The sequence below is a fragment of the Cheilinus undulatus genome, linkage group 24, assembly GCF_018320785.1.
Source record: "Cheilinus undulatus linkage group 24, ASM1832078v1, whole genome shotgun sequence".
In the NCBI taxonomy this organism is placed as follows: Eukaryota; Metazoa; Chordata; class Actinopteri; order Labriformes; family Labridae; genus Cheilinus; species Cheilinus undulatus.
This window is the reverse complement of record NC_054888.1, coordinates 14,328,755-14,617,112: the sequence shown is the minus strand read 5'-3', so window position 1 is coordinate 14,617,112 and position 288,358 is coordinate 14,328,755. Positions and strand designations below refer to the sequence as shown.

Here is a 288,358-nt window from a genome sequence, read left to right as displayed (position 1 = left end):
TGTTTGTAATAATTGGTTGCATTTGTAATTTAATCCAGTATGTCTGTAATTTGCAGTTCTGGTGCAAATTATGGTCCAGACCTCTGATAACAGTAATCCTGATGTGAATCAAGCAGTGGGCTAACATGTTAGCCTATCATGGCAATGATACTCACTTGAATGCACTGTATTTCTTAAATACACGTTAGCTTACTGCTACCTGCTAGCAAAAATAGCAAGTACAATAGCCCGCTACATCATTTTAAGTTATATTTATTCTTGTCCACTATTTTATTATTTTAGCCTTTCAGTGGTCTCCAGAGAAACTTGTTTCTCTTCTTAAGCAGCTAAATGCTATGCTGTGGTCACTAGCTAGCTGACACTGGCTGTATTGTGAATTAAAACTGCTTGCTAGCACTTACTAGTAAAATTAGCTAAGCTTGCTCACAAAATGACCTTTAAATTTCTGTCTATGCTTGTGAATCAACCGTTTACATTTTTTTAGCCTTAATATGACCTCCATCAACTCCTGTGAAACATATCTTTATCTGTAGTGGCTAAATGCTACGCTGTTTTCACTAGCTAGCTGCTGGATGGTTCTGTCCTGCATGGCAGCTCACATATGGTGCATTTTCTGAGCTATTTCTCTGAAAACAGTTACTTGCAATGGCAGGAAATGTAAGTGAAGACTTTTGATAGTAATCCTGATGTAAATCAAGCTGTGAGTTAACATGTTAGCTTTTAATATAAACTCATGGCCTCTAAATAGCTGTTTCAGTGAGAACACGAGCTATAAAGTATTGTTGTTCATAGCAGCTTGCTAGCTAACAACTACCTACAAGTAAAATTAGCTAAGCTGTTTCATTAACAGTCCATTTACTTTCCATTTAAGCTTGTGAATCAACTATTTAGTTTTTAAGCCCTGATATAGCAGCTACCCACCAACTCCTTAGAAACTCCTGCTTCTCTTTAGAGGCTAAATGCTATGCTGTGTTCACTAGCTAGCTGCTACATGGTTCTGTGCTGCCTGAAAGTTAGCATTTGTTATGTTTTAGAGCTGTTTGTTTGAAATCAGCTATTTGCAATGGTAGAAGATGCATACATCTACCAAAAATAAATAATAGCTAAATGATAAAGTGTGGGTGTGAAAACCAAAAACTGGCCAAGGAAGCTAACAAAAGAACTGAGGAGCTGGCAACGATTACTGAAGAAATGTTATTGAAGCTTTAAGTACATTGTTTACTTCCACTTTACAGTGGGAGGTTTATAACTGATTGTATGACTTGCAAATGTTTTTTAACTGTTAGACTTTGATTCATTTACTTCTGGTGACACTAAAAATGCATTTATTTGGTTTAAAACTAAGAGATCCTACTTCACTGCATTGAGATGGTATCAAGGGATCAATTTCATTTGTATGTAGGTGCTGTTGTTGGACCATTCCTTCTGTACCTGTTTTTATCCATGATTGTATAATGTCTTACAGCAGTTTAACTTAAAGAAAAATAGCTTTATGCTATTAAATGAAGGCTAAAGAAGAGGTGAAAGGCTGCTTTTTGTGTGACATATTACATTGAGATATTTTTGGAATTGCATTGATGTCAAATATTGAAAAATGTACATATTCCTTAAAGTTGGCTACCTTTTTGGCTTATACGGTGGTTAATTTACCAGTATGGTGGCAAACCAAGAAGGTAATGGTTGGCGATGTGTCAATGTCTTATACATAGTCCAAATTAGTGATGTTTCTGGGCAGATACTGTAATATCTGATTAAATTCAACCCATAGCATTTACTTGGCTAAAGTCTTAAGCCAAGAAAACTCCCAGAAAAAAGCCACTGGATCGCAGGAGTAGTGGGTGTAATGCTTTGGTCATATGCAAGAATGAGCCAAACCAGTCTGCAAAGAACTTTATCCCTGTTTTCTGGATTGAAATGGTGCTAAACCGCAATGTTCCAACAAGATGCTATCGGTACTATCAGTTGACGGTTGTTTACATGGTGTTAAATAGCATTATGGTTATGGCGGTAGCCATTACCTGGAGCTATAGTGGCTACTAGTGGTGGGCAGCTCTGTTACTGTTTAGGTAGAGCATTTGATTGGTTGAAAGCCTGCACTGATGTAAAATATTAACTATCAAAGTAATAAATAAGAGGCATTTGATGTCAAGTAACAGTCAACTGACACTGTTGCAAGGCTTAAATGTTACACACTATGTATTTTTATGGCCTAAATCCCCTTTGAGTACTGTTACTTAACTTCAAACCCTCCCTGTCTTTGTCCCCCCATCAGATGGTGACTCTACTAATGACATGCTACCAGTCCCAGAGTCCATGCTCCCCCAAACCAAGGTACCGTTATACAGCAGAGACCACATCAGCAGTCGGAAGGCACAGGCCATGAAGCAGGCGCAGGACCGCAGGAAGCAGCTGGCGAGGCTTGGACAAACCAGCACCCTGGACTTCACTCCGCTGAGCATCGACAAACTGGAGCCTGAGTTTGTAAGTGTAGTAGGGATTGCAGAGATGCAGCTCAGCCCTGAGGGAAGTTATTTGCTTCACTGATCAAGATTTAGAGCCATTCCAGAGCCATAATTTGTTGGATATTGGCAAGAAAACAATGTTTGCTTTGCTGTAAATCATAAAAATCTCAGATACAGCATCCTACTGCTTGAGGCTTAATAAAGAAACCAGTTCTGACAAATCTGCCAAGATGCCTCTCGGGCAACTTTCACACGTGACAACATGGTGTGAACAGAGTTAATTGCCAAATTACCCCATAATTCTTGACTCCATGTCATGTTGAACCATAATTTTTACTCTGGGGCAGAAGCACAAATTGAGATCATGCAGAAACTCACATATTTGGTTTGTGTGTGCAGGGACCCTGCAGGAGACGACTGGATAATCTCATCCAAAGCATGAAGGACACTTCTAGGGTTTTGGCTCTCTCACTTTACATCCCCAACTGTGACAAGAAGGGTTTCTTCAAGCGCAAACAGGTATAAATACATCTGTTTTTCATTTATTCATATTAAAAATGAGACAAGGGATGTTTTGTTTCTACAATACCTTGGATTTGAGTTACACTTGAAGCAAAACTTTGACTAGAAATGTTTTTAAAAAATTGGCTTTTCTTGCCTCCTCAACTCTTTCCTTGCAGTGTAAGCCGTCTCGTGGTCGTCGGAGGGGGATCTGCTGGTGCGTCGACCGCTTCGGCGTGAAAATCCCTGGCATCAACTACGCCGGAGGAGACCTGCAGTGCAAAGAGCACGACAGCAGCAGCAACAGCAACGAATGATAGAAGAAAAATGCACCTCGAGCCCTGTTCTTCTGTAAACCTGCCAATCAAGCTAGCACGCTAAATGACTGCCAAATCAGGAAAATGTGGCACAAATAGTTATATATATGGTCAGGTGTGATGGACTGCGTTGTTTTTGTTGTGTTGTAAAAGGGGAGTTGAACCGAAGTCCTTGCTTGGGTTAAAGTGTGCTCATGTAGGTCTCAATTTTTGCTCCCAACTGACTCTGTTTGAGGTTAGCTAACATCACACCTCTTTATATCCATAAATAGAATAGAGCATTATATATATTTGTATGATATTGATGATATATTGTGTACTTCTGAGTCTGTTTAATTTTACTAAGAAATTGTAGGACAAGACATATTTTAAATGTGGCTACAAATCATTATTTTTTCTCATTTGAGTCAGTTTTGTCAAAATTAGCCATGTAGTGCTAACTGTTAGTCGTGTTAATCATATCTTGATGTAAGATGAGTTCTCATATTGTCATCACATGGAGGGAAATGGCCTAAAAGTGGGCTGGAGTCATTGAAAATGCTAAAGCTGGGGCAGCAGGATAGCTATATCTGGCTAGCATAGCTGCTTGTTGCTAATTAGAGGCTTTCAGCTTCAGAAAGCAAAAGAGAATAATTTCTAACTTATAGACATAACTGTAATAATATCTTTGCAGAAATTAAGATGAAGAGATTGACACCACTTTGATGTCAGTTCATTAAACATCCAGCCAGGAATTGTGATTGTTAGCCTAGCATTGCGCACATAGAGGAAAGCTAGCAGTTCAAATGTGTAAAAAAAAAAAAAAAAAAAGCACCTCTGTAGCTTAAGTAATCTAATGTTAAGTGACTTCTGGGTATATTCATACCAAAGTTAAATGTAATAGAATGAGCAAGAGCCTTTTACTAAAGTTGAAGCAGCTGAAGCATTGCTATTCCGTTAGCATAGCCAGTTTTAACTTATTTGAGGCTAGCTAAAATAGGCTACCTACTAAAATGAATATTTTAGGAAACAAATCTAATTGCTTCTTTGGAGTGGAAAAAAAATTATAACACTTTAATGTCAGTCCATTAAAAATCAAGCTAACATCTGCAGTTTGTTAGCCTAGCATTGCCCAAAACAGACAATAGCTAACTGCTGAAATTCTTTAAATAATCCACCAAAAAGCACCTTGGTAGTTCACTGTTGGTTCAATTTTTGTGGTTCAATTCATACCAAAGTTAAGTACAAAAGAATGAGAAAGAGCCTTTTGCTCAAGCTTTATGGGCAGTACAGCTAACACTGTTTGGTTAGCATAGCCGATTTTCACTTATTGGAGGCCTTAAGTCTTGCTACTAAAACAAATGGTAACACTATTTAGAAAAAAAAAATGCTTTTTTGAGAGGAAAAGATTGATACCACTTTAATGCTAGTCAGTTAAAAAATCAGCTATTATTGTTTGGTTAGCATAGCCAGATTTAGCTAGTTGGAAGCTTGAGGCTAACAATAAAAAACATATGGGTAAACATTTTTTTAATTAAAAAAATCAGTGCTTTTTTGAGATAGAGATTGATTTCACTTTAATGCTGTCCATTAAAAACCAAGCTAAGAACTGTAGCTTAGCGCTAATAGATGATAGCATCTCTTGGCTTGGAGGATGACTTCCTGTTGTTTGCCAGCCAAAGAAATTGAAAAATCTGTCCTGTGGTAAGATGAGTTTTTATTTACTATAAGAAAATATGACTGTTAAATGAGCAGAAGCCTTTGGCTAAATCTGTAGCTACAGGATAGCTATTACTGTTTGATTAGCATAGCTGGTTTTGCTGATTGAAGGCTATAGGCTAGCTAATAACAGGCTACACAATAAAAAGAACAAACATTTAAGTAGGTAAACATAATTGCTTGCTTAATTCTTACCACCTTAATGCAACTCCATGAAAAATTAAGCTAACAAGTGGAGCTTGTTAGCCAAGTATAGCATAAATAGAAAACAGCTATTCAAATGTTAAAAAAGTCCTCCATAAAGTACCTCAAAAGCGAACTTAATATTATGTTCTTAATTTTTTGGTTCAATTTACACCAAAACTTAACAGTTTGCCATAAAAAGGGAACTATTTCTTGGCTAAAAACATTGACTTGGCTAACATAGCCAGTTTTTGCTAGTTGGAGGCTTCTTGTCTGGCTAAAAACAGACTACATGCTTGAAAGAATAAACATTTTAGTAAATAAACACCATTGCTCTCTTAAGATGGAAAGATTCATTCCACTTTTATGCAAGTCCATAAAAAATCTTTGTAAGCACTGCAGCCTGTTAGCCTAGCATAGAGATGGCTAGCTCAGTTCCGTTCAAATGTTAAATATGCATCAACAAGGACCTGAACAGCGAATTTAATGTCATGTCTGTTAATATTAATTTAATTAATGCCAAAAGTAAAGCATTGACGGAGAAACTGACACTTAAAAGGGAAGTATCTCTTGGCTAGGACCTGTAACTTCCTGTTGTTACTGTTAGCCTAGCAAAAGATCAAAACCTATGACATAGACTCAAAAATGATGTAAAATTCAACCTTAAATTTGTGGATATCAAACCAGAATATTTTATGCTTTCTGTGATAAAAGGAGATTTTTTTCCATCCTACTTTAAGTAAATACCGCCACTTGGCAGTGCACTTAGCCGTAACTGTAGCTCATCATCAGAAGAGTCTTGTATGCTTCTACTTGTTAAACTTGGTTTTATTTTAGGCATTTAGCACAAAACCTGGTTCATTAACAAACTGCATTGTACATTAAAAGCTTAGATATTTAAAACTGCTCTTGAAAGGCCTTTTCAAGTCCGAAAAACTGCGTCCACTGTTTGTAAATGTATGTACAGAGTGTGTGTGCATGCTCCTGAGTGTCTGTATGTGAAATACTGTACTGTACTGTACGTGCCATGCCCTTATATTGTTCTCAAAAATCTCTGGTTTCAATTCTCACAAGCTATCCAAGCTACTGTCTGACACAGGGTGCTGTGCATTTCCCTCCACACACAAATCATATGCAAACGCCTCACGTTGGTCGTGGTTCCACGTGCAGGGTCTCCACAGGCAAATCCGTCGGCCGATGGGGACTTGGTTAATCGGGTTTCTTATCCTGCGTAGAGCCAGGTCGCTGAGTTTGTATGGAAATTCAAGTGCCTTCTGGCAAACGCCACTTTGAATTTGATTTGCATGTGGGCCCAATGTGTTGTTGAAAGAGGGACACTCCAGCACAAAAGTTTTCTGACAAGGTTCTCCCAGTCAGTCGCCAGCGTTTGTAGATTTAATCTCCCAGTTATGATCTCAGACATTCCTGACGCATTGACAGAGACTTATAAACACTTACTGTTAATAGTAGCACAACACAGGGACACTTTTAACTTCTCAAAATCTCAGCTAAGACAGAAACATTAATGTGAACATTATGGTGAAATATTTATCAGGCGTGTAATTGATGTACTCGTTTTTGTAATGACAAATCACTATTTAAATAAACTTCATGTACTCACAAAAATGCCTTTTATCCTCCTGTCTTTTGTCCAAACCCTCCTCAGATGATTTATGCTGACTCAGTAGTTGTGTTCTTTGATGGATGCTAACTCTATGACCTTGAGACTGTTAAAGATACTTGTGGTTTTCCATGTGGGTTGTTTCTACCAGCAGTCAAAGACCAAACTGCTTGGTAGTGCATTTCTCATTGGGGCGTTGCTAAATGTCATTTTCCTCAGATAAGAAGGGCCAGCAGTGCAATATTTTATGCAAAATCCATTAAATCTGGCTCATGCATTTATGCTTAAATTGGTACAGCCATTCAGTGTCCCCAGAGGATGTTTTCTATCAACTCTGGCTAAGTCCTGACTCTACCTCTTACGCCCCTTTGATGCTCACATTTTTAACTGAACTGTCTTTACTATATTACCTTGAGTGCTATTCAATTTTGTCAAATCAGTGTCTCCAGAGGATAAACTCACTTTTTAAAATGTGTACCTTTCCCTAGCGCCACCATGAGGCTTTATTCTTAGTAGAACTATCTCTATAAATATTGGCTTTTTGAATGACATGTTTTTAAGTCAGACTCTCCAGAGGATATATCGCACTAACTTTGATGGAGTCAGAGGGCGTTTTTACACTTTTTGTTTGATTGCTCTGACCCAAATCACAGCTGAAATTGTTACATTCTTTTACATAATCACTATAAAGCTGTGAATTTACATTTACAACTGGACCAAATGGGTGTTGTACAATAAAAAAGGCCATCTAATTGGTCAGAATTTCATGAGGTTCATAAATACATAGTAAAATCATAGATCAGGTGTGTCCAAACTATGGCCCGGGGACCATTTTTGATTGGCCCACCAAAAATTCTATATATAAATGAAATATGGCCCTAAACAGAGCATGAAGCTTGTGTTGGACTATATTCTTCTTAGTATCAGCACAAGGCAGTGCTACCATGCTGGTACTGTAAACAAACATTTTGACAAGTTTTAATGCTGGTGTTTTCAGGGCTAAATTGAGGAAATAGTAAACTCATTGGCAACCAAAATGATAAAGATATCTTGATTTATAATGTCCTAATGGATTACAGTAGCAACTAGCACCAATGATGGTGGTAGCCAGAGCCGACCAAGGCCCCAAAATCTGATTGGCTTCCCCAAAATCCTTGAAATGATTGGCTATTTGTCTTGTCAGCCATCAACTAACCATTTAAGCATACCCAATCTTTAATATCAAGGTGAGGTATATGAAAGTGGCCGCACCATCCTTATGTATTTCTGTATGTAGCCCCCAATGGAAAAAGTTTGGACACCCCTGGTATAGATGTATACAACTCTGGTTTTTCAACCTGAGGCTGAACCTTTTCAAGACCCTTTCAAAGTAAAATTAGAGCTATTTTTGCATAGCATTGGTGTTAATATTATTTTATGTATGGCTCAGTGGCCTTGATTCCCATTGTCCTCAGTTTAAATAGGTTTTTGAAAGTCTTGCAGGTTTTCTTATAACTGTTTGCATCTGCCATCTATTCCTTGTAGTTTCCATCTTAAAGCTTCACAAATTCCTTTATTTCAATCCCACCATGAATGCAGTGTATTGAGATATTAACAGGCAAATCCAGAACAGAGAACAATGTATAAGTGATATATAAGACCATGAAGATTGGGGTTTTCAGCTGGACCCTAAGTGGACATTTATAGGGTCAGGGTACCAAGTATAATTTTGAAGGGTATTTGATCGTGTGGAAATCAAGAAAATGGCCAGCTTCACTTGTTTAGGGTTTCTGGGTATAAACCAAAAAAACAACAACAGCCAACACTTTCCCTTTTTAGGTTTTTGAATTAAAACCTTGAAAAACAGTTGAATTTTCTTTAATGTCTTTTCCTTTTGTTGTTTTCCAAAAAGGCAGCACAGAAGCGAAAAGGGCCGATCACATGACCCAGAAGTAAATGTAAACTTTTCAAAATAAAAGCCTGAGTAAGACAGTAGTGATTGCTAGATAGATAGATGACTCATCTAGGAGGTCAAAAAAGAACCCAGAACCACATCCATAGAACTGCAGGCCTCACTGGCCTCAGTTAAGGTCAGAGTTCATGACTCAACCATGAGAAAGACACTGGGCAAAAATGGCATCCACGGGAGAGTTCCAAGGCTAAAACCACTGCTGTCAAAAGGAACACAAAGCCTCTTCTCACAAAAAACATCCTGATGATCCCCAAGACTTTTGATGAAATATTCTGTGGACTGACGAGACAAAAGTTGAACTTTTTGGAAGGTGTGCGGCCTGTTACATCTGGCGTAAAAATAAGCATTTGATAAAAAGAACATCATGCCAACAGCCAAACATGGTGGTGGCAGTGTGATGGTCTGGGGCTGCCTTGGTGCTTCAGGACCAGGACCACTTGCTGTGATTGATGGAACCATGAATTCTGCTGTCTACCAGAAAATCCTGAAGGCAATCATCCGGCCATCAGTTCATGCCCTCGAGCTCAAGTGCTTTTGGGTTATGCAGCAGGACAACGACCTAAAATATACCAGCAAGTCCACCTCTGGACCATCTAGGGTCCAAAAGTGAGTTGAAAATTTTTGAAAATTTGGTCACAGTTTCTCTTAATGAGGTTGCAGTGCATCCCAGTTGGGAACCAGTGGTGTAGATAAAATATTCTGACGTCAGTCCTCTACCTGATAAAATCCTGACATTTTTTGGTTCTAAATTCTAAAAATATATTTTCTTAAGACTTCTTAAAGATCCACAACAATCCTGAAGCCAATAAAGTATATCCTCTGGTGTTTCATCCTTTGGGAACCATGAACTAACCATGATTGGTAATCTACTGCTATAATATTTAGATATGTCAATCAACAACAAATTTTGGAGGTGGAGGAAATGTTTTGGTTTTGACAACCTGTCTGGAAGATCAAGCAGTCGATCAAGCCTTGATTCGGAACACGCAAGTGGACCAAGACTGCTTTAAGAAAAGCTCCTGGTCCACTTTTTAAGACTCTGGTGTGGTCCATTTGTGATAACGACATGGACGGACCTCAGTCTATCCTAACTGTTTACCATTAGACCATCTTTTATAGGTATTTTCTCCCTTCTTTTTATGTTTTTAATGCTTGGAGTGTCTGGTTTCTCCCTTTGACTGCATTCAGCAGCCTGTTAACTGTTAATTGAAAGCAGGTGTTCCAATCACTTCCATAGCCACAGGTGTATAAAATCAAGCACCTAGGCATGCAGACTGTTTCTATAAAACATTTGTGAAAGAATGGGTCGCTCTCAGGAGCTCAGTGAATTCCAGCATGGTCAGCTGTATTATAACAAAGTGGAAGTGATTGGGAATGACGGCAACTCAGCCACGAAGTGGTAGGCCACGTACAATGATGGAGCGGGGTCAGCGGATGCTGAGGTGCACAGTGTGCAGAGGTCCCCAACTTTCTGTAGAGTCAATCGCTACGGACCTCCAAACTTCATGTGGCCTTCTATGCAAGAAGAGTGCATAGGGAGCTTCATAGAATGGGTTTCCATGGCCGAGCAGCTGCATCCAAGCCGTACATCACCAAGTGCAATGCAAAGTGTCAGATGTAGTGGTGTAAAGCATGCCGCCACTGGACTCTAGAGCAGTGGAGACACGTTCTCTGAGTGACTTCTCGATCTAACAATCTGGTGGACAAGTCTGGGTTCGGTGGTTGCCAGGAGAACAGTACTTGTCTGACTGCATTGTGCCGAGTGTAAAGTTTGGTGGAGGGGGGATTATGGTGTGGGGTTGTTTTTCAGGAGCAGGGCTTGGCCCCTTAGTTCCAGTGAAAAGAACTCTGAATGCTTCAGCATCCCCAGAGATTTGGAACTTGACTGGCCTGCACAGATTCCTGACCTCGATAGAACACCTTTGGGATGAATTAGAGCGGAGACTGAGAGCCAGGCCTTCTCGTCCAACATCAGTGTGTGACCTCACAAATGCACTTCTGGAAGAATGGACAAAGATTCCCATAAACACACTCCTAAACCTTGTGGAAAGCCTTCCCAGAACAGTTGAAGCTGTTATAGCTGCAAAGGTTGTACCGACGTCATATTAAACCCCATGGATAAAGAATAGGATGTCACTTAAGTTTATATGCGAGTCAAGGCAGATGAGCAAATACTTTTGGCAATATAGTGTATGTTTTAATGGATTCAATACTTCTCCTTGCATTTCTCCAGTGCAAGCACTTTCTCAAATAACTTCTCATGCACCCAATTCAAAGTGAGTCAAAGTAAACCACAGGCAGTCTTGGGTTGAATTTATCACCATTTTAATAGCATAATCTGTTAATGTTGCGTAACAGTAGTCTGCAAGCTATGACACAAAAAAATCTCCTAAAAACACCAAATATGTTGAAGGCTTTTCCTCTTTTCAACACATACAGTACAAAACACTGATAAGAGCAAAGTCACATTAGTAAAGCCAAGTCACCGACTCTCCAGCTGACATCTACCGAATATCTACGAGTCTTATCTTTACTCCTCCTAAAATAATCTGCTGTTACGTCCTACGCAGCAAGCTGGATTCTACCGTGTAATCCTTTTTGGTGGCTAAGTTTTCACATGTCGCTGAACTAGAGACGCATACACACAGAAAGATAAGATATAGCTTACTCAGATGTTCTTTGTTCCCAAGTACTTTACAGTTTTTTTTTTTCTTTTTTTTTGCTTTTAACACCGCTCTATATCTGGGCTGTGTCAGGGAGTTCCAGCTCCAGCTCTCTGAGGTACTGGCTGCAGTTAGGGTCGCCCCTCACAGTGGGGGCTGATGGGATGGGTCGGCCAGTGTGGGGGTTGACGCACCAGCACTCGCCCCGCTGACCATGGAGAGACATCTTGCACTGGAAAACATAAACAGATTATTTCTGCATTTTTAAATACCGATTTTTAAAACTTCAGTATGCCTTGATGTGCATAGATGCATCATTTGTGCAGAAATTTAAAGCTTAAATGTGTATTTATACTGCAAATGTTTCCCTTTCCATCAAATATCTGGATGATTATCTAAAAAAGAAGAGTCGCTTCTAAGATGGGCAATGCTTATACATGCAAGGATGTGTGATCTGCATAAAAACATGCCACAAAACTTTGTATTTTTAGTTTTATCATATTTCCATCATTTAATGCCCTTTGCACATAAAAAGACAATAAAATGGAGTATCATCATTGTTAAACCCTCAGGCATCACTTTAATTTACGACCCTTTAAAGCCATTAAGGACAAAAATGTCCACTTCCAATAAACTGCTATAAAAACTTAACAATGACATATTTTACTATTTTTCTCAATAATGAAACCATTAAAATTACAGCATGCATGATTATATCATGCAGTGGCTATGAGATCAAAAAATGTGGTTTGATTGGGAGTCAATGGGACGTTTTTGTCCAAAAGTGACTCAAAAGGGTCGTAAATTTTAAATCGGATGCTACACAAAAACTAATAATGCATCAAAGTCAATATTTTGGCTAATGTTTGACATACCCAGGACTGATTTACAAAAACACCCCCACCCCACAAGCATTAGTTTTCTGGAAAATAATTAATGTTTTGTGTTTTGTTTTTTTGTTTTTTTAGAAAAAATATTACCATCCTGTTATCAAACTGGCATATAAAGGGTTAAAATCCTGAAAATTATTCAATATTTGATTGGTTTGATCTCAGCTGAAGTTAATCACAAGATTTGACCCTAAAAAGCATAAAAAACATGAATGTGTACTGTTTTTGTTGCCATTTTTGGAAGTGGACGTTTTTGTCCTTAATGGCTTAAAAGGGTTGTAAATTTTAAAACGGTTGCTATACAAAAACTACAAACACATCAAAGTCAATATTTTGGCTAATCATAGACATATCCATGCTGGATTTAGGAAAAAAGCCCCAGCCATCCAACATTTGGTTTGAGGAAGATATCACTTTTTTTTTTTTTTTTTTTGCTTTTTTCATAAAAAAACATTGACTTTAAGTAATCAAACTGGCATTTAAAGGGTTAAAATCCTTAAAATGATTGAATGTTTTGTAGTTTTGAGCACAGCTGAAGTTGTTTAAGAGATTTATGCGAAAAAAAAAAAGCTGAAAAAGTTATTAATCTGTTAAGTTTTATAGCAGTTTTTTGGACATTTTTGTCCTTAATAGCTTTAAAGGGTGGTGAATTTGTTTCACAGTGTTCCCCTGACCTATTAAAATTTGAATTCTAAAATTTGCCAAGAATGATACTTTGTTGCAAAACAGTTTGACCATATGGACTAACAGCCAAAATGGTGAGTAGATAAAGATGAAAAATTGGCCCAAATGGGCAAAAATGTCCCTAGTGATGCCTGAGGGTTAAGTTTATTCCATACACATTTAAAAGTAATAATCTGATGACCTCTCAACAGTCACAGAGTCATTTAAATGAATTATCTGTTAAAAATAAGTATGATTTTTTGTTTTGAAATGATCAAATTGTGCTCTTATTTTCTGTTTTATGGAAGTATTTCTTAGTATTGACTGAAATTAATGCTATAGAAATGTTTTTTGATCATTATCAAGGAAGTTTCTGGAAGTCAAGTCATATAAATGAATGGGAAATTGATCCCTAAGTTTATTTTTGCTACAGATAAGCAACAACATTTAGTGTAATTTAATGTTCTGATGCTGTCTATACTTTTTCCCTGGCATATTCCATGAGGAAAGCTCCTTCTGCTTGCTCTTGAATCACCTGTTTGAGGTTATACTGCCCCCTCTTGTCACAGTTGGGGATGTGCAGGGCGTACAGATCTTCCAGAGGGCCTCTGTTGTCTCTGAAGGGCATCTTGGATATCCTCTCCAGGATCTGGTCCAGCTCCTGCTGACACTGAGTCTTTAAAAAGAACAAAACAAAACTCATGAAACTCACAGGCCCGTAAAACAGGATTTGGGTGTGATTGCAGCGTCAAGTTTCTGGTTAAATATCGACGCCTGTGGCAGAAAATGTCCAGGTAAACCTATTAGAACTTATGCACAGGAAAATCCACGCACATAGCGGGAACACCTGACTTTGAAGCATGTGTTTGCAAGGCAATCAACACATTTCTCACTTGCTATAAAATCACATAAAAGGAAACACACACATTATAAAGCTGAGGGGATTTCTGTAATGAACAAATGATTCATGTTTTCACACCAGTAATGAACAACAACTCCTGCCAGTGACCTAAGCTTTACCTCTCCAATCAAAGGCAGCCAAGAGTCTTGTTGAGACAGTTATACATTTCTGGTAGAGCAATATGTTTTTTAAATGTTTTTATGGCTAATGGAAAGTACCCTGATGCCTGACAGAAATGCCCTGGAAGACAAAACTCAGGGATCAGGTGCATTTAAGGTTATGTGGTTTTTAAATTAGAAGGCAAAGGACGATAAAATAAATGAACCAAAAGAGGAAAATTAAGATGTTTTTGTGTCAGATCTCACTCAAATGTTTCCTGTTTGTCCCTTTCAGGCTTTGACATTAGAATAAAAGGACTATTTCACTATTTTAAGTGCTTTATAATAATGCTCTAATCTAAACAGAACCACATGGAGGCAGCGCTGCGCTGCTTTACTAAAGATGATAAAGGATTACAAGCATGCATCTTCAGTCATTTGGTACTTTCTGACTGCCATCCTGTGATCAGCCTAGATCCCCAATTCCAAAAAAGTTGGGACATTATTTAAAGTGTGACTAGAAAGCAGAGTACAGGGATATATTCAGTTGAATACAGCGCACTGACAAAATATTTCATGTTTAAGCTGACTGACTTAATGTTTCTTTTTTTTTCAATAAACACACATTCTGACCTTGATGCCAGCTGCATATGTCAAAAAGTTGGGACAGCAGCACGTTAACAAATCTGAGGACTGAAGACACCAACTCAGTCGCCGTGAAGCCATGGTGTCGTAACTCATGCAGAATATGGCTTGGCATCATCTTGCTGAAATAATCAGCGACGTCCCTGAGAAAGATGTTGCCTGGGTGTCCTGCTTTTACCTCTATTAATGATGCCTTCACAGATGTGGACAAATACACCCACACTCCATCACTGCTGGCTTCTGAACTTTGCCTTCATAGCAAACTTGATGGTTCTTTTCCTCTTTAGATGAGAGGACTTAACAGTTATTATTTCCACAAATAATTTGACATGTGGACTTGTCAGACCAACAGCCCTCTTTTCCAGTTTAGATCAGTCCATCTCAGATGAGCTCAGGACCAGAGGAGTAGATGACGCCTCTGGATGCTGCTGATATAGGGCTTTAACTCTGCATGGTAGTCTTAACTTACATTTGTAGATGCAGTGATGGTTTTACTATCAGTGGTTTCCAGAAGTAATAGAGAGAATAGAGATGCATTATAATTATTCATATTGATAATGAAAATAATTGATTTTTTTTTTTTTTCAATAATAAAATATTAACCGATCAAATCCACTGATAACGAACAAGTTTGTTTTCTTCCTTGCGAGACTACACATTCTGGAACAGTAGGTGGCGCCATAGAGCGTGACCGGAATTCTACCTTTTTTTTTTAAATACCTGTTTTTTTCTGTTTGGTTTGATTTGGATTTGTTTTTTGTTTTTGTTTGTTTGTTTTTTACAGCTGAATGTGTGGTTGGTATGGGAGCCCATTTCCATCAAATAAAGAAGAGAAAATGTGAATACAAGTCAATTTTTAAAAATCCTGAATCATAATAAAATAATTATGAGATAAAAAGTCAAAATGATGATATTAAAATTTGAAATTATGAAATAAAAAGAAATTATGAGATAAAACATTATTATGGCTTCTTATCTCATAATTTCAACTTTTAATCTAATAATTATGAAGTTTTATCTCATAATTTCGACTTTTAATTTATAATTATGACTTCTTATTTCATAATTTTGACTTTTAATCTCATAATTAAGATTTTTATGTAATAGTTATGACTTGTCTCATAATTTTGACTTTTAATCTCATAATTCTGACGTTTTATCTCTAATTTTGACTTTTATCTCATAATTATGACTTTTTTCTCATAATCTTGACTTTTAATCTCATAATTATGTTTTTTTCTCGTATAGTTTTGATTTTTTTATCTTATAATTATGATTTTTCTATCTCATAATTTCAGCTTTTTTTCTCATAGTTTTGACTTTTTATCTCATAATTCTCACTTTTTTTTAATCGCCTAACTTCACATTTTTCTTTTTTAAGTGCTGGAAATGGGCTTCCATATGTTGGACATATGTTGGCTGAAATTTTATTGAGTATTATTATTAGCTGATTGAGATGTCAGATTTGACAATTTGTCAAGAGATTTTAATTTATTTCATGGCAAAATTCAAAAAAGCAAACTCTTGAAAACCAATGTATGTCAGTTGTTCATGTTGTATTTTGGTGCACAAATGTTCTAATTAAAGTTAAATAGAAGGAGTAAAAGTTGTAAAGTCAGAACTTTTCTTTATTTTTTGATGTAAACATGAGTGATGTTAGTTGGAAGTGGTTATAAATATATCTTGGCTCACTCTATATTAACCTTTCATACCCTCACATGTGCATAAATACATACAAAAAACATTTTAAAAATCATTATGGGTTTCTATCAGCCATCAGGAGTAGGAAATTATCTGTATCAGTTCAAAAAAGGACTTATCGTGCATCACCAAATTGCAGGGTAAGGGCGTCAAAATTAAGTGTTTTATTCTCATTGAGCACTTCAAATGTAACAAGTCCAATAACTCGTCCAATACTGCAACAAGAGAGTTGCTGTGTTACATCTCACCTGTTTTGGCCGTGCCGGTTTTGTCTCCTCCACCTTGTTGGTCTTCATCTTGGTCTTCATCTCCTGCCTGTGCTGGCGTACGGCGCTCTCTTTGGGCCCCAGCCAGGTGGTCTCTTTGGTGGGTTTACGTATTGCTGGGATCTCGCTCACACCCTGCTCAGGCAGCGGTTCCACAGCCTCACCTGAGGATGAAAAGACAGGACATCAACAAAATCAAACACATGGTTCCCTTAGATTTAATGCAACTGCAAGGTAAACAATCACCAGAGAGTGAATATAGGGGTTGGTTGGATTTTGACCTTAGCCTTTGACCTCCACAATTTAAACAGTTCATGCTTGAGTCAGATTGGACATTTGTGCAAACTTTGAAGAAAAATTCTCAAAGCATTCCCGAGATGTCGTGTTCATAACAAAGTATGAACATGAGGCCAAGTGAGCGCCAATATCTCATGAGTTCATCCTCGAGTCAGAGCTGACATACTAGCAGTAATTTTAAAAAATCCTTCAAAGTGTTTTTGAGATATCACATTGACAATCAAGGGATGAACATGAGGCCCAGTGGCATTGACTATTGGCCATTTAAAGTAATGTTTTACCCTTATGTCATAGTGTACATGTGTACAAAGTTTGAAGAAAATCCCTGAAAACATTTGAGATATTTATTGCCTTTACAAGCAACCTCAACCTTTATCTTTTACAAGTCTAATCCAAAAATCTAATCAGTTAATCCTGGAGTGCAATTGGAGGTTTGTTTCAAGTTTGAGGAAAATCCCTTGAGGAGTTCTTTAGGTATTGCATCAGCCCAGACTGGCGTACGTAACTAAACAAAACCCTACTGCCCCTTGCTTGTATAGGGGCAACAAATGTAGGTTTACAGCTGAAAATGTCAAAAAAGTGCCACTAACTACACTTTTTTGCAAACCTGAAACTAAATTGAGTGAGAGATGACCTTAATGTCTTGATCAAGGACACTTTGAAAGCTATTTTGGCCTTTGAAATAATTTAAATGGTGACTTGCAGGAGGTATTCTTCATTTGCTGTCATATCTGTAATAGAGTGGCCTTTTAAAGGGCTGGAAACAGAGGTGGCTTTACTTCTTGAAGCAAAAAATAACTTTCTTCTTCTTGAGATGTACTGTGTCGTCTACATACAGCTAGCACTCTTTACCCTTGCTCTTTTATTGAACCCAATTTTGTGCGAATAGAACAATTCAAACCACTTTTTCCATTCTCTTTACACGTCATACGCACTTATGTAGCCAGGTAGCTTCTTAGCTAGCTAGGAATAAATCAAGCTAGCTTGGTCATCTAACAAATTTCTCAGCTAGAGCAAACTTATGGCTTTCTTCTCATTCTTACCTCAAATGACTTTTTATTTGATTCTTCTTCTATTGTGTGCCACTGTCTGCTGTTTGTTACAGCCAAATTAGAACTAAAGATAACGTTGTCAGGTGAGGGCTAAGCTCTGAAGTGTCCAAACCTCTGTTAAAGTGCTCTGAAATGCATCGGCACAATCAATGAGTCACTACAAACCCTTTTTCACAGAGGGAACCAACCACATGCAGCTCCATTAACAAGCTGGCTGGCTGAGAAAAAGTTGGCCAGTGTTGAACTTTAGTCACACTCAGGTTTCCATGGTTGCTTTTTTTCCCTGAGTAGTGTGATTTTAATTTCATGAGCAGATGTTTAGAGTGGTTATAAATGACGTTTGCACTTTTCTAGAACTTCTATTTGGAAGACTGGATGATGAATCAGCATATATTTAAGATCCTGATAGGTCACTGCAGCGTTCTCATTAAAGAAATGGTGTCCTTCAAAGCCAAAAAGAGTGGGAACTGAAAAGTTCAAGGGAAAGTGGGTTCAAATTTTTGGTCTGTGAAACTTTTACCTAAATACCGGCTTATGCCACAGTCTAAGAAGGCATTAAAGAGGTGTTACAGTGTTAAAGTCAATACTTAAACAGCTAATAAAAAACTATTTCTTGGTGTAAACCTACTACATAATTTAATATCTACACATAACAGAATAAACCCAAATAACAAAGTCATTTTAGGGTAAAAATGAATATTAAAAAGGACTGGTCTAATCCGCTGCCTTCCTCAGAGTTGAAAATTAGAAATTTACACTAAAATATGATTCAAATTCAGCAATAACTAAAGATAATATGGTACTTGCTCACTATTTAGGTGGTGGCTATATAAAATAAGTTTGGTTTTAGGCAATAGAAATTGGACAATTCTTCCTTTCAAATCACAACAAAGGGCCAGGTTAATTAGCTATAGCTGACTAGCCAAATTGAAGATGCTTAACTGTGATATTTGGTAAAAAGGAACAGGAAATTTCTCAACATAAAATCACAACAAAATGGCCGACTATCTAGCTACGTACTGAAAATTACTTTATAAATCGAAAAAGTAGCACACCAGCTAGCTAACTAGCTCAATTAATGATGTTTTAATGTGAAAATTGGGGTTAAAGAAATTAAAATGTACAATTTCTCACAGTAAAATCACACTAAATCAGCAGGCTTGCTAACCAGCTAGCTAACCAACCAACAAATAGATGATAAATTGTGATATTCTGTATTGAGGAAATCATTTTTTAATTATCAATATAACATTACAACCAAATGGCACACTACCTAGCTAATCCCCAAGCAGAAGACACTGACATGTGATACTGGGTAATGTGGAGCTGAAAATGTACATTTTTCCCTAAACTCGCAAGGAACTGGCACAGTACCTAGCTACCAAGCTAACTAGATAAGCAGAGGATGCTAAATGACACACTAGCTAGCTAGCCAATAAATTAAATTTATTTTAATGTAATTATGTGTTAAAGAAATGAAAATGTACAGTTTCTCGCCCTAAAATCACAACAAAATGGCCCGCTAACAAGCTATGTACTGAAGATTAATTTATAGATCGATAAAGTAGCACATCAGCTAGCTAACTAGCTCAATTAATCATGTTTTAATGTAAAAATTGGTGTTAAAGAAATGAAAATGTACAATTTTCTAGAGTAAAAATCACACTAAATCAGTAGGCTGGCTAACCAGCCAGCTAACCGACCAACAATTAGACGCTAAGTTGTGATATTCTGTAAGGAAATCATTTTTTTATTTATCAAAATAATATTACAACCAAATGGCACACTACAATTTATTTCCCTAAACTCACAAGAAACTGGCACACTACCTAGCTACCAAGCTAACTAGCCAAGCAGAGGATGTTAAATGGCACACTAGTTAGCTAGCCCAAAAAAAAGTTTATTTTAATGTTATTATGTGTTTTTAAAAAATGGAAATGTACAGTTTCTTACCCTAAAATCACAACAGACTGGTATGCTACCTAGCTAACTTGCTGCCTATGCTGTCACAATGTAGCATTTCAGCTAGCTTATCACGTTAAAAGCTACTCAACTTTCCAGAGCCCAACAAATCTATACTATAAGGTTAAATTCATTACAAAACAGCCCAAAAGTTAGCATTTCTCAGTCTGACACCTCTTCATGGCTGTTATTTAAAACTAATAACTATCTAGCATGTAGCATTTAGCTCCTTTTTTGACAGAACAAGGCAGAACACTCAATAAAAACACCATTTAACAGCTCAGATGTTTTTTTAGAGGCAACTTGGGCCTTTAATTGCATAAACGCTAAAAAAAATAAATGCTCCATGACTACTGAAACAACAGGGTAAATTAAAATGCCATTGCTGTGCGACGATAAAAAAAAAGCCTTTTGTTCATCAAGTTGGAAACTATATTACTGTTCTTATCCAAAAGTAAGTGAGTTGCACTGTTTCTGCCATCAGTCAAATACCGTTTAAGATTTCCTGTAGCCATCCAGCAATCCCTGCAGACGGTTTTCATTCACTCTGCTGTCTCCTCTCATCTCCTCTCTCCTTGGAGTCTTGTTAAACATCAACCTAAAAAAAAAAAACCCTTTCTCTTCAAACAGATGGAGCAAACAATGTGAGAGGCCATCAGGTCCAACCCAACATGTTGTTTCTGACAACAGAGCATGCTTAGGGAGTGGAAAAGGAGCGTCACTGCAATCCAGCTGATTTTATAGATGAAATGTCTTTTAAGGAGAAACTACTTTAATTCTTAGCTTATGGGAATGAATATGCTGACAGGAAAGCTTGTATTTCTCCTATTCAGAACTTCACTTGACACCCGAAGAAAAGAAGGGAAATAAGCACAGACAGTAGAGAAGGTCAAATAGCCGGCCAGAAAGCGGATAGTTCACGGTTATGCAAGGGCCAAGCTGTAACTTGCAGACTTGTGGAAAGACGTCTGAGGGACAGAGAAAGAAAGCAAGTGTGGATACTCTGCAAGAGGTAAATTTGACATCCGGTTGTAGAATATGATTACAAAAGGCCTAACAGAGAACGGGAGAAAGGAAATTCCAAACGAAGCAAAAACAAGGTGCTGGCGCCTTTCGCCATCAGATAGATGTGGTGTTGTTGGACGCTAGTTCCCCCTATGACGCTCCACTGTGCTCTCTCTGGTTTTTCTTTGAAGACTTCGCAAAAAAAAGGGGCAAAAGTCAACTGAAATCAGGTGTGTGTTCAAACTCAGGAGTATCGACAGCTGGGGTGCCTTTTGTTTTGCTGTCTTACATAATCTCCACAGTATCCAAAGTGCAGAACTATCACTCCTTCTTTTCTGGTGAAACATGAGACTTTCACTGTCTAGGGTTCACATAGAGCGTATATTTTATAAGCAGCGATCTCTGTATCAAATATACAGGTACACACAAACACAGAGGGTCAGGACCCCACTTTCGGGGGGCACTAGGCCTCTGCAGTCCAAGCCGTTCCACAGCGGTGGGCTCGGGATCAGCAGTATCAACAGAGCAACAAGCCTACTGTCCAGTCTACTGCTTGAGTTAATCCTCGCACAATAGCCCACAGAGGCTTGCTTTCTATATCTGATCCATGTCGAATTCCCAGATGGCACGTAGGCCAGAAGTGTCATGTCTGATTGTTCAGATTTAGGGTCAACTGAGCAAATGGTAAAGCTTGGCCGAGCTGCGGAGGATGGAGAAGGTTGGGAAAGGATGGAACAACAAGATTTACCGCTGTCAGATTTGGTAAATACAAGCAGATCTTTGTTTTAGCTCTGGTTGTGTTGTCTTTCTTAGGGCTTACCATGCAGTTTGAGGGGATTTTGACTCCTAAGCTTAACTTAAAAAATTGGTGGTCATCGGCAAAAACTGCAAAAAAAAAAAATAAATAAATAAATCACATTTGCACCTTGCCAAAACAGAAAATCGAGTGTTTTTTCCATCCAAATGTATCAGAGACTTTAAATGTTTTTTTCTAAATTCAATGAAAGAAATAACCTTGCAAAGCAGGATACGCCCGTTTCCTTGTTTTTCACCGGCGAATCCATCTTGCAAAGCTCCCATCTGAACCGTTTGGGCCCGGTTAGAAAGTGACAGGACCAATCAGCGACAAGGGGCAGTACTTTCAGGTGCAGCAGAGTCGTGACGTTAACAAGCAGCAGCAAGAGCTGGTGCAGTTATGGAGGAAGAGATTAGCGTGGATGCTGCTTAAGCACCAGTTTTATCAGAGCTTGATGACATTTCTTCGTTAAAAGAAGAACAAAGAACAGCAGTGAGTTGTTTTCTTTTCAAAAACGACAAAAGTCGAGTACTTACATGTCTGTAGTGGCCATGTTTCGCGTTATTCCTCAGTAGCTGCGCACGCGCAGCTTGATAGCAGCTACGTCACGTGTTTTGTTGCTCTGATTGGCCCGTAGAGATGTGACAGACAGAATCTTCACCCAATCATACTCCGAGTTTTTTTCAAGGCCTCTGCCTTTTCTCAAACATTTCATATTGAAGCTTTCCCAGATGGATGTGTTTCACACATCCATCTGGTGTGTCATGTTATGAAAGAAAGGCATGCTTCCTTTTAGCAGGCTTGCCTATTCAGAATGGGCCTTCCCCAACTGTGACTTATTGATGATAAAAATGCATGTGTGTTGGATGTGTAGCATTGGTGCTAGCGCCCTGGCTAACAGTCACCTTTTTTGGATCGAAAAAGTGTGTTGCAGTATTACTGAGTTCTTATGTTTGAGTTCTTTGTTTGTGCTACTTATTAACTGCTTTTCAGCACTTTTTCCGCCTATTTTTGCTACTTCCTCTTGCCTTTTCTAGCCCATTTCAGCTGTCTTCGCATTTTGACACTTTTAACCCATTTTTGCTGTTTTTTTGCCTCTCGTTTGCCTCTTAATACCTAATTTTACCACTTGTTTTTGGCATTTAGAGTCCATTTTTGCTGCTTTTTTGCCCACTTTAGTTGCTTTTCACTCATTTTTGCCATAACTTTTTGACTGTTTTTACCCAATTTTTTTTTTTTTTTTTTTTTTTTTGCCATTTTTATCACCAATCTGTCCAGGAGGAGTTCTAGTAATGGCCTTTGGTGCTTGGATTGGTGCTTCCATTGCAAAAAAGGCAGTCTCTATTTAACAATGTACCGGGTTTTCCACTTCCTCCAAGTGTAGAAACTTTTTGGCAATATTTTATGGTTTTTATTGAATTTGCATTATTTCCCATCAGGTTTTATTGCACAAATTTAAACTGTGCATAAAAACTGGTGGATGGAACCCCCACTAAGGGCTTTCATTTACCCTGTGATTCCTAAAGTGGCCACTAGGGTTGCCTGCAGCAATGACGAAGGGGCTCAGTAAGGCTAAATAAAAAAATAGCACTTTTTCTAGACAGTGTGGCTGCAGACCATCAAAGACACCATATTTTTCAGAATGGAACTGCAGTAATTTGTTTGAACATCATATTTCCAGTTTTAGTTTCAGTTTTAATTCAAGTTTTTTCATAAACATAGTTTGACAGTTAAATTAATGAAATAACAACTTCACAAATATTACAGAAACATTTCATTAATAAAGAAAAAGAAAAAGGTCAAAGGTCTAATCCAGATTAAATTCTGTATAGACCTGTTTTTGAAGTGTGTACAAAAATGGTGGCGCGTTTTGGCTTTCTTAGCTTTAAGTAAGGCTAATCCAACATACAACAAGGTCGCCACGTTAGCTTTAGCAATGTGAGCATTAGCGAATGTAGCTAAAGCTAACTTAGCTACATAGATGGTGTAGCTACAAAGCAGTTTTCTTAGCCCAGCTTTAGCTATGTAGCTACGTAGCTTATGCAGCTAATGTAGCTACATAAGCTACGTTAGCTATACGTTAGCTATAGTTAGTTATTGAATTTACCTTCGGGGATAAATAAATAAAGTTCTTGTATTAGCTGCATCAGAATGTTTTCATAAAACAAGCATTTTTCCTGTAAGCAGACTGTGTACCAGGCTTTATGAAATGTTATGTAATCAGGTTTTGCCAGTCCCTTTTAACTTCTGGTATCCTAACCATTACCAAACTAAAGTTTAATTCCATTTTATTTCAAAAGTTTTAGCGTGCATTTCTGTTCTGAAATAGATGGCATCTCAGATTAACAGTCTGTGAGAGTGGTCGTCAGCGATGTACGGTAAGCACAGCAAGTCTGTGCAAACAGTCACTCCACAGCGGTCATCTTGGCTAAAATGGCAAGAAAATATAATGACCCATATCTTGGCTTTGCCTATGACGAAGCGAATATAAGAAAGAGTGACATATAGTTATTGGGTCTCCAATATGCCCACTCCAGAATGGTCCCTGACAGATTTCAACGTTAAAGTTTCCTCATTTCAATTTGTTGTAGATGTGTGAAATTTTGGGATCAGATGTGTCTGGCAGAGATCTACAAAAGACCCAGTGGAATCATGGCTATATCTCATTATGAATAGATCACTCATAATTTGGTCATTTTTAACCAGTTCCAAGGGTCATATTTGGATGAACTAGTCATTGGGCGTTCATCCAATTGACTTCTGTTTTGGTGTACAGCTAGAAGAGACCTTAATGATAAAAATGTATTCTAAACTTTTACATTGGTCAAAGGGTATGGCTGTGGCAAGCCCTCAAATTTTCGGAATAAGTCACTATGGAAGTGACTCTGTATAGGTCTGGACCGTATTCACCCAAATTGAACCTTCTCCAAATGCCAGAGTGTGGAAATCTATGACAAAGTCATATATCCCTCTCATTATGGAGCTCTGAGGTGTGAAGTAGGTCATGTGCAGCTTAAGAAGTGGATGAAAAGCACTACCAAGAGTAGCTGCTGTTGATCATCCATTATGAGGTGGGACTGTTATCCTAGAAACACAAACTCAGCAAAGTGCAGATATGTTTACCTTCCAGGCTTTCTGGCCCGCAACCGTCATCTAAAAGCCGGCATTGGACAGGCTCTGGCATGCCGCACCACATCCGAAGCCAGAGATATTGCTCATTACCAGCACCGCAGGATGAACTTTGGGGTGATTGTACAGGGCCTAAACTAGGACATGAACTTGGGCAAGCTGGGACACAACAGACTTGTAGAGTGTCACATGAAGCTACATCTGACAGTCATTCTTAATCTGTGTGGAAGAGAGAAAACCTCATGGTTTTAAGCTTCTGTTTTATTATGAGGGTAGACTGGAGGTCACTGGGTGAAAATCTTATGCCTCTATAATGTCAACATCTGGGTTTCCAAGGGGATGGCTGGGCAGGTTTTTAAAAGGTCAAGGGACGATGTCAACCTACAGTACAGCTTTTTTAAGATTGGATGTTTTTTTACCGAAGACACTGAAGGCAACAACAAAACATTAGAAAGCAAAATTCAAAATTTCAGGTGAATTATGAAAACATTTATGGTGAAACCAGTCATTATCAATAAATTTTAGTGATATTCATGGTCCCTAGAGGATGCATCCAAGTGGCTTTGGCAATCTCTGAAAGTTTCTCTTTAGTTCCACAATAACTTTGCCTATTATATTTGACCTACTGTAACATATAACAAAAAGTATTGGATGGATTGTGGCAAAATTTGGTAGTGCCATTCATGTTTCCAAGAGGATAGACCCAAAAGGTTTTGACAAGCCTTTGAAACCCATAGATGAAATGTTTCACCTACATTTTCAAGGAAAATGACAAAAGAAGTAGAAAAAGTATAGTGCCCAACTTTCCCTGTTGGGAATCAACATTTAGGCTGTGCAAGGTTAATCCAAAATGGATTTTCGGCCATAAACAGTAGAGTTATTCATATTTCCTAGAGGATGGACCCTATAACCATTGCCAAGTCCCTAAATAACCTGTGGACAACTATTTAGCCCAAGGAATACGGTTGACAGGTTTTGGGAATATCCAAAAATGACTGAATGGATTTTTACAGAATTTGGTGGAGCCATTCATATTTCCCAGGAGATAGACCCTGTTAACTTTGATGAGTCTCTGAGGAACCTGTGGAGAACTGTCTTAACTTCTTCACCTCCATTTTATATGAAGAAAAGAGAAAATTTAAGAAAGTAGCCCCATACCATTGGATGCACCTTTATTTTAAGGCAAACTACATGGGAAATTTGGTGGTAAAAGTATTGGTTTTCAGAAGTGATGTTGTTCTGAAACTTGACAGAGTCCTTCATACTCCCCAGAGGATGAACCTTGTAACATTTTGATCACTTTCTGAGGAATGTTATGAATATTGTGACAACAGAAAGTGACAAAAATGCTTCCAATCATGTCGAGTAGAGGCCTAAAGCTTGGTTTTAATAAGTGATAACCAAAAGTAGAAACCATAAATACTGGATGAACCATATAAAGTTTGATAAATATCCAGAGAACTGTTTCTACCGTTCCACCTTTGTTTTAGCCAAACTACATGGGAACTTTAGTAGTAAGTACCATTTATACATTGCTGAACAAAGGTTTTGCAATGAAACAAGCAAATATATTTGCTTTAAATGGCAGAGCCATTCTTATTACCCAGAGGACAGTCCTTGAAAACCACTCACCACTATCCAAACTCCATAACTGCCCATTTTTTGAAAGTTGACAAGGAAAATCAAGTATTAACACCCAAACTGTGTGCTTTATGAAGCTAGAACTTGGGGTTTGTGACGTGAAATCCAAAAACTATTGACACAAAATTTGGTAGAGCCATTCTTACTGCCCAGAGGATGCGCACTATAAACTTTAAGTCTCTGAGAAACCCGTGGAGAACTGTTCACAACCAATTACTACTCCTTCCTCTCTGGTCATAAGCTGATAGCAAGGCAAATGGAATAATAAGCCTCCAATTATGAACTTAGAAGCTTTGACAAAGTCATAATGATGAGCACAAGCCATAAATGATAGCACTCTATAAGCTACTTGGCTAAGGAAATCAGTTATGGTTGGGGATTGATAGGTCATTTTTGGAAAAATGTACTTAAATATCATGCTTCTTTTGCATTTGGTTTCACTCTAGATGGTAATGATGAAGACCCGCTACACATCTTCGATCCCCCCAAACCCACATCTGCCAACATCCCGGCCCCCTTCAATATGAGTAGTATCCAGACAGAGTTTGTGTTATCTTAAATCACCCTTGACCAAAAAAAAAAAAAAAAAGCAGAGCGGGAAGTCACTCCAGATCTCGAAAGGCACGAGGAGATTCTTGGCACGGATACATGTGAAGTAGACGCCTGGGGGCGAGATGGTGTGAATGCCCCTGTTTTTGGAGACGCCTGTGGGGGGGATTATCTGGGAGCTATTTCAGTCTCCGTCTGGATGCCCCCGCAGGTACACAGGAATGCCCCCCTTGTTAGCTAACCGTGTTATGTCAGCGTCCAGATGGCACAGGAGTTTTCCACTTTCCTTTAACAGTCCAATTTTTCCTCTCCAAATTAACTTTTATAATGGGACTGATATTAAAACCCTACCTTTTGATTGTCAACACTTTAAAATCTACATATGTTTGGGAAAAATTGACACGGAAACAAATAAAGTAACCAATTTACAGTGTCTTATAATAGAATTTGGCACCATTGGACTAGCTACAGGCTCTATGTTAATCTACTCAAGGTTATATGGTGAAATCCCAGTCGAAACTACTTCATATCCATCCGATCAGATTCAAAGAGCCTTTATTTGAGTCCAGGTCTCTGTAGGAACAAAATTTAGAGTGATACCATGCATAAACAGAGCTTATATGGGGAAATTTGGGGATTTTAGTCCGAATATTCAGCTAAAAATGAAAGAAACATGAAATATTTTTCCAGAAATTGAGTGGAATTTATATTAAGATAACTTACAAATTTCTATAAGAAATCCTGGTCCTATTGAATGAATATTAAGGATTTTTAGTATGTTTTCATAGCATTAAAGAGCAAACAATCCTCTTTGGCACATCAAGAGCAAATTACCATGCAACTTAATATATGTTGTAGTACCCAGTACATTATTAAAAATCCACAAAAGTGTACTTTTGAGATACTTCTGGTATCAAATGTAGTCTAACTTTTCTGTTTGGTCTTTTTCTGAACACATTTGGGTGTATTTTTGTCAATTTAAATCAAAGTTTCCCACAGAAACACATGCTGACAATGCAGCAAACAAACACACCGATTATAAAGAGAGTGGGTGGTTCTGGGTAGAAATTTGAGCTCCCAGGATTTGGTTTTTTGGTGTTCTTCAACTGAACCAAAGCACAATTTCATATTTTCATGTTTCCAATTCAGATGTTTAGCTGTAACTGGGGGAAACCACATGTCTGTGTGGTCGCACAAGCACCACAGAAACATCAGAGGCTTGTTGGTGAATTAGGAGTGTCATACAGACACTTCTTCATCCTGCAGCTTTGGAAAACACCCATATATTATTACCAGCAATGCACACTGTAAGTCACTTCATAGCAAATTAATTGAGAAAACAGAACTTGCCAACATATCTGACTTTAAGTATGTGAAAGGTGAATTTTACAAAGGGCAATTTTTGCTGTTTGAATGTTCTTTCTTCACCCTGGGTGAGTGCGTTTTGGAGATTTATGAAGCAATATCTAATTACTAATATGCTGTAATTAGGTGCTTAGATAATTTAAAACAGGGAACAAAAATGGCCTGTGGTCTGGACCGCAGAACAAAATAAGCAATCTCGGTGCCAGTACACTTAATCCAATCAGAGTTTCATTAAAAGCAAACAAAAAGCTCAATTAGTTCATTGTTCCACTTTTAAAGTCATTACCACAGGCTTTACTTAAGACAGGGGGATAGTTAGAGGGTCAAAAGAAGACGGGTCTGACCTTTGACATCTTTGGTGGTTTGTTTTAAGTGCTGATCCAGGAGTTTTAGGGATTGCACTCCAGCTGTCAATGCAAAATGTGATAGATATTGCTTTATCAAATCTACAAATGCAAAAGCCTGAAAACTCTGTCATTCATGTATTTAAACAGCAGTTATTTTTCTCTTACTTTACACAGGGTTAGAGGTTGAAACACTGTAGATTTCTGTGTCCATTGTTAAGGAACTACACAAACATTGAACAGTAAAGGGATACTAACCTCTCAAGTTAAAACAACACATTTTATTGCCTATACGGCTAATGTTAGCCATGCTACAGCAGCCTAATTTTAAGCTAAGATGAGACTAAATGCTTCACTGTTTGACAGTATTTGATAAAATTCCTATTTAAGTATTGTTAACTGACTAAAAGCCTTTCAAAATTGCCAAAAGTATCATTCCCTAACTAAAACAGGCTATTAATGATTAGCTAAAGGTGTTACTTTGCTGAATTTTGCCACTTATTTGCATTGAGTCATTCACTTGCTTACACATATCAGAAGTCTGAATGGTAATGCTCAAGTTAGCTCCAAGCTAAATGTCATGTTAGCAAGTCAGAAGTAATATTATTTACATTGAGTATTTAGCTAAAGGTATTGATTTCTTGAAGTTGCTGTCAGCCATGATTTTGTATCAAGCCACTCTAGCTAACAGCTATAAGCTGGGAGGGACCATCATGCTAATGGTTCGCTAGCATACAACCAAATTCTACAATTCTGAGCTAAAGAAATGTTAAAAGTAATACTATTTAGATAAAGAAGGCTACTGTTAATTACATAAAGGTATTAATTACTTATAGCTGATGTAAGCAATGATCTTGTATAGCCACTCTCTAGCTAACAGTTATAGGCTAGGAGGGAACTCCATGCTAATGTTATAGTTTGTCAGTATTTAACAAAAATAATACAATTCAAGGCAAAAGTCCACGTTAAATGTGATATCTTGATAGAGTAGGCCAGGGGTAATCAATTAAAATTCAAAGAGGTCCAGTCAGAGAAAATATATTAAACCAAAGGTCCGGAAAATCATAATGTTTAACTTGAGTTAGTGTGATATGTGTATCTGGGTGCGATTTCAGGGACTTGTTGCACTGATAAAATATGAACATTTTCTTTGTCTACAGCTCACCCATTTCTCTGTCTGTGAATCTCTCCTTTAGGGCCCTATGAAATCCATTAAATTTTTTGCCAAATTCCGTTTTAATATTTTGGAATTCCTTTTTTAACCTTTCCACTAATTTTACCATAAAAAGAGTTCCCTGTTTATTTAAATGAGTAAAATGTTCACTAATTAAATAGAAAGAACCTTTAATTTATTTAAAAAGGGCCACAGTTGGCCCATGAGCCACAGTTTGGATAACCCTGATATAAAATAACTATAACCAGTGTAACAGTCAGATATGATCACGTGTATAATCACATCCTGGCTGATGTTTGTAATGTAAATGAAGAAATCCTTCTGTTTTCTCAGACAGTGATAACAACTTAATAAGAAGGTAACATTAAAGTTAAATGGTTAAAAGTCAACCTGTTACCTGAACTTCTCTTTACTCTCTCAATATGTAACAGTGCATGCAGTTTGATGCTACATTGTGTTTTACTACTGACCGTAACTTTTCTCTCCTCATCTCTCTAATGCAGAAACATACTGCGTCGTTAAAGTGGGGGTATTGTTCCTTTTTTTCAAAGCTTTACACCATCTCTCTGATACACACGTAGTAGCTTCACATGGTTTACAGCTCAAAAAACTCTGGCGTCCTGAAAAATCCTTATTTTAACCTCCGTCTGAAACGCTTCGTTTTCGCTGCTGTCTCTTTAACACCCCCCAACGCCCCCCTCCACAAACCTGCTTTCCTCCGATTGGCTGAATTTTCCGGAGACTGGCCAGCGGGAGGACTCAGTGTTTTGTGCCCACTCCATCCAATGTGGCCAATTTGCTATGCTAGTATTTGTAAACTTTGAATGAACCGGTCCGACTGAGTAAAATATGGCGAATTTTGATATACGTCCGTACGTGCTAGACTCGGAGTCTGACGCTGATAGTTTGGAGAGAGAGGGGGAAGAAAACCAGCAGCAGCAGTGAAGGATAGAGCGGGATGTATCTGTTTGGTAAGTGTTACTGTGTTACTAAATGGCTAAAAGGCCTTGTGGGGGTGGTCTGTTCCGCTTTGCTGGCAGCACAGACGAACCAGTCAGGAGATCTTATTGCGATGACCTCCCTGTTCGCTCCATCGAAATCTCGTCTCAGGAAGATCTCGGAGAGATTCCCTACAAACCGTTTTTATCAGTTTACACTCTAATTCAAGGATTTCTGCCACATACGTTTATCTTACGGTTTGAAAATTTGCATACATGAAGTATGGACCCCCAACATTGTGACTTTATATTTATGTTTTAAAAATCGGAAAAATATAATACCCCCTCTTTAAGCAACCAAAGGGAACTACAGTATCTACGGGAGGGATTATTAAGCCAATTGATACTTGAATGGAACATCATTTAGACTGCGGGACTTCGAGTCCGTCCAACTCAAGTTTGGAGCCCTTGAGGGGTGAGTAGGTGAGAGGTGTGTCTGTGCCTCGCACAGTCTCTCCGTGACTCTCAGATGTGGTGAGGTAAAATAACTCATAGCACAGATGAGTTTTCTTGAAGGTTCAACATTATGTTGTCCCGTACTGCCCCGCGTTGAGCTGATGTTTGCCGGTGTTCCGTGCAGCTGCTTTGACATGCTGTTATTGTTTAGGAGGGGGCGGGTCGCGGGGTGAGTGTTTGTTACGTTAGGCACAAGTTGTGCCATGCTTTAGTGTCCCCCTGGAGCATATTCCTCAGATACACATTCCTCTTAAATAAAAACACACCATTTCAGTCGAATTCATTAAAATTTTCGGGATTTCCACGTTAAATAGTAGATACTGTTTTTATCCGCCAATTCCGCAATTCTATGAACCCGGAAATCATAGGGCCCTCGACTCCTTGTCTAAGCTCACTCGTGTTTTCGTCTACTCTCTTTGTCTTTCTAATGATTGTGGGTCCGGGGCCAGGTCCGTATCAGATGGCGTCTGGGTCTGGACCCAGACCGGGGTCTGCCATTTGGTGACCCCTGGAGTAGGCTATTATTAATTAGCTAAAGCTATTAACTAGCTGAATTTGTTGTTAGCATTTTTTTCAAACCACTGTCTAGATTTGCTAAATACAAATGTCACAGTTTGCTGGTGTTTAACTAAATGATAACATTCCTAGCTAAAGGTCACGTAAGCTACTTAAAAGTAGCAATAGCTGAGCAAAAGTCTTTATCTAGCATAAAGTCGCCTATCTTACAATTCTAATTAGCTTAAAATGTAGCCACTTGCCTAAATATAATCAAGCCACTTATCTAGGTTAATAAAACAAACGGATATTGTACTGTTAGCAAGCTAGCATGCTAGCAAAAATGAGCATCTGCTTGCTAGCTAGCATGTTATCTGAAGCTGCAGCTCATTTCAACCAAGAAAAAGTCATTTAAGGCAAAATAAGTTCATTTTCTTTAAGTGAATAATATCAACATAAAATAAAAGTTACAAGAATCTAGGGTGAAAATAGCCATCACATTTTGACTTAGATTGCTTAATGTCTGTCAGGCATCTGATTTTAAAAGGGAAGAGAAGAAGAAAACCATCATTACTTGCTGTTAGGGCAAATGGCAGTCTGTGATGTGAGACAATACTTACCCACTGTGAGTAGGTACTCTGTACTGCATATTCATGTACTGTAATATTGTATGTTAACATAAGTAAGTATGCAATTTCAGACACACAGTTAAAGTAATGTAACCTGCAATCTAAAGATATCTACTCTTAGCTACTGTTAAGGTTAACAAGCTAACTGAAATCTTAGCTAGCTAATAGTATTGTTAGCAAAACTAAAAGTTAAATTAACCTAGCAATTTACTAGTTCTACCCTTAGCTATTGTTATTAATAGGCTAACTGTAATCTTAGCTGTCTAGCAGTATTGTTAGTAAACTAAAAGAAAAGTTAACCTTCAAATTAACTAGTTCTACTCTTAGCTATTGTTATGGTTAATGAGCTAACTGTTATCTTAGCTAGCTATCAGTATTGCTAGCAAACTAAAAGTAAAGTTTACCAACAAATTAACTAGTTCTACCCTAGCTATTGTTTTGGGTTGCGAGCTAAGTGTAATCTTAGCTAGCTAATAGTCTTGTTAGCAAACTAAAAGTAAAGTTAAACTACAAATTAACTAGTTATACCCATTGCTATTGGTATTGTTAATGAGCTAACTGTAATCTTAGCTAGTTAACGTTACTGCTAGCAAACAAAAAGAAAAGTTAAACTACAAGTGAACTAGTTCTAACCTTACTTAGCTATTGTTTTGGGTTGCAATATTATGAGCTAGCTAATAGTATTGTTAACAAACTAAAGTTAACCTACATATTTATTGGTTCTTCCCTTAGCTTTTGTTATGCTTAATGATCCAACTGTTATCTTAGCTAGCTATCAGTATTGCTAGCAAACAAAAAGTAAAGTTAACCTACAAGTTAATTAGTTCTACCCTTAGCTATTGTTTTGAGTTACAAGTTAAGTATAATCTCAGCAAGCTAATAGTATTGTTAACAAACTTACTGTAAAGTTAACCGACAAATTCACTCTTAGTTCCCTTAGCTTCTTTTATGGTTAGTAAGCCAACCGTAATCTTAGCTCTCATATAGTATTGTTAACAAACTAAAAGTATGTTATTTGAAGTTCTTAACAAGCTAAGGGTAAAGCTAGCTAGCAGCTAAATGTACTTTTTTCTTATATTTATTTAACTTTAAGTTGAATTTTTACATTTGAAAACTGAAATAGTAGAACCATGACAGAGATTTCAACAAAACATTACCTTAAAGCAAAATGGTTGCGGAGTGAATGTTGTCATACTGTAGGATATATTAATTGATAAATAAGATGAAAACAAGCTTTTTTAAATTCCTTGGGTTTCCAGGTTAGCTTTTTGTTTCATGCTAGCTCCATACTGACCTGCAGTCAAACAGAATAACATCACACAGTTTTAAATGTGTAATTTTTATCTGTGGCTAAACTCAATATGCTAAAAGAAACAGGATGACAGGATGTTGAAGCTTTGAAACATCCAAATAAAGCAGCTGAAGTATTTCATCCTTTGATTCTTTGCCCAGCTCTTAGCTTAGCTTGTTTTCCTTTCAACTAAATACAATCACTTCGTATCATAATCAGCCTTTTTTCTTTCTTTTTAAGCCTACAGATTAAGTCTCTGGAGTAAATGAGATGCAAATGGAAAGTAGCCAGGAGTCTAGAAGTTAAAAGCTGATTTCTATCAAGGATTTCATTACTTCCTCTTTTTTGCGGCGTATCTGAGAAGAATTAATGAGAGGAAATAAAACGGCTGTAGTTTAAAGCGAGGCCAAACACTGACAGCGACCACCTGTAACACCAGATGTACATTTATGAAGTTGTATTAAAGGAATTGAATTTAATTAATTGGAGCAGAAGTGGGAAAAGGGGCATTTTTTTCTGTTTTGAGGGTCTTTTAAGCCTTGCTTCTGCTCTGAAAGAATTATTTTCCTCCATGTTTTGACCTTGAGAAACACTCCGCTTTGGCCACTCAGTCTTTGTCAGAAATCGCTCTTCCATTTGAAGCAGCAAGGCTTTTATCCAAAACAGCATTTAGAGCCAATTTCTAAGCTTTTACTGCATTTTTGGACACTTTGTACCTCATCTTAGGGCTCTCAGCCTGCAAGAGAAAGCACACAGCAAGGTCTTGAACCTGAGGGGAGAGAAAAATCATTGACTTCTAACAAATTGCCTTCTTGCAAGCAAGTCTTTACATGATGCGCCCGTGTATTTTGTCATGTTTTGCTGTTGCGTAACTCTGCAACTCAGGCCTGTTTAAGAGGTCACAGCTTGAAGGTGGAAATGAATGGTTATGATGCCTGATTATTAAGGCTTTTTTGAGCTTCTTTCCTCTGGACTCCTTGCAGAGAACCCCGGTAGTTTCTCTACATCTCGGTGCCAAAATAAACACCTTTTGGTCCGGAGGTAAACTTGGACAAAGCCTGGGTTTTGTTAACAGGGATAAAGTCACACAGCAAGCACTGCTGGACACCTTAAAATCAACTGCTGACTTTTCTTCTACTCCATGGCCTTTCCTTGTTAACATGGAGCTTTACCTACTTGCATGTATGGCTCATTTTCAATGCAGAACACCTAATTGTCAACAGCAGGTTACAGCTACATGTACTCAAAGTTTAAAGTCCACTTTTCCAATCTATGTCAGCATTCCTCTCGCTGTATTTTTCTCCGTTTTGCTCCCTCCACTCCCCTGCAGAAATGTCAACATCAATACTACGATGTTTTCTGTGTCCCATCCCTCTGATAGCACAAGTTCTGGGAATGTTTTTTGCAGGCCGCAGACTTCTCAAGGCAGATATGAGGGGAAAAGGCTGCAGGGCCAGCTGTTTGGTGCATAGTTGAAGTAGGCAGAGTGATTATTTTACTCTTTTGTTTCTCTCTGCTCATGCAAATAAGCATGATTCATTTTGAACAGGTCCATGCAACACAGGTTTTAATGACGTGCAATGAGCAGAAAATAGGTGGGGGAATATTAGGAATATAAAATACTTGACTGTGGGTGTGAAAAGTGCTGTGAGTGCAATTTTATGCATTATTTCAAGATTTTAGGTGGCTGCAGAGGCTTGAAAATGTTGCTAAAAGTTCGCACTGTAAATAACTATGTAGAAATGCAGAACACTCACTAGAACTTCCCCGTCAGGCAACAGTCCCTGTTTAACACAGCTTTAGCTTTCATGACTCTGCATTATTACTAAACTTTCCCCTAGGGCCGGACAATAAATCACATTTCGAAGATATGCTGACATATTTGCAAAGGGTGGGAAAATGTTGTTGATATCAATCAAGTTTGCCATTGATGGGTGAAATATAAATTTACCTGATTAGAAAACAGGCACCAGGCATAATGCCTCGTAACAACGCCGTCTAAAATGCACAAAATGTTGGAAACATTTCTGTAACACTGTTTAAATTGCACAACTTCATTGGCAACATTTGGAAAAGTGGTTGGAAATGGCAGGGACTAAGGGTCTGACACCACTGCAGCAAAAACAACACACAGTTTTTGATTTATAAATATAAACGTTTCCAGGCAAACTCCAGCACACTGCAAAATTGCATAAATGCGTTGGCAACATTTGGAAAAGATAGTTGAACTCGGGGGAAGCAATGGAAACCCTCCCCATGTGCAATTTGGATAAGGTTTTTCTAATTCGTCTAAGGTTACTCACTGGTTCCACCTTTTTTCCAAATGTTGTCAACGTCTTTGTGCAATTTAGAAGTTTGCCTGCAATATTTGCTCATTAAAAAAAAAAGCCCAATATGGACTTAGCCTTGTTGCTGTGTTGTCAATTAGAGGCAACAGGTAAGGAGCAAGGATGTCGCTCCTTGCCAGTTCCACTCACTTTTCCAAATGTTGACAACTTATCTCTGCAATGTAGGAATTTCTCTCTCTCTTTGGTGTGTATAAGAATTTGGCTGCAGTTTTTGGCTGTTCAGGACTTTCATTTTGTTGCTATAGTGGAAGACTCTGGCTTCTTGCCAGTTCCATCAGCTTTTCAAATGTTGCCAACTTATTTGTGCAATTTAAGGAGTACCCCCTGTCCTCTGATTAAAAGTATGACTGAAGAGCTTTAAGTTTCTGTACTTTTTGATTCCACCTATCATTACAGTAATGGAGATTTTATCATTTTGAAACACATGGTATTTAAGAGTAATGTTGACAATGTTTCTGGTTAATTAGACTGTGTGTATAAGTTTGCCCGCAACTGCAAACACTAAATGACGTAAAATTGCACAATATTGTGTGTCTGTTGTACAATTCAAAAGTACTTCCTCTCTTTTGGCAAAAAGTATGACTGAAGAGCATTAATACTGAAACACTAATCATTACAATAATGGAGATTGATTGATATGATATGATTTTGAAACATATGGTATTCAAGGACAATGTTGATCATGTTTTGTGCAATTCATAAAGTTGTGTAGGAGTTTGCCTGCAATTTTGAATAATGAAAAAATAAAAAACTGCCCAATATTGCGTGTTCAAGACTTTGTTTTCCCTCGCTGTGGCGTCAGACCATCACACCTAGTCAGTTTCAACAACTGTTTCAAATGTTGCTAACAAATTTGTGCAATTAAGACAGAGTGTATGAGCTTGTCTGAAGTTTTCTGATTGTTTGAAAAGACATAGTTGCTCAGTGTTGAGTGTTAAACACTTTGTTTATGTTGCTTTGCTGGCAGCCCCTTGCTTTTCAACAGTTCGACACACTTATGCAAAAGTTGCCAATGAATTTTTGCAATTTGGACAGAATGTATGAGCTTGTGTGCAATTTTTGGTTATTTAAAATGAAAAACTGTCCCAGGTTGTGTGTTGAAGACTTCGTTTTTGTTGCTCTGGTGTCTGACCCATGTTCTTCAACAATTCTATCCACTTTTCCAAATGTTGCCAACAAATTTGTGCAATTGCCTCAGAGTAAGAGTTGAGAAAGAAAACGCAGCAGAATGTGTGTTAAAGTCATTGTTTTTGTTGCTTAGGTGACAGATCCTAACTTTTCAACAATTCCATCCACTTCTCCAAATGTTGCCAAAGGATTTGTGCAATTTAGATAAAGTATGGGAGTTTTTCTGGAATTGTTGTTTTTTTAAAATGAGAAATGCCCCAGATTGTGTCAAAGGGCTTAGTTTTTGTTGCTTTGGTGTCAGTCCCATGTTACCTCAACAGATCTACCAACTTTTACAAATGTTGCCAATGTATTTGTGCAATTTAGACAGAGTGTAGAAGTTTTCTGCAATTTTTCATACTTAAGAACAAAAAAAAAAACCAAAATTTTGGGTGTTCAGGACTCTGGTTTTGTTGCCGTGGCATCAGACCCTCGCTCTTGCACGTTTCATCCCCTTTTACAAATGTTGCCAAAATATTTTTGCAATTTCCAAAGTGTGTAGGAGTTTGTCTACAATTTTTGATTTTTAAAATATTTTTAAAAATGCCCAATATTAGGCATCCATTACATAGTATTTGTTGCTATGGTATTAGACCCTTACTCCTCAATATTCACCACCCACACACTAACTTTTCCAAATGTTGCCAACAAATTTGTGCAATTGAGACAGAGTGGAGGAATTTGTCTACAGTTTTTGATTATCTAAAATGAAAAATTGCCCAATATCGTGTGTTCAGTACTTACTTTGGTGTCAGACCCTCACCCGTCAACACTTTTCCAAATGTTGCCAACAAAATTTGTGCAATTTAGACAGTGTTGGGGAGTTTGAAAACAAAACAAATGCAACTTTTTGGTGTTTAGATGTCTGGTTTTGTTGCATCAAGCCTTGCTGCTCACCAGTTCCGATTGCTTTCTCAAATGTTGCCAACAAGTTTGTGCAATTCCCACTTTCTGATTAAAGTGTAACCAAACATCATTAAGTTGATGTGATTTCTGATTCTATCATAGAAAGTCATTAGTCATTTTCAAACAAACAGAAAATATCAATAACCTCAAGGTGCTGAAATGTTGCCAAAATTTTCAAGAGTTTACAAATTAGTCAGCAATTTTTCGTATTTTACAAAAGGCAGAAGTCCTAGACACCAGTAAGGGGCATTTTTAGGTATTAAACTGATTTCAATATGGGTGTATTTTGTCAACAATTCAAATTTCACTTGTCAAAGTTTATAATTCTGGCATTGTGACAACCAGTTGTTACTTATAAACAGAAAAAAATTACATTATTTTTGGTCCCAATTGCCCAGCCCTACAGTATCCCCCTTGCTGCAGTCTAGACAGAGTCATTAAAAATTGATAGAAGATAACCAGATTTCCAGTAATAAACCCACTCACCGCTGGTTTGCTCCCGCTGCTCCTGGATGTAGGTGCTGGTCTCGGTGTCTACTTTGCGCCGGCACTGGCCCTGGCCCTGCACCAGTTGCTCAAGGGGAAGCTCCGAGTCGGGCGTCGGGTAGCACCGCAGACCAGTGGAGCACCTCGGGGTGTACACGCCGCACATCTCGCCCTCTTGCCGGGCGCACACGGGGCAGCACCCGCAGCCCGGCTCACGCACGATCTCCGCGCAAGCCTCGGTGAGCTTCGGGCACAGCGCCTGACGCTCCGCCGTGCAGCCCGGGCAGCGGAACACCATCTCGGCCAGGGAGGCGCCGGCGAGGGACGCGGAGAGGAAGAGCAAGCTGCAGCCCGCGTACGACAGCATTGTTAAAGGCATGAGGGCTCTGGGCATTATCATGGGGCGATGGAAGGCAATCCCAAGTGGGAAAAAAGGGGAAGAAATGTGCATGCGAACAGGTGAAGCCAGAGGCAGTGAGTGCTGCTGGGTCCTACAAATTCCCAGGTTTGCTCTTGGGGCCACAAGTTGGTGTTGATGTGAGATTAAATCCACTTTAAAGCTCCTGTGAGGAGTTTTCCACTGGTTACAAAACAGACTGAATTTAATACTTTTACATCTCTATATGAGCCACAAAAGCAAACAAGGTCATCAGCATCAATATTGATCATTTCTGAATAGACATTTTTAATTTGCTTTTAGCTCTGCCGCAGGGTAGGTGTCAAACAAAATCAACGACACATTTTACCAGTTTGATTCTCCGCTGATTTTCTGGATTTTTTTCAATAAGTCATTAAAAACCTAGCATAAAAGCAGCATTTAAACAATCCTGATAGGATCTTTAACTGGCATCACAGAAGGATTTTAAAGGTCCTGTGTGAACTTTATAGCTAGTTATGAAACAGACTACAAATAAACACTCGTGACTTTTTTTCACCTAGGAAAGCAAAACAAACTAGTTTCGACACTATCGATCATTTCTAGATGGTATATTTTAAATAATTTGTAAGCACCACCGCAGGGTAGGTGTCAGGTAAGGTGAGTTTTAGCATGATTCTTAATGAGTGGCACATTTGTATTGTTAAAAGTATGCAAAACAAGATATTTAGCCGGAAAACACTGCTTATATATTAGTTTCATTAGTTGGCAAAAGCAGCAACGAAATGAAAGGTTATAATTTTGTCCACAGGGGGCGCCATAACCAACTCAAAGTTCCTTACAGGAGCTTTGAAATTAGCACTATTTTACTCATTTTATCATCATACTCAATTTATCTCATTGCTCATTTTATCATCATACAAGTTGCACAACCCAAAATGAGAATAATGATCATCAGAGCTGGAATTAACTGTGTAAATAAACTGTCTTAGGAAATTAAAGCTCCCGATAAAAAAATTTTGTTGTGTTGATTTTGATGCCCCCTTGTGGACAAGAATGTATGATTATTTAATCTTCTTCATTCAAAATGTATAACAAGCAACACAAAGAATCTTGACGTCTACAGAGGCTGTTTTTAAACCCAACCCCAGCAGGTCACCTACCCCCTGGCAGCAGTGGTGGGTGTTGAAAGAAACTATAAAAATTAGTCATGAATGTTGTTGCTGATGTTTTTGTTTGCTTTTGTGGCTCATATACTGTCACCAGACATTTTATTACTAGGAAAAATGTATCACAGGAGCTTTAAAAAAAACTTGAATGTTTTTATTCCTTTTAAACAGTCAAAGCCAAGATGCATTTTTAAAAAATACATATAATTTGCCTATCTTACCCCTAAAATTCTTTGTTTTAGCTTTAAAAAGTAGTTTGATTCTCAGGGGTTGACTAATGGTGTTAGATTAAAATATATTGTTTAATTGGCTACATATAGGGAAATTGAAGCACCTGCCAGGAACTTAGTTTTGTGTTGATTTTTGCACCCCCTTGTGGAGAAAATTGTATGATAATTTTCTCTTCTTTTCTTTAAAGAAATGTAAGAATCTTTAGCATCTAAAAAATGCAGTTTTTTTCTCCAGTGTGACATAATTCACTTGGCTGGTCACCTACCCCCCGGCAAAAGTTTCAGGTATAAATAATAACTATAAAGTTTAGTTATTAATCTTGTTGCTTGTGGTCTTGTTTGCTTTTGTAGCTCATATACTACCACCTTCATTAAACTGAGCCCATTTCATAACTAGGTAAAAATGTATCACAGGAGCTTTAAAACAATCTCAGATCTGTAATATGTTCTTATAAGGAAGTCAAAAATGTATCATTCCCTATTTTTTGTTTTAGCTTTAAAAAATAATTTAATTCTCAGCAGGCTTGACTTATAGTTTTAAGATTAAAAGTCAATCAAGATCATCCTAATGCATTGTTTAATTGGCTATACATGGGAAAATTAAAGCACCTGTAGGTGTGATGTAAATTGCTTTGTCAGTTGCCTACTGGGAGTCATTTTTAAAATGTTAATTTATTTACCTATGTTGTCTTGTTTTAGTTTTAGCTTTAGAAAATTTATTCAATTCTCAAAAATCATGTAAACCATCTTATTATAGTGTTTAATGGCTACATTTAGGGAAATTAAAGCTCCCGTGAGGTTGTGTTTACTTTGGCGCCCCCTGTGGACAACTGTCTTATTAGTCATTACTCTTTTAATGTTTAACATGCAACACAAAGACTAGTTAGCATGTACCACGGCTTTTTTATCGGTGTTGGTTGGTCACCTACCCCCCGACAACGATTCTAGGTATTAAAAATAATATAAAAATGAGGCTTTAAAATTGTTGCTGATGGTCTTGTTTGCTTTTTTAGCTCATATACAGTCTTTATATATGAATTTTAGTCACTTTCATTCGAAGTAAAATTATCTCACAGGAGCTTTAAAATAATCGCAAAAAGTGTCAAAAATCCTAATTAATCAAGCCATGTCGCCCCAAAAAGCGTCAGGAAAATTATGTCTTTAATCCACAAGAATTTACCAAAGGAACCTTAATTGTTTGGTATTTTATTGGCCAAATACATGGAAATTAAAGGGCAACCATCAGCATTTCTCGTCACTGGAGGCTTTAACTAGGGGAAAAGCTATTTATAAATAACAATACTCTATTTACTGTCTCAGAAACCTAGACATGAATCTTGAATTTCTCCCCAAAACAAGCCAGTATATTAAAGGCCCCCCGACTGAAGGACTGCATTAACATACGTACAGCATGTTTCTTTTCAATCAGCACAGCCTGCCCCCAAAACTCGCCGAATGCATAAACAAACAAACAAACAAACAAAACGACTATGTGCGGAGCTTTCCTAACATGGAAAGACCTCCCGTGCTGTGGCAGACATGTCCATTGACACTCAATTAAAACTCCCCCTGTGTACAGTAATGCTACTGTGCACATATAGGCTGCTGCAATGTTTCCTATTGAACAAGCGCCTGTTAACCCTGTGTGTGTTTATCCAAAGGGACAGAAATAAAACCTTACCCCGCAGATTATTTTGTTTTGTGGGTGCACGCTGATTTAATACTATTCGGGGACAGAAAGAGCACATTTGAAGCTGTCTCGTGTCTCATTGGTGTAAATCAGGAGGATGCCCAGAGGCCTGTTTGCACACAGAACCTCATATGTCACATTATGAAACCAGTGCATGGAAAAGCAGGCGGCTAATAGGCCCCAAACAGGCCGCAGTATCTGCCCATGTGTGCAAAGTTATCCTCGCCAAGGTCACTTACTTAAATTTCCTCCCCGTGGAAACTCTGGATAAGCTCGACATTGATAGAGGAGGGTATGGGATCACTGATTGGACGAGGATGCTTACAGAGCACATGTCTCTGCGGGCATACAGAGGGAGGTTTGTATGCAAGAGGTCATATTCATAATTAAACATTTTCTCTGTATTTGTCCCCCATATTTAGCATTTATGTGCAAAATAATAACACATGATGAATGCTCTGTAACACATGTAAATGTACAATTAAAGCTCCCATTCTGAGCTGTGGGTTGAGGGGATTTTGGCGCCCCCTCAGGACAAGAATGTGTTCTTTCAATGTTCAAATATCTCAGAAAATGTTGAGGGAAAAACAGTTTATGCTGTCTTAACACCCACTCCACTGCTACAAAATAAAATGTCCTCACAGTAGCTTTAATGTCATGTTTGAACCAAAGATGTATGAGCAAATGTATTGCACAACTTTTTATATAAGTAACACATATGTGATGTCTCTATTGTACTCTGTATCATAGTATTTTAAATTTTGGCCAAAATAATAAAGCGGTGTACTCAGTCACATTACAACCAAGGAAAAAAAAGTGTGCATGCATAAATTTATGATTTTTATTCAGATATTGTGTAACACAGGGTTATGTGAAATTTATGTTGATTGTTGTTCACATTGATATTTGCTGCTCTGTTTACATATGAGTTGTTGTTTTAAATTGTTTGTAATTGCTAATCCTGTTTATGGCCACAAATCTACAACAAATTCCCTCAAGGGGACTTAAATAATAGTGTAATCTGTCAAATTGTATTTTTGGTATTATATCATATAAAATGGCATAATATTGTATGGTATCCAGTTAAAGCATATATAGTAGTACTAGATGTATCATATTGTCTAATATAATATGGCATTGCTTAAAGGGGGAGTATTGCATCGCATCACATTGTATCACATCGTGCCATACTGTGTTGTATTTTTCAAATGGTGTGGTATGGTAGGGTAGGGTAGGGTAGGGTACGATAGGCTAGGGTAGGGTATAGTATGGTAGGGTAGGGTAACCTACGGTAGGGTAGGGTAGGGTATGGTATGGTAGGGTATGGTATGGTATGGTAGAGTAGAGTATGGTATGGTATGGTATGGTAGCATAGGGTAGGGTAGGGTATGGTAGGGTAAAGCATTGTAGGGTAGGGTATGGTACGGTACGGTAGGGTAGGGTAGGGTAGAGTATTATATTGTAGGGTATGGTATGGTATGGTAGGGTAGGGTCTCAGGTTGTATCTAAACTAACTTATCATACCATGCTGTATTGTATTATTTGGTATGGTATTGTTTCATAAAACATGGTTTAGTATGGTGTGTTATAGTACGGTATAGTATGTTATGGCATTATTGAAAATAAATTAGCTTTGGATCATTTTGTATGTGATGGTATCGCACTGTATTGCATCATATAGGTATATCATATAGAATGGTAATGTATCTTATAGTATGGTATGATACAATATAATCTCATTTTGTGTGGTATGATATGGTATAGTGTGTTGTGATATGGTATGGTAGCATATCATCTCATTTTGGAGTGCATGGTATCCTATCATACCATTTGGTTTCCATTATCTTACTATATTACCATATAATTTAGTTTTGTTTCTACTAATTTCTTTTCACATGGTATTGTTTCATATTGTAGAGTATTGTTAAGTATTATGCCATATTGTAACTCATCATAATAAATCCTATCAGACACAGAGTACCACATTGTATTATTTCGCTTGTGTTCTACTGTATCATAAGAGACTGTATGATAACGTACTGTTTAGTTTTGTGTTGAATCATAACTGATCATAACAATAATATTAAGTTACATTGTACCCGTTTGTTTCACATTGTGTTGTATCATTTCATATGCTTATGTTTTGTATTGTGGATTATCACATTATTGCATTGTGTCACATATAATCACTGTGTAGCATAACTTTGTATGGAAAAGTCATTTGTCACCTGGTTAGATAAAGTAAAAAGATGACAGTTAAGTTTTCAGCCTCAAAACAACTGAAATTGTATCGCTCATTAAGATCTTTATGTGATAGCAATGCTGCATGAGGATTTCCAAACTGTCCAAAAACGCTCTCATGAATTTACTTTAACAACCGCAGCAAAGTGCAACATCTCCCTGAGTGGAAATGTTTACCAAAGTGCACTACATAAATCCTTACATGGAAACGCTCACATCACAAGTCCCAAACGGAAAAATGCTTATGTGTGTGTGTTTGTCTGCAAGTGTGTTTGTTTGCTGCCTGGCAACAAGTGATGCATGTGTAATTTAGGGAAAGTTCTTGCTTCATTTGGTCATTCAAATCTTTGTGAGGTATCCACATTACGTATTCCCCCAATGAAACTAAATGAAGACTTGCTGAAAACCGCTCTCCTTATGTGTTAGAGGAGTTTTAGTGTGGGTTTACGCTTTTGAAGGCCAGGAGTTGCAGCTCTTATTTGCTGATGTCAGCGTTACATTACACTGAAATCCTGCAAAAGCATTAAATGGGTGATTAAGGTCACAAAACTATCAGTATACCATATAAAAGAAGCAACAAAAGGACATTTTGGTATTTGGCATGGTTGTTTTTTTCCAAATGTAGCAAAAGTGAGATCAGGCTTGGTTTAATTTCCTCATTAGTCCCTCTGCTGCATGCAAAGTAAGCATAAATAACACTCTTTGCCAACCAGCTACCCTGATCTGGCTTTTATTGGTGCCATGACTCGGATATGGTGCTCCCGACATCTGCCAGAAAACAGATGTGGTGTGAGACTCAGCCTGGTAAATTTGCATCTTGTATTTATTAAAAGCTTGTGCCTGGCATTTGTCTAACTGGTTGGTTTATAAGGCTGGGGAGCAAAACAAAAAGGCCTGTTTTGAGTTATTTTTTGGTCTAAAACTGTATTAAAGAATGAAATGCGAAATACATTTTGATTCTAGGAAGGAGTCAGTGTCTTAAGTGGTGCCTAGAAGGGCTAAAGTTTCAATGTTGCAGTGCTTTTGTCACTTAGGTTTGTAATAAAGAGCATATTTTTGTCTAAAACTGCAAATTGGAATAAAATACATATATCTTTTGACTTTTTGGAAGGATTCATTGTCTGAAGTGGTGTCTAGAAGGACAACAGTGCTTATTTGGCAATGGCATTGTGTTTTCGGTTAAAAATAAGGATCTTGTTTTTGTCTAATACCGCATTAAAGAATAAAATACAGATACATTCTGATTTTGGGAAGGAGTCTGTGCCTAAGTTGTGCCTAGAATAGCTCAAGGTTTAGTTTTGCAACGCTATTTTGCTGTCAGATTTGAATTTAGACCATATTTTTGTCTAAAATTGATTTGAATAGTGACAAATAGATATATTTTGATTCTGGGAAGGATTCAGTGTCTTAAATGGTGCTAAGAGGGGTTAAATTTAAGGATTTCTGTGCAACTGTGTGGTCACGTTTTCGGGTAAACTAGCTGTTTCACGCCACCCAGTGGCCCTTCTATCCAGAGCGCCATTATCCATTGACATGACCGTTAAGTGTTTAAAATCAATGTTACGACTAATAATATTTCCCTAAAATTACTTAAAAGCGAAGAAATGTTCATAAGAAGTGTAAGAAACTTTATCTTCGAGTCAAAATCAATTTAAATGTCATTAATGTGCGTTTGTTTGCACATACATTAAAACTGAATGATTTGTCAAGCAGTTAGCCGAGTATAGTCGACAAAAAGCCGTGTTATACATTCTGGGAGGTTCTTTTTTCTCTTTCTGTATATAAAGTGAATAACAGTGAGGAAAAATTTTCGAAGAGCCACTATTTTGCCGTCGAGAAAAGACTTTCTACTTATTTTGGGTAACCGTCCTTTTTGGGCTGTTGAGGCCACCGTCGCGGTTTAATCAATCCGTCATGTGAGAGGAAAAATATCAACATCACTGCGCGCTGCACCGTGAAACGGACAAATTACCACTGAAATGTCGTTTTTCTTTGTGTAAAAATGACGGAAATGTTCTAGCACTGACTTCTCAGAGTAAAACTTTATGCTAGATGTTTATTTTTCCAGCTGCCACAGCACAGGTTTGTAGCTCTTCTGTCTTCTCTACCGGGAAACTGGTGAGCTAGTTAACGTTAGCTTAGCAGTAACAAGTGCAGGGGTTTGGATGCTAATGCTAGTTAGCGATGCTGTAAATGGAATGACAGCGATATGAACTGAAACATCTCGCCTTAAAGTAGCATTTTAGTTTGAAATTAGCATCTTAAAGGGGGAGTTTTGCTTGTTTTTGTTGATAAATGCCCACGCTAATGTCATACTTTGTTGTGACCTTGTCTTTTAGGATGGCTGTCTCCCAAAATGGTCAGTCCTCTCTGGTACAGAGTTTGGCTACACTCCTCCGAAATGATGGTATGTACGGTGTCTTTGGTAAATAACTAAATGTGGCTGATTTTAGGGTGTTGTCAAGTGTTTTAAGGGCTGCGTGTCAGCAAAAACAATCACAGGGTGCTCTGGCAGTGAGTGTAAACATACAAACAGGAAGTTGTCCTCCCATTGTGTCCCATTGTATTTCTTAAATCTTATGATACTGAGCTTTGGTTGGTAGAATGAGATATTATTAAACCTCTCTTTTTATTATTGGTTTGAGTTTTCACGTTTCAATCACTAAAGGGTTATTAAAGAAGTGTGACTACCCAAATATAATCTCTAATATTCATCTCTGTAAACTCACTTTCTGGCCCAGCAATCTCACACCTAGAAGCATTAATATCTCCTATGACACTTGTGTATTCTTAAAGCTAGAAAGTAAGCAGCACAGTAGAATGTTGTATGGAATGTCACCAGTTAATCCAACTCCAGTTGAACCATGACACCAGTTCCATATGTCAGATAAAACAAATGGTAGCAAGGTGACTCTGAGTTGAAATGAAAGGCTGTGTTTTTTAACTTCTGTGACTTAAATAATAACATGTAATCAAGTGTTTTATGGTCTTTTAGAGCAGTGGTTCTCAACCTTTTCAGACTGCGACCCCCAAAATAAAGGTGCCAGAGAGCGGGGACCCCCGCTGTACCTGGAGGTGGTTGAACAGCCATGCGCAGTTCAGAATAGTCATGTGCAGACAAGGCTGTCCATAAGGGGGTTAGAGGGGGAGGTTTCTGGGACCCAGCCAAACTGGGGGCCCATGGAGATCAGCAAATCCATGGTCCATTGTGAAGTTAAGCTGTGGAAACCATATTTTGTATTTGACCTGAATGATAGCCACTCTTGTTAAAGAAACAAATATCTTTATTTATTCATTAAGCCTTCTTTAGATAAAAAAATGCTTTGTTAAAAACATCATAAATGGGTTTAAAATTGCTAAAATTGGTTAATAATGGCAAAAAAAGGTGAAAAGGTGGTGAAGTTTGATTTTTAAAGAACATTAATGGGTTAAAGTGGCAAAAATGGGCAGAAGTGGTAAATGGGGATTAAAAAGTGGCTGAAATGGCTTTAAATTGCAAAACATTGGTGGAAATTAGGTGGGATGGGGTGAAAAATGGATATAAACTGGCAAAAATGGGTTAACTGTGGTTAAAAAGGGCAAAAGGGGTGGAAAAAGGGGTTGATAGAGGCAATAATGGGTCAATAGAGGCAAAAATAGGCAGAAAGTGGCAAAAAATTGGTTTTGAAGTGGCAAAAACAGGCAAAAAAAGTGATAGAAGTTGTTTAAAATGGACAAAAATTGGTTTTAAGTTGCAAAACATGTTAAAATTAATGTTAAAGATGGATGAAAAAGGGTTAAAATTAGCTAAAATTGGTGTAAAGTGGCAGCAGTATAATTTGAAAAAAATTCTTAGTTCTTTTAAGGCATCTGGAGACCCCCTCTCAGTGTCTCGTGACCCCCAATGGGGTCCTGACCCCAAGGTTGAGAGCCACTGTTTTAGAGCATCCTTTTTGTATAATTTTTTCAGAGTTTTGTAGTTATTGTGAATGACCTCTTGCAGCCCACCTGCAGTGCCTCTTGGGCCAACCAGGGGGTCCCGGCCCTGACTTTGGGAAGCACTGCATTATGGAATTACAATCAGATAAATTTATCAAAAGCCTTTGACAAAATCAGTCAAAGGGCTTCAGGTCAAAGCAAAGATTCTAGGTTAACAGCCTTTTGTTGTATCTCAGAGAGTTTAAAAACAGAACAGTCAAACATTAAAAAGCATTAAAACACAGCAGATTTCTGATAGTTTGTTCCATTGGTGATTGGGGCGTGGAAACTAAAAGCCTCCTCACCCTGCTTGGTTCTGGTTCTGGGGACAGTTAGTAAACCTGTCCCAGAGAAATAAAGGTAAACGTAAATGAGGTATAAAAATCAAAACACCTCCCATAAGCACAGCATCAATGATGAGGCTTTATTTGACCTCCACTACTTGATTGTTTTGTTATTTATTGTTTATTTTAGCAGGGAGAAACCACTGAGATTAGATCTCTTTTCAAGGGTTGCAGAAATACAGATAGAATAGTTAAAAAAAGATTGATAAACACAGATTTATACTTGCAAACCCATGCCCAAAGATCATAGGCCATATTTCAAAGCAGTACAATCACTGTTTTTTTTTAACTAGTTTGGACGCTGCTCTAAAAGCTGTCTTACCCCATTCAATCCTGAACCTTAGTGTTTTAAAGTGACCCAGTTCTGAGATCTGGTTGTACAGCTTCTACCACCAGTGACAAGTGCAGATCACTGTGATACAGCACAGGTGTCAAACTCAAGGCCTGGGGGCCAAATCTGGCCTATGGAACGATTATATCCGGCCTGCGAGATCATATCATATTTGTATTATTACTTGCCCACCAGTATGAGGTCTGCAGATTTCCTCCAGTATAAAAATGTAAACTTCAACTTAATTATTTAAAAAATCCTTGTTAAGTCATAAAAATCTGAAAAAGTAAAGAGTAGGAAAAATTAGATAAACAGTCAAGAATGTGGGGGGGGGGGGTAAATTTGTGTTTTATTTCTTATTTTCAATTTTGCATCTAAAGATTACGACTCAAACTCATGATTTTGACTTTTCATTTTATGCTTTGACCTTTTCAACTCATAATTTGGACGTTACATCTCACATTTTTTTTATCTTTTAGATTCCTAATTTTAAATTGTAAGTCATATTTTGACCTTTTTAACTACTTACTTTGGCTTTTAAATCCAATATTTTGACTTTAAAACACATGCTTTCAGTTTTTTCTCATATTTTGACATTTTAAATTAATTGTTTTTGAATTTATATCATATTTTTGACTTTTTAAGTCATCATTTTGAATTCTAGCTCATATTTTGACATCTTCAACTCCTAATTTTGGCTTTTTAATCCCATATTTTGACAGATCAGACTCACAATTTAAAGTTTTAAGACATAATTGAGTTATGATTTCATATTTTGACCTTTCAAACTTATCATTTCAACTTTCTCCTTGTATATTTTCTCCTTAAAAACATTATTGTTCTATGTTTGATATTGTGTTCTGATCTTTTGAACCAATAAATTGGAATTTTTATCTGATGTGAGCCTTTAAACTTAAAATTTTTACTTTTTTGAATTTCCAAATTGTTTATCATCAGTGCTGTTTTTTGTTTTTGTTTTTGTTTTTTCATATTTTATTACTGGTGAAAATAAGGTTGACAGTTTAAGGCTGTGTTGACCCTGTTTAGCCCTCAGGTTAGACCTAAATCCAGAATCCGGCTCCTGCTGTGGTTGAGTTTGACACCCTTGATACACAGCATCTGATCGCTTAAAGACAAAACATGTGCATAGAGTGTCTCCATAACAGGCTGTGTGCAGCTTGAGCAATCTTTTTATGTTTTTCCTCATTAAGAAAGACCCATTCCTTGAAAGAAAACCTAGTCAAGGCCTTATTTTCCAGTTAAATTTGAAATGGGTTCCTTTAAGAGACAAGTCCAAAAAGGGCAAGTCTACAGGCAAGTAATGGTGCTAATAACAGAGCATCCCTTGTAATTTTGAGGGAGGTCGAGCCCTTTCCAAGCCCCCTGTTCCAAATTGCTTGTGACTGATATTTATTGCTGCATAAGCATGAGTGTAATTCATTTTCTTTCTAAATGTGTAGGTGACTTGGTGCTGGACGGCAGCAGCACTCTGACATTACCAGCGACCACATTACAGCAGCTCACCAGGCTGTTCGAACAGTACCTACTGTCCAGGAGTCAGCAGCACGGCTTCCTCGCACTGCCCTCCCACCCTGCAGACACCGCCTCGCTGCTACAGCTGCAGTTTCTGTTCGACGTCCTGCAGAAGACAATCTCACTCAAGGTTAGGATGGAGGACTTAAATGGGACAAAGTAGCATCTGTTTTAACAATCAAAGGTCTTCGTATGTGAAATTTTAGAGACTTTAACGGCTTTCTTAGAGGTTATTAGCACCAAAATTTGCTCAAGAGTTTGCTTTCCTCTTCTGTTATCTGGAAGAGGTATCTGTTTCATATTTGTGCATAAAAGGCTTTATTATTAGATCATAAGCAGATAAAATACCCTTTCTTTTCTGATGTATAAGAAACCAGTGTTTTGAACTCCTTTGAGCTGATACTGATGCATCTGAAGTTTGTAGTAGTTTAACTGGTTCCATGATCAGATGTGATCAAATGAACTTTATTGGTAATTTTTTTTTATCTTAAACCCCTTTTTCATTTCCTAAATTTGCAACAAAATGTGATTTTGCATTTGTATTCTGGAGCTCTGATCAGCTGCATTTTTTTATTCTTAAACACAGCTCATCAACCCTCCAGGGGAAAGACTTCAATCTGTGGTGAAAATTTTCCCCTTCAAGTCCTTAAAATGTTTGGAGGTAGACTATTCTTTTATTTCTTCCTGACCCTGTTCCATTCTTCCTTTTAACATTGATCTAACTCAACATTACTCACCTCTTTTCTTCTTAAACAGCTGAAAAGAGTCCCTCCTCACTGCTTGGAGGGACTGAGAGGAGTTTACTCCCAGTTGGAGGTCTTCACGTGTTCAAAGAGCCTCAGCTCTTTAGAGGTACTGTCCTGTGCCAGTAGAAACATCACTGAATATTTGAGAGACACATCTGGCTATAAAAGGCAATACAAAGTGAGACTTAAATGTGTAAATCTGTTTTTAGGAGCTGCTGTCTTTGTGTGGAGGCGACCTGAGCTCTGCACTGCCTTGGCTGGAACTGCACACCCTTAACTTTAGCTACAACTCTATCGTCTGCCTTGACCAGTCACTAGTGAGACAAACTCACACATTAATGCATCATTCTTCACCTATAATCATCAAATAGCTGAAACCTTTTGTGTCTTCTTCTTAGAGTTTACTGAATGTCCTGAAGTCTTTAGATTTAAGCCATAACAAGATTCAGGAGTGTGCTGAATTTCTAAAGGTGAACATCTTTAAATCAGTATCCATTTTATTTTTTATGAATGTATTGGTGTTGTTTTTCCTTGATTTTTGTGTCATGTTCGCCTTTGTTTCTCTCAGCCCTTGAGCGAACTGGAGCACTTAAACCTGGGCTACAACTGCCTGCAGAGGGCGCCAACGCTCGGCTTGAGCACCAGGGCCAAACTGCTGACACTCAACCTCAGGAATAATGAGCTGGAGACTATAAACGGTGAGGCAGACTCAGATACAGCGACACCATCCTCAGAATCTTTTCTGAGCCCTTTTGTTTCTTTTGGATATTGTTATCATCACAAACTAAAGCATTAGATAACATTACACCTGCCTGTTTATTATATCTGCATGGGTGGGATGGGAGACTAGCCACAGGATTGAAATCAAGCTGCAGCTTTCTTTTTATTCATCTTGGTTACATAGGTGTGGAGCAGTTATCTTCACTCCAGCACTTAGACCTGGCCTACAACCTGCTGCTGGAGCACTCCCAGCTGGCTCCCCTCTCCTTGCTGCACAGCCTCGCCACAGTAAGGAAACACTAACACCCACAAAAACCTGCTGTATATATTTAATGCAGTAAAAGCACCCAAACATCCTCATATGTGAGACAAAACATGCTTTAAATGTCTTTTAGCTGAACTTGGAGGGCAACCCGCTTCACTTCCAGAAATCGCACCGCAGCTGCACCGTCCGGCACCTCTCCCCAAAGGCTGCAAACCTGAAAGTAAGTAACCATCATAGCAACATTTACTATTTTTTTAACTGAAGAGTCATCTAAAAATGAAGTTTAAACTCCATTGGTACAAATTTAGACCTCTAGGAGCTGCACCTTTCATATAAGAGCAGATACACCAGAAAATAGCCACAGAAGACAGAGAGAGTCCGACATGTGGCTGGGATAAAAAGGGAAAAATTTACGTTCATGGGAAGCTGTAAACGTTCTGAATCGTCTGTGTTTTCAGAGCGTACCGTAACATTTGTAACAGCTGTTGGATCATCTGCTTTGCATCGACACAAGCATGTAGCTATAAGCCTTGAATTATTTGACGTTGTAGACGACAGAAGAAAATGAGCTTCCTGGGCGACAGTTGGCTTAATTGGTCGAGCAGGAAGCTATAAGCAGAGTCCTCCAAGCACTGGTTGCAGGCTCGAATCCCAAGCCTGGCACTATTTTGGAGCATGTTTTCCCTGTCTCTTTTTAGGTGTCCTTTAGAAATAAAGGCAAAAAAGCCCTGTAAAGATCTTTCCATCTAAATAAAGAGACCCAAAGTGGCCCTCGGGTGTCCATAATCACAATCTGACAAGCACCCAGAGGAAATCTAGTGTTTAGAGTCGCTCTTATATAGGGATGTCCCGATCAGACTTTTTCACTTCCGATACGATACCGATATTGCAGCCTTGAGTATCGGCCGATACGATATCAGCACGAATCATGCATACTTTTATTGCTCATTTTGTAGTATGGAATGTAAGAAAAGGCTTGATCAAGTGATATTACTCAGGGAACAAGTCAGCAACAGTAGGTACGAGAACCAATGGGTGCATAAATTTTGACCTTAAACATAAGCACATTTTACAATTAAATAGAATACATCAAAAATAAATTTGACAAGCCTGTCTATAATGTGTTTCTTTCTGTGAGCATGAATGTGTGGGGACAGGGTGTGAAAAGCCGAAATGCTCATCTTCTTATAAAAGAATCTCCACATCATGCTTGGACTGCAGAAAGTGGAGATGGAGGAGTAGGAAGGGTTTTGTTAGGAATTTAGTTGACTGATTGTTATTTGTTTTCTGCTCTTGTTATTAGAGTAAGATGTTTATTTTGAAATTGGAGCTGTGGACTCTTAACTTTGAGCAGATGGACAATAGACAATATTGTGGGATTTTTTTTTCCCTGCCCTCAGTTGTTCCCACCATATACTGGCAGTAAAAAATAACTGAGGTGAACTTCATTTGTTATTTAGTACTTTAAAAGCCTGATTTGTTTTTATTGGATTTATTGAGGTCATTTTTAAGGCTTGTCTAATTTATTTTTGATTTATTCTATTCAACTGTAGAATATGCATATGTTTAAGGTCAAAATTTATGCAACCCGTTGGTTAAAAATAGGCTCGAGGTTCAATCAAGCGTTTAAACCCAACATTACTCACCACTGACAGGGGCTCATCATTGATCTTTTCTGTTATAGCTAATGCCTTTCTGCCATCCCGTGGGAGTTTATCATGCTTTCCAAATGTTTCGGACAGCGTTGGTTGTTTGAAGGAGCCAGAGCCTTGTTGTTTCTTCGTGGTCTTGTGAAAATCCTCATGCTGTTTTTTGTGATGAAGTTTTGCACTCAGCTGCAACGTCTTTATCTGACTTTAACGAAAAATACTGCGACATGGCCGACATCACTCCTTTCAACTGTGTTAGCGGTTAGCACCGGTTAGCACTCAAGCACGCTGTTGTTGTGATCACGTGGGCTCTGCATGCTGGATCCTGTGGCGCTGCTGGATAGAAGTGCTGGAGCGGAGTCTGGAATGGACTGCTTGTATCGGAGTGCTTAAATCAGAGATTTTATATGTAATCCGATATAATCCGCTAGTTGTTTTTTTGCTGATATCAAATCGTTATCCGATATCAATATGGGATCGGGAAACCTCTACTCTTATACAAAATGTAGCTATATGAAATCTAGATATATCAATAGAATAAGAATCATTTATGAGAACTACACTGGTTCCTGAGCCTTTTACTTCCACTACAACTAAAATCGTGGTGATGCCTTTGAATACAAATAAAACAAAACAGACTCAGTGTGTGGATTTTAGGATTACAGATCCGAAACAAACATATCCAAAAATAACAGACCCAGTATGTGACGACCTAAATAAGACACATAGTGAAAACTTCCTTATTCTCACTATCTTGCCCTTCTTCTGGTAAGAAATTAGCTCTCTTTTTTCATACTTACTTTTCTCTCCCTTAAACTGTTTAGTATTTTCTGCTGGCTCTTTTTATGTGTCCCATAGTTGTGACATTTTTCATTGGCAAACCTGCAGTCCAGGCCAGGTTGTTTTATCAACCGCATCTGTAGCATTTTCTGATGTCCGGCTAGGGCTTTGGTCCTGTGTCGCTCGCCTTCTTCACTGACCCCTCTGCTCTGCTCCATTTACCAGGTTCCTTCATGCCGTGCAAATCCAGAGTATCTCGGTTTGCCTCCTCTTTGAGTGTGTTTTTAAAAGTTCTCCGACAGCAGCCTCCACTGTATCTTGTCTTCATTTATGCCACAGATCAAATGATCTCTCAACACCATTGTCAACAAATCATCAAAGTTACAGTCCTGCACCAGCTTTCTTTATTCAGCCGCATAATCACCCACACTTTGCTATTTCTCTGGTGCCCTCTGATTCCACACTGGCTTCATAACACAGGGGAAGTCCCAAATTATGACACTTAAGGGTTTGTTAAAAATCTTTGCATACTTGTGATTTTTTATGGCATCTGTTTTGAACCAGTACACCCGAAAAGTCTTCTGAGAGATTTCAAGGACAGTTGGAGTAGTGATGTGGCATGCAAATCAACACAGACAGACAATCATGCCATCAATTATAGTAGTAAGATAAAAAAGCAAAGAGGATATGAAGAATTACTGTGTTGTCCAAAATATGCATGGAAATGAAGAAATACAATCAAATACAACGTGCCATGATAGATATAAATGTGGTGGGGTTGGGACTGCCTTTTACCATCTTTTATCCCCCCATGAGTTAAACTTTCCTGCATGAAAGGAAGCTTTCATATTGTGAAAAGTAAATGAAGCTTGTGGTGTACTGGTTTGATTGAAAACACTCCTATACTAAAGATGGAGATGGGCAGATTGACTCATAGACTGTGTGTCTGCAAACTTCACAGCAATCCCATGCAAGCTGAGAGCTCAACTACCATATTTTAAGCTAGCAGAGATGCTAAAACAGATGGTGCTAAAAAAAAAAAAAAACTAACTGAAGGTCAATGCAATTGCTGTGCAATAGGAATTCATCATGCAAGAAGGTGGTTGAAAGCTTGTTTCCTCTTTGAGGTGTGGCATATAAATGTGCATCCTATAATCTCTTTGCAAATAACTGATTCTTTGTTTTTTCTCAGTTCAAACTTGATGGTATTCCACTGTCTTCATCTGAAATATCTGTAAGTTTATCATCCATATGTATGAAAAGTTGATGTTTTAAATCTTTTGAAACATTTTGTATTTTTTTTTCCTTGAGTACTGTCTCAAGACGTTTCTAGGGGAATAAATGTAACTTAAAACTATGTTCAGTTGCATTGAAATAAGGTATCAGGTATTTTTTGTGTGTGTGTTTGCATTTGCAGCAAAATATAACTAAAATGCACACATTTTCTAATTGAAAAACTATGAGGGATTTGCAATTAAAAACCAGATGATTCTTGTCTGCAGGTTCTGCCAAAACAAGGCCAAATGATCGTCCAGGTGCAGCCATCACCAACAGTCATAAGACAACCTGAGCGGATCAACCAGGACGCATCGAGTGGTGCTGGAGAGCTCAGTGACAGCATGTCGGTGGGAGAAGTGGGAGTGTCCCGCATGCGGAAGAAGAAATCAAGAGTAAGACTTTGGCCCCTACCCAAGTGTCCATCCTGATGAGGAAAAACGACAGGAAATCGTCTCCTTACATTTAAAAGATTCTTATGAAGTATTTGACCACCTGTCTTTTTGAAAAGATTTATTTTGGGCTTTTGTTTATAGGTGAAACATCACAAATCCTCCATAAATGCTTTAAAAAATTCAGGATTTTGATTTATGACTAATGGCACACATTTTCCTGACATGTTTGAAACTTGTCAAACTTTAAATTCTAAGACCTTTCTCATTGTGTAAATCTCTATTCAATAGTATATATTTTATAATTTACTGACTGAAAAGTGTTTTTTTTTTTCTAAATATATTCATGTCTTAACACATTTTTATTTTGCAGAGTAAAGTGAAAGTGCGGAGAGCGAGCATATCTGAGCCTAGTGACACCGATTATGAGTCCAAGCCACGATCGTCCACACAGGGTGGGTTTTAAAGTGTTTCAAAATTTTGCCCTTTTTCTCCTCAGATTTGACCCTTTCAGTGTAGACTTTTACTTGTACACTGCAAAAACGTATATCTATGCACATGCATTTGTCTTCTATCTCATCTAAAATATTCCTTAGAATTTAAGCCACATGAACCTAGCAAGTCCTGATAGACCTAATTTTTCATGGTATGAACATAAAAACAAGAGGGGCTGCTGATCACATTAAAGCTAAGTTAAGTAAATGTCTAAACATGAATTTTAATGTTATTTCTCCACTAGACATCGTCCTCCCCCACCAGCAGGACATCGAGCGCATGTCCAGCTTCAGAGACCAGATGGGTGAGGATTGGTTGAGGTACCAGCACCATCTCGATGGCGCTCCCCCCTCCAATGACACCAACCAGCCCCTCCAAAACGGCCTCAGTGCCAGCAACGGGCACCAGCCGTCTCCATTGTCCATGGAAGTCCCAGAGGTCCTCCCCCCTCCGCTGCTCTCTTCAGAGCCCAAGCTGGAAACGTCAGACCCGGACGCAGACCTGGAGACAGAGTCCACGCTGCAGTGGGTGGGGCATAGCTCGCGGCCCACAGAGTCCACGCTGGAGGACAGCACAGTGGACGGCCAGGTGAACCAGGAAGCAGCACATGAGCCGAGTGTAGAGTCTCAAAGGTCAGTGAGGAGGGAGAGTAGAGACACCAAAGAAGAAGAAGAGGAGGAAGATCTAGGAGGTAGGGAAATCAGAAATATGAAGTTTGTGTACAATCAAAATTTATGCAAAAATAACAACGTAATATCCTCCCTTTTCTGTGTCTCAGTGGACCTGTGTCACCCTCTGCTTGTGGGCGTCTTATCTGACAAAGAGGAAGACGACGTGGCAGACAACGGAGAGAAGAAGAGGAGGAGGAGGGAGGTGTTCCTGTGTGTCAAACAAGGCCTGATGTTGGAGGTGGACATGCAGCGAGGACAGGAGAGGTGTCGGCTGGAGCTGGGCAGCTTGGCAAGGGTGGAGACGACGGAGGCCGCGTGGACAAGAGGGGTAAGGAAAGGGAGAGAGGAGGATGCTCGTTCACAGAGTAAGTGTGCGATAGATTTCAGGGAGATATAATCGTGTTCTAGGTTTGCTTACAAGCTAACCTGCTAAAACAAGTCATGTATTAGTTTGATATGAAGGGCAGTCAGACTGTCTTGGCAGTTTGAAACATACTTGCGCATTTAAGTGAAACATTAGAAGGCATAATTAAATAAAAAGCATGTCTGTTAACATGCAAATTAATGTTTGAATTGCTAAACAACAACAGTTTGCCATTTTCAGCTAGTTATACATCTTTTTTTTTATATATTTCTCAAAACTTGCTTCTTTCTCTACTAACCAGCAGTTTCACATATTTTTTGACATACGATATTGCTCCTGTTATTGTCTTGCCGATTCTCCAAGCAAATGTTCCTTTTTTATTCCTCTGGAAACCCTCTGTTTTGCTATTCTAAAGATGCTATCCATGCCTTTGTGGCTCTAACTGAGGCTTTCCTAGCAAGCCTGGAACTTGGGTGACTTTCTAGGGCATTCAAAGATTAAATCCACACCAGTAATTCCAACATTGACTGTCCTTTTTTATCTGTTTTTTAGTCCAACTTTAATCCATTCATGCAGTTAGCTTTAGGATTAGCCACCATAATTTTCCCACAATGCAGTGTGACGGGCTGTGACAACCAATGGCAGGCTGTTCTGTCATCACGTCATGTTTTTCCAAAACTGACATGCTTTAATACTTTGAAACTGGATGAGACAGCCTGAGGAGTTTTTAATGGAGAGGAGACACAGAGAGGCTGTGACGTGTCCCTCTGTCACTGCAGACAGGAACTGCTGTGAATAATGACTCATAGAAGCTAATTCAAAAAACTTATTTTGTAAATATATTAATATTTTTAAGACTTTTTGTCACAAAATAATCTTTTTTTAACTTTTCAGTCCCCAGAGATGGGAAGTTTATGCAAAAAAGGCTTCGTCATTTATGTTTATTATGTTTAATACATTCGAGTTTTAATTTCTGTGTCCTTTTTTTGTCTTTATAGTTTCAGAACTTTTTAAAAATTCACAGGACATATGCAGCATACATATTCTTAAAGCCCAGGTTGCCCTGAGCAAGAGGATGTTTAGATCTTGTCTGTACACCACAGGGTTGATGTTTCACAAGCAATTTAACGAAATCCAGGTGAGAAAGAATGGCTAAGAATATAGCGTAGGGCTCAGAGGGTTAAGCAATATCTGAATGAAAGCCAGTCTATAAACCCATCAGCAGTCATAGTCACGTCTGGTAATGAAGATTCATTTCTCAGAAATGTGCGTGTAAAATCATTTGGAAGGTGCGTTAAGAGGAAATTGGAAACCAGTGCCAGGTGTGCAATAGGGCACAGGTAGTAGACGATTTTGGTTTTCTTGTAACTATGGTAAATCTTGTTGCTTTCTCTCAGGAAAAAGAAGAGATGCTTCCAGCTGTAGAGCTTCAGTTCGACTACATCAGCAGTGAGAAGAGGAGGAGATGCTACGTCTTGCTGGATGACGACCCACAGCAGGCCCTGCAGGTTCTAACACACTGATGAATCCTTCTATGTTTGTGAAAAATGATAACTTTTATCTAGGTGACACATGGATTAGAAGTGCAAACATGGTATTGAGACCCATCCAAGTGAAGTAACTCACATTCAGCCCATGTGCATGAAACAAACACCCACCCACTGACTTCTTGGATGTGTCTAGTCATGCTCACTGGCCACACTCTCCTCTCCTGTGTTTTAAATGTGACGTCAGCATGGAGCAGCACATTCTGTACCATGTTTACTACCTTGTTTACGATTCTGGTCCCCTCATATTGTGTAACAACTGAAGTGTGCCAGATTTAATTTTGACACACAAAGCCAATACCAATTCCAGGATGTGATGTTGTTTTTGCAGATTTGCGGTTAGCTGTCTGGGAATTAGGTTTTATAAACACCAACATAGCTGAAGTGACAAGTCTAAAAGCCCTATGAATACTTTAACTCTTGATCATGCCAACTATGATGTAAACCTTTAAAATGTCAGGAAGTTTTACTGATTTTTTTTTTCTTTTAGTTTCATTTAACTCCTGTACATACTTGTTTACAGCTGCAAAAATTAAGCTCATATAGGGCCAAAAAAAACATGGAAAAAGAGCATCAGATATCCTGCTTTTGCTTTCAGGCTCTGACCGATGTGCTTTCTCACGTGGCGGAAGAAAACCAGCGGCGCGACTCTGAGCTACGCCCCAGCCGCATCCATCTGCAGTGCCTCCGCTGCAGGTCAGAGTTCATGGCAGGGAGTGGCGAGGAGGAGGCGGGAGGGAGGGGCAAGGATGATGGCGATGAAGGTAAGAGGGTTAAGAGAGGAATTTTACTGTAGCCTTGGGGCTAAACATGGAAAAACAGAGACAAGGGGATGCTTGTGTAATGCATGCGTAGGCATCTTTGTTTGAACTTTTGCATAAAATTGTCTGGTTTAAATGTTGACGCCAAATTTCATGTAATTTTTCTTTCTTTTGCTATTTTTTATGGGTAAAATGTTGCATTTTCTGCTTTTTAACTAGCAAGATGTTCTGGGCATCCTAGCAATTAAAATGGTCATGTTGAGAGGTAAAATTGCCCACAGGAACAAACAACTAATTCAAGCACTCCACAGATAGAAGACAGACAAAACTAAATTTTTGAGTTAAAAAAGGGTTAAACAAAGTGGTTTAAACATTCACTAGCTTTGGTCTTTTCTTAGCCACCACATGTTGAAAGACATCTCCAATAAAAAAACAGAAAAACACACAAAAAGCAAAATGAAAAACGTTTGACGTGATAAAATGGGCTGCTTTTAGGTGGATACGTTGCCCAAGCAATGCAATGTTTGGCTTATGTTTATATCCTAATATGTCATTCATAGATTTCAGATAATCCCACACATGCACCAACCTGCATGTTGTGTGCACAGAACTGTAAATCGCCATCTTGTCTAGAATAGGCATAACATATATGTAGGCAATCAGATAGCGCCCCAAGGAGAAGTTTGGTCAGATATAGAACCTTTGTGTAAAGCAAAACAGCCATTTTCTAGAAGTTGAAAAGAAAATGTTGTACTTCCTGTTTGTATTTTGGCATTGGTCCTAGAGGCCAGAGATGTATATGTTTGGGATTTATATAATCCATGCAGCAAGGGCTGATTTTTGAAAATATTATAGGGGGTACCACTTAGCCATTAAGCCACAGCTATCCATCAAAATCTAAAGGTATGTAAGACTTATTAACTTAGTCATTTGTTATTAAACTTGGTGACTGTACCAGCCTGTTAAACCTGCCAAAGAGCTACTTCCTTTTTTCATGGCGTCCAAGGCAATTCTGCTGTTACAGCATTAGAGGCCGGCCTTTCACCTTTGGATTTCAGTATGGTTAAGGTATTAGGATGTTCCACACTAATTTAGAGGAAGATCTGACCAACCATTTAAAAATGCGAAATCATAACCCTAAAAGGTCACTTCCTGTTGGCAGTAGGGGGGGCTGTAAAGAACTGAGGAATACTGTATTTGAATGTGGGAGTCTGGGAGTGTTACCATGGCCAATAAGTTTGTTCAGGATTGACATAAGCACTGCAGCAATATAACCAATTACATTTTTGGCACAGTGCCAAGATTTACTATTTAACTTTGGAAACTGATCTCGGCCATTTCCTTTGATGAAAACTAACAGTTTGCACAGCTTAAGATCTCTCATTTGTCTACGATGAGGGAAAAATTTCTGGAGTCAATACGAGGAAATCCCTCAGAGGAGTTGCTCCAGATGTGACACCTGTGAATCGCCCAGAAAACCGGCAAAATTTGACCTTTACTTGTCATGTGTGTAAAATGTGGTAGTTGTACAAGCATATTAAGCCTATTAAAGAACTACTTCCTGTTTTATGGCATTCGACAAATTGCACAGTGATAGGATTAGAGGCAGGGCTTTTACCTTTTAATGACAGCATGGCAAAGGTGTTAAAGATCTGACCAGCTATGTAGAAATGAGAAATCATAACCTTGAAAAAGTCACTTCCTGTTGGCAGCAGGGGTTGCTGTGACAAAATGAGATAGTCTGAATAGAAATGTATTCAGGGCTTTGAAGTTTAGTGATGATTGACCAAGGCACTGCAGAGCAGTCATTTCTACCCTTTTTAGTTTCAGTCTAGTTTCAGTCGATGGAAACTCCCAAACATTTTAGTCTAGTTTTAGTCCATAAAAAGTCCTCACATTTTAGTCTTGACTTTTAGTCCAAGCATTTATTCTCTTGCCTAAATCTAGTACCAAGTCCTGGTGGTGTGTTCTGTGCACTCTGCCTAACCTGGGGTCTCTGCTTTCTACAGCTGAGGGGCAGAATAGATACAGATACATTGTTTTTTTACAGATTTACCCACAATGGAGAAATATCACAAATTAAGAATGTCTGACGAAAAATAAATTACATTTTAGTCTAGTTTTTTTGTCATCTTGACCAATCTAAACTTACTTTTTGTCAGTTTTAGTCATCACAGATCTATTTTTAGCTAGTCTTAGTCTAGTTTTTTTCATGGAAAAAAGGGCCAACAACGAACATTTTTAGTCATAGTTTTAGTCGATGAAATAACACTGCTGCAGAGATATAATCAATTACATTTTTGGCACAGTGCCAAGATTTGCTCTTCAACTTTGGCACCTGATTGCAGCCTTAAACTTTGAATTAGCACAACTAAAGATCTCTTATTTGTCTTGAATGGGGGGGGGGATTTCTGGAGTCAATCCAATGAAACCTCTTAGAGGAGTTGTGACACCTGCAAATCGGCCAGAAAACTTGACCCTTAACTGCTGATGGCACACTTACTGAACATTAATTTAAAAGACAGTGAATACGTTTTTTTGTTTGTCTGGACATGGTACATATGTGTGGTGACTTTCATGCATGTAGTTCAAATCCTCTGAATTGGGGATTCAAAAGGGACTCTCTTATTTTGGTGCTTTTTGCCTTTATTTGATAGGACATGGACAATATGGGATGAGAGGGTTGGGAGGGGCGTGCACCGAGAGTGGTAAAGGATCCCGCAATCAGTGCATTTAAGACTATGGTGTCTGTACATGGGCGCCTGCTTTACCAAATGAGCTAAATTGGTGCCCATGAGTGTGCAATTTTGGTAAGCATTGCATTTTCTGCTTTTTATCAGCAAGATGTTGGGGGAATTCTAGCAATTAAAATGATGGTGTTGAAAGGCAAATTGCCCACAGGACCAAAAAGCAACTTTGGGCAAATACAAGATAGTTCACAGATGGAAAACGGGCAACAACAAAAGCAGAAAAATCGACTTTTCATTAAAGTTATGAGTGAAAGATCAAATTAAATAAAGTGGTTTTCAACAGACATCACTTTTGTTCTCTTCTAAGTGACCACATGTTTAAAGAAACATCCAAATAAGGTTAGAGTTGTTTAAAAAAAATCACTAAAAACCAAAATAAAGAACAACTGACAACAAGAAATGGCCTCCTCTTAGGTTGATAGGTTGCCTGAGCGATGGGATGTTTGGCTTAAGTTTATATCTCAATCTTTCATCCATGAATTTCAAACAATCCCACACGCACCAAAGAAAGCTAATTACTGATTCATCCGTCATACTGAGTCACGCACACTCTCTCATGAGTCACATACTCTCGAGCATCCTTAAGAGAAGCATGTATCTTTAATTTTTTCCATTAGAATCATACTCTCATGCTTTTTTGTCTTCTTGCGCTGCTTTTGAACAAGTGTGTTCAGAAGGAAGTCAAACATTACACCTGGCACGTCGTCACATTCATGCAAAAAATAAGTAAAACATTTAGCATCGACTCCTCCTCTGCTATCACGCTCTTCTGCATTTTTTCCCAAAACAAAGCTCTGCTCTCAAATGAACCCAATAGAAGCATCCGTGGAGTTATCTCCTCTCTTTTTATTGCCGAGCCGGGTTCCCACCTCTATAATCAGCAGCAGACAGATAGCACCCTGCGCTCCCAGCAGCCGCCTCCTTCGCCTTTCAACCAAACCCAACATTAGGACCTGCTCCGGCATGCACGGGCTGCACGCAGGCTTTGTGCTACAGATGTTTCAGGGATTCTTTGGAACCGTGCTCCTTTGTTAGTGTGCTTAGGAGGAGATGTCAGGCAATAAATACCTTTTTCATATGCGCGTGTCTGGACTGAGACGAGTGTTTGCTTGTGGGGAGCTAAAATTTATGCCCTGCAGACACAAAAAAGAAGAAACTTGATCGGAATAAAGGAATTTCTGCATAGATTTTTGTCATTTTTCTGGCATTATGGGCAATTTGGCTGTCAGTGTCTAGACAGATGACAGAACCGTATGTAATCACTTAGGTTGACAGCTCTCTGTGATACAATAGAACCAGAAGAGTTTTTTCAGCCAATCACTGGAGATAAGTCAACATCACGGAAAGTGACATCACAGCATCCGACCATCAAACTTCATGTTTCCTCCAGAACTTGAAAAATGCATTTTTTCTATATTTGGCCCCAAATAATCAGTCCTAAAATCATGACAAACTGTGATAAGTTGATGAAACTCACATTATAAAGGGGAATAGCGGTGGCAAAAATCTAACAGTTTACATTACTCAACTGGTGGGTCAAAACCCAAAAGTGGGTCGTGATCTCTTTTCAGTGGGTTGCGGATGTCTGCCTGAGAAAAAAATGGTGCCAAGTTGTCTGTGTGATTCTATAAAACCTGCATGTTTTGACCTGTTTCATTGTTTTATTACACCTTTGGTACTGTTTTAGGCCCAAGCTCTATTATTTTTTTTATAAAATACATGTGATTGACCAAATAAAATCTCCAAAATTTGAGTCGCAATGTTCCTTGAGGAGTTGATGGTGGGTCCCGGGACCCAACCAGTTGAGAACCACTGGTTTACATTGATAAAAAGCAGCACAGTCAAACCTTTCATTTTGATTACCCTTTCCAAATAAAACCTTGAAAACAAGATGTTCATAAAACAACTCATAATCTAGCCGAGAGCACTGAAGTCAACCAAACGAGACATTAGGAAGAGCATTTCCTGCTCCATGTGAATGGTTTAGAGACTTTAAGCATCATTAAATTGTAGTTTTTTACTTCAGTTTTTTATATTTATTTTTTCAGGAAGCAGTAATGTTTGTCCAGACTGTGGTAGCGATCACATAGTCCAGCTTGCCGCACAGTCCTCTCCCTACACAAGCACACCGATCCGTCACACGTCAAGGCCGGACAGCGAAGACGATCACCTTGAAAAAACCCAGAGCACACGCAGCATCAATAAGGTCTGTTTTTTCATCCTAGTGTGTCATTTACTCCCAAACTTTTCCGTTCATAATCTCACCTTTTCCTTTGTTTTTATATCAGGATGCTGACACGGACGCCAGCATCAGCAGCAGTCCTTTACTTGAATCTACGGCGAACACAGAGGATCAAACTTTCGTCACCGCCCACGGAAGCACCTTCTACATCGGGGACGAGCAGGGCGACGCCGCCAGCTCCAGCGTCTTCTACAACACTGAGTGCCAAAGTAAAGAGGAGCTGGCAGGGAGCTACCGCTACAACGCTGTTAGTGTTACACCACCTGAAGTCCAAGCACAACCTGCAGGGAGGTCGGAACTGAACGGTTGGTTTCTACACTGTTAACACTCTTTATCCAGGCTTTTGATGGTCTTAAAAAGCTTTGAAATTTCTTTTATTTTGTAGATGACTCATGATAATTTGAAATTTCTAAAATATATGAAGCTTAAGGTAAATCTAGCTGTGAGTTATCTGCTTCAGGTGGCATTAATATGACATCATATCATTGGGAATTTTTATCATTTTCTGCTCGAAGTACTTTAAAAATAGTCTAGCCTTTTCACATTAGGGGCCTGGGCTTTGATCCAAGTACACTTTAGCCCAAAGTCTGGTTGCAAATGCAAACCCATTGCACCTTACAGGACCCTAGTCCACTTGATCAGGATTGCTTTTCTAAATTTTTTTCCCCTTGACCTTTCAAACAGGTTTTACACCCAGGTGACTTAGACTGTACAGTACTTTACAGTAATACTTGAAGCGGTAAGATTATAAATACAGCTTGTTTTAGAATGGGTTTGGAACATTGAAGAAACCAAACTAGGGCAGTGGTTCAAAAGCCATTGTTGTCAAAATCAACAACTGTTTTTTTACTTAAAATACCAAAAAAAAAGCCCAAAATAGTTAGTTCAGGCAGGCTATAAAGTCTAGCGCTGCCATGTTATCCAGTTGAGCTGATCTCACGCAAGCTGATTCGTTCTTAGTACACTATTGGCTAATTTTACTCAAACAGCAATATTTAAGTTTTGCTGCTTCCTCTGCAAGCTGTTTTTAGCAACTTTCCTCCACCCCAGCTCCTCCTTTATGCTACATCTGTAATAATCCATGTCATTCTGCTGTCATTGATGCTGGCTTTGTTCTGTTTTTTTCTTCTCTTTCTGCCTCAGGCTTTCATTGTAGGCACAGCAAAGGCAGGAACACGTGCTTGATGCTTTCCACAGAATGCTTTTTCGTCATAGCACCTGTTTTCTTTGAGGTTTCAAGCTGGATTTCAAAAAATAAAAGAAGAAACTTTTCATGTGGAAGAAACTGCCATTAGCAGCTTTGAATGTCAGTCTGTGCTTTATTAGAATATTTCGTCTTGCCTCTTGGATTGAACTCGATGAACCCTGCAAAAAAAGCTTTTTTTTACACTCTAACTAAATACTTCATGTTTTGCTTTCGCTGCGTGTGTTTCAAACCGGTCCAACCTCAGTGTGCATTTCTTTCCTTCAACACACGATCGCTGTTTCCATCCTTTCATTCATTCTGTCAGCGGATTAAAACCCAGCATCTTCTGACTGTGAGGAGACAGCAGAAACTACGTTAGTGCCCTTTAATTATTAGTCAAAATAACTCCCAAGTATCAGAGAAAGGGAATGCAGTAAAACCAGCATTAAAAACACAAACAACACCAAGCTAAATCACATGAAAAATGATGATAAAACTCATAAATTACATGTTTAAGATTGCTTTCAACCAAATGATTTTTGATTTACAGTGATATTAAACAGCAAATCGTCACATTTTAGGAGCTCAATCCAAGAAACTGACAGCTTAAACTGTATAAAAATTAGATTAATAGCAAAATGAACCCGGCTGTACATATTTTACATCCATAATAACTTTAGGAAATTGGCAGGAGTGAGTTTTATTGGAGGAAAGCCCAAACAGCAGTAAAATAAAACAGTATCTTATGACTAAATTTGAATGTTGCAGCTCATACGGTCAATGTGAAACACATCAAGCATGGTTTACATCTTGTCTTATGAGAGATTTGTTTTAAAAGATGGGAAATATTTGGGTTTTTCAGACTTAGAGAAGCTCTTTGTATCTCTGTGAAAGCATCCCAACTCTCTGACTGAACATCTGTCTGCCATTTTTAGACAAACCGCACACTAAATGTGCAACAAGACAGATTGGAATCATTACTGGATGTGATGGGAAAGGAATGAAAGCCGAAGAGAAGGACGGCCCGAGTCTTAATAATAGCTTTCTATGACTTTTCCTTTTTTATATGGTGGAGCTGCGGTGCCAATAGCATGTAATCTGCCCCTGTGAAACCGCAGTCTCACACTGGAGACGACGCTGAAGCGCTGTCACTGAATATAGCCTGTCTTCCTCTGGTGGTACAGTGCTCCTATTGTTGAAGAGGAGAGCACAAGTCTTTGTCTTTCTGTAAAGCTCTTTGTCTTGTGTGTTTGTGGTGCCTACCTTCACCTTGAGGCCTTTTTAATCTAATCTCTAATCTCTTAAAATGCATGTTTTGGCCTCTGCAGCTCTGGCTCTGTCATTTCAAGGCAGCTTCAACCGTTAATCAGTGTTAATAAAGCCTTCATTGCTGTTCGGTGGTCGATTTATTGCTCTTTAAATGCCTTTCTGCTTGAGGCCTGCTGGCTTCAAAATGAGGCCAAAGTTTTGAACAAATATGCTTTTATGAAAGTCAAACATCACTGCCAGGAAACTATGGCTGAACTATTAATGTAAGGTATCATTTGAGGGAATAAATAAAAAATAGGAATGTTCAGTTTGAGTTATTAAAGGCTAACCGACTGTCCATTTGTCTGTAGATGGTTTGGACCTCCTCACTGAGGACTACAAGGCCGTGGATCACCGGCTGCAGCTCTTCCTGGATGTGGAGGTCTTTGAAGGAGAAGAGCACCTTCATTCTTTTCTAAAGGTGAGGAATGCACATTAAAAGTCCAGGAAAGCTTAATTCACGTTTATCTCTATGACATTCAGTATGCAAAACTATGACAAATAATTAAGCAAGAAACCCACAGTGAAACTGCATGTTCTTCTTTAAAATGGCAGTTTTCTGCTGAAACAAAAATATGAATATTAACCTGACGAGCAGTTTCCGGCATGTCGGGTCTTTATTTGAAGGCTGAAATACGTTATGGAATTTGATTATATGTCACCTTAAACGGGCTTCCTTTTCTTCTCCTGTGTTGGATTGGCATCTTATTTCTACAAATCATTTATGACACCCAGAGAGCTTTTATTCGCCCACTGACTTTTAACACATTTTTCTCTCGGATGTATCAATTCAGGCACCGTTTAGCAGCGGCTCTGTAGAAAAAGTACAGATTCAGCACCGGGTTCAGGTAAAACCCAAATGATACCCAACCCTGTGCTTTTTACCTCAGGGCCTCCCTTGTTGTACCTAAGAAAAGCTAAGCCCCACCTTGTAAAAATCAAACATCAATCGTAACAGTTTTTAATTAACAAAATCTTAACATAATAGGCTTACATACACTTGTTATTAGAAAAAGATCTAAAGATAAACTATCCATTATTGCAATGGATCAAGACCTCTAAAAATAATGTTAATTTGGGGAAAAAAAATAAAAATTTACAAGTTGAAGAAGTCTAGAATCTTAAAAAAATCTCAAACTTTAAACTTAGAAGTTTTTTATATTACAAAATTGAAAACGGACAAATGTTTTGACCAGTTGAAGCCATTTTTCTTTGCATGTCTTACAGTTAAAACCTTAATCTAGGGGTGTCAAACTCAAGGCCCAGGGGCCTAATCCGGCCCGTGGTACAGTTATTCCCCGGCCCACCAGATCATATCATATTTTATTATAACTGGCCCATTGTGAGGTCGGCAGATTTTCTTGTTTAAAAATGCAAATTCAACCCTGATTATTTAAAATATGCTTGTTAAGTCATAAAAATGAAAATACATAAAAAGTTAAAACAACTTGATGAAGAAAAAAATCTGTTTTCGTTTCATATTCTTAATTTTATTAAAGTTAAAGTTATGACGGAAAGTTACGGTTTTGACATTTTATTTCATATTTTGAAATTTTCAATTCACAATTTTGACTTTTATCTTACTTTCTGACCTTTTAGATCCTCAATTATATATTTTTTAATAATATTTTGACTTCTTAAACTCACAATTTTGATTTTTTTCTCACATTTTGTCCCTTTTAGCTCCTTACTATGACTTTTATCTCATAATTTGACCTTTTGTGTCCTCAATTTTTAATTTTAAGTAATATTTTGACCATTAAAACTCAAAATGTAAACATTTTTCTCATGCTTTGATGTTTTAAAGTAATGATTTTTAAATTTATCTCATTTGACCATTAAAAATTGTGATTTTAAAAATTCTGATATGTTTGCCTTTTAAAAACATTATTTTGACTTTAAATGCTATGTTTTAACCTTTTGAGCTAATAAGTTGAATTTTTTTATCTCAGACTTTAAACCTTTAAATTTATCATTTTGACTTTTTTTCAATCTCAAAATCATTTTTTTAAAATCAGTGCTGAGGTTTTTCCCCCATATTTCATTGCTGGTGAAAATGAGGTTGGCAGTTTATGGTTAAATGTTGACCTGGTTGGCCCTCAGGTTGGACCCAAATTCAGAATTCAGCCCCTGCTTTTTTTTTACTTTACAATGTCATAAAATTATGACTTTAAAAATGTGAAATTTTGACTTTATAATACCAAGAGCTTTGAGTTTTGAAATCCTGGAAATCTGAGTCTAGCTCTTGTAAATATAAAACTTTATTATCTCAAATCTATTTTTCTTAATTTTTTTTTTTTTTTTTTTTTTAACAACCGATTATCTTATGTGTTTTATATTTTAGGGTTGGCCTAATTCTCTTTCATACATCATTTTTTTCATCATAGTATAAAAGAATATTTGTACTTCTTATTATGACAAGGTCAGAGCAGACAGAGCCCCGCAACCCGAAGAGATCTTTGGCGCCCCCCTTAAGGGTACCCGGACCCCAGGTTGGGAGCCAGTGTCTTACTGTATCGTATTACATCCAATCATATCATGTCATATCATACCACATGTGGTATCCGTGCGGTCTGGTATGGCATCGCAACCCAAATGTGTCTTTTCCAATTCAATCCTACTGTTCTGTATCAAATTGTGTCTTATTGTATCCCATTCCACTCTATTGTATCATATCGTTTAGTTTCATTTCATATTGTTTCGGTTTTTTTAAAAGTATCAAAAGTTAATAAATCATTTTTGTGAAAATTAAGGCTTAATGACTGCGATTTTTATCATCACCACAAGGTTGAAACTTGTTTTTTGTGTGTTTGTTTTTTAAATTTTAAGCTATTTTATTTAAACTCAAATAATTCTTTTGGAACCATGGCAGATCTGACGGTATTGAGCTGTAAGTGCATCTTCAAAGCACTGCTGCTTCTCTTGTTGGAGCTAAAGTGCAGAATTTGTATAAAGGTACTTTCTGACTGTGGTATGGAAACTCAGAGTCATTTAAAAAAGGGCCCGGCATTGTCAGCTCCCTGTCCTATCCTCTCACATCGTGCCACTTCCTGTTGAATTTCAATGTATCCTGTATTGGTTTATGTCGTATTCAAGGACAGCCTCATGAAAGCAGCATCTTATTTTGAAGGATATAATATTGCATCATTTTTGATTTAAGCAAGTCATGTCATTGTTCTGCACTGTCCATTTAGTTTCTCCTCATGCCGGGTCATTTTAAATCATACCATTCCTTTGTAAAGGCATGGCATCACATATTTTCCAGCTGAGCTCCATCCTTCAAAACCAACAGAACAAGCCAGGACAAAATCAGAAATTCACCACTAAAATAACCAAAGCTCATCTAACTTTGGCAGCAAACAGTCTGTTTGTGTAGGACTCCATCGTTCCCAGCATGAAGTGCATGAAAAAATCTGTTTTCAGGGCCTTTAATTCTCTACTGGAGCTGTTATTAAAACCGTATTATTACCAGACTCTGCAGTATTTCTCCCTGACAGCAGCCTGTGACTGATCGCTCAAATTTAGCTGCATATTGTTTTTTATGTTGCTGTTATTGTTTCTTTTGTTATTGCGGTTTTAAAATCTCCTTTATCATACCTCCCTGATGGGGGGAAAGATTCCAGTTTAATGAGTGGTGACAACTTTAAGACCTACAACTCTTAGGCTGTGGTTTGCTCTCTGTCAAAGCTCCGGGAGAGCCCATTCAGCCGCAAAGTCGTCTTCTTCTAAGCTGCTCTCCTGCCTCCTTTTAATATGAAATGCATCCTGGGAGCTCTTCAAACCAGCAGCCTTTTGCCTTTTCTCTGTCGGACACCTGGACGAGGAGCAAAGAGCGGAACGAGCCGGAGTGAAACACAGCTGGAAACAGGAGGTCGCGCTCTATTCATCTTAGTCGTGTTTGTTTATCCAGCGACAGGCCTCCTCACTGTTTCACTTGTTCCTCTTGTGATGTTTCAGAGAAAGATTTTAAACCCCTAAAGAACTCCTAAAAATCTGGTTTAGCCTTATGATGTTTGTCAATAGGCTTTAAACAGAATTCCCAAGAGAGAATAGCTCAAACTCTGGTTTTTTTGCAACAAACAATGAGCATTACTCATTTTAATGTTGTGCTTCTCTGTTTTGTGCTTATTAGATGTCAGCTGTCAAATTTGGTGAACCAGGCGAGGTTCCCTCTCTGCTGGTGGTGTCAAACAAGAGGATCTACTTCTTGGAAATGATGTCAGAAACACAGTGAGTTCAGCAGCACTTCACATATCCCTCTGTCTTCCTCTATTTATTCCTCTCCTTGAGCAACTCTAAAGCCTCTTAAAACTCCCCCTCACCACTCTTAACTGTTTTCACCTTAGGAGCTAAATGCCTTTTATCTTTATAAGAACCTTAGCCTTAACTCTGAGGGGAAACTCTTAGAAACTGCATGATTCTAAGAATTCTCCTAGACCTGCTCCTGGATGCTCATTATTTGATAATCTCTCTAACTATATGATGAAAAAGCAGAATATATATGTGAAGTAAACCTAAACAATGGTAACAACGATGACTTTTAACACCAGGCAAAACAGCATGATCAAAAAATGAGCAGGATGAAGCTTCCTACCTCTCTTATCAATCCTCCTGCCTTTTCTCACCTTTCCTACCAAATTTCCAGCCTTCTCTTTCCTTTTCTTACCAATCATTTGCTTCCTTTCCTACCTTTTTCTATCCTCCAACCTTTTCTTACCTTTCTTCCTACCCTTTTCTACCTACCTTCCTATCTTTTCTACATTTCCTAGCTACCATCCTTTTTCTAACCTTCCTACCTACCTTCCTACTTCCATTACCCTCCTACCTATCATTTCCTGCCTTTCCTACCTTCTTTCCTACCTATTTTTACCCTCCTACCTACCTATCTTCCTACCCCTTCTACCATTTCCTATCTACCTCCCTACCTTTTCTACCTTTCCTACCTACCTTTCCCTACCTGTCCTCCCTACCTTTCCTACCTTCATTCCTACTTTTTCCTACCTTCCTACCTACCTTCCTACCTCTTTTACCCTCCCACCTATCTTTTCCTACCTTTTCTACCTTCTTTCCTACCTTTTTCTACTCTTCTACCTACCTTCTAACCAATTCCTACCTTTCATAGCTTCTCTTACCTTTCCTACCTTCTTTCCTACCCTCCTACCTACTTACCTACCTTCCTACCTCTTCTACCATTTCCTACCTTTCCTTCCTACCCTGCCACCTTTTCCTACCTTTCCAACTTACCCTTCTACCTTTTTCTACCTTTCCATCTTTTCTACCAGATCCTACCTTCCTTTCTACCTTTTCCTACCTTTTCTGCCTACCCTTCCTCCATTTCTCACCTTTCCTACCTACCTTCCTACCTTTACCTCCTTTCCTACATGGGGTTTCCCACCTTTTCTACCTACCGTTTCCTACCCTTTATCTTCTTTACAACACATTTAAAACACTTTAATCTCCTTCATCAGTCAAGCAAAACGAACATGTAAAAACAAATTCAACCATCTACAATCCCAATTCCAAAAAAGTTGGGCCGCTGTGGAAAATGCAAAAAGAAAAAAAAAAACAAAAAAAAACAGAAAGCAATGAATTGCAAATCTCATAAACCCATTTTTTATTTACAATTTAACTTAAACAACATATCAGAAATGTGTGTTGCTGCCTTTAAATTCAAAATGAGCTAGTATTTTTCATGAAATGGTAAAATGTCTCAGTTTCAACATCTGATATGTTGATATCTGTTGTTTTGAAATATTGGATTGCATTGCCTTCTGTTTTACTTTACAATTTACGTAGCAGCCCAACTTTTTTGGAATTAGGGTTATATCACCATCTTTCCTCTGCCTTATTCATATTTAAATTGTATAGATTCAGTCAATGTTATGACCCAAGAAACAAAGTGTTTTGATGCTTGCAGGCTTTTTTGCCCTTATTAATCTTTATGTCAATAAAACTCAACCAGGCATGGTTTATTAGTAGTGCCTTCAGGGAGAAGGATTATTTTTTAGCCTCTGAGGAGAAGTCATGGCAGGAAGAAGGTGGAGAAACAATTTCTTTAAGTGGGGGAGATTAGGAAAGGCATTGTCGGAAAGATTTACAGAAGACAGTCTAATTTTGGGGACATACAAAGTAAATATATACAAAAAAAACTCTACAAGTATGTTTTAAAGTGCATAAAAAGGTGAGAAACTGTTGGAAAAATTCATGTTGAGTTGATTCCAGCAGATGGAAATTGACCCAGAAAGAATAAAAACATAAATTCTACAGTTTTCAAACATATCTTTGAAGCATAAACCAAGTCAGTGAGAAATTTCCGCAACACATTTCCAGTTTATCACAAGAGTAATCAAATCCTGCTGCTTTGGATTCAAAAGAGGGCGCCACTCTGCAGTTAACAATTAGGAGGTTTTTAATACTGCTGTGTAGCCCCTACACCCGTTTTTTAGGATGTGGATTACATTGCATAACCTGTGCAGGTTTCTGGGTCACATCTTGAGAACACATTGACCTCTCCGCGTCTCTCCTGCCTCAGCTTCTTTATTCTCAATTTTTCTTCTCTCATCAAAACAAGATCCAGTTCCCTGAGACGTGAGCTCACGCTGTGACTTAGGAGTTAGCGTGAGTTCGACCATAGGGGTTGTCTCCTCTTGTTCTTGGCGTGAAGCAAGAGACTTTTAATTTGAAGTTAATCCTTGAAAATTAAGGTATTACATAATTTATCATCCGGATTGTGCTGAGTAAACTTTGGCTTTGACAAACACATACACCTCTAAGCATCAGGAAAAGCTTTTTAATCCTGCTCTTCTGCACTCTCCTCCCAGCAGAGGCCAGCTCTCTGATTGGCTCCAGAAGCGAGACAGCCATCCAATCCTGGAGCTCAGTTTCCTGGAAGTGGGGTTGGGTTCACAGACGGTCCACATGGAGTTCGATGGGGGCGTGGCTTATACTCTGCTGGTCAGAGACAGCCAGCGATGCAAGCGTTTCTTTGGCTTGTTGACAGGTAAGAGGAAAGACTGCCAAATAGGAGCAAAGTGGAAAATAACTCACGTTTAACGTATGGAAAAACACATAAAGGGAAATTTTATATCCTGGGAGAGAAACTCACTCACCCTGTGCTTCTTTTCCGTCACTGGTTGCACTGGTTTCAGCTCTTTTCTTTGGGTATCTTCAAGGGAAGATAGCACAAAATAGGCACTGGCTACTTTAGTTCAAACACAAGTCATAGAGCAGTGTAGAGTCCCTCAGGCAGGTATGAGAACAACATGTTCCTCTTGCAGGCATCATGCCACAGAAAACTTCTCCCTTCACCATCTAATACTATACCATATGTGGGCTACGTGACGCAGGTCTCCCCCTCCCCTCTATTGGGTTGCGTACATCCTGCCCAGACCTACTCGTCTGCTGCAGAGAGGAAAACCTTTTATTAGACGGGGGGGCTCCGTCTCCCACTCAGGAGCTGGAATGTCTGGAGAAATATGGAAAATGAATTTGACGATACACAGAAAACCGGACAAACATCCCGACACGTGTGGAAAAAAGGATTGTAATTCACTTAATTATATCAGAAAATGGGACTTTTCCATATTGCTTAATCAAATTAGCTACAGGAGACAGAACACGAGCAGAACAAGCCTTTTAATTCTGTCGACAATCATGGCGATTACATGATTAGAGGAGCCACTGCTTTTTTCCACAACTGGTGGATTCTGTCCAGATTTCAGTCACACACAATCAAGCAGGAACATTTGTTTAAGGAGTGCATGGAAAGAATTGTTTCATGCATCATCTTTAAGCGTCATATGCAGAGTTTTATCCTCTTAAAATACACATCTGTGTCATAAAGTCATCATTTGTTTAACCCACTAGTTTAAAAGTTTGAAAGAGAAGAAGCACAGAAGGGATTTTTACAGCAAAAGATGCAAACAAGTTACAACTTCCAAATGATGAAAAAGAGACAGTTAAACATTACCGACTTAAGTTGCAGGTGCTGACATGATATACTGTACATGCAACCCAAATTTTCAAGTTTCAGTGTACATCAAGCTGCAGGGGCTGGTTTAGAAAAACATTTTAGAGGGTGTTTTTGTACCAAGTTTTATTGCTGGGTGTTTAACATCCTTGAAAATACTACTTTCTGTTTCATGGCAATCAGGCAATCTGTGGTGGCAGCTTAACATATACATGAAAATGGGAAGTAATGAACATGCTTGTTACTGCTATCTTGAAAACATAGCACTGGGACACTTCTAGGATGTTAAAAGCCAATTTTGAGGCAGAAGTTTTAAGGGACTCTCCTGTTATTTTGAGGGGAAAAGTAATACTGTGCCATTTTGAGATATTAAAGTTTGATGAGCCGTCTTGGCCATGCCCTTTGAGTTTCAAACATGAACTTTATGACTTTTTCTCATACACATCTCCTCTAGCAGAACAGAAAATTTCAAGCTGATCTGATGACCCCCCTTGGAGATGTTCATCCTAGAAGGTCTCCTGTAAATTACTAATTGGACCAATATTTTTTTTTCCAAAAATCAATACGGCCAACTTACTGTTTTTGGCGATATAGGTCCAAGGGGCTTTTTTGTGGGTCCTGACATGATGAATATGCCCCCCAAATTTTAAGTTTCTAAATCCATTGTGCTGCAGGGTTTGTTTTTAAATATTGTAGTGGGTGCCACTGAGCTCTTTAGCCAAAATCAGTATTATTAATCTACTTTTGCCGGTCTGCATTTTTGTATCAAGTTTCATGGCTCGGTGTCCTTGACAATACTACTTCCTGTTTCTTGGAAAACGAAAAATAGCTGTGGTGGCAACACTGGATCTAGCATCAGGGATGAAATTTTGATCAACATATACATGAAAATAGTAAGTAATGAACATTAACTTGTTACTGCGTCAGGAACGGTTAAATTAGACAAATAATAAAACTTCCTGTTTTCAGATCAGACTCAGAGACCATACTTCCATCATTCATGTCAAATCCCACAGGGTTCTATTATTCTAGGACTAAACATCTTCTTTCTTTACCTCCTCCCTTTGGGTTTTTTTTTCCAAAAAACATGGTATATAGTACCACCTCTACGCAGATGATGCTCAAATATACCTGCTTTTTTACTGACCCATCCACATCATAAATAAGTAAACCTGTCCATACTTATGTAGATTTTTATTCTGGTGTAGTTAAAGAGATGGATTCTCCTCTACTGTAGATGTACTGGTATGTAAACACCATCTGAAGATAAGTTGTGGCCTAAAACTTCCTCTTATAAGTGATATAACTAGTGTCCCAAGTGTTGTAAAAGGGTCTTTACTGACAAAAAGCTTTGTGAACATGCCTTGATTAAAATGCCCAGTATTTGAATTCAGCACCAGTTTTCAACAGCTCTGTTTTCCAAGATCATTGCAAACTCATGAATAGACCTTGTGCTTTTGTTAGCTTTGTGGCTTTAACTTTTTCCAGATAGCTTTAAGGGAAGACCACAGAGAGTGTTGAAAGCAGAGCAAATGAGGGAAAAATATGAATGATGGTTTGCCATTCGCCCTAAGGTGTATCCTCAGAAAGATGCATGAAAATCAGATGTTTTTGTTCACAAAGTACTGTATGTGGTGTTCACATTTCCCATTATTCTTTGAGACAAAGACAGCTCAGTGCTATGATGGAAAACTCCATTTTTCCAGCTGCCACATTGACACAGAATCAGCTGCTGTAATCCTCTGTCAGCAGAAGTAGGGGAAGCTTAAATATAACAAACCCGGCCTATCTTCCAATCTGGCTCCCAGTGTGCAGACAAAGATAAAAACCGCAACTGGAATGACGAAGGACTCAAAGAGGGGGAAAGGATGTGGTTATAACTAGGGCTCAGAAACTTACAGAGTCAGACACAACTTTATTGAAACATGAGCAATAACATGAGGCTCCCACATTCAGCAGCCAAGACAGACAAAACGGGGGGTCTCGAGGAGAATCTGCTGCTTTTATTGCCGAGTTTCTTGTTTCTCACAGAGGAAATTGTCTGTTTTTGTTGTTGTAGTCAAACTGTGTAAAAGGAGATTTGGTAAAAGTTACTCAAATGCTTCCTTTAAAACCAGAAGCCCTTTTTCTCACTCTGTCCTGTCTCTGCTCTCTAACATTTCCGATCATGTTGTAGGGTTTAATTTCATGTGATAATCATCAGGGAGCTTTGGTGTTTGAGGTACAGGCAGCCAAACAGTCTGACAAAGACCAGAACACCGACCAAACTTGGTTCTCCACCCGCTTGGCCCGCCGGCTTTGTTTACCCAGGTTGCGATCTTGGATGGCACCTTGTTCAAACTGTGTCTATTCACACGTTATATAATTGTTCTGCTCCTTAGCACGTGGAAATGTTTCCCCAAACAGTGGCAGACTTTTGACTCCAATCCAATGCAAATTAATCTAAAAAGCAATCAAACCTTTTTTGGCCAAAACATGTTGAAGCAAACTGGAGGTAATTGCTGGCTTCTTACTGAATGTTTCCATCAGAAAAGACAAGTTAATCACACTGAAAACAACACTGAATCTGATTGGAAGCAGATATTTTTGTATGATTTAGTATCAAAGAATGTCAGAAAGGTGCTAGAAAACAGTGAAAAGATTTATCATTTACCAGAGCATTCAACCATTTAGAAGTAAAATTTTGCCAAAATTAAACTTCCTGTTTCAATCCTCCTACTGTGAGTGACAGGTCACCGTGAAACAGTTGAAGTGACAGGCCGTCAGCTTGAAAAGATAGCACTGGACACTTCTAGGACGTTTAAAGCCAATTTTGAGGCTGATTTGATCAAGTTTTAAAGGACTCCCCCTGCTATTTTGAGGAAAAAGTCAATACCGTTCCATTTTGAGATAACAAAGTTTAAGCATGTCTCGCAAGCATGTCTTCTAGAGTAAACGTCAAGCAGATCTGATGAGCCCCCTTGGAGGAGTTCATCCTAGAAGGAGCCTTGGAAGTGGCTACTTTTACATATATTCTTACTTAAAATCAAAAATGGTGGACTTCCTGTTTATTTGGCAGTATGGTTTCAAGAGGGGCAAATTTGTTTAAATATTGCAGGGGGCATCACTGAGCCATTTAGCCAAAATCAGTATCACCTGCTTTTGCAGATAGGCATTTTTGTACCAAGTTTTATGGCTGGGTGTTTTAAGTCCTTGAAAATACAACTTCCTGTTTCATGGCAAATAAGGAAATTGCCATGGTAGCATTTGACATAGCTTCATGGCTTGAACTTATTTGAGAATAGTAGGTAATGAACATGCTTGTTACTGCGTCAATAGTGGTTAAATCAAAGCTTGTGAGATTTTTTTATTTTAAATTCAAAAAACAGTTAAAGCAATTAAAAACTCAAACAAATGTGTTTAATGCATTTGAGATTCCTGAGTGTTTTTCCTTTGGTTCCACATGGTTCCGGTTTAAAATTCCCAGGCACAAGTTTATTCTCATTTCTTACTTGCCTTAAACACTGTTTCAAAACACTGGTTTAAAAGGGACAGTCTTAAACTGGTTGACATCTTTATGTCAAATAGATGATTTTAGATCAGACTTGGAGACTACTTCCTCTTTTGCCCCCCCCTTTCATGTGGAGTCCTACAGGGTTCAATTCTAGGACCTGTCCTCTCTTTACCTCCTCCCTCTGGGCTGGATTAAAGAAAAAACATGTTATATCGTACCACCTCCATGCAGATGATATGCACATATACCTGCCTTTGAAAAAAATGGCTGTCTTAAGGACACTGATGTAACTTTTTAAATGTATTTATTTCAGGACTAAATATAGATGGAAAACTGTGAGAACTCTGGTCTTTTTCACATGCATATCATATAGTCACAGGGAAGTGGACACAAGTGACCCATTTAGAAAGAAATGGTTGGTATTGATGAGGCCCTTTTTCTGTTCTTTGCGTGTTCTTCATAAGAAGGTATTGATCATCCTGGTTTTGTTTATCCTTAAACCATTTTTGTCCTTGTTCTCTCCTCTGTGTCCCTTTAAATCCTTTAAAAGTCCATCTATTCAAACTTGACTGTGAAGCCACACTGCAGATATCCTCTCGTCCCTGTATTGTTGTCACACTGAATGATACGCTACAATCCATGAATGTGAGCGTGACCCAAGGCATTGTGTTTGCCACATTTTCTCACCCAGCGAGTCTATGCGGCTGAAACTTTACACCTGCAACCAGAGACCTTTTGGCTTTCTTATCCGTGTTACAAAAGCAGAGAAGAAGTCTCAGATTGAGTTTAGCTTTTGTGTTTATGAATGTTTGGGTGTGACATTTTTGGGATACTGTAACTCGTCTCTGCCCTTTAAAAGATGGAGGAGGAGTTCTCTGACCTACAGTAGGTCTACCCTGATGGCAGTGATGAAGCTTTTGGAAGTGATCCCTACTGCAATAGGTTGTAAGAAATATACCGTAGGTGTCTTTATAGACTTTATAAAAAAATTTTTGTTACTATTGATCATTGCATATTTTTGAATAACTAGAGAGAAATGGAGGAAGAGGTCTAACATACCCATGAACAAAAAGTTACCATGATGACAAGTATCAGTATGTACAATTAACAGTTTAAAATCAAATTTAGAAGGTTACTCGGCTGCTAATTTCATACTTTTTACAATATTTTTAACAATGTTTAAAACTAGATAAAACTAGATTCGTTACATTTGCTTGAATTACGAGCAGATATTTAATTATGATAAAGATATAACAGGTATGTTTTCATTGTTAATAATTGGTTTTTGAACTATAATGACTACAATTCCCATGATCCCACACTAAATCCTCACGTATGCTGCGTTCCATTTACCTCATGGGTCCGAACTGGGAATGACACCACATTCGTCTGAAAAACTGGATTTCCCAGTTGTTTGAGTTCCTTTTGTCACAACCACAAGTTGGAAAAACAATGGATACGGTTCTTGCGTTAGCCAGTCATTGTTTTTAGCAGCACTGACCAGGTGCTAGCTGATGAGCCTTTAAAACAACACATTGCGCAGTACTACAGTACTACAGTTACAAGACTTTTGCTACACACAACATGCAACCGCAGGGTAGTGCCGTGTCTACAATTTCTAAATATGCACTGAGAAACAGCAAAAAGTTCCTGTTAACAGGTCAAAATCACAGCTTTTACTACACTTAATTCATTGAGTGCCAGCCCTTTTATAAAAAGGGAAGTGGCTTGTGCCAGCATTTTTGGCCATTTTGAGTCATCTTTCAAGACCCACAGAATATTTTGTACTATAATTCTGAAAACACCTTATAGCTCAAATGAAAGAAGAAACCTTGCGGCATTCTTTAGCCTCTTTGCCGGCCGAGGCAGATCAATAAAAGCGCCGATCCCTGGATTCGTTGTCGTTAAGGTCAGTGTCGGTTTCAGTGAGTAAGCGATTTCTCAGGCAAAAGTTTAAAGTTTCTTCCAGCATCTAAGTAAGAACTTTTAGCTTAGATTACCTCCATAATGATCGCTCCGCTCTTTGACACCAGGGTCTCCACCTCTGATGTTTGATCTACCATCACTTCTGACTGTAGTGTTCTGACTACGTATCCCAGAAGCCCCAAAATTATTCACAGGGAGCATGAGAGCACCCCCTTGTGCCAGCCGCCGAAAAAACACTTTGACATATATATATATATATATATATATATATATATATATATATACACACACACACACATACGTCAATGGAACTCAAGCGTTGTTTTTTTAAATGACGTATATATATATGTCAGTGGCACTCCATGAGTTAATGCTTTTTGCCACCATGTTGTGTTGTCAAGGTCGGGGAACTCTGTGAAAGAACGAGTTCATAAGTTGTGAATACAACAATGAGAGACATTTCATTTGCCCTTTCTGGTCAGAAGTCAGAAAAAACAAGTCGGAATGCTGCGTTCCTTTTGTCATCGTCACTCATATTTTTTTTTTCTGGTCAGAAATCAGAAAAAACAAGTCGGAATATGAGTGAAGATGACAAAAGGAACGCAGCATTCAAGCCCACTTGTTGCAGAGGTTACAAATTGTGCCTCTAAGTACTTTCAGTAAGTTCAAGATTCTAGAACAAATCATTGTCTTTCTTTACCTTCTTCCTCTGGGCTTGATTTAAAATCAACATGGCATATCATACCACTTCTACCCAACTGCAACTTCCTGTTTCATGGCAAACAAAACTATGGCTGTGGTGACCAGCAGTTATTCTAGCATCATGGATAAATTTTTGATTAGCATGACTTGGAGACTCTGCTTTCTCCTTTGCCATCTTCATGTCAAATACCACAGGGTTCTGTTCTAGGGCTAATGGTCTTCTGTCCTTTCCTCCTTCTTCTAGGCTTGTTTTTAAAAAAAACATGGCATATTATACTACTTCTACCCAACTACTACTTCCTTTTTCATGGTAATTAAAATGGATTGATGGCAGCTTTAGATCCTTTAGAGTTTCTTTCAACATTATTATGACTTGGAAAGTCTGCTTCCTCCTTTCCTCCCTTTATGTCAAATCACACAGGGTGCTATTCAAGGATGAATCATTTTCTTTCTTCATCTTCTTCCTCTTGGCTTGGTTTAAAAACAATATGAAATATCATACCACTTCTACCCACTTTCTACTTCCTGTTTCATGGCAAACAAAATAATGGCTGTGGTGACAGATTCTAGGATGAATCATCTTCTTTCTTTACCTTCTTCCTCTGGGTTTAATTTAAAAACAACATGGCATATCATCCCTTTTCTACACACCTGGTACTTCCTGTTTCATGGGGAACCAAAAACCGGCTGTGGTGACAGCAATGGATGTAGCATTATAGATAAAACTCTGACAAACATGACTCGGAGACTCTGCCTCCTCCTTTGTCATCGTCATGTCAAATCCCACAGGGTTCTCTTCTAGGACTAGTTGTCTTTACCTTCACCCTCTAGGCTTCTTAAAAAAAACATGCCATATCATACTACTTCCACTCAACTGCTACTTCCTGTTTCATGGTGAAAAAAAATGGCTCAATTTCTATCAATAATAACATGAATTAGAAAGTCTGCCCCCCCCCCCCCCATGTCAAATCACACAGGGTGCTATTCTAGGACGAAACACTTTCTTTCTTTACCTTCTTCCTCTGGGCTTGATTTAAAAACAGCATGAAATATCATACAGCTTCTACTCACCTGCTACTTAGCTTGTAGTGCTCGTGAAACAGCATACTTGAGACAATTGCCAACCTTTTTTTTTTTTTATGTTTTTTTGTCATTTTCCAGGAATTGTTCGTGAAATGGCCCATGATTCAGACAGCAAGCTCCAGTCCATCTCCACCACCAGACTCAACCCTCAGCACCACCTCTGGTACGCTCCGTACTGTCATTTTTGTTTTTATTTGTTTATTTGCTGACAGATGTGGTCTCAATGGTGTTATGCACATTTACATGTGGTTAGGAGGTGCAAGTTAAAGACCCTTTCTGACGCATGTTTAGCTGATTACAATCAGGCTCTTTTATTTTTTTTTTATTTTGTTAAAGCGGACCGCTAAATTAGCTGGCAAACCACATGTTAATTTGTAGCATGTGTAGAGTTGGAATTCCCAAAGCATGCATGTTTTGTTGTGTCCCCTCCTTGGAGTTTTTCTGAAGCTTTATTTATTGTGTTTCTCTCCTAAAACTGAAGATAGAAGCTTTGTTTATGTGCTATTATGAAAGAGTATGGTTCCCTCTTGAAATTGTAAATAGCTTGTTTCCTTTTGTTGGGAGTAGAAAGAAATCCTGCTTCTCCTGCACTGAAATTCTTCAGTCGTAGTTTAACATTATTCCTGAGATGACAGACTCCACATCTTAATATTCAAGAAGTTAAAATAAATCAAAAGCCTCTGTTTCAAGGCAGCTAACCACAGTCAAAAAGCGCACTTCACTGTGTTTTCCCAACCAATTCCTGTCTTCTGTTATTATGTCAATTATCCCCTTTGCCTCACAGTTACTGTGAAACACACCCCGTGATGCTCAAGTGCTTCCATGTGAGAGCGTGGCAGCACCTGGCAGCCTCAAACCACCACAGACGCCGTGTTATCTTTAGGAAAACAGCGTCTGCTTTTAACTACAGCAGCCAGGAGCTCTCTGTTCTAACACATATATACAATTAATATGATGGTGTCTTTTATTTTGATAGGCCGCTGGTGTGTGAAGACATCCAGGCGGATGTGGAGGACGGCCAGCTGCAGTTTTTCTACATGCTGGCCTTCGTCCTGCAAGGTGAAATATCAGCTCAGTCTGTAAAAGAACAATCATGCATCATGTTTAATATGCAAGGATCTATTTTCTCTGCCTGGGACAATTTGTGCTTCCACCCCCATCTAACTCAGTCTTATTGAGTATACATTAGGCAGTAGCAGAGCTCAGGACTCAACATGCAGCAGGACTTATATAGACGCAGTCAAACTGTTTAAGCTAATTAGTAATCATTGTCTTCACGGGGTTGCCAGTTCTGAATCTACACTTTTCTAATGTTTTTAAGATTTATTTGGGGGATTTTATGCCTTTATTATAGCAATAGGACAGTGGATAGAAGGGAAAACAGGATGAAGATATGCTGGAAAGGAGCCAGAGGCCAGATATATTTATTTTATTTGAAAAACATGTTTAACCACAATGTTTAATCTGTTTTTGTACGTCTTTTTTCATACATACAAACATAATTTCAGCCAAAAATGTGTTTGTTTTTATATTTCTTTGGGGGTTCTTTGACATAGCTTTTTAAACATAATGAGATAATGTTATTTTTTGAAATATTTCCTAGTTGCAGTTATTTCCCAGTGTTGCTATATTTCCCAAAATATATATATATTTTTTTTTTTCGAACAGTTTTTTTTCTAATTGATCTTTATGGCTTATTTTATTTTTTATTTTTTTTAAATACAAATAAATTCTACTTTTTCAATTAACTTTTAAGGTTTTTTATGCAGTATATTTTTAGGTCAATGTGCTTTTGTGATTTATTTAATTTGACTTCTTTTTTATTATTCTTTCATTCTTCTGTTGTTTATGTTTTTTTGGGGGTTAGTTTATTTCCCCTCATTTTTTTATTTATTCTTTTAAATTCTGCTTTCCTTTTCTGTGTTTTTTCTAATTGAACTTGAAGGTGTTGTTTGTTGATTTTTAAAATAATTTATTATTTAATTTGTCTTTTACTATTTAAATGAATTTTATACAAAGAGTATAAAAGGGTTTCGATGAGTGTTATTTTGAGGTAGAAGGCTGGCTTATTCAGTTTTTTTTTTCCTCTATTTTGTTTCTCTTAAGTTTTTCTGTGTGTTGTGTTTTTTTTTACTTTCCTGTAGTGATATTAAACACTGAACAGGAATACAGTGTCAAATGAGAAAATGGGAGTTACAAAAGCAACAGACTTGTGTAAAGCTGGAACAAACTTAAAAGAGTGGAGAAAACTAAGAGAAAAAGAGAATTAGAAATCCGAGAAGTCTCATGAGCTTAAGGACAGGGGAGTTTGAATCAGACAGGTCTAAGTGCTTAAATTGATCTTAAAAACCTTAAGGGAGGACATCCAAGAGTTGGCGCCAAAATAAAAGCCCTGTTAGTTTCAATCCCAGAAACTAAAAAAGAAGTCTCAGGAAAATGTGAAAAATAGGAGATAATAACAAAATTGATAAAATGATAGGAAACGGAAAACCCAGCAGCCAGGATGTGATTTGTGGGGAGTCGGATGATTTGAGATTCAGCTACAGCTTCTTGTTAACAACATGTGCTGTAAAAAAACATGCAGAAATTAGTCACTCTGACAGGAATGATCGACAAGTAATTATGCAGATCATGTGGTGATGCCTCATGAGTCGGCACGTTTCTGTCCAAGCTAGCTGCGGGCCACTCACAGCTGTTTACAGCTGAGGAATGTAAGTGCTGTCATTCTAACGTGCCTAGATCTGCCTTTTTCTTCTTCTCACTGCTCTGAAGACGAGTTTGACAGATAGTTCCAGCACATGTAATGGAGCAGAAAAGCACTTACTTTGTCTCTCTTTACCTTGATGAAGATATTTTAAGGTTTTAAACAGCTATAAGGTGGAGAAAGGGAAAGTTTCTGCAAAGTTGTGAACAGATAAAACCATGAGAAGTGCATTGTTGACTGGATAAACTCATTAAACTGCTTTTGTCTTCCAGAGGATATTTGGACACCACTGACAGTCCTTGCAACCCGGGAAACCCTCTACCTCCTTAGAGAAGACCACCAGTGGGCTAAAAGCTCAAACGGCTCCACAGGAGACGCAAACAAGGAAGCAAGCAGCGGAGGCGTTACAGTTTTAGAGACACAGCCAATCAGCTGTGTTAGCTCTGTCCACCTGTGGCCGACTGACGAGTGCAGGGTGGATTTTCAGCTTTATGATGAGGTTAGTATCAACAGGCCTCTAGTTGTTTTTTTTTTACCCATGGTTTCCTAAAAGCATTTCATATTTTTATTGATTTGACCACAGAACAGTTTTCCATTTTGCCTCAGTCCATTTTAAATGAGCTTTGGCCCAGAGAAGACAGCGTTTCTGGATCGTGTTCGCATATGGCTTCTTTTTTGCATGATACAGCTTCAACTTGCGTTTTTTTTCAGCCCTACTATCTGTTTTAATTTCCCTAATCTGTCATGTTGCATTTCCCCCACAGACGGTGAAACAGGAGAAGACATGGTGTGTGCACTCAGAGAGCTCAGAGCTCCTCCAGGGTCTGCTGTCCTGGGTCAGGGCTCAGTGGGAGGCCATGTTCGGAGTAAAACTGAACTGCAAAACAAAACAGCATGACAGCTGAGTGCGCTTTAGATGTTACAGACCCTCATATAGGGTCACCAAACACCTTTCCTCCCCATTTTACAGTCCTATGATGTCTCTGCAATGCATCATGGGAACACAAAAGGATGCCACAAGTGCAAATGTGCAGATAATATTAACCATACCACTTATTTTTTATCCTGGGAACAGGTGTTTATTTTGCTAACGTGTAACACGGGTGTATTTCTGGTCATCTTTTTTAGGCGCTGTTGTCATCTCCTAAGTCAGTGTTCTGAAGTATATCAGCTAAATCTTTGTATTTTTACATTAACGTAGATCATTCTATAATCCGACACTTCTGTAGGCTCTAGGATGTGAATCAGTACATGCTCCTTTCATGTAAAGATGCTGTATATGAATCTAAATTCATTCTCCATTCTGATTAACTGTAACAAATATGATGTAATTTATGTCTTTATTAGCATTTTTCATAATGGGTTAATGCAAAAAAAGCTTTATTTTTATATAAATGTGAAAAAAGTTTTTATGTAAATAACTGAATATGAAAGTTGTGGGCATTTGTGTTTTGGTTTCCTTATGACAAAAGTATTTGCACATTTATTTTTGTTTTTGATTTTAATAAAGTTTTGTTGTGTATTAAGTTTAACTACAAAATATTTGAGTACTTGAATCCAGTGTACTTAAGAATTTCAAATGATTAAGGCTTTATTCTGAAAATCCAATCTATTTCAAAGTGCCTGCTTTCAAACATTTGAAGGCTTTATTTTGAAAATCCACTGTACTTAAGATTCCAAATAATTCACTTTCGAGTAAATGTACAGTCTACTAAAGAGTAGACTTTAAATTTAGAACGAATTTAACGAATTTAAATTTAGAATAAAATTAAGGCTTTTATTTTGAAAATCCTACCCACTCAAAACATTTTTCTTCAGGATAAACTGTTCAATAGTTGAGGCTTTTATTTCGAAAGCCCAGTCTACACTAGCAGTTCAACACAATTCATATACACAATCTGCTAAACTTTAATGTCACTCTTCAGTAAATTCCTCACAAACAACTACATGTTTTACTTTGAAAGTCCAGCCTGTTTAAAATATTCTGTGTAACTTGCTCTAAGATGATAGAGGCTTTTTTTTAAGTCCAGTCTACTTAATAGATTTAAAATCATTTAATTTTAAATGTCCTTCATTTTTTTAGCTAACCTACTGAAGATGTACACAACTAATCCCCAACTGAAAGGTTATATTCTACCAATATTAATACAAATAACAACAGACCGCCCACCTTATTAGATAGTCATTTCCATTTAGCTTTACCCATTTTTGACCCTTTTGGCTTGTGATGTCTGTATGGGACAGCGGTGTATCAGAGAGGTCTCCAAGCTGCAGCAATACCTAAGTGGGTTTTTCCATGGCTGCATGACGTTCCAGTCGGGCAGACTAAGAGAAGTTCCTCCGCCTGTCCAGAGGTGAGTTCTTTCAGTAAATTTCAAATAATTTAACGGTTTGATATGTCATTAGGATGTTATGCATCCTGGGAGATCCACCATGCTGGTAGCCACTAGGGTTTGTCCTGTCTGCTAGCAGTGTAGTGACAGTAGTAAGCTTTCTCCGTCTGATGTAATAATTTCTTTTATTGCATTTTGAATTCACAATAAAGGTAAGGTGTTGAGTGACAGGGTGTAGTGCCACTTCACATCCATAAGGATAGAAAAAAAGTTACTGTCTTCCTTTGTCATATGTGCACTGTTACCGCTATTTTGAACAGTAGAGGAGTTTATTCAGGTGCTGAGAGCACATGATCTGAGTAGAGAAAAAAAGGAAAATTTATTTAATTGATTTGTCGTTTGTTTATGAAATGTTAAAAATGCTTACATTGATGTTTATCCATTTATAAGCATAACATTTTATTGATAGAAATAATGTATATCTTGTGTTATGGTGGTGTCTAAAATATTTTGATATAGTGTATTGTGTATTATAGTGGATTGTATTGAGATATACATTGTGTAATGCCATTCAGCTAAAAATAATAAGATGTAAATCAAGTAATGCCATTTAACAGAAAAATATTGAGATAAACATCATGTATTAGAATTTAATTAAAAAATATTGAGATACACCTCATGTATTGCCATTAAACATAAAAATATTGAGATATACATTGTGTATTTCCATTCAGTTAAAAAATTTAAATATAAATTGTGTATTGCCATTCAGCTAAAAAATATTGAGATATAGTGTATTTCCATTCAAATAACAAATATTGAGATATACATTGTGTTGCCATTCAACAGAAAGATATTGAGATACACATGTATTGTCATTCAACTAAAAAATATCTAGATATGCATCATGTGTTGCCATTCATCTAAAAAGTATTGAGATACATTTGTAATGCCACTCAACTAAAAAAGATTGAGATATACACCATGTCTTGCTATTTAGTTTAAAAATATTGAGATAAACATCATGTATTGCCATTCAACAGAAAGATATTGAGATAAACATGTTTTGCTATTCAACTGAAAAATATTAAGATATACATCATGTATTGCCATTCAACTTAAAAATATAGAGATATACATCATACATTGCCATTCAACTATATTCAGATATACATCATGTATTGCCGTTCAACTAAAAAATATTGAGATACATTAGTAATACCATTCAACTAAAAAAAATTGAGATATACATCATATCTAGCCATTTGATTTAAAAATATTGAGATATACACTGCTTAACAAATTTATTAGACCACCTGTCATATTTGTCTCAAAGACCATCCAGCATCATGAAATGCTTTAATGTAGACTCTTTCACTTTCAGGGAGCTCTGCACATTTTACCATTTTAAACAGGAATGAGAGACTTCAAACTGAATTCACCCAAATTTGAGCCGGTTCACTGGGCTTCTCTGAGAAGTCAGAAATTAATCAAGCAACACATTTAACCACTGAAATATTAATGTGCTTTACTATTTTTTCAGTTTTCTGTAAATCAGTAAATTTGAAAATTCATGGATAAAAATAATAATTATAGTTTAGCATTAAAAATATCATTTTGGTTAAAGAGCTTCTACATATTGGTGTATTTACCATTGCAGAAACATTAAAAATGATTTTGGTAATTACCAATGCTGTTAATTTACGCCAGCTGTGGCATAAACCTTACTTTGGTTAGGGTTAGGGTGGTATAATTTGTTAAGCACTGTACATCATGTATTGCCATTCAACTAAAAAAATATTTAGATATACATCATGTGTTGCAGTTCAACTAAAAAATATTGAGATGTATATCATGTCTTGCCATTCCAACTTAAAAATATTGAGATAAATATCCTGTATAGCCATTTAACTAAAAATATTTTAGATATACATTGTGTATTACATTTCAACTAAAAAATATTGAGATCCATATTGATCATCATTATTTAGATAAAAAAATATTGAGATATGTACATTGTATCACCATTCAACTGAAAAATATTGAGATACATATTGTATATTGTTATTTCAGGGAAAATTATAGATATATATATTGTGTATCTCCATTCATCTGAAAAATATCATGATATATATTGTGTATTAAATTTAATTGAAAGATATCAAGATGTATATAGTGTATTACCATTCAACTAAAAGGTATCGAAAAATATATATTGTGTATTGCAATTCAGTTGTAAATATTGATTTACATATTGTGTATCACCATTTAACTAAACAATATCAAGATATTGTATGTCATCATTCCACTGAAAAATATTGAGATGCATATTGTGTATCTCAATTCAACTGAGAAATGTTGAAATACGTAGTGTATTGCAATTCAACTGAATAATATCTTATATACATGGTGTATCATCATTCAACTGAAAAATATTGAGATACATTGTGTAGTCATTCAGCTACTAAATACTGAAGCATTTCAAGTATCATGTAGCTAAAATTATTGTGATTTATATCATGTATCACAGTTCAACTAAAAAATATAAAAGTATAATTTTGGTCTATATGGCCAAGTCCCACTATTTGCCTTTATTTCTGCCCTTCTATCCGCCTAATTTCTCTCATCTGTCATGTTGTGTTTCCCCCACAGACAGGGAAACAGGAGAAGACGTGGTGTGTGTCTCAGAGGGCTCAGAGCTCTTTCAGGGTCTGCTGTCCTGGGTCAGAGCTCAGTGGGAGGCCATGTTCAGAGTATAGCTGAGCTGCAAAACAAAGCAGCATGATGGCTGAGTGCACTGAACATGTTACAGACTCTGTGTGTGTTTTGTGAATGTTTTTTGGTACTGGGAAATGTTAAGTGAGCGTGAGTGAGTTTGTCTTTATTCTCTCTCTCTGCAGTCTGCTCTTATTCTGCTCCATTATGTTTTCTTTTAAGCCATGAGCTTGGAAATAATTACGCTCATTCATGTGGTACACAAGCCTGTAAAAACACCAGTTGCATAATTCTGCCCTCCAGATACCAACTCACTGAACTTTTCCACAACTCAAATGGAGTGTGCCTTGTTTTATCTGCAGCTGCTGCATTATTTCTCTTGAAACGCACCTGAACGCATCTCTATTTGTTCCCCAGTCACCACGTCGTCAGAACAGATTTGGGTTTTGCGAGCTAAGAGAGTGTTAAGTTAAGCTTGACGGAGCCCTTCCTCACCGTCTTAGGGTGCAGTGAGCTGGGACATCACGCGCTCAACACGAGGACTTAGGGGCACTCTTGAGGGGTCAAAGCTTACAACACTTGTCATCGAGGGTCACCAAACACCTTTCCTCCCCAATTAGAGTCTTATGATGTCCCTGCAATGGATCATGGGAAAACAGAGGATGCCACAAGTGCAAATGTGCAGATAAGATTAACCATACCAGGTGTTTGATTTGTTGTTTAACATGGTTGTATTTCTGGTTTTGAAACATATTTTTTAGGCACTGTTGTCATCTTCTAAGTCACATTTCTTCAGTTTGTCAGCTTAAATCCTTGCATTTTTTATTTCACATAGATTCATAATACAATCCAACACTTCTTCAGGCTTTAGGATGTGAATCAGTAAATGCTGGGTTGCGCCCCATGTGCTAAAGCGTCCCAGGTTGCGGTCTGACCTGTGGCTCCTTTTCCCCATGTCTCACTGCCACTCTCCTATCTCTGTTTCCAACACTTTCCGCTGTCTTATCCTCTAAATAAATGCATAAAAAGCCCAAAAATACATTGAAAAAAAAAACGTTTCTTTGACAACTTAATTTAGTCTGCTGAAGGATTTCAAATTAAAGAGGCTTTTTTTAAATCCAGTCTTTTTCAAAGATTCCAAAGCACATACTTTCAAAGAATTTAAGCTTTTATTTTGAAAATCCAGCTTGTATTAGATTCCAAAGAAAAAGGATCAAGGCGTTTTTAGTTTGAAAGGCCCGTCCATTTCAAAGACTCTAAAGCACATACTTTCAAACAGGTGACCTTTTTCTTTTTTTGGGGGGGAAATCCAATGATGTTATAACCTCGAATATCGCATAGCAGATGGATATGCCCGTTTCCGTGTTTCTCACTGGCGAATCCATCTTGCAAAGCTCCCGTCTGAACTGTTTGAGCCCGGTTAGAGAGTGACAGGACCAGTCAGCGTCGAGGGGCAGTACTTTCTGGCACGGCTGAGTCGTGACGTAAGCAAGCAGCAACAAGAGGACAGTGCGATTATGGCGGAGGAGCTTAGCGTGGATGCTGCTAAAGCGCAAGTTTTAAAAGTCGTTCTGCAGTTCCCTATGGAGTTTAGTCCTCGGTAGGGGCGCAGCTCAATAGCAGCTACGTCATGTGTTTTGTTGCTCTGATTGGCCCGTAAAGATGTGACAGAACGTTCATTCAGTCACCCTCCAAGTTTTGTTTTTGTTTTTGTTTTGTTTTGTTTTTTTAAGGCTCTGCCCATTCCCAAATGTGTCAGGTTAATGGTGTTAGAGATCCCAAAGAAAAATAATTGAGGCTTTTAGTTTGAAAGTCCAGTTCATTTCAAAGTTTCCAAAGCACATTCTTCCATACACTTGAACTTTGTGTTTTGAAAATCCAGTGTGCATAAGTCACTCCAAAGAAAAATGATCAAGGTTTTTTATTTTGAAAGTATAGTCCACTTCAAAGATTCCAAAGTACATACTTTCAAACTATTGAACTTTTGTTTTGAAAATCAAGTGGTGTTAGAGATTTCAAAGAAAAATGATCGAGGCTTTTATTTTAAAGGTCCAGTCTGCTTTAGGTATTCAAAACCATTTATAATTTTCATTTAAAAATCCTCTCAACTTACAAGGAAATTTCTTGCAAAGGATTTTTTTAATCTTGAAAATAGCCTATTGAAGAAATTCCATCCTGCTTAGTCAAAAGTATTCATGCTTTTATTTTGAACGTCCAGTACACTTAAAACTATCAGGACCATTTAATATGAAAACAGTATGTTTTTTTTTTGTTTTGTTTTGTTTTTTTTTTTTGTTTGGTTTTTTTTTTTTTTTTTTTTTTTTTTTTGTAAATCCACTCAACTCTAATCTGATTTTGAAAGAAATTGCAATTAAACAATTAATAAATATCTATATTTTCAAAAGTCCAATGAACTAAAGAGATTCCAAAGATCTTCATTTGAAATGTTTTTGGTTTCTATATTGAAATTCCAGTCTATTTGTAAGTCAAAACAACTCTGTTAATAAAAATGTGGATTACATTGTAAAAGTTCAGTGAACTTAAAGATTTAAAAATTGAATTCTGTCTTTTAAAAATCTACTCAATTTGACATGGACATGATTTTGAAAGATTTGAGGCTTATATTTTTAAAATCCAGTCCACTGAAGATATTTTTAAGGAATTTACTTAAAATTAAATAATTAAGATTCTGTACTGAAAGTCACAACTATTTATGAAATGCATATAAATTTAGATAGGAAAAACTGACATTCCAAGCTTTAGAATGTTTGAAATGATTTAGGGTTTTATTTTAAAAGTCAAGTTGGCTTATGAGATGAAACATTTTATTGAACTGATAAATCCTTTCAACTCAAAGGGACATTTGAGAAGACTAGAAAAAAATGTGGCTTTTATTTTGAAATCCAGTCCACTGAAGAAGTTTTAAGGAGCTTGATTGCGGCTTTAATTTTGAAAGAGAAGTCTATTGATGATATTTTAAACAATGTAGCTTGAAAAACAAATAAGGATTTTAGGTTGAAAATCCAGTTTAAGCAAAAGATTATATTGCTTTCAAATGTTTGAAGCGTTTATTTTGAAGCGATAATCTTAACAATTTAGTTTAAAAAGACTTGTTTTTAAAAAAAATCCAGTCCACTCTTTAGAAATTCAAAGCATACTACTTTCAAATGATTAAGGCTTTTATTTTGAAAGTCCAGTCCACTTGAAAGATAGAAACATATTCAATTAAAATATTTTATTCACTTTATATAGAAAAAAACACTCAACTTAAAAGAGATTTTGAGGATATAACAATCAAAAAATTGAGGCTTTAATTTTGAAATCCAGTCTACTGAAGAGAGTTGAAGGAACTAATTTTAAGATGATTGGGGCTTTCATTGTGGAGGTCAAGTCTCTTTAGGAGATTCAAATAATCTAGTTTACTTAAAAAAATATTGGAAGCTAAGTATTTAATACTTAGAATATTCCAAGCATTTAGTTTGAAAAATAGGCTTTTATTTTAAAAACCCTATCCATTCAAGACATTTAGAGTAATTCAGACTAATAATTTTGATGGTTTGTTTTTGTTTTTGTTTTTTGTTTTTTTTTGCATTGAGAATACACTCAACTACAAAAACCTTGAAAGTTAATTTCAAATGTTATTTTGAAAGACTAGTTTGACTACAGAAAATTATTTAAAAATTATAAGGCTTCTATTATGAAAATTAAGTTACTTATGACATTCAAAACAATTTTATTTATTAAATGACCGGCTTTTATTTTGAAAGTACAGTGTGCAAATTACTTTCAAATTATTTGTTTTGATAGTTCAGTCTACTAAGCTATTCAAAGCCTTTCTTTTGGAGCAAGGGGATTTATTTTGAAAATACAATCCATTCAAGAAATTCAGCACAACTTATACTGAAAATTTTGAAACATGATTTTTGTTTTTAAATTCCACTCAACTCAAAAAAAAAAGTAATATGCCTAAAAACGATTTTAGGCAATATGATTTTAGGCATATTACTTTCAAATGATAAAGGCTTTTATTTTGAAATCCAGTCTACTTAGAGGACTGTAGTTAACATGAAATGATTGAGGGCTTATATTTTGAAAGTCCAGTCTACTTGATGTTCAAAAAACATGTAATTTAAATTGATTATGGCTTCATTTTTAAAAATCCACATTACCCAAAATAGATTATAAGAAAATAACCTTACTTTTGGGAGCTGTCATGCCATCAGTTGCTCCTTTTCTGCCTGGGTAAAGGAGTTTTATCAACCTTCTCCCCTAAAAAAAGTGGATACATACTGAAAAAGATGACTTAACTACATAAAAAAATGCAGTTAATTGAGCCTATAGCGTGGCTCAGGCAGACTTTTGAGTCAAGCACTGCTGTAATTGAGATCAGCTGATCTTATGCATGCAAGCCCTCATCAGCTGACGGCCAGCTGATTTGCTCTAAGCATGCTATTGGCTAATCGCTCTCATGCTGCCCTATTTAAACTGCTCTTGCAACCCCTCCTCCACCCCAGCTCCTCCCTCACTCTGTTTCTGGCTTAAACAGTGTCATTCCGTTGTCACTAATGCCTGCTCTGCTTTGGGTGTTTTCCTGCTTCACTCCCTGCCTTTGGCTTTACTTATCAGCATAGGAAGAGCAGGGATGTGTGCTTTTCCTGCTTGATCCTTTCCATATAGGCTCGTGGAAGGGCAGAGAGATCCCAAACCAGCCAGTTTTCCTGACTGAATTAATGATTTAGCACCTGCAGAAATTAAATACTCCATTCAGCATTGTTTCCTGTAGATTTATGTCTTAACCAGCCGTCTCTACTTTATTGGGTCAGCTTAATCACTCCAGGATTTCTGGCTCCAGTTAAAACAGAAACAATGGAGGAATGCTGAAACACTGCAGAAGAACAAATCATGAAAGTTTGATTATTGGATCTGACATGCAGCCTTTCTTAGTTACAAAGTGTACTTTTTACCATTCTAACGCCAAACTGCGCGTCCCTCCCCTCTAATCGAAGCTTCGTTTGGCTCAGCTGGTTGGAGGTATGTTAACCAATTTCACAAAGTAAATATTTCTTTAACCCCCGCCGATGCTGTACATGTGCTGTCCACATGCTGGTAGGACAAAACTGGATCGCCTTCAATTGCACCCACGTGGCTGACAAAGTCCACGATCCACGCCACAGTCAGCAGGAGCAGCTTTACGCACTGATGACTTGTGACTCTTTTAATGCTCTTTACATAAATCTAAATCACACAATAAATAAAAGTGGCGGATTCTCTTCAGGGCTTCTGGTTCCTGCAGAAGTCAGCTGCAGAAAATCACCCCCATAACTGATCCGGAACCCCTAAAATCTCCCCATAGAAAAGAGGGATTTTGGTTTCTGTTGACATATTTCAACGCAGCCTTTTCACGGGAAACGGATCCAAAAGAATCAAAGGACTTACGGGATATGTGGAGAAAAAATTGACAAAGCTTTCATATTAAGAACTCATGTGTTACAGCTGCAGCTCTCAATGCTGGATTTTAGGATTTTATTGAGCACATGAGTCAACAATTGATACACTTTGTGATTCAAATCAGCTGAATGCACACCTCGTGCACGCCATATTTTTAGAGAGTGGGTTAGGAAGAAAAATTACTACACCATTTATGAAGTGTTGCATTTTACATACAGCATCATGTCTTTGATTTATGTTGCTTTCTTTTTATGTTTTTGTGGGGAGGTCCAAGTAGCTCAAATAAGTGTCTCAAAGTGTAATATTTTATTATTATTTTCAGCCTTCGTGCATTAAAGCGGCTTAAAAACTTAAGGATTTGCATCGTAACAAAAGAGTATTTTGCAGTTTGTTTCAAAGTTTGCACTTCGTTTTTCTGTACAAAAGCGTGCAACTTCTTGTGACTTCCGAACTTGCTTCGTAAAATATTTATCTGGGAAAGAATCTTTGTTCCTGAAGATTCACCGCGCACATCCTGAAAGTTCAACAAAATTATTCTTTTCAAAGTGTAACAGAAATTTTTGTCTTAAATGCTGCAGTTCTACTGCAAACACATCATTTTCGTAACTTTATGACCACCGTTAGAAAAGAAAGGAAATTCTAAATTCACCAAACTTAACATTAAAAATATCATCTTAAAATTTCTCTTAAATCTTGCAAACATTTTTACAAATGGTCCATTAAAAATGTTGAGACTTATGATGGAAAGTTGTATTTACTTTCATAACTTAATGACTCAGATCAAAAAGGAAAAGCATGTTTGGTCTCATAAATTTACAGCTTATGTCCAGGAAATTGTAATTTACAATAATTAACATTTTGCAAACATCTTTACAGTCGGTCCATTAAAACAGATCAAAACTAACGTGGGAAAATTGTGTGTATTTTCAAATTTTAATGACTCAGATCATAAGGGAAAAGCATGTTTGTTCTTATAAATTCACAGCTTACGTCCAGGAAATTATAATTTACAAAAATTAACATTTAAAAATCTTAACCTTAAAAATTGTTTACATTTTTGCAAATATCTTTACAGGTGGTCCATTAAAACAGTTCAAAACTAACGAGGGAAAGTTGTGTTTATTTTTAATGACACAGATTGTAAGGGAAAAGCATGTTTGTTCTTATAAATTTAAAGTTTATGTCCAGGATATTCTAATTTTACAGAAATAAACTTTTTAAACATGTTAAACTTAAAATTATTTTAAAATTTTGCAAATATTATTACAGGCAGTCCATTAAAACAGGTGGAATCTTATGAAGGAAACTTGTTTATTTCAAAATTTAAGGTAAGGGGTAAATCATTTTTGGTTCTTGTAAATTCGTGAATCACATCCAGGAAATTCTAAATTTGACAAAATCAAGATTTCCAATATCTTTATTTTTTTTTTAAATGTCCTGAAATGAACACTTTTTTGAGATGTTAAAATAAATAAAAAACTTACGAGTGCATGCAACTACGTCCGTAACTTCGTACAACTTGCAACTTGGATTCAAAGATTTAAAAGCATTTTAAGACCGGCCACACACTACAAGATTTTGAGCTCGATTCGGGGCAAGATTTGCCTCCCCCAGCGATCGTGGGGGCGGATCCCGGGAGGAGCCTCGTCGCAAACGACTAGTTGTCTGAATAATCCTCGTGTGTGGTGTCAACACGATTGTTTTACTGCTCCAAATCGCGTTGTCGCTTCCAAAATCCTGAATTGTCATAGTGCCTCTGACGAAGTACCCACAACAACCAATGAGAGCGAGCAGACCGGGTAGCGTCACAGCCGGATCATACTTACTTTCACCGCTCACAATCATAAACACAACTGAACCTTAATTTCAGCCATGATTTCATCCCGAGTTTTTCCCATGTTTTATGATTTTTGCTGCACCTATAACGAATGCCAGGGCAGTATCGACAGACATCGGTGTTTGTTTGTTTATTTTTTTTTTTCCTGAAGTCAGTGATCACGCGAGGTCGTAGGCAGGTCAGCAGGTGTGTGGTCTCCAGTGATCTGACAGTCTTGCTGAGTCATGTAGTGTGTGCGAGAGTATTGAAGATGAAAAATCTTTGGAAATTGTCCTTAAGTCTGTGTTCTCTCACGGTTTTAAAATTGTTTCAGATTAAAAAATCATCTAGTGTGTGTGGCCGGCCTAAGTAAGATTTTCCACCCTTTTAAGAAGCTAGGGGTGAAAATGTGGACTGAAAGTAGCATTTCAACACTTCTTAGTGTAAATTTGTTTCTAAAATAATCCAATTTGTATCCTCGTAAGGATATCTAATACAATTTTTCTAACTTTATGGGACCAGGGGTCAAAATGGGGTCAAATTCACATTTCATCTTATTCAATATGAGCCTTTGGACACTTGTTGTTAATTTTTTTTCTTAGAAAATCAATACATTATAATATCTTTCTCTCTTTTCTTTCACAATGTGAGTTAGGGGTCAAAACAGGGTCTGGAAACTCAGTTTACCTCAAAGTATTAATTTGGAGATTCCTGTACATTTTTGATATTAAATTTGCACTGAAATAATCAATTGTATACTCAAATAATAATATCTAAGTAAGTTTTTCTGACACTTTAAAGAAGCTAGGGGTCAAAATGGGATCTTAAGATTGCACCCAGACATAATGAATTCAGAAATAAAATCCAGAAGCTTCTGAGAGTAAATTGTTTCCTATAATAATCAAATTGGCACTAACATTATGATTTCAGTAGGCATTTTCCACCTTTTTAAAGCTAGTGGTTTAAAAATGTTTGTTTCAAAGGCGTGGTCCATAAAAGAGGTCAAATAAGGAGGTCACGTTATGATAAAATATAAAGTCAAATTAGGATATCTAAATAAGTTTTCAAACATTTTAAGAAGCAAGGTGTCATAACGGGATCTAAAAGTAGCATTCGGACATCCAGAATTAGCTTTTTTTCCTAAAATAATCAAATTGGCACTAAAATTTTTATAACAGTACGTTTTTTCCCCACCTTTTTAGAAGATAGGGGTCAAAGAGGGGTTTAAAAGTGGTCAAAAAATTGAGGGAAATGTCACTTTTTGTCTAAGTTAATGAGTTCTCTCACCTTTTTTTGTCCCAAAATAATCAAATTTGCATTTACGTAAAGCTAACTCGTCCATTTTTTACTTTTGTTTTGAGATGCTGGGGGTCAAAAAAAGGGGTCTAAAAGAAGCATTTGGACATCCTGCATTAAGAATTAATGTTAAGTCACTTAGACTAGATTTTGTTCTGAAATAATCGGCACTAAAATGATGATAACATTGAGTTTTTTCACTTTTTTTGAAGCACGGGGTCAAAGAGGGGTCTAAAAGTTGTGAAACGTTTTGGAAAATGTCCTTGTCCAAGTTAAGATGTTTGATTTGGCAATTCTGTTTTTTAAGTTAACATTATTCTGGAACTTGCATTCACGCTTGGCTAGCATGTTCAGTTTTTCTTCTTCGTAGGATGCTAGGGGTCAAAAAGGGGTCTAAAAGTTCACTTAACCCTCTTAAGTATTAAGTTTCATTGAAAGTAAATGCAGCAGGTATATAAAACTAAGTTGTGCGTCATTATTTCTCTTTTATAGCTCTGATATGGCATCTGGGACCATTTTCCTCACACATTTCTTATTTTTATCATCCGTCTCCATGTGTAACTTGTTTGTTTTAGCTTGTATTTTTTCGGCGAATGTCGAAAAGAAAAATAGGTAATTTCCGACCCCGATGATCAAAATACTCTTTCAGCGCCTCATCCGTCTTGCCCGGAGTAAACTTCTCGTGAGGAAATATTGAATCCTGTTCTCTTTTTTGGACTCCAATATGGGCAAAATTAATGATCCCAGAAAGTCAGCCTTAAAAAATCCATGAGTCATAACAGTTACGCGGCATGAATTCGTGTCAGAAAGTTTTATGTTGAAGGAGGAAATAAGCAATCGGGACTGATACTAAAACATAACCACTACATATACAAGTCAAAAAAAGAGAAGAATGAGAATGTCCTTTCTGCATTGAGGCGGTTAATTTAATCCCTGCAGGGGTGTAGGAAGGAATTTAAAGTCCTAAATGAGACTCGCCCTCCCTTTACGCCACTTTAGCTTAAATTGCATAATGCTGCTATCAAGTTTGGGCCTCTTTCCAGCTTGTCACACCTTTCAAACACATTTTTGATCCAAATGGCAAAAAAAAAAAACAACTTCCTGAAAGATTCTAGGAGTGAAAAGTGAAAAATAAGGACTTCCCAAGCATGCCAGAGTTTAATTAGTGCAGTCTGCAGGGATTTAAAGGTGCAGGTGAACGAGTGCATGCCTCACTTGGATCTGATTTGAGACACAAGAAGAAAGGGAGGATAGTTAGTGTGAGAGCAAAGCTGGGATGCAGCCACAGCGCACTTGGCCCAGCGCGCACATCTGGCCTGTTTCGACTTCCCACAGCCTCCTCCAAACATTTCAGGTCCTCCGGTTCGATCAGGAGCACTACAGCTGTGGCGTGCATGACAGCAAGAAATCTGTTGTTTTGCTGAACGCCGGACTCGACTCAAATCTTGGATGGTGGGCCCCTCGTCTTCTAAAAGCTGCAGTCACGCAGCGCTTCGTCAGGCCCGGGGAGCTGCCAAACTCTGGTTCATGGGATTGCACGGGCCTTTGGATTGAAGAGGATTGATTAGATTATGGTGATGTAGCACTCGGTGTACTTTTTTAGCATCGAAATGTAAACAGTTTCAAGATAGGAAAGTCTTTTCAGGTGGTGGCACTTTGAAGAGGAGGGGAATTCCATGAATTTTCACCAAAATCAGTCACGAAGAGATGATTCGGCCTGCCAAAAGTGGCATTTGTGGAGGCAACAAAGATTGTGCAAGTCCCTGTGATCTCCCTGTGAATGCAAATAATGCTTGCACTGATTTTGCACCACTAAGCATGCACAAGTTGCAAAATGCAAATGACCAGTAAGAGTAGTGTTCAAGCAAAGTAATGAAACAAGTTTGCAAAGTCTTGCCCAGTTTAGGACCCTCAATACTATCAAGAACTTGCGTTAAACAAAGCAGTATAACCCTCTTACAATCATGGAACTGGTACCCTCCATGTGGTCCAAGTTGTTGGCCGCGCCCTCTGGTGGTATCCTCAGTAATGTGCAAAATGTGCCAATAAAATACCTGAAGCTGACCTTGCAAAGCTCCAATCTGAAATCCCTGTGCCAGGTCTGAAAACGTACCTGAACAAATCAGCGCCATTTGAGGAGAACGAGGCGGGATTTAGTGGCACTGGAAGCTGGCATATGGCTGCAGCTGGTGTTGTGGTTCACAATCATAAGTAATCAACTTAATATCAAAGGACTACAGCGTTAATGCTAGAAGATGTGCATAATTCAGTTAAAATATTTTTTTTTAATGTAGAAATTACCAGAGGCTGATTCAGGGACAGTTGGAAATAATAAGTGAGGCATTTGTTGTACACGATGGTGTACCAGCCCACAAAAGGTTGTTATACATTTAAACTAATGCTATGACTTTTCCTACTACTCTCTGTAATACAACAGATGAGTAATTGTGAAGTATTTACCCACTGGGGGCAACCTGGGGACAAATTTACCAAATTTTGTCTGCTGAGAGGGCAACAAAAAATAGAACTTCATGAATTATGTCCACAGAAAGCACCAAAAAAGGGCACCATGTCAGGTTTTGTCCACTTTGGGGGCACCAAAGTGGGAACTTTATCAAATTGTCAAGTTAGGGGGCAACAGAAGGGGCACCTTGGCAAATTTTTTAAACTTTGTGGGCACCATAAAGAGCATTTCATCCTCTAAGGAGGCACCAAAAAGGGTACTTCAAATGTTGTCCACTAAGAGGGAACTTAAGTGGGCACATTGTCAGAGGGCACCCTAAAGGGCACCTTGTCAAATTTTGTCCACTTAGGGGGCAGCAAAAATGGCACTTTGTCCATTTACGGGATACCAAAAAGGGCATCTTTCAAATTTTGTAGACTCCATGGGCCTTCTAAAGGGCACTTTGTTAAATGTTGACCACTTAGGGGGCACCAAAAAGGACACTTGTCAAATTTTGTCCACTAAGAGGGAACTAAAGTGGGCACATCTTCAGAGGGCACCCTAAAGGGCACATTGTTCAATTTTGTCCACATAGGGGGCACCAAAAAGTGCATTTGTCATTTTATTCCACTTTGAGTGCACCAAAAAGGGAATTTGTGATTTTTTTTTTTCAAATTTAGGGGCTCCAAGAATGGTACCTTTTCAAATTTTGTCCACTAAGGGAGCCTCCTAGAGGGCACTTTATCAGATTGTATCCATTTAAGGTGCACCCTTGAGAGCACTTTGTCAAAGCTTGTCCACTCAGAGGGCTTGAAAATGCTCATGCTGTCAAATATAAACCACTGTGAGGGCACTAATGAGAGCATTTGTCAAATTGTGTCACTAAGGGGCACCCTAGAGGGCAATCTTTCAAATTTCATGCAGTGACAGGACACCATAAAGGGCATGTTGACCAATCTGTCCACATAGGTTGCACCCGAGAGTGCATTCCTTGTGTACTTACAGAGCAACCTAGATAGCACTTTATCATGGTTATCTACTAAAGGGGCGTCCAAGAGGGCAAACCTGCTGTCTTTTTTTCTTTTTAAACATCTGGGGACTTAGGGGGCGGTTAGCACCTCTGCCCCCCCTCTGAGTCCACCAGTGGAAATAACTCTTTATCCTGAAAACAATGGGGAAAAAAACATGGAAGTGTGTCCACTTGAGGCTTCCATAAAGTATGCATTAAACGTATTTTCAATAATTTATATAATTATTATTGTGGCTTCCCAATATATGGGCGCTGTAGGTTTGAAATTTCTAGTTTGTGTGAAGTTTTTTATCCTCAAGTTTGTTTTTTAGGTAATTAAGGAATATTTTTCATGATTTATTATTAGACATGGTGGTTTTTATTCATTTTAGAGCCAAACACCATGACTTTGCACTGAAATAGGGTGTAAGTTTCATCATAGATGTTGTAGTGGCTTCATTGTGCCTGGTGGTTTTTTTATATCCTGTGAAATTCCTATAAACTCCCCACGGACACCCGAGGTTTAACATAGCATCATCTTATTATAAAACACATAATAGGATTTCCATAGTCCTTTGTCGCGAGGGCAGAACGGTAGTCAGCGTCGCGAGGCTCAAGTTTCAGGCCTCCTCTTTTTGAAGTTACGTGGAGGAGGTGCAGACGCAGGAGGAGGAGGAGAAGGAGTATTCAGAAATCAATTTTTTTTTTCTCGTTTCGCCGACACATGGGGTCAACCGAGCTGAATGGGTTCACACTGAAGGACTACTGGCTCGGACGCGGACGCACACGCAGACGCCGATGAGAGCGCGCGCGCTAATTAGGAAAACCTGGTCGAGCAATTAAGCGCGAGGAGTGAACACGCGCGGGACGGAGCGGCAGAAGGTGGGTGTTTGGCAGCTAGAAAAGTTTGTTAAGAGAGTTAAATATCTTTCTAAGCGTTAATTAAGCTTTTTTTTGTCATCCGGGGATTTATTTTACGAGCCTGAAAGTGCTCCACGTAAGGAGTTTTGGATCTGCGCGTGCCGGAGAGTGGTGAGTCTTGACGGAAAACCTGTTTTGGCTAGCTAAAACTTCAAAGGGGAGCGAAATAGCCCATTACACTACGATAAAGTCGCATTTAACTCGACTTTAAATGCGTTAAAGTTGGTATTTTTAACCCCCTGCCACATCAGAATGGCTAAATAAACCCACACGACTCCCTCCCAAGCATTACCCTGGTTTTCCTTTGTTATTTTAATGACTAACTCTCATATTAGCGGCGGTTTAACCTTTTTGCTAATCGTGTCTTTTACTGTTTCAAATGACGGCTTCATCCTGTAATCCGGCGGATTTTTGTTTCCCCACTGAAGCTTGGCAGCACTTTGTTTTCCTCAAGGAATGCCACAATTTCCAAAACAATTCAGTCTGAGTCAGCAAAGCGTGTTCATAGCCTTCAACAGCTCTTTGAAAACCCTCCTTTTAACTCCTTTTACTGCTTTTATATGAAACAGAGACGACTGCCTCTCTTTTGGTTCAACTTTTGCACTCAGTTTGGATGTCCTCCTCGAGTTCAAGCTGTACTTTTTGTGCACCACGAAGAAGAGCAGTGATTGACATTTGTAGGTGCATGTCTTTAGACTGCATGGGGATTTCATGTGCCCTCTGTCTGCTCCCTGAACCCTAAAATCCAGGCTCTCTGCTTTTGGTTAGGCAGGAATGTTCGCTTTGTCCAGATCCTCTGCCCAAAAAACTCTCCAACCCCCTCCAATCTCCTCCTGCAGCCCAGTGCAGTGACTCCTGGAGCAGAGAAAGCCATTAAATCAGCTGAGCTGCCCACATGAGCAAATAAGCTACTGTTTGAGCTGACTTTGGTTAGCTGTTGCAAAAATGTTGGCGTTTACGCCAGTTAAGTTTGTCCAGGATAAACAGTTTATGCTGATGAGCTGCTTTTGTTGTCTTCATGTAGGGAGGAAGACAGCAGCGAGGGGCATTTAACAGTATGGGTACATTTTGTCTGTTTACTGTGGGAGGAGAGACAGCCCTTTAACCTTTAAAATCTGCACCTTTGGAAACCTTTCATGGGTGTTTAATAGGAGATACACCCCTCTTTGGAGCGCTAACACCTGCTCTACAGACTAGACATCACGTCAAGAATCAAAACCTTTAAATAAAACCAACTTTTTTAGCCTTTTTGGCAGGGATTTTGCCAACAAGAATGCAAATAAGACAACCAGAACTTCAGGTTTCTATGCAATTTAAATTAAAGGAAGCAGCTTTTCTGCAGCTTTAAAATAAAGGCATAAATCTCTGCCATTATCAGGCTGATGAGATGCCAATATGAAAGAGTTTATACACGTGCATTTTCTTGCAAAATGTACATGTCAGAGCATCACCACTAGGGCTGAACAGTTTGGCAAAATTATCTAATTGTGATTTTTTTTCACCTAACATTGTGATTGCAATTTAACATGTGATTATTCTTCAGGTTCCTCATCTTATAAATCATTCTATATTCTATCACACAAAACTATTTCCCCCAGAAATTTATATCCATCTCCCTAAATCTACAAATAAATGTTCAAAAAGTCTAAGAAAATAACTAAAAATGAAAAACCTGCCCCACCACCCAAATAATTCAATAATTTTCATAAAGATACAAAAAAAATCAAAGCAACCCCCCCCAAAAAATATTAAATAAACTTCTCAAAAAATTAAAAATAAATTTCTCAAATTTTCATGAAATTACCTTAAAGTTTCAAAGCTAATTCCCCCAGAAATTTGAATCAAATTCCCCCAAAATCTACAGATAAATGTTCGAAAGTTCTACTGAGATAACTAAAAATTAGAAACCTGCCCCCCCACCCCAAAAAATCGAATCAAATTCCCTCAAAAATTCAAATAAATTCCTTTAATTTTCATAAAAGTACTAAAAAAGATCAAAGCAAACCCCCCAAAAAATCAAATAAACTTTGAAAAAATTTTTAAAATAAATGTCTCAAATTTTCATGAAATTATCTTCAAGTTTCTAAGCTAATTCCCCCAGAAATTTCAATCAAATTCCCCCAAAATCTACAAATAAATGTTCCAAAATTCTAATAAAATAACTAAAAATTTAAAAATCCTGCCCCCCACCCAAAAAAATCAAATCAAATTCCCTCAAAAATTCAAAAAAATTCCTCAAATTTTCATAAGAGTACAAAAAAAAAAAATCAGAGCAACCCCCCCCCAAAAAATCAAATAAACTTTTTAAAATTTTTTAAAAATAAATGACTCAAATTTTCATAAAATAACCTTAAAGTTTCAAAGCTAATTCCCCCAGAAATTTGAATCAAATTCCCCCAAAAGTTACAAATGTTAAAAATTTCCGTAAAAATACCAAAAATCTTCTAAAGAAGTTTCCAAAGAAATTTGAATCAAATTTCCAAAAATGTACAAATTTCTCACATTTTCAAGAAGATACTTTAAATTTTCAAAGCAACTCCCCCCCAAAAAATCAAATCAAATTCCTAAAAATATCAAAATATATTTTTTTAAATTTCCGCAAAAATATCTTATAACTTCGAAGCAAAATCCCCCAAAATTTACAATAATTTTTTTCTAAATTGCAAATTTGATATGAATTGTAATGAAGGGGTTGATGACTTTATGGATTTCTTATTTTGAAGAAGACAAAAATATACAAAAACAAGGAAGGTAGGAACTTTTGTCAATTATTCTAGAAAAATATATAATAAAATATTAATAAAATATTGGCACCTGAATGTTTGCATTCAGCAAAACACCTCTGCTTAAAAAAACGTATTAAAGTGGTATTTCAAAAACACATTCCAGGTCAAAGAAATATTGCACCCTCTGCGATTTGAAAATTGCATTAGGTCATGTTGTGATTTAATCTTTATTTCGATTATTTGCCCAGCCCTAATCACCACTGAGGCTTTTGTCGACTCTGCATTTAGGTCATTATACATCATGTTTTCATCCTCTTATAGAAGGTTATTTGTGCAAAAGCAGCCTTTTAAGTCACTTTATATTGTTGTAATAGTAAAAAATCAATGCATTATTAACTTTCTCAATTGATTCAGCTCAAAAATGCCCTGAAAGGGCCTCCACATGGCTGAGCAAGGATCTTGAATTCTCTCTGAAATCATTTTTAAAAGTCTAATTTTACTCAAACTCTGCCTCAAATCATAGGATAACAACTCGCTGATATTTTATAAAGTGGTCACATTAAACTATGCAAGCATTTGCAATCATTAAAGGATAAAAATCTCATTAAACTGACTACTGCGTGGCGTCTAGGTCACTTTTTCCCCTCTGCAGTCATTTTAAAATGTTTAACTTCATTAAAAGTGCTTTGTCGAATCAGAGGATTGAAAGAATTGACTCACCCTTAAGTAGTCATAGTCTGGAATAAGGATTTTTTTCTCTAAAAAAAAGCAGCTTTTCAAGTAATTAAACCTCGCTGAAACAGGAGCAAAATCAATGCACACTCAATTTCCTCAACTCTCTCTCCTTAAAGCTGAAAAATCTGCTCTTTTGGCCCACATATAGAGATAAAATGGTCTGTTTCCCCCTCTAAAAAGATCAGAACTGTATCATTTAAGTCAAGCTCTGAAACTTAAGTACTGCATGATGTTAAATCATAAAGTGTTTATTGTAACAACCATTGCTTTATCCATTTAGGGATGAAGCCAAAATAATTACATGTTGACTAACTAGAAGGGATGTTAGGGCTGTCAAGATTAATCAAGTTAATCTTGATTAAGTAAGGCCAACAATTAGAGCACTAATTCTTTTAATCACGATTAATCTTGTGCTTTATTGACCCTTTAGACACACTTGGTTAAGACACGTCGGTTTGTCCTTGTCAAAAGCGATCTGAACCTTTATTATGATCTCTGATTTCATTTTTAATCCATGACAAGTTCCTTTTTTTGTTGAATATGTTCATGTTATCTTTGATAAAAGCAGGTCTGTATCCAATAGGAAGTCAGTTACCCTTATTTTAAGACGGCAGAAAAGTCTAAACAGGAGGATTTTAAAATGCAAATAAAAGGGTGAGATTAATCGCAGTTAACTACAGAAAACTCTGAGATTAATTGGGACTTAAAACTGTATGTTATGACAGCCCTAATTGCAACACATTTAAAAAGCAATACAAGTAGTGTCAATTTAAATCAGCTTTACGTGATTATTTGCTTTAAAAGGTCTATTTTGAAGTTATCAGCGTCACCTTTTAGGGAGAAAATTTGCATTTGTTTTCATATTATCCCTAAAATTAATAAATTACTTGGATTTATGAGAAGAAGTAAGAAAATGAAAATTGTACTTGTTGAAAGAAAAGAGAAAAAAGTCTTAAAAATTGGAAAATCATTAAAAAAAAAGGTAAGTTCATCTAGTGACTCATCATATCTATTACACATTGTTTTGGGATGCATTCCATGATATGCCCTGCAATACAATTAATCATTGATAAAACGATTTGAGTCAATTTTATGGGAATGTAAACTGCAGTAGAGATTTTGCAGCCCTTTGGCTAAAAATCTTTTATTTCTGTAGAGCTCTCTGATAGTTTGCATAGCTATACAACCTAGAAATGAAAGTAATGCTTGTGTTCTTAGACATTGTATTTCGAGAAACATTAACATTACAGAATTAAAATTGTCCATAAACTGATTTTAACACACGTTATCTAAAATCCACCACCAGGGGGCTCTCAATCAAAACAATAACAAAAGATTAGTAGAGGCAGCTCCACAAATCTCTGCTGTTTACTTCTTGTTTTGAATTTAACACTTACTTTAGGCTATTCAATTATAGCAAAAGTACTGGTTTTTTTATATTGTCTTATTTTCATGAGTAATGCATAACTGCAGAATTATGAACAGTTTCTACAGAGGTGAAAAGTCTGAGGATCTTGTGTTTACTGCAGCAGATTATGGCCATCAAACATGCAACAAGTCAGCAGAAACATGAATGAGATTCCTGTTAATGTGGATATATCAGGGGAAAAATTCCATATTAAATCTTTCAATAAGCATGGTGTTGTGAGCTCAGATGTTTTTGCATCCCTACTTATTGGTATTCTGACATTTCAGAAATCATTCTAGCTCTCAAAGCATCCTGTTTCACTCAAGCTCTACCTCAAACCAAAGAAAGAATGATTAAAACTTGGATGGATTATGAGGAGCTTTGTGGAAAATATCAAAGTTTTAGGGTGGCTTCATCATCCAAGAATTGCTCTTTTAGCAGAAGAGGCACGTACTGTGGTGTTCCAGCTGTTTTCAAAGCAAAGTCACATCCAGTAAAGAGGTTTCCAGGTGTCTGTGTGACTGATAAGAAAGCAGACACTGGAGGACTAATTCAGACATCAGCATTCTTCAGCGTCTTGTTTCGGCCGTGGTGGTTCCACTTGTATGCAGATAAACGTCCATTAGTGGTCAAACTGCTGTAAATTCATGACTCTTCTGGCAAGATGCTCCAGAACGGGTCACGTCCTCAAAAAACAGCTCATACCAGAGTCTTGAATCTCAGCTCTCAAGGAGAGTTTAAATGGAGGAAACCCAAGCCTGGCAGAAGTGGGTCGTGTCTTGTTTAAAGGGACAATTCACCCGGTTCAGAGCAGGAGTGGCTTTTAAATCTGAACTTTTTCACTCGTGAGAACACTAAAGAGCGTTAGAGAGTGAACTTCAGGCTGCGAAACAACCTCCTTGTTGGTTTGTTTGTGTTTCAAAGTGCTTTTTTACATGTTTATGTGCTCTACACCTCTGCTTTAACACCCACAGCACAGCACATAGGTGGGGTTTGTAATTGCACGTTGGGGTAAAACAGATGTCACCTCCCAGCTGTGCATGGTCCCGGGTCACAAAGCTGACTCCGTTTTATGCAATTTCCCCCTCCTAGCATCCAGAAGGAGCTCTTTTGTTTTAATTTTCTCCCAGATTACAGTTTGAACCCCCTGGATTGGGTGAATCTTCCTTTTAAACCCTCTTTTCTGAGTGCGATTAGTCGGATTTTATGAAAGGGACTTTCAGACTTAGTTTCAGATATGAGAAAAATCTCAGGCCCATAATTTTCCCCGTCTGGCTCCAGCCAAGAAAACGCCAACTTCCAGCGTGCTATCATAGTTTTGGTTTAGCTGTCGAGCGTCTGAACTTTCACCATGACGGCTCTGGTTTTGAGGAGAACATTCCTCCTGGTCAGGCTCGGACAAGTCAGCCTTAACCAAAGCGAACAAAGATGCCAGTTTGGAGAGAGGAATGGATGAGTAACCTGGCCAGGGGAGACAGAAAAAAGCACTGATCGAAAGAGACATGCCTCAAGATGCTTGTAATGGCTACAGCCTTAAATGAGTCATGAAATTCTGGTAATCTTCTGTGTTACACCCTTTATTTTGAAAGGAGAAATTTACACAAGATGCATCCAATACATCCTGATGTTTCTGTAGGGCTTATGCTCTTAAGCTTGGTTGTCAAACTGGCTTAGAAATCAACTTTAAAGGTACAATACGCCACATTTTTGCACTTTAATGTCTTAATTGATCAAAAATGATTAAACCTCTCTACTAAATGTCTCTGCTTTGGTCCATAGGAGCTCGTTTTCATCAGGAAAGGGGGCTGGAGCTACCTACATCATCATCTTTTGTTACTGTTTTGATTTAGAGCCTCTCTGTGGCATTCAAAACCAGTTTTCATCAGAGATTTTTGCTCTACTAGGTGTAGAAAATGTCCATTTAAAATATTTAAGCAAACAAATGAGAGACAAAGTTAACAATGGGGTGCTTTATTGGAGTCTGGCAATCAATTTAAGGAGAGAAATATTACCAAAGGAATGGTCTTTTGCCCCTCTAAAAAGGGAAACTTAAGAAAGAAAACCTTAAAGAAGTCTGGTTGTCTGAAGCCTCTTTTTGTTTTAGATTCTTAGAGGTGCAGAAGAAGCCTTTAAGCTATTTTTAAGAGGGAAAGTGAAGCGAAGTGACTTAAAAAAATGACAATTTAAAGTCTTCTGTTGTCTAAAGATCCAGATTGGTTTAATTAAGTTTCCTCTTTTTCTTCTCTGAGGTATTAAAGGGTTTTTTTTTAGCCATTTTCAAGAGCTATACTGATGAACCGTGACTTTAAAACACATCATTAAAAAGTCAAAGGGTGGCTCACGATCCAAACTGGTCTGAAAGCAATTTTTTAAATTAAGAGAGCGAAATTTTCTGCCATTTTTAAAGGTTAAATTACGGCTAAAAGTACCATAAACATTGGAGATGTTCTGCAGATGCCAAATCTGTCAAATTGAGCCTTTTCTTTCAGTTTACAGAGGCTCTAAAATTTGCTTTTCAGCTGTATTTAAGGAGGAACCTGAGTAATCATGACTTGGAAAAAAAAACGACCATTGAGAGTCTTAGGTTGTCTGCAGACTCCAAGGCATTTTTTTACATTCTCAAAAGCTTTAAAGGAAGCTTTTTGCTGTTTTTTAAAAGGAAACAAATAAGTCATGACTCCAAAAGTACAATAAAAGATTCAGGTTGTCTGCAGAAACTAAATCTGTTGAATGAAGTTGCTTCTTTAGATTCTGAGAGGCTCTAAAAGCTTTTTTTGCCATGTTTGGTTGAGGAAATATCCTGTAGACGTTAAAGCTAACCAACTTAAGATTAAATTATGATTTAGGTGCTTTAATTACAATTAGGCTACATGGACAAAAGTTTTTTCATTCGTTTTATTTATTTTTTTTCCAAACTAATCATGACATGACAACAATAATGACACTTATGATTAAAAACCTGCTATTAAACATTTTTAGGTTGTCTGCAGACTAAAAACCAGTTGAATCAAACTCTTTCTGTAGATTGTTGAGTTGAGTTTAATTTTTTTCTTTATTCTTTTAGGCTTTAAGAAGTTTTTTTTTTTTTTTTGCCATTTTTGAGAAGGAAACCAGTCATAACCTAAAAACTACTATTAAAGTCTTGTGATGTCTGCAGACTGTAAATCAGTTTAATCAAACCTTTTCTGTAGATTCTTGACGGCTCCAATGAAAGCTATTTAGCCATTTTGGTTGTAAAATTATGCCTTTTTTTTATCCTGTTTGTTTGAGGAAATGTCCATCTAGGTATTTAAGCAAACAAACACCAGGTGAGCTAAAAAGTAGAGGCTTTAGCTGTAGTCCTGGATTAAATTCCAGGTTAAAAAAAAGGCCCTTATTAAGAAACGCTTGAATCGAACTTTTCTATAAATTCTTGGAGGCTATCAGCAGATATAAAGTTTCCTGCAGGCTAACCCGTATATCATCCATAAATATCAGCCTTTATCGGCTGTAAATGTTAGCTGTATGTATGAATGAATAAGTGGAGTTTTAGGCAGGACTAACTGTCCTACATCAGCTGAAGTCTTTCTTTGCACTTTAAAGTAAGCTTTAAGGTCAGAACTACATTTTATACTTCTAAAGTTGCTTCATAAATATCCACATATCTGTTAAGACAAATCAAATTCATTGCATCCCTGTTTTTTGGCAGGGAAACAGATCAAATATGTCTTTTAAAAAAAACTCCATTAAAGTCTTGGATTGTTTGCAGACTCCAAGCTGTTTCTTTGGATTCCCAGAGCTCTTAAATTAATCATTTTACTCTGTGTGGTTGAGGGGAAACATCCGTTAGTTGGTAAACGAAACTTAACTGAGATAATTTAACAAACAAGGTGATTTGGTTGTTCGTCCCACATTAATTTTAGTGACAAAATGTAGCTTCAAGTGGCCTTTTTGGGGTTTGAGACCTTTAAGTTTCTACCAGCATCTACCGAGTTTCCAACTTCTTAAAGCTGAAGTTTGTCATTTTAGCTGATTTATTTGTACTTTTCATTCTACTATCATTTCAAAGCCTGTAGCCTTTCTAGAGAGCACTCAAAGACGCACTGTTTTTCTTCCTTTTACCAGATTTGATTAAATGTGGTGTGCATGTTTTAAAAAACAGGTAAAGGATGTTTCTAGTGAGTTTTATTAGGATTTATCAGAGGTGTTTTGAGTTCTAAGGGTGCTACAGAGCCATTTTTGGTGAATTTTCGTCCACTCAGTGTTGAGGCAGACTCAAAGTTTATGGGTCAGCAACTCCCAAAAAAAAACAAGATACCAACAGGTGTTTCACAGCATTTATTTAGCTTCATTCAAGGACTATTCTCAGGAAATTTGCTACCAGTCAGACCTACAGTTTAGGAGGAGGTGTAAAAAATGTGTCTTATAAGTGGTGGACAATCCATCATAGTCGACTCAAAAAAGCTTCTTCTCTCAGCAGTTATAGCGCCACCATCTGGCCAGTTTGGTTCATATTTATTGGGAAGGTAGTGCATGGAAGCTCCAGTCATACTGGTGAGTTTAGTGTTTCTAGCACATTCCATCTCCTTGGAGTTGGAGCATTTTTAACGGATAAATAATTGAAAACCAATGCAAGAACACTACTAACACAATGGAGCCTTAAATAGACTCCAAGAAGGGTTTTGAGATATTTTTAAGAAAGAAACCATCTAATTATGACTAAACTTATCATAAGCAGTCTTGGGTTGTCAGCAGACTCCATTTCTGTCAAATCAAACTTGTTCCATAGGTTATCAGACGGCCAGATTTACTCTAAATGTGCTCAAAAATGTACCGTCTCTGTCTTTGTCACAGTCACGTGTGATGATCAAATAGTTGTTTTAAAGTCTTTAAAGGTATAATTCCTGGCAAGGTGGCAGGAAACAAATTCCTCAGCCCCATTCACTCCTTCAGTATCATAATTGCAGCAGCAGGTCTCCTCACAGCTAGCGGCAACCTGCCGGCGGATGCTTTGAAGTTTGATTAAGCAGCTCAGGCTCTGAGTAGCAGGGAGGTGTGAGACTGAAGGTGTAGCAAACTGTCACTAAGGTTACAGGTCTGAATCCAAGAGTGCTGTGCTGTTTACACGTGGATACCTGCATGTGTGAGAGATCTGCAGCCGATTAAGCCAAAGAATGTGGCTGTTTATTTCTCTGACCTGCTGTCGAGGTCGGACTAAAACACTTGCATGCAAGATTTGATCGAGCGGTCAGTGAGGAAAGGTAAGCCTGTAAATGCTCGCTTGTTTTACCCAAGGAGAAGATTGAGGGTAAAGGTAACACGGGGTGAAGAGGTCGCTGATTGTCTCAGTTGGTAGTTTAGAAAAGGGATAAAGGACGTTGTTTATATGCTTGATTCTCAACTAGTGGGTTGCAGGGTGATTGTCAGTGGATTGTGGCAAAAAGTCTATGATGTGCTTTTATTTTGAAGGACAAGTCTCCATCCCTTTCTCTAACGCAGTGATACTCAACGTGTGGCTCATTTGTGATGATTTGTGGTTCTTCTATGTCTTAATTTGAATCATTATTCCCCCAAAAAAAACCTTAAAAAGGAACATTTTACCTCAGAAATTATCCATTGCAAGTCACATTAATCACTTTGTTTCCCACACTTACACAGTGGGCTTTAATTTTCAACCTCTGTTTTTTGTCTGCATTTTTCCATTGTCATTATTTGCTTTTTTTTTTCAACTTTAATTACATTTTTACATTTTTAGCACATTTTTGACACTTTTATCCAGCTGTTTGCAATTTTTTCACCTTTTTTTTGGCCTTTTTGCCACTTCTCGCCCATTTGAGCTGTCTCTTGCAATTAAATCCCACTAATTTCTCATTTTGCCACTTATTTTTGCTTTTTGCCCGTTTTTCCCACCTTTTTTCAGATTTTTGCCCATATTAGTCGCTTTCACTTATTTTCTACACACTTTTGCCTTTTTTGGACCATTTTTGCCACCTGTAACTAATGTTTTTGCCACTTTCTGCTCTTTTTAGCCACTTTTCTCCCAGTGTTTGCCACTCTAAGCCCATTTTTGCCGCTTCTTTTTGTTACTTTTCTCCCATTTTCACACTTTATCCTGCTTTTTGCAATTTTTTGTTCCTTTTTTGCCACTCCTTGCACATTTAAGCCGCGTTTTGCAATTAAATGCCACTTTTTGCCTATTTTTCCCACCTTTTTTCCCGATTTTTGCTCATTTTAGTCACTTTTCACTCCTTTTTTACCACTTTTAACTCATCATTTGGTCACTTCCCACCCATTTTTTGCCACCTTTCTCCCAGTGTTTGCCGCTTTTTGACCATTTTTGCCACCTTTAACTTATTTTAATTTCCACTTTTCACCACTTAGATTGTGGCTCTTGTAAATGTATTTTTCAACAACTTGGATCTTTGAGCAGGTTTGAGTAGCACTGCTCTAACACATTTTTTGCTCCATCTCAAGCCAAAAACTGCCCCACTTTCATTAAAAACATTTGGCTGTGATTGTAAAACACAGGAAATTTGGGTCAAAATTTCTCTGAAAGAAGGTGTTTGTTGGTTTTGATAGTCGACCAGTTGTGAACCACTGATTATGATTAAACTTTTGGTCCTGTCTGAGGCTAAAACCTGACATGCAAAGGATCTTCCATATCTGGAAATGTCCTTAAACTTGTGCCGTAACTCGTGAATACAAGGCATTCAGAAATATCAGACTTAGGATGTGGTGGATACCTTCAGAAAGGTGCATTCATATGATCTCTTCTTGTGAAGACACCATTAGTCCAGGGAACCTTTCAATAAAGGCCCTACTTTTTTCTAATAGAGGTGCCAAATCTAGAGTGGTTTAAAGGGAATGTCAAAGGAAATTGACAGGAAAAACACTTAATATTCCCATGTTTTTGAGTGGAAATGCTGATGTTTTGTATTTTTTCTTAAATGTGCAGTATGTAAATACCATTTCCAGGGGGCTCTCAATTAAAACAATAACAAAAGATGGCAAGTAGAGACCTAGACATGCTGTTCAGCTGTGCTCATGCTAGCTGCTTATGTTATCTTTTAAATTTTGGACTCTGTTCAACAGAAATGACAATCAAACAATAAGCCAACATTTTGGTTTCATAGATGAACTTCAAATAATAAGGGAGAAAAGCTGTTAAAAGTGGCCTTCCTCATTTGTTCTGCAAGCTGCACACAAAGCATTCTGGGATTGCTTAGGGTGCTACCTGGAAATGCATACTAGGGCTGGGCGACTTTGGAAAATGATCTAATTGCTATCCCCCCCACTAGATTCTGCAGTTTTGACACCAGGTGACGTGGCTGACAAACTCTCCAAATATTGCTTTTTCCAGCCCAAATGCCAAAAAATGACGACAATTCAGCTTCAAATCACTGCAAAATTTGAAGAATTGCTTATTTTTGTATGTTAAAGCCTGGAAAACCAACCATTTTGGACATTTTGTCCTCATAGTAATGACTCAAATGAACCTAAATGTAGCAAAAAAGATGGCCTTAGTTGACCTACTTATTGAAAAATGGCGTGGTTGTGTTTACCAGTGGTTTTCCAACTTTTTGCCCACTTAAAATCTAGCCAAAATCTGGAGGCACACCACACTTATATCCATTGGAAAACAGCCTCTTTAACACATGTTACGGTTTCTTTTATTGATGTTTTGTTGTAGTAATAACTCCTTGTACAAATTCCCATGGTACGCCCAGAGAACCACTGATGACCCTCAAAACACTTAAACATTGAGCCCATACATTCCTTTAACAGTTTAAGTTGAACAGAATGCATCAGATTTACCCCCCAGTTTGAGAGTGAAACCATCACTTCTAGCTGTGTCTGTAGTCCTCAGTTCATTCTTGCTGCTCAGTGGAAAAATCTTCTTTCTGAGCTGTAACCTCAAGAAAAACAAAAACAGTCAAACTGTGCAAAAGAGCATATGTTTGCAATACAATGGTGGGTCAGTGAACTATAAAAGGACCAAATCAAAACAAAAACAAGACTAAAAGGATTAAAAAGTCTGTTTTTGTTCCTCTTCCAGAGCTGGTTTAGCTCCACGGTCACCTCGGCACCATGAGCTGGAGCTTCCTCACTCGTCTGCTGGACGAGATCTCCAACCACTCCACGTTCGTGGGGAAGGTCTGGCTGACTGTGCTGATCATCTTCCGCATCGTGCTGACAGCCGTCGGAGGTGAAACCATCTACTACGATGAGCAGAGTAAATTTGTGTGTAACACGCAGCAGCCCGGATGTGAGAATGTTTGCTACGATGCGTTTGCACCACTCTCACACGTCAGATTCTGGATCTTTCAGGTGAGGTCAACACCACATTTCTGCTGTGACGTTTTCAGCTTTATTATGCCTGACGGTCTAAGTCTTATCTCTTTTTCTAGGTGATTATGATCACAACCCCCACCATTATGTACCTGGGATTTGCAATGCACAAGATTGCAAGAAGTGAAGACAGCGAGTACAGACCTGTGAAGAAGCACAAGAAGAGGATGCCCATCGTGAGTCGAGGCGCAGTTCGAGACTACGAAGAGGCAGAGGATAATGGAGAGGAAGACCCCATGATTGCTGAAGAAATCGAACCAGAGAAGGTGGAAAAAGCAGACAAAAGTAAGATACAGATGAGCTGTTATTTGCTTCCAATTCAGAGAATAATTCAGATTCTAAATTGTTTGTTTCTTTTCTTTAAAGGTGCAGAGAAAAAGCACGATGGTCGTCGGCGAATCCTCCGTGACGGCCTCATGAAAGTCTATGTTTGCCAGCTGATGTGGCGCTCCGCCTTCGAAATCGCCTTCCTCTTCGGCCAGTACATCCTCTATGGCTTCGAGGTGATCCCTTCCTACATCTGCACCCGCTCGCCGTGCCCCCACACGGTTGACTGCTTCGTGTCCCGCCCCACAGAGAAAACCATCTTCCTCCTCGTGATGTACTTCGTCTCCTTCCTCTGCCTGATCCTCACCATCTTCGAAATCATCCACCTCGGGATCGGCGGTATAAGAGATACCTTCCGCAGGAGGGCAACTTTGACCTCACGAGGCCCACGACCGATCTCACGCGCCATGCCGACAGCTCCGCCCGGATACCACGCCACCATGAAAAAGGAGAAGCTTAAAGGGGAGCTGAGGGACTTGCCGATGGGCGACTCGGGGCGGGAGAGCTTCGGGGACGAGGTGCAGTCATCCAGGGAGATTGAGCGGTTGAGGAGGCACCTGAAGCTGGCACAGCAGCACCTGGACCTGGCCTACCAGGCTGACGAAGGGAGTCCTTCACGGAGCAGCAGCCCGGAGGTGAACACGGCTGCTGAGGCGGCTGCCGAGCAGAACCGGCTCAACTTCGCCCAGGAAAAGCAGGGAGAGACCAGTGAGAAAGGTAGAGATGCTTAACAAGGTGGTCTTTCCCATGCAAATGCAAAGAGTAACTAAACCCTTAGTTTAAGCTGAATGTCAGAAAATAGGCCTGAGAGAGAAGGGGGATAGGACATGCCCACTCCAACCTTCCTGCTGTCCCTGATCAGCCACGTCATCATTATGTCTGTGCTGCTTTGTAGATTTGATTATGAGCCATAATGGTGAGAGTGTGTATTTCTATTTTGATCTTATTTCCAACTCAGCTCCTTCAGTAAGTCTAAAATACACTGTTTACGGAAAAAGAGTTATATTGAAGCTGTTAAGAGCAAAAAATGCTCCACTGAAACCCATTCAAACTAGGATTTTAGATCTCACTTCCATTCAAGCATAAAACATGCATTTTATTATCTGAGTGTCAATCTGGACTTTTAATTTTTACTACTCTCCACCAGATGGTGCCATTTTGACCATATTTGGCATATTGCAAAAAAACATGCTGTCTTCACTGAATGGCACTGTCACAACCCCTACCCCCCAAGTAAACAAATTTACTTTGCACGTAGTATATTGAAATCTTTCATTTTTCTTTTTGTTTTCTTTGAAAAACATGGTGGCATCACGACAAAAGACTGGCATTCAAAGGGTTGAAATTTCAAAAAATTAATGGATATTTTAAATATCAATAATTAGATTAGTTGTAATGGAAATAGCTGGGTCAGTAAAAGTGGAATAAAATAATAATGTGTGATATTTTTTTAAAGCTAACAATTGAAAAGCGCATTTTTTATGCGTAGCAACAGAGAGTCAGTATTCTAGTAACTCCAGGGACTCCCTCTGTCTCTGGAGTTGGTTAAAGCATACAGGATGGTCCAAACTAATATTTTAAGAAACGTTTTACAAATGACTCTCAAACCAGCACAAGTGTCACTTATTAACTCTGGCTATGTTTTCATTTGAACTCATTTTTTGTGTCTTTTTTGCAATGATGGGTATAAAAACCACTGTAAATCATGAAAATTTCAGATTTTTAGAAAGCTTCCCATGACCCTTGATTCAGTGTCTCGTTACCCCCTGTGGTGTCCCGGCCCTCGCTTTGCAAGCACTAATGTAGATGACAGGTTCATTAGTTATCTAATTTTAAGAGAGGGTTGAAAAGTGGCAACAGTGGGTTACAGAGGCAAAAGTATGCAAAGAGTGGCAAAAATTGGTGGAAAAAGTGTTGAAAAACTGTTCAAAAGCAACAAATTCACAATCTCAGGTTACAGCACTACATTACCCACAGTCCTAGAGTAACTCATCACATTTGATTGGTTAAGCCTGCATTTACCCACAAAACATCTGCATTCTACCGCTAAAAGTGAATTTACCAGTCAATTTTTAAACAAAAGACTGTTAAACACTGAAACAACGTTTCTGGTCATGTAGAAAAGTGCTCTCGCCTCATGACCAACCACTTCCTTAACGGAAAATCATGACCTGAAGTTCAAAAAGCATAACCAGATGTTTTTGGTGAAACATGGCTTTGCCACATTTTTGTTCCATTTGAAACCCAAACTGTCCCAAGAGATGGTAACATACCCTTCAAAATAAAAGCACATCATAGACTTTTTACAATTATTTCCAGACTCACATCTGCAACCCATTAAAAAAAAGACTTTGCGTCCCACTTTTGGGTCCCGGCTCCACGAGTTTAGAACCGAGGCACAAATTTTATGTTGGTGACCTCATTTTAAGAATCACATGGTTAATTCGCAATCTCTGGCAGCAGTCTAACATTACCCAGAATTCTAGAGTGTCAGAGCAACATCTTTACCTGTGGAGCTTCCTTCTTCTTCTACTAGAATGAACTGTTTTTATTGAACGGTTTGAACAGGGAGGCAGTGATATTTGGTCAGGTTAAACCCACACGCTAGGATGTTTTCATTTTTGAGCTTAGAGTCTCTTAGCGACAGGTGCCATAGCAACATCTCTGATTGGTTGAACCCACATTTAACCACAAATCCCCCTTTTATTGGTGTTATTAGTGACTCTCCTGTATTATAAAGATGTTTAAAATAAGCAAACAATTGAACATGATCATGAAGAACAGCGGTCCAGTGGCTCACAAGATGCTTTCCAATAATATATTCTCCTTCCAACCATTCTTTGTATAAATGACTACATTAAAAATGTTTTTAAGGCTGTTGTGCTCTCTTGCACCACAACATTATGCTTACATTTCTGGATAGTGGGCTCCCCAGCCTCTGTCACTGTTATTTTGGGGGTCTGGGCCTGACTTTTTTTTAGGAAGCCTGGTGTCCATAGGGTCTTAAAGTATTTAAAAAAAAAAAAAAAAAGCCAAAATTAAGGCTATTAAAAAGTCTTAAATGCAAGACTATAAGATCTTTATTTTTAGAGAAATACAAAAAGGTTGTAGGCTTTAAAATGCTTTGAAATGAGAATTAAAGAGTATTAAAAGTATCCTGAAACTAAATGTATGCTGTTCTACTTTTTAGTTTTGCAGTGCAAAACACATAAAAACTGTAAATCAAGATTGTGATACAACTACTTTCAGGCATCTTAAGAAAAAAATATGACCCTCTGTTGTTAGCTACCGTTTGGTTTCAGGGTTTTTTCTCATAGTTTAGTCTAAAAATTTTCCAAAAAATCCCTAATTTGCTTACCTAGAAATACTATCCGCATTTTCTTTGTTGTCACATTTCTGCATATCAGCGCAAAACGAAAAAATAAGTGGACAAGAAATTCAACCTAAGATCGTCTTACTATGTATTAATAAAGTATAAAATTTAATGTCAGAGTTTCTGTAAGCTTGTGTGTGATAAAGCTTGTTTTAAGGAAAACATGGTTTATACCTTTATTTAGCCAAAGCACTACACTACCCACAATCCTAGAGTAACACCAGCTTCTATGATTGGTGGGGCCTTCTGCCTGCTGCCACCAGTGCAGTGATGAGTTCAGCCTGTATAGAGCGGTCAGTGTGCACATTTTTAACACATAAACAGAGAATTTCAGTACTTAAAATGTTAAAATATTGAGATTTGGACCCTAAGTGGTCAAGTGGTGCATCTGAGAAAGTGGTCTAAGGGTTTAGTAACTCTTAACGATGTTTTTAAAGACATTTTTCTTGTAATGCCTTGCTCTGCAGCAAGATTTTCTACCAGTCGGTGCTGTTAGTCACCAAATTTAACCTGAAAACTTGAACTAACCAGCAACTTGATTAAGAGGCCTAAAACATCTTGAGTGAACACCTCTTTAAGAGCAAAGATTCCTACTTTCCTGTGATTTTTTTTTTGGCCTAGATATGCCAACTTATTGAGTGATTTAAGCATCAAGTGTGCTGCATTTTTATTCAAAGTACTGAGCGAGTCATAGTAGCAGACCTGAACCTTGAGCTAATTTTTGGTGGAGAAAACATCTGGAAGAAAAGTAATGCCAACCTATAAAAATACTTTTTCCATAAGTCATGTTTTGCAACTTGCAATGAACCCACTAACATCAAATGAGATTAAGTTTCATTGAATTTATGTAAGAAAATGATTTAAAAACACCCTGGAGAATTGCAGAGTGAGAGTTTACAGCTTGAAGTTGATTTTCTGAACACTTGGTGCAGAAAATTGTGATATGTGATGCAAGGATTGACTGTTTAAATGCAGTTTAAGCTTTCTAATGAATAGCCTACTTCAGATTTGTTTTGGTTAATTAAAGCCTGACCTCTACTAAGAGAGGAACTTTTGAAGTGAAGGTTTTTGAGTGAGCAGACGTGCTGAATCTCTCTCTTGTTTTGCTCTTCCTCCCCTAGGAATACATGCCTGAGCGTGCTTCCTGCCTCAAACGTCTGCGCCTCCATTCCTACTGGCCTTAAACACATGGGGGAAGCACATATGGGAGTGCAGTCAGACCACTGAGGGAGACCAAGAGCGTGTGTTTGTGTGCGTGTGTGTGTGCGTGGATGAGAGAAACGTGCCTTTCAGTATTAGGGGTCGGCCTGAACGCCTGACTGAGGTTCATCTCCACGACTGTAAACTTGAAAGCCGGCCACATCTCCAGTTTCTACTCGCCAGCTTCGACCGTGCCTTCAGCTGAAACCATGTCTACACCCTTTTTTTTTTTTCCTGTACGCCCACTCTATGTTTTTGTGGCCATGCTGTAATCCTCCATTTCAAACCTCGCAAGGATTACGGAAAGCTCCTCCAGCCGAGTCTACTTTAGTTGTCTGTCTCACAAAAGAGATGCTGTTTATAAAAACGTCCCTGAATCATAACTTTGTCGGCTTCGGAGAGATTTCAAGCAACGCAGCCTGGAGTTACGCCGTGAACGGAGCACGTGCAGTAGATTTTTGGGGGGGGGGGCTTAACATGAACTAGATAGGTCACATTTCACAGATTTGATTCTAGGGATTATTGTTGAATAGCTGGAACCACACCATTAATTTCATACTATTTTACAGATTCTGTAGCCTGTATATTTGCTCAAATTGGCCAAAATGTTTACCTGGGAAATGCTTGAATTCTGTAAAGACCGGAACTGTTCCAAGAGATTTCCAATTACAATCAATTCATTTAAACATTTTTTACTTCTTGACCAAAGCTCTGTCCAGATTAGAAGGAAGTGAACGCCACCTGTTTCACATAACTGCTGAAAAATAGGCTCTTGGATGTTAGATAATCCTTTTTTTCCTTTCCTTGATTTATGTACAAAACAAATGATTCATAATGTTGGTGAAGAAAGCTTAGAAAATGTCACTTTTTCTTTCGTAAAACAGCTGAAAACATCTGTCTCCCGGGCTACCGTCAACAATGACATTCCATCCTCGTCCTTTCGATTTACATTTTTCTCCGCTGAGACATATTTTCCATCCTTGACGTGCACCGCTGCCCCTCCGCTCCTGAAACACGGGTGCTTTTCATGCACCCTGAAGAGAAAGAAAACCCAGCTGAGGAGGGGATGACAGTTGGCTGCTGACGCACAGCCCGGCGCCATGTAAACACAAACTCATTCTCCATTCATCATGAGACTTTTGATCAATCGCTTTCCGTGTCCAGTGTACTTTGGTTTTATGATCTTTGGCTGGAATAATGAAACTGCAGATCGCCAAAGAGCTGTTTGATGCTGTATTTTTGTAATCATCTCAATTTCAACATTTCATACAAGGTACGACGCTCCATTTTTTGAATATGGTACTTTTTTTCAATGCTTTTTTTTCTATTGTCAGTTTTGTAGTTTTTGTAACTGTAGAGATTATTTTGTCTTCAGAGTAAATAAATATATTTGAACGGTATCTTTTTAAGCCTTTGGGGTAGTTGCTGCTTGTTTTGTTTCTCCTGTTTCTCTGACAAAGTCTTGATTGAGAACACCTGAAAGTTAAACATGCAAATGTTCAAAGGGACAAAGCACTTTAATACTTGAAGAAATACAAACCCTGGTGTAAAATCTTTTAAAATGTGTTTAATTGTGTATATAGAAACAAAAAGTCAGGTTCAAAACAGTGATTTCATGTCATATACTATTTCTAACAGCAAGGCCGCCAAGAAAGGGGATAAAAGAGCTTTAGGCCCATTCAAAAGTTAATCAGTGATAACCACATTTTGTATTTAATAACCACTCTTATCAAAGTAATAAAGAATCTGATTTATCTGTTTGTTTATGCTGTGTATAGTGTAGCTTTTTTCAAAATTCAAACCCCTTTTCTTAAAACAAAATTGCCTTTCTTTCTGGAAATCTTAATAATATAAACTGTAAACTGTTAGGAAAGTAATGTCAGATTACATGGCTATGCTGATGTGCTCAAACATCATGCCAGAGAATAAAATAGAAGGAAGTGAATCACTAAGGAAAAATTTGTGATTGCAAAAAGATGCAAAAAAAAATGCTAATAAAAAAGGCAAAAAGTGACAAAGTTGCAGAAAAAGTAATGAAGACTAATTACAGAGGCAAAAATGGGATGACATCAGAGACAATGGGCTAAAAAAATGCTGAAAGGGGCAAAAATGGAAAGAAAAAAAAATGGTGAAAAAACTGTTAAAAAGTGACAATGAATCTGGAAAAGTGTCAAGAATTGGTCAAAGAGGCAAAAAATTAGTACAAATTGGCAACCAAAGCAGTGAAAGATGTGAAGGGGTAGCAGAAAAAGGGTTAAAAGGCAAAAAAGGGTTAAAAATGGCATGACAGTAACAGACAAAATGGGCTAAGAAAGGCAAATAAGGGTGAGAAGCTGTTGAAATGTGCGGCAAAAATGGGCAAAAAATTAAAAATGGCAAAATGGGCAGAAAAAATGGTGAAAACCAGTAAAAAAGTGGCACAAAGGGTGGTCGCAGAGGTATGTCAAAGCTGCAAAAATGTGATAATTAGAGGGGAAATGGTCTAAAAAGTGGCCAAAAGCAGTTAAAAAGTTGCAACAATGGGTTAAAGAGACAGAGGTCTGTGGAAGTGGCAAAAATGGGCAGAAAACATGGTGAAAAGCAGTTAAAAAGTCTTAACAGTGGAATGATGGCCAAAGTGGGCTAAGAAAGTCCGAAAGTGGCAAAAATGGGCAAAAAAAAAATGGTGAAAAGCAGTGAACAAACACAAATGCATTATCAGTACATCACAACTGGGGAGGGCCCATTTACTCTCTTTTCAGCTGAACAGTCCTGCCTGCCTAACAGCAGAACTGAGACTACTGAAAGATACTGATGTCCAATGCTATGTGAAAGTGGGCCAACGCTGCCCTCTAGAGGTTATAAGCGATAACAGAAAATGTAAGAAAACAGGCCATCCAGGATTTACTTTGCCTGAAAAACTACAAAAAGACTTGGAAAACCCTCAGAAATGTCTGATTGATAAAACAAAAGACATTTAAAGGGCCAATCCACCTAGTTTGCAACATGTCCTGAGTCTTAAAAGCTGTGCTTTATATGCTTAGATTTTAAGTAATCCATGTTGAAATAGAAAAGAATCCTTGGAAACAAACAGAAAACTAAAGAAACTTTTGAAACATGGTTGTATAAGTATTTGAAAGTTATAAGGGCTATCATCTCCCCATTTAACTATAATAAATGGGATTTTTATGTCTGGTAGCACACAGTTGAGCTCTGTTGGTGGCAGAAATCTGAAAGATTCATTACTTTCAATTAAGTAGAGAAGCAGAAACTTGACAAACTCACAAGTTTAGTTACATTGGTGAACTGGCCCTTTAACACTGCAGTGCTCAGATACAAGTGCACTCTGCAGCCATAATATTCGGCAGGGTCTCGTATTTAAAAGAGTACCCTCCATCAGACGTGGTCATGATCCTCATGGACCTCATTGTCCCTGGCACTGGAGCGCAGCACTGTGTCATCCCCAGCATGGTTGTTGTTCGATCCCAAGCTGAGCAGTTCCCATTGCAGTAGTAGAACATCATCACCTTTGGATAGACGATCCAGTTATCCCAGCCAAGTTCCTCAAAGCTGATTTGGATCTCTTCACGGTGGCAGTCGCTTTGCTGGGGTCTCTCGTGTGAGGGCCTCTGCAGGAGGTCAATTGCGGAGGAAGACCAGGGGATGGTTACTGGAGCCTGGCGTGGGGATCGAACAGGACCTTTCGGCTGAGTTTTGAGATGGAGAAACGGCAACTTGTCTGGTTCATTGGCATGGCACTCACAGGCCAGACATCGCACTTGAAGCAGAAAAGGACCCTCAGCTAAAAAGATGAGCAACTTTTGATCAACGTCAAACGTGGTCCAACCATCTGAGCTCCTTGTTGATGGAGAGTCTGCTGCTTTAAGTAGCTGCTGCCCAGAAGTGAGAATAAAGAGCTGGGCAGAGGTGTTCACGGAGGGTTTTTCACCTGCGTAGAACCAGAAGTGGGCAGATGTGTGCATTGTCTCATGATTGTTGACGGATGGCTGGAAGTAATAAGTGAAGTTACTAGAAGTGGTTTCTCCTGGAGTTGAGTCAGATGAGGCACAGGTAGAATCTGAAAAGTGGGATTAGAGAGTAGTTCATGAAATATAATGACTTTCTATAGAGATTTATTCATATGCAGATGATACAATGTTATACTTTACTAACAGGAAGCATTAAATAGTAATTTCTGCATCAGTATTATTCAAGAGGAGTCAGTGATAGATAGATTATAGATACGTTGTTAATCCCAAGGGAAATTCAAGAAAACATCTTCTGAAATGAGAGATTAACAAAGAATACGGGAGAGATGTTACACTTTACAAAAAAAAGAACCTAAAATAACTTCTGATGAAGTGAGATCAAAGGAGTCAGTGAAGTATGTTGGTTTTCAATTGGTGATATACTTGTACATAGATAAACAAATAATAAAAATTAAACAAAAATAAATTCTGCAAAAGTGAGATTATAGGGGTCTAAAGTAAAAAACCTTTGTATAGAGGATTCCCTCATATGCAGATGATACAATGTTATAGGTTATACAAACAGAAACACTGGATAATTCTGATAAGTGAGATGATTGAGAGGAGTCCTTGTATGCAGATGATACCTTGGTATATTTTACAACAAGAAGTATCAATAATGACTACTAAAAAAAGTAAGATGAAACAGGAGTCTATTTTTATCATACTGATTTTGTATAGGAGATTCCCTTGTTTGCAGATGATACTATGTTATACTTTAGAACACAGGCGTCAAACTCAAGGCCCGGGGGCCAAATCCAGCCTACAAGATGATCTCATATTTCTGTTATAACTGGCCTATCAGCATGAGGTCTGCAGATTTCCTCAAGTATAAAAATGTGAACTTATCCTTGATGATTTAAGATATCCTTGTTAAATCACAAAATCTGATTCTATTTTGTATTTTACCTCATATTTTCAACTCCGAACTTTGACTTCATAATCCCATAGTTGACCTTTTAGACTCACAATTTAAAATTTTGAATCATATTTTGACTTTTTCATTTCATGATTACAAATTTTATTTCATATTGTGACCTTTTAAACTCATAATTTTGACTTTCTTTCTAATATATTTACCTTTAAAAAACATTATTTTTCAATTTCCATTTCTTATTTTGACCTTTTTGAACTAATAAATTTACTTCTCTGAGGTTGTGAGCCTTTTAAACTTATCTTTTTTACTTTTTTAAATGTCAAAATCATTCATCATCAGTGCTGTTTTTTTAAATTTCATATTTAATTACTGATGAAATGAGGTTTACAGTTTATGGTTAAAAAGGTGACCCTGTTAGGCCCTCAGGTTAGTCCTGGATCCAGAATCTGGCCCCTGCTGTGATTGAGTTTGACATCCCCGCTTTAGAAACAGAAAACAGATCAATTTTGATAAAGGGAGATCAAAGGAGCCAGTGAAGTAAAAGTAATTTTCTACCGGGGATTTCCTTGTATGCAGATGACTCTATTTTATACTTTACAAACAAGAAATATTAAATGACTTGGACTTCTGTTAAATTGAGATTTAAGAGGAGTGTACGAAGTATGTATTGTAACAGTGATTTCCTTGTATGCAGATATTATGCTATACTTATAAATAAGAGGTACTGAATAGCAATAACATTGGTAAAAGTAAGATTAAAGAGGAATTAGTGAAGTATAATGGTTTTCTATTGGGGATATCCGTGTATGCAGACGATATAATGCTCTACTTTCAAAAGCAAGAACCATTCAATCACAATAACTATTTTTCTGATTACTTGTTCAGGACTACTTCAGGTTAAACTTCTATGCCATGCCATAGATTTTATAACACAGTGACATAGACTGAAGTTTGAGGGGGCGGTCTATCATCTTTAGCTGCAGTTACTTTGCTATTATCACTTAAATAGTCAATATTTAGGGCTCTCAATAAGAAAATGCCTTCCAAATTGTGTTAAGCCTCGTCAAGGCAAGTTACGTCATGCAGCTGCAAGATACATCTAACAAAAGGGATGTAAGGGGATTTTCAGCTTGTTATAACCTGGATGTCTTACCAGAGCTGGGGAAGACAATAATTTGAGTCATGTCCTGCTTTGGACTACTCTGCTCCTTGACCAGCATTGTCCTGCTCATCCTCAGGACCCTCGGGGGTTCAGGCCTTGCTTCCGTCTCCACCACATCCCCATCTGGACCTTGCATTGTCATCCGCGGCGGCTCCTCTAAATCCAGACCCTCCAAAACCCTCTGTCTGAACCAGGACAACACAGCCTCCCGGGGTAGCTCGTCTCCCACGCAGGCTTGAGTCAAAAAATAGATCCACAGAGGAGCCAGGATTAGGGCCTTGCTGGACACCATGACTGTACTGTAGCTCCAGAAAACTGATTCCCTTGTGTGGCTTTCCTCATTTTCACACATTTTGTTTGGCTGTGCAGCTATCTGAGTCTGACTGAAGTCTGCAAGCGAAGTGTGTTGTTGCCAATACACAAAGGGAAGATAGCAAAGAATGGCCTTGACAGTAGGGATGTTGTATTTTCTGCTTCTGCGACTGTGTGGCACAATTTTGAGGCAAACTGTATACTTTTTATGTCTTAAAGTGGCTCCGTACAAAATTAAGAACCGTCAAGTTTCATAAAATCCCACTGATTTGATTTCTAGTTTCACATAAACGGATATTAACTGTGATATGTAACATGCACCTGTTTTCCCACTGAAACAAAGAAGCCTCTCCCTACTGTACCTCCCTTTGTTATCTTAATCTGACCGTCCTTGAGTCCTTGAAAGCATAGCAGAGGAGTAGTTTTTCAAAATGTATCTGTGTAAAGCAGATGCTCACACATAAGCTTTGTTTTGTACCAGCAAATCATCTCTGAGGTTCTTTATAGCAGTGGTTCTCAACCTTAAGGGTCACGAGACTCTGAGAGGGGGTCTCCAGATGCCCCCAAAACTAAGAATATGTTTAAGTTACACTGTTGCACTTTACACCAGTTTTGTCAAATTTCAACCCCTTTCCATCATTTTCCCCACCAATTTTAACACATTTTAACTATTTAACATCTATTTTTGTCAGTTTTAAACTTTTACACCCCTTTTTCCTGCTTGTTTTTGCCACTTCTAAACCAGTTCTTGCCACTTCAGCTCAATGTTGCCTCTGTTGACCCATTATTGCCACTATTAACCGCTTTTTACCACTTTTTAAGGCCATTTTTCCAATTTTAACCCCATTTCACCATTCATTATGCCCATTTTTGCTAATTTAACCAATTTCTGCCATTATCTGCCTTTTTGTTTCTTGGTTAACCCTTTTTGCAAGATTTTTAAACCATTTTTCATCCCATTTCACAAAATTTCCACCCATTTTTGCCAACTAAAGGCCATTTCAGCCATTTTATAACTCCCTTTGACCACTATTTATGCCCATTTTTTTGCCACTTTAACCCATTTTTGCCATCTTTTTTGCCATTTTTGTGTCATTTTTAACACTTCAAACCCATTTCGGCTACTTTTAAAATCCAATTTCACCACTTTTTCCACCATTTTTTGCCATTATTAACTCATTGTATCAATTTTTAAACCATTTTAATTCTTTTTTTAACAAAGATAAGATAAGATATTCCTTTATTAGTCCCACAAGGGGAAATTCATTTTTAAGAAGGCTATTCACTACACAACTGATTGAAAAAAGATTTTTTGTTTCTTTGATAAGAGTGGTTATTTTTTCAGGTTAAATATAAAATATGGGTATCAAAGCTTAACTTTACAATGGACCGTGGTTTTGCTGACCTCCATGGGCCCCCAGTTTGGCTGGGTCCCAGAAACCCTAGTTGTATATGGCTGTGATCAAGCACCTTCAGGTACAGTGGGGGGCCCTTTATTTGGCACCTTTATTTTGGGGGTCAGGGGCTGAAAAGGTTGAGAACCCCTGCTTTATAGGAGGTTAAATAAAAAAAAAGACCCCTTAGTTAAAATTCACTTTTTCAGAGGCTTTAAATCTCATTTTCTTGTATTAAAATTGTGGTTGAACAGTTGCCATCGAGATTTTTCATGTAAATGCAAATTTATTTTGAAAAGCTTCCAGGTGACTGTTATAGAAGTGTTTGAAGCTTTTTTTGGAATTCTTTTCCTTTAATTTTTCCAAATTAGTCAGTAAATTTACATTAAAATTGGCAGGATCAAAGGCAAGGATACGGACGTCAGAGTGCATTGAAATGTTCTTGTCACCTATTTAACATTTTTCAAAATAAAGCATCAAATCTGGCCGCATTGCTTCTTGAATCATCTCAAGTATGCAACAAATATTTATTAAAATTTCAATAAAATGAGCCAAGACTTATAGAATAAGAGTCAGGGAAATGTTTCCTGTCATCGATTGAACATTTTTCAAAATAAAACATCAAATCTGGCCGGACAGATAGAGGCATTCCTTAAGAGTTTCTTGTCACCTATTTAAGATACTATCAAAATAAAATACCAAATTGACATTATTAAAGCATTGCAATGAAATTTGTGCATGTTTTTTCTTTAATTGTCTCCAAAAGCATGAGGTAAATATTTATTAAAATTAGCTTGATATGAGCCAAGGCATGTAGAATAAGTGTGAGCTAAATGTCTCATGTCAACTATTACAAAGTTTACAAAATAAAATATAAAATCATAAAACATTTGCACAGATTGTCTTTAAAATTTTCCTCAGAATTATACAGTATGCAACTTAAGATTTACAGGAATTTACAAGAATCATTTGATATTTCCTTGTCATGATTTTTTTTCTCAAAATAAAATACTGAAAAGACTGCATTATTTAAGTGTTAGAGATTGAGCAAAATTATCTTTTAGTGTTCTCAAAAGGTATACAGTAAAATCATCTTGAAATAAAAAATACTACAGTCAGGAACATGATGAAAGACTCCACTGAGAGCTTCCTGTCACCTTTATTGCCAAAATAAAATGTCAAACGACGTTATCAAAGCATTTAAATTGTTTGTGTGGTATTTTTTATTTATTTTCTGAAATATTACATGAAAACCAATATGGGCTTTTTTTCAATTTACCTCCGGTAAAATTTAATTCAACTAAAGAAGTTAAAGTTTCTTCTGACAGGTCAAATTAACAGGTCATTGTAAGCTTTCCTTTGTTGTTATAAACTTTAATCAACAGCGATTTTATTGATAATGAATAATTAATTTTCTTTTATAAATTAATACCATATAGTGCGCTTTATAACATATTATTTGCTCTCATAGTTAATTAATTTATGCTTAATTTTTCCAAATAACTCGAGGCCGTATTCGTTCTTTTTGGACGCTCTAAGCACGTGTACCGTAAATACTTGAATAGATACGCACTGGTGTTTAACCGGCAGCTAGCTTTATCTGAGCTATGCAAACAACGGCTCACCTGTCTGCTATCATTCTAATTACGTGAGTGTTAGCTATATTTGTCTTTTAGTCACTGTTACATCCCTTAAACGGGATTTTAAGTCGATAGCCACAAGGACACTAGCAAGCAGCTTCGTGGAATCAGAGCCAACGGCAGTTAGAATTTTTAACGGCTAAAATTAGCCCGTAACGTTCGCAGTTGTCTTGTAAGTGGAAGTATTTTTCTTTTTTTTAAAAACTATTGCCCCTTTTTCCAGACATGATATTATCCAGAGATACACAAATATGAGATATATGAGAGAAATATTAATTTTAGAAAATGAAAAAATAAACGTTCTGGGGGAAAAGTCGCCGCAGGTTTATTTGGTAAATATTTGGAGTAAAGTGAATATAAGTAGTGCTGTTATAAATGAGTGAATGTGGCTTATTCATCATTGTGACCACAAGGGGGCGACAGAAACCTATAAGTGTATGACCGTGGACTGGCAGCTGCATGTTTTGGCCATAAATAAAGCTTCCCTCGAACAAGTATCGTGTAAAATACATATTGTCGTAAGAAGTTTGTAGATGTTTAGCTTATATTTATTGTTATATATTACATACCAGGAGATTTTTGAGCACTGTATGCTTCCTTTGCCGACAAGCTGCACAGAGATGCTGATTTCCTTTCCAGCAGAAGAACTAGGAAGAGAGAGAGTTGGGACACAAGGGGGAGAGAAACCTGCCTCCTGCTTTGCATACAACAATCTTAGTCATTAATATCATTACAAAAATATAGTTCAGACCTAAAACTTTAATGCTCAAGACACTCTTTGAAGTTTAAGGATGAACAAAGACACAAACTTCAGTCCTTAAATATGCTTCAGAGTTTAGGGAACGAGGAGAGATGAACTTACACAACAGCTGACGCAGGTCTGTTGGTCCCACCTTAATCCCACAAGCATATTCATATATTTGGTCAATACTTACAGCCAATACAGGTCGATATCAACAGCTGAGAAAAGCTGATGTTTAATGTTGATAATGGCAGATATTTACAGATTAAATAGTGAACATATAGGCCAATATTTACAGCCAGTTTAAGATGATATTAACAGCTGATATAGGTTGATAATTTTAACCAATATAAGTCAATATTATCAGCCGATAAAGGGGGATATTTACACCTAATGTAGAGGGATATTTTCTGTCAATACGGGCTTATGTTTGCAGCTGATATAAGTTGATATTCACAGTCAATATTGCCTTATATTCACAGCCGGTAAAGGCAGATATTACAGCAGATCTAAGCCAATATTAACAACTGATATAGGCTGATAATTACATCCAATATAGGCCTATATTTACAGCTAATACTGGCTGATATTTATAGCTAATACTGGCTGATATTTACAGCAGATATAGGCCTATAATTACAACCAATATCAGCTTAGATTCAAGCAGACATAAGAAAATATTTACAGCTGATAATAATCAAAATTGACATCAAATATAGGCTGGTATTTGCAGCACATTTAAGCTTTTATTCACAGCTTAAATATAGCTTAATAATTTCAACCAATAAAAGCCAATATTTATATGCAACACAGGTTGATATGTATAGTATTTACTGCCAATATGAGCTGAAATTCACAGGTGATATAGGACAACACTTTTAAATATATAGGGCAATATTCACAGCCAATATAGGCCAACATTTACAGCCAATATTGGCTTATATTTACAGCAGACAGAAGGCAATATATACAGCTGATGCTGTTCAATATTTACAGCTTATATAAGCTTTTATTCACAGCTAATATATCCCCATAATTTCAACCAATATAAGCCAATATTTGCAGTCCATACAGGTGGATATTTGTGGTTGATTTTTACAGACAATATTGGCTTTTATTTACAGGCAGTAAACGCTGATATTACAGCAGATCTAAGCCAATATTTATAGTTGATATAGGCAGATATTCACAGCCAATATAGGCCAACATTTACAGCTGATATAGCTTATATATACAGGCCAATAATTACAGCATATATAGTTTAAAATCTACAGCCAATAAAAGCTAATATTTACAGCAGATATAGGCTTAAATATACAGCAGACATAAAGCAATATTTACAGCTGATACTATTTAATGTTTATAGGAAAAATAGGCTTTTTCATAGCTGATATAGCTTGGTAATTTTAAACCGTATAAGCCATTATTTAGAGATGACAGAGGTCAATGTTTACAGTCAATATAGGCTGATATAGGTCAATTTTAACAGCCATTATCATCTTTTATTCACAGCTAATATGGTCAGATAATATCAACCAATAAAAGCCAATATTAACATCCAATATAGGCCTATATTTACAGCAGATATCAGCTGATATTTACCTCCAGTGTAGGCCAATAATTACATCTTCTATATTGACTTTTCAGTAACAGTAGCATTGTTTATCTGTCAATATGGAAAATTAACTTTTAATCTAGTTTCTGCTGGTTCTGATTTCATGCTGGTAAAATCGTCTATCCCTAGTAATGAATGAAGAGTAAATCAAAGTTTCATTCTTTGAAACGTTTCAGTGACACTCTTATTCTCTGAAAGCACATTTAGGTTAACAGAAAAAACAAGAAAAGCAATATTTCTAAACTTTTAAAGAAGAAAAAATAAGATAAAGCATGTTGAGGTTAAGCCATTGGACTTGAAACTTCTGCAGCCTTCGCTAAGATGTTATATAATTTTTGGCCTCTTCTTTGTCTGGATTATTGAAGGACAAATCACAGCTAAGTGCTTAGAATGAAACCCCAGTACTCCAGAATCTACATGATGCTGCTTTGGCTTTCAAAGCGAATAAAACGAAGAAAAAGATTTTAGAAATGACTTACTCAGAAGAAATGGGAACAAATTTGAATGAAACTTTTTACATTAACACGTTTTAATGGCTCAAACATTTTTATTGCAGTCTTGTGCCATTATTACACCATTAGACGACATTGTTTTATTATATCACTGCCCTACCGCTGCATGAATCACTCGGTCCTAACTTTATTCTTAGACTTTCTTTTTATAGCTTCTCCAACTGTCACATGCATGCCGTCTCTGCCTGTCTCACACACTCACACACACACACCCATTTTGCTTGATAACATTATCTAAAGGGCCTGGAGTGTGGGAGCGTTTGTGTGAGTGTGAGTGCAGGTCGTACATGGCAGCCAAAGAAATGTGACCTATCCGTGGTGGTGCAGCTGTCGTGTCCAACCTGACTGAGCTGGGGGTGAAGCAGTGAGATGGGAGAGAGAGGCATGAGCTGGTTTAAGCCCTAAAGAGGTACAAAAGTTTGATTCTTTGAATGTAAACAAAGGTAGAAGAAGCAGAAGGAGGAGGCCGGAGTGGTTTGACATTTAGGAAAGTGAGCCCTCTTTCTCTCTCAGCAGGGTCAGAGCTGTTGAAAAGGGACCATGGCCGTGGCTGATAATGCTACATGATCTCGGGTGGACTTACACCTAGAGGCCGAGCTCGCTAAAGGACACAGAGACACACAAATGATTTGAGATGACACATTTCGCTCAATGGATCCTGTTACCTTCGCTCGGACTTTGCGGGGATGTCCAAAGGGATTCTTTACGGCTGTGATGGCAAGAGTGAGGTAAGCTGGATTTCTCTCGATTATCGAGGAAGAGCTATTTTTAGAAGCCCTTCACATCAGCATATTTGTTGGATATTCAATTAGAGTATGAAGGAAATCAGATGCTGGTGGAAGCTTTGATCCAGTTTGCAGCTGAATTTGCAGGAAGTCCAAAAACAGCAGTCTTGTTTTTGCTCTTTTTCTAATTTTTGCCTCCTTTAAGCAGAATGAAGACAAACCAGCTTGCTTAAAATCACAAAAATGTCATAACTGAGTGGAGACTGGAGCCTAATCCTGGCCTCCAGAGCTCAGGACTTGTCTTTTTCACTCCTTAGCAGGCATTTTGACAGCCACCATCTTAGTGTTTCTGCTCTTTTGACTGTATTCATCAGCAGTGCATTCAAAAAGACGCTCAAATAACATTACTTGCCTTTTAAAATGTTTCAAATAATATACCAGAATCATAGCTGCACTTGTTGACGAGGTATCAATTGCAGCCATTATACTAGAGCAGTGGTTCCTAACCAGGGGTCCTGGCACCCCCAGGGGGGGTCCCGATATCTCAGTGGGGGCGTGAGACCCTGTCTGCTCTGACGTTGTCAAAATTAGATTTATGTATTTATATTTTTTAAAATCATGATTAGAAACAAAATGTATGACAGCCTATTAGGGCAAACCTAAAGATGAAAAAAGCAAGAGAATATGTTAATTTATTAGCAAACACAAGTCACAATTTGGGTGAAAAAATTTGACATTTTTGAGGTCATCAAATCGTTTATTTATGAGAAAACAAACTCAAAATTTCAGAGTTTAAAAAGTTGGAATTTTATGATGAAAACTTGAAATTTCCATGTTTACAAATTCTTACATTTTGACATTAGAAAGTCAAATATTTAAAGTTTTTAATTGTAAATGTAAAACAGTGTAATATCAGACATTTACAAGAAACCAACCTGCAAACAGTGGTTGGATTTTTGACTTTATAATTTAAAAAATTCTAAGTTCTGGTTCTTGTAAATTTGACTTTTTAAGGTGGACTTTTAAAACCTTACAGTTAATTTTAAGTACTATTTAGTACTATTAAGTACTATTTTCTTGAAAATAACCAGCTCCATTTTTTTTATTGTTTTTTTTGTTTTGTTTTGTTTTGGTTTTTTTTGTTTTTTTTGTTGGTTTTTTTTTCGTAGAGTGGCCCCAATAGACTGTTGTCATACTGAATGAAATATAAATAGCTCTTTTGTCAAAACAGATGTATGTTGGCCTATTATGTTGGGTTTTTTTTCAGAGAAAACAATTAGAAAAGAGTAGGGGGGCCCTAAGGTCAAAAGTTTGGGAACCACTCTTCTAGAGTGCACAAGTACTGGAGGATATCAGGAGCAAGAAGCTGCAGGAAAATGTTAAACAATGGCTCATGAAGCTTAAATTTTAATATGAAACTTTGAACCTCAGCTGGGATCATGAGGAATGAATTGATGAATTTTCTTGTGGGAGCTGATGGTTGACGATTACCATTGTTAAGAATGAAAATGGAAAAAAAGTCAGCAAATATACTTGGGTGGCTTTAAATATACCTGGGTGGCCCATCTAAGAATTGTCAGTTTTTCTGGGGAAGGGGCTGGTAAATATCAGATGATACCAATAGATTTTTCAGTAGCACGGCAACAGGAAGTGACCTGCTTGGCGCCTCATACTGGTTGAGTTACTTTTGATTTCCAACTTACACATTACAAAGAGTCACTGGCCTCATACTGAATCTGACATCCTGTTAATACAAATGATATAAATAAAGTTGGATCAGACTTCCGTTAAGGGTAGGGGTAAGGACCTAAAAGTCAAAAACCTGACCTTCAAAACCTGATTAAAAAATGTTTAATAAAGTCCAGTGAACAGTCTTACAGGTTAAAAGCTCATCCTCCATGAAGACATTCTAACACAGCAAGTGTAGCTTACATAGCTCTTTTAGCTGTATAAGCTACATAGCTAATGTAGCTGAAGCAAGCTACACAGGCATGTCATGTGAACTTCAGCTACATTTGCTAAAGTTCGTGTTGCTAAAGCTAACTTAGCTAAGGTAGCTAAAGCTAAGCTCACAAATCAGCTGTTAGATTTAGCTACATTTACGAGAGCTGAAATTGCTAAAGCTAACTTAGCTACATTGGCTTATGTAGTAACGTCAATTACATAGCTTGCATAGCTATGTTAGCTTTAGCTAAAGCTAATGAAGCTAAACTGAACAACTGTTTGTGTAGCTACTTCTAAAATGAGTCTATGCATAATTTCATCCTGTGTTTGTTCCGCTGAGCTTTTTCTCTGTTTTATTTCTGAAATGTTGCTCAGTCTGTAATGTTTACAATGTGATTATCTAGTGAATATAAATCCCAGACTTTTTATGAACACAGTTAATTAAGAAAAATCTAAAATAGGAAATACATTGGAACTTCTATATATGGTGCCAAACCCCTCTCTAATACAAATTAATAGTTCCTCTGATTAGTCTTCAATAATCTAGAGGAAATATATGCAGTAATTGTGCTTTACATTAGTGCTTTCTGATTTTCTTATTTAGGTCATTTAATAGTCACGTCTTTCTGCTCTCTGTTTGTCTTTAACAGACCTTAATGTTGACATTCCCATCTTTATGAGATATCAGCACTTTATATATTTAAGTATTTGCCTCTAGTGAATAAAAAAGTTTCCATTTGTGACAGAGGGTGGATCAGAGACACACGGTTTGCAGGAGCAAGCGACCTCTAAGTAGCTAGCAAACAAAATCCTGCACCTTCCTGCACGTTTGTGTGAAGGTGTCGACATGGTTTTAAGTTCGTTAGGGCCTAGCTGCTGTGAAACAATCAGAAAAGATACTAGTGATTATTGGAATATTATTTGACCACTAATCAAGAGGCTACAGGTGTGGTTTAGTGATACTGTAAGCCTATAAACAATGGTGGCAGGTTAAGAGTGGTAACAGCAGATTTGAATATAGATAGTATGAAAGTTAGCAGACATAGAAAGAGTTAAAGAAAACTCCTTGACGTGTGCTTAAGAGAGACTGAAAACAAACATAATTTTTGAATGAATTGCCTAAGACACCTGTCATAATGCAATTTAAGATCACACAGACACAATCACTTTTTGTCCTTTTTTTCATCTTGTCTTGACTGTAACTCTAAATGTGCTAAAAATAGCTCAGCTTAAGTAATGATATTCAAGTCTTTTTCTCAGAGTTGATGAAGTTCAAGTATTGAATCTAAATATATCTCATTATTACGCATATTAAAAACTACATTCAGTCCAGTGATATATATATATATAGGTGTATATTCACCTGAAAATAGACATAAACCTGCTAAAGTTGGAGTTTATGTACTGCTGGAACAAAAATACTGCTCGCCATGTCTTTAAATAGAATAACAGTGATGTAATCCTTCACAATGAGCACATTCAGTAGTAAAAAGCTGGTATAGTCATGCTGTTTACTGTCTAAAGATAACTTTAATGTCTCCTGATTGATGCCCTTTTGTCGTCCCAGTCCCCAGTCCCCCAGCCGAGGTCAGACATCCTCTGTGAGCCCAGAGACATCTGAACCGATGGAGTCTCTCAGAGGAGGCCTTCAATAACCACTGCTCATCTTGATACCAAAATCAATCACCAGAAGGGACAGTGCTTGAAGAAGAGAGATCAACATGTCCAGTCCCAGTCTCACCTCAACCTCCAAGAGGCCCAGAAACTCAAAAGACAGAGGCGATGGGGTTGGAACGCAAGAACCAGCACCCCCGGTTTTCACCCGTAAACTCCGTAAAGCAGCCGTAGGAACTGGCTGTGATATCCGACTGAGGGTGTCTGTGTCGGGGTTTCCAACACCTACACTGACGTGGTTCCACAATGATGAGCTGCTCCCTCCCTCAGAGAACCAGGACTCAGGAGGGCTGTGGATACGGGACTGTCATACGAATGATGCTGGCTTGTATGCTTGTGTGGCGACCAATGAGCTGGGGGAGGCTAGCTGCAGCGCTTTGGTGGCTATCATGGACCTTGGTGAAGGTAACTTCCACTCTCTTTTAACGGGATGATTTAACCTCTTAAAACCCTGCATGTATATATACGAGGTTTACATTTATGCTTTCTTACAACCATGTCAACTCAAAATCTGTGAGATAATAAGCCAGAATGCCCATTGAAGTTCAAGTTAATAGCTTGGAAGTTGTGAGAATTTGCTGTGAAATTTTCAGATATAAAATTAATTAATAAATGGAAATTTTAGTTAATTTGTTAGGATATTTTGAGGAATTTTCTGGCATTTTCGAGGAAATTTTAGGACCATGTTTCTATATTTTGGAGAGTTTAAAACTTTTTAGGTAAATTTTTCGTTGAAATTTTTCGCCATCTTCATGGGAATGTGGGAAGTTTGTTTGGATGTCTGGGGTAAATTTAATAAGAAATATTAACATATTGTCATAGAGATTCAAGAAAATTGCTTGTAAATGTTTGGGAATTTGCTTTTAAATTTTTAGCTATTTTCATGAAAATATGGGAATTTGATTGGGAATTAGGTGTCCTTTGAAATTTTAAGGAGTTTCACAGAAATCCAAGAATTTTCAGGAAATTTCCAAGATTTTCAGGAAAGTTTCATGTCATGGAAAGTTATTTGGATGTTTGCATACATTGTCTATCATTTTGGGGAACAGATTAAGGAATTTTTTGGGGGGGTTGTTACCAAAATTAAGGGGAATTTGCTTGAAAAACTTGAAGAATGTTTGGGGAATTTTCTTAGGAATGTTAAGGCTTTATGATCAAGTTTCACTGCTGAGGTCTCAAGAGGTTAAGTCATCATTTTTATGCTTTCTTTTACACACATATATATGAGAATTTGATTGGGAATTAGGTATCCTTTGGAATTTTAAGAATTTTCAAGGTAATTTTATAAAACTTCTTTAACATTGGGGGAATTTGTATTGGGGGAATTCATGTATTGTCATGGAAATAATATGAATTTATTTGTGAATTTTTGGGAATTTGATTTGAAGTTTCACCTTTTAAGTCTCAGAAGGTTAAGTCATCATTTTAAATTCTACGCTTTCTTTTACTCACATAGATAGGATAATGTTTGGTCTTAGTTTTTACTGCTCACTGATGCCTACATCCATCATCCACCAATCAGTATCAGCTGATTTTCACTGTGGCACTGAACATGCAGTCTAGTGTAATTATGTAGTTGAACTGTCTGCCAAGAAGTGCCATGCAGTTCAGCACTGTGAGCCAAATTTTGGAGTGGTTTCGTGGTTTAGTACCATCTGTTTCTGGTATGGAGCCTGTGCATCATCTTCACAGTAGTTGAGCCTCCATCCATGATCTGTTATCCTTATTAAGGAGTGCTAACTACCTAATAGTATACTGAAGTTTTCTTTAAATGCACGGTTCTGACCTGACAAGGTAGAAAACAATTAAAAAGAGGCATTGTTGTTATGTATTCCAGCACGTTCTGTGCAATGAAGTCAAAGTGGCCTTGCAAATACACAGTGGATGGGAGGAATTTTCATTATAGATGAAATAAATATACCAAAAGTATGGATTATACACCAGATTTTACTGCTGTACTAGACGGAATATACTGTTAGCTGCACTACAGAAACATTTGGGACTTTATGTCAAACCATGTTCCCAAAATTGAGGTACAAACTGTGAACTGATAACCTAGAAGTAATGGGTTGGACTCCATTTTCCAAACAAAACTGGAGAATCTTACTCAGATGATTACTGTGGATCAGTGTAGATTTGTGAGTCATCTGCATATTTATAGCTACTAAACTTTTGACATGATATTTTCATCAGTAAATTTGATTGAAGATTAAATTTATCTTAGCAAAATAAAACTGTAAAAAAAAAAGGCATGAATAAGGATGACTTTTGTGGCCTTTTTTAGTCTCTGCTGCCACCTGCAGGAGATCTCGGCACACTACAAAGCTAAGTGGTCTGACCAGCTATTAAACCTGCAGAACACAATACTGGTGGATCTCTTTCATAACTGATTGCCGTGGTTTTTGCACCTAAAAAAGATGATCAGTACATCTATATTTTACCTTTGAAGGGTCCTTAAATGAAAAGAACAACATCAAACATTAGAAGAACTTCACATTTTTGTCCAAAGGCTAAGACTCAAACGTGTTAAGCTAATTGCCAGTCTCAACACTTTGTCTTCTCTAATTGATATGGATCCCTCGAAACATTATCCCAGTTCAGGGAGAGTGCACCCAGACTAAACAATGCAAATCCAACGCTGTGTTTTTGATCATCAGACAGTAACCCTGCTCTCCGCGTCTGCAGAGCGGAGCTTAAAATTAGCCGTGAATGTAAATAGACTCAGCTTTGCAGCACCTGCCGTTGCTTTCTATTAGCTGCACAGCTGAACTTTTGAGTTGTTTGTTGTGCCGTCAGAGCTGAGGAAGTTTGGAAATGGGCAGCTGGTTATAACACTGAGGATATTTTGCGTCTTATGCAACTGAAATTAGCCTGAGAAAAGTTGCCCACGAGACTAAACAAATCGTTATAAAGTCTACAACTGTGGGCTTGTAATGGTTGTCTCTCACCATCAGCTGCTACTGTATATTGTAACATAATGCAGACGGCAGACTGATATGATACTAAAGTTGTCAGCATAATTCATAAAAGCTAAATAACAAGCTCCTGCTATGTGCTATTTTTTGCATTGCAGCTCTGCAACATTTTCAGGATTGAGATACTTCGTGGGTCTGTTTCTCTCCGGGTGGTCGTACAGCTGACATAAATTCACACAGCAAAGCATGCAAGACTCAAATACTTCATTTATGGCAGCCCCATCTATCCCTTCATCCGAGTTATCCTCATATCTCTGTCACTTCCTTTACCAGAAACCACATCTTTGAAATTCTATTCCCGGCGAGTAGAAATCGAGCAGTATTGATAGCTGTTTCAATACCAGAGCGACGAAAATAGTTGTCCTGGGCAACCAAGAAAATTGTATCACATCCCCTCACTAATCTGTTCAGTTCCCCTGTTCTTATATGGGGCAAAGGTAATCAGGTGATATCAAATGTAGACCTGTGAGTCATCTGTATATTTATATATACAGATGACTCACATTGGTTTTGTTGTTGATTGGTTTGATTGGTCTGATTGGTTTTGTTGTTCTCCATGGCATGAGCCACTGGAAGTTTGTGTTAAACAAAAGAGGCCCAAGGGTGGAGCCTTGGGGTACTCGCATGTAGTTTCTCATGTACTCTGATGTGAAGTTGTCAGTTGACGCAAAGACACCCCCTTCATTCGAATGATAATGAAACCTGTTTAGATCTGTTCCACAAAGTCCCACCTTGTTCTCTTGTCCAGGGGTTCTGAAACTTTTCAGCCTGTGACCTGCAAAATAAAGGTGCCAGAGACCGGGGACCCCAACTGCACCTGATAGTGGTTGAAGCATAGTAGCATAGCATAGTTTAGTTCATGCAGGACCCAGCAGATTCTAATTATTGCCTCCCATCTCCCACAGCCAATCACAGCTCTCTTTCTCTCAAAACAGCGGTGTATTTAAAAGTGATGTACTTCTCACTAATCCCTTCTTCCATTATTGCAGATGCACCATGCTGCAGTTGCAGCTGCTGCTTGCAAAAATTAACTTCCTCCACCCCAGCCTCCTCCTTTATAGCATAAAGCTATATTCAGATTCATGCCACTTTGGATTAATTGCTTCTTAACTAATTTTATTATATTTGGTATGCATCGTCATAAATGTATCTGGGGGTTTCTAGCCATGGGCTCCCAGTCTTCTCTGCCAAGTAAAACTTTATATCCATTTTGCAATAGAATAGTTAAACGTATGATGAGAATGTTCCTGACTGAACTAGAGTTTGTGCGTATATTTTTATAAAAATTCAACAGTTGAAATCATTTCAAAATATTCTGTCTTTTTGGAAGGCGTTCAGGGACCCCATCTCCTCTCTTGCGACCCCAAGGGGGTCCTGACTCCCAGGTTGAGAACCACTCTTCTGGTCTGTGCTGAAATATGATGGGCGGTAATTTGACCTGAAGTTTTTACTTTAAAAATTGTGGGGAAGTTTCCACCTGGTGACATAGAACTGTAGATGTGTGAGTCATCTGCATATAGAGTAACCTGTAGCTTGTTCTCGAAAAATCTAGGCAAGTATTTGGTTTCAAATAAGAATGAAACAGGTTAGTACTGGCCAGAACTAACCCTAACTCTAACCCTTTCATCAACTATTTATTACCTCCACCAAGGAGGTTATGTGATGGGGTGGGTTTGTTCGTTTGTTAGTTTGTCAGATAGTTTGTTTGTTAGTTTGTTTGTTTGTTAGCAACATAACTCAAAAACTCATGGACTGATTTTCAGGAAATTTTCAGGAAATGTCAGAAGTGGCATAAGGAAGAACTGATTAGATTTTGGGACTGATCTGGATCACCCTCTGGATCCAGGAATTTTTTTAAAGGATTCTGTACTATTGGGAGATAGGGCTGCACTGTTACCACGTTACACCAGGAGATGGCAGACATGAGTAACTTATTCAAAGTTTTGGAGTGTATAGACTTTGTAAGACACACTCCTGGTCGAGAAGACGAGTCGGAGGGTAACAGAGAGAAAGACATCGAATTGTAGCGGGAATACTCACAATGCTGGGAGGAAAAGAGGAATATTCACCCTCTGCCATAACTTCCAGTCATCCGGTGAGACCATGGGTGCTTCCGCCATGACAGTCCACACGTAGCAAAGCCAATGTTTTGCCTCACCGTGTCTCCACCCCACCAGGGAGGGAGTAATTGGCGAATTAGATTTTGGGAGTGATCCAGATCACCGTCTGAATCCAGGAATGTTTTTAAAGGATTCTTCACTATTGGGAGATAGGGCTGATGGCAGAGGTCTGCGCTCTCTGAGTGCTTTTCTAGTTCTTAGTATTTCTGAGACATGTTGAACAGACCTAAAACAGCTTGAATAATCATGAACCGTACACTGTTATGATCATTTTTTTGCTAAACATGAGAGATTAAGTTTAAACATCAAACATGAACTGTTTTTTATTGTAAGACTGCCTTTCCAGTCACTGTAGTTTGATATTGTTATTCTTAGTCAAATCTTTCCAAGCCTAAAATGATACTGAAAAGTGATTTTCTACTTTGTTAAGAAGCTAACAGGCAGAAAATACTTTAAGTGATATCATTATCTGAATAGAACCCAAGCACTAAACTTAATTTTCCAGGATATTGAGCATCACAGTCAGAGTTCTAAATCCGTCTGACTAGTTTGCATCATCTGTCTGATTGACACAGTCTCGTGAAGAATATAGAAGACAATCTCCAGTGAGATCATCGCCGGTTAGATCTGATAGCGGCTCTGTTCGCCTCCATCAGTGGAGAGAGTCGACGGTTGAGCTCACATGTCAGCGGCGCACACACTATGAGCTGGCAGGCGCGGTCCAGCTGGCGTACCACTCAGCACCCCTCTGTCTCACTCGCCAGGATTTGATCTCCAAACATCAATCTAATCTCTACTTTCTGACCTCTGCTGCCCCAGAAACTATTCCTGACAACTTTGTTCCTTTTATCAAGCCTTTCTTTGGTCTTTTTCAGCTCATTTCAGGTTGAAGCAGGGATTTAGGTTTATGGAACAGCCCTACAACACCCTGCAGATTTATTTTGTTTCTTAATACTCTTTATAGATGAAAAAATGCTCCAGTGCTGTTGCTTATTACATATGTAGACTGAAAAAGTGCAAATGATCTATGATAAATGATTATCTCAGGGATAAAACAATACCTTGCAATATGATTACAAAAAAAATCTATAAAATATGAACAATTAAAATTGATTCAACAAAAGTATAGATTGCACTGCTAGCAGAGAGTGCATTGCTAAAAAGGGGGCTGTAATGGTCAGAGACCTAGCAGGATAGGGATTGAGGAAAACATCCCACCCAGGATTCTAGTTCATATAAATAACCTGAAATAAAGTGTTTTCTTCTGCTTTGTTGCAACTATAATACTGTTTTGAAGAAGACACATTAGAATTGTGGATCATAAGTTTGAAATACGGGTTTGTTAGTCATGGGCAAGTTTCTTAAAATAAGTAGTCATTACAGTTATGTTACAGCTATCAACAACTGACTGAGTTCCTCAGAAACATAACTTTAGCACTACCCCTTCTTGTGTTCTTAATATTAATGGACTACAGTGTGAGAGAAAAAAACACTACAATTTCATAATCTGTAAGAGATCCTAGTGACATTTTTTGCCCTTCAGTTTTTTTATTTTCAAGTCATTTTGGATGTGTTGAATGAAAACAGCTCAAATTTGCCAAACAATATTAATTTTGGAAAATGTAAATAATTTTGGCTTAAATTAGCCTTAAATGGCTAAGTACAAAGAGGATTAGGGCCACTGAAAACAAAAATTGAGATGCAATTTTGTTTTTTTTTTAACTTGTGACAAAAAGTAGAATCTCAGAATTCTCAGATTAGAGTCAAATTTTTGACTTGAATCTCAGGATTATGACATTAATCTCAGAATTCTGACTTTTTTCTCAGAATTCTGACTTTAATCTCAGAATTCTGACTATTTTTCTCACATTAAAAAAAAAAAAAAAACTGCATCTCAAAATCTTTTTCTAGTGGCCCAAATCCTCTTCCATAGCCAAGCTACACAAAAACCATCAATTTTGTTCCTGAGGACCAAAAATGTCCCGTTTTTACATTTGTCCACCAGATGGCGCTACTTTTTCCATTCAAAGCATGCTGCAAAAATCCACTCTTTTTTTCTAACTTTTCTCTGCAAAAGTGCCTTGCAAGTGAAATAATAAGTGTGTGTCACTATTGCTGTTGGAAAAAAACAAGTCTGTGTATTTTATTTTAATTCATTTTATTTTGATCTATTACAACAGTGGAGTTGTGTAAACATACTGGCCTTTAAAGGGTTTAAATCCCCAAAATTATTATTAACGTTTGATACGTATATTTCAGGTTGAAGACTCTCCCTGAAGACTAGCTTTTTTAAAGTGTAAAAAAATATATGTATATTGTTTTTACAGCTGATTTTAGGAGGCGGACATTTTTTGTCTTTAGTGCGATGAGTGTGAACTTTTTATTTAAATTTGACAGTAAGAAAAAAATAACAATGTATCAAAATCAATGTTTCTGCCAACCACTGACTCATCTAAAAGCCTGATAATAATAATGAGCAAAAACTCCTTGAAATGTATTTAATGTTAATTTATTATTATTAGTTTTTGTGATTAAAAAAACTGTAGAGCAATGTCAACATACTGGCCTTCAAAAATATAAGTAATATAAGTAATATTTGATATGTACATTTCAGGCTAGAGTAGTTTCAAAAGAGTGACTCATTTAAAGTGAAAAAAATATTAATTTATTATTTTTATAGCAGTTTTGGAGAAGCAGACATTTTTTGTCCTTAGGGGCAAATGTGTCAGGCTATTAAAAAAACTTTTAAGGGTTTGTATTGTAGCCATTTTCAAATTTCTGGCTTGACCATGACCACCTCTGACTTACTAGGACAATTCCTCTCGTTCGCCCTTGTCTCGCCTTCTGTTTTTTTTAATCTACGCCTTAAGCTGCAGACATGACACTTGGACTTGTGTCACAGTTAAGTCACACAAATGAAGAGCTGAGACTCGACTTGGATTTGACTGCTGGGAGACTTTGCTTGCCTCAGACTTGACCTGGCAAGGGCTTGACCTAAATGCAAAAACATCCAAAGTTAAGCCCTTTTAAAAGTCTACAAAAACAACCCAAATATTTACTTAAAGCACCAGTGGATTTAAGAATATTATTGCAATGCAGAAGAGATAATCCTAAAGGAAGATGGTTAAATAAAGTCAGTTTAGTTTTGGCTTCAGAAGGCTTGTGAAGGACTGAGCACACCCCTGTCTCTGCTTAAATTTTGCCAGTTTATTAAGAATATTTAGGTCAATAGCGAACTAGAGCAAATTAGCATGTTTGTTTGAACTACTATGTCCTGGTTACTCTCCATTTTCTACCTCCTCTCTCTCCTCGTGGTTATTTATGGCGTGGTATGTGTCGTGCTGGCCACAGGGCTCGTGCTCTAGTGATGTGTGGATGCCGCCGGCCCCCTTCTCCGATTGCACCGGCAGACATCACAGATAATTATAGCATCGCCACGGTCAAGACGCGGCACTGTCACACTCAATCACGGTCAGCGTGATGAAAGAGACGCGGAGAGGGGCGGAGGGGGTGAAGCTGGGCCATGATTGCGGGTGAATATCTGTGTGTATTCGCTCACGTGTGCTCGCTCGGTTTTAATGGCTGTTCTGGCTGCTTTTGAGCGGTGAGTCAGGCTGACATCCCGGGCTGCCACTTTAAGGTTTTACCCCGAGAGATGAGACCAACCAGAAAGCTGAGTAGTGCTGTGTCACAAGTCTAGACCACTTTATTGACGTCAGCCTGTGGCGTATGGCTTTGATTAACATACTGTCAGGATATAAGGCCGCTGAGGCCGTTTGATGGAGGCTCTGAGAAAGCAGCACATCGCTCACCTGTGGTATTTTAAGCTGCTTTGAGAACAGATGATTGTTGTATTATGACGCAGGATTAATAACAGCCCAGACTTCACTTGCAGTTAGTCATAAAATAACTTTAAAAAGAGTTCTGAGAAATAGATCTGTGGTGTTCCAGTGCTATTGACAAGACAGGAGCAGAAATAGTGTCCTTATGCTACTCTTTTTGTTTTTAGAGGGCTCTAGATGTTGGCATGCTGGTTAACATGTAAAATCTAGAGATGCCTGGATTACTTTTTTTGATAACACTTTTACAACTTGTAATTTTTGTGAGTCCCAGTTTGAAAACACTTTGCACTCTCACTCAACTCTGGACTTAAATGTCTGAAACTTCACTGTAATTTTTGGTTACAATTTCATCTCTAACTTACCTTTTGGGAATTTTTGAGTCGAAAAATGGAAGTTGGGGATTTTTAACCCTTAAGAGTTCCTTTAATACCCTAACACATTTGCCCCTAAGGACAAAAAATTTTCGCTTCCAAAAAACTGCAATTAAAAATAATATATTAATATTTTTCTCTATTTAAATGAGTCAGTCTTTAAAAACTACTTCAGCCTGAAATATACATATCAAATATTACTTATATTTGAGGGATTTTAACCCTTTAAAGACCAGTATATTTACACAACTCCCCTTTTTTTAAAAATCAAAATAATAACAACAACAATAATGATAATAATAATCATTTTCATAAAATACATTTCAAGAAGTTTTGCTTGTTATTGTTATCAGGGCCTGAGATGGGTCAATGGTTGGCAGCAGTATTGATGATTTTCATGCTTTTATATTTTTTTATTTATTTATTTTGCAGTTTCAGATTTAAAGAAAAAGCTGACACTCATTGCCCCCTTGCAAAACACAGTAAAAAAGTGTGAATTTTTGTGGCATGCTTTAATTGGAAAAAGTAGCGCCACTTGGTGGACAAATATAAAAATTTAAAATTGAAAGCTAGTAGTCCAAAATAAAATCTAAAAATTAAGGAATGCATTAGTTTGTGTTAAGATAAATGTGGGATCAAAAATGGCATTTTCAATGGTTTTAGATGGGACATTTTTGGTCCTCAGGAACAAATGTATCGGTTTTTGTGTAGCTTGGCCATTTTAGGCAAATTTGAAGAACTGAGATAACTATTTTAAACATTCTGTGTTGTTTTTGGAGATAAGAAGCTCCAGGCTCAGCCGGAATATAACCATATGGCAGTACATAAAATATAAAATTAGCCCTGAGAAATCTCCCATGTTTCATTATTGACCGTTTGCTGTGCAAAAAATTACTAATTTTTCTCCATTCAGGCCTAGAAGGTCTTAGAAAGTCTTAAATTTGGTTTTCAAAAGTTTGAGGAACACTGCTTTTTGTTCAGATTAAATTTGGGCTGTCAAACAACTAAATCATTTAATCACAATTAATCTCTGATTTTCTGAAATTAATAAATTAATCCCCCTTTTTGTTGCATTTTTTAAATTCTACTGTTTTGTAATTAAAGCCTTTTAAAATTTTTTTTAAATTTTTTCATTTTTTTAAAAAATTTTTTTTGTACTACCTCAACTTTATAAAATGAAAACTATATTTTTTAAAGTTTAATTAACGCTATTTGATATAGGACCTCCAAAAAAAAACAGACCCCTAAAAATGGATTTTTTAAAATTATTTAAAACAATATAAAAAAGAAATTACAAAGTACTGAAATCATGAAATACCAGTGCCAGTCCTTTACAGTGTGGTCTGCTGTCTCCTATATGTAAAATTAGTTTTTATTCCAATTTTAAATAATCATATTTCCTGTTTTACTTGGCCTGGTGACATCAAATAAAAACAGAAAGAAAGCTTAAAAATCACACTTTCCTCACTAAGGGATTGCCATTCAAAAATGTGGCTTTGTTTTTATGCGGATGATGAAATCATGTTGGCATGATCATGGACCCCTTAGGGGTTAACAGTGAAAAAGAACCTGTTATGGCTTGAAAAAGAAAGTAAAAAGATAAATGCTTGATAACACAGGTGAGGGTGGAAGGATTCCCAGGCATCTATTTCCCCATTCTGCATGGCTAACATTAGCAGCTAGCTCTTCTAGCATTTGTTCCCATTTACAGATTGATTTGGTGCTTTGATATTCAACAGTCTAAGTACCATTTTATTTCTATTTACTGTTAAAGAAACTGTCAAACCGCACTGTTCTACGACATGCTAACCACAGGTATAGGTAATTAGTTTAACCGACTTGTAAATATTGCTCTAGCTAATTTGGCTAACATTTATCAGTTTAGCAATGCTAATGAGATCGCATTAGTTAGCTTAGCTGTTGTCATTTCGTTGACACATGTTGGTTTGTTGAACTCCACCAGTTTTGCTTGACATCCACGGCTTGATCCTGAGTTGGTGTTAGCGTCATCGCTAACATTAGCAAAGCTAGTAATACAAGTAAGCATCTTTGTTAATGGATTAATGGTTAGCATTGTTAGACTTTGATAAAATGCCGGTCAACCGGGGCATCTCTGGTAGAAACTGGTTCACCTGAGGACAGCTGCGAGGCAGTCAAATCTTGTCAAATCTGAGTTGTTTTTGTGCTCTCTTGAAATTTGTTTTTGCCGTGGACATCATCCAGCAGCAGAATGTTTAAACTTTTATGATATGCAGGAAGTTTTGAAGGTTAGGGAAAGGAAGGATGTGAGGAAGAGGTCAAGTGTGAGAGAAGAAAGTTAACCTGGTGCGGGCTTTGTGGATTTGTATGGAGGGAGGAGGAGACCCAGTGTAGGGGAACGGGCTACGGTTGTGCGTCACTGCAGCCCATTTTGAACTCCAGACGGCACCTGGAAAAGGAAGAGATAGGAGAGGAGAGGTATGCGGAGAATTGGAAAGACTTTTTGACAGGAAGGATGGTTGGATGAATAGATAGGGCAGAGGGAAGAGGGGCTGAAATATTGAAGGGAATGGATGATGGAAAGGAGAGACTGTGGAGCAAAATCTGGACAGAATTCTGAGCACATGTCTTTCACAGGTTTTTATTTAAGACTTGAACAAGATTTGATGAGATTTCCAAAGAGATGTGTGCATTAAAAATGAGCAGGAGTGAGTGAGATTGATAGGCAGAGATCTAATCAGTCGCATTCAGTATGAATTTGTTTATTTGGGTTTCTGGGTCACTGCAACTCTTTTGCATTAGTCTCACATCTCAAGCACTTCAAGTTGCTGGAAACTTGAACAAACTGGTCTTTAATGAGGTTTTTTCAGTGCCTTCTGATATTCCATTACGGTTCATTAAAGCCAGAGGACTTGAGAGTTTATATACCAACGTCCTCTTAGGGAACAAAGCAACTCAGGATGCTACATTTGTCTTGATGTGACAAGTCCTCAGCACTCCTCCAGAATGTGCTTTCAATCTAAACCTCTAACTTTGTTTGGTTAAAGAATTGTGTGGTGGCCTTCAGAGCTAAGAAATGGTATCAGAAGAGATTGCTTTCAAGCTGAAAACTTGTTAACTGACCTTTTCTACAACTTCAAGTACACTGTAGTAGGCTGCTTCACTTATTTAAAGGCTCATAAACAGACTAATATTAAATTAGAAAAGCTGATACGGGACAAAATCAATCGAGTAATACCTTAGGGATGTTCTGTGGTTATACCATGTTAATTTCCTCTGTTGAATGTAGGTAGCATTAGCAGAGTTAGCACCGCCGACCTTTGACCCTCCTAGCATGGTTGGCATCCTTACGTCTGTGCTGGGTGTAGGCAGTCATTGCTTTATTTCATGTATTATGTCATTCTTCAAAATACTGCCAAACTGCTCTGCTTATGTAAGATGCTGTGCTCAGTTCACTGTGCTTGTTTACATCCCTGCAGTAGAGCCAAACAAGACAGCTCATAGACGGAAACTACTAATGACCATTAGCATTGGTGCTAGCATCCTGACTAACTGCTACCTCATTCTGGAGCTGAAAAGTGTGCTAAGCTATTTTTGGGCTCTGATGTTGGAATGATTTATTCATCATACCCTTTAAACACTTTAACCATCTTTTTTGCCACTTTAAACCCCCTTTTGCTTCTTTTTTTACCACCTTTATCACATTTTTGCCCTTTTTTGTCTAATTTTTGCCACTTTCCATCATTTTCTCCTACATCTTTTTATAACTTTTTGCCTACTTTAGCCACCCTTTGCCATTTCTTGCCAGTCTATTTTTGCCACTTTTATCCCTTTTCTGATCTTTTTCACAAAATTCCGCCTCTTTTTCAACCACCAGACCCAATTTTGCGTGTTTCTGCAACATCTTTTTGCCACTTTTTGGCCATTTTTGCCCTTTTATATTTAACCACTTACCGCCCATATTTGCAAATTACTTTGCTGTTTTTTTGTTTGTTTATTTGTTTTTTTGTCTATTTTTTGCCACTTTTTGCCACAACATCTTTTTGTAACTTTTTGCCTATTTGTGCCTTTTTGTTTTTTTGGCAGCTTTTCGCCAATTTTTTCCACTTCCAACCCATTTTGCCTTTTTTTTTTACCCATTTCTGTCACTTATTTAACCACTTTTAGACCGTGTCTTTGCCCATTACTGCAACATCTTTTTCCACTTTCTGCCTACTTGAGCTGCTTTTTTGCTACTTTTTGTCCTTCTTTTTACTTTTTGCCCATTTCTACAATTTTTTGTGAACTTTTGCCTACTTTAGCACCCTTCTGTTATTTTTTTTCCACTTTTTGCCTATTTTTGTCTTTATTTCTGCCTTTCACCCATTTTACCCCCTTTTTATTTGTTTTTTTTTTGCCACTTCTATCTTTTTTTTGCCCTTTCACCCATTTCTGTCACTTTTCTAACCACTTTTTTCTCATTTCTTCATCTTTTAGCAACATTTTGCCAGCTTTACCTGCTTCGCCACTTTTAACCCATTTTTGCCAGATTTTGTTGCATTAGCTCATTTTTGCAACTGTCCATCTATTCTTGCCAGTTTCTGCCAATGTGCCCCTTTTTATCAATGTTTTTGCCCATTTTTTCACATTGAGCCCATGTTGCTCATTTATGTCATTTTTTACCATTTCTTGCCCTATTTACACAATTTTTTAGACTATTTTAGCCCATTCTCTCCACTTTTCACCCATTTTTGGCCTCTTGTCACAATTTTTCAATTCTTAACTTTATTTCCAAATAAATTGTCTCTGTTTCTTCTATTTCAATCTCTGACATCCTGACATTTGTGCACATCATGACTTAACTATGAAATCTGAATGGTTAAGTTCACGCCCCATCTATATTGTTATCATTACCATTTTTATTGCGCATTTTCATGTTAACGATTAATTAAACTTTCTGTTTGAATCTAGCTAAATAGACTGCCTCTGCAGTTAAAGTGATCACAAAAAAATGCTAAATATGTTAGCCTGTTACAAGAAATTTCTATTATTGTTAGCATTGAGCTAATGAAGTCAAATGTACAGTATATTTGTGCCCATCTCGAGAATCTCAAACTGTATGAATTGCAGAAGCAGGACTCCAACCAGCCTGGCCATCATTTGATATTCATGAAACAGCCCTGGCCTCATTGATCTATAATCACATTCATATTTATATAACAATGAATTTCAAGCACCTGAAGCATGCGTTAGCAGCCTTTTTTTCATGTCATCCATTTATTCACACTGTCTTCAACTTTCTATTTATCCCATCCAAGGCTACGGTGTTATTTTCACCCCCACCTCCAAGGTTTATGAGCATTATCCTTCTGAAATAGACCCACCTCACTTCAGCTGGCGTCCCTGTAGCTGTTTCATTGTTCAATAATGTATGTGCAGTTGTGGCATATCATTAAAGCTGTATTACAACATGTCTGCCTTGTTCTAGAGTTTCAGAACTCCCCATAGCCCCGAGCAGAGTGACCCACAGAGGACAGCAAAGGTTGTTGTGCAGCATGTTTAATCTCCGGCTATAACTAGGGGGGGAAGGCTCTCTGAAAGGGGGTGCAAAGGGAAGGGAAGGTACAGTGCTAGTGAAGGGGTTGTACTATGCAAGACTGGAAATAGAGCGCAGAAGTTGGCAGGGAGGACTGGGGGAAGACGGGGAGAGGGCAAGAAGGACAGGCATGGGTTGAAGAAGATGAAGTTTTAAGGTCCAGCGGCCATCTTTGAGCGACTTTCCTTGCTTGACGAATTCAAATTTCATGCTGCAGAGGAAGCCTTTTTAAAGAAATGATACAAGAGGTGGAAATGGGAGGAGAAGGCCTTTTGGATTCGCCTTGTTTTTAGCAGTAAGAAAAAGTTTTTTAGGAAAAGAAGTCTGCTTTTCAAAAGATGTATCGGAAGGAGCTGCTCGATGCTCGGAAAGCTTTGAGAAGTGTCAGGGAAGGCGTGAGTGGGCCGAGAAGTAAGAAACAGAGAGGTGAGTGGGAGCTGGTATCAATACAAAACGTGTCCTTTGAAAGCAAACACTGGTTTGTTGGGAATTCTCAATAGCAGTGGTGCAGGGAATGATAAAATGCAGAGTCAACTGAGTGGAACAGCTGTAATGGAAATGAAAACAAGGTAATTCTCTGGAGGATGCCATCGTGGCGGCTTAATTGGATTCATTTTGTGTCTCCTGTAGGCTTTGCCTTTATCTAAGCCTCTGTTATATTCATGGATAAAGCTTTTTACTGAAGGCTTTGCTTTAAATGCAATAATCTTTTTGGTGCTAATGCAGATATAGATAGGGGTACAGATGCACAAATCACGTTTTTATATTTGATAAAGGAGCTGGTTTCGACTTGACTTTGGAATGGCCAGTAAGCCCTGGCCTGAGGATCTAAGGCTTTGTGATGGCTCATATGTGGTCAGCATCTCAGAAATATTAATCCAAGGATGACCCATAAGAGCTTTAAAAGCAATTAGTAAAATCTTAAATCAATTCTAAGAGTGGCAGGGGTGCCTACAACAAAAGCCCAATCTCCTTTAGATTCAAGTTTCGACTTTGGAATGACCAGGAAGCCGTGGTCTGAGGATCCAGGGATGACCCATAAGAGCTTTAAAAGTTATCAGTAAAATCTTAAAGTCAGCTCTAAAAGTGATGGGGGCTCTAAGAGCAAAAGACCAATCCCCTTGAATTTTGAGTCTCGACTTTGGAATGACCAGAAAGCCCAAGCTCAAAATCTAAGGTTTTGTGATGGCTCATATAGGTCAGACTCTTAGAAATATTATCCAAGGATGACCAGAAAGAGCTTTAAAAGTAATCAGTTAAATCTTAAAATCAGCTCTCAAAGTGATGGGGGCTCTTAGAGCAAAAGCCCAATCTCCTTCAGATTTGAGTTCCAACTTTGGAACGACTAGGAAGCCCTGGCCCAAAACCTAAGGTTTTGTGATGGCTCATATGGGGTCATCCTCTCAGAAATTTTATCCATGGATGACCAGTAAGATCTTTAAAGGTACTCAGTACAACCTTAAAATCAATTCTAAGAGTGACAGGGGCTCTTAGAGCAAAAGCCCAAACTCCTTTAGATTCAAGTCTCGATTTGAAATGACCAGGAAGCCGGCCAGCATCTCAAAAATATAATCCAGGGATGACCCATAAGAGCTTTAAAAATAATCAGTAAAATCTTAAAACCAGCTCTCAAAATGATGGGGGCTCTTAAAGCAAAAGCCCGATCTCCTTTAGATTTGAGTCTCAACTTTTGAACGAACAGGAAGCCCTGGCCCGAGAATCTAAGGTTTTCAGATGGCTCATATGGGGTCAGCCTCTCAGAAAATTATCCATGGATGACTGGTGATAGTTTTGAAAGTAATCAGTAAAACCTTAAAATCAGTCCTAAGAGTGGCAGGGGCTCTTAGAGCAAAAGCCCAAACTCCTTTAGATTTGAGTCTTGACTTTGGAACAACCAGGAAGCCGGCCAGCATCTCAGAAATATTATCCAGGGGTGACCCATAAGAGCGTTAAAAGTAATCAGTAAAATTTTAAGTCAATTCTAAAAGTAAAAGGGAGCCAGTGGAGGAAATCAAAGACACAAAACATCATATCCATGAGCATTGATTGGTTGCAAAAATCCTGATCAAGGCATCCCTACCTTATGCAAATAGTCATATAACAAAGCAAATATGCGAATCACATATTTCCATTAAAAAACTGGACGATAATGACCACTTGCCAGTCATTTTGGGCATCTCTAATGGATCCCAAAAATCACCAAAAATTTGATAAATTTCAACTGAGTCACATTTAAAGAACTTGGCAGATGTAGCAACATAATTGCCCTGTATTTATATCACAAAAGCTGTTCTAGAAATCATAAACTCAACAACTCTTGTCCACTTAACATGCATGGCATGTCTTCTGTAACAGTTTCTTTTCAGCCTGTCTTCTAGTCTGGATTGTGCCCCGCTTACATTGGCATTCTCTTGCAGAGATAATCTATAGCCGCTTGATGATTTCACATTCTCTAAATGTTACGTTAAAGTGGATTAACCATACAATACAATTAATTAGGTTGTCTATTCCCACGAGGCAGCTGAGGCAATATGCGAGGGTCAACCCAGTCACTGTTTCCTCGCTGTTTGGCCTGGCAAAGCGTGTGTTTGTGTTCCATCGCCGCTGGTACACGGTCATTCACAGGAACCCTCAGGGATTCGGTCGGGATTAAGTGGTAGGATCGGGTTGCAGTGTGACTGTCAACATCGGCCACTGTTATTTGGGATTTCCAAACTAGTTACCGTACAGACTGAGTGGACATACCAGTAGACACATTCATCTCTGAAGGGTGATGAAGTCTCACAGTGTGAAAACTCAAATCCAAGCTGGGGTATAATTTCAATTTCTAGTCAGAAATATGTCATTACACTTAATATAAGCCTTTTTTTGCATATTTACATCCAGGATTTTTCCCATAAGATGTGGCAGATTATAGAGCCTTTTTCCTCATATGTATCACACATTCTTGTCTGCTTATAAATACCCCCATGTGAACACAGACCAAACCTGAGGTAAAACTGCAACCATGTAACAGCCTAAAGGTGCAAAAACACCATAAACGATAAAGTTAAGTCTTATCAATGTTTATTTTGATCATTAACTTAACAATGTTAAGTAAAACTGTATTTTTTCTTATGAAGTAAAGGCGTGTTAATTTATTTCTTAACATATCCAGTCTGTAATGCACAGACAGAACAGCACAGAGATTATTAAGAACAAGTTTGCATACAAGGGGAAGCATTTTACCACAGTGAGCTTTCTTACAGTATGTGAGTACAGTAAATTGATTATTTAGAGCAAGTGTGCATATGAGGTGAGATATTTTACCACAGTGAGTTTTCTTACAGTATTTGATGTACTGTACATAGATTATTCAGAGCAAATATCTATATGAGGTAAGGCATTTTACCACAGTGATATTTGTTACAGTAGTTGAGTACAGTAAATAACTTTTTTGTAGCAAATGTCCATATGAGGTTAGCGGTTTAACCGCAGTGAGCTTTCTTACAGTATTTGAGCACAGTAAATTGATTATATAAAGCAATTGTACATATAAGATACGGCTTTTAACCACAGTGAGCTTTCTTATATTATTTGACTACCGTAAATAGATTATTAAGTGCAAATGTGCATGAGGACAGGTATTTTACCACAGTGAGCTTCCTTACAGTATTTGACTACAGTGAATAGATTATTTTTAGATAATGTGCATATGAGGTGAGGTATTTTACCACAGTGAGTTTTCTTCCAGTACTTCAGTACAGTATATAGATTATTCAGAGTAAATGTGCATTTGAGTTGAGGCACTTTACAACAGTGAGCTTTTTTAAAGCATTTGAGTACTTTATGTTCATTATTCAGAGAAAATGTATTTATGAGGTGAGACACACAGTGAGCTAACAGTATTTGAGTTCAGTAAATAGATTTTTTAGCGCAAATGTGCATATGAGGTCAGGCATTTCACTGCGGTAAGATAGGTTGCAGTCGTTATGAACATGAAGTAGATTATTTGTAGCAAATGTGCATATGAGATGAGGCATTTTACAACAGTGAGCTTTCTTACAGTATTTGAGTACAGTTGATAGATTATTTAGAGCAAATATGCATATAAGGTGAAACATTTTACTGCAGTGAGATATGTCGCAGTAATTTTTCCACATTAAGTAGTACCACAGTAAGCTTTCTTACATTATTTGTGTACAGTAAGTAGATTATTAGAGCAAATATGAAATCAAATATTCAAAATTCACCTGTCAAATCTAGTCCACTTTGTAGAAGTAGGCCAGTTAGAACTGCTTCTAATCAAAGAAGCCTTGCAATTTTATGTGGTGGGTAAAACCATTGATTTGCCTCATTGATTTTAGTACAAATAGCAGCTACTGCCATGTATTGGGTGATTTGAATTAACACAATTTTAAAGAGTAATTTGCACACTTTTCTGGATCCTGATCCCTTGCTTGTATCGTGTAGTAAATATTCTTTTGAAGACTGTTGGATAAAGGCTGGGTTATTGTGTAAGCTATTTTTTATTGGACTGTAGCTCCAGATGAACCCCAGACAGAAATAGAAAGGCTCAAAGAAATCACTGAAAGATTAGATCAAAGCTGGGGCAGTGAGCTTTATTTATTAATCAATACAGTAAGCTGATACCGAGGCTGACTCTCCAAATCTTCTCTACATTTATGACGCCTTGCTTCTTAGACTGTGAGCAGGTTTTTCTCACGCAAGATGTCTGAGGAAGGAGCCCCCCCCCCCGCTGCTTTGCTACAGACGCCTTGTTCTGATTGTGAAGTACACCGACATGATAAGGAAGCTCGGGTTTGATTTGACAAGACTCGTTCTGCGCTGAGAAGCAGATACAGTGCGATCACAGTGATGTAACAGCAGCTGAATCTGTATTCTGGAGCTGAGAGATTAAACCCGACTGGCTGCTGATAAAGCCGTAGGCCTGGAAGGCATCCATCAGGGCTGCTCCACGGAATGCGGCTTGTGTCACAAAATCAATGGGTTTCCAAGAAGTCTCCTTATTCTTTTGTTGTTTTAAGCTAATTAAACCGTAGCGTGCTTCAAGCTGCACCTGCCTGAAGTCTTTAAACGCTCATGCTTGGGATTCCACCATGTGTTGCCAAAATTTGCATCGTCACAGAAAGCTTAAAGGCTTTGAAATGACAAATAAAAGCAAAGAAAGACAAAGAGCATGCACAATTAATCTAATAATCTTGTTTTATTGGCTGATATTTAATGATATCCCAGCATGAGATTGTCTCAAGCTGAGTCCTTTTGGCTTTTACCGAGCATCCAAAAAAAAACCAACCTCATGAGAGATATTTCCAAGCAGCATGAAATGGACCTGGATGATGGTCCTGGAATCCTTTGTTATGATGAGTTTATCGATCCAGGGGGGCGTTTGAACTGTTACTTGGGGGTGTATCCCGTATCACGCATAAAGCATTGGTATTGATTGCTGCACTCTGCCTGGACCGAGTGCCTCTCACTGGTGATGGATGGAGGAGGAGTGCGAGGCGGGCGGGGGTGAAGAGAGGGAGGTTTGTAAAAAGATAAAAAATAACAATACAAGCCACTAGATCAACATCTCCTTAATGGAAAAGGATGATTATGTGTAATTTGTTGTCTTAAATACAAAACTTGAAGCTGAAAAAAGACGATAGAGCAACTTCCTGATTCATGGCGAGACTAAATCACACATATTGATTCTGTGTTTACAAGGCCGTAAACATTAACATGCCTGATTTAACGGAGCTAAAAAGCACATTGTTCAGGGAAGAGAGTCAGCAATCAAGAGTAGAAAAGAGTGCTGAAATGTAAGACGAGGATTCAGAGACGTAATTATTCTCAGATTGGTTTGATGGAGGTGCGGAGGGGAGCACAGATGTGTCTGAAAGGACAATTAACACGCGTCGGAGTGTGTTTTAGAGTGGAGGAGGTGGAGAGATGGTGGGAGGCAGTTACACATTCTTGTCACGTTTGTTGGAGCAATTATGGAGGAGAACCTTGTCTAATTTTCTTGCATTATTCTAGTATTTGTTTTTACAGGCCCCTGTATGTGGAAAAATATATTAGAAGTATGCCATTATTACTTACTCAAATTAAGTAGACAAAGTAGGGGGGACATTTAGGCTCTAAAGAGTTGAAATGAGTCATATTTGACAAATGGTGATTATCTTTATCCTTGCAGTGTAGGTTGTCCTTACTCCAAATATTTCAAATGTTACACTTAAGACAGACAAAGTTTGAAACTACATTGTAATGATTGTAAAGCACTTTACATTGATAAAGCAGAATATAAAAAGTAAATCTTGGCAGGATGTGAATGTTATGAAAGAGAACTCCAACAAGACAGCGAACTGTAATTCAACACATAATTTAAACCTTTGAAATGTTAAAATGAATACCTGGCATGACATTGCCTTGACTGTCACCATAGTAATCAGAAAACCTGGCTTTAACACCACTCAATCCACATTCATGTACCACCGGTTCTCTAAAAATGCAAATAATGTTCCTTTTAGATGCTGTTATTGAGGTGTTTTTGAAACTTTATGAGTCTTATTTGCATAGAAATGAACCAAGTGTATGCACATTACACAATTTAATGGTGCAAATATAACCAGAGTGCCAAATGGTAGCATAGTTATGGTGCATTTGCAGATAACTGGAATGGTGGGTTAAGGTTAGGATTATGAAACCTTGTTGATCGATAGCTGATGACATCATAACTCTATAGAGGCTAAATGAATAGAATTGGCGAACGCATGAATCTCCCCAACCATACGCCTTTGGATCCTAGGAGTAAAACTCTGAAGAAAGTAGTGAATTCCTCTGGTTGGAGGAGGGGATAGAACAGAAAGGAGTAAGGGATAAAGGGGTCAAGGAGAATGGAGAGTTTTAAGTCAATAAGAGGAAACACAGTTAGAGAGGGACACCTCCAATGAGACTTGGCTTCTGTGCAGTCCTACACACTGCCTCCATCAGGAGGAGGTAGAATTGAAGAAGGAGAATTTAATTCTCAAGTACCATAAATTAGGTTGTCAAACTGGTGAGGAACTTCTGAAGATGCAGGTTCAGGTCAGGTGATGTTGATAAGTCCAGAGGTGGTCCATTTCCTGTATATCCTTTCTTCTGAATGGTAAGGTTGAGAGTTAAGGCTTTAGGGCTAGCTGTTAAATGGTTGTACTTGGAACTGAAGTAGTCATAAATGAGGAATGGTTAGGGTTTGGGTTTATGCCTCCGGGCTAGGTGTAAAATGGTTGTACTTGGGTTTGTTGTGGTCTTACATGAGGAATGGTAAGGGTCTGGGATTAGGCTTCAGGGCGAGTTAAATGGTCGCACTTTGAATTGAAGTCGTCATGAGGGCGGAATGGTTCGGGTTTAGATTTCAGGGCGAGCTGTTAAATTGTTGTATTTGGAATTAAAGTAGATGTAAACAAGGAATGGTTAGGGTTAGGATGAATTCTTCAGGTGTAAAATCAGTGTACCTAGATTTAAAGTAGTTGAAAGGAGGAATGTTAGGGTAAGGGTTAAGGTTTCAGGGCTAGGTGTTAAATGGTTGTACTTGGAATAGAAGTAGTCATCTATGAGGAATGGCGAGGGTTAGATGCCAGAGCTAAACATTAACCTCGACTAATGTGGGAGGGTTCGGCTTGGGTGTAAACCTTGGGGGGGTTAGGGTTGGGCTTAACCCCTTACCCTTATAGTGTGGTATTGTCTTAGCTGCTTCAATTAGCTCTGAAATGGATAGTAAACAGATGCCCATGTAAAATTAGTATACTTAGATGAACCAATAGGCTTTAATACATAATCTTGAAAACGGAGATTGCATGACAAGACTATTATTGTGCTTCAGTTGCATTTTAAGACATTGCAGTGTGTCTCTGACGACTGACATCACACCCTAATTTCTTCATTTTTCCCAACAGATATTGGATTATTTAAATCTTTTATTCATGGTGAAAACATAAAGTTGAACTGCGACTGCTGCTTCTAGTGCCCCTGAAATAAGTCCCATGTATCTCGCTGTAATCCAGAGGGGAAAATGTGTTTGCTTTTTGAGCTCGAGTCACCCTCTGTGCTCCAGGCAGTGCTCACCTTGACCCTATCATGGTTAAAGCCAACAGACACGGAAAAAAAGATAAATAATAGATGGCTTCTGGGTTTCTCTGGGGGATGGTTGCTTTCTTAGAGAGGGGAACAAAGAAAAGAGGAGGATTTAGTGGTGTTTTTAATTTTGCCATTTCACCCTCTTTGTCATATCATCTGTGTCTTTTTCTCTTTCATTTTTCTTCGCCTCCTTTGTGAATAACTCCCCCATCAACCTCTCGCCTCCACTCCCTTCCTCTTTCACCCCCTTGTCGTGCTCATCTTTCACTCCTTTTCCCAAGAGGACAAAAAAGCCATCTTACTCCTTTCAAATCTGGTTGTTTTCCTCCTCATTTTCCCTTCTTCCTCCTCCTCTTCTTCACCACTCTCATCGCTGCAATCAAGATCAACACGCCCCTTTCTGCTCAGACTTCCAACCCCCACCTCCTCTTGAGCGCTCTCGATCGAGGCAGAACGGGGCAGAGAGGTGGCCGCGGCGACGGAGAGGTGGGTGAGTGGGGGAGTCAGACAAAACCAGCTGAGAATTGCCCCCCTCCTCTAAAAGGCGGCGTCTACGTCAGAGAGGGACGCTGTTCACATCAGCGGATGCGCGCTCAGACACAAAGACACCTGGCTCCGGCTTATTTGCATCCTCTCCGCTCTTGTGTCCCCGTCTTCTTCTCCCCCCGTCTCGCTGCTGCCAGCTCGGAGAGTAAACACACCCACGCACAAAAACAGGCAGCTGAAGCCTGTACTGAATTTTGATTTTCCTCAAATTTTCTTCTTGTTGAAGCCACACCCTGGGCTTATTTAACGGGGATGTTTTTGTGAGCTTGTGCTACAGGTAATCTTGCAGGCTTGACAGGAAGCACTGCTTAAAGAGAGATGAAGAAAATCTGGTCTAAGAAGAGATTTCAGGTGAGTTTGCCCCTTTTTTCAATTCCATATCTTGCTCTAAAAATGCTGTTTTCAAGCTGTTTGCTTGTTGTTTTTCATACGGATTAGATATAAAAAATAAAGCCACACCCTTTACCTTCAAATTATATACAAATGTGTAAATTTGTAACTAATGACAGTGGTTTAAATAAGAGTTTTTTGATATTTTGAAGGTTATTTCTTAATTTAAACATTCACTTTTGTTGAAGTATTGTCAGGAGGTTGTGCTTGTTATCTTCTGCCTTTGTTGTCAGTTATCTATCAGTGCAAGTGAGGATAAATCAGGACAACATAACAAAGAAACTCGCTGTACAGAGCAGTCGTTGCCAGGCAGAGAAAGTGCATTTTCTTCCATCTAAGCAAAGAAAATCATTGCATAAATCCTCACTTAAAACACAACAAAGCCCACTTGATATCATTTAAAAGCCAAAATTTCTGCTTCAAGATCAGTAAGCTTATGTTCAATATGTATTTTCTTGGCTCTTGCAGCAGTTTCTGTCAAATTTTAAGTTATTCTCTCTGAAAATCGGAGCAAATGGAAAGTGTGTCAGTAGGCTACACTCCATGGAGACATGAGAATCAGGGCAGCCAAGCACAGGGGCTACGAAGTGAGCAAAGAAACAGGATAACGCTGATTTCTAACGGTGGCTTTTGGCTTCTCTGAATTCTGCAGAAGTACCAAATCCTTCAGTCTTGCTCTTTTGCTTCCAGTCACAGAATAACACAGTTAGGATTTGGATTATATGCATTCAATATTTTTTGAAGTCTTTGCCAAATACAGCCCTTTTCAAAGGATCCCATTCGTGGCTGGCTCCTGCTGATATGATTGCCTTGAGGCCACAACAATGGAGATCACGACAGCGATGGAAGCTTCGAGTGGAGTCTGACAAATAACAGCTACCACCAGGCAACAGTTAATCAAACTGCCTGACACTAAACATTAACCAATGGGGAGTGCGAAGCAAAACGCGGGGGGAAATGAGTGTGAAATGAGTCATTTCACTTCGCACTTCGGCTACTTTTTTGCTTTTTTTTCCCACCGGCTGTAAAGCTGTGAGTCACTCAGAGGAGCTCTCCTTGGTGCTGATTGACAGACTGTCCAAGAAGCAGTTTTAACAACTGCTTTATCAGCACCAAAACTGACACAAATGTGGCCTGTTTAGTCACAAAGTTTTTACTTTAGAAATGGAAATAAGGTCTGACATTTAGTCTTATCATTAATTATATCTTTGGGAACATAACATGCAATTTATTCCCAATTGCTAGCGTGAAAATTCCAGCAAACTGAGGGATATATAAAGACTGTTTGCCCAAATGTACTCGAATAAGTGGACACTTGAAGACCAACTAGAACAATGGGCATGGTAGTGCCAATTGGTCATACCTTAGCAATACCTATTTACTTTTGCATGTGGTTCCATTGGGTACACGTTTCACATGGACCACTTTACCTCCTTCATCATCATCCAACATGTATTCAAGTCCCATCTGATTTCTGCCATGAATATAATTGTACTTCCTTTAGTACCAACTTGGGTAGTCTTTCCTTGGTCTGCCATTTTCCAACAAATTCTTCTTCATTCTGTTATGCTTGTTTGGCTCGTACTGTTGGCTGCACTACATATCATTTACCCCTTGATTTATGGTGGTATTGTAACGTTTGGTCCAAATTCGTAAGCCTCCAGAAAAGTGGCATAAACCACAGCAAAATAAGCGTAGAGTATGGAAAGAAGGCCCTGTCCATATTTGTATCGAACTTAAATTACCAATGGTTAATTTCCCAACTGACTCATTATGTTATATCGCTCTTTTACAAACAAAAGCCAAACTAGAGACTTTTAAAAAAGCATGCTATAACTTAAAATTTGTCTCAATAACCTTTTGGAAACTACTCTAGATATTGGTGTGTATAGTAGATGGTAATTCCAATGCCCCTGATAGAATTCCAAAGCTCCTGGCTCAAAATTCAAGGCCAATTTCATCATATTTTAAGAAGCTTTTTACTTAAATCTCTACACAAATGGAGAGACTAGAGGCAGCTCAATTTACAGGTTAGGGCATGTTAGAAAGCTCCAAAGACAAGTGGACTTCTGAGTCCAGACTTTCAAGATACAAATGAAATCCCAAGGCTTGGGGAGGCTTGATTTACTTTAAATTTAATGAATTTTAATGAGCATTATGATATCTTTAATAACTTGCCATTAAAGTTGAGGTCCATCAGCCTTTCTAGAAAACATTTCTGTGTAGAAAAAGGGAAATGACCACAAATCCAGTATAACAATGTACAATAGCTGCAACTGGTAATTTGTGGGTCACAGCGAAATCATCTGGCCAATTTTTGTCATGTATGTCCAAAATCAAAAAATGATTTGGTAGGCTTATTCCTAGTCTGGCTATGAATGTATGTAGCAAGATTGATAATGATTGAGAAAATTATCGTGGAGTTATGGCTATTTTCGTGTTAAACCTGCTTCACTCTAACTTTATCGCTCAATTAATTCAAAATGAAGCAACATATCAACAGGCCTTGAATATTTTTTGATAAGCTTCCCTCAAAGACTATTCACTGTGAATTTGGTAGAAACTGGTGGTACTGTTTAAGAGTAGTTGTCAAAAATGTGTTTTTTAAAGAAGTAAAAATGGCGGGATATCAATCATGGCAGACTAAACTACAGCACCACCATCTGACCAATTGAGTTTCTATTTCTTGGGAAGGTAGAGCAGAAGATTTTCAGTAATTCTGGCAAGTTTTGAGTTTCTAGGACATTCCATCTCACTAGAATTGAGCTTTTTTGTAGCAGACCGACTCTGTGGAAACTGGAACCCCGACAAGAACATTTAGACTAAAATATGAGGCAACTTTTCCCATTTTTTTGCAGTGTAATCATTGGTTGAGTTTCATATTAGCACATTTTAAAGTTGTGCAAAAATATGCTGACTGGAAATGCTGCAATTCCATTAAGAAGACCTCCAAATATCAAAAAAGTTATAACACTTTTTTGTATTGATAAAGTAAAGAACTTGTCATGGAAACACATTAGGTAATACATAATAACGCTGCTGGATGGGTATGCTTAAATTAGCACCCAGGGCTGTTTCTAGAACTCTTCCAAGAGCACAGTTGTTAAAGAGGTGGTCAGAACTCTCCATTTCTACATTTGGGATGGATTTAAACCCACATTTGATTTGTTTATCTCTTTTCTAGCGTCCAGGATACAGTATATGACAGCCCTCTTGTGTTTTTTTTTCTTTTTTTTTTCATGAATTGCACAGCCTACTGCTTAACCTGATGAATCTGAATGCTGGCGCAACAGTAGTAGATGGAAACATGCGTATACTTAGCATTTTCTTTTGCTGAATTTCTAAAAATCGGCTTAAATTTTGCGATACCTAAATATGAAACCCCACTAGTAATGTTGCTACAACGGGATATTTGCAGTCTGCACTCTTGTGTTTTGTTTACAACAAAATCTCTTTCTGTCTTGACTGTTAAATAATTTATTTTACTCTGTCTTTTTTCAGAGAACTGGGCACTCCACACGGACATTTGGCAGATTAACCCATGGTGTGTTGTCAGTACGAGCTCTTCCACCATTCTCCTCCATTCTTTCGTATCTATTTCTGTTAAAAACCTAAATATACTACTGCTTTTTGATTTTTTTCTTGCCTTTTTTTCTCTTTCTGTGTCCAGCATGTGCTTCCTCTTTGATTTATCCCTGTAATAGTCTTGTATATAGAAAAATGATTGCTTTCTACATGTTTTTACTGCTTGCCTGCTTACAACAAGAGCCGGTATTATTGTTGTACATCCACCCCCACGAGGCAATATTTTTATAATCAGGCTGTTGCATAAAATCCTGAGTGAATATAATATCTGGCCTGGATGGTGTATTGTGTGATATCTGTGTAATCTATGAGCCAAGAGAAATTGTATTTACTCTATATGAAGCTATACGTTGTAATATATCCTGTTCTAATTACATTGGGGAGTCCATTTCTCCACATAGAGCGGCAAACTTAATTTGATTCACACGGGTGGACCTACATATGCTGCCTGCGATGTAACCCGCTAATGGTGATTGTTCATTGGCTTTCTTATCATCAGGCAGACCTTCTGGAATTATCTAATCAGGATCTGACTTGATGTGAGGCGCAATGAGGCACAACCTGTTATGTGGTTGTCTTAGTCCTCCTCCTCCTCCTCCTCTTCCTCCTTCTCGAGCTCTCTCTCTCTCTAACCAGTAAACATATCCGTCAGCCACCCAGCAGCCTGGCTGGCGATTTTTAGACTCTTAATGGGTACGAAGAGGATTGGTCGTGTGGGTGAGAGGGATGCTGGTTTCCATAGTAACGGTGCTCTCCCGTCTGCCCTCTCTTGCTGCCACTATGGAAGCGAAGTTTTCCGCTCCTGCCGAAAGCAAAGCTATGGTAAAACCTTCCTGTCTCGATTCACCTTTTTTTTTTTTTTTTTTTTTTTTTTTTTGTTACCCTCCTTGACTTCATCTGTTCATCCTGCTGATGTCATGTGATGGTGCTCTTTTGGTCTTTATTTCCATTTGTGGCTTATGTTTCTTTTACAGTACCTTTTCCCATATCTTTTAAAAACCAAAAACCATCTTTTTTGAAAATGCACTACATATTGTTTTCAGCACTACAACTACTACCCATATATTTGTGTTTTCTCTCTGTTTTTGAATGTTTCTCATTAAACCAACATTAGACTCACATAAATAGGCTGTTTTGTGCATTTTCTTTCATTTTTGTGGTTTGAAAGTCACTTTCTGTAATTGTATTTTCCATATGCTTCATGTTACTTTATAATAAGCTTCACTCTTGAACAGAAATACCATTGCATGTTGTTTTTTAATGTGGCTGAACAGTGTTGTAAAAAATTACAAAATTATATCTTTACTTATTCTATATAGTGAGACATTAGAAAAAATGCAAGATTTTGAACATGGAACTATCTCTGTCCTAAAACTCATTAAACAGAGTTTTAGCTGAAAATGCAGACTTTATCACACTTGTAAATTACATATAATGTACATGTAATGTAATGTACAATGTTTAGACTTCCATTAACGTTGTACTGTTAAATGGACGAAATCAACAATGGCAGATGATTGAGTTCTGCTTCTCCTAGTCAGTTTCACTTCGTTTGAAGTTTAGGGTCACTTGGAAAAAACTTCACTTTGTTGTCTATGACAAAGACCTTCCTTTGTTTGGCATTTTTGTAGTGTACATCCAACCACTTTGTAGAAGGAAGTATGTAAAGGCTCAAAATATCGGCCTGCATCTGCTGAATATTGGCCGATATTTACTGCAAGTATTACCTTTGTTGCCGGTCAGTATGAGCTATTTCGGCTGTATAATATAGCCCTATATAGAGTGGTGCAGTCGTGGCATAATTTTGTAGGCAAACCTGGAACCCTGAGTCTATGGGATTTTTCAATTAGTTTTTGGATTATTGCTGGAAAATTAGGTCTGTGTCCAATGAAAGTTTATGAAACTTACACGTTTTGGTAATCTTCATAAATTGATAATATAAGCATCATATCTGGTTTGTTAATCTGACTGGCGAAAGTAAAAAGCTAACGTCATGCTATATTGAACTACAACATGGTCAACTGAAATTAACGTCATCACCCGTGGATGCAAGTGAACGGCAGGCTCAGTTGCCGGGCTTCTGATGATGAAGTGTAGCACGCTGTAGTCCTTGTTAGCTGTCTTTTAGCAACCGCTTCTATTAAGACGTGAAAAGATACACAATTCAAAGGTGGGGCACATTTCAGATGTATTTTATGTTGTAGGATAAAACATTAAATTCTCTTGAACTTGTGTTCACCACAGACCTTATTTCAGGCATTTAGCCAATAACTCATTCAAAAATCCCATAGACTTTCAGATGAGGGAACCGGAAGTGCTAAAATGCTAACTTACTTCCACATTTTAGGACTCATTCCTGCACCACTCTATTGGCTGTGAATATTGGCCTATATTGGCTGTAGAGATCTGCTTATATTGACTGTAAATATAGCCCTATATTGACTGTAAATATTGGCCTATATCAGCTGTAAATATTTGCCCATACTGGCTGTAAATATCGGCCTAAATTGGTTGTAAATATCTGCTTATTGACTGTAAATATAGGCTGATATTGGCTGTAAATATCTGCTTATATTGACTCTTAATATCAGCTAATATTGGCTGTAAATATCTGCTTATATTGACTGTAAATATCAGCCTAAATTGGCTGTAAATATCTGCTTATATTGACTGTAAATATCAGCCTAAATTGGCTGTAAATACCTGCTTATATTGACTGTAAATATCAGCCTAAATTGGCTGTAAATACCTGCTTATATTGACTGTAAATATCAGCCTAAATTGGCTGTAAATATCTGCTTATATTGACTGTAAATATCAGCCTAAATTGGCTGTAAATATCTGCTTATATTGACTGTAAATATCAGCCTAAATTGGCTGTAAATACCTGCTTATATTGACTGTAAATATCAGCCTAAATTGGCTGTAAATATCTGCTTATATTGACTGTAAATATCGGTTGATATTGGCTGTAAATATCTGCTTATATTAACTGTAAATATCAGTCCATATTGACTGTAAATATCAGTCAATATTGGCTGTAAATATCTGCTTATATTGGCTGTAAATATCGGTCGATATTGGCTGTAAATATCTGCTTATATTGACTGTAAATATCAGTCAATATTGGCTGTAAATATCTGCTTATATTGGCTGTAAATATCGGTCAATATTGGCTGTAAATATCTGCTTATATTGACTGTAAATATCAGACAATATTGGCTGTAAATATCTGCTTATATTGGCTGTAAATATCGGTCAATATTGGTTGTAAATATCTGCTTATATTGACCCTTAATATTGGTCGATATTGGCTGTAAATATCTGCTTATATTGACTGCCTTTACAATGGATATGTAACATTATCATCAGCATTAAGTTGAAACATTCCATAAGTACTGTCTCTATGACTCTCTATGACTAATTTATACAAATTTATGTAAATGTCAAAAAATAGAGGGTTTTTTTTTTTTTTTTTTTTTGGTTGTATGTTCCCTTTAACTCTTTCAGCAATAAAACAGGTCCATCTAGAACAAACAGAAGCAACACTACATTTTCATTAAGGTCTAACAGTTCAGTGGCGGTACTATACAATGGCCTTCATTCAAGTGGTATGGTGTTTTCTCCTATTGTAAACCTAAATTGGATGGTAAATGTGCTTATGTGAAGAGGTGCTTTGCTTTTAAAGTGTATGAGTAATGATTTTAGCAGGTTAAACATGTATATTTATAGATTTTAAAACCACAAACCGTAGAAACTGAGGATCAAAATGTTGAGTCCAAGCAACGACAAACATCCTGTCATGAGGAAAGAGCATTTATATACCCCCCTCCTCTTCATGTATCCGTCATGTATTTTCATAAGCCACAGCTGGCTTCATGTCACGCCTGAGCTTCAACCCATTTATTTCACTCTGGGGGCTCTCCGCCGCTCCTTTCAAGGACCCATCACACTCTGCGGTGCTAAGCAAATGTGAGATGTCATTTTCGCCTCGACTCTGGTGTTGTTTTCAGCCTCAGTTTGTCCTTCCTGAATTCTCTCCTCTCCTTTTTATCTCACCTTTGTGTTGTAAATCTCTTTTTGCTTTAGACTCTGAGACCACCGAGGATGAGACCACAGAACCCCAGATGGAAACCAAAGAAGGGCTCGGGAGGCACCAGGACAAGGCGGGAAGGAGAGGACATCAAGGTATTTAATTTAAAATGCTGCCATGATGAACGTTTTTACAGCTACAAACACTCCAAATGATGATACAGTAAAAAGAAAAGCAGCGTGCACATATTCAGCATCTTTTTATGAGGCTGAGAGTCCAAATGATTTACTGCAGCACCACATCTCTGCCAAAAACACTCCTCTACAATATTATGATTCAATGCCGATTGATAGATTTAATGGAGGCTTGTTACCAGCTTGGCTCAAGTGGCGCGTTGGATAAAATCCGATACGGCAGAATGCATTAATCCCTCCTGGTGTGATGCAACAGAGTGACACACTGCCCTAGTTTTCAGCAAAAAAAAACCTGTCTCAGGTCTGGATCTCACCGTGGGGCTCCACAGGGAGCGCAGAGCCTTGAAATTTGGGCTGCTTTTGCTCGATAAGCGAGGCTAAATAGGATAGTTATTTGACTATATTGTGTACTTTTGTGCTGCCAGATTAAATAGAGCAGATGATTAGCCAATTAGAGCTGCAGGAGTAGATGTCAATGTTTGTCAATAGAGATTGTTTGAGCTGGAAAAATTAGTTGATTTAACTGCATGACTGATTGAGGAAAAATTAATTTCCAAGTATTTTTAGTCAGAATTTTTTGTGTAATGGTTATAATTTTCCAGTTTCTGCACAGGATTTCTATTTGGTAGTGTGGCTGTTCTGGGATCCCCTCTACACAAGCCTACATGGAAAGCATCAAGCGGGAACAGCACTCATTCCAGCTCTTCCTGTGCCTACAAGGAAAGCCTAAGGCTGGAGAGAAGCAGCAATAAAGCCAGAACAGAGCAGGCATCAGTGACAACAGAATGACACTGATTAAGTCAGATAAAGCATAGAGGAGGAGCTGGGGTGGAGAAGGGTTGCAAAAAGCAGCTTTCAGAGAGTAAATAAACTCAATAGAGTGCAGTTTTTTAATGAAACAAGCCCTGAATTTGAAAAAGGAAGTAAATTGCAGAGCTGAGCAGCACTACTTGATTTGGAAATGTCTAGTGGGGCCACATCTTTATGGAAACTGGGACTGGGGGCATGGAGTTACAGGGGCTCTTGTTACAGAGAACACTCATAGGCCATCAAAAAGTAGCAGCTCAAAGTATCAATGAGACACAGCAACAGAACAGCAGCTTTTGGTAATTTTACGTAGCATCTTTGATTTAATATCGAGCGTTTCTATGGCAGTGAAACATGTCAAGTCTGTCCTGGTGGCAGCCATGACGTATAAAAATTAGGAATATCTCTGACTTTGAAAACTGTTAGAAATATCTGAGGTAATATAAGAACTCATCAGAAATATACCTATAATATAGGAGTAGTAATTTTTTGGATTAATGTTGAAACTTTGGAGCAAAAATTCCACGTATTGTTCCTTTAAAAGACTAGTCATCATCCAAGAAATATAAACAGTTGTTAGGTACAGCTGTACATATTGTCCTCAGTAGACTCATACAGTCAAATGCGTAAGTGTGTGGCATGTCAGGTGCTCTGCATCTCTTTTGTTTGGGCTTTTTCACCCCTGGAGACCATCTGCTGTTGTCAGGCTGGTGTCAACCCTACTTGGGTTCAAGTCCAACCTGGACGATACACTAGGCCAGGGGTGTCTAAACTATGGCCCGGGGGCCAAATGCGGCCCTTTACCCATTTTTAATTGGCCTGCAGCAAATTTTTAAAAAAAAAAGGAGAAAAATGGCTCACATTAAAACATGAAGCTTGTGCTTGACTGTATATTTTACCTGTGTTTTCTTATTGACAGATGAGTATAGTTTAGTTTTATCTTGGGGGCTCGTCCGGGAAGGCAACAAAAACTATAATCTTCTGTAAATAAGAAAACAGAAAAAAAATCACAGTTTGTGAAGACGGTATGAATATATATGGATTAGTGTATATTTTAGTTTCAACATGAGGCATTGCTACTGTGCTAATTCTGTTAACATACATTTTGACAGGACAGTTTATTGATGTGCTTTTATCATGATTTAAACTGAGACAACACTGTAAATTCTCTGGTACATGGAGCGCCATTCTCATTCTGACTAGGGCGGAGCCAGTGATAGCCGGGTCCAACCAGGGTTACCCCCGAATCTCACTGACCTCCTTAAAATCCTTGAACCTGTTGCGATTAGCATTGTTAACTTGCCATTTGAACATATCCATTCACTAAGCTCATATTAACCTAAATTAGACTGGATTTACTGACTTCAGTATCACAAAGGTGAGGTATATGAAAGTGGCCCCACCATCCTTATTATTTTATATATGTGGCCCTCGGTGGAAAAAGTTTGGACACCCCTGCACTTGGCTATGCTCACTCGGCACATCTACCCCTGGTCGGCCGACAAGAAGCATCCCTACAGCATGATGCTGCCACCACCATGCTTCACATTGAGAGTGGTGTGTTTGTGGTGATGTCTGTTGCCAAAAAGCACCGTTTTGGTCTCAGCAGACCTAAGAACTTTCTCCCTCTTGACCATGGAGTCTCCCACATGCCTTTTGGTAAACTCTAGTCAAGATTTAATGAGTTTTCTTCAACAGTAGCTTTCTCTTTTCCACTCTCCCATAAAGCTTTGACTGATGAAGAACCCGGGCAACAGTTGTTGGATGCAGAGTGTCTCCCATCTTAGTAGCTGAGGCTTGTAACTCCTTCAGAGTAGTCATAGGTGTCTCGGTGGCCTCTCAGTAGTCTCCGTCTTGCACGGTCACTCAGATTGTGAGGAAAGCCTGATTTAAGCAGATTTACACTTGGAGACTTGATGGATTCCCTGACTTTTACTTTTTAATAACATTTTCTTTGAGTTGCCTGGAGTGTTCTTTTGTCTTCATGGTGTAATGGTAGCAAGGAATAACAACTAACCAGTGAATGGACCTTCCAAGCATTAAGCATTTCTAACCTCATGTGTCAGTGTTTCCTGGAGGCGTTGCTTTGAAAAAAACAGTCCCTGAGTATTTACTCATTTGTTGCTATCGTCTCAAGACCTGCATGCCCTCACGCCTATTCCTACTCGAGCTACAGGATGTCCAAATATAGACCAGAAATCTTGACACCCTTCTCCTCTGACACAAAGAAATTTTATATTCTACCCTCGCTCATGCACACTGTTTTCCCTTTCTACGCTTCCGTGTCGGCGGGCCTCATCACGCCCCTCTGGAGACGAGCAGCAAAAGAAATAAAGAGGGAATATTAAATGAAGGAGGGATGAGGTGATACATCATTTGTTCGGATTCTGGATGCCTCAGCTGCATGCAAACACCACAGTGCCTTGTTGAACACAAACAAGATGATTTGTCTCCCTAAATTGAGGCATTTCTGCAGGAGCTTTGGTTCATGTCACTCCAGATGGACCTCGTTTGGATCCAGAGACAAGATTCATGTTCTCAGTTTGGTTTAAGATCTGCCTTCAGGTAGAAAAAACAGAACTTTAAAGCTCAAGGCTGATACAGTTTGTTTTCAGATAGTGCAGCTGAGTCAGTATCATCCACGACTGCAGCGGGAGCCTGTCGTTTTATATCCCCGACACCATCCCCGCTTCAAGGCTTCTGTCGTTAACGGGAAGATGCTGACGGCTCTTTCTTTTCGCTGCCAAAGCATTCCTGTCTCCGTTGCTCATCACTAAAATGTCAATCATTACCTGATTTGTGACGGGGGAGGATCTCTTTAAGTGGTGCGCGCTCAACAACGTAGCCGTTCCACTTTCTGTTTCATTTCCTGTCTGAAAGGAATCAATAGACTCTTTATCCATTGTGCCCTTTTTATGCTTAATGATGTTCCTGCTGCTCTCCATCTGACGTCAGGATCATTTCTACCAGCTCAGGGTTCTCGCTCTTTTATCGATCAATCTCTTTAGTAAATGAAGTAATCTTATATGACTTTTGAGTCTTAAATGAAGAAAATGCAGATTAAGCCTTGAGTGTGTCAGTATGTAAATTGACTCTAAAGTTCAATTTTTAAGTCCTGTCTCCTTACAAAAAACTAAAAAATAGGTATTTTCATTTTAAAGATGGAAGTACTATCAGTTTATGAGTGTTTATCCCTTTCCATTTCCATTCCTCAACTTGGGGATCGCGAGACACTGAGATGAGGTTGCCAGATGCCTAAAAAAAAGGAATAATATTTTTTAAATGATTTCAAACTGTATAATTTTGCCATGAAAATATGTGCTTCAAATTAGTTAAATGGGCAATAAAAACATGGATTTAATTTATTAAGATTAAGATTTAGATTTATGCTCAAATCAAGGTCATGTTAAAAAAGAAACCTGTGAAAAGTAAGAATGGGCCCTCCCCAGTTGTGGTTTATTGATGGTGTCAATGCATGTGTGTTTTTATCAGTAGCATCGGTGCTAGCATCCTGGCTAGTTACTTCATTTTGGAGCTGGAAAGTGTGTTGAACTGGTATTGGGTTCTAATGTTGAAAGTATTTATTTGTGCCCCTTTCAACAACTTTTCGCACAATTTGTGCCCATTTTTGCCACATTTTCATCTGATTTTATTACTTTTTCCCAGCAAATTTTTACACTTTTAACACATTTTTGCCTCTTTTCTCCCATTTCTACCACTTCTTAATCCTTTAAGCCAGTGGTTGTCAACTGGTGGGTTGCGGATGGGTGCCTGGGAAAAAACTGCACCAAATTGTCTATTAGACAATATAAAACATGCATGTTTTGTCCTGTTTTATGTATTGTTATGCCATTTCTACTGTCTTAGGCCCAAGCTCTACCATTTTATTTTTTTTTATAAAATACATGCGACTGACCAAAAAAAATCTCTGAAATTTGGGTCTCAATTCTCTTTAAGGAGTTAATGATGGGTTCCATGACTATTTTTCTGCCCATTTGTGTCGCTTCTAAATCAATTTTTACCACCCACCCCTCCACCTTTTTTTATTGCCATGATTATCCCATTTTCACCACTTTTTAAGCCTATTTTTGCCCATTTAAATGGTACTTCACTGTTTGTTTGCCCGCTTTTGCCATTTTTCCAACTTTCTACCTCTTTTTTGCCTCAGTAAACCCACTTTTGCCAGTTAAGACCAACTTTCCCCACTTTTAATCCAGTTTCACCATCTTTTTGAACCCTTTTCAACACTTTTTAAACCCCTTCCATCACTTGTCTGCCCATTTTTTCCACTTCTAAACAAATTCTTGCCATTCTCCAACAATTGTTGCCTCTGTTGACCCATTACTGCCACTATTGACCCCTTTTCACCACTTTTTAAGCCCATTTTTGCCACTTTTAACCAATTTCTGCTACTTTTAAAATCCCATTTCACCACATTTTCCACCAATTTCATGCGTTTTAACCCATTTTCATTCTGTTTTTAAGATTTACTTTTTACTAAGATGGCTATAAACTACAGCAATGTTCTTATAACGTTGTAGATATTACACCATATCTTGTGTTAAGACACAATTTTTGAATTTAATTTTATTGGGACTTTCATGGCAGATAGCAATAAACATTTGCAACTCAATTATTTCCTGCACAACATGGAGGTTTGTCCCAACTTTTCTTTTTTACAAGCACTCATCTGACAACCACTGAGAAAGTCTAGGCAACCAATCTTTTGGCCCTAACTACCAGTGAGGAACCAAGGCTCTACACTGCAAAATGTGTGTTAATCCACATGATATTTTATGTCATGTGCCCTCACTATTCATGTCCAGCGCTGTGACATGAGGATTTCAGGGGCAGTCTTTGTGATTTCTAGAAGTTTTGCCAACAGCTTTGTTGTTAAAAGACTTTAGGGTTCTATCTTTCACTATGTGAGCCAAACTTGAATGTGGTCTCTCCTTTTCTTTCTCCAGGTGAGGGAGGAGGGATGATGGACTATAACCCCGACGCTCCTGATCGCAGAGCCACCCTCCCAGGCGGCTATGACCCCGTGGTGGAACGTGAGCTCCGAGCTCTCGGCTCCCGCCCCCCAGGGTCCCACTTTGACCCCACAAACCCAGCCAGGCAAGCTCTCGGCGGGGCTCCCGCTGAGGGAGGCGCCCCCGTCCGTCACCTTGGAGTGGAACCACTGATCCGAGCATCTCACGCTAACCTGGCGCGGCCCGTTCAGGGGTCAGAGGAAAGTGTTTCTGTAGGCAGCGACTACTATGGGAGCATGTTCAGCCTCTACAGAGGGAGAACATTTTCCATGCCGTTATAGCACATGGCTTTTTATTTTACGGATTCTACAGAAAATCAAGAGAGACTGGCCACAAACCTAAATTGCAACGAATACTGACACATAAGATGAGACATTTTAACAAACATAGACCCAATGTGCAAAAATTGTACTTCTTTTGTTAAAAGATACAAAAAATTGTTCATTTTTTACTCTTCTTTTCAGAAGTTCCCTACTTTTATTTTGACATCGCACTTTCCTTTGACTCTTTTATTGCTGTGAATGTGGTTTGGTTTCAGTTTACTAATGATAAGTTTTACAAATGATTACTGTTGATATTTCTTATAGCCATTAGAAAGAACACAATGGTACAGTCTGCTTCTATATATTATTCAGCACTTCTTGAAAACTGTGATGACTCTTTTTAGCCACCGCATGTTTTGTAGAGCAGCCGTGCACTTTCGGATTAACACCTTATCTTTATAGGTTTGCTGTGGCATGCATGGGTTGCTGGCTTTGATCCAATGCTAATGTTAGCATGTATGCTCTCACAATTTAATGAACATGTGATTCACAGGTTGTTTTTAGGCATGATGTTTTTGTATTTGGAGTTAAGGCAGGAGTGTTTCTTCTGGCGTTTTGTAAAAGCTCCTGTTGTAAATGTGCAATTTTGTTGCTGCACAAGCCAATAATTTTCAATTATTCCTGTCTTTAGCGTGTCTTCCACTTCACCACTGTTTTGTTGAGTTCTTTTGAGAGTTTTATGTAAATGTGGGAAATATTTTACTCTTATTCCTTTTCCTATCATTTCATTTCACACTGTCTGATCTCTCTAAAAATGAGACACAAAGAGCACAGACAAATCACAAAGAACTCACTGGTGAATATGAAAACACAAGACAAAATGACACAAATGGAGCTTGATCTGCTTCTTGATTACTCCTCCAACGCCTACAGCAACTGCACTACAGATCTAACTTTACAACTCCCAATCCTTACCCTTCTAGGAGTCAAACTGCTACCGATTCCTCCTGTGCCCCCTTGTCTTCTGCCCAGCCATCTCCCACTGCACACAAAAACATCCCAAACCAAGACCTGGACAAAGCCAAACATTCAGACCCTCAAACTACCAAGGCAGACCAAGCAGCAGGTGTAAACAGTGTAGTCATGACGCCCAAAATGGCTCGCGCAGGGCCTAAGATCTTCGACAAAGTCCGTGCTTTCGAAGAGCGAAGGGCAAGCTTGGACTTGCCAGGGGGAGCAGCAGGATCAGGGCTTGGACGAGCAAGTTCTTTTGACTCGGACGACAGCGGAAAGAAATCCGGAGGCCTCACTAAAGAGGAGGGTCGACTCCTGCAAGGGGTAGCCCAGAAGCGAGCCGCCTTCAAGCAACGGGCCTCATCTTTAGAGGACAAGACAAGCTACTCCCAGAAGGTCCAGACCTACCAGAGCAAGTTCGCAGAGGAGCTGCAGCGCATCAAGAAACTGGTGGGGAAGCCCAGCTTGAAGAAGGCGTATTCCACCGAGCAGCTGTCCCAGAAAGAGAGGCTGACCACAGGGAAAGTGGAGCCCATTCCTCCACAAGTGGTGAAAAAGTTGGAGGCCCGGGAGCGAGCCCTGGGGGACGCCAGAGTTGAAGAACTGCAGATGTCTCGACAGGGGAAAGGGAATCAAAGTACTGAAAAGGAAAACATGACACAGCCAAATCTACCAGTGGATATCTCATCAGGAGGAAGCACAGGGAATATCTCTGTTGCCATGGAGACAGCACCGGATAACCAGTTACCAGGGAAACCATTGCCAACAGCAACAAGGACAAGCATCACCAGGTTTGGAAAAGATCCTCTCGACATCTAAATTTTGTGTATTTCTGAAATCATTTGTGAACTTTGGGTTTTCTTTGTAATTCAGCTGCTTGTAAACAAATCAAGACACAACATTCCAACCACTCGACACTATTTGAATATTTATACCACACTTGTCAGCATTACATAACAGTTTTCTTGTCTTGGCACGCAGGGAAATCCTACAAAACTCTCCGGCAGCTGACAAAGACACACTTGTTGCCACGACGCATAAACCCTCATCCCCAGTTAGAGATCTGGGGGCCGATTCAAAGATGGAAACCAAGATGGATGACAAATCAGACCACAGATCGCCAAGCCCGAGCGGGAAGAGAGCATCCCCGGTAACCGTGAGGCAACCAGGGTCTCAGTATCCACCCAAGCCACCCAGACTCACCCCATCACCCACCCCTTCCATCAGTCCGCTCATGAAAAGGAGGAAGGCTGAAATGGGGCGAACGTCTCCGGCCTTGAAGGTGAATATCCCTACGATTTTAGTGGAGGATGAGCCAATGGAGACGGAATGTGCTCAGGACGGGAACAAGGAAGAAAGCAGGACCAGGAGGAAGGAGGGGAGGGTTCGCAAGAGCAGGAAAGGCCGATCAAGTCAACCAAGGTCTCCTGAAGAGGGTAAGACAAATACAATAATTCTTTAGAATATAAGTGAAGCCAAGAGAAGCCGTAGAGTCAAACAGTGACTGTTGGCACCAACAGTTGAAGGTTGCTCTAGATGCCCCAGTGTCTATGGCAAAAATGTCTTTGATTGTCAGCTCTTTTAGGCAGTTTCAGGCAGTTGTGCCTGCTATATTTGAACCTTTCCAAAAAGTCCTTGTTTGGCACCCTTAAGGTTTCCTAAAACTAAAGCCTGAAGTTGTACTTACAGAATGTCTTTTCATACATCTGTCTTCCCCTTTATTTTGATGAATTGTTTTACTTTTCATTTTGTTAAATGGGTGGACTTTGCACCACACAGTTAGGGAAAGTTAGAGTAAAGCTAGATTTATATGCTTCTGCTTAGCTGTAGCTACACCAAAGTTTAAATACACCTAAATGACAGGAAAAGTGACTCACTTTTCAGTCAAACTATTATATAAAGTCAACAGTAAGAGAAACGTTGTCAGCTGTAATAAAGTGAGTAGCCTGCCGTTTCGCAGCTTGAACTTCAAGAAATATGAAATCTTGTCACATGAATTGTGATTATATATCTTGTTTTTAATTGGATAACAAGCAGAAAAGGTGGGGAACAAACAATCAAGTTTGTTTGCTAAGTGCTGCTAAATATTAAACGCTGTGCCTTTAAATGATGACTTTCTGATTTTAAAAGTGACGTCACAAATCTAACATAGCAGCCACACAGAAATGATTATGACTGATTTCCCCACAATAAAGAGATAAGTTTTATTTCTAGGTAGCAAAGAAACATTTAAATCTAAAACGACTTTATTTAAGTAGCTTCATTGTTTCTAAAATTGAGAGGAAAGGTGAGTCAACACGTTAGTCAAACTGTTTTATATAGACAACAAGAAAAAGGGGGCAGAAATTAAGTGAGTAGCCTGCTGTTTTGCTGACAGCAAGTGCTTATGGAATGCCTAAAACAATTTTAAGAAATATGAAATTTTTGTTCATGGGTTGTGACCATATATCTTGTTTTTAACAGTAAAGCATGTGGGAAACAAACAGCCTAGCTTGTTTGCTAAATGCTGCGAAATGGTGCTAAATATTAACACAGGAATTATAATGACTGATTTACCCAAGGTGAAGGAGTTTTTTTAATTGGATAAATTGTAGAAATAGGTCTAAAATTGAAAAAAAAAAAACAAGTCACAGCGTGTTAGTCAAGATATTTTATAAAGACAACAGTAAGAAAGAAGTGGCCCTGTGTGATTAAGTGAGTAGCCTGCTGTTTTGCTGACAGTTGATTCTTATGGAAAGCCTTGAAAGTAATGCTCACAGTTTTAAGAAATATGAAAAAAAAACTGGGACACAAAAATTCATATTTATTTGCTAAACTCTTCTAATTATGCTACATATTAACTATATACCTTGAAATGAAGATAAGGACATTAATTTCATGTTTAAGTAGCAAACAATTTTTTTGAAATTTAATATAACTACACTTTAAGTGGTTGCATTGTTGTTTTAGATCTAACAACATTAAGAAAGAAGTAGTCTTCTGTAATTGAGTAGCCTGCTATTTTTGCTGGGAGTTGATGCTGATGGAAAGCTTTGAACTTAATGCTCACAGTTTTGAAAATGGGACGTTTTTGCCCATGGATAATGACTGTATATCTTGTCTAAAAAACAAAATAACAAGCCAGAAAAGTGGGACCTTTTAGTGAGGATTTTTAGAGTTTAAAAGCTACGACACAAACCTGTCGCACAGTAACATTTATCCACAATAAGTAGCTAATATTTTTAATTAAAAAAGACTTCATTTTAAGTTATAACATTGTTGAAATAAATCAAAAATTTACATGAAAAGCAAGTTGCTAGTCTTGCTATTAAGTAAAGTCAGCAGTAAGAGAAAAGTTGTCAGCTGTTATTCAGTGAGTAGCCTGCCGTTTTGCGGACAGCTGGTGCTTATGTAAAGCCCTGAATTTTACTCTCAGAATTTCAAGAAATAGGACATTTTTGCTCTTGATTTGTGACTTGAAAACAAGTAAAAGGTGGGAAACAAACAACTATAGTGTACTTATTGTAAGTGGAAATGGGAAAACACCTGAAAGCTGTTGTTTTAGAAGCAAATTGATGAGAAACTAGAGGAGAGTTTGTATCTTAAGCTAAATAGCATATAATATGAAAAAAGGATGTCAAACTGATATGTATCTATTGTGTTGTATACGTTGGTAAATATATATCTAATGCACAGACTTTACTCGAGGTAAAACTCATTGACAACAAACCAATGTAGCCAATGACTACTTCAAGCTCTCAACCAGGCTGTAGAGCTCCAGGAGATTCACATAAACCCGACCTGTCTTTTTCAGGCGGATCATCCGATGACTCTTACCTGTCTGCTGATGACGAGCCCGCTGAGGCTCCGAGGTTCGAGAGGCCACTTCAGGACGCCACGGCATCCAGCAGCAGTGAGGTCACACTGAGGTGTATAATCAGCGGTAGTCCAACCCCTACAGGTACAACAAAGAGCCACTTTATTTTAAAGGAAATACTTAAAAGTTAGCTGTGGATAATTCAGTTTTTTGTTCTTTCTTATGAGCATTTTGTTGAGGTTTTTATGTGTTACCTGGAGAAATATAATTGTAAGAAAGCATTTTTTGTACACAAATCTTCTTGTAATTTGGTTATCTAGTTCTTTTGTTCTCATTTCTTCATTATTTAAAAGGGCATATAAGATCTGATGGTGTCTGTTTGCAACAAAAATAACCAAATAAGATTAGTTTAAAATTCTATCTTTAAAGAAAATAGATCTTTATTTTTTTCAGCAATAATTGCACAACGAAAACAGCCTGGTTTATCCATTACACATCTTGGTGAGGTGGATTGTGCTACATCAGTGTTTCTGTGGGAGGTGTTGTTGATTTCATTGTTTGTGTGAATGTTTTCTTCTCTGCCTCCTCAGTGACATGGAGGAAGAACAACGTGGAGATACGGACCGATGCCTTCCATGTGGTGAAGTATGAAGGGGAGCGGCACAGTCTGGTGATAAAACACATGAGGCCGAACAACGCCGGGTCGTACTGCGTCTCAGCTGTCAACCCAGCGGGAAGAGCGTCCTGCAGCGCCACTATCTACATCCAGTCAGGTGAGATAAAGCCAGAGATGGCTGTCACACAGAAAGATTTCCACAGTTTGATTTGTTGTTACAGTGACACATATCCAAGCGTGTAACATACATTTAAATGAAGTCACATGAAAAATGATGCTCTCCTTGCACGCTTTAATCCGCTGCCAGCCCTCCTCCGCCTGACATTCTGTCTTAACGACTACAAAGGCCTGCTGGAGCTCAGCATCCCGACCGTGGCTCCTCGCAGCGATAGTTGCCATGGCAACCCATTAATTCTTAAAGGCACTGAGCTCCCCCTCAGTGCCGATTCGAAAAACACAGACCTGCCCCGTCACATAAAGGTCCCTGGAGTCTTAAAGGCAGACGTGGCATTCAGGATGAGGAGTAAACAAAACAAAAATTCTTTTTGGAAAAAGAAAAAAATGTAAATATGCCTGAGGTGTTTTTGTGTCTGCAGAGTACAGCAATCAGCATATGAGTGAAGCCTGTACCTATCCAGGATTTTTTTTGAGTATGTTAGTACAACCCCAATTCCAAAAAAAGTTGGGGCACTGTTTAAAAAATAAATAAAAATGGAATGCAGTGCATTAATCTAATAAACCCTTATTTTATTCAAAATGGAACATGGACAACATATCTGATGTTGAAATTTCTATGAAAAACTTGAGCTCATTTTGAATTTAATGTCAGCAGCACATTTCAAAAAAGTAGGGACGGGGCAACAAAAGGCTGGAAAAGTAAGTTGCAATGAAACAGGCGTGATTCTGTACAGGAACCACTGTATGAGCTCAAGAAAGCTTCCAGAAATCATTTTCTGTTTACACAGTTAACTATGCCATCAACAAATGCCAGTTAAAGCTGTATCATACAAAGAAAAAGCCATATGTGAGTTTTTCTTCTGGGCCAAAATTCATTTAAGATGGACTGAGGCAAAATGGAAAACTGTTCTGTAGTCAGGTGAATCACAATTTGGAATTTGTTTTTGAAAGGTTTTTTGTGTGTGTGTGTCCTTCAGCTGTTCTTCATTAGTACAACTAACCCAATGGTGGACAATTTTGTTTTTGATTGTCAAAATTGCAGACAAACTACAAATAAATTGTTCAGAAACATTTATTGTGAATGTAATTTGAAAAGGTACTTTTTCTCGGCCAAATATTGCCAATGTATTTTTGCAAGTAAGAAAGGGCTCTCTGTCTTGGTTCAAGTCTGACTGAAGAGCATTAAGTTTCTGTACCTTTTGTTACAAAGAATCATCAAAATAATGGAGATTTTATCAATTTGAAACACGGTACTTGCCAATGGTTTTGTACATTTTTTCAGAGTTTGTCTGCTATTTTTGATCATTAAAAACAAACAAAGTTGCTCAAAATTTCCCAAATGTTGACATTTTTCAGCTGAATGGGGATACAGGACATCTATTTAGTATTCTTTTCTGTAAAGAAATGATAAATAGCTGTTGCCGTACTAGAATTATATACTCTCATGTGATTCTAGCAAAACTCAAACCACATTGAAACCTGTTTGATACAATGGTGACAAACATTGATGTCCTGGACAGCCAATATTGGGCAGTTTTTTGTATAGTCAAAAATATTTGCTAACTGTGACTCACTGTCTTGGTTGTACAAAAATACCTGTAACATTTTATACATTGAGATCATCAAAATCTTCTTTACCGTTAAACACCATGTGTTTCGAATGACCATATCACTGTTATTTTAATGATCAGTGGCATCAGCAAGTACAGAAACTTCATGCTCTTATTTGTAAACAAAAAGAGAGACACAGAGAGCAGTGTCTCAATTACAGAAATATATTGGCAACATTTGGAAAATTGGGTGGAGCTGGACTAGACAAGAGGATCTGGCTGCAGGCCTCTATGGTGGGGCGTTTCGGGCTCATCTGTTGTAGACCTCTACAATGGGGCGACCTTGAATGTATACATTACCCAAGCCAGAACCAGAATATGCCACATGACGTATACTTTGATATGATAAGTGGCTATTTTTCACAGCAGCAGCATTGCATCAATAAATCTGAAAAATGTACTGAGGGGGATAAATTGTTATCTAATACACAGCAAACTAAAGAAATCCCAAAGGGGGTTAGGGTTAGGGGGAGGGGGATAAAATTAAAAATTATGCCCCACAACCTAAAGAAACCCCTAAGAGTGTTAGGGTTAGGGCCCTGAACCCTAAAGGTTAGGGTAAGAGGGAGGGGATAAAATAACACACTAGAAACTGAGGAAAGCCCAAGGAGGGTTAAAGTTAGTTAGTTATCCCACGTGTTTTTATAGATAAAACAAAAAGTACCCATTATTGGGTGGCTGTTACTTCTATTTTGCTGTTGTGATCTCTAATAGGTCAGCCTTTTTGCCAGTTCCACCCACATTTCCAAATGTTTCCATTTTATTTGCACAATTTGGACAGAATTTTAATTTTTTTTTATGGGTTAAAATTTTGGCTCAAGATTATTATTTATCAGTATTTCTTGATACCATCCGTCATTTGTCATTTTAAAACACATGGACCAACATCAGGTGTCCAGATCCTTTTACTTTTCTTGCAGTGCAAACAAACAGGTTTCTATATACTTAATTCTTTTACTAGAATCACCTCAAAGTTAACAACCATTTGTCCTTTCTCTGCAGAAAAACTACCAAGACAAATCTCATGCATCACCATTTAGCTAGGATATGTTTATGGGTCCATATTGCTCAGCCCTATCCTAGAGTGTTGATTCAGCTCGTGTAAATGCATCTTACACTTCTCCTCTTTTGTCAACAAATGCGAGCGTAGTCTCTGCTCCAGTCTCAACAGCAGCTCGGGGCCTGTGTTGCCATATTAGGCCAGTGGAGTCGAACTTGCGGGAGTATTTTTAGCCGCCCTCTTGTTCTCTCGGGTAATTGCAGTCTGCTTTATGTCCCCCCGTGTGAGATTACTGCCGCAATCATGGAGTTTTTCATCCCTGTCGTTTTTACACCCCAGACTTTGGAGTTGTCAAAATGTGCTGGTAGATTATGTGAGTCATTGTAGCTGGGAACAGTTGAGATTTTTTGGCAATGTGAGCCAAAAGTGAGGGGGAGAGTGACTGAATAGCTGCAAAGGATGCCAAAACTCAACATGCTGAAAGAGATTAACATTGTTTTCTTGTGCTTTATACACAAAGCAATCAATCAAATACATCTGTAGGGCAAAATCCTCAATTTTTGCGCAATGAATAAAGACTTTTGTTTGAAAATTTAAAAGAATGCGAGTATGACAGTGACAGGGAGCAGAGGATGAGAAGGTTAGCTGGCTCTGACTGTGCTGCAGTTGTGTAAGAGTTGGCAGGTTTAAGTAAATACTCCCGGGAGTTATTCCCTTGAGCATAGCAGCAGAGATGTGACTCTAGGTAAGTTATTTTTCCATTTTAATGCCTGTGCAGTGATATTTCAACAAAATACCTATGTGCTTACGCTTAATATTCCTGCATCAATTGTTTGTCTGTAAGGAGTGTAAGTGTTTTACTGCCGTGAGTTAATTCTCCTCCGTTTGTCTTTTTTACCATTTACTTTGACTTTTTTCTGCTGTAGATTGCACAGGAAGATGTCTTTCCTCCTGTTTTTGACTGTTCAGTTAGTTTAACAGAAGCATTTTTATCTCTACACCCTACTGCTGTTCTCCCTTCAAAGGATGACAAGTTTTTATTCTGTTCCACTGATGGATATTTTTCATTTTCAGTGGTTACAATGTTATCAACTCATGCCGGAGCTTGAGGTCTAACAGAGAAAGTGAGAATAAAAAAAGGCAAAAAGAGAAGTCTAAAGAGAGGTACTGCAGCGTGTCAGTGTTTTATATTTCTCTACCCAGCAGTGAATTAATTCTGACTTCACCGCCGGGAGTTGAGACGTAGCGTCTGTCCTGGAACTCCACGGGAATAAGCGAGTGATTGGGTCAGGGATTAAGGGATTAATTCATTATCTGTGACTTCAGAGAGGTCCCCGCTTCCTACGCCGCTCTGTGTGGGAGCAAGTGGCCCGCTCTACTCCAACTCATCTTGGCGAAGAAAGTCATCTCCAAAAAACGAGCAAAGACTGTAAACACGAGCACGCTGACAGATTGTAAACTCAGAAAGGTTTAAAGAGCCTCCCTCCATTAGTGCCATGTTGACCATATCACAGAGATTTATGCCTAATTACTTGAATTAAAATGAGTCCAAATCAGAGCGGATGTCTTCTTGAATCTAATTAAGTGAATTAGATTTACTATCATACTTATGCGAAATGTCTTATTGCTTGTTCCAGAGCCCACCCACACACAATGTGGGAAACCAGAATTCAGCAGTCCCATCCAATCAGATGAGGAGTATCTGAGCCCTCAAGAGGAGGCCATGGAGATTGGGGAGTCACCTGCTCCCACCAAAAGGGTCCACTTTACTGAACCGCCATCTTTTCAGGTAAAACATTGTCAGCAGTTACCAGCAACAACCTATGAAGAGGTATTTTCCTTAAACTTTGCACAAATGTTCAGTTTGACTCAAGATTCAATCATGAAATGATTGTTCTTTGGAAGTCAGAGGTCAAGGTCATAGGGCCTAATGTTCAACCCTTGCTTGTGGATGCTACTTCCCAAATCCTTAAAGGATTTCGTTAAACTTTCTACAAATGTTTACTCTTACTGAAGGATAAACCGAACAAACATTAATGATATAAGGTTAACTGGCTAAGAGCATTGGGCCTTATGTTCATCCCTTACTCTTGAGTGCAATATCCCGAAAGGGTTTTGCAGAATTTCCACAAACTTAGTACAGATGTCCACTCTGACTCAAGGATAAACCAAACAAACATTAATGATCTAAGGTTAACTGGCTAGGAGCATTGGGCCTTATGTTCATCCCTTACTTGTGAGTGCAATATCCCAAAAGGGTTTTGAAAAATCATAGGTCATAGGCCCTCATGTTCATCCCTTGTTTGCCAATGTGACATCCCATAAATTCTTTAATGACTTACCTTCAGACTTTGTACAGATGTTCACTCTGACTAATTTAAAAGCAGATTTTAGTAATTGTTGGTGAAAAATTAAGCTAATTGGGCCTCATGTTCATCCCTTGCATTCCTTGCATGTCCACTTTGACTCAAAGAAGCATTGATTAGATTTAAGAGACTGTAGGTTGAAGGTCAATGTAATTGGGCCTCATGTTCATCCCTTACTGGTGTACGCAATATCTCAAGAACACCTTTAGGAGATAAAACGTTAGGTCTCTGGAGAAAATGGTTGTAAGGATACGTCGTTGGGCCTCATGCTCATCCATTGTTTGCGGACCTAATATCTTAAGAAGGCTTTGAGTGATTTCCTCCAAACATAGCATGAATGTCTAATCTGATTCAAGTATGAATTTATTACATTTTGAAAAATTTAGCTTAAAGCTCAAGTCATCAGGCCTCATGTTCATGCCTTGCTTGTGAATGTAATATCAAAAGTAACCTTTTAATCTGTTGCTTCAAAATTTGCACAATTGCCCATTTTTACACCAGGATGTAATGATAGGTCTCTGGAGAACGTGGATGAAAGGTCAAGTCATCTGGCCTAATGTTCATCCCTTTCTTCTGGATGTAATATCTGAATTACACTTTAAAGGAATTTGCTCTGGACTTGCTAGAATGTCCACTTCGACTCAAGTATGAACTGATTAGATTTTGGTGATCTAGATAAACGGTCAAGTCACAGCGCCTCATGCTCATCACTTGCTTGCCAATGTGATATCTCTTAAGGTCAAGGAAATTGGGCCCCATGCCCATCCCTTGCTTGTGAGCACAATATCTCAAGAACATTTCAAGGTTTGTTTGTTTTTTTAAAGTCTGCACGAAAGTCCACTTTGACCAAAGTCTTCGGAGGAGTCTTTGGAGATTGTAGGTTGAACGTTAAGTCATCAGGCCTCATTTTCATCCCTTTTGTGCGAATGCGATATCTTAAGAAGGCTAAGAGGGATTTTCTTTAAATATCGCAGAAATATCCACTGTGACTCAAGGGTGAACTGATTAGTTTTCAGAGATCATACTTTAAAGATCAGGTCTTTAGGCCTCATGTTCATTCTTTACTTGTCAATTTGATATCTCAAGAGTGCACTCAGTAAGTTTCCTTTAACTTTCCACAAATTTACATTCTGACTCAAGGATGAACTCATTCAATTTTGGAGACTGTAGGTTCAGGGTCAGATTTTTTAGGCCTTCTGTTCATGGCTTGCTTGGTTGCATGATATCTTAAGAATGTGTCAAGGAGTTTACCTCAGATTTTGTAGAAATGTCCTCAGTGACACAGGGATGAACCGATAGGATTTTGGAGATCCAAGGTTAATAGTCAGGACAATGGGCCTTACGTTCATGCCTTGCTTGTCTAGGCAATATCTCCAGAGTGCTAAGAGGAATTTTCCATAAACTTCATGCCAATGCCAGCTCTGACTCAAGCATTAACCGATGGGAAATTGGACGAAGTGGGTTTACGGTCAAGTCACAGGGCCTGATGTTTATTCCTTGCTTGTGAATGGAATATCTCAAATTTTTTTGAGGGATTTTATTAAAACTTTGCATTAATTTCAGCTCAGTCTCAAGGATAAACTGTATACCCCTGCCCTTTTCTTGGCCTTTCTTTCTTGGACTGGCACAAAATTTCCTCAAAACAGCAAAAAAAGTCGAATCAATTGTCAATATAGCTGTAAAATAACTGATTTTGATTGTTTAAGAGCTGAAATAGTTTGCTGATAAATTGGCTGGTCTTCATCGTCATGCCCTCATACTTTAATTCATAAAATAATGTGACTGTTCAACAGGTGGCGCCGGCAGATCAGAGTGTAACTGAAGGTCAGGATGTCGTCATCTCAGTGAAGATCAGAGGGCAGCCCAAACCCATGGTTTACTGGTGAGACACCTCTTTTTAAAGCTTCATTACTTACAGGTTTTTGTAGACACCTACATCCATTATTTCCACCAAGGTTACCCGCCGTCAGGCAGACACGGTGCTTTATTAAGCATGTGAGCGTAAACATCTGTGACAGCCACTTTGTTCCGACCCAGGCTGAAGGACAGAGTCACGGTGAAGACAGCGGGGCGCTTCTCCGTGCGGGAGACGGCCGAGGGCAGCAGCGAAATGAGAATCAGCTCAGCTCAGAGGGCAGACGGCGGACTTTATATGTGCAAGATCATCAACGAGCACGGGGCCAAGCAGGCCGAGTGCAGAGTGGATGTCAGAGGTCAGTGATGAGGACATGGAGCAGTCTGGTTCAATTATCTATTAACATTTGTAGTATTTTAACTCTGGTTTTTCAATATTTGATCATAGCTGGATCACAGACAGCTCTGAAAATCATCAGGGAGGTAGAAGACGTGGCGGTGAGGGCAGGAGAGTCGGCCATGTTTGAGTGTTACATGACAGGACCTCCAGACGTCGATGTTGACTGGCTGTCCAATGGGAAGCTGATCCAGCCGGCACTGCTCAACTGCAAGATGCATTTTGATGGCAGGAGGTGAGTTTGTAATCCTTTTAGAAACATTTATGGAAAGCATGTCTAACATCAAAGTTCTTTGCAAGTATTGAAAGGTGGAAAAACATTTTTAAAAGCTTGAAAAATACACCAAAGTAAGAATCTTGGCTTGGTCTAACTTGTGTACTTTCCACTGTCATGCTCTTAAAGGTGCCGCCTGCTGCTAAATTCAGTCCATGAGGATGATAGTGGAACATACACCTGCAAGCTGAGCACTGCCAAAGGTGAGCCACAGCTATCGCTGTAAACCAAGAGATCAACTGTCATGCTGGTGAAGTCACTAGCAGGATTGGTACTCCATGTAGCATGGTGAATTGGCCTGGAAGAGTTTTTCTTCCTCTGGGAGACCTGCAAGTCTCATCCAATATGTACAGGATTTTATTCCAGCTCTTTTAGATATGACACATAACAGGGTGCTGGTTTAGCCCAGTCAGTACTGCAGGCATTACACTGTTTACACTCATTTTTTATCACTTTTTACCCACTTTTTAACTGCTTTTCACAACTATTTACATTCAGTTTTACCACTTTAAACCTCTTGTTCTACCTTGCCTGCCCATTTTTTCCTGTTTAACCCACTTTGCAACTGTCAATGTTTTTTGTCATTTTTGAACTGTATTGTTATAACAAGTTATTGTTGGGGTCTGATATTGATTTATACCACTTTACTACCACTTTTTAACCACCTTTCACCACTGTTTCCTCTGATTTTTACCCCTTTTCCCCACTTTTACCTCTTTTTTTCACTTTAACCCTTTCTTACTACCTACTATCTAGCCATTTATGCAACTTTTTTGGGCATTGAAAAAAATCTTCTGCCTTTGTTTTTTTTGTTGTTGTTGTTGTTTTTTGCCTAGATTTTATAATTTTTCATCACCTTTAAACAGATTTTGACCATTTTCCAAATGTTTTTGTAACAGTTTTTTTTTTTTTTTGCCACTTTTGACCCCTTTTTTTGACTTTATCACTTTAAACCTCTCTTTACTACCTTATCTGGCCATTTTTTTTAACTTTTTGTCACTTTTAACCCATTTTTCTTTGACCACTTTGCCTAATCAGCCCCTTTTCATTACTTGTAAACAATTTTTTCACCACTATTCACCATATTCACCTCCCACCCATTTTTGCATTAATGTAACTAATTTTTGCTGCTGTTGTAGCTCCCTTTGTCACTACTTTTTTGCCAATTTGTTCCACTTTTAACACTTTTCCTATTATACTAACTGGCCATTTTTGGCACTTTTAACCCATATTCTAATATTTCTTTGCCCATTTTAGCCTGTTTAAACTATTTTTGCCATTCTAAAAGAAGATTCACCACTTTCCACCATTTTCCACCCTATTTTTGCATTTGTGTTACCAATTTTTGCCCTTTTCAAAATGTCTTTCACCATTCTTTTGCCAGTTTTCTTCCACTTTTAACTTTTTTTTTTTTCTTTACCTATTTTTATTACCTCATCTGGTCATTTTGTGACTCTTTGCCACTTGTAACCCATACTTCCATTTTCCTATTCCCATTTTTGCCTGTTTAATTATTTTTGCCAATTTTAAACATTTTTTTTCATCATTTTCCACCCATTTTTGCATCAATGTACTAATTTTTGCCTTTTTTTTAACCTCTTCTGATTTTTTTCTGCCAATTTTTCCACCATTAACTAATTTTTCCACTTTTTAATCCTTTCTTACTATGCTATCTGGCTTTTCTGTGCAACTTTTTGCAACTTTTAACCCATATTTCTATTTTTCTTTGTCCATTTTTGCCTGTTAAACCAATTTTTGCCTCTAACCCTAACCACTCCACACCCATTTTTCCATTTATGTAACCAATTTTTGTCTTTTTAACTTCTTTTAACATTTTTGACATTATTTTCCCCACTTTTGATTTACTTTTTTCCCGATTTTTGATACTTTTTTATTACTTTTCTGGCCATTTTAGCCGCTTTTGCCACTTTTAACCCATATTCTCATTTTCTCCACCCATTTTTGCACTGTTTGACAAATTTTCACCACTTTTTACTGTTTCTTGCCACTTTTTCACCATTTTCCATCCATTTTTTAATTTCTGTAACCAATCTTTGCATTTTTAACATTTTAAACCATTTTTTACCACTTATTGCCACTTTTAACCTATTTTTTCCAATTTTTTGCAACAATAGGATATTATCCTTATAGTTTAGTTCAGTGTGCCCTTCACATTTCTAACATTACCCTTTAAAGGTATTTCTGCTTTAAGAAAGGGAGTTTAACATTTGAGAAAGGCTATATTATACCAAAGCATAAATAAATATATTAAATTAATTGTTTTTTGCTTTGATAAGAGTAGTTATTATTCAGATTGAAATTAAAGAACGCTCTCCCCTTTTCCCCCCTTAAGGGTGGCCTTGATCCACAATGGAAAACATGTTAAAATATATAGATTTGATAGACAAAAATGTCCTAGGAAACTGACTTTAAAAGGATGTCTTGTTTTATTTTCAGAGGAGTTAACCTCAAGCGCAAAGCTAAAGGTCACCCCATCCAGGGAGCCTCTGTTCACCCGTAAACTGGACATCCTGGAGGTCATCGAAGGCCGTACCGCTCGCTTTGACTGCAAGGTGAGCGGATCGCCGGCTCCACGAGTCACATGGATGCACTTCGGTGAGTCTCTCCAGCCTTTGAATCTTACACATGCTCATTGAGATGCAGAGAAAACGCCAGCTTGATCGTTTTTTAATGTTCTTTCAGAGACGAGAGTGGAGGAGAGCGATAATGTTCGAATCCTCCAGGAGGGGGGTCGTCACTCTCTTGTCATCACTCATGTTAGCAGCGACACTGAAGGCTTCTACACGGCAGTCGCACAAAACATTTATGGAAAATCTGAATGCACCGCTGAGCTTTACATGCAAGAACCCAGAGCTGCTATTGCCTCTCACATGTAAGAATAGAATTTACGTGTGATTTTAAAGGGGGAAACTGTCTGGAGAAATTTAAGACGAGCCATTTCTGCTTATAAGTGAAAGAAAAAGTGCTCAAGGAGGAAAGGAAGCAATTTAAAGCACATAAAAAATAACAAAATGAACCCTCTCTTTTGTCTTCCACCCTCCAGGTCCAAGCTGGAGAAAATGCCATCCATCCCCGAGGAGCCTGAAATGCTGGAGAGCGAAGTGGAGAAAAGGACCATGCCGGATTTTGTCAAACCTCTGGCTGACGTGGAAGTGATCGAAGGCAAAGAGGCCGTGCTGAAATGCAAAGTGACGGGGCTGCCTTACCCGACCATCGGCTGGTACCACAACGGGAAACGGATAGAGAGCAGCGACGAGCGCAAAATGGCCCAGCGTAAGCACAGGAGCTGATCAGAGTTTTAAGAACATTTGAAGGTGAAGATTAGTGAATAAAAAACGTGTATGTCTGTTCTTCAGACAGGGATGTCCACAGTTTGGTTATTCGGAGTGCTTGTCACGCTCACGGAGGCGTCTATAAGGCCGTCATCTCTAATAAACTGGGCAAAGCCGCCTGCTACGCTCATCTATACGTCACAGGTAGAGAAGCTTAATATGTCACACTAGAGTTCAGAGAAGACTAATTGTTTGACTAAATTTGCGCTGATTTTGCATTTTCTGTCGACAGATATCATTCCTGACCCTCCTGATGGTCCTCCAGTGATTGAGGCAATCACAGGGAAAACTATCAGCCTGAGCTGGAAGAAACCAAAGAAGCTTGACTCTACATTTGGTAAGTTAATCATCTTTTACTGAGACAATATAACTTTTAAAGGGGATGTATTATGAAAAACTCACTTTTTCAGTGTTTTGCGAGTATAATTTGGTATCAAGAGAATCTACTGGCTACTGAATTCTCACAGCTGTCCATCACTATTTCTCTGAGAGATCTCTGGATGTTTCTGGTTTTGATCTGTAAGATTTGATACATAACAGGGTGCTGGTTTAGCTCAGCCAGTACTGCAGGCATTACATTCACAAAGGCTAAAGTCCTTGACAGCCCTGCCCACAGAATTAGCAGGGCCCCCTGATGAACCCAGAGACCTGGCCCTCAGCAGGTGTGATTTATTGATATCAATGCATGTGTGTAGCATTGGTGCTAGCATCCTGGCTAACAGTTTCCTCATTTTGGAGCTGTGTCAAGTTACTATTGGGTAGTGGTGTTGGTTCATGCCACTTTTTACCACTTTTTAACCGCTCTTCACCACTGTTTGCACTAATTTTTATCACTTTTAACTCTCTCTTAACCACTTTTCACCACTGTTTCCACTCATTTTTTATCACTTTTAACTCTCTTTTAACCACTTTTCACCACTGTTTCCACTCATTTTCTGCACTTTTAAGCTTTTTTTTTTTACAACTTTTCAGTTTACACTTATTTTACCACTTTTTACCCAGTTTTTAACCCCTTTTCACCATTATTTACACTCATTTTACCACTTTTAACTCTCTTTTAACTGCTTTTCACCACTGCTTACACTCAATTTTATAACTTTTAACTCTTTTTAACCACATTTCACCACTGTTTACACTATTTCAGCACATTTATAACACTTTATAACTGCTTTTTAGAACTGTTTGCACTCATATTTACCAATTTTTAACCTCTTTCACCACTGCTAACACTCATTTTTTACCACTTTTTGACCTCTTTTAACCGCTTTTCACCACAGTTTACACCTATTTTTACCACTTTTTAACAGCTTTTCACCACTGTTTACAGTCATTTTTACCACTTTTTTACCTATTTTTTCTACCTTATCTGGCATTTTTTTTCCTGTTTAACCCATTTTTTACACTGTCAATGTTTTTTGTCACTTTTGAACTGCTTTTCATCATTTTCCAACACTTTTTTTGCATATAAATGACAACTTTTTAGTACTTTTTAGTACTTAATCACTTCTAAACCTATTTAAACTGCTCTATATTGCCATTTTTGCAACCTTTGTCTGTTTAACCCAGTTCCCCACTTTTAAACAATTTTTCAACACTTTTCACCTTTTTCCTACCATTTTTGCATTTATGTGACAAATTTCTGCCTTTTTAAACCTCTTTTCCCCAAATTTTTATTAATTTTTAACCCTTTTTTACTACCTTATATGGCCATTTTTGCAACTTTTTTGCCACTTTTATCCCACTTTTAAATATATATTTTGCCTATGTTTTTCCTATTTAACCTATTTTTGCACCTGTTTGATTTTTTTGTCACTTTAAAGCTGCTTTTCAGTTTTCACCCATTTTTGACACTCTAACCCCTTTTTATACTTCTTTATCACTTCTTAACTCTTTTTTATTACTTTATCTGGCAATGTTTGCAACATTTTGCCACTTTTCACCATTTTCCATCTGGATTTGAATCTAGATGTTTCTTAACGGCATTTTAGCCGTGAATTAGTCACGCAAAAACCCCTGCTGATTAGTCAGGTGATAAAATTAGAGATAATCATTAAAAACAAAAGAAAATCCTGTGCATTTTGTTTCTGCCTCTATTGAGTAAGTAATCATTGTACGTGTTTGCAGATGCTGGCTCCTTGCTCTACGTGGTCCAGCAGCAGCCTCTGGGCTCGATCCAGTGGTCTGTTGTGGCGTCAAATCTAAGAGAGACCAACTACACCGTCACATCCTTGTCTAAAGGAGTCCGCTACGCCTTCAGAGTGCTGACGTCTACTGGGAAGACAACAAGCAAACCATCTCCATCCACTGACCTGGTCCAGCTGCTGGACAGAGGTAACTGCTACACCAGCCATTTTTAGAGTGAAATATGAGCTCTCTTCATTGTTTGATGGCATCTTTTCAATCTGCATTGCCTGTAGGACCGTATCTAAGGAAAGCACCGATCATTACGGACAAACCTGACGTTGTTTATGTGGTGGAGAATCAACCTGCGAGCATCACCATCACTCTGAACCACGTTCATGCAGTCGTGGCCTGGAAAAGGTTCGTTCTTCTGTCTCTTTTTGAAAAATGGCGTACTGTACTGTATTTCCTGAATACTGAAAGACAGGTTAAGTGCATCTTATGACTAATGTGTCTTTGTTTAAATGCTGGGACAGTTTGAAGAGCCGGCAGCTCATTTCAAACAAATGGCTGCAGAAGGATCCTCTCAGGAGTCAGAGCACTGCTGGTTTTTATCTCATTTTTATTCACTTCAGGGACTGTTTTATTAATGGAGATCAAGCTTGCCAGCATGCTTATCCAAAGCTCTACAGACCAGGAGTGAGAAGCACCACTGATTGAATGTTGCGTTCAAGGATTTCTGCAGAGCTTGGCTGATTCACACAATTATTGTGAATTTACAGGAAGAAAACCAAACACCCAGTCAGTAGAATTTGCAACAAGGTATGATGAACATTTTCAGTCATAAGCAATAGATAAATAGTTCCTATAAAAAGATTTTACCCCCTTGGATGGTTTACCCTTTTATTGATTTTATAAATCAATAAATCATTCTGTCTTATTCCGTTCCACGTCAGCATGGCTGGAGCCTATCCCAGCTGTCACTGGGCGGGAGGCAGGGTACACCCTGGACTGGTCGCCAGTCAATCGCTGACATATAGAGACAGACAACCAGGCATGCTCACATTCACACCTACGGGCAATTTAGAGTGATCAATTAACCTAATGGGCATGTTTTTGGTGGTGGGAGGAACCCACGCATGCACGGGGGGAACGTGCAAACTCAAACTCAAACAGAATGGCCCTGACTGGGAAGCGAACCAGCAACCTTCTTCAGCGCTAACCACTGTGCCATCATGCCACCCATTTTATGAATCAATCGCAGTCAATATAGTTTGGCTGTCTGTCTTTGCCTTTGTCAAGTTGTGGTTCCTAACCTGGGGTCCAGGCACCCCTGAGGGGTGTGGAAGATCTCAGGGGGGCCACTGTGGCTACATGTTTTTGAAAAGTTACTAGCCACTGAGCATTTCCACTAGCCACAGTTTTGTTGTTGGGAAACTATGTGTACATGCCAAATAGAGTATGTCTGGAATGAGATGAAACACATGCTCTGTTTCTCTCTTTCATGGATATTAAGTTTATAGTAATATTAAAACACTGGATGTAATTTTAACTTCATTCAAAAAATCTGAAATGCAGCAGGTTTTGACACTGATGAATTCAACCGGTCATAATGGCTAGTTGGAGTCAATCTGGTACCTGCCATGGCTGTGTAAATGTCAAGCCCTGCTTACCAGACACCAAACTTCAAATTTCAGGGTTTAAAAAGTCAGACATTAACAAGAAAAGCTTGACATTTCCAAGTTTAACAAGTCTTAAATATTGACACTAGAATCTCAAAATTGTCAATTTTTAAAACCTTAAATTTACAACAGTGTAAAGTAAAAAAAAACAAAAAAAAAAAACAAGAAAATTTGAAACAGTGATTGGATTTTCTACTGCATATTCTCAAAAATTGTATGTTTTGTTTCAAGTACATTTACAGCTTTAAAAGTGGAAAAAAGAAAAAAACATTATAATTAACGACTTTTTAGACTTATGATTTTTGAGGTTTTTTCGTAAAAAAGATGAGATCATCTTTATTATACACTGTTATAGTAATGGATAGTTTATACACTGATATTTTGTCAAGAACAAATGCAAGTAGGCCTTTTATGTTGGGAGGTTTTCAATGAAAAAAATTAAAGTTGATGTTTGATTTTTCCAAGTGGGTCCTGGGGGGGCTTAGCTCTTCCTAGATATGACTGGGGGCCTGAAAGAAAAAAGATTGGGAACTGCCGGTCTGGTCTCTGATTGTAGTAGAAAGACACTTATGTCTCGAAGGTAAAGTCACATTTAATCAGTATTGCTTGCTACCATTGCACCATGAAGACAAAAGAACACTCCAAGCAGCTCAACCACTGTTGAAGAAAATTCATTAAATTTGTACTACAGTTCACCAAAAGCCATGTGGGAGACTCCATGGTCAAGTGGGAGAAAATTTTTTGGTCTGATGAGACCCCAATGGTGCTTTTTGGCCATTGGACAAGATGACAAACACTAAACATTACCACGAACACACCATACCCACTTAGAAGCACAGTGGTGGGAGCATCATGCTGCAGGGGTGCTTCTTGGCAGCTGGCCCTGGAAGGCTTGTAACCTTAGAGGTCGGTCTTATTCAGTCAGAAATGGTTTAAAGACAACAAGAAGAATGTTTTGGATAAGTCTGAAACAGCAGGAGGTCCATCCACAATTGTGATATTGCTGAGTTTCTGAAATCCAAATGAAATTTGATGAACCTCCCATAGCCATAGACTTAAATTCATTCTGAGCTGTGGCAACCTCCCTCCAAGATGGCTCCCACAAGGATGTATTGCCACAAGTTTTCAAACAACAGAAAGATACTGTATCTATTTGTTTCCTCAACCAACATTTCAAAACTTGAGAGAAATGTTGTTTACCATAAAGCAAAGAAAAGAAAATTAATTCAAACACAAACCCATAAACAGTAGAACCAGAGAGAAAACAGATGCTTCTGTGCAGCTCTATATGACAACATCTTAAGGCCAATTTTACTTTTATATTCAAGTGAGGGATAAAACAGCCCAGATCTTAGTTTCCCATCTGTTTCCCTAACTGCGATATACTTCCTCTTCTGTCCCCAGGAGAGGCGTGGTGCTGGCCAACAAACCGGGCGTGTTCGAGATGAGTATGCCAGATGACGACCAGCACACCCTGAAGCTCCAGCGGGTCAAAAGCACAGACATCGGTCAGCTGGTGGTCACGGCCAGCAACCAGTTTGGCAGCGACCTGTGCACGCTGCAGCTCGCCATGGCAGGTCAGTGCAGTTCAGGCAGAGCAGCACACGTTAAATTTAGAGTTTCTGCTTGAATCCAAAGAACTTACTACTTACTCCTGGCAGCAGCTGACGCCAGCATGGAGGAGATGTTTGTAATTTAAGTTTGGCTATTTTGAAGTACGATATCATGACCTTTGAATAGCTGTGGGTGGAAATTACTTTGAAATGACTTAACTTTCTTTTCATTCTTGGTTGGGACTGATGTCTTTCTACATTATTTTGAAAGGTCAGAGTCCTCAGGGGCTTTTGCATCTTGTAAGAATGTAACCAAATGAGAATTTTTCTTGTAGCTTTTCACAGCAAGTAGAGGAAACTACTGACAAAGCAGCTAAAATTAGCATAATAATGCATAAAACTGGTATAAATTGGATCTTAGCATGCAAGAACTGTAGAGAAAGGATCTCATTCTACTACCCAGATATGTTTTAGCTGCTTTATGATTGACTAATATTACATGAGGTTTGCTATTGTTCTAAAATGTTCAAGATTATACACTATCAGACATCAGTTTCATGCCGTTGACTAACATAGCCATTCTATATCCATATACATAGTATTTATAGGAAAGGCTAGCATGTTTGTATCATTTCTTATCAAAATATATGCAGCCACTAGCATATAAACCAATGAAAATGTGTTAATATTCATTTTCATATAAGTAAATGGCATAGATAACAAGGTTACACAGTGAACATTAGCCCAAATTGACAGTTAGTTACACCAATTACAATTAGATTTGTCCTGCTCCGTCTGACAGCAGGATCAAATATCCTGGACTGTTTCAGTGCCGCCAACCAAAATATCTCAATGTGCCAAACACAGTGTTTTATTGTACAGAAGCATAAACAATTTACAGACAAATAGTTTTAAAATTACATATCATCTCGACAAACATTTCATTTTGAACTCACCACTGCTACTCAAATACTCACAAGGTATTTTTTTAGACAAAACAATATCGATGGGAATAGCAGCAGACAAAAATGTATAATTCACCAATGACTGATTTCATTTTTTAAACATCTGTTTTATTCTAAAATGGCTCATGCCAAGTTCCTTCCACTTCCACATTGTATTGTTGCTGATAAAAAGTTTATTTAAGGATACACGGTAATGACTGACTTTGGTGGAAAGAGGGGAAAAAAGGGAGAGGGAAATAGTGCCAGTTTAACCCCTGGTTTCATTTGGTGTTCAAATGCCATTTTTACAGCTAAAAGCCATGTAAGAAATGTAACTATTCTTTAATGGGTTTGCTCCGGCGTTTTTAAAATGTGCTAGAGGTTGTTTGCAGATGACGTCACGTAACAGTGAAGAAGTCTAAATGGGGGCCAGGAAGTGAACTCTGGATAGAGAAGCACTATCAAAATGCTACAGTTCAAATTGCAGGAAAAAACAATCTTAAGCCTCTGAATTTGAAAGCAAAAGTGTAGAAGTGTGACATACCGGTCCTCTTTGGAAACTTTGGGTTTGATTTGCTCAGTTTGTCTTCTAAAGTAGTGGTTGCATGTGTACAAAAAGGGTACATAGATGAGCATGTGTACAAAAAGGGTACATAGATGAGCATGTGTACAAAAAGGGTACATGGATGAGCATGTGTACAAAAAGGGTACATAGATGAGCATGTGTACAAAAAGGGTACATAGATGAGCATGTGTACAAAAAGGGTACATGGATGAGCATGTGTACAAAAAGGGTACATAGATGAGCATGTGTACAAAAAGGGTACATGGATGAGCATGTGTACAAAAAGGGTACATAAATGAGCATGTGTACAAAAAAGGTACATAGATGGGCATGTGTACAAAAAGGGTACATAAATGAGCATGTGTACAAAAAAGGTACACAGATGGGCATGTGTACAAAAAGGGTACATAGATGGGCATGTGTACAAAAAGGGTACATAAATGAGCATGTGTACAAAAAGGGTACATAGATGATCTATGTCAGACAACACTCGCATTCGGTCTGTTTCTACCAAATGATCAGCTTTGGTTTAGCTTAGATTATCCATATTTGATCGTCTAATCTTTCTGTGTCATCCACAGTGCCTCCAAAGTTTGAGTCCATCATGGAGGATGTTGACGTGAACATTGGAGAGACGTCCCGCCTCGCTGTAGAGGTTGAAGGGAAACCAGACCCTGATATTCTGTGGTACAAGGTATGAGGTCACTTTTGCAGTATGCAGAAAGACTAAAATACCAGTAAAATTGCGAAATTACTGCCATTATCTGCAACCGTTTGAATCTTTTATGGTTCCATTTCAGGATGATGTCCTTCTCACTGAGAGCAGCCACTTCACCTTCGTGTACGATGACCCTGAATATTCCCTTGTCGTCCTGAATGCTCGCCCTGAACACTCGGGCGTGTACACCTGCACTGCGAAGAACCTGGCCGGCTCCAACTCCTGCAAAGCTGAACTCACGGTGCACACAGGTCTGCAGCATCAAAATACATCAATACTGTCTCCATGCATGAGTTATAATACTCTAAATTATGAAAGAAGGATCAATGCTTTGATCATACACTGAATTATTTAGGATATTTCCTGGTAAATTATGCACAAACATGCTCCTTTCTTCATTTTCAGCCAATTGAGTTTAGGTTTTATCAGTTTCCTGATGTACTACGCTTCATAAAAGCGAGTTGTTGTTGAAAATTACGCCTCTAAATCTACAACATATGGGCGGGACCACGAGGCGTTCAGAGACTACAATATGAAACCATCTGTCTCTATGCTGGCTCACATTTACAGCCAAACACAGGCTCATAAAACGCCTCTGTCGGTCCCTGCAGAGCCACAAGAAGCAGCCGAGCCAATGGAAGATGAGGGAACCATCCTGAGGAAGATGAGGCGCTTGACGGATTATTATGATCTCCACAAAGAGATAGGGAGGTGAGTCTGTGTGCATCTCGTCACTCAGCGAGTACATCAGCGCTAATGGCCGTTTGAGCGCCGAGGGGTCGGGCTGTAGGAGGGACTCGAGCTGCACCTGCTGATCGACAGCAGACGAGAGATGAGTCACCAGGCGGAGAGGAGGAAATACATCAGACGGCAGATGATTGTTTTGGTTTAACACAGCAGACTGACTGAGAATTTAAGAGCAAATGGGAGAGAAAAAACAAGCAGACGGGAAAATCTGTCAGCGCTTCGTGGTTATGAAACCTTCCAAGAAACTCAAATGAAAATGTTTAACATATCAACAAAGCCTTAAAGTAAATGACGGCTCATTTTTACTTAAGTGACACCTCTAATACTGATTTGGATGCTTCATTTTGGTACCCCTTACCAAATAAAGGCCCAAAAAGTTACAGTTTCCTTTTCTTAACCTGTATTTTTCATCTTTTAAACATATTTTTACAGCATACAGCAAAATCATTTCTCTTGAGCTCATCTGGTAAAGTAAGCTCCCAGATTTGTCCTAAACTCTCGTACTTTCTGATAGTTTCTGTCTGGCTGCTTGCAACCATCTCTGGATGTTACATTAGGAGGGTTGACTGGGACAATAGAGCACACTGCTTAGCCCCTGTAAACAAAGAGCTGAGGCTGAGTTATTTAAAGAAATTCTGTTTTATTTGCCAATAATGAAAAAATGTTACATAACAGGGGTGTCAAACTCAAGGCCAAATACGGCCCGTGACAAAGTTATACCCGGCCCACGAGATTATATCATGTTTTTATTATAAATGGCCAACAAGTATGCAGTCTGCAGATTTCCTCCAGTATAAACATGTAAATTTAACCTTGATGATTTAAAATAGCCTTTAAAAAGAGTAAAAATAGTTACATATGTAGTCAGTAATGTAGGAAAAGAAGTTTATTAGTGTTTTCATATTTTCAATTTTTGCTTCTCACAATTACAACTCAAACTTATGATTTTGACTTTTTATTTCATATTTTTTATCTTTTATAGCCACAATTTTAAATCATAAATCACATTTAGACTTTTTGAACTAATGATTTAGAATTTTATGTCAAATTTTGACCTTTTCAACTCCTAAATTTGACTTTTATTCCCATATTTTGACCTTTTAGACTTGCAATTTCAAATTAAAACTCATATTTTGACCTCATGCTTTATCATTTATTTCATATTTGAGAGCTTTTCAACACATGATTTTGAATTTCCTCCCATATTTTGACCTTTTAAACTGCTAATTTTGACTTTTAATCCCATACTCTGACCTTTTAGACTCACATTTTTAAAATTGATCTCATATTTGAACCATTAAAACTCGTGATTTTGAATTTTATTTCTATTTTTTTCCTTTCAAATATACAGTTTTAAATTATAAGTCATATTTTTACCTTTTGAACTCATGAGTTTGAATTTTAACTCATATTTTGAGCTTTTTCAAGTCCTAACTTTGACTTTTATTCCCATACACTGACCTTTCAGAATCCAAACTTAAGATTTAAAAATTAAACTCATATTTTGGCCGGTAAAACTTCTAACTTTGACTTTAAATCCCATAATATGACATTTTAAACTCACAACCCAAAATTTAAACTCATATTTTAGACTTTTAAAGTCATGATTTTGAGTTTTATCTCATATTTTCGTCACTGTAAGTTCATGATTTCAACTTTTATTTTCTATTTTAGACTTTTAAATTCATGATTTTGAATTTTGTCTCACATTTTCACCTTAAAAACATATGACTATGACTGTCTGCCTTATATATTTTCCTTTAAAAACATTATCTTGACTTTGAAATTTGTGTTTGGACCTTTTGAACTAATAAGTTTTACTTTTATCTCAGATTTTGAACCTTTAAACTTAATATTTTGGCTTTTAATTTATCTCAAAATCATTTATCATAAGTGCTAAGTTTTTTTCCCATAATTCATTGCTGGTGAGAATGAAGTTGACAGTTTAAGGGTAAATGTTGACCCTGTTAGACCCTCAGGTTTGTCCTGAATTCAGACTCTGGCTTCTGCTTTGATTGAGTTTGTTCTATAAGCTTAAAGCTCCACTTTGTTGCTTTTTTCAGCTTCGTGATTTTCTTCCGGCTGAAAGCTCCATAAAGCTGTATTGTATCTTTTCCTGTAACAAGGTCCATCCTGCTCATTTGATCCTGAAAAATGTATGAAATTACAGTCAACTGTACAGGAAAATGACGCCTAACTCAGAATGAACAAACAGATATCACTCAGTTTGTTTTTGCGTATTGAACTGTGATTGTCTCCTCTCAGGGGAGCCTTCTCTTATGTGAAGAGGGTGACTCAGAAAAAAGGAAAGGACGACTTCGCTGCCAAGTTCATCTCCGCCCGAGGGAAGAGGAAAGCTGTGGCCCTCCGAGAGATGGACCTGCTGTCTGAGCTGGACAATGAGAGGATTCTCTATTTCCACGATGCCTTTGAGAAGAAGAACGTGGTGGTGATCATCACAGAGCTGTATCCTTCCACAGGCACAGACAATAGAATCTAAAACATGATGGCATCTTTAATTCAGTCGCCATCTTTGCCTCAGTCTTGTTTCAGATTTCTTCTGCTTCATGGTGGAACAAAAGTGCACTCAAATGAATCTCAAGGACACTAAAGATCCACAGCATTAATCCTAATGTCTTCTGCAAACCCCTGGAGGCATGAATGGAGTGCAGCATCGCTTTTTCTCTCTGACTCATCCCCGATGAGTGGAATTAGCCCGAGATGGGGATGTGTGGGAGTTTTTCTGCTCATTTATAATTCATTCCTCATGCACCTACCTTCCTACCTACTGCCTGGACTCTGCAGGCAAGTAACAGCTTTTTTATTTTTCCTTAACTGCTGTACGAAGATGTCACGAGGAGCTGCTGGAGAGGATGGCCAAAAAAACAACAGTGAAGGAAGTGGAGGTTTGTTGTGCTTCTGCTGACTGCACTGCGCTAACATTATGTAACATGACTTTTTCAATCCACTCCTTTCTGTTCCTCTAAAGATCCGTTCCAGTGTGCAGCAGGTTCTTGAAGGTCTTCGTTATCTGCACCAGAAAAACATTGCCCACCTTGATATAAAGGTATCCCTCTCTCCTACCAATGATGTTTAACCCTATTTGTTCCCATGTTTTAACCTGAGTTGCTGCTTTTACCACTTTAGCCAGAAAACATCCTGATGGCAGCTCCTGCAAGCGACCAGATCCGCATTTGCGACTTTGGCAATGCAATGAAACTGCAGAAATCAGAGGAGTTTTACTGCAAATACGGCACGCCAGAATACGTTGCACCAGAGATTGTTAATCAAACTCCAGTCTCCACAGCAACAGACATATGGTGAGCCACCTGTTCCTGCAGTCGCTGTCTTCTTATCTGCAGAAAAATAATATTTCAGTCCTGTCACTCATCCTCTCTCTCTCCCACAGGCCCGTTGGTGTCATCACTTACCTCTGGTAGGTTTGTTAACACGATATTTCACTCAGATTATATGTTTTATACTTTTAAGATTTGTTTATGCAATTTTGAAGCATCAGCTACTCAACTTTTTAAACATTGATTCCAAAAAAGTTGAGACGCTGTGTAAATGTGAATAAAAAAAGATATCTGAATCTCTTTCAACATATATTCAGTCAGAGAAAAGATGTTGAACTCAAGCAGGCAGTGATCATCAACTGGCAGACCAGGGGCCACGTTAGGCTCTGTACACTTTTTGTGTACACTCATCACCCTCGTGACCAAAAATGCCCCATTGAATCCCATTAAAATCACATTTTTTGATCCCTTAACCATTACAGTAAAAAAAAAAACATTCATTGTTTGATATCAGGCCTTAATTTAGCAGTAATTGAGTCAAATTTGCAGTTTTTCCTATTCATCACCAAATGTCAGCCATTTTCCTATACTTAGCCTAAAGGAAAATTGCATGATTTTTCCTGGTTTCAAATTTCCTAGTAATGAGAGATTTAAAGAGTTTACATGGGTGTTTGTGAAGATTATTTTATTTTTGTGTTTTTCCACATCAAAACAAAGGGATTTTATGCCTTTACACTTGCATTTAATGGGTTAAATTCCTTAAAATTCATCAGAATGTGATATTTTTCAACAGGTTTCATGTTGATGAAAAATTAGTATGGGGTCCATATTCGGACACGAAGAGTCTGAGTGTAACAATTTTGAAAAATGTGAAAAAATAACATAAATATCAAAGTTTCTGCTCATCATTGACATATGCAAGGATGTGATGTCATTTTTAAGGAAATCCAATTTGTATGTAGTTTAAGGAAATTATTTAATTTTCTGAGTTTTTCCACACAAAACGGGGGGGCTTTATGCCTTTAAACTAGCATTTTAAGGATTAAATTCCTGAATATTCATCAGAATTTGATATTTATCTTTAGGTCACATGTTGATGAATAAATTAATGCAAAAACGTGGGGAAAAAATGTTCATGTATTTTGTTATTACTGCTATTCATGTGTGGTGTCCACTTTTGGACACCAAGATGCTGTGTGTAACATCTGTTTAGGATATCTGAGGGTTAACTTGCCCTCCAGTGCAGGGTTTTTCTTGCAAGCTAGCTTAGGTCGTCAGTCTCAGGCTCATAATTCACATGTGACCAGTCTCTTCTTCTGCTCTGCCCTGAATCAGAACTGTGCTCTCGCTTTCAACCCACCTCCACCCCAGCATCCACCTGTAGGCTCTGATAGGGGGATTGAAGACGTTATCTCATCACTCCTAAATTCTGCTTTTAAAATATATTTGTGAGGAGTGATGAAATCAGAGTCTGATGTTATGTTGCCATAATTAATGCTTGAACAATTGCAAACATGAGATGACATATTTCAGGCTGCATAATGTGCATACATTTTCAATGGGAGACAGGTCTGGATTGCATGCATGCCAATCTACTACATACGCTCTTTTACTGTAAGGCCATGCTGTGGTAACTGATACAGATTGTGTCTTCACAGTGTCTTATAGAAGTAACATTACATATCTTGTAAAAGAGGGAGTCTTTTGCCAACAGCCACTCCACAGGTGGAGGTCGGTGCTCACAGAAGGAAGTAGTAACTAACAAAGGTGTATCAATGGATTTATCTCACAGGCAAATACAGTGAAGAAACTAGAGCACACAAATCACTTCCCTTTAATTTGAAATCTAATTCAAGTCAAGAAATTCAAATTCAAGTTGAGAATTTCAAATTCTTGTAGAAAATTGAAATTGAAATTGAAATTCAAGTCAAATTAAATTTAAAATTCCAATCAAAATTCCAATTTGAAAGTCAAATCAAAATTCTAATCAAAATTCTAATCTAAAATCAAATCAAAATTCAAATTGTAAATCAAATCCAAATTCAAATTCAAAGCCAAATTCAAATTCAAAGTTAAATCCAAATCAAAATTCAAATCAAAATTCAAACCAAGATTTAAATCAAAATTCAAACCCAAACCCAAATTGAAGTTCAAACCAAGATTCAAATTCAAAGCAAAGTTCAAATGAAAATTCAAACCAAAATTCTAATCAAAATTCTAATTCAAGTGCATTTTCTAATCAAAATTCAAATCAAAATTCAAACCAAGATTTAAATCAAAATTCAAACCCAAATTCAAATTGAAATTCAAACCAAGATTCAAACTCAAAGCAAAATTCAATTGAAAATCCAAACCAAAATTCAAATTGAAATTCAAACCAAAATTCAAATTCGATTCAAATCAAAATTCAAACTGCATTTCAAATCAAAATTCAAATCGAAATTCAAATCAAAATCTAAATCCAAATTCAAATTCAAGTACAATTTCAAATCAAAATTCAAATCAAAATCCAAATTCAAATTCAAGTCGAGAAATTCAAATTATTCAAGTAAAGAAATACAAATTCAAGTTGTGAAATTCAAATTCAGCTAGAGAAATTCAAGTAAATAAATTCAAATTCAAGTTGACAAATTCAAATTCAACTAGAGAAATTCGAATTCAAGTCAAGAATTTCAAATTCATTTTGAGAAATTCAAATTCAAGTTGACACATTCAAATTCAAATTTGTTACTAATAATGTTTCTCATTTTCAGCTTGACTGGTGTGTCTCCTTTCGCTGGCGAGAATGACAGAGCGACTACCTTAAACATCCGTAACTACAACGTGGCGTTTGAAGAGAGCATGTTTTCTGACCTCTGCAAAGAAGCAAAGGGATTCGTCATCAAACTTTTGGTGGTGGACAGACTGTAAGCAAATTTATTCTCTATCCCTAACCTTAAATTGAAGTGTCAAAACAATGGCATGCTCCCTCCTTATGGTGATATTTTCTCCTCTCTCAGGAGGCCCAGTGCTATCGAGTGCCTTCGCCATCCTTGGTTCAAGGTGAGGCGATGATTTTGACAAATACCTCCCTGCTTTGAAGTTCACCAGTGTTGTGACACTTTTATTTATAGCTCAAGTAAAGTTAATGAAAGCTCCCTTCTTTTTGTATTACAGTCACCAACGAACAAAAGCATCAATACAGCGATGTTAAAGCAAGTTTTGTCGAGGAGGCGATGGCAGGTAAGCCACCACTGATGGTGAACTGATAGACATACTGTAAATGAGGAATTAAGAGGTAAAAATGTGATTCCTGGAGGGCCAGAAAACCTTTGTTTTGGATAGAAGTAGCCCTTTTTCTTGCAAGGCCTAAGTAAACAGACCAAAGCTGGTGGGATTGAGTTAAGAGATGCATTCATGAAGATGTACATGACATTTCAGTCAATTTTAAACAAGGCTGACCAGCAGAATCATTTAGGAAAGTTCTTTCTGACAGAAATCAGCCCCCTAACTCAGATTAAATCAGTTTTCTGAGAATTAGCATATAAATTAAAGAGATTTGATACCAAAAGTCACTATCTCATGTTCTCTTTGCTCTTCCTTCCAGCGTTCTCTTATCAACTATAAATCCAAGATGGTGATGCGCTCGATTCCTGAACTTTTAAACGACTCTTCCAGCCATGTCTCCATCGCTGTGGCACGGCACTTAAAAGAAGGCTCCCCTCCGCCCTCCTCCTCCTCAGACTCGGATGCAGATGTGGATGAGCTCCCCTTTATTCCTATGCCGCTGTCCATGGTCTTTTCTGGTTCAAGGGTCTCTCTTAACGAGATCCCAGGGGATGACGATGCAACTGTGCGGCCCGCTGTGGCGTCTGATGGGACAAAGAGGAAGGATAACGTGGAGATAGCAGGTACTAGAGGAGGGGTTAATAAGAGAGATAAAGAAGGAACTGCTAATGAGGAGGAAGCAGAAAAGACAAAACCAGCTCCTCTGAAGAAAGGATCAAGCGTGGAGTCGGAGGATTCACAGACTAAAGCACGGCGGGCGACGATGAGGAGAGGCAGCTCTGCTGACTCAGCACTGCTCCTCCACATCGACCCAGGGGAGGGAGATTCAAATAAAGATTCAGAGCCGAGTAACAAGAGCTTGAAAAAAGCTGTTTCAATGGAGCTGCCCAATCGCAGCCCGAGCCCCGGGGCGGCAAAGTTAAGCCAGGAGGATTACGCCCTGAAACTGGAACTGATGAGGCAGCGGCTGCTCAGGGGAGGCAGCATGGATAAAAAGATGAGCGGCCTGCGCGGACCGTTGTTTGAAACACTCGGGATGGAGGATGAGCGCCGCACAGGGTCTCTGGATCGCAATTTGAGGAAATCAAGAACAGGACCCTCGGCACTTACAAGAGCAGCGTCATCTGAGACTCCTGGGGAGGATGTACCAAAGACTAAAGTGTTTCGTAAAAGCGCCTCCTTCACTCAGGGAGATTCTGAGCCCATGCCCTTGCACCGCAGGTTCGGAGCCCCCTTAGAGATCCCGTCTGCAGGCAGTGGTAGCACAGACGCGAAGAAGCTCCAGGAGGCAACGTCGATGTCCGCACTCACAGAACAAACATCTCTAGAGTCTTCACCAACTTCATTTATATTCCCAACGTCAAGACTGGACCAACAGAACAATGTGAAAGAAAGCAGGGATGAAGTGACAGAAAAAAGGACCAAAAACCAGTCAGAAAAGGCAGAATCAGACTCTATGTCACCTTCTGTAGTCACTCCTATTATTGTAATCGAGGAGGAGGATGAGGAAGATGAGAGGAAAGAGAATCATGAGTTACATATTAATGAAAAAGATGAAAATGAAAATTTGGAATTGGCAGAAAATAGTAAGGTGTCATCTGCAAATGAGAGTATCCCACCATCTAAAATATCTGAAAAAACAGAGCCAAAAAGCCCTATGACTTCAAACGATACAAAGTCTTCAGATATGCCGACATTACCTGAACATGCCGCTGTATTCGCTAAAGTAGCCACAGGGGATAGATCTCCAGTTTCCACATCATCAAACCCTGATCTCCCTGCCCTCCCACGCCAGCCGGTGCTCAGAACAGACATAAAAGACATCGACTCAGAGGAGCTCTTTGAAGCCCGCTTTAAAAAACGAGAGTCGTCTTTGACTCGCGGTCTCCGGAAACTGACCAGAAACAAATCAGAGGAGAAATCACCTGTGCTTAGCCGAAAGGGAGTTGAAGGGGGAGAGGAGGTTTACAGGCCGGGGCCGAGAGGGGCTCCACTTGAAATGGTGTCTAAAGGACTGCAGGAGAAATCCAAATCTGTTCAGGATTTAAGAGAAGAAGATAAGGAAGCAGGGCTTGGTCTGATTGGGAGGTTTTCCCTACGGGCGAAGAGGTCAACATCCGTCGACAAGAAGGGCGAGAAACCAAAGGAGGAAAAGCAGCAGGATGTGAAAGAAACTGCCGTCAGCAAGAGGGTTTCATGGGCGATCGGTCGCAGCAAGTCTCTGGATACAAAAGAGCTGAACAGTGCACAGAAGCAGCTGGAAGAAAAGGAGCAAAGAAAAGCAGAGGAGTCGTCGGTTTCTGCCATGAGGCGAAAGTTTGAGTCCAAAGTGGCTGGGATATCGGCCAGAATAAGGACCCAGTCAGAAGAGAGGAAGGATAAAGACAGTGAAGGAAGTCAGAAAGATCTGAAGAAAGTCTCCGATTCTCCAGTTCTAGCAATGAGGAACAAGTTTGAAAATAAAGTGGCGGGAATTTCCAGCAAAATCAGGAGTCAATCTGAGGAGAGGAAAGACGATGCAGAAGGGAAAAGGACGCCCCTATTTGCACGTCATCGCCATTCCCAATCAGAGGGGCGAGGACTGAAAGGAATGGGCATTCCAGAGAATCAGCTTGCCAAACAAACGGGGGCCGGTGCCTCCAAGGAGTCCATTGAATCCACTTCAAGCATCCAGTCTGAGAGTGACAGGCGATCGCGATGGGATAGGTGGGGTTTATCACGGAGTAAGAAAGACAAAACCCCATCTCAGACGGATCTGCAGTCATCCGCCCCCAAAGAGGAGGGTTTGTCAAAGAGCCAGCAGTTTATCCGCTCTGCTTCGGATTTCGCTCCTGTTTTCCACATCAAACTGAAAGACCACGTCTTATTGGAGGGAGAACCCGTCACTCTGAGCTGCCTCCCCGCTGGGAGTCCACATCCAGAGATTACATGGATGAAAGGTTTCTCTTTAGATATTTAAGTCATATGATAGACTGTTTATAAAGATGGAGAAAGCATGAGCTGCCTGGAAGTGAAGCCAAAGTATTCTGCTCTGGATGGCTAGTTAATATCAGAAATTCAAACTTCTTCAAAGATGATAATCTATAAAGTCGTGTCAAACCCCAATTCTGTCTGGAGTGTTAGTTATTATCATAATGATTTATGTCCAGCTAGACATCTTTCTGAGAAGTTTTAGTTTGATTATTTAATTGATGCAAAAAGGACCAGATATAACCTCATCCCTGTTGGTGAATAATGCTCGTTGCAGCATTTTTAATCAGATTGACACAACAGGAACAAAGCATAATGTATTTCCAATTTTGGGGAAAACAACTACACTATAATATAATACACTACCCATAATCCTTGAGTGTTAGAGCCATATCTTTGATTAGTGGAGCTCGCTGCTATCAACGAAACTTTTACAAACTTGGGCTTTTTGCACCTGATGACGACTGATCCCACTATATAAAAAAAATAATCGAAAAACAACAGATTTGCAGAAGCATGCTAAGCCAATGTTTGTTACGTAGCATACTATAGCTCCTACACATTGGCCCGCCCCCTCACCCACATATGGTGGGCAGAAGTTGTCACAAAGTCAAAGATAACAAACCCCGCCCACTAAAGGAGGTGATTTGATTGGTCAGTTTTACTGCCATTCAGAAATATTCTCTCTTAAATAACATTACTCAGGCACTCCTCAATTTTAAGGGCACACTAGTGAAATAGCTTGAAAGTAAAGCATTTCCTGCCTAGCAACAGCAGCAGTGTAAATTTCAGATTGGATGAAGTACTGTTCTGTTATCTAACCCGTAACACAAATAACAAAAAATGTGAACTGATGACATTTCAGTTGTTATTGTAGGAATTGAACTGGATTGCGGGATGTGTAGTTGTTGTTTTTCCTTGAAAAAAATCTGTGCATAATCTGTAGCAAAGTTTTTGTAGCTTTGAGTATTCAAAAAGCTGGTCGGCTTTGTTTTAGGATTTTTTTGAAATGTCAAAATTTCCTTCAGGAACCAAAGCAAGCAAAAGAGTGGACGGTCACTGTTGAATAAGCTCATATATATGTCAAGGTCAAGCTCGATGGCATCTCTTTTGTCCAAGCTTTTGATGCATCCAGAAACCAACGGCGGTTTTTGGGCTCTTTGGGTATCCACAGGGCAACCAGGGTCTCGTGGCAACCCTACTACCCACCAGGATGGTACCCTAGGCCAGTCCTACTTACCACATCCACCCCTAATTCCACCCTTAAGGTGTAGACTTTGTTACTTCTTTAAGGGATTATTTTCCCATGCCCCTGGTAATATACAAGAACATCTAGAGCAGGACAGGGGTTGTGCCAATCCTCCATCCTTTGGTGCTCAGCTTACTTACCACATCAGTGAATGCATTACCAGATCATCAGAATGTATTTTGGCTTCACTTTTGAACAACAGGAGACATCTTGTCCATATTAATATACTATTGTTGAGTTTTAACAAGAAGCAGCTTTTTTATGTGTTTTATTGTTTTGTTTCTAGATCGCAAACCGCTCGAGGTTGAAGACAGAGTCAACCTCGTGTCACACCCAGACGGCAGGCAGCTTCTGATGATCATGAAATCCAGCCACAAGGACGCTGGAGTTTACGAATGTGTCGCCACCAACCCCATCGCAACCATCACTACCTCCTGCACGCTTTCCATAGCCAGTGAGTCCCCTAAAGACATTAATAATGTGTTTTTAAGTTAATTTGATACTGAATACAGGGGTGAAATGGGATTTAGGAATGGGTAACTGGAGATCTTCGTTAACATCAGAGCTGCAAATTGAATAAGCTCACTTTCCAGGATTTCTACCCTTTTATGGACAAACAGTAATGATCATTAAAGTGTGATGTATTTTACATAATTTAATTTTAATAGCAGGAAGAATGGTTTGACTATTAATCCAGCTGGAATGAATATTAATGCCAACAGATTAGCTTTACAGTAGATTAACTAAATGGATTTTTCCCTCTTATTCATCATATCATTGGAATAAATGATGCTTCGTGCAGTGTGGCGGCTCATATTCCAGTCTGCAGTCATGCCCTTTACAAATAGAGTGTAATGAGAGCAGCTCTGCTTAGTTTCTGTAACAATGATAACAATGAGGCTTCAGCAGGAGGCGTATTTCTCCGCTGTCAGGTTCCATCGATTGAATTTGGACTTTATTTGTTACGGCTGTTAGAATCTCAGCCAATGGAGCGATTCGTCTCCCCTCAATAATCTATCAGGAGTGTGAAAAATATCTCAGACAGCTTATCTCATCCGAAGAATCGGCCTCTCTGCTGCTTCAGGTGTACACGCTAAATGGGAAATGTATTTTTGAGATTAAGGAAGGACTATTTGTGTCAAGTTTAGTTTGATGAAACGACAAACATGAGTTGTCTTTGTGCCTTGAGCTTGCCTCTTTTTCTTTAGCTTTAATTGTGACAGTTGCTGAAAGTTGCAACAGAATTATAATAGAGATGATTTCCTGCAAAGTGAGGCCTTTTTAAGTGGTCTTTAAGCACTGTGACATCCAGAATGTGAGTCACACCGGTATATAAGACTGTTTAGGGGGGGTTTGAAGAGGGTTTAAAGGGTGTTCTTGTGTGAGGACTTCAATTGCATTCATCAAATTCCTCATTGTGCAGTTTCTGTGCAGCTGTTTAGCTCTTTTTGTACCATTTGCTTTCACCATGTGGAGTTTGTAATCCTGCTAGCTAACATGCTGCCCTCCTTTGGTCACTTGTCTTTAACAGATGAGTCTTTTCAGTCAAACTCTCAATATTTGTGCCAAGGCTTCTGCAATTGAAATGCTTCTTTAGAGATCAACAGGTCAAATTCTCTCACCTTACCTCTCCTGCAAACTGTAATAGGGAGACCCTTAGAGGGTCAACTGGTTGAGAAAGGTTGATGGACAAATGGCCAACTGCTCTCTTATTGGCCCTGTGAATCATGTGGGATTGCAAGTGAGGGTGAAAGATTAGATTCTCACGTTTATAGAAGTGTTTAAACCGAATTTCTATGACTTAAAATGTCAAAGATATTAATAAAAACTACAAAAATGTGCCAAAGACTGCTTAGACCTCAGAGGGTTAAGCAGGGTTTGCTTTAAACTTTAGAGGACTGAACTAGATTTAAATATCGGTACTGATACTGGTATCGGCTAGAATAAATTTGAAAGTATCAGCATGTTTTAAAGGATATTTTCATTTTTTAAATCAAACATCCTATCCCACCAGCTTCTTCAATGACAAGTCGCAGCCCAGAAATGTTCATGTTTATGTTCATTGTTCATTTTTATTTTAATGAATAATTTTGCAGTTTGGATCTTGAATGGAACAAAATATGTGACCTAAAAGACAGGCAGTCCAAAACCGACACATTTCACACCTCATTTCCCTGCAATTGCCAGTAAACTTTAGCCTATTTCCAGAAATCTTGCAAAATCACCTCATAAGAGTGGGAAAAGCTGTTTTGTTATTGCATGATGATGAGATAAATGAGTTGAAATATCGAGAAAATGTACAAATGTATTAATAGGTGTCCACCAAGGACTTTTCATTGACTTAAAACAGCTGAAAACAGCTCTGTGACCTAATTTTGGGTCCTGACCCACCAGTTGAGAACCACTGATCTAAGCTATAAGTTTAAAGTCCTTGTGAAGTGATAAAAAAACTGTATTTTAGGTTTGTTGTGTGACAGGCCACTGTGTTATGAACCACCATGCCAAATTCTAGTTGTCAAAATCATCTCTAAGTTTATGAAATTAAGCTTCGAAATCATAAAAATTCAGGCTGGTGTGGGCGTGTCGGTTGAATGAGCTGAAGCCACGACCACTCACAAGAAATACGTTCCTCTCAAATTAAAAATATGCTACAGTGCAGCTGCTTGGCTCTGTGCCGGAGCAGAGATAGAAGTTGGGGATAAAAATTTACTGTTTTCTGGCACAAAATTCTTCCTTATGATACTTTGAATGACCCGTAGACCACCGTGGCTGATTGATTTGGGAAATTTACCTCATAGCGAAAAAAAACACAGCATGTAGCTAGCATGTTGAGATGCACATATGCTTGTAAAAACACATCTTACAGTGAAACAACCTACATATACACCCTTTAAACCGCATCACAGTTGAAATCCCAAGCCTCTTGACTAAAATATAAAAACAGAACCATCAAAAGTATCTTAATTTTAAAGTTTTTTTTCCAAAATCCTTGTTAAACAGATTTTGTTTCTATAAATATCAACTTAACCATGCTGTTTTTCTATCTTAAGGTGTCCCTAAACGCCCAGGAACCCCTGAAGTCCCTCAGACGTACAACAACACGGCTCTGGTTCTGTGGAAACCAGCTGACACCAAGTCACCATGCAGCTACAACCTTGAGAGAAAGACAGAGGGTGAGCAAGAAATTTGATTAAAAGCCAAGCATGGGAACATCTCCATGTTTATAGTTTGTGTTATAATAGTTGCCGCTTTTAAAACTACATCCTCTTTTGTGTTATTGTCAAGAAAATTCAAATAAACGAGGAGTTCGAGCTCCTGGAGGCTGCCGGTGTCTGAAAATGTCTGACAATATTTGGCTTTATACCGTCTGCGAAGAAGGAAATAAGTTTTCTAATCCACAGACACCAATTAGACGGAGAAAATGAGTCAGACCGCCAGGGAATACAGACTGTACTCATTCTGCTGTCGAAGCTTTTTGTCATTATGCAACTTTAATCATCGTTATGTCATAATGCAGTGGATGGAAATGAAGTCTACAGAACTCTGAGACTAGCACACTCCAAGTTCGTTAATATTTATTGAACTTTTTTGCTCTTGATTCTGGCTTGTTTTGCTTGTTTTGCCTTATCGTCTTGTTCCAGATTTCATCTTTGCCAGGCAGCGTGGGTGTACTCTGAGTACAGTGTATTATGAGCTCATTTACATTTTAATTCAGCTCTTTTTTACATGAATATATAAGAAATTAAAGGCTTTGACAGATGATTTTTACAGCAGCCAAATTAGGCATTAACTGGTTTGCATTTAAGCCAGATTTTACAAATTAAATGACATCAAGTCATATTACTTTGACAACGCTGCCATCTGCTGGCAAATCTGTGCACTGCAACTAATTCTTCAAAGGAAGCAAAGCTAAAATTCAGGATTTTCTTACAAACATCATAACATTTCTTTCCCTCTCTCTCCTGCAGGTGATTCTAACTGGATGACTGTCGCCACCGGGGTCGTCGACTGTTACTACAACGTCTCAGATTTACCGCCAGGGGCTGCCTTTAGGTTCAGAGTCTGCTGTGTGAACAAAGCAGGACAAGGACCGCACAGTAACAGCTCTGCTCCCGTCAGCCTTGACTCAACAGGTAGATGATCAATCAGTCAGCCAAACTTTATTCATAAAGTTATCAACTGCAGTTTATAGCACAAGAGAATTGAAAAGATGGACACAAAGGTACAAGGTAAAGCTTAAGTGATGTCGCACTCTTGTATATAAAAAGTACACAAAACTGTACAGAATTTTGTAGACATTCAACCTGGTGGCGGTGTAGAGAGAAGATGATATATTGAACTTTTAACCTTTATTTTGACAGGACAGCTAAAGAGAGACAGGAAATATGGAGAGAGACAGTGGGGTATGATTCAGTGTATTTTCTGGCAGTCGCATTTCCTGGTTGATTTAAGGCTCAGAAATCAGGAAAAGCCCTTGTTATTCAATTTTTTTCATTTTTGACTGAAAATGGAAATAAAGTGAAAAATATGCAGATTACCCCTTTTTTGCTGCTGAAAAAAAAGAGCCATTTTCCCTTTTTTTTCTTCTAAATAAGATAAAATAACGGAAAAAACAAGCCATTTTCGTCATTTTTTTGTTTTGAAAAAAAGAGAAAACATTGACAAAAACGTGTTGTTTTCCCATTTTTTCCTTAAAAGAATAAACATATGGAAAAAACAAGCCTTTTTCTGTAGATGGAAAAACAAGCCATTTTTCCTTTTTTTGGTTTTGAAAAAAAAACAGAAAAACAAGCTATTTTCTCTTCTTTTGGTTCCTTATAAAAAGAAAAACTGAAAACAAGCCTTTTTTGGTCCTAAAATAATAAACAGATGAAAAAAAAACATTTTCCTATTTTTCTTTTTTTCTGAAGAAAAAAAGAATAAAAATGAGCCATTTTCTATTTCTTTTTGGTTCTGAAAGAAAAAAGCAAAAATAGAAAAACAAGCCTTTTGGCTTTTTTGTCCTAAACAATAAACAGAAAAAAAAAACTTTTTTTCCAATATTTTGTTTCCAAAAAAGGTAAACTAGCCAGTTTCCCATTTTTCACTTCTGAAAAACACAGGTCGAAAAAAAAAAACACAAAAAAACAAGTAATTTACTTTGAAAAAAAAAAAAAAAACGGAAAAACAAAGGGTCCCCCCCCCCATTTTTTTACTCCTGAAAAAGAAAGGAAAAAAAAATTTTTTTTTTTTGTTTTGTTTCAGTCACATAAAATTGGACAGAAGGAAAACATTTTTTAAGTGCTTTTTGTTCTAAATCCCTTTTTTTTTTTTTTTTTTTTCTTTTTTTGTTTTGATAAAATATTTTAAACAAGGAAATCATGTGGCCCAGTTGGTCAGGTGAACATTTCAAAATAAAAGTGCTCATATCAAAATGTTGGCCTACATTGCCATATGTTGTGTTTTTCAGTATAATAGGCCTATGAAATCTATGCAGTGTATTAGAAATAATGTCAGTAGTTACAGTACTTGTGATTTGCTGGACTTAATGTTTGGAGAAAATACATTTTTCTGAAAAAAAGCTTGGACTGTTTGAGGTTTTCATTCGTGTACACAGCAGGAGTCAAATGTTCAGTTCATGATTGTCTAAAAATAAGAGTTTCTCCTGATTTCTGTGGCTTGTTTTAACCAGGAAATGGTCCAAACAGAGCCAGGACCGGTACTTAATCCTAAGACCAGTGTGTCAAGAACTGGTCCATGCCTGCTCTATCGACTGAGCTTAAATGGCACCCACTGTCTAACTGCCTTTAACTGTGTCCCGGTGCCTTATGAGGGTCCAGCATGACAAAATTACAGTTCAGTATCACTCAGGTGTAATTATTTTTCATCTGTGTGTTTGTTTCCACAGCAGGAGGAAGTCCACCTGCCGTAGCCGTTGTAAAAACAATCCCACCTGCGCCTGTCGTCACCTCCTCAGTCACCGTCCCCCCTCTCAAACCCGTCCAGAACAGCGCTCCCAGGGTCACGGCCTCCGCCATCACCTCCACCTCTCCTTCTCATGCTGCCTCTCCTCCACCTGTGGTAGAACCAACCAAGGAGGCTCAGAAAGCCCCCCCCTCTATCCCATCTTCAGCTCCAGTCAAAGCTCCTCCACCTTTTGTCCTCCCCAAACCACAGAGTCCCATAAATATAGTGTCCCCTATGACCCAGACCCCACCCATATCTCCTCCTCTCGTGACTCCACCAGCGACTCCACCCAAACCCACAGTGGCTTCTGTTCCCACGTACGTCCCCACCATTGCCGTCACTGCCCGAGTCGCCCCGAGTCCCATCTCCTTTACCCCACAAGTGCTGCAGAGCTCCAGCCTAAGCCCCATCGCTGATGGAGCCAACACCCCCACCAGGGGGACCCCGTCAGGACGATCTACACCCTCCACCACACTGCGACAAGGGGTACCACAGAAACCATACACCTTCTTAGACGAAAAGGCCAGGTGAGAAAGAGAAACAAATCAAACTCTGATGCATTTTTTTAACAGTGGTAAGATGAAGGAGAACTCAACTCATAAAAACTCAGTTTAGTTTTCCAGATGCAGAATTCACCACTGCTCTATAAAAGCAGCTGTGAAGCTGATGTATAGAAGACTTCAAAGCTACTTTCCCCACAAGTTAATTAATCTGTTTTTATGCTCTGCTTTATAGTCAAATTATTTCAGTGCACACTCAGATCTCCTACTGTGCTCAAACTGCTTTTTAAAGAACATTTGTAAGGGTTTTTCTCAGAGTTAAAAGAGAATTATTACAATATTTTGGTTTAAAAAAGTTTCTACCTAAATACTTGTATGTTTGTTAAATGTATGGGATTTTGGACAAAAATCATGTGTTTTATCATGTGTATTTATAATGAAAAATAGTTTGTTTGTTTTTTTTTGCAAAATTCTTCAGTTGTCAGAACAGAGACGAAGAATATGTATTTAAATTTTTCCCAGGAACATAATAACATTTATATATATAAACCAATATCCAAGACAAAACAAAAAAAGACAAAAATTGATATAAAATATCATATAAATAAAAAAATATATCAGAACACTGCTAACAGGAGAAAGCATAAAGAATCTTCAAATAATTAGAAAAAAAACAACAGAGCTCATATCCCAGAAAAATGTTGAGCAAACAAATTTTTTAAAAAAGAAAGGAAAACGAAAGCTGACCAAAAACAAGCCTAACAAAGAAAACATTGAATCATTGAGCTTGTAAACAGGGAAAAAAACAAAGGAAGAAGAAATCACAAAAAAACTAATAAAAACAAAGCTTACAGACAACAATATTTTGAAGAAATAAACATTAAGCCAATAAAAAAAGCTTACAAACATAATAAACAAGCAAGACTAGCATACAAACAAAACAATTAACAACCAAGAATAATAACCCCCCTCCCCCAAAAAATAGACAGGAAAACAAATAATGAACAAAAGTAACAAAGAAAAAGTAAAAGCAATGACCAAAACAGACGACAAAAAAAGCAAAGAAACAAAACACAACAGAGATAACCCCCCGAAACAGAAAAACAATCACTAAGACAAACAAAAACAAAATTTTAAAAAATGAAAATAAATACAGCTCAAACTATACAAATAAAAAAATCCCAGAAAAAAATCAAACTAGATATACAAACCCCCCCAAAAGTGGAACTAACCAAATAAACAAAAACTAGCATGCAAACAAAACAAACCAAGATTACACAGAAACAAAATCAGGAAAAACAATCAATTCACAAAAGTGACAAAAGACAACAACTACAAAAAAACAAACAAAAACAAAACAAAACAAAACAAAGCTAACAAACAAAAAAGATCTGTTTTTTTTTTTTTTTTTTTCTTTTACCTCTATGTCTTGCTAAATGTAATTTTTAACAGTATAAATTTAACATTAAAACTGTTGAATTAATTTTGTTTTATTTCCTCAGGGGTCGTTTTGGAGTCATCCGAGAGTGCCGTGAGAACCTGACGGGTAAAATCTACATGGCTAAGATCATTCCCTACAGCCAGGAGGACAAACAGAGCGTCCTGAAGGAGTACGAGATCCTAAAGTCACTGCACAACGAGAAGATCATGGCTCTGCACGAGGCCTACATCACGCCGCGGTACCTGGTCCTGGTGGCCGAGTACTGCACGGGAAAAGAGCTGCTGTTCAGCCTCATAGACAGGTAAATACGGTGGCCCTAAAGCACAAAACTCAACTGCAGAAAACAAAACACAACTAAAGCAAACTAAACACAACTGCAAATAGAAAAAGGAAAATCAGAAAACACAACTGCAGTATATTCTGCCTGCAGGTACCTGCCTCTTCAGTTTTGAGTTAATTTTGTTGTGTTTCCTGTTTTTGCGGTTGTGTTTAGTTTTTTGCAATTTTGTTTTAGTCTTTTGCTGTTGTTTTTTCTTTTTTATTGTCGTTTTTTTTTTTTACAGTTGTGTTTGGTTTTTTGAGTTGTGTTTATTCTTTTTTCCAGTTATGTTTTTTGATTTTCGGTTGTGTTTATTTATTTATTTATTTTTTTCAGTTACGTTTTTTTCTGTTGTTTTTTTTTTTTTAGAGTTATGTTTTTTTTGTTTCAGCTGTATTTATTTTTTTGAAGTTATATTTTTTATTTGCGGTTGTGTTTATTTTTTGCAGCTAGTTTTTTTTTTGCATTTTTAGTTCTGTTTATTTTTTGCTGTGATGATTTTTTTATTTTCAGTTCTTTTTACTTTTTTGCAGTTATGTTTTTTTTTTAATTTGCAGTTGTGTTTTGCACCTCAGGGCCACCGTACATAAAGGCTGTGGGAAGAGTCACCTCATATGATAGAGAAATTTTCCAATTTTTAAGCCTTAAAAGTACTATATTTGCTTTACTCTGAAGGTTTCGTTATTCCGAGGATGACGTGGTGGGTTACTTAGTCCAGATCCTGCAGGGAGTTGAGTACCTCCACAACCGCCGCGTCCTCCACCTGGACCTGAAGCCTGATAACATCATGGTGACCAACCTGAACGCAGTTAAGATTGTGGACTTTGGCAGCGCTCAGAGCTTCAACCCGCTGAGCCTCAGACACAGAGACTCAGGAGCAGGGACGCTCGAGTACATGGGTGAGGATAAAAATACAAATTCCTCTTCACTCGCCCCCCATAGATTAATTTTTGTCACAATGTTGTGTAAGTTTTTCCAATTTTCCATCCTCTACAAATATGACTGAAGCTCCTGAGATGATTAAAGGTGAAGTGGTCGGACCTCCTGCAGACATCTGGAGTGTTGGAGTCATCGCACACATCCTGTAAGCTTTAGGTCACATCAGTTATAATCACCCAGATTTATCACTGCATTTTGGGAAATTTCTAGCCTTTTTTGTGTTTTTACACCAGGCTTGGTGGTCGGCTCCCCTTTGAAGACAAAGACCCTGTCCAAGTGGAATCCAAAATCCTGATGGCGAAGTTTGACCCCACTAAACTCTACCCTAACGTGTCCCAAAGTGCCTCCGCCTTTCTCAAAAAGATGTTGAGCAGTTACCCATGGTGAGTACGATTTTCTCTTCACCCTCCCTTTAAGAGAAGAAGAAGAAATCCTAACATCTGTTCTTTCAGGGCTCGTCCGACTACGCGCGACTGCTTCTCCCAGGCGTGGCTTCAGGACTCGTACCTGATGAAGCTGAGGAGGCAGACCCTCACCTTCACCTCCAGCCGCCTCAAAGAGTTCCTGGTGGAGCAGCAGAGCCGCCGCACCGAGGACGCCACCAAGCACAAGGTGCTGCTGCGCACCTACCAGAGCTCGCCCAAGTCTCCAGGCTCTGGGACGGCGACGAGCCTGAAGTGACGGGGAAACTGCATTTGTGTTGGAACTAGAACCAACGCTGTGAGACGAATATCCACCTGGAGAGGAAAACGCTGTGTCGTTTTTTTTAGGATAGTGAAAGTCAGAGCTGCCTGTAATCTGCTGAAAGGACACAGGATGTTCTTTATTTTTTTGATCGCACAATTTCTCAGCCACATTGTGAGTTCTGAAATTGCACATTTGATTTCACTGTTCTCCACTCTGGAACATTGGTGTGCATCGTTTCTTCTTTAGTAGTGAACAACTCATGTGAATGTACCATGATGATTTAAGCTGCTAACTTATTTTGCATTTTAAAAACCAAAAACATGATTTCTTTTCCTTGAAATTGTTTACCTTTTCATGTTAATTTATTTGCATGTGCGTGCGCGAACCTTTTCCGATCCACTTTTTTGACTTAGCACAGAGGGGAAAATCAAAAATAAGGAGTGTGTTTGTGATTGGTGTTAGGATCAAGACTCTTTTAGGGCAAGTAGGACTTTTTTTGGTATAATTTCTTGTTCTGTGGTTGAACGAACTCTTACCGTAACACAAAAGCAGTCAGTAAGTTGCTGTTGTTTCTCAGTATTACCCGTCGGATTACCCAGTCAGTGCCTGAATCGGATTAATATCCAAAATCTCAATCTTGTAAATGTCTCCATTGATTCTTACTCAGAACTATTCAAACTTAAAGAAACATTTGACTGCTTTTATTTGGACTTTACAACAACACAAAGATACTTCTAGATTCTTACACAACGTGCAGACATAGAGAACATGCAGTCCTTGTAATAATAGAACGTCTTGTGTATTGATCTATCGCAGTGTTCCTCTTTTTGTATGAATTTGGACGGTTGATGATTTGTAAATGTACCAATTTGCGGTGTTTATATGTGGACAAAGTTGAAAATGTTTTTATGAGATAGTCTGTAATAAACTATTGATACAACTGGGAAAGGGAGCGTGAGTTTTTACCTTCACATTTCCTTGTTCAATATTTTTTTGTCACAGAAGTTTTTAATCATACAGATTTTTTAACATAAAAACGCTCAAAACACACCTGCTAACATCTTAAAGCACAGGTGTAACCATCGCCAGTAATTGTTTCCACCAGTTCAGGTGTGCAACTTCCTGTTTGGCTATTTTAATGCTTCTTGATGAGTTTTTCTTACCCTGTCAAGTCAAAAACAGTGTCATAAGTTGCAAAAAAGACCCATTATCCCATATTGCCATGCTTAACAGACATAAAGGAGCTTCCAACTTAGAAAAGGGACTGATGTGTGATGACTCAAGAAGAAATAAGGTGAGTTTGCATCATAATTCTCCTTTAAGAAGCATATTTTGGCAAAATAATATGGAGCTAATGGATATCGTAAAAAAATATATATATTCAAGTCCATTAAGGATAAAATATTGTGCATAAAGTATACAAAAATACTATACAAAAAATAATGATAATAAATGAATACATAAATAAATGAAATTAAACACAGCCTGACCTCAGCCAGCAGCTGTATTTTCGACAAGATAAAATAAACACAAGGGGGAAAGACAGCACTTTTGCGACGCTCCCTAACCCTCAACAGTTTCAAGGGAACCCAAACTGGGCGTTTCTTCACTGCTACTTCTACTCAAAGTTTTACTCTTGAGCAAGGTTTTACTAACAGCTGTCATTACACAATTACCATAACAGCATGCACCAACACATGTATGCAATTTATTGTCCATATGTTGTCAATACGGAGGAAACCGTGGAACGATGCTGCCCAATTTGTAGTTTGAAAGACTGTAGTGTCGGCAGAGTAGCCGTTAGCTTAAGTTTTGGGGGTTATTTGCTACTTGTTGTGTAAACGTGGTCTTATAACGTGATAGCTGCAAAATAAAACAGTGTTTCGTCGGCGTAAGTCGTAATGTACGACGACAATTGTGCCAATGGCTCAGGGGTGCATCCAGGAACCGTTTATTTGACTTAGAAACGTAAAGTGTAACGGTGTAAATAGTGACCGTGTTGACCGGTGTCGGATGTATCCATTGTCGTACTTGCAGCAGATGTTGAATGCTGAAATTCTTCGCATATGCTTTTTTTTTTATTTGATTTGTATTGCCTTAGTGACAAAAACAAGACTTAGAACACATGTGTTTACTCATTAACTACACAGGAAGGCAATTTCGATGACTTGAGCCACGGACGTAAACGGCTGAAAGCCGTCAGTTAACACGGTCGCTTTTTAATCCAGTACACTAGTACAGCGAGCCTAGCTTAGCGAAGTTTTTAATTAAAAAAAAAAAAAACACAAGCTTTATTGGCACGTTGGAACGTAACAGCGGGGTTCAAAAACAGTATTAACGCAGGGTGAGCTCGTATAAATCGACACATAATACAACAAATGTATTTAAGAAAAAAAAGTTGAAGTAAATTGATAAATACAGTTTGAATTTATTAAACAAAACTTGCAACTGCCAAGCTTATGGGGTATGGTATTGTGTTAAAATAGGATTAAAGGGGGTATTACGATAGAACTCTTTTTTTTGTCTTCATTATTGTACAGAAATTTTTATAATAATTTTAGGAGTTTTGAAAGAAGTTTAGGAACTTTGTTTTAGGCTACTTTAAGGGATCGTCATAAACTTGTAGACGCCAGAAGAGGGAGTGTTTTACTCGGCCATTCCCTTACTGCGCCACTTTAAGTGAAATGGGAAGCCTTGAAACCTCCATGTTTGTATCTTGAAATTGCGAGCGGAGTTGAGCACCATATTGAATCAAAGTTGCCATCTCCCTGTCAAATGTTTTCCAACTTTTCGACTTCAGACTTTAGCGGCGTTTCGACAACTTTTGGAGTGTAATGGACGAACTTTAGGCGACTTGTGGCGATGTTTCCCGGGCCGTTACAGCCTCGTTGTCGTTGACGTGAAGTAGTTTTAATGCAGCAGCGAGTTAGCGAACAATCTCTAACTTTAAAGTGTGAGGTCAGCATTGTGGACCAGACCTGGATGTGATGGACAATCCGTCCTCAGTTATCACGCAAGTCAGCCGGGATGAAGAGGGAAACAAAGCCGCAGGAGAGAGGGGTAAGTGTCGATTTATTTTTGCCTTCGCTTTTGCTTCGGCTGCACTCATGTCAGAAAAAGTTTTGCAGCTTCGTGGCCAAACTTTGTTACCCTCATTGTAGTAACCGCCCATACCCATACTTTAATATAACGTCACGTAAAAGTTACAGCAGCTCAGTACTTGCAGTAATAGGGACTAATGATAGGGGAAAACTGTCACTGTTTTTTCTGTTTTGCATAGATTATGGCTGCGGCCCAGATGAAAGTAACGGAAGTGACGTAACAATATTTATCAAGCTAGCTGTAATTTTTGAAATAATTGAATTTTTATGTTATTTTTCTTTCAACCATTAGATTAAATGTGAAAACTTTATTTAAAGCAGTGTTGTTTGAAATGTATTAACGTGGGTTTAGCTCTATTTATGTGCATTGTGTTGACACTATTTTGACATCAACGTCCTGAACAATAAAGTTTTGGAAAAAACCAAAGTTAACGCCGTAAAGTTGCTTTTCTGACATAACAGTGGCAAGAAATAAATTTGAATACAAAAAACTAAATTAGGTCGTCATAAAGTATTTTACATTTTTTATTTTTATGTGAAAGTAATGAACAATAACGTTTTAAGGAAAAATATTTTGGAAAAAAATCGTTTTACTAATTCTAATTGACTTTTTTCCGTCAAATTTGAGTATAAAAAGGCAGGTTAATTTTTGTTTAAATAAAATCGTGATAAAAGTTAAATTTACTATTTTGATGCTGGAGGGCTAAACAATAAAGTTTCAGCGAAAATATTTTTATAAAACCATCATGATTTCCTATTTTGCCTCAAATAAACAAAATCATCATAGTGAAATCTTACATTTGTTATTTTACGTAATATTCGAGAAGATTAAGTTTTAGGGAAGAATAATTTTTATTATGTCGTCATAAAAAATCTCTGATTTCCTATTTAGATTTACATCCAAGTGAAACATTAATCTTAGGGATATTATTTATGGGGTGGGGATAAAATAGTCCTCAAAATCTGAATTTTTTTTTTTTCCTTTACATCAAATTTGTGAAAAATCAGTTTTCAGGGAGAAGTAATTTAATCAAATAGTCATAAAAAATCTTAAATTTGATGTTTCACAATAGATTTGTGAACATTAAAGTTAAAGGGTAAATATTTTGAAAAATCAACCTTAAAAAATATCTTAAATTTATGTATTTGAGAACACGGGAAAATATTTTTGATATAATCACCATAAAAATACCACACAAATGGAAAAACGAACAAAATCACTTGGTTAAGATAGCTTGAAGGTTTTACAAAAGCAAAAAAAAATCACAAAAAGTTGACGAACCCACTTTTGAGCCCAAGCCACTATTTTGGTGGTTTTATCTGGTAATAGCTTAATAATTCAATTGACTGTAGTACGAAATGACCTTCACATATGGGAAATACTGGCCTTCGTTAGCAAGTATCTGATTTACTCTGAGAGTTTACGAAAACTTGATGTTTGGACTCCACATGCCTTCTGTTTGTATTTTCATGACACTTTTACCTTCTTCCAATGCTACCGTTTCCTCTAAAGCCCTGTTAGTCAGACTTCTATGATGACTAACGCCGCCGTTATCAGCTCAGCGTTGGCGAGCGTAGATCGAGACCGTCACTGTACACAAACCAGAGAGATAGCAGAGAGTGTAAATGCAGGTTACTGAATAATCAGATGGCCTGACGGTCATCATCCCTGAGAAAACCCTGCCTGTCCTCATAGTGAAGGCCAAAGCATCACATTTATAATGTCCCTTAAAGGCTTCTGTAGTTTCATCCAAACATTTAAATTCTGTTGTACACTGAGGCACAGTTAGAGATATGTTGGACAGTATTTTGACATGAAAAGATAAGCTGGGATGTGAAGCAGCAGCTCTGTTGTGAATGTGAGGTAGCCTAATCTATTACATAACCCCCACACACTCACACTCACAGCTGCTGTTACAAACAGTCCGCTCACCCCGTCCTCCCCAAAGTGTCATGACGTCGTTAAAACAAAAGTTCATTATCTCCTTCACATCAAAAACACTTTTATTTTCACTTCTTTAAGAGCCTCTGAGAATGAAAGAGTCCCAGAAGCTCCAAACAAAACTGTCTGCTCTGTGGTTTGTTTCTTGTAAATGTAACAGTCGTGTCTTGTTATGATCGGCCATCTTTGATGCAGTGAGTGAATGTTTCACAACTCTAACTACTAAAACAAGATGTTGCTCAACATGAGTAGCTGGAGATCACTGCTGCTGATTACAGCTGTTTATTTACGTGAAACAGTTATAGGCACAGTGTTAATCCAACCTGATTTATATATAATCCGTGTGTAGCGCAGAGAAAATGAACCGATACACACTTAGATTAGTGTAACGTCCTGCAGTGATGCCTTTCTATCTTCACAAGAGAATGAGGAGCATTTGGAGGCAAAAAAATGAAGGAATGGCAGAAAAACGACCTGGCCATCCTATTAAAGTGATAGGTGAAATGTAACAGAGCTTTATAGTAGGGTTGTGTTGATACCAATTTTAATCCTCAGTATTATTCTGGTAAAAATCAAAAAAGGTGAAATCATAAAATCGTATGCTTACAAGAAATAAAACTTAGTCTTTCAGACTTTAAAAATCTGAAATTTACAAAAAAAAAAAAGATCTATATATATATATAATATATATATAAAGTTTAGAAAGTCTTAAATTTTGGCACCAGAAACTAAAAAGTGTAAAGTTTTTATAATAGTAAATTTACAACAGTGTAAAGTGATATATTTACAAGAAATCAAGCTGACGACTGTGGCAGAATTTTCCACTTCATAGTCTCAAAAATTCAACATTCCAGTTCACGGATGTTTACAACTTCTGCAGTACGAAAACAAACATTTTTTACTTGCGAATTAGCAACTATTTAAACGTACGAATTGTGAGTTTTTTCTTGAAAATGATTGGATCCTCTTATTTTTTCCTAGATGTCCCTAGTACATCATCGTAATAATGCATAGTTTATACATAGATATTCTGCCTGGATCAATTTTATTTAGGCCTATTATGTTGGGATTTTGTCAATGAAAACAGTTACAAATGCTGAATTTTTCCAAGTGGGTCATGGGGAGGCTTAGCTAAGGCCCTTAGGAAAAAGGTTGGGAACCACTGGGCTATATGACTGAAATGTTTACACATAAAGCATAAAAGTTCTGCTGTGATCTTCTGATCTTGTTTAAAAGTTCAGGGAAGTCTTGACTGTAAAGCATCATTCAGTACTGGATGTGCTGTTAATGCTAACCCTGATTAGCCTGGTGTTTAACTATGTGTAGACAGACTGGTGTTGCTGCAGTGTTTTACCTCATTTTTGCACAGCTTTGCATGACTAGTCCAACTCTCGACTATGTTGTTTGAAGAAACCTGAAATAATCCAGCAGTTTTGTTTTCAGTCTTGCTGGCACTAGATGGACTTTCTCTGCATGTTAGTTTGTTTTAATTTGAAACATGTTTCATCACATAGTTTAGCATCTGTTAGCAGATGTCTTAGAAGATGCTAAACGTGACAGAACAAAGACATTGAATGTAAGATGCATTGACTTTTTTATTTAGATAGTGCCCCCTTCAGCAGCTTTGGGTTAGGGTTGGGGGTTAAAATATGACCAGTATGACATTTTCTTTATAGCTTTGGAACTTTTCACTATCATTAAAACACAGATTATAAATGAAACACATGAAACGGTAAGTGTATCTCCCAGATTAGACGATTCCTATATATAAAGGTTGATAATTGCATTTTCACGTACTCATTTCAGAGGTTTTCTTGGTTCATGTTTTATTAGAAAGTTTTACTGCAACATGAAAGTCTAAACAGCTGCTTTAGATGCTGTCAGAGTCAAATGAAACCCTCAGAAACAGTAAAATTCTCGTCACTAACTGAGGAAAGTTTGGCATTATTGGCTGCTTATTATCTACTCTGCATGATTAAAGACATAACAGACACAATACAGGAACTCAGAGTCCAAACAAATAGTATGCAAGTTACTAACACTCAGCCATGACAGATTCAGATATGATCGAGTCTTAAACAGGAAACTGTTGGCCTTAAAATGATTCGGCTGATCTGATAAGTAAAAATATGTTCTCATGAGAAGGTCAGTCATACAGCGAGGTAGAAATATTCATTTGTAATAAGTCACAGGACAGGAGGCAACACGTCGACATATCTGTAATTCAACAGGTGATCTTAAAGTGGTCTAAAGCAGCGATGAATGCTGGGAGATTATCTCTGTGATGTGGCAACAAACAGTCTAATTTTAAGGTAATCTGCAGTTTGTATTTGCCTGCTCTGCTGGCAGATTTTACTTTTGTTACCTGAAAGTGTTTCTCAGCCCTAAACCTTGCATCATTTCTTTTTAAATAAAAGGCATACATCTAATTTCACTGTAATGTAATAGTCATACATCATGTTCCACATTCTTGAGAGTATTTTTATTTCAGATACTCATTTTTGACGCCTTCATGATACTAATTAACGCTCTAATAATAAAAGTAAAATCCAGAATTAAAAGGTTTGCAGACAGGAAGTTTTAAGACCTCAACCTCAAGGAGGAAGAAAGTTTGATCTTTATTTAGATCAGTAAGTGCTGACAGGTTGTTATCATAGTTTAAAACCATGGCTTAAAATGCATTCCTCAGTTCCTCTTTGGTATCACTGTTTTAAGACACTATTATTCATTGGTGTATGGAAATTTAATATTTTTAGCAGCTGCATATAAAGCTGTTTTTAACAGTTGGTGGATTCTGATGGGAAAAGAGAAGTTATTTGGGGTGCAACATTGATATCTGATATGTCGATGTTGACAGATTCATGATGCGCAATACCAATACTGATACTGATGTATAAACGAGTTCAGACTTTATAATTCAATCCTTAAAACACTCTTGAAAGTTTTAGGAACGAGGATTAACAAAAAAGACAGCTGACATAGGTCTATTGGTCCTGCCAAAACCCCCTGCAAGACTTTATACAGCCGATATTTACGTACAGGCTGATATTAACAGCCAAAATAGGCTGATATTTACAGATGATATAGGTCTTTATTTAGAGCCAGTATATTCGGTTGATATTAACAGAAGACGTAGGTTGATATTCAATATTTACAGCCTATATAGGCAAGTATATACGGTTGATTTGAGCAGAATTTAAAGTAGATGTAGGCAGATATTTACAGTTGACTTGGGCAATATTTACAGTAGATGTAGGCAGATATTCAAAGCTGATACAGGCAGTATTTACGGTAGATGTAGGCAGATATTTACAGCTGATATAGGCAGTATTTACAGTAGATGTAGGCAGATATTCAAAGCTGATATAGGCAGTATTTACGGTAGATGTAGGCTGATATTCACAGCTGATACAGGCATTAAAGTAGATGTAGGCTGATATTTACAGCTGATTTTTGCTGTATTTACAGTAGATGTAGGCTGATATTCACAGCTGATTCGGGCAGTATTTACAGTTAATGTACGCCGATATTTACAGCTGATCTGGACATAGTAACAGTAGATAGAAGCTGATATTTACAGCTGATACAGGCATTTTGTAAAGTAGATGTAGGCTGATATTTACAGCTGATATGAGCAGTATTTACAGTAGATGTAGGCTGATATTTACAGCTGATATGAGCAGTATTTACAGTAGATGTAGGCTGATATTTACAGCTGATATGAGCAGTATTTACAGTAGATGTAGGCTGATATTTACCGCTGATTTGGGCAGTATTTACATAAGATGTAGGCTGATATTCACAGCTGACTAGGGCAGTATTTGCAAGAGATGTAGGCCGATATTCACAGCTGATAAAGGCATCATTTAAAGTAGATGAAGGCTGATATTTACAGCTGATTTGAGCAGTATTTCAAGTAGATGTAGGCTGATATTTACAGCTGATATAGGCATTTTGTAAAGTAGATGTAGGCTGATATTAATGGCTTGTTGACAGTTCTTTAGAGCATTACCACTGGGAAACAATCAGAAAATGACATTCTGTACCACTGCTTCGTATGTTTACCTCTCTCTACCTGAATTTACCACTGTTGCATGCTCCTCTCTCTCTTTCCTGTTTCTCATTTCCTCCTTTCCCTACAACCTCTGATGTAGATGGAGCCCAGTGTGTGCTGTGGAATCACAAAAGCTAACATTATTTCTCTGTGATGAATTTGGCCTTTTCTTCTGTTCATTGCTCAGTTTGTGGAGTAGTTTGTGTGGTACTGATAGCTGTGGATCAAACTGCCCCTTACTGGTTATTAAGACCTCTCCTTGAACCTTGATCCTGTGATTTGCTCTGGAGTGCACGGTGCAGACGGAACGTTGACCCAGAATTGGAAATCGTAAGCTTCTGCTCCAAATGAACACCCCTTGTGGACTGGTACTGTGTCTTCCACTGTGTCTGTGTAGTATTTAGTATTTATAAGTCACTGTGGAGTTTACATGTAAGCAAAAAAATTAGATAAACTGTGAGAGTTCTCCATAACAACTCAAATTAAGAAATTTTGCGATTAAACATCCCTTTAGATAAAAAAATGTACTTTAACGGAGATGTAACCACATAGAAATAAGTCTATACCGTGATGGCGAGCAGCTTCCTGCACTGATACCCGTCTGTTTCCTCTTCCTGTTGTGGTCTTGGTGCAGCAGAGGGCCAGCGGAGGGTCAGACGGGGTTTGAATCCACAAATGGAGCCGAGAGGGAAAGAAAGAGGCGTGAGAGATGCACAACAGAGGCCCGAGTGTTGGTAACACGGTCACGTCCAGAGAGAGGGAGCATAAAGAGGGCGAAACAAAGATTTATGGGACACGGAAACTCACAGATCGGAGTGTCGGCATGCGGACAAATCCTCCTAATGATATAAACTTCACTAGGATTGGCTTAAATGCTGTTTTCTCTGTCAACACTTGAATAAAGCTGTGGCAGTGATGCCGAAAACACCTTTAATTCCTTATTAGAGGGTCTCTGAAGTCCAGCTGATTTCATCCTGACCATTCAGGATAGTTTTTTAAAGATGAAGTCATGAATAAATCCAAAATTGGCTGATAAATGCAGAATATAGTGCCAGTCTCAATGTGTTTTTTTGTGGGATTCATGCCTTAAAAACTTTGTGGCATTATTCATTCCCTTCATGCCTATATAAAGATTTGATCATGAAATATCCCAGTTTAAAAGGAATTTAAGGCACACATTGATTAGCCATGAACTAGGTCTTACTTTCTCCTTTCTTTCCCCTTTAGATGTCCTTTTCAATTCGTAAAATACATGGGAGTGTATCTTGTACATTTTTAACCCAGGAGTCCATGTGTTTTATTTCTCCCCAAAAGCTTAGTTGGATTTATGTGATATAGATAGAAAAAAATCTTAACTTCTTTTGATTTGATATGAACTTTTTATAGAACTGGGCAGTATTTAAAGTAGATGTGGGACAGTATTTCAAGCTGATATATGTTGATATTTTATGCAGATATAAGTTGATATTTAAAGTTGATTGGGGTGGTGTGTACAGCCTTTATAGGCTGTATAGGCTGATATTTACAACCTGTAGACTGCTATTTATAGCAGATATAATATGATATTTAAGGCTGATGTAAGCCAAGATTTACAGCTGATACAGGCCATTATTAAAGACCGATACAGGATATTTACAACTGTTAAAGGCTGATTTATACCTTGTTTTTAGCTGACTAAGACTGATATTTACAGCTAATATGCACCAATATCTACACATGATATAGGCCAATATTTCTGGCTGATATAGGTTGATATTTAAGGTCAATTTAGGCCGATATTTACAGCTGTTATAGGCCCATATCTAGAGAGCTGATATAGGCTGATATTAAAGGTCAATATAGGCCAACTTGTATGGCTGATACAGGCCAATGTTTACAGCTGATATAGGCTGATGTTTAAGGCTAATAGAGGCCAATGTTTACAGGCTGATAAAGGTTGATATTTAAGGTCAATTTAGGCTAGTATTTACAGCTGTTATAAACCCATATCTAGAGCTGATATAGGCTGATATTTAAGGTCAATATTGGCCAAGATTAACAGCTGATATAGGCCGATATTTAGAGCTGATATAGGCCAATATTTAAGTTTGATAGAGGCCAATATTTACAGTTTATATAGGCCAATGTTTACAGCAGATATAGGCCAATAGTTACAGCAGATATAGGCCAATAGTTACAGCAGATATAGGGCAATATTTACAGCTAAAACAGGCCAATATTTAATGCTGATATAGGACAAGATTTACAGCTGACATATGCAAATGCTTAGAGCTGATATAGGCCAATATTTAAGGTTGATGGAGGCCAATATTTACAGCTGATATAAGCCAATATTTAGGACTGATAGTATGATATTTTCAACCAATATAGGCTGATTTTTACAGCTGATATAACCCCCTTGATTATACACAAGAATCTGTGCAATTTTGATAATTGTGTTATTCATTTACTGAGCAATAAAGCAGTAGTTTACCTCAACTCCAGCTTCTTGATTGAAAGGTATTTGATACTTTTTGGGATGTGATGATGAGACATTGGTGTATTAGCTATACTACAAAATAAACCAATGTTGTTTTTCATTTTTTTCTGTATTCAAAATAAATGACTTAGTAAAATAACTATTAAAGAGGATAACATCCATTCCCTTACCACAGAGGGCCCCAGTAGCCTGTTTTTTGCACTGTGTAACTTACAAGTACATGCAGATGTTTGGCACTAGTTCACACACCAGCCTTTAGCTAAAAAGAAGTCAGTTAGGCCATAGGATAGCAGAGTGTGCATTAGCCAATGTTATTAGCCAGTGTTTTTCTGCTGTGTTGTATTAATTTAATGCTACTTAACCTTAGTGTGGACTCAGAGAAGAGGCTTTTATTTGGACAGAAAGGTCCTCTTTCAGGTGAACTCTGATGCAAAGCTTATTGTGGCTTATTTTAAGTCGTCTTGGTCAGATACACTCTTTGGTACTACTCCACTGTTTAAAATGAGAAGCAGTGGTGTAATAAACATCACGTTGACGTTGCACACCTGTGCTTGTGCAGTGCCTGAGCAGTCACACCGCACTGTAGCTATAGCCCACCTCTTCTATTTATGCCAGGGCCAGGGAAGAGTACCACTATGTGGGAATCCTCAAGCAGGAACAGCACACGTTCCTGCTCTTCCTGTGCCCACAAGGAAAGCCTGAGGCATGGAGAGAAGCAGCAATAAACCCCAGAGCAGAGCAGAGCAGAGCAAGCAACAGTGACAACAGAATGGCATTGATTAAGTTAGATAAAGCATGGAAGAGGAGTTGGGGTGGAGGAGGGTTGTAAAAAGCAGCTTGCAGAGGGAGCAGCGAAGCATTAAATATGGGAGCATGAGTGCAGTTAGCCATTAGCTGATTAGAGTCAATCAGCTGGCTGTAAGCGGATGAGAGCTGAGAGATCAGCTGATCTCAAATATATGGCAGCGCTGGACTTTGTGACCTGCCTGAACTAACGCTGTATGCTTGATTTTTTTTTTCTTTTTTCTTTTTTTAAGTTTAATAATGAGAAGAAATTTAGAGTACGCAATCGCTGAATAATCAGTAAAATGAGATAATTTTTTAAATTGGAAATTTTAAGATAGCATTGTCTTATGGCTGCTTAATTTCTGCACAATCATCCCTCACTGATTGACAGAGATTAGTCATGATTCACCTTTTTGTACCAAAACTTTCTGGTTAAACTTCTAATTTGCAAGAATCAGCTGTTTGTATGTCACTAAATAACTATCCTACAGCTGAAAGAATCCATGCATGATGCCTTGAGTCTTACTCATTTAACTCACATATGCTCATATTTCAGCTCTTCCTTAGTCCGATCCTTTAAACCTGTTTTTAAAGGTGTCATTTGAGTAAGCATGCTGTTGGATTACAATGAAGCTGAAGTTTGTCTCTGCTCAAGCAGTTTGGTTACATAGTATTGTGGTTACAACTTGCATACCAAGCAAATTCACCTGGAGTGTCATCAGCAGTGTCGTGTTTTTATTGAAGTTTACTGCCATTGATTGTTATACATTAACTTTTGTGTAGTTGCAGTTTAAACACACATATCTGGATGTGCATATAGAACATAGTGTTACGTAGCATATTTTAATATCTATAGCAGGCTCGATGCATTCCTTAATGATGTGTTTACAACGCCTTCATAACGTCTGCATGCTTCAGAGCGAGGTGTTAAAGAGCTGCATGCTCATTGGTAGTATTCGAGGCCCTTTGTTGATGACATCACACAGCAGGTTATGCAAGAGGTGCTGGCAGCAGCTCCATGAGGGTTTTTGCACATGACAGAAGTATGAGGAAAGCTGCTCAATGTGCTTTTTACTGTTTTACACCTTCACTAGCAAGGTGGAGTTATATGTTAGAGGGCTCTTATGCTTATAAAGCAGTAGCAAGAACTTTTTGCAGCTTGATTGTGCTTTATTTAAAGGCATAAATCTAAATTGCATCATACTTGTGTGCAGTGCAGTTTAGTTTGCTTCTGCTTTAGTCATTTAATTCATTTTGAAGGGCTTCTTGCCAGTAATATATGAAATTTTTAAACTTCACATTATAATATAACAAAACAGCTCTTATCTAGGATGCTCTTTAAATTATTATCTTTGCCTATATCAGCTGTAAATCTTTGTCTATATCAGCTGTAAATATTGGTCTATATCAGCTGTAAATCTTGGCCTATATCAGCTGTAAATCTTGGTCTATGTCAGCTTTAAATATTGGTCTATATCAGCTGTAAATCTTGGCCTATATCAGCTGTAAATTTTGGCCTATATCAGCTGTAAATCTTGGTCCATATCAGCTCTAAATCTTGGCCTGTATCTGCAGAAAATCTTGGCCTATATCTGTTGAAAATATTGGCCTTTATCAGCTTTGAATAATGGCCTATATCAGCTGTAAATTTTGGCCTATATCAGCTGTAAATAATGGCTTATATCATCTGTAAATATTGGCCTTTACTGTCTGTTAATTAGGCCCATGTGATCCGTTAATGTTGTCTCCAAACTGTCTGTAAATATCTGCCTGTATCTGCTGTAAATATCTGCCTGTATCTGCTGTAAATATTGGCCTATATCTGCCATAAATCTTGGCCTATGTCTACTGTAAATCTTGGTCTATGTCAGCTGTGAATATTGGCCTATATCAGCTCTAAATCTTGGCCTATATCTGCTTTAAATGTTGGTCTATGTCAGCTGTTAATATTGGTCTATATCAGCTCTAAATCTTGGCCTATATCTGCTTTAAATATTGGTCTATATCGGCTGTAAATATTGGTCCATATCAGCTCTAAATCTTGGCCTATATCTGCTTTAAATGTTGGTCTATGTCAGCTGTTAATATTGGTCTATATCAGCTCTAAATCTTGGCCTATATCTGCTTTAAATGTTGGTCTATGTCAGCTGTAAATATTGGCCTATATCTGCTATAAATAACGACCTTTATCAGCTTTGAATATTTGCCTATATCAGCTGTAAATATTGGCTTATATCATCTCTAAATATCTGCCTATATTGTCTGTTAATTAGGCCCATGTGATCTGTTAATGTTGTCTCCAAACTGTCTGTAAATATCTGCCTGTATCTGCTGTAAATATTGGCCTATATCAGCTGTAAATATTGGCCCATATAAGTTGTAAATCTTGGCCTGTATCAGCTGTAAATAATGATCTATATCAGCTGTAAATATTGGCCTATATCAGCTGTAAATGTCAGCCTTTATTGTCTGTTAATTAGGCCCGTGTGATCTGTTAATGTTGTCTCCATACTGTCTGTAAATATCTGCCTGTATCTCCTGTAAATATTGGCCTATATCTGCCGTAAATATCTGTCTGTGTCTCCTGTAAATATTGGCTTATATCAGCTGTAAATCTTGGTCTTATCTACAAAAAAAGTTTAGAGTTTTAGAGTTTTAACATTTATCTGCTGTAGCTTCTTAAATATGACAATTTGCTGTTTTTCTCTGTTATATTTATTGAAAATGGACATCTTTGGATTATTTTTGTAGTGATTTGGAAATAAATAAGAAATTAATGACGTTATATGTGATTTTGTTATTGATGTTATTGTTTTCCTGACACCATAGTCCAGGAGTCTTTGCAGACCGTCCTTATTAGTCCAAATAGATATAGGGTGTTTGTTTTAGCCCTTTTAGAAAAGCCCATAAGTCATGCCTGAATAAACACTAACATCTATAACATCTAGTAAATCCTGATCTCTAAACATTTCTATGATTTTTAAGCACTGTATAAGCTCTTATTGTTGAAAGTTTTTTCCTTTTAAATCAGCTTGATGATGAACTTTTTCTCTTTACAGGTTCGTCCCCTGCTCTGTCCTCTAAGAAGCCTCGCAGCAGAGGCCTCCTCTCCAGCCTCTTCTGTTGTCTGTGTCGGGATCAGCCCGAGCCTCCGCCCGTCAACAACAACGCCCCTCTGCTGGTCGAGGAGAACGGAACCGTCTCAAAGGTGAGTTTACCTCCGTCTTACGGTGTACATTTCTTTCCTGTTATGACACAAACAAAGATCATATCTCTGTCTCGCAGATTTAAGCTGCATTTTAGGTCATGTTTCCTAGATGTCACCCTCTCTAATTCTCCCTCTTTGGTTTTTATTTTGTTGTATTTCTAGATTCAGGTAAAGCCGCTGCTGCCTCCAGTGAAGTCAAAAGACTCTGGGAAGATCTGTGTGGTTATAGATTTGGACGAGACATTAGTTCACAGCTCTTTTAAGGTAAGAAGAGCAAATACAAATGTGATGATGCAGTGGCTTTAACTATTGGAAATTAATTAGTTCTACTTTGGACACCCTGATTTAGTTTTATTTTTGTCTTATTTCCCTCATATGAGCCATTATAAGTTGTTTTCTGGACATCTCGACTTTTTTCTCTCATCTCCAAGAAACAAATAATACTGCTTTCCCCAAAAAAATCTCTTAAAAATCACTGGAAAACAAGTCATTTTTCCAAAATAGCTCGACAAAATAGGTCAAAATCTGAGGAAAACAACTTTAAATGACTTTGTTGTTATGGGAAAATAATGAACTCAATGTTCTACTCACCAGTGTCTCCAACTTCCCTAAAATGTAATAAACCTCAACAAATAAACAGATCTGCAGTTTTGAATGTAATAATCCCACAGACTTAATAGCAGTCGCCTATTTATTTATTATGCTTGTGGGTAGGGAAAAAATCACTCTCTCAAATCTGTATTAACTTCCCTCAAATGTAATGTGAACATGAAAAAAGAAATTTGTGCTTATTGTTTGTTTCCTTTTTACAACTGCCAGTGGGTTCCAGTCAGCTTAAGCTAAAGTCACATCAGAAAGTTTTGTTTGTTCGCCATGAAACAGGAGGGGTTTTTTTTCCTGAGTCTTTGAACACTGAAGAATCTTAGCACAAAATTTTTGAAAGAGAAAAGAAGAAGGTTGATATCAATTTTAGAAAATTCAAGGGGTTATCCTTCAGTTTAGTCCAAAGAGGGAGTTTATCTGATCTAAATACAAGTCATTTTAGGGATGCACAATGATGATAAATAAAGGAAAAAAACTTCAGCTGACATAAGTCTGTTGGTCCAGCCTAAAACGACACAAACTTATATGTTTGTACGGCCAAAAATACAGCTGATATAGGCAGATTTTTATAATCAAAATATCATGAGTAAATTTCAGCAGAAATTTTCAGCACTGCCAAAATCATACAGATAATATTGTGCATCCCTATTAACTTTACAGTCCTTAGATAGCTGATGAAGTTTAATGTCTCTACCTATTAAAAAAAGTGACTTTGTCTTAAAAACACAGGGTTCAAACCTCCTGGGACTAAAAAAACATTTTGAATAAATAGGGATTTTAAGTTATTGTAAAACAATAATACTCGAAGATACATGAGTGTACCAGTGTTGTAAGACTGATGAAACTACTTCCTGTTTCATGGCGAACAAAATACTGCCTACATTTTTGGATATGACTTGAACTTAAACTGACATGGACCCACTGACAGTTGTATAAAAGCTACAATACACAAACAAACAATGACAGCAAACATTTAGTTTTCATTTTCATATGACATTTGGAGGAAATTACAACGATTTTTAGAAGCTGTAGATTTTTATCTTCCCACAAACTCAAATCCTCCAAGTATTGTAGTTATTTTGTTTGTGTGAATTTTATTACATGCGCATTAGGCAACTGCCATTAAATTTGTGGGAAATTGCTTACATTTGTGAGATTATTAAGTTGAAAACTGCTTATATTACATTTGTGGTTTATTATGTTTATGGGCAGTTAGCTACGTTTGTGGGAGTTCATGGACGTATTACAGATCTGCCGTTTGCGAAATAAAATGTTGTGATTTCACCAGCATTTTCATCATTTTTTACTGAATAAACAGGCAAAAGAAGTCATTCTAACAAGATTACACACACAAGGCTTTCTGCAGGTTTTTACCTGGTATATATGGATTTCATTGTGAAATAACAATGTCATCAGCATATGCGTGCAGCCAAGAAGAAGCCTAGCCTTCTGTTGCAACAATGATGAATCCATTCCAGATTTTTTTAGGGAATTTCCTTGTGTGTTTTTTCTCTTACAAGAACAAAATAACATCATCAGCAAACAGAGAGAACAATCAGCTGATAAACAAAAATCACAGTCTCTGGTTGCAACAAAATCAAAGGCTCCACCTATGTTGTTTTTTTAATTTTAAATCAATGCTTTGCAAAGCAAAGGGTTAAAACTGAAGCTCCTATTTGTCCTCTGTTATCCCATTACACCATCACAGAGCTATGTTTAATATTAAAAACACTCTTTACGGACTACATTTCCCTCCATCTGGTTGTTTTTGGCTTTAAAGCGACATTTCCATCATTGCTGGCAAATGCCAAACCCAAACTAGCTGGTTCATAAACCCAAATAAACACAGCGCTCCTTCATGTACACACACTGTGCAGACTGTTTGTCTCTACCTGCATGTGTCCTCAAATAACTCTACTTTTAAACAAGCCTGCAGCTTTTCCTTGTAATTTTCTGTCTTGTGGCAATTTTTGCACAAGAAACCTTCAGTCTGATGTCTTTTTATGCTTGTTAACATGCCAGTAAGTCATATTCAGTTTCTGAAATCAGGTTTTTTGATTTCTATTACAGCCGGTGAACAACGCAGATTTCATCATTCCCGTGGAAATCGATGGAACGGTACACCAGGTAATGTCAGCGCTGCCTCACACTCCTTGTGGTTGTGGTCTTAGGTGTCGGCTGCGTTTAAGGGATTTGAAGACGGATGACGTACCCTGGGTTTGGGCCTGATTCAAGTAATCCAGGATAGGTTTGTTCAGACAAGCTCAGCCTATTCCGGATGACTTGGTTCAGGAACGCTGCCCTCAGCCGCAGAGAGACGAAAACATGCAGGAGCTTCAAGGAGATGAGAAGTGAATTTTCACATTTTCAATGACTGTATTTGCTTAGTGGCAATAACCTTCAGATCTATGCACAATTTTACTAACTCATTAAAGAGTCATATGAAGTTCCTTAGGCAGTGTGGTTTGTGGAAACATGTTTTATATAAAAATGTACGCCGTGCAGATACCTGATTTGAGAATTCCTGCGTCTTCCAGGTGTATGTCCTGAAGCGGCCGCATGTTGATGAGTTTCTGAAGAGGATGGGCGAGCTGTTTGAGTGCGTCCTCTTTACTGCCAGTTTAGCCAAGGTGAGAACCAAGACATCAAAGCCATTTTTGCTTTCATTATGTTTATTTTTGGTGTCGTTAAACTTGATAATTAACTCCCAGAGGCTTGCATACAGGAACTTTGATTTTCAGCATTTTCACTTACAAAATAGTTCAGAATCAGAAGTAGAGCAGGGCCTAGTAGCTCACTCCTTTCTCCACATATCGTTGTCCTCTTCCTGATTCCCTGCTCTGTCAGCTATCTCTTTGAGAAAGGCCTAAAAAAGACCAAATTCCAAAAGGCTTTCCAACAACATTTAAAGCATGAATGTGTTCAAAATAATCTTAGTAAAGCAACCCTGAAGCAATGCGTGCTGTCATTGTTGTTGTTCTCAGTAAGAGGTGTTAACCAGCTAAATTTGGCAACAGCTGTTGAGCTTAAGAGAGGAAGTGAGCTCTGATTGGCTGTCACTAAGAAAAGAGACGTGTAATGTAAAAAAAAACACCACGATCTATGATGCAGCAGGCCACAAGAAGACAGGCTCGCCTACAGGATATGCCGGGCCCAGAGAATGAGCCGTCCCTTATTGTGATTTGGCACCAATAACAACTCATTTTTGACACTTTCCAACCCCTTTTACTACTTCATTCGGCCATTTCTGCAACATTTTTTGCCACTCTTAACCCATTTCTGTTTATTTTTGCCCCTTCTCACTATTTTTGCTATATTTTTGCCACATTTAACCCATTTGTGTTACTTTTTGCCCTTTTGTACCTCTTTGACCCAATTTTTGCCATTCTTTAAACCCTTTAAACTAGGGCTGTGCAATTAATCGCAAATTAGTTTAAATCGCAATATGGCCTGCTGCAATTTTCAAATCCCAGAGAGTGCAATATTTTTTTAACCTGAAATGTGGCAAAATAACAAATTGATGCATTTTTTTTTGCTGCAGAAATTTCATGCTTTACACATTGTGAATATAGACAAGTGTCCTTTTTTTCAAAAAGTTAAGTAAAATCCTACTTTTCCAGTTCGTGTATATGATTTTCTTGATGATTTATGAATAACATAAAGAAATTAATCATTGTTTATATGATTGTCAGTTTAGCAAGCGCTATCAAATTTGCTGTATGAGCCAAAATCACCATATTTTCATCTTTCATCCCGAGTTAAATTTATCCAGTATTGCATTGGTTATAATGTAGAATGATTTGTTGCTTATGTTTGTTGAATAATATTGCACATTAAATTGCAGTTGCAATATTGGGGGGAAAAATTGCAATTAGATTTTTTTTTTTTTTTTTTCTCAAATCAATCAGCCCTACTTCAAACTCATTTTTCTGCCACTTTTAACCCTTTTTTGATGCTTTTTGCCCTGTGTTTTTCTCTTTTACCCTTTTTTTTTTTTTTTTTTACTACATTTGAACCCCTTTTTGCAACTTTCCTACAAATTGTTGCCCCTGGGTACCATGCTCTAACACCTTTTCACTACTTTGCCGGGCAATTTTTGCTATATTTTTGCCACCCTTTTGTTATACTTTTTGCCCCTTTGTACTGCTGACCCAATTTTTGCCTTCTTTAACCCCTTTAAACCCATTTTCCTGCATGTTTTAGCCCCTTTTTGCCACTCCTTTATCCAGTTTTGCCACTTTTAACCTCTTTTTGTTACTATTTTGCGCCATTTTTGCCATTTTAAACCCATTTTTGATGCTTTTTGCCTTGTTTTTTCCTCTTTAACCAATTTTTGCAACATTTTAACCCCTTTTTGCCACTCCCTTGTCCAATTTTGCCACTTATTTATTTTCGCCACTTTTTATCCTCTTTCCACCACTTTTCCAGCCAATTTCTGTCCCTTTGTCCCACTCCACAAACCACCACTTTTTTAAAACCATTTTTCTGTGCCTCATCATCTGTGCCTCTTTAAGCCAATTTTTGTCATTCTGTAACCCCTTTAAACCCCTTTTCCTGCATGTTTTATCCCCTTTTTGCCAGTCTTTTATCTGTTTTTTTGCCACTTCTAGCCAATTTTTGAAAACTTTTTGGCACTTTTTTCCTCTTTCCACCACTTTTCCTACCAATTTCTGTCCCTTTGTCCCACTCCACAAGCCACTTTGACACTTATCACTCATTTCTGTCACTCTCTAACCCCATTTTCACCACTTTATCTGGACATTTTTGCAACATTTCCTTCATTCTTAATCCATATAAAAAAATTAATGATATTGGCTGACAAGTATTTCTGACTAGTAAGAATTTCTGTATCAATTTTAAGTCATTCTAAAACTATTTCAATATTATTTTTTTGGGGGGGTGCAGGCATTTAAAGCCAATAGTTACTTTTAAAACCTCAATGTCTTATTTTCCTCCTTTTCTGAATTTAATGATCTTCTTGGGGCCGGACAGGAAGCTTTGGGGATCCTGATATGGTCCTTAGGCCACCAGCTGGACTAGGACAAAACCTCTTATCTACCTTTCAGCAGCTAGATCATGAACATCTACCCAGTGTCAAACATCTTTAAAAAATGCATAGGTCCTTCCTCTTCTTAACTGCCAAATGTTGGTGTTGTCTTGAAAGAATTCTTAAAATTGTGCGAGGACTTCTAAAGTTCAGTATTTTTGTTTTAGAGACCACTAATTAATTTGTTTTGTCTGTTTTGTCCTCAAGTATGCAGACCCCGTCTCCGACCTCCTCGACAAATGGGGCGCCTTTCGCTGCCGCCTCTTCCGGGAGTCGTGCGTCTTCCACCGAGGCAACTACGTCAAGGACCTGAGCCGCCTGGGCAGGGACCTCAACAAGGTCATCATCGTGGACAACTCCCCCGCCTCTTACGTCTTCCACCCTGACAACGCGGTGAGTGTTCTTGGACAGCCGTGATGAGTTTGGGTGGAGCGGCGGTTAGTCACCTGTCATTTACAGCAACTTTTGATCAGTTTACTGGACAATTTATGACTCAATCTGAGAAAGCTGCTCTAAGGAAGGAGGAAAGTGACAATCACGGTTACGTATCTTTAAGATAATGCTGTTTATTTTTTTTTTTTTTTTGCATTTCTTGGAATTTCCCCAAGATTCTGCATCAAAACAAACAGCTTCTTTTCTGACATTCACTTTAATTTTGCGCATGAAACCAACAGCTGGGTACTTGTAAATCATTGTAGGTAATGTCCAACTAAAGGAAAAACTCTGCTTTGCTCCTTACTTTGTTTTGTTGTGTTTATTGTTTACATGCCTTACCATTGTATTGGGAAATACAAGGAATTTTCACCTAGGTAAGGCAAAGTCATATCAACTATAGCAGCTTCCCTTGAGAGAAGCCTTATGAAAACCTAGTTTCACTCTGATTTAGTGCCCCAAAATGTCCAAAAATGGATGATTACTGGGATCCTAAGTTTGTTTACTGATGATTTTTGTCATCCTCCAGGTGCCCGTGGCCTCATGGTTCGACGACATGTCCGACACCGAGCTGCTGGACCTCATCCCCTTCTTCGAGCGGCTGAGCAAAGTGGATAACGTCTACACAGTCCTCAAACAGCAAGGGACCGCGAGCTAACAGCGTTTGATTTTTTTTTTATCATCTCAGCCTTGAACAACAACAGATTTAAAAAACACCAGCTCCAGCTATCACTGCCCCCTCTGAACACAGACTGCTTCACAGCTGACCGAGCCTTCACCTTCCCTGAATCAAAACCAGGTCATGTTTTTTGGTGTCGACGCCGCCACCTGCTGGTCAAAACTGTCTGGAAAAAGGCTGGGTACTAGACTTTCTCCTGTATTATGGGTGTAGCAGTCCCATCCTGCAGAAAGTTCAGGATTTAGACAGCAGGAAAGGAAAGACTTACACACAAACTGATCAGTACTGTCACATAAAGAGCAGACAGGTGTTGTTTTAGGTAATATTTGTCACCCTAATCTCATCAGATCACACTATATGTCTGCAGACAAACACAATGTGCCTTTTTAGAGTTTTTAGAGCGATATGATCAGGTATTGTTGCATAATCATGACAGTGTTATGGCTAAATCTGAACAAAAGCGGGGTTGTAAAGTCTGAGAAATTGGTAAGAGACTTTTTCAGTGCCTTGAGTGCAATTCCAGCTTAAAAAACTTTTTTTTTTGGCCAAAAAAATTTAGAAAATTTAAATTTCTTGCTTTTTCAGGTAGTATCAGTACAACTTGTGGGAAAGTGGGAACATAAATCAGTTTAAAAATCTGTTAAAACATGCTGATGCATGTTTAAAAATTGGACTTTCCTGCAGTGATCACTCGATATGTTCCCCGCTAAACAAGCTAAGCTTTTTTGGCAAGTGTCTTTAAGGAAAAAGATGATGAATACAATATTTTCCCTTTAAATCCTGACACTAATATGAACATCAGAGCATCCACACAACTGTAAAGGAGCAGCTGCTATGTTTATCGGACATAGATCATGATTATTGGACGTGATGGACGCCCCAAATCACCTGTCTTGGGCCAAGAGGACCAGTACTGCCTCCTGAAGCAGCTTGGAAACTGGTCTTAGTGAATGTTGCATCATCACCATTTGTGGTTTTAAAGCCACATATACAACACTTGAATTTCTCTCAGCATTTACAGACTGTATTTGAATGGTAAAAGAGAGCTGCATGATGCAAAAAAAAAGGAGTTCAACTTTGGCTTCTCATAAGCTTCAGAGTACATGTTTTTTTTCCTGAAAGCGGTACACATTGGCTGGGAAGTATTTCAGGACTTTGTTATAAAATGTGTGAGTGGTGAAGCTGCCATGAGGACTCAGAAAAGGTGTTTGAAAAACAAAATGTCCAGATTTAAAGGAGAAATTCACCCTGAAACGCTTCACTGTGAAAATAATACAAAATTTGGTCATTTTTTTTGCACCTTGGATTAAAAAACATCTCCATAAAATGTTTTTTTAGAAGAAATATCCACCATTAAGAGGCAAAGAAGCATCTTATTCTCTGAAGCTGCAAAAAAATGCATTCTGGGAAATGTAGTTAATGTTTAACAGGAATCAAATTCATCAAAAATTTATGTTTAACCACTTGAAGGAGTTAAAGAGTGGATTATTCCTTTAAAATCAACTCCTACATGGAGTTTGACCCAAACTGGACACCGTTGAGACTTCTCGTATGCGTTGACAATACCATGTGTTGACACTGATGAATGCAGGTGGATTTGACGAAGTGCCTCCGCTGAAGGCTTGTGATGTGACTTAATCTTGACGGGACAACAAGAACAAATAAATCCACTGTATTAAGAGCTATTACATTATTTTTCTATGTTTAACAAATTCTTGTCAATCAAATTAGCCTGTTTTTTTCTTTTCTAAATAATGATTTATTTCCTCTTTTTGCCCTGGAGTTGGTCCTCTTGATGCATTAAGTGCATAAACACCAGCAAATGACTAAAAAGTAAAGTATGTTTCTGTTGTAGGCACATAACTGGGTAAACGTTTCCATAGGTGTTTCATGTAAGCCATCTTGTCTCAATTGGGCTCAATGCTGGTAACTGTTGTTTTATAGTATTTCATTGGCAAGAAAGAATATTTATAGGAGCATACAGTCATTTAATTCACATAAAACAAGTGTTGTGTCACTACAAGGGCCCATTCACTGATACTCTACTTCTTACACATTCAGTAGGTTTGTATATTTTGTTTTGCACAGTAATAAAGCAAACAAATTGTCATTAATATATGGAATATTCATGTTACTGTACTCATGATTGAATAGATGTAACCTAATTTTTTTGACCTTTTGTTTTATCATACCAAATTATATATGGACTCTATGTAATGTAATTTTCTTTCCCATAAATGCTAAATGAAAGATGGTCCAAGTGAGGTTTTGTTGAGCACTTCTTTCCAAAAAATGAACCAGGAACCAGAGGCCAATTTATCACTGGGTAAAGGCGGGAATTTACCTGGGCCCAGGTGATGTCAGGTGAGTATAATGTAAATAGGGCTGGAATGTATAAAATGCTCTCGAAATAGTTTGATAGTCCAAAAAATTTACCTAGGAAGGTCCCCTGGACCTCCTATGGAGTTCAAACCCAGTGATAAGGGTCACATTTGGATGTCAAATCAATATGAAGCTCAGTGGCTTTCTGAATTAAAATAAATGTTAAAGCTTTCGCCAGGGGCCTGTGCTGTTGTTCCCCTGAGGCCTTTAAATTGCAACAGTATTAAGAAACCGTTGATTTTCACATATATTTATGATAATTAATAATAAAGTGAAGTTGAAGTGGTTCATGAAGCTGCGTAGTCACGGCGTTATCGACAGTTATTTGCTGTTAGCGTGACAAGTTAAGCAACTAGCAGGCTAGCTAACTTGGCGTCCTGTCATTTGCCAACTGTTGAACACAGGTTGGGTAATTATTCAAAGAACAGCACCCTTTTCATTGTTCACCAACAATTAAAGAAATAATTTTGCATCTTAAAGCCGCTAAATTCTTATTTTAAGTACAAACGCTGACGATATTATGGTAATATTGCAAATGAGCGTAGTAACCGTTGGCTAACACTATTTAGCCTCGGTAGCCGCTAACGTACGCTCTAAAGTGGTGGAAAGGTAGCGTATAAGTATTTTTATTCTTATAAAAGTTTGAAATTTTTTAAGGATTTTCTTACTAGCAAATCAAACTAACTACAGCACTGAACTATGTATTGACCCTTTGTTTCCCCCCTTAAATTTAGATTAGCTGGATTTTATGGGACAACAAAACCCAAATAATTCTCCAGGTATGGAAATATGAGATGCAAGAACTATTTTAGTATCTTTTTCATATATGGGGAGAAATAAGTTATACAAAATGTGATTTGATTAGTTGGGCTTCCATTATTTAATCAGTTAGCTATTTCTACGTTGTAATTTCTATTGCTAACTTGTCCAGTTACCTAAAATAATGCAGATGTTTTTACATTTTCTTAGTCAGAGACATATATAATTGTAATTGTACCACTTGAGATTTATTTTGGATTGTTCACTCAAATAAAGGAACAAAAAGTACATTAGAAAACTTAATCAGGCAAATAAATATATCCTACACTGTAAAAAAGAGTATCTTATCTGAAGTAAAATGCTTCAGGTATCTCCAAGTACCTTCAATTTGAACTAAAACTTTCCCATTTTAGCAGTCCTTCTTTTCTCTTCTCCATCAGATTCACTTGCTTTCCTGTCTTTTTCTTCACTTTTCCATTACAGTGAGCATGGCGCTGCTCTTGGCTTTGCCCATGGTAAACTTCACTACCCCACTCATGTCCACACTGGTGTTTTTCAGGGTGAGTTTGTGGACCGTCCCACGGTTTTCCACACGGACGAAGGGGCCCGCTTGTAGGGTTTCTCCATTCAGAGTCCAAACGGGGGGCTTGTTTATGGCAACAGACACCTCGCACTGGAAACATGCTGGCTCAGACTCAATAACCTCCTCATCTTCCAGCTCTTTGACCATTACGAGCGCTTGGGCTGCAGCAGAAAAGGGGAAAAATGTTAATCATATCAGATTCACCTGAGAATTTTTGCCTTATTTAAGGAGCTACAACCAACCTACCTTCTACCATCAGTTTGGCTTTGCACGTGTGCTCTCCAACCTCGATGCTGTATGTGCCTTCATCCTCCACAGCCGCCTGCAGGATCACCAGTTTATGTGAGCATCCATCAGCCAGGATTTCAATCCGATCTGAGGGAACCACCTCCTCATTGCCCTTATACCAGGTGGCTTCGCAACGAGGTGTGGAAATAGTGCATTCAAGGATCACACGATGTTTCTCCAGGGCTGTTCGATCTCGCAGAGGTTTTACGATGGAGACAGGAAGTTCTAGGGTGAGAGAAGAATGTCTTTGGTAACATTTTAAGTGTTCTAAATGCCCCAAAACTGAAGTTTTACGTTAAAAAGTTGGATTTACCCTCGACTTCAAGGTATGCTGTGGATTCAACATCCCTGGCTACAAAGCGGATTTCCCCAGCATCCTCAGCTGTCACATTACACATCAGTAGGAAATGTTTGGTCCCTAAAAGAGAACAGCAGACACAAGGGTTAATTCATGTTCTCTGTGCTACATCCTGGTCTTGCAATTGTCTTTACACCCACCAGAGGTCCTCCTAATTACTTATATCACGTCTAGAAGCAGCCTCTTCAGTCTCTTTGTAAAATTTTTAATGGTGTCCCCTGCTCAGTGTCCTTTGTTACTTTATCCGACTTTGTTGTAAAATTTTCACACCTTTCAGTCTTTGGTTACTGAGGTTATATGGGTATTTAAGTGATTTAAATTTGCATGATTATTTGTTCTCTCTTACAATAATGGGGGGATCTCATGACTTATTAAACTCCTCCTTTTCTGACCTTCAGTGCGGATTTTGATGGTACTAGTCGGCCGGATCTTGTGGCCATCTTTGAACCACTCCCCGGCAACATCTTCCAGAGAAACTTCACACATGAAGACAGCATTTTGGTCCTCCTGGATGTAAAGATCCTCCAGGTCCTGCACTAACTCCAACTTGTGCTCTGTGAGGTGTGTAGGGAGATTTAGATCAGTAATAATAGAGTCCAGTCACAAGGTAAGGAAATGGTCATTGTATGTGCAACTTTTGGCTTGTGTTCTTATTCCTACCATAAACCTCCAGTGTACAGGATGTGTTTATTTCCCCTGTATCACACATGTAGGTGCCAGAGTCAGCCAGGGAGCACTGCATGATTTGACAGAACCGCTTTCGGCCCATGGAGTAGATCCGATAGTTCTTTCCAGGCTTCAGCTCCGTCCCGTTCTGGTTTGCAGAAGCAAATGGTTACAGGTATTTCTCATGAGCCTTAATGTTATTTTACAGTACGCAAAAGCATACTTGAGAGCAATTTGATCATCAACTCCTTTTTTTTTTTTTACCTTAAACCATTTAACCTCAACTATTTGTCTGGAGAATTCACACTCAAGAGTGGCAGGGAATTCCTCCTCTACACGGACATCTGATAGTGGTTTCAGGATGGATACCGGAGTCTCTGTCAGTGATTAAATCATGTGATTAAATATCACTTACTATTCAGAAGTTGTCAAACTTACTGTTACCTATCAATTTAGACTTAAAGCTCTTTTTTTGGTAAGCCCAAGGGCAGAGCCTCAGAGGTTTGTATTTACCTTTGACAGTGAGCCTCGCAGTCGTGCGTACCCCTTCAGCTGAGAAGACAATTGTGCCTGTGTCCTCCAGGGTTAGGTTTGACAGGGTAAGGCCATGGACTAGCCCGTTAGTGCTCACCCGAAACTGGTTGTTTGGTTTCACACGGATGCCATCCTTCTGCCAAATTCCCTCCACATCTGTGTGGGAGAGCTCCACCTCGAAGGAGGCTGTCTCTCTTTCAAAGGTTTCCTGGTCAGTTAGGCCTTTGCGGATGGAGATTTTGCGAGCTGAACATTAAGAGATAAAATAGACAAGTATATTAAAGATTTAATAAGCTTTTCTTTTCTGGACTAAATTAAACAAAACAGATAAAAAGCAAAGATGTCGAGAATACTTCCTAAACCCTTGGAAAAACACATGGCCAGTGTAATACTGAAGCAATTTGTAAACTAAATCTTACATTTGCATTTTAGATTCACTCATATTTCTTTAGAATTTAGCTAACACTTTCACTGTACCTTGAAAAGAACACAATGTTTCAAGGATAACACAAGCTGTTTCGAATATAGACCCAGCTCGGTTTATCACAGTACAAAAACAACACCTACAGGGGCTCCATGTTCCATTGTCACCGTGTCATTCAACACACCATTGTTGACAGCATGGCTGTGATTCAAAAAACCTTTTCACGCTTACAGGTCTCGCCCAGCTATTCTTAGTGTCTCTTTGCACTATGACATACTTTGAAAACACCTTGCAATGTATCTTGTTCTCCACTTGCACAACTGTGTCAGATGGGGTTCCAGTAACAAGGTTGTACATTAAACTAACCGCTGAAGAAATCCTGTTCTGCCTAATGAATACTCTAAATATTAAACAACTATCAGATTTGAATTGTTTCTAAATGAGAAAAAAAAACTTTTATTTGAAAAAAATGCCAAATTCTTCTGGTTCCACAATTTCAAACATGACAATATGCTACCTTTTTCTCTCTTATGTTGTGGCAGATTTCACATTTGAGGTCTTAATGATTCTGTTAAAAAAAAAAAAGCAATAAACACAATTCTGAGATACCAACTCTTATGAATAAACACCTAGTCCACTTACGTTCCACATTGAGCTTGACCTGTGCCCGGTCATGCAGGGTCTCACAGCGGTAGGTTCCCCGGTCGGCCAGCGTCAGGTTCAGGATTGTCAAACTGCGTTTACAACCATTCTGAGCCAGGATGTACCTTGGACCTGGCTGGATGACCACCCCTTGCCTCATCCACTGGACTTCTCCCGTCTCAAGGCTGATCTCTGTCTCCAGAGTAGCATCGCAAAACTCTTCTGCCATAACAGCCTCCATTTTCTTGGTAAACATGACTTGAGCCTCTAAAGATAGGGAGTAGAGACAGAAAGGAAATGTTTCAATGATCTGCTGGTCATGCAGCTGATCCTTTCTTTGTATTAAAGTAATCTTACCTTGAACTTTGAGGCTTGCTTTGCTGATGTGTCCCTCAGCCTCTGCTGTAATCCTCGAGCAGTCCAACATCTGGCACTTTTTGATCACCAAGGTGTGACACAGTCCGTTCTGGCTTGCCTGGAAACGATCACCAAGGTTGATAGGCTCATTGTCCATGAGCCAAACCAACTGGACATCCTCAGGGGAAACCACACACTTGAAAGTGGCATCTTCTCCTTCAAGAACAGTGGTGTTGTGGAGCTCCGTCAGGAACTCCACCACTCGAGGCACTAAAAAGACAGAATGGAGATCATGAATCTCCGGTCTTACCCCAAGAAGGACTTCTGAATGCAGGAATACTTACTCTCTACTCTCAGAATTGCTGTGGTCCGATCATCTCTGGACTCGCAAGCGTACTCCCCAGAGTCCTCTCTGGTTAAACGGTGGATAGTCAAGCTTCGCTCAACTCCATCCGCTCTTATGGAGAACCTTCTGCTTGGAACTATCTCCAAGCCATTAAGTAGCCACTGGACGTCTGCTTTTGGCTTGCACACGTGACAGCGGAGGGTCACCATACCGTCAGCATGGGCCACAGTGTCTCGCAGAGGACTCACAAACTTTATTCTCATTTCTGTGAATCAGAAAACAAAAAAGATTGAAATCTCATTTGAGTCCTACCATAAAATGTTTTAAAACGCTTTTGGATCAGGAAGCTAAGATGCTCACCTTTCACAAGCAAGCTGAAATGGACCTGGTCTGTGTTCACGTCACAGGTGTACTCGCCAGCATCAGAGCGCCTCAAAGGGTCAATAGTAAGGGTGCGCTCGTGACCATCGGTGAGTGCTTGGAAACGCTCGCCTTCCACAGGTGTCCAGTCTTTCAGCCAACGTACTAAAGCATTTTCCTTTGACACATAGCTCATCAAGGTCACACTTTCTGCCTCATAACCCGTAATAACAATGTCATCTTGCTTGTTCACAAACGTAACCGGAGACTCTTCAATAGAAAGAAAGAGAGAAAGTCAACAGTTCACTTATCTTCTTACAACTGTTTTTGTAATCAGACATCTGTAAGCATCATTCAGAGTTTTTACCTTGAATCCTGACAATGCTAATCATCTTGTCATCCACTGCATCACACACATATTTCCCAGAATCTGATGGCTGGATGTTTGAGATGATAATTTTCCTCAAGGTGCCGTAGGTCTCTATGTAGGTACGGGAGTCATTGGAGAGCAGGCAGTCATTGCAGTACCACTGGACCGGGGCGTTGGCGCGAGAAACTTCACATGCCAGGATGAGCTCATCCCCTGCCATCATCTCCTGGTAGTCAGGGTCATTGGAGTTGCCTACGATTCTCACTGGAGGTTCTAAAGCCACAAAAAGAGGTGAACTGTTTGAAATGAAAACATTCATTTTAAAATATTCACAACATGAATCTTACCTTCTACTGTAACCTGGAAGCTGATGCTGTCATCTCCAACATCCAGGAAGTACTCTCCAGAGTCTTCTAGTTCAGCATTTAGGATGACCAGCGAGCGGAAAGGACCTTCTTCTTCTTCACAGAACCTTTCATCACCCTCAATACGATAGCTGTCCTTGTACCACTTGGCAACAGCATTGGCTCTGGACAGCTCACACTCCAGCACAATGTCGTCAGAGATCAGGGATTTAATATTTGTCTTTATCTCTGACTTTCGTAAGATCTTCACTGGAGGCTCTGAGGATACAGAATTACACACCAGCTCTCAGTGGTGGTCTTTGAGTTAGTCCTGTAGAAAAGAAACAGTCTAAGGTTTCTTACCTGAAACTTTGACCTGGAAATCAATTTTATCATCCAAAGCGTCACAGGTGTACTTCCCAGAATCCTCAGGTGTGGGAGAGCGGATAGTCAATCGATGGATTAGTCCATCTACTGTGATAGCTATGTTACTGCTTTCCTGTATTTCTTTCCCGTTTAGCCACCACTTGACCTCAGCATTTAGTCGGGACACTTCAATTTCCAGCACGATTGGTTTGCCAGTTAAACTGTCCAATTTGTCAGGCATGTTCGCAGGACGAGTAAGAGTCACGGGTGACTCTGGGAGAAAGACAAGAACCAGGTTATTTAGAGGGGGATGATCGTGAATGATGGAAAATCTTAATGCAAACTTGTTCGCCTTCTGCCTCAATCTTACCTGTAATGGTCACAAGGAAGGCCACAGAATCATCTTCCGTGTCACAGATATATTCGCCTGCATCATCCACAGTGGTAAAAGGTATGACCAGCCTACGCTGGGCTCCTTCAACCTCCAGGATCAAGTTTACACCCTCCTCTACCTCCAGGTTGTCTTTGTACCAACGCACAGGGGCATCTGCATGGGAGATCTCACAGTTGAGCTCGAGCCTCTCAGGGGCCACATGGGTCAGTTCCAAGTCTGATTCCTTGGGGAAAATTATTCTAACTAGTTGCTCTGCAAAAGGAAAAGGAAAGTTGAATGCAGTCCTTTTTTAATTTTTTCTTCACATTATTAATGGCGGCATGGGAAGAATTCAGTCTTACCCTTGACTGTAACTTGGAAAAAGACAGAGTCTCCGTCTGTTTCACATACATACTCTCCAGCATCCTCCACTGAGCCACTGAGGATAGTCAGCCTCCTGTAAGGACCCTCAGATATCAGCTGGATGTTGCTGCTCTCCTCCACTTCCTGGCCATCCTTGAACCAACGCACCTTCCCACTGGAACGGGACAGCTCACATTGCAAAGTGATCTCCTCTGAGATGTAACCCTCCATGACAATATCATCCTTTGGTTCCACAATCATCACTGGGGGTTCTGTGTTTGAAGTTGGAGGTAGTCGGTGAATTGAGATGTCCTATGTATTTTTAAACACTACTTAAACAGGAAGAAGGCGCATGTACCTCTTATATTAACAGTGAATTCCATGCTGTTGTTTCCTGCCTGGCAGGTGTAGCTTCCAGCATCGGAGGTCTCTGCAGAGCGGATGATCAATCTTCTCATTGTTCCCTCTGCCTGCAGAGTGATGTTATCACTGGGCTTAACTTCACAGCCATCCTTATACCTGAGACAAACAAAACAAAAAGATAACAATGCCTTGAATAACCAACTGATGACACAAATGAAAAGCAACAAAGAACTGTGTTGGAAAAAGAGCTTGCATGGATGGACTTGTTGGCAACTTTCTTTTAATTGTTCTTATTCCTTTTCATCCTACCAAACAACTTCAGCATCATCAGCAGAGACATGGCACATCAGCACCACGGGGTCCAGCTCCATGCTGCTCTTATGGTGTTCCTCCTCTGGGATGGGGGTAAACTTTACAGGAGGGCCTAAATAACAGCAAGAGAGAGGAATGCATGTCAGCTACAACACCAGGTACTACTCAGTTAACTTGTCACTTTTAAATCAGAAACATTCTTATAGAATTGTTCAAATCCTAATACCTATCATGGTATCATCATTAATTGTTGTAATCATTTATTTTGAACAGTCATCTAAGATCTGGTCAAAAGTTTGTCAGATTTGTTCCAACCAATGCTTATTTTCTATACCTTGATTAAAAAAAATTAGTTTAACAAATTTCTACCCATAGACTGTTAAACATCATGCACATGACCAATGCCAATTATCCCCAAATACAAGTTTTAATGAACATTTTACCTGCAACATCCACATTGAATTGGATGACATCTCCTGAAGTTTCACACGAATAAACTCCAGAGTGAGATGCATCAGCCGACTGAATCACAACTCTCCTCATGTTTCCATCTGACTGGATGTTAAGGCCATCGGTCACTTCAAGTTCCTTGCCATCTTTGAACCAGGATACTTTTGCAAAGGGGTGGGAAACTTCACAGTAGAGTACAATGGCGTCACCAATTTCTACCCTCTTTTTGCTGTCCGACTCTGACAGAGGACTGAATTTTATCACAGCAGCTGTGAAGAAACAAACCCACAATTACATCTCACAAAAAGGCATCAATGATAGGCCTAAAACACCAGAAATGATGCTTTTACACCTACGTTTAACTTTTAGAGCAGCTGAATCCCTGACTCCGTTGGCTATGAACGTGATCTCTGCTGTGTCTTCTGTAGAGCGAGTTTCATGGATAACCAAAGAGTGCTTTGTTTGGGATTGCTGTATTGAGTATCGGCCACCATGCTTTAGTTGGGCACTATTTAAAAACCAGGTTCCAACCATTGTTGCAGACAGTTCAATGGAGAAGTGGGCATCTTCTCCTTCCACCACCTCACAGGCTTTGAGGTTACTATGAATCTTGGGACCAGGAACTAAGGAAACAGGAAAAAAATTTACAAAGAAACTAAACCTCACTGGAATTTCACCTACCATAGAATTTCTTATGAAAACAACACAAAATGTTGTTGGTATACATCTGCAATGTTGGCCAGATTCTATGTTCAAAGAAAGTGAAGATACTTTTAGAACATATAGTAATAAATGCATTTCTGCTTCACAGTTGACTTCCTCACCAAGATGGACGGCTTTGGGAAACTCCACATGCCCACTTCGCCCATACTTGTTGATGCAACAGACACGGAAACGGTAGTTGCCTTCACACGGCACGCTGTCCCCAGTGACCTCGGCTGTTGTCATGGTCTCTGAGGTGAAGCACTTCTGCCATTCTTGGGAGCCTACTTCCTGTCTCTCCACGACAAAGATGGATCTGGTGGACGTTTGGCTGTTGGGGGCTGGAACCCAGGTAAGCAGGGCACTGTTGGGGCGATCTGCGTCCATTTTGACTCCGACAGGACAGATAGGAGGGCAGTGTCTTGTAGCTTCAAAAAGGGGAAGATGCACAATGGTTATACATTGCCAAGGCAACTGGGGTGGGTTGTTAAAGACGCCATCCATCCATCACCACACAATTTTCATCGTTGATATCTAACAAAACCTACTGTGAACAAGTTTAGAGAGTTTACCTTTCACTTTGAGACGCGCTGAGGTCTTGGACCTTCCTGTGACAAAGGTAACCACCCCAGAGTCATGATAGGCCACGTTGACAAAGACCAGAATGTGAGTTTTGCCGAAAGACTTCAGGATCGTTTGGTGCGTCTCGTGTAACTTTAGACCATCTTTAAACCAGTGAACTTCCATGTCATCGCTTTCTACCTCCACACAGAACACGGCATTTTCGCCTTCTAGGACCTCCAGCTTCCGAGGAAGTTTACGAATAATAGTACCTGTAAGTACAACATCTTTTTGTAGTCACGTTTATTTGTATGGTATACCTATGGCATTTACATAAAAGGTATAGTAGCTGACTTTCACTTAGTACAAGAATTACAATTGTATGATTTAAACAAATCAGGTTTAAGATAGTTGAGGAGTTTTGTTAACTCAAGTTTCACTAGAATAGCTTTTCCCAATGAAACCCTAAAAAAACTAATATTTTTTGAAGCCTTAAAATATAGTCTCTTAACTTGATGTTACAATTACTTCTGAAATCTAAAGTACAACATACCTTTAACTGATAGCTCTGCAATGCTCTTTGCTCCATCAGGCATCTCACAGAGATACACTCCATCGTCGTCCGTCCCAACATCATGAATCGTAAGTCTCCGTCTGGTTCCTTTCTGCTCCATCCCGTACTTACTGCTTGGCATCAGCCTCTGATCCTCTAAGTACCAAGCCGATGGAATCGACTCGTCAGGCACCTCACACTCCAGCACGGCAACATCCCTCTCCCTCACCTCTACATCTTTCAGTGGACGTCGGAACCTCACTGCTGGGCCTGCAGAAAAAGGTAAATGGATATTTAAGAAGAGCTCTTTTACCTTGAGAAAGGTAGATGGGTTGTACATTTTTGATGGTAAAAGTTAATTCAAAAAAACTTTTAGCCTTGGCTAAAACTGACATAAAATGTTCAAAGATATACAGGTATAATGAAACAGTTTTACAATAATGATAAGGAGATTGATGATAGTGATTATGCAGCCTATAATGCAGTATTGTTGCCCATGTTACATCCCAATCTACTTCCAAACAATTTGAAATTATATGGCAAGTACAGACATTTCCAATTCATTTAAATTTCCTATGCCATCATTCATTAAATGCTTTTAAAGCAATGCTCAGTTTCTTTAATGGCACCCCATTATGTATGTGTATAAAGGACTTGAATATTGACCCCGTCACTAAGCGAACACTTGTGATAACGACAGCTGGCACAATGTATGGCTGTGTAGATGATAAGGTGTTTGCCCTTGACAATTATCTGCCCATTATGCAGGGATCAGGACAAAGCAGTTTGCCACTTTAGAGGGTGATGGCATGCATTCATACAAGGAACATAAAGCAGTTACGCTTAAAGTATTTTTCTGAGTGGCTGAATGAACCTGTAATGTGATGAATCTTTCATTTGCTCTGTTATTTGTTGGTTTGAAATTGTGTATTCAATGGCAAGAATGAAGCTTGCACAGATTTTGCCCTGTTTGATATAAATAAGACAACTGTACAGCTTATTTATTTGAAGTCTATTCCATTATGCTTTTATAAAAACCAAAAAGGTTTACCTCTCGAATTTAGGAAAGCTTTTTTATTTTATCATTGTATTAGCAATGGTTTTCTATCAGTCTATCAAACCATATTTTTTGGTAAGCTGGAAAGTTTTTCCTACCTTTGACAGACAGGTGAACAGCACTGAGTGTGTTTCCAAGAGCATTTGATGCTGCACACACATAGAGTCCTGTATCCTGAACTTTACAGTACAGGACCTTCAGTGTGTAGTATCCCTCTCTATCCTCAAATATCAGATGACGCCTCCCAGGCTCAAGGGGAACCCCATCTTTCTTCCAAACGATCTCTGGCTTGGGCTTCCCAGTCACAAAGCAGCGGAACTTGGCATGCTTCCCCTCTGCGACTGCAAACTTCTTGGCTTTGGAAGCGTTGACAGATTGTTCCTCTGCAATCCTGGACAAACTGAGCCTACTCGCCCTGTGCTTTGGAGACCACTTACTGCTATTCTGGCCACTTGAAGACTTCTTACTATCCTCCCGCTCTGGTACTGGCTCAACAAGCAGGACAGCACCAGCCAAGGCCTCACCATTACAGTTGACGGCCTTGCAGGTGTAGACACCTTTGTCTGGCATTCGTGTCCTGTAGATCTTGAGCTGGAACCAGCCGCCATCTTGATTGCTCACGCTGAAGTGTGCACTCTCAAAGATGTCATTCAGCTTCTTCCCGTCTTTCTCCCATGTTACCTCGGGAAGAGGAGTACCCCAGATTTTGCAGGAGAAGGCGGCATCTTCTCCGCGATCCACACGCAGAGAGAGAGGCTTAATGAGGAATCTCGGTTTGTCATCAGACATTAGATCCACCTCCTCACTTAACTTGCTGTTCTTTCTGTGCTCTCCATTCAACCTCTCTCCATTTTCACCATTTTGCACCGCACAGTAGCCATTGAGCTGTCCTTTGAGCTCACCATTCTCCCTCACTGGTTGCGCCACACCGTTGACCGCCATTTGCCTTTGCCCTCCTTCTTGCGTTGAGGCCTCTCCTTCCACTTTCAAGGTGGCTGCTGCATAAGTCTCGCCTATGCTATTTTTGGCTTTGCAAATATACTGGCCAGCATCCTGTGGGGTCACTCCAGTAATGGTCAGCAGGTAAGCTTTTCCCTCCTCAGAGAGCTTGTAGTGTCCATCAGAATTGATTCTCACATTTTTACGCTCCCAGATCACATCAGGACGAGGGTCCCCATCGATTTGGCAACGTAGTGTTGCATCTGTGCCACACTTTGCCAACACAGGGCGTGGATATCCCAAAACACGAGGAGCACCACCAAAAATATCCATAGTTTTGTCTCTTTTTTCTCAGTGTGGTTGAAGAACTGTGTTTTGCTGCTAGGTTGATTCGCTTAGAGATCTTTGCTGAAAAGTGCTGCAAGATAAAGAAAAGTTTACATCAGAAGTCAGTCAACTTCAGTGTTAATAGTGAATCAAATAAATTACTACGCATCTTCAGAAACTCAAGCCTTATTTATACTTCTTCACTGAATCTGAGCTGTATCAAATACTGTACAGTTCTTGTTGCTCTGGAGCAACCCAAAGGCCTGTGCAAGGAGTTTGACTTGCACCTCTTCAAAAATGTAACTACATTTTGAAATTAACAAGCCTGCAAGTTCTTAAATCGGTCCACTGGGTAGCATCAGGTGGCTGCCACTCCACTGCCAATTGCTGTGGACCAGGGGTTCTCAACCTTTTCAGCCCGCGACCCCCAAAATAAAGGTGCCAGAGACCGGGGACCCCACTATATCTGTAGGTGGTTGAACAGCCATGAACATTCAAGAACAGTCATGTGGAGACAAGGCTGAAAAGAGGTCAGCAAAACCATGGTCCATTGTGAAGTTAAGCTGTGAAAACCATATTTTATATTTGACCTGAATAAGAACCACTGTTATCAACAAACATATGCCTTTATCTATTCATTTAGCCTTCTTTCAATGTAATACTTTTTGTTAAAACTTAATTAAAATAGGTTTAAAATTCCTAAAGTTGGTTAATAATGACAAAAATGGTGGAAACAGCGGTGAAGTTGGATTTTTAAAGAAAATAAATGGGTTAGAAGTGGGAAAAATAAGATAAAGTGGCAAAAACAGGAACAAAGTGGTAAAATAGGATTAAAAAGTGGGTGAAATGGCTTTAAAGTGCAAAAAAATTGTTAAAATTAGGTGGAATGGGATGGAAATTTGATATAAACTGGCAAAAATTGGTTAACTCTGGTTAAAATGGGCAATAAGTGGTGTAAAAAGTGGCTGTCAGAGGCAATAATGGGTTAACAGTGGCAACTATAGGCAGAAAGTAGCAAGAATTGGTTTAGAAGTGGTAAAAACTGGCAGAATGGGTTTGAAATGGACAAAAATAGGTTTTAAGTGTTAAAAGTGCTAAAATCTGCAAAATTGGTGTTAAAAAGTGATGAAAAGAGTTAACATATGGTAAAATTGGTGTAAAAGAAGCAACAGTGTGATAAAATATTCTTTTTTTTTTTTTTTTAAGGCATCTGGTGACCCCCTCTCAGTTTCTCACAACCCCCAAGGGGGTCCTGACCCCAAGGTTGAGAACCACTGCTGTAGGCAATAAACCAGTTCTTCAAATCTACTTTCCGTCATCCAACGATATTGGAAGTGCGTGTCCTCATCCATGTCTCAGTGCAAAATATTCCCCATCCTCTGCTTCAACTATACACCCACCACCTCTGATGACTCCTCTCTTTCTTTCTTTGCAGTACTTGCCGTATAATCAACTATTGACAGTTGATGTAGTGGGACCAGAACCTGGCGATACACCTAACAACTTTCAGGTAGAGTTTTCCAGAACTACCTACAAACTAATGCACAGCTATGTAGTGCTCATGACGGCATAGGCCACTCTAGCGTAGGCCACATGGTTTAGCCAAGATTCAATGTAGAAGTACAAACTAAACAAAACAATAACTTCCTACAGCATATTGGTTTTCTTGCATCTAAGTCCTGTACAGTTTTGTTTACATCTGACTTGTGATAATTCAGAGCAGTGATGCCTGCACTGAAGTGTTTCAGACACTCAGATTTCTTCGAGAACTTGCCAGGGCTTAACTGAAATTTAGTTCGCTCATTATCACTTGCATGGCTGCTTATTAAAGTCGGTTTTCTAGCAAACATAACTCACTCTCGGTTGTCTCTCAGCTGGTGCTGTAACTCATTGAAGAGTGTATTTATAAAGCAGTCTGTCCCAAAAAAAGACGCTAGAGACCATGTGCCACACAGCACACACCTGCAGTCACTAACTACAGCAGAATGGACCTGAGAGTGTTTGTGTAAATAATTTGGTTATGTCTCTAAATTCTTGTTTTATTGTCAAAGCTCAAGCTAGTCCCTTGACAAAGATGTCTTGCGTTGTGACAGTTTATAGTCCAAGCCAAACCAGCCGGTGGAAAACATCAATCTCCCTCTTGTGGCTCATTTGTTTCCCTTATGTTGTCACCATCTTCCTCCTGGCATTAAGAATTGCAACCATCCCTGCTGTATGACGCACTACACTCCTTATTCAATACACATCATCTAAACAGCATGGATCATTACTCATGTGCTTATGTCTTCAGATGAAACAGGCTCAGCTTATAGCTCATGGAAAGATAGTTTTCCTAGATAGGAAATGAGCATAGTCTTGCCTATTAAACTTGCCAGAAAATAACTCTTTTATGATTACGATCAAACAGATAAACTCACCACTTCTTAAGGTGCCTGCTTTAAACCATTTTAGGTGATGATGATGTCCTCAAGCATTCAAGCTGGCTTCAGTTCATTCGTATGATCTTGGTCCTTCTTGGAGAATGTCTTTGCTTTGTAGAAATGCCAGATATTGGTTCCCTTTCTCCAGAAAACAGTCATGAAGCTCCTCTTGCCCCTCTGGTCTGGTTTGTTGTCTGCTAATTCTGGTGTGTCAGAGTTGAGGCAAGTGAGAAAAATAGCACCTTCAATCCACCCCTGTTGGCTTGCAATTATCGTTATGATCTCTTGATAGTGTCTCCTCGGTTTGGCATTTGGTACAGGTGGCAGAGAGGAATATGACCACAGTCTTTCAGCAGAGTTCTTGGTTCATGCGTCAGCTCTGATACTGTCATTGTCCGACAGCTAAAGAGTGAGAGAGAGGGGGTAGGAATTGGGGGGGGGGCGGCATTAAATGCTTTCACAGCTGCTGCCACTGCGAGCCACTACCTAAAAATACCCGCAGTTTCGATGACAGTGGGTCAGATAAAGTTAGGGCCTCCATTCACAGACCGTGGCTCTCTAAAGATAGTGGGGAGGGCGAGCTCTGCTGTGGATCACCCGGCTCAATAGATATCCCGAGTTAAACCTCAGAAAAGAAAGGACGCCCCAGCTGCCGGGGCTCCTTGAGTCATGAGTCATGCTGACCCATAAATAGGGTCAGATTGGAGTAAAACAGTAAAAGAAAAAGATTTATTCAAAGCGATGATTTAAAGCAGCACCAACTAGATTTAGGGCAGCATTGCAAAAATCCTGAAGAAGTTATTGCAACACTAGAAACACTGCCCCACCCCAATTGCTGTTGTGTAATATGTTTTGGTGTATAGCACCTACAAATCTTACCAGTTGATATAAACATTACTATCCTTCTAAATCCTATAATGAAAGGCTATTTCTGATATTTGATAGGGGATGTATAAACGGTTAGGCTTTCCAGATTAATAAATAGGATTCTAGAAATAATTTAATCAACATGTTTGGAAGTCCCATGGTTTCTTAAGGTTAAGAGGCTACAAGCTGATTTAAAGCAAGTATGAAAATATTTCTACCCAAAGTTTTCTACCTATTAAATCTATTAAAGGATCAAAATATGTATTTATAATGAATATTTCAGTCTTTTAATTTCAGCATAAGTGCATAATAACATTAAAACCTGAAAAAAATGTCATATGACACAAGAGCAGCATTATGTTTTTGTCAGAATTCTCACAAGTAAATCCTCTGTCTAAAGTAGCTTAGTAACATTGCTTTGTTTAAACATGCAGCACTCATTAAATGGTACGTGCATCTAATACTGGATAATTTATATGAAGTATTCCAGCAGTCGATTTATCAGTATTTGCTCATGCTTGACATGGCAAAAAATAGTTTGGCCCACCGGACGTCACATTGGAGCAAATTTGGCCCCCAACCCAAAATAAGTTTGACATCCCTGCTTTAGCGTCTTTAGCTGAAGCCAAAGCTAACATAGCTTTGCTAATTATGTAGTTTGCATTAATATGTAAGCCAACGTAGCTGTATATGAAGCTAAAGTTAGCCACTGTCTGCATAACTATCTCTAAAATGGGTCTAGCTTTAGCAAACGAAGTAAAATCTGACCTAGACATTTTGTTGCTTTATCTTTAGCTATGTTAGTTATGTAGCTATGCTGCCTATTTAGTTCATGTGACTAATGTAGCTTTTTCTGCTTCATCCTTAAATGTGGTTTTCTTTGTTTTATCTTTAGCTTTGTTAGTTATGTAGCACTGTTACCTATGTAGTTCACGTAGCTAATGTTGTTTTCTTTGCTTTATCTTTAGCTTTGTTAGTTATGTAGCATTGTTACCTATGTAGTTCACGTAGCTTATGTAGTTTTCTTTGCTTTATCTTTAGCTTTGTTAGTTATGTAGCATTGTTACCTATGTAGTTCACGTAGCTAATGTAGTTTTCTTTGCTTTATCTTTAGCTTTGTTAGTTATGTAGCATTGTTACCTATGTAGTTCACGTAGCTAATGTTGTTTTCTTTGCTTTATCTTTAGCTTTGTTAGTTATGTAGCACTGTTACCTATGTAGTTCACGTAGCTAATGTTGTTTTCTTTGCTTTATCTTTAGCTTTGTTAGTTATGTAGCATTGTTACCTATGTAGTTCACGTAGCTTATGTAGTTTTCTTTGCTTTATCTTTAGCTTTGTTAGTTATGTGGCATTGTTACCTTTGTAGTTCATGAAGCTGATGTAGCTTTGATTGTTTTATCTTTAGCTATGTAAGTCATGTAGCATTGCTAGCACTTTAGTTTACATAGCTAATGTAGCTTTGTTTGTTTTATCTTTAGCTATGTAATTTATGTAGCATTGTTACCTTTGTAGTTCACATAGCTAATGTAGCTTTGCTGGCTTTATCTTTAGCTATGTAAGTCATGCAGAATTGTTACTTATGTAGTTTACATAGCTAACGTAGCTTTGCTAACTTTAGATTTAGATGTGAGGCTTTGTAACCTACGTTGTCTATGTAGCTAACATAGCTTTGTTAGCTGTAGCCTTAGCTACGTTAGCTGCGTCAGTATGTTGTCATGTCAGGCAAGCCTTTTTCCTGTCAGCATATTGTTAACTTGGCTTTATTAAACACTTTGTTACAAGTCAAGTTTTTTACTTTTACCTCAAGGTATCCTAACCCAAACAGGAAGTTGAATCGGATTGTATTTAGAAAGTTTTAGCGTGTATTTCTGTCAGAGACAGATGCAGGGTCTCACTGTTGTGGTCTGCAAGAGTCTGCAGCCCCTCTGTCTTCTAAGCTTCGGCATCACTTGAAGTTTAGGATAAAACTGACATTTGTTGGCTTGTGGCCCCTAAGAATCGTTGATCTTATACGGTTGTACTTCTTACTACAAGCGTTGCTTGAGCATCCTGTTTTCCTCAAGAGAGCACAAGTAACACATTTAGAGAACCACTTGTGTAATTTTTATGTTAAATTGCAGCAAGGACCATTAGTAGTAGCTCTCATATATAATCTGTGTAATGAAAGTTTACTTTTAGGTAAACCTTATTAAAAGCAATCAATTAAACTGCAAATGCTTGACAGCTTTTATTTTAGGCTTCTTGAGTAATCTGTCCCATCAGTGTGTTTTTTTCCAACAATTTTCTAATATTTCTCGACACTCAGTATATATATTATACAGTACCACTGAAGAATTCTTTGTTTTCAGTTTTAAAAGATCATAGATAACTGTAGGAAACTGTAAACCTGAAATGAGATGGCAGTAGGCATGGTGTGTGATGTTTCTGCCTCTGTGTAAGCTGAGACTGTTCCTGCTGATGTATGGGACACTGATAAAGGAAAGATTACATAAGTGTCAAAAGAATTTGAGCTCATTATAACCCAACAAAGGCTATCCTCACTATCACAGTGTTAGGAAGAAACATTCTAAGGTCTTATTCATTCTACAAAACAAACAGGATAAACAACTTTTCTCTCTTATTTGACCAATAAAGGCCCAACACACAAACAAACTTAAATATACAAGGGAGCAACCTGTCATAGTTTCCATTTATGTAGTTTTTCTGCCTACCTGACACAGACGTCCCCACCCTTTCTTTATTAGAAATAGAGTTAAGTCATTTCTGACTTTGATTATGGGTCCTTGCATTAGTTTTTATATAGGTCAGTTTTTCCATGTAACACATTTCCTCTGCTATGTCTAACTCTTATACTGGACTTCAGGAGGTCACGTTTAAACTCCTTGGGATGGCCTTTGTCCAAGCAGGTATCAGGATTTTAAGGGGCAGATGTCCTTTTGGATCATCTTACTGGAAGTCAGGCCCAGATAATAAACCCATGGCCTAGAGAGAATAAATGTGAATCTTAAAATAGTCTCAGAAGTCTGAAAAATTTTGTCCCAAGTTGTTTCTAGTATTCACAGCCAGAAAATACATGAGTGATGGGCATTCGTTTGTCTACATATTTTCCTGCAAAGGATTTTTAACAAGTACTTCTTAGTTTTGTTAAGCTACTCTGATTATTCTGAGCTGTACTTGTAGCTCTTAATGGAATGGATATGATTATAAATGCATAGAAAACTAAGTCAAACATGTTTTGAAGTTAGTACAAAACGTTTGAGTTGTCGGACTTTCTTTTTTTGAACATTTATCTCCCCAAGTATGCACTTGTGCCTTAACAACCCCCACAGATTTGTATCCGGTGTTGACAGTTGTCGCCTGCATTCTCAGACAGTAACTCTCTCTTGAAGTGGAGTGTTTTGGGCGGCCCAAGCCACTGATAGACACTGCAAACAATGTCAAAGATATTTGACCTTCAGTGCCTTGGCGTACCATCTTAACCACAGATGTATTCTGATATTTCCATTAAAGATAAGCACCATCAACAGAGATGAAGAGATACTGAGTCAGTTTATGATCAAGAAACTAAAATAAGCTCTGATAACAAGCACGTGTCGCAAAACAATTTGCTAAATGAATCGCAGAGTCATTTGAAGGACTGACACTACACTGGTCATTCCATTTAAAGCTGCGTGTACCTTTGACATCCATGTAGTCATCCCTGCAGCTGTTAGGTACAATGACTACACCCGGGAATCAAAAGCACAGAGCTGCATTTTGCTATGAGATTAGGTTTCAATCACTGAAGCTGAAGTGGATTGGAAAAGGCTGTAGGCCTTTTAAATGATGGCGGTCAACAAGGGCTTTTTTGAGTACATTTTGAAATCAGTACTTTAACTTTTGCTAAAGATTTACCCAGAGTAACTGTACTTTTACTTAAGTCCAATACTCCCCCCCCATTCTGTTGACTACATAGAAGCACATAGTGAGAGAATGAGTCCACATCACAACCCAAAACAGCTGTTATACACGGCAAAAACTAGAGTGTTGATATTCAGGGTTAAACATTTCCACTGGTAGATTGTTGTGCACTGTGAGGGAAGTTATTCACTGAGTTAGAGTTTTGTCTTGTGACTTCCTAAAGGATGCATAGTGCATCCGAATGCATTGCCTCGCAATGATGTTGACTCTCTTTGTTCTTACAAGGAGGACCCACCTTGCCATGTAGTGTTGACCATTATAAAGACTTTTAAAGTGTTAAATTTAACTCTATAATTGTTCAATTAAGACTGGCAATTTTGCTGTGTACTTTACTTTATTGTAGAGGTGAGACTTTATCTGAACAACCTGGCTGGAGATCTATTCTCTAAATCAGGGGTGTCAAACTCAAGGCCCAGGGACCAAATCCAGCCCATGGTACAGATACACCCTGCCCACAAGATCATATCATATTCTTATTATAACTGGCCCTAAAATATGATGCCTGCAGATTTTGTCCAGTGTAAAAATGTAAACTTAATCTTGATGATATCAAATATCCTTAAGTCATAAAAATGTGGAAATAAAAACAGTAAAATAATAAGATAAAAAGAAATATTGGAAAAGAAATTCATTTGTGTTTTCATCTCATATTTTCAATTTTGCATTGCACAGTTATGACTTCAAGCTATTATTTGGTCTTTTATATCATATTTTGAATTTTTACATTTATTATTTTGACTTTTAATCTCATATTTGTACCATTTTCAATTTATTATTTTGACATTTTGTGTCATATTTTGACTTTTTCAACTTATATTTTTCACTTTATCTTATAATTCTGGCTTTTTCAATTCAAAATTTTGGCTTTTTATCTAATATTTTGACCTTTTCAATTTAGAATTTTGACCTTTTAGGTGCACCAGTTTAGGCATTGGACTTTTTCTATGAATTTAACTTTATTATGGAGGTGTGACTTTACCTGAACACCCTGGTTTTAGATAGATTCTCTTGTTTTCTTCTAATTTATTGTTGATTGGGACATAGGTGGCCTAGTGGTTTAAGGCGCGCCCCATGTACGTGGTCGCTCTGGGTTTGAATCCTGCCTGTGGCACTTTCCTGCATGTCTCTCCCCAGCTCTCTTGTTCCTGTTTTCAAATCTATCCACTGTCCTCCTCTGTCATTAAAGGTATAAAAAGCCCAAAAATATTTATTTTATTGTTGTTCAATCATCAAAAAGCAGAATGCACGCCATCTAAATTGCACAAATACTCCAACGTTTGTAGCGCTCTTTTCTAGTTCTATTTTGGCAGTGTAGACAGTACTCCCTCTCTCTTGGTTACAAATACAGTCACCGGCCACTTTATTAGGTACATCCATTCAATTGCTTGTTAACACAAATTGAGCTGATCACATGATAGTAACCTCAATGCATTTAGAAAAGTAGACGTGGCAACTACTGTAATTTTCACCCACAGCCATCCTAAGGCTTTATAGAGGATGGTCAGAAAAAAGGGAAAGTATCCAGTGAGCAGCAGTCGTGGGGATGGAAATGCCTTGTTGATGTCAGAGGTCAGAGGAGAATGGACAGACTGGTTTGAGATCACAGAAGGGCAACAGTAACTCAAATAACCAAGAAGCTGGACTGAGAAGACTTTTGGAAAATTGATGTACACAAAAATAAATCAATGAAGTAAACAAAACTTAGACAAAACCTACAAGGATAGAAGATCAGACAGTAAGTCATTTGCAGCTTTGTCCAGTAGATGGAGCTGGAGGTTTATTTTAGATGACCAAATACTGGCGCGTAGACTACAAACTCAAGTGACCTCCAGAGAAAAGAAGGGAAAAGGATGAAGTTCATTCTTTTAAGCACTGATTTCCCTTAATAAGGGGGATGGATATCTTATAATAGTAGAAAGTGAAGCAATGAAAATACTGAATATGCTGAGGCTGTCTTTGTTAGGTTATAACCTAATTCTAAAAATGATCTAAATGGAGTTGAATAGGTTAAAAAAAAATTGGTAGAAAATGTATTATTGACTCGTTAAGCTTTAGAAATATGCTGAATTGAAGAGGATTTGTGCTTAAAAATGTGTTTTGAACACAGATTTTCATGTTCAGATTCTTCTTTTCGCCATGAAATTGAGACTTTCCTGTGTGATCTTATCAAAAGGGAAGTCTGACGTCTTAATCTGTGGAAGTGTTTCAGTCCCAGAAAAAAAAACATTTAAGGCCGCAGAGTGTAGAAGCAGCATGTTAAAATGCACGTACACTCTTGAATGCTTAACCCTGTCCCCTCATGATCTCTGCTCTGAAAGTGAGGGGTAAATGTATACTGAGAAGAAAAGGAGGAGGCAGAGAGGTGGTAAATGATAGAAAAAGACACGCAGAGAGGAGAATAAAGATCAAACATTCCTGTCAGGTGACCTCTGACATTGTAGCTCCTCCTCCTTCTCCCTGCAACCTGCGAGCGTGCTGGGAGAATCAACAAGGGATTCTGGGAAAGACAGGAGGAGGGCTTTTTTTTAAATATAAACAACATCTGTGTATGTGTGCAAGTCAGAAAGAGGAACATATTCAAGTACAAATGTTCTTTGAAATTATTACTTTTAAATATTTTTCTCCTGAGAATATATTTAGCTCAGGATAATCTTTTTTTTCTGGATGTAGCAATGGAACAGGCTGTAGCTCTGAAATCATCATAATGCGATGATAGCAGCTTTTTTAGACTGATTTAGTAGAAATTGAGTTTCCTCGTTCAGTTTTTTTGCAGAACGCTTTCCAGTTGTGAAGAGAAGTCCATGTAATATAACATCAAACAGTCTGACTCCAGTGGCTGATTTGATTTCTAAAGTCACAAGACTGAGACATGCCATCATAAAAGCTTTAGTTCATAGATGTAATTTCTCCCTGCAAAGTCATAGAAAAACACCCCAAACCTGCTTCACTCTGCCTCATTTAAACAAACCCCATATGTTTGCACCTCTGCTATGGTAAACATCCAACCAAACCAAACCAAACATACCTTAAATACCCTCTGCTACCCTCCTGGGTTACAAAAACACCAAATGGTTGAAGTACCTCATGCTTTGGTCTTTGCATAGCAGCCAAAATAACAAAAATAAGAGCATCAAATTACAGCTGAAAATAGTCCCCAGTGAATACACAGTATACCAATTTGGCCATTTTTAAGGAATTAATGTAATAACTGATGTAACAATCTTAACCAGCAGAGAGTTTCATAACATGTTCATATTCCATTATTTCAAAACACTGAAAAGACATGTTGTCCTCAAAGGTTGCCATATTTAAGGCCAAGGCTCAATCCCACCCAGCATTATCCCTGCGTTTTGCACATTCATGTCTATACATAGGGTGTCTATCCTTCTAAGCGGACGGATATGCCTGTTTCCTTGTTTCACACTGGTGAATCCATCTTGCAAAGCTCCCATCTGAACCATTTGGGCCCGGCTAGAAAGTGGCAGGACCGATCAGCGATGAGGGGCAGTACTTTCAGGTGTGGTAGAGTCGTGTTTTATCAGAACTTGACAACATTTCTTCCTTAAAAGAAGAACAAAGAACAGCAGTGAGTTGTTTTCTGTTCAAAAAGACAAAAGTCGTGTACTGACATGTCTACGGTCGCCATGATTCACGTCCTCGGTAACTGTGGATGTGCACATCGATCGCGGCTACATCAGGTGTTTTGTTGCTCTGTTTGGCCTGTTAAGATGTGACAGAATGTTTGTCCAGTCACAGTCCGAGGATTTTCAAATCCTCTGCCCTTTCCCAAATGCTTAGTATTGAAGGTTTTCCAGATGGACGTGTGAAACAAATCCATCTGGTTTGTCAGGTTACAAGGTGTCCTGTTACCACTGAAATGGAGGGTTAAGTGTAGATGCTAGGGTTACATGGCTCTTTGAGGTTTTCTTGCGGCAGAGTCCAAACCAAGTGTCTTGGTAGATTCCCTGAAGCTTACAAGTCATTGGCAAGATTTGAAGATCAGTCTAATATCATAATATAATTTTGTTTTACTGCACTATGTTCTGTTTGACTTTTTCACAACAATAGCTTGCAATAGATAGGTAAGGTATTGTTGCATCTGTTTATGTAACGTTTTAGACGACTACTCATGACCAGTCAGGAGCTTGAAGGATAAACTGATTTTATTAGGGAAGGATTTTGTGATGATTTCGTGGGGCCGTCAGACATGGGACAGAGTCTTATGGACTTAGCACACTTAGTTTGTTATTTTTATCGGAATTTTCCACGATTTAAAAAAAAACAAACAATATCAATTTTTGTGTTAATCATGTTTGCACATGGACTCCATTTAGATGAGTCTCTCCTTCCCTCCCTCATACTGAAACCTTTCTTTAAACACTATGATTTGCCCATTTATGATGTGGATGTACACCATTGAACATAACATAACATAAAGTTCAAAATAAGTGATAAGAGACCAAATTAAACAGTCGACTCTGTTTCTCCAAGTTAGCACAGCACCGTGATGCACAAGTTTGTTCAGATAACCCATTTGAAGGTCTGTCAGGAAAGGTTGGACCCACTTTTTACTTTTTCTTTTTCACGGAGTGAAAGAGCCATAGATCAGTTCTACTGCTTTTTTCTTTGAGACCATTTTGCCATGTCCTGCCAATTTTCACAGGGAAAAGAAAAAGTGCCCGTCTGTTCGTCATTCAAAATTTTCCATTCATAAGTATAACTCTGCAAAGGCAGGCAACAGTTTGTTTTTTTTTAATAAAAAGAAATCCTCTCATGTCAGATTGTTCAGAGATCCTTGAGCAACAGTAAACTTCTGTTTACTCTTAATCAAAAGTTGCTTTAGATGACTTATCTCACAGAAGTCAGGGTTAAGATCTCTCAGCCGCCAGCGTTTACTCCAAAGCTCTCCACACTATTGTGTGTAAACTCAGACCAGTATTTTGTGTTCTGCTGCTTGTAGCCAATACACTCCAATGTGAGGATTTGGCCTTTAAGTCCAGCACCATATTGTATTCGGTTTAATAATGGGAGTCAGATGTTGTATTGGATAAATATTACAGTGCCTTTCATGATCAGAAGCAGATGTGTGGCAAACTCTGGAAAAATGGCTCCATGCTGAGAAGGCACGGACAAAAACAGCTGATGGAGGGCAAAGGAGGAATGAATGTTATTTTTCCTCCGTGTGGATCAATCAGTTTTCAAGGTTATCCATTCTAGTATTCAGTTTCTGTGTTTTCTCAAGTGCTGAGAACAAGGACAGTTCAGGAGTAAAAACTACAAAAACCTTGTTTTATCCCTGTTAAAGTCAGCTCAAAAATGCAAAATTGTATTCCTCTGTTAAATCAGACTTACTTAGATTTGAATGTAGAAATGTTTTCACCCTAGATGTTCTGCAAAATACATTTCTAAACCAAAACAGACACAAATATTCTCATTTAGCTCCTCCTTTGAATCTACAGGAGGTTTTTTGGGGACAGAATGGCCCTCATCCATGTTACATAATGACGTTTTTAAAATTCTGGATTAATATTGCTGATGCATCAATATTGTATTTGGTGAAGGTAGATGCAATTATTCGCTATTTTGAACACTGATGACTTTGTCAGGATGCATCCCATTTTTATACATATCAAATGCTTAACAACATATTGCATTTAATATTTAAAATCTTAATCTTCAAAAGAAAAGCAACTCACCTAGAAGACTGAAAGCAGGCCCCCCTCCCTGAGCCAAACCTGGTGGGGTGAACTCGCTGGAGAGCATCTTATTGATGGGCATTGACAGCTTGGAGCTCGTGCCCTTTTGGTCGACCACCACTGGGGATAAGTACTATAGTGGGATGTATTGTCAGTTGCATGTGGGTTTGAAACCAGAGCATGCGTTTGCCTTAGAGTAGCACCAAGTTGATCCTTTTGGTTTCCCTTTACCAAAGCTTGAGCTTATCTCATGGGAGTTATCAAGAGGAGCTGTAATTTCCCAAAAGACACATATGGAGTACTGTTGCTTTGGAGTTTTCCCAATTGAACAAGTACTTCAATAAAGGATGCCAAGAAAGCTGACCTTCAGTGGGATTCAACAATGAAGTTGACAATCTTGGTTGCTACCTATATGTTTTGACAGTTTTTTTTTTTTAATGGAAGACAACTGCATTTACTAACCAGTTAAACGACAAACAGGGTCTGTTCTTCTTTTTTTTTTTTTTAAGATTTATTTTGTGCATTTTTTGTGCCTGTATTTGATAGATGAGCATAGTGGATAGAGTCATAAACAGGGACGAGAGCAGGGGAGAGGCATGCGGTAAAGGGCCTCAGGCCGGATTCGAACCCGTGCCATCCTTGTACATGGGCGCGCTTTTAACCACTAGGCCACCTGTGCCCCGAGGGCCTGCACTTCTACAGAAACCATCTTAGAAATAAAACCCAGAGAGTAGCAAGTGGCAAATCAGATCTATTGGACGCTCTACTGACGCTGACAGATAACAGTACCACCCTGGATTACGGATGCGTGCGGTTAAATTTGTTTATCAAATCAGCTGGTGCAAGATTTATGAATTGGTTTAACAAATTACCTTTAATTTTTTCATAAACACTGTGCTTAAAATCCTGGTCTATAATGCTCTTTTAAACTATAATGAACCTCCTGCCACTAGAGGCCGCTGTAGCTTTAGTTAATAGCCTTCCTGTTTGATGCACTTCACCAGACGTAAATATGAGAAGCTTAGCGATAGCTTAGCGGTTAGCATTTAGCAGGAACAGCGCGGTTTGACAGTTTTTTAAAATAATGAATGGAAATAAAGTGGTACGTAGACTGCCGAGGGTTGAACTCACATATAACTACACAACTGAAGTGAAATGAGCATCATATTAATCTGCAAAGAGGACAACGGCTGGAGGAGCTAGCAGCTAATGTTAGCCACGCTGTACAGAGTACATCAGGCTCACATCACATCCACAAACACATTGACCCTGTGATGAATTTGACTGTTTTGTACGTATTTCGTCCTCTATAGATTTGTCGGTTAAACGCAATTTAAATGGACCTTTAGTCGAATGGGGAAATAGATGTATCATACTCACTTATGTAACAGTAGCTAGTTAGTTTTAGCTAATTTGCACTCATGTCTGCTCTGATATAGATTTTCTTGCCCTTTACTTACCAAATGAAAGAAATATTGCCCCAGCCACATTAAAAACACGTAAATCCTTTGTACTTTTTATCTGTCTAGCAGTTTAAGGGGAAAAATTCTCAACTAAACAGATGTAAACACCACTGAGGTGAAGTTCCAGTAAGAGCTTTGCTGTTTAGATGTTGATTTCCCAGTGTCATGTGGGGGTTTAAAGTGCTCATAACTTACAGTAAAAATTAATATCTCAATTTTTCCGCCCCTCTTTAAGCTTTTATTGTTTTGAGGAACGAAATTAACCAGCCTGTGCTGAAGCTCCACGTAGTGGTCAATGGTAGTAAACACTTTCTCTCTCTTTTTCTTTAAGGGGATTTTTTTGGGCTGAAGAGAGACATGAAACATGAGGGAAGAGAGAGGGGAAGAGGCATCAAACAGCGCTGAGATGGTGAATCCATCCTGTGACAAGTACACTGAGGACTATAGTCTCTGTATAGCATCTATAATATGGATGCCTGCTCTACCCTCTGAGTTAAACTGGTGGCCAGAACCCTTTTTCTACTTTTTTTTTCCCAGTACTCTACACCAGTCATGTGAATGCTATGAGCAGGACAATTCAGCTTGTCATGACATCATTGCTAGAGCTATGTCATTTGTGGTCTTTTGGAATCAGTATAACAATGTCCAAAAGATTAAGCTGAACATTTTCTCTTTTGTGATGCTGTCTTTATACCTCATCTGCCTTAAATATTGCATGTAAAATGAAGTGAACTTACACTTACATAAATAGTTGCAGTTGACTGCGGTCATTCTGACTTTTCTGTCACTTCTGGGAATAATGTGACATGTCGTTAGTGGAAGTTATTTGTCCAGCATGCTGCAGAATTGAGAGTGATTTACGGCACACTGAGGTTTCCACTCAAGCAGAGTCACGTAATGTACAAAGGGCTTTAGCAGCAGATGTGCATGTAAATTACATACGATCACACACTCAGAGGAATGCTGCGGCAGATGTGAGGAGAGCAGTAGATGCCGTCACATCACCGGGTCGCTGCTGGCTACCATCTGCCAAACGCACTGACCCTTTACTCCATATGATCCTTCTCCTTTGACTCTTTAACGCTCTCACTTCCTCTCGTTTTCCTCTATGCAAGCATTTTTCTGCCTGCACAATTTTTTTTTTTTATTTCAAAAGAACAACTAGTATCATTGTACGATACGAGTCTAAATATAGCAGCACTTCAAATGAGGCTTGTCTGCCGGTGCCCCTGGGCAGCATGTGCTGAACTGCACACCCACCACGTCAATCATGAGCTCAAAGCACCCACACTCTCGTGCACAGCTGCTCATTGTGGAGCCCATGCTGTTGGTTGACCTTAATTAACTGATGTCTCTAATTAGTGGCAGGTTATCTTGGAAATGTGTGCCTACTTGTGACAGAGAATAATTAAGGATAAAGCAGGGGAAATGCGACTGATGGAAATTTTACATGCAGGGGGTTTTATCCACTTATTTTCCAGCTTATGTTGAAGAAAGCACAATCTTATCTTCAAACATCAGACCAGACAGATAGGGTTGTAATGATACCAGTGTTGCTAACTTTGATTAGAGTCTTGTAAAATGAATTTTCATACAGTACCACGGTAATGAAAATGCAAGTCCTAGGGAACTACTTGTTACTAAATAAACATTTGTGCAGTTTAGACAGGGCTCCTTTCTCTCTCATGGCAGCTTTTGGTAAAAAATATGACAATATGAAGTTTTTTATCGGTTCTTTGCACATGATGTCATGCAGCAGCGGACAACTCCTCATGGGGGGCAGGAAGTGATTTCCACATGGAAAAGTGCTACCAAGAAGGCCATGTTTTGAGCAATTTGACTATACTAGGCATTCCAAATAGAAACATTCTTAATTAGTGGGGATGCTGAGCATCCACACTCTTGATATTTGGGTTGGCCGTTTTGTTTATTATTATTCTTCCACGCCGGCTATCTCCTCCTTCATACTTTGTCGTATCGATGCTGTCTAAACTTTAAAAAATTCAGTTTCTCCATCATTTGACTGCTATGGATTTTCTCATTTCTAACTTTTATATGCTATGCTTTTTCAGCCATTGAATGCAATTTTCAACTACTTTTAGGCTTAATTCAGCTATTTTTTTGCTATTTTCAGCTATTTTAAGGCTACTTTCAGTTATTTTTACACTATTTTCAGCTTTTTTAGGCTTCTTTCAGCTATTTTTATCCTTTATTGAGCTATTGAATGCCATTTTCAGCAACTTTTATTTAAATTTATGCTATTTTATGCTATTTTTTTGCTATTTTCAGCTATTTTTGTGCTTTTGGCTATTATCAGCGGTTCATCCACAATTCAGCTCTCAGCATCCCCACGTGATTTCAGCTTAAATTGCAATTTTGATCTAGTTCTAAATCTACTTCAGCATCCTAAAAGTAGTGACATCCATCCATTCATTTTCTACACCACTTATCCCGTTCAGGTTGCAGGGGTCTGGAACCTAAAGGTGGGGTACACCCTACTGGTCGCCAATCAGTCGCAGGGCTAAAAACCAGGCACTCTCATACTCACACCTTAAGAGTCCCAAATTAACCCAACAAGCATGTGTTTTTGGTGGTTGGAGGAGAGAACCCACACGTGCACAGAGACGACATGCAAACTCCACACAGTAATGCTCTGACAGGGAAACAAGAAGTGACATTCAGGCAAAATTAAAAAGTTTTTAAAAACTCACTGCAGAAGTTCATATAGCCTCAGTCTAAATCCTGGACAATACTTGTGTATGGTCCGTTTCCACAAAGTGGTCCTGTTTGGTTCAGTACAGTTTTGCCATGGTTTAACACATCAAACTCTGATCTTACTTGTGTTTCCTCAACTGTTGTCTATCCAGTCTCACTCGTTGCGATGAGAAATCCATTTCCTTTAAGAGATCCAGATCATTTGGCTTAGCTCAGTAGAGCTGGTTGTTCGGTTTTTAAAATGCCGATAATATAACGACAAAGGACGGAGTAACGAAAGCTGGCACTCCAATAGGAGCTAGCTACAGTGGTTCCTGCCTTGACCTGCCTCTGTACTTGAACCATATGGCTACTTTATTCCTCGTGAAGGTATATTACTGCCAGGTGTTTGTTGTAGTTCATTCTTTACTTTCAACATTGTAGAAAAATGACACATAAATACACCTGAATTAATCATTGAAACTTCTAGATACTGTTTAAATATATTGAGCAAAGACGGGGGATTTATATCACAGAGGCTTGCCTACATTGACGCAAATTAAAATGGACTCAATTGAATTGTGAATTGCATATTAATCATGAGACACCCTAATGTAATTTCAAACAAAATGATAGCTGCTGTTGGAGTCCTCTGAAGCACTTGGTTCTGCTCCCTGTTTGTCAGAACATAAGAAGCTACAAATTATAAAACATAAAAAAGCACATTTCCAAAAGCAAAGAATTTGTGTTGAGTCATTGCTTTAAATGCATTTCAATGCTTTCAAAAGAAAGTTCTGCTGACACTGTGAGTGTTACATTGGACTCAGAGGATCAGAGGAGGAGGAGAAGGAAGCAGTTTAGCCATTCTGTTATTGCTTTGGTGTTCCAGCGAGGGATTTTCCATCTTCAAAGTTTCCTGCTTTAGTTTGAAAATCATCTCTGATTCCTCAGAGGTGGAAAAGTTTACACCAGAGAGACGAAGCTTGCCCTACTTGGGCAGATAAAACTGCTCGGTTCAGAATTGACAGACAGTCAGACAGGCAGATATAGACGAGGGTTATTTAAGGCACACACCCTGATGCTGCTGCTGCTGCTGTTACCATGGCAATAATTTTTACTGCGATGGTGTGTGTGCACGGACTACCTAAAGTGTCCTCCATATGAACTCTTTGGAGTTGCTTTACTTTCCGATCAGGGAGAAAAGGATATACACTTTGACCAAAGACACTTTCTACTGTTTCCAATCTCTCCTCAGTAGAAACCTCCACTTCTGTGTATCTACAATAACCTTATTGTGTCAGTTTTGCCTTTTTTTTCTAATAAAGTACCCTGCTTGTGTTTCCCTCTGCAATGGAAAAACACTACCCAACAGAAAACAAAGCAAGTCATTGATGAATATTTAGAATTGTGCAAAACAACAGATATCAAAGGCAAAATAAGGCTGTTTAAGTTCTGATGCTAATGCCACAGAAAATCCAGTCAGTTAACCCAAACCCACACTAAAAAAATCAACAGGCCAAGGTTCTGTTTTTCAGTAATGGAAAAAGATTTATGAACTTGGAGAGGTAGTGAGGCTGACAGCAGGATAGGATGCCCCACCATGGAGTCTAGACACTGGTGGTGGTGATGGAAGGCGTAGGATGGGATGAGTAAGAGACTTCTAAAGAATGAATATCCAGGGAGTTTGACCCAGACACTGATGAGATGACTTGGAAGTAGCAATGAAGGGGTGTAGGATGTATGGGGGAGCTGGACCTGGACAACAATGAGATGTAATGGAGGTAGCTGGGGTGGAGGAGGGTTGCAGCAGTCGCACTGAAACATTGTTTTTTAGAATGGTCATCTCAGCTCCTTAAAGGGGACATATTTTACCCTTTTAAGTCAAGTTTATATTGGTCTCAGAGGTCCCCAAAACATAACTGTGAAGTTATGTTAAGTTCTGAAAAAAAAACACTCCAGTATAGGGTTTTTGTATGTCTAAAAACCCCTCTGTTTCAGCCCTGCTCAGAAAGCGCTATTTCTGTGTCTGAGGCTTTATGTTACTGAGCTGTCTGACTCCGCCCCTGACCACACCCCTTTCAGGAAATGGATGCGGCTCTCCTGATCCTCCACTCAGCTGGCAGTTGGGAGGAGGATCAGGAGAGGAGGGCGGAACTTTCTTTCAAGCGAGGTCCAACCGGACCTGGGGGCGGGGTTAACTCCCCACATCATGAGGGTAAAATCTAAGAACGGCTTGTTTCAGCACACATTTTTCTAAAAGGGCAAGAAAGAGATGGAAGAGGGAATGGGTTTTTTCTGGTACTTGAGGGGATTGTAGACAGGCCAGGGGCACATATTTTGGTTACAAAAGCCTGAAAAAGGGATTTTTGCATATTATGTCCCCTTTAAATTAGCCTAAAATGGCTAAGCTACACAAAAACTAACACATTTGTTCCCAATGTCAAAAAAATGCCCCATTAAAAACCATTAAAAAATGCTAATTTTTAAATTCCACATTTATCTTAACATAAACTAATGCATTCCTTTTTGCTAAGATTTTGTTTTGGACTACTAGCTTTCAATTTTTCCACAATATGGCACTACTGCTACTGATAATAAATAAATAGTTAAATCAACCCTCAAAGATTTATGTGTTTAAAGTGGGACAAAAAAAATGTAATATATATTATGATTACAGCAGTTTTTGGGCAGCGGAGATTTTTTGTCCTTAGCGACAAATGCATTAGGATATTAAAGGAACTCTTAAGGCTTAACGGTTATATCTCTGGCCTTACTCTTGCATGGATGCATCTCAATTGGCTCAAGTTGTATGAGGTGTTCTGCACATGGTCCGCAGTTTCTACACCCAGCTTTGACCCAGAAATTGATGAGCATAAATATGAAGCAGAGAAGAAATTGTCGTCTTTTCTTTGGGTTTCATCAAGGCGAGAATTGCTTTATTGTTACTCCCATCAATAAAAGACTGTAGTCCAGTTAAATTGCCTGATCAAGATATACATACTTTGCATGGAAATGTATCAGGTGATAACGAATGAATTTTTTGATGAAGTACAGATTCACTCAAGGATCCTGCAGCAGAGATGAACAAACAGCAAGAGGCAAAACTGAAAAGTCTTAATTTTAACCATATACAGACATAACTAATCAAATGCAGGCAACAACTGAGGAGAATCAGTGTCAGATCAGTTATAAAAGCCACATTTGTGTTTTTAGAAAGTAAGGTAGATCTACCTCAATGTAACACTCAATCTGCTCTCCCTCGCTAGTTTAACTATCTGCATGATACCTTAAAAATATGGAAATGTTAGCATTAATTCTATTCGGATGGATGGGCCTTGAGCCAAGCAACAATCAGTTGGCTGCTGGTGGGATTGCAGATCTGGAAGTAATGCCAAATTTTATCCACAGCAGCAGAACTAATAGGAATCCTGTGGGTTTGCTTGCAGAATTATGCATGACATCCAGGATGTAACAGCAATTTGCAAATTGCCTTCGTGTTATTTAAAACAGACTCTATTTTTTTAACTTGCATATTTTAGTGCAAAAAATAGAGGATACAAGTTGTGTTGAACCCAAACATCTCTGTCATATTCACTGTACATCATTCAAGTTTCATTCCATACAATATTTTACATTTCTCTTCCAGTCTTGAGATTTCTTCCAACACTTCCTTCCTCGCTGTTTCATTAAAGTCGAGGTTGGCCCACTTCTCAGACACTTGCAGCTCCAAGAGGTGAGATAATGATGGCGTGAAACTCCAGCTTCCTCTGGGCGACAGCGAACACACACATTGCCTGTCTGACTGTACATGGCACATTGTCATTTCTGCCATGATGAGGTGCCATGTTATATTGCTCTTGGCAACGCTCGAGGACAAACGCGCACATGCATACCGAGATGTTTCAGAGTCGGCGACTTCAGCAAAAACAACCCAAAACTGGGACTCGCTGTGAAAAATCCTAGACAGAATTAACAATAATCCCTCCCTCGTTAGACTGTTTCTAAAAACATCCCTCGCCCCTCCTGCTGTCTGATCGCCATGGTTACCCGCTCACCTGTCACGTGCAGACTCACACATGCACACTCTGTCTTAAATTAGCAATTTTGCAGTGGCAGTCTGGCTGCGAAGCTGCACTGTCTGTGATTTTACCTCACAGCAGCCGCTTCTCTCTCCAGAAACAAAATCAGATCTGTATAAAATTTTGTCACTGTAGGGAATAGACACGCACAAATCCATGATTATATAACCACGTGTCTATGTGAACTTGTTGTCCTTTGAACTTAAATCCCACTGCAGCAATAAAACAGCTGCTGGAAATGCATCTTACACTTGTTCTCTTAAAAAGAGCAAAAACAGATCACCTAACATTTTTGGCAATATTTTATCTTCTAGTGCAGAAATTATGTTCTAATGTCAGGGAAGTAATCATTACAGGTAGATCAATGAATGTTTATATTCTTGCATTGTTATGTGTGGATTTTCTCTGATTTAATGACCATCATGTCTTTCTTCTTGGATTTTAAATCCTGAATGGAAAGCAGCAAAGACGTGTTGCTGCAGTAGAGTGATGAATGGAGGCATGAGCAAGGACTGAATGGAGTACTCTTGCTGATTAAACTTTCGCTAAGCTCTATTAAATATCTTAAGCCCACATTAGCTACAGAGGTAGATTAAATAATGCCAGCAGCAAAATCCTTCTTTTTAAGTTGAACAATAAAGAGAAATAGGAGATTACATTCAGGCTGTGCTTTCTATGCTCTGCATTTCTAATATTTCCCTCATTTTACATGAAAAATTATGTGATTACTAGGAGCCCTGATTACACTTTACTAGAGGAAAACATGATGTGTTGCTTGATACACCATTTGGACAAAAGTATTCAGCCACCTTACTGTTACACCAACAGGGACTGGAATGACATGTTAAAATTCCACAAGATTTTGGAGTGTTTTTTGTGGGAATTTGTGCCCATTCATTCTATGTAGCATTTTTAAGGTCAGAAACTAAAGTTGGATGAAAAGGCATTGGGTCGCAAGGTCATCCAAAGGTGGATGATGGAGTTCAGTTCAGGGATCTGTGCGGGCCACTCTTTTTTGAGGGAGACCTGGCCAGGAATGGCAGCAACACAGTTTCAACAATTCAACACACTCAGATGCAGTAATACTAAAACATCAGCTAAAACAGTGGCATACAGAATGTTTGTATTTAAGAGATTTCACTTAAGATTCTCAAGGTTTTAGCAGATTATTCCAAGCAAAACATACAGCAAACCCAAAAGTCTTCTTTTCCAACTTAGTTCGGACTTTTGGAACTACAAATGAATGCAGGTTGTGGTTCTCAAACTGGGGTCCGAGGACCCCTGTGGGTCCGTGAGCCACAGCCTGGGGGCTGCGTAATAATTCAAAATTAATTATTAAAGTAATTCCATGTCATTGAAAAGCAAATAAATATATATAGGGACCACAGTGCTTTAAAACAACCATACTCAATCAATGGCTTTCACATAAGTCAGCTTTGGGCCAAAAAAACCCAGATATGACTGTGACATATCCGCCAGAAAACACAAATATGAACCTGACCATGACCTCATAAAAACCACAGAGGGCTTCTTATTTGGCCACTCAAAGGATCGCAAAAAGTAAGAAGCCACACTCAATTGGACAAGAGCTTGAAATTAGGTTGAAGAGTTTAAAATACTGCCTCTAGGAGTCCAAATGTCAGTTAACATATGTTTAATCAGCATGAGGGTTATGTGAGAGTCCTTGGAAAATTGGGAAAAAGGTTGGGAACCTCTGCTCTAACTGAACAGCCTGGGTTCTGCCAGTTAGATAGTTAGCAAAACATCCGACAGCTTTTAGATGATCAAGTAAGATACTGGGATCCACAGTATCAAAGGTCTTAGAGAAATCTACAACAACAGACAAACAAGCTGGATTTTATTCCTTCATTTTGTTTTTGGTATGTTTATCATTAGGGTCATATTCAGCCATCCCTTCTGTCTGCCAGTTTACAAGCAGTTATTACCAAGGTTCTCAAGCATTTTGTCCACACAGGAAGAAACAGCAGCTATTAATTACACCATGATTAGCTTGTTGCATAACAGGTTGCACGTGCATGCTATATTAAACTGTGGCAGCTCTGTGATTCATCGCACACACGGATAACTAAATGGCAGAAAGTCAGAGCTGGGAATGAAGCGTTATGTAATGAGAAAATCAGAGCACACGTGTGCTTGATCGAGTAAACCGGGCTAAAGAAAAAAAATCTCACATTCACTGAAAAAAGATTTGCATGTTGGGAGTATTTGTGTGTGTGAGCATCCAACTATGAGCGGTAGATTGACGCAGTGAAATGTCAGCTGCCCACACCATACCCCATGCTGTGCTTCTGCTACGTGTGTCCATATCAGTGTGTGTTTCATTCACAAGAGTGTGTAAAAGATTGACAGGCAAACAGATGGGAGTCAAGCTTGAGAGACAGCAGGGAGGATTTTAAAAAAATCAATATGAAATGTCACAAGACTTCACATTTATTATTATACTTCGCAGATGCTCTGACACAGTATAAATGTTTATTCCTCATTAAAAACTCATGAGAGTTCTCTTTAAACGCAGATATCTACCCTCAAATGACCACAAAAATATATCCAGCTTTAAAATATGAAAGCATCACGCAAATCCCAGCATGATAAGTTGAATGGGTTTTTCCAAAAATGAGGCTTTTCTGAAACAGCTGTCCTGCGACGAACTTTAATCCACAAATATAGTCGTATTTTTGTGGCGTTCAAGTCTGGTGGAAAGAGATTAAAGTAAATGAATCATAATAAAATAAATCTATGAGACATAAAGAGTGATTTAGTAAACAGACACCACAGTTAGATGGGTGCATTAGGAGAATCTTTACAATCAGGGTAGATAAAGTGATCAATCCAACTCTCTGGGAGGAGGAATTTTGTATTCCAGGAAGTCTCAGTTGTTTTGACGTAATCATCAAATGAAAATCTTGCTTCTCAGAACATATGATTTTCAAATCCACTGCTCATTGTCATGCAACTCAGTAGTAGCCTTTTCATTTATTATACATGAGAATCAGGAACACTTTATCAACGCCCAAGGGAAATTTTGGGTGTTTCAACCACTCCTAGCACGAATATGTAAGACTTGAAACTACATATATACAATATATTAATAGATATAGCAAGCAGTATGTCCAAATTATGAATAGGGGCATCAACAAACAATGAATATAGTGATAAAAGGATTTGGCTGCACAGGAGCCTTTCACGTGTGGAGCCTCATTTGCATCACTTTGTTCAAAAGGACATTTTCATTTACTCTATAATGTCATGGCAGCTTTATTTATTTGTGTTTAACCAGTTGCCGTTCCAATGTGTAAGATGTTGATAAATGGTTGGAAAAGAAGAACAGAGGAATTGTTTTCTGCTGAATAATAAATAATGTGATTGCAATTCACCAAATAAAGGAAAAAAGATATCAATAATGCTGAAACACAGATCCAATCTTACAAGTCAAATTCAAAGGACACAAGACAATATATAAAGTTGAATGCAACAAAATAGCCATATTCCTTGTGCAGATTTTGTTCGCATAGTCTGACATGGTGCCATAGTGAACGACCAAAAAAATTGTGTGGTCTGAGCCGGCCTTAAACAGGATCATGTATTAAACCTTACTCTGGTGTTTGCATTAGAATAAGGCCATTATGTGCTTCAGTAACAAATGACTTGGCTATGTTAAACCCTTCATCAAACTATTTACTTGCATCTGATACTGACCCTGCAATCTTTCTGAACTTTCCATGTACTAAATGTGCACTACACAGGTTTCCTCTTATTGTGCTAAATCTATTAAGCTCTAATTTTGACAGAAAGGCCTCAATAATTGGCCACAACACTGATATATTTCATTGAAGGATGTCTCACTGGTGATGGCGTACATTTCAGTATCTCGCCAATTTGACAGGAAGTGTGGGCAACTCTCATACCAAACATCTGATGGCATTCAAATTTCACTTGTAGGATCAAGGTCTGCCCCTCTACATATACAAAGGTTAATTTCATTGTTTTGATGTAGCACCCCTACTGGCAACAGGAAGTAACACAATTGGGCTATTTCTTTACTGGCAAACAATACGTTATCATGCTGTTTCACAGGAAGTCACTTTTATGAAACGTCTGATTTGCATCAAATCTCACATGTTTGATTAGGGTCTGCCCCTCTACGTAAATAATTGTGTATTTAAATGTGTATTACATGTTTTTGCTGTAAGAAAGCAGAAGCACCTTTGACAAAAAATATGAGTAGCTAGCAGAATTGCAAACCCAAATAATGAAAACAGATGTTAATAAAAAAAAAAAAAAAGCAGCTCAGCTACTGCATGTTGTGGTCTTAATGAGCACAATGGAAACTGTTCTGCAGGAAGTCCATTTAAACCATTTTCTTTCTTCAAGACCCCCGAAACAGACTTCTATTTATTACTGATGGGACTCGCACTACAAATAAAACAGTAGATGAATGTCTACAGGGATGGAAAGATAGATCAAGTTGATAACATTGCAGATAATAAAAATGAATGGAGAACAGCAGCAGATGCTTACAAAATCTTCCTCATTGTTGCACAGCCTTGATAATCTCACCATCATATGGATGCCCCTAATCCCAGAAACACACAAGCACATACTAACACGCACAAAAGCCCACATAACAGAAAACTTGCTCATTCTTGCTCACGTGTCAGTCTGCCTGTCTCCTCTTCAGACTGAAAGCCTGCATTCATTCAGTTATCGTCTGTGTATTTAAGTCACAGAGTCTACTGCTGGAATTGGTATCTTGGTAGATGGGGTGTGGGTTGTTGTCAAGGCAACTAAATAATGGGGTTAAGATGGCGAGGGATGAGTGTGCGTGTCTGCTTTTTCATGCATTTGAGCATTTTTAATGTCTACAGCTCTTTGGGAATGGTGTCAGCAATGACTCTCCATGCACTCTTGACACGCGAAAAGGTGTGTTCAAGTGTTTGTCTGGATAGGATGATAGTGGAGTAGTGTAGTGTAGAGAGAAAAAGAGACAAGATCTGGACTGTCTGTGCCCATGTAAGACTGATATTGATTTTTTTTAATAGTCCAATGTGCTGACCAGGAGTCTGTGTGTCAGTGTTTGTGTATGTGCTGCCCCTTCCCACCACAGTAAATCCATCTCTCCAGCTCTGTCATCATTAAGAGGGTAAGATCAGTGCCTCAGGCCCAAGAGAGAAATCCATGCTTCTCTTAATGTGTGCGTTTCAATTCAAATCCATGCTCATGTTGTTTCATGTCCATGACTAGTGTGATACGCCACCAAAGCTACAAAACTCCAAATCTAAATTCAATTTTTATTTCTGCAGCCGAAGCTCAAAGGGGATTGGGAAATATTTGACTGTGCATCCAGCGTCACATTCGCCCCCGGAGGCTCTCAGTGCAAATCCATTTCCATTCCTACCAGTGTGTGTAGGTTCGAGGAATCCATCTGCTCTTTCCTTGTTAAGATCCATCCCTGAGGGCCCCTGTGGCTCAAATCCTCTTCTTTCTTGCACTCTTTTACCAGATATCAGGAGAGGAAAACATCATCTGCAGTTTGTGTCTCAGTTCCCATGATACCAAGCATTTAGGGAGTGTAGATGTGTCTTTTTAGTCCTCCAAAGCAAAAAGACAAGTGCAGAAGGGTGAAAAATTACAGCTTGTTACAGTGTAGATGTGTGCCAACTAGCTTAGCACTCACCAAAGCAGAAATTTCTAGAAGCAGCTAAAGTACATTACTTTTTGTAGCTCTTGGCTAGATACGAAACAGAGACTCTATTCACAACCAGACTGTATACAGCATGGACATTGTCTCTGTCACATCACTATTTGTGTCTGAAGAGGTAATAAGTAGCTCAGTAAAGGCAGTGACCATGTTGAGGACTATATTTCCATAACTTTCAGTCTAGTAACCCACAATTTCCACATACAACGGCTGCACCATGCTCTGCAGCGCCATGGTTTTTCTCCGACCGAAAGTGAGCCACCTTGCACACTGGAAGCGTTTCTAGAGTGCTGCACAAGGAAGCACAGCCCTGATCAGCGTGAGAACTGTGAGTTCATGCGGGAATATTATGTCAACAGCGGATTATTTTTCTTTTTTTGGATTAATTTGCTGTTCTTTCCTACATGTTTCTATGATTTTATTGCTTCTGCTATAGCTGAGTATATTATGAAGTTGAAATACTTTAGCTTTTACCACAAAAGCTAATTTTTCCTTGTCAGTGCCTTAGTAGCTTAGTAACCTCCTGATAACCTCCTGTGGTGCATGATGAGACGTAATGTTGAGACAGTGATGATTTACTATCTGGAGTCCGTGCATTGTGTTCTATTGTGAAGTCGACCGGATACTTTGCATGTTTTCCTGCTGTCTGGATTGATCTGCTCTGCGTGGATTATTACGGTTTGGCAAAAATAGACTTGCAGGGTACATCCAACAAAGCGGAGTGGAGTTGCGTTTCAGGGACACCCTGATGCTGGACTGGAGTGCAGGCAGTGGAACTGCTGTTTTTGACAAGAAAAGGAGTGATTTGCCCTGCAGTACAATTCACAGACGGATGGCAGCGCAGCTGTTGTGTGAGGAAATTGGAGGTAAGACTTGGATCCAAAAATATTTCTGCTTTGTGCAGTTCTTATGCATCTATCTATTTCCATCCATTTTCCTCCACTTATCCGGCGCAGGGTGACAACAGGCTAAGCAAGTTTGCCCAGACATCCCTCTCTCCAGTGACATTTTCCAACTCACCCTGGGAGATTCCAAGGCTTTGTCAGGCCAGAAGAGATGTCTAATTCCTCCAGCGAGCTCCAGGTTAGACTTGTGATAAGACCCTAGAGGTGCGCTGACACCTGACACCAGCAAAATTCGGGTAATTTCTTTTTTCAGTGTTAATTTGCCCATCTTACCTACCACTTGGGCAGGTAAAAATAGAGTAACTTAATGGAGTCATTTTCTTACAGTAAACGGGATAAATTGAGTCCCAGTTTTCTGCTTGTTCCTACTGACTTTATAAGCTGAGCCTAGCAAAGTTCTCCACTGCAACTGATCTGTATGCTAAAGTTGTGTTTGAACCGATTTTCCACTTGCTTTACATCCAGGATAATTAGACAACAGCTAAATTTCGGTGCAAGATTGCGGCAATTATGCACGATTTATCAAATTCTTGCAACAAGGCTGGCACTTGTAATGCATGAAAATCCTGCTATCCCGCAGAAACATTTGCATGGGCAAGTAGCCTATGGGACAAATTGGTAGATTCTTGAATCCACCAGCCACTGTGGCAGTTAGGCAACAAAGTTAATTTCCAACCCTGCTCTGGAGGCAAAATGATCAGATAACTGAACCAGCTCAACTGGTTTCTCTCACTGCAAAGGAGCAGAACTCCTTCTCAGAGCTCCCTCTGGATGTCTGGACTCCTCACCCTGTCTCTAAGGCTGGCTCCAGCCACCCTTCAGTGGAACTCTTTTCAGCCACTTGTATCTGTGATCTTATTTGTTCTGTCACTACCAAAGGGAGTTTTGGACTGATTGACTTGTAAATCAAAATCCTTGCTCCCTATTCCCCATGACAGTCTGGCACAATGCCCACAGTACTTCTGTTGACATATCAACCAGTCTGTCAGTCTTGCCCCCACATGTGAACCAAACCCTGGAAAACTTTAACGTCTTCACTTGAGGCAGAATAGTTTTTTCCCCCAATAAAGGAATAGCTAAAGAGACCTAAAGCTGTTCTCTACCAGGCTATCAAAAAGTGAGTAAACCAATGGGAGAACAGTAGTAAATAAAAAAACAGCAAACACATTGAGAAGTAGCCAAAAACGTAATTTTAAGGAGACAATTTCCTAATTCTGCGTTTTCCTTATTGTACTTGGTCTAACTATCAATGTGCTTGCCCCTATCTGGAGCTGGTCCCAACAGTTTGTTGCATTGCAAGAATAACGGCCTTTAACAGAATTGATTAAACAGTCTTTGATGATATTATTTAGGCCCTGTCTACATGAACACAAATTCAGGAGTATACACAAAAGTTCTTTGTTGTGTTAGTGGTTCATCCACGAGGAAATGGCGTTTTGGGAGGCCACGTTTCATCTTCTTGTGGACAGCCAACCACAGCTTTTTTGAAACGATTACATCGTACGTAGCATAGCCCACTTGAGCCGCATACCCGGGTCAAGCCAAAACAACAATGGCGAATTACAGGGTTGTGTTCATGCTGCAGAAGCTGCTGAGCTTATTATGGCTTTTACAGCAAAATCTGATGCTCCTTTACCACCACCAAGGACAGCTTACACCAGCTGTTCTTTAATCCACCATGGAGAACAACAATAGGACTACCAGTTTTGGGCAGTTTTTCGTAATCTTCTTTCTTGTGTTGCATTTCTGTGGCAGCGTTACACCGCCACTTACAGGCTTGGCATATATACCACAGCATTTTCAGTGGTTCTGTGCTTATGTAGACATTTCCTGAAACAATCCCATGTTTACGGAAAACTTTTTCAAAACAAAACTAAAATATATCATTTTTGTCTCTGTGTGGACAAGGCCTTAGTCAAGAGACACTAGAAAGTCATCCAGAAACCATTAAAACCACATCCCACTCATCATAACAGCCTGAAAGTTCTTTTCTTATTTG

At 38.4% G+C, this 288,358-nt stretch overlaps 8 protein-coding genes and 1 long non-coding RNA gene across 17 annotated transcripts in view; 6 read left to right on the top strand and 3 right to left on the bottom strand.

Moving 5' to 3' along the window:
* igfbp5a (insulin-like growth factor binding protein 5a) overlaps positions 1 to 6,773 on the top strand; it is a 19,132-nt gene extending 12,359 nt beyond the window's left edge. The window contains exons 2-4 of the mRNA XM_041782132.1: positions 2,273 to 2,481; positions 2,862 to 2,981; positions 3,143 to 6,773. Coding sequence (XP_041638066.1) covers positions 2,273 to 2,481; positions 2,862 to 2,981; positions 3,143 to 3,280 — 467 coding nt within the window. The 3' untranslated portion in view covers positions 3,281 to 6,773. The remainder of the gene's footprint in view (positions 1 to 2,272; positions 2,482 to 2,861; positions 2,982 to 3,142) is intronic.
* Positions 6,774 to 11,041: 4,268 nt separating this feature from the next.
* On the bottom strand, positions 11,042 to 39,132 carry igfbp2a (insulin-like growth factor binding protein 2a). Its single transcript, XM_041782131.1, has 4 exons — positions 38,651 to 39,132; positions 16,543 to 16,724; positions 13,485 to 13,625; positions 11,042 to 11,628 (listed from the first exon to the last, which is right to left on the bottom strand). Exons 1-4 carry the CDS (start codon positions 39,099 to 39,101, stop codon positions 11,470 to 11,472), a joined length of 933 nt encoding a protein of 310 aa, XP_041638065.1. The 5' UTR covers positions 39,102 to 39,132; the 3' UTR covers positions 11,042 to 11,469.
* Positions 39,133 to 46,264: 7,132 nt separating this feature from the next.
* On the top strand, positions 46,265 to 87,062 carry LOC121506374 (serine/threonine kinase 11 interacting protein). 2 transcript variants are annotated; one of them, XM_041782158.1, is made up of 26 exons: positions 46,265 to 46,438; positions 46,696 to 46,763; positions 50,449 to 50,651; positions 51,108 to 51,182; positions 51,278 to 51,373; positions 51,477 to 51,584; positions 51,666 to 51,737; positions 51,836 to 51,965; positions 52,172 to 52,275; positions 52,383 to 52,472; positions 55,874 to 55,915; positions 56,184 to 56,351; positions 56,722 to 56,803; positions 57,088 to 57,534; positions 57,622 to 57,842; positions 59,276 to 59,386; positions 60,024 to 60,189; positions 64,985 to 65,142; positions 65,225 to 65,483; positions 67,984 to 68,093; positions 71,805 to 71,902; positions 74,497 to 74,672; positions 82,924 to 83,008; positions 83,822 to 83,904; positions 85,822 to 86,048; positions 86,314 to 87,062. In XM_041782158.1, exons 2-26 carry the CDS (start codon positions 46,697 to 46,699, stop codon positions 86,452 to 86,454), a joined length of 3,519 nt encoding a protein of 1,172 aa, XP_041638092.1. In that variant the 5' UTR covers positions 46,265 to 46,438; position 46,696; the 3' UTR covers positions 86,455 to 87,062. The 2 variants fall into 2 exon arrangements, with proteins under 2 accessions (XP_041638092.1, XP_041638091.1); XM_041782157.1 differs by having other exon boundaries at positions 74,494 to 74,672; positions 86,314 to 87,061.
* A 16,257-nt stretch (positions 87,063 to 103,319) lies between these two features.
* On the top strand, positions 103,320 to 123,027 carry LOC121506144 (gap junction gamma-1 protein-like). Of its 2 annotated transcripts, none has more exons than XM_041781747.1 (5): positions 103,320 to 103,491; positions 116,435 to 116,706; positions 116,787 to 117,012; positions 117,094 to 117,771; positions 121,549 to 123,027. In XM_041781747.1, exons 2-5 carry the CDS (start codon positions 116,467 to 116,469, stop codon positions 121,560 to 121,562), a joined length of 1,158 nt encoding a protein of 385 aa, XP_041637681.1. In that variant the 5' UTR covers positions 103,320 to 103,491; positions 116,435 to 116,466; the 3' UTR covers positions 121,563 to 123,027. The 2 variants fall into 2 exon arrangements, with proteins under 2 accessions (XP_041637681.1, XP_041637683.1); XM_041781749.1 differs by lacking the exon at positions 103,320 to 103,491 and adding an exon at positions 103,498 to 103,641.
* Positions 123,028 to 124,094: 1,067 nt separating this feature from the next.
* inha (inhibin subunit alpha) lies at positions 124,095 to 128,030 on the bottom strand. The gene is made up of 2 exons (XM_041782046.1): positions 127,665 to 128,030; positions 124,095 to 125,684 (listed from the first exon to the last, which is right to left on the bottom strand). Exons 1-2 carry the CDS (start codon positions 128,023 to 128,025, stop codon positions 124,936 to 124,938), a joined length of 1,110 nt encoding a protein of 369 aa, XP_041637980.1. The 5' UTR covers positions 128,026 to 128,030; the 3' UTR covers positions 124,095 to 124,935.
* Positions 128,031 to 134,121: 6,091 nt separating this feature from the next.
* spega (striated muscle enriched protein kinase a) lies at positions 134,122 to 222,393 on the top strand. 7 transcript variants are annotated; one of them, XM_041781645.1, is made up of 43 exons: positions 134,122 to 134,297; positions 134,405 to 134,616; positions 138,125 to 138,636; positions 169,804 to 169,902; positions 175,716 to 175,866; positions 177,028 to 177,849; positions 178,040 to 178,494; positions 180,852 to 180,998; positions 181,445 to 181,627; positions 185,895 to 186,046; positions 188,417 to 188,505; positions 188,661 to 188,836; positions 188,926 to 189,109; positions 189,278 to 189,351; positions 191,606 to 191,764; positions 191,852 to 192,041; positions 192,213 to 192,442; positions 192,526 to 192,645; positions 192,734 to 192,838; positions 194,626 to 194,832; positions 194,919 to 195,042; positions 197,709 to 197,881; positions 199,948 to 200,060; positions 200,167 to 200,335; positions 200,696 to 200,795; positions 203,097 to 203,297; positions 203,680 to 203,737; positions 203,821 to 203,898; positions 203,979 to 204,151; positions 204,241 to 204,267; positions 206,881 to 207,033; positions 207,127 to 207,169; positions 207,284 to 207,349; positions 207,714 to 210,333; positions 211,900 to 212,067; positions 214,664 to 214,786; positions 215,582 to 215,746; positions 217,501 to 218,086; positions 219,562 to 219,801; positions 220,495 to 220,718; positions 220,828 to 220,903; positions 220,992 to 221,141; positions 221,211 to 222,393. In XM_041781645.1, exons 3-43 carry the CDS (start codon positions 138,279 to 138,281, stop codon positions 221,437 to 221,439), a joined length of 9,960 nt encoding a protein of 3,319 aa, XP_041637579.1. In that variant the 5' UTR covers positions 134,122 to 134,297; positions 134,405 to 134,616; positions 138,125 to 138,278; the 3' UTR covers positions 221,440 to 222,393. The 7 variants fall into 7 exon arrangements, with proteins under 7 accessions (XP_041637579.1, XP_041637577.1, XP_041637578.1 ...); XM_041781643.1 differs by having other exon boundaries at positions 134,402 to 134,616; XM_041781647.1 differs by lacking the exons at positions 134,122 to 134,297; positions 134,405 to 134,616; positions 138,125 to 138,636 and adding exons at positions 161,763 to 162,090; positions 165,631 to 165,673; positions 166,507 to 166,536.
* Positions 222,394 to 224,119: 1,726 nt separating this feature from the next.
* LOC121506076 (carboxy-terminal domain RNA polymerase II polypeptide A small phosphatase 1-like) lies at positions 224,120 to 246,054 on the top strand. The gene is made up of 7 exons (XM_041781582.1): positions 224,120 to 224,505; positions 236,867 to 237,015; positions 237,178 to 237,279; positions 239,689 to 239,745; positions 240,156 to 240,248; positions 242,873 to 243,058; positions 243,627 to 246,054. The coding sequence occupies exons 1-7, from the start codon at positions 224,433 to 224,435 to the stop codon at positions 243,753 to 243,755; spliced, it is 789 nt and encodes a 262-aa protein (XP_041637516.1). The 5' UTR covers positions 224,120 to 224,432; the 3' UTR covers positions 243,756 to 246,054.
* Positions 246,055 to 247,140: 1,086 nt separating this feature from the next.
* obsl1a (obscurin like cytoskeletal adaptor 1a) lies at positions 247,141 to 261,360 on the bottom strand. The gene is made up of 25 exons (XM_041781581.1): positions 260,973 to 261,360; positions 257,388 to 258,646; positions 256,233 to 256,502; positions 255,691 to 255,951; positions 255,241 to 255,546; positions 254,773 to 255,039; positions 254,410 to 254,685; positions 253,964 to 254,078; positions 253,650 to 253,810; positions 253,291 to 253,563; positions 252,926 to 253,201; positions 252,553 to 252,828; positions 252,193 to 252,468; positions 251,843 to 252,118; positions 251,476 to 251,745; positions 251,114 to 251,380; positions 250,770 to 251,039; positions 250,413 to 250,679; positions 249,326 to 249,592; positions 249,077 to 249,189; positions 248,807 to 248,960; positions 248,539 to 248,700; positions 248,102 to 248,206; positions 247,747 to 248,013; positions 247,141 to 247,661 (listed from the first exon to the last, which is right to left on the bottom strand). The coding sequence occupies exons 2-25, from the start codon at positions 258,559 to 258,561 to the stop codon at positions 247,384 to 247,386; spliced, it is 6,627 nt and encodes a 2,208-aa protein (XP_041637515.1). The 5' UTR covers positions 258,562 to 258,646; positions 260,973 to 261,360; the 3' UTR covers positions 247,141 to 247,383.
* Positions 248,619 to 255,358, top strand: LOC121506077. The gene is made up of 4 exons (XR_005991608.1): positions 248,619 to 248,753; positions 248,860 to 248,987; positions 253,977 to 254,124; positions 255,228 to 255,358. It is a non-coding gene; the product is annotated as an uncharacterized LOC121506077 (long non-coding RNA).
* Positions 261,361 to 288,358: the final 26,998 nt, after the last annotated feature.

Coding starts and splice junctions, on each gene's coding strand:
- spega (XM_041781645.1), top strand. CDS start 138,279: ATGTCCAGTCCCAGTCTCACCTCAACCTCCAAGAGGCCCAGAAACTCA. Junction 194,833..194,918: donor GGTCCAGCTGCTGGACAGAG/GTAACTGCTACA, acceptor CATTGCCTGTAG/GACCGTATCTAAGGAAAGCA. Junction 210,334..211,899: donor AGAGATTACATGGATGAAAG/GTTTCTCTTTAG, acceptor TTTTGTTTCTAG/ATCGCAAACCGCTCGAGGTT.
- obsl1a (XM_041781581.1), bottom strand. CDS start 258,561: ATGGATATTTTTGGTGGTGCTCCTCGTGTTTTGGGATATCCACGCCCT. Junction 253,202..253,290: donor TTTCCAAGTTACAGTCAAGG/GTAAGACTGAAT, acceptor TTCCTTTTGCAG/AGCAACTAGTTAGAATAATT. Junction 249,190..249,325: donor TGCGAGGCTCACTGTCAAAG/GTAAATACAAAC, acceptor AATCACTGACAG/AGACTCCGGTATCCATCCTG.
- LOC121506374 (XM_041782157.1), top strand. CDS start 46,697: ATGGCTGTCTCCCAAAATGGTCAGTCCTCTCTGGTACAGAGTTTGGCT. Junction 59,387..60,023: donor ACCCACAGCAGGCCCTGCAG/GTTCTAACACAC, acceptor TTTTGCTTTCAG/GCTCTGACCGATGTGCTTTC. Junction 74,673..82,923: donor TTTCTTTGGCTTGTTGACAG/GTAAGAGGAAAG, acceptor GTCATTTTCCAG/GAATTGTTCGTGAAATGGCC.
- LOC121506076 (XM_041781582.1), top strand. CDS start 224,433: ATGGACAATCCGTCCTCAGTTATCACGCAAGTCAGCCGGGATGAAGAG. Junction 237,280..239,688: donor TAGTTCACAGCTCTTTTAAG/GTAAGAAGAGCA, acceptor TTTCTATTACAG/CCGGTGAACAACGCAGATTT. Junction 240,249..242,872: donor TTACTGCCAGTTTAGCCAAG/GTGAGAACCAAG, acceptor TTTGTCCTCAAG/TATGCAGACCCCGTCTCCGA.
- LOC121506144 (XM_041781747.1), top strand. CDS start 116,467: ATGAGCTGGAGCTTCCTCACTCGTCTGCTGGACGAGATCTCCAACCAC. Junction 116,707..116,786: donor TCAGATTCTGGATCTTTCAG/GTGAGGTCAACA, acceptor CTCTTTTTCTAG/GTGATTATGATCACAACCCC. Junction 117,013..117,093: donor GGTGGAAAAAGCAGACAAAA/GTAAGATACAGA, acceptor TTTTCTTTAAAG/GTGCAGAGAAAAAGCACGAT.
- inha (XM_041782046.1), bottom strand. CDS start 128,025: ATGTGTGAAAATGAGGAAAGCCACACAAGGGAATCAGTTTTCTGGAGC. Junction 125,685..127,664: donor TATTGTCTTCCCCAGCTCTG/GTAAGACATCCA, acceptor CCCACTTTTCAG/ATTCTACCTGTGCCTCATCT.
- igfbp2a (XM_041782131.1), bottom strand. CDS start 39,101: ATGCACATTTCTTCCCCTTTTTTCCCACTTGGGATTGCCTTCCATCGC. Junction 16,725..38,650: donor GCAGCGGGAGCAAACCAGCG/GTGAGTGGGTTT, acceptor TTTCATCCTCAG/GTGAGGCTGTGGAACCGCTG. Junction 13,626..16,542: donor AACCGGCACGGCCAAAACAG/GTGAGATGTAAC, acceptor TTCTTTTTAAAG/ACTCAGTGTCAGCAGGAGCT.